Genomic DNA, 288,358 nt, shown 5'->3' on the forward strand with positions numbered 1-288,358 from the left:
GGTACTACCAGACTTACAAAATCTACTTGAGACTGTGGAGAATGTGGAAGTGAGAATTTAGCTCAAGGTGAATCCACAACTTTCTCTGTAAACAAAAGTGCTTTAAAAGCTGCCATGCATCACCCTATCTGCTTAGTGCACAAGCAGACATATCTAGGCTCGCAGCCACCAGGAGAAAGGAGAATTTACCATATGTTTGGACTGCTGTGTGGAGAGCTCTGGTCCCACCGCCTTCTGTGAGAGCCCTTTGAAGCACAGACACTTACCGCATGCCTCATTCCAGAGGAGGCTCCGAGAAATCAATCCTTAAATCAGTCTGAGAACGAATTGCTGGTGACTAAAGTTAATCACAGGTTTCCCTGAAGGCTCAGTGGTAAAGAATGTGCCTGCCAAGCAGGAGACAGGGGTTTGAATCCTGGGTCAGAAAGATCCTCAGGAGAAGGAAATGGCAACCCACTCCAGTATTCTTGCTTGGGAAATCCCATGGACAGAAGAGCCTGGAGGGCTATAGACAATGGGGTGGAAAGAGTTGGACATGACTTAGTGACTAAACAACAATGAAGTTAACCATACTGTACTGTATATTTGAAAATTGCAAAGAGAGTATCTTAAAAGTTCTCACCACAAGAAAAAAAGAATTTGTAACTATGCAAGGAGATGGATGGTAACTAGATTTACTGTGGTGATCATTTCAGGGTGTATACATGTATCGAATACAGTGTATAGAATATTGATACAGTGTATATAAGTATTGAATCATTATTTTGTATACCTGAAATCAAATTAATGTTACATGTCAATTATACTTTAATAAGAAATCATTCTTTTGAAGGAATAAGACAATAATAAGTTTTAAGGAAAAAAAGCAAAAAACCCAGGCAGGGGCAATATGATCTAAGGCATGGCAGGCAATGTGAGGAGGGCATATTATTCTAAGTACAATGAGAGCCACTGAAAGTTTTTATATATGTGAATGACATGCTTCAATTTACCTTTTAGGAAGAAGAGAATATAACTTTTAGCAAAAGGATGCTCAGGGAGGGATGATGGGTAGCAGTGGCAACAGAGAAGTTAATGGAATGAGAGATTGAGATGGAAAAGCCAGCAGAATCTGCTAATTAGTGGAATACGGTAGTAAGGGAAAGATATAACAGAGGTTCCCAGATTTGTGGATTGAACAACCGGATGAAGCCTGGAGCTTAAACAGGGTGGATGGATTTGGAGGAAGTAGGTGAATTTGAGGGACATTAAGGAGGGAGAATGAGGAGGATGTGGTATTACTGGATGTGGCAGGGGTGATGCACCTGAGGTTGGGAAGGAATAACTCCTAAGACTTTGGCTTATATACCTAAATGGAGGGAGTAAGATAGGAAACACCAAAAGAAGCCTGGGTTTGGGGAAGATAATAGCATGACTGTAGTCTGGTACTTTCAGAATCTGTAAATTAAGGGACTTTGAAAAGTTCAGATATAGAGGATGATTAGACAATTGGCTCAAGTTTTGGGTAGGAGATTATATGTGGGAGTTAATGATGTACAGTTGATAAAACTGTACTGGAGTCATGAAAGTAGCTGAGGTTGACTAGAATTGGTTTTACACAGTGAGCAGAGGACCCAGGTCCAACCTCCAAGGGAAACCAAAGCTCAGTTAGAACTTTCAGGTGTGGAGGACAATGGTGGCTGCTTAATTCTGAATCTTTCCATTTCCCCTCCCCAAATATCTATAAATCCAATAAGGAGAGCAGATAAAACCACACATGACCCACCTCTCCAGCAGTGTGAGAAGACAGAGAGTATCATCATGCTCAAATGACCTACAGAAAACTCCAATTTCCACTAGCTCCCATCATCACCTCATCCACTCACCACTGCAAACCTCTGGGTGTGGACAGTGGAGGAAAGGAAGCTTAAGAGACTCAATTTAAAAAAAGAGAGCAGAGGGGTACATAAGACAGAAAAGTTACCTCTATAAAGTTACGTCTATAAAACTTCCTGGGAAAGTCCAATGCAAAATACTGAAAGCAAGTCAGGACTCGGGAATTCATAGCACTGGCTACAGGAAAGCAGCTTGAAAGAGTGTAGGAAAGGAAGTTGCCTCTTGGAGAAGCACTGCTTCTGGGGGAGACTTAACTACATAGGGAAGGAAGGTACTTATTGGAGATGTGGTAGTGAGGAAAAGAAAGAAACAAGAGGAGGAAATTAAGAATCCTGCAGAAACAAAAGGCACGCCAATGCCTCCTCCCACCCTGTTAAAGAAACGCAAGAAAATAAACAAGGCCAGACCACATCCATACAAAACTATTGTAAAATTACAGAACTTACAGTAGTCTGACAGTGAAAATTCTCTCCAGAACAACGACTGTGAAGCTGAAGAAAACTATAATGTAATACTTCAAAATATGTTCAGACAGCGTGGGGATCTGATGAAACATCTTGAACCAGAAATACAAAAATGAAGCGCAAAAATGAAAAGAACAAAGGTAAGAAATAAGACAAGGGAATATGGAACTCAGAAAAGCAATAGGAAAAGAAAAAATCTTCTCAGAAATGAAGGTTCAATTACAAAATACCCAAGGAAGAATAGCTTCTAGTGAAATTTTAATAAAGGATATTGAAGAAAAATAGAGAAAAATCAAGAGATAGAAAACTAGGTAAATAAAGATGTGAAATGGATTACAGTAAAAGTGGTTGAAATGGAGGGCTAAGTTGGTCCAGTATTTTTATACTTGGAGACCTTGCAGAAGATCAAAGCAGTGGAACTAAACTGATATTTAAAATTAAAATGGAAGAAAACTTCCTGGGAAAAACCAACAAACCCCGAATCTATTAAAAGGAGCTACTGGCACCCACGTTTGTAGCATTATTTACAGTACCCAAAAGATGGAAGCAACCCAACTCTGTCAATGAATGAATGAATGAATAAAATGTGGTATATACATACAGTGGAATACTCTATTTAAAAGGGAAGGAAATCCTGACATATGCTAAAACATGGGTGAACGTGAGGACATTATGTTAAGTGAGATAGGCCAGTCAGCAGAAAAAGAAATACTTTATGATCCCACTAATATGAAGAATCCAGAGTAGTCAAATTCATAGAAAGTGAAAGGGTAGTTGCCACGGAGGGGAGGGATATCCCAGCTGCTGCTTCATAGGTAGAGAGTTTCAGTTTTGTGAGATGAAAAGAGTCTGGAGGGTGGACAACAGTGTGAATGTCATGTGAATTTACTTAACACTACTGAACTCTACACTTAAAAATGACTAAGATGGAAAATTTTATGTAATGTTATTTTACCACATTTTAAAAAAAGGGAACAACAGGGGCACACTCAAAATGAACCTGGTATGATCAACCTTGAGATGTCCTGGGGTATTTGGTATCTATTGTTGTATAACAAATTACCCCCAAATTTAGCAGCTTAAAATAGCAATTCTGTGGGACCTCACAGATTCTGTGGGTTAGGAATCCAGCAGCAGTTTATCTGGGTACTTCTGCCTAAAGCCCTCTCATGAAGCTGCAATTAAGTTGTCAGCCCTGGGACTCACCTGAGGCTCAATGGGATGAGATTCACCTAATTAGAGATGATTGAGCAAACGTGTGTAAATGGACTGAGGGTGAGCATGTCCTATATTTAGTTGCAAATCCATGGCTAAAATAAAAGTTATGGGTATAAGAATAATACAGAAACATATGTATGGTCTGAAAAAGTAGAGTGCAACTCAAGATGGGAAGAGAAGACAGGAAAGCAGAGTAAGCTCGTATGTTGCTGTGCAACTAATGGAAGTCAAAAGATGCCTTTTAAAGGATCGAGCGAGCATGCGCGGGCACTGACGCAAGGGCACGCCAGGTCAAAGGTCAGTCTGGGGGGGATGGCGGCCTGACGGGGAAGCTGCCTGCTGCTGGGCTGGAAGCTCAGTGCCACCCTGAGCCTGCTCTGGGGCACAAACTGTGTAGGGATCATGCACACTGGGCAGGATTGTGACGTTAAAGACTACAGGAAAATTCAAACTGTAAGTCATCAGAGAGAGGTGAGTGAAAACTTTGCCACTGATTTAATAGCAGAGCCAACCTGGGTGATAGTGTGGGATGGCGGTGGAGGCTATTGGTCATCTGAAAGTGTTTGTAAACTTGAGCAAAGCAACAAAAAATGGGACCTGCAGTTATTGTGGACTACAATTCTGCTGTACCCCCGAAAGAATGGATTGTGCATGCTGAGTCTTAGCATCCTTTGGATGTATAGCAGACGCTTTATTGTTGTTTAGTCGCCAAGCCCTATTCGACTCATTCGCGATCCCATGGACTGTAGTCCGCCAGGCTTTTCTGTCCATAGGATTTCCCAGGCAAGAATACTGGAGCGGGTTGCCATTTCCTTTTGCAGGGGATCTTCGGGATCCAGGGATAGAACCCACGTCTCTTGCGTTGACAGGCGGATTCTTTACCACTGAGCCACCAGACAAGCCCATATCAAACATTACTCCCTGTTAATGTAGAATGTCAGTTCAGTTCAGTTGCTCAGTCGTATCCGACTCTTTGTGACCCCATGGACTGCAGCACGCCAGGGTTCCCTGTCCATCACCAACTCCCGGAGCTTACTCAAACTCCTGTGTGTCGAGTCAGTGAGACCATCCAACTGTCTCATTCTCTGTCGTCCCCTTCTCCTCCGCCTTCAGTCTTTCCCAGCATCAGGGTCTTTTCAAATGAGTTAGCTCTTTGCATCAGGTGGCCAAAGTATTGAAGTTTCAGCTTCAACATAAGTCCTTCCAATGAACACTCAGGACTGATCTCCTTTAGGATGGACTGGTTGGATCTCCTTGCAGTCCAAGGAACTCTTGAGTCTTCTCCAGCACCACAGTTCAAAAGCATCAATTCTTCGGTGCTCAGCTTTCTTTATAGTCCAACTCTCACATCCACACATGACCACTGGAAAAACCATAGCTTTGACTAGATGAACCACCTGCTTTTAAAGTACTTATTAATGTTCTTGAAAAAAATATTATATTTTAGGGCATAAAGAAATCATAGATAGGCTTCATCAAAGTTAAATATTAGTAACAGTTTCTGAACACAATACAAGAAAGCTAGAAATTAAAAATGAAACTAAAAACAACAGCAAAAACTTTTCCACCTGGAAATGAAAAAAAAATTCTGTTAGACAACTCTTGGGTTAAAGAGAAAGTAGGAAAAACACTACAGAATTTCTGAAACATTATGATAATGAAAAGGCTATAAATCGAGAGCATATATTTCTGTTTTAAGAAGCAAGCAGTGATCAGAAAAAAATTCATAGCCCTAAACACCTATATCAAGTAAACATTTTGAATGAAAATAAATGAATTAGATCCAAATTCAGAAATCTAGGAAAAAAGGAACAATAAAGTAAGCTAAGTGAAAGCACAAAAAGATAAAAGATAAGTGCAGAGATTATGTTGAGAGTGAAAACAAAAATAGTACATCAAATCTGTTAACCAAAATTCTGGTCCTTTGGGAAAAAAGTATGGAAGGGACCACTAACTAATTTAATAAAGGAGATTTGATGACAGAAGCAGAGTCAGAGAGAGAGAGAGGGAGAGGGAGAGAGAGGGAAGGAGGGGAAGAGAAGGAGAGAGGAAGAAGGAGAATGAGAGATTGATTTGAAGATGTTACCCTGCTGGCTTTGAAGATGAAAGAGGAGGCCACAAGCCCACAATGCAGGCAGCCTCTAGACACTGGAAAAGCAGGGAATGGATTCTTCCCTGGGGCTTCTAGAAGAAATGCAGCCCTTCTCCTGGGTATTTACCTACAATTCCTGAGTCACATGGTAACCTATGCTTAACCATTTGAGAAGCTGTGCCTGACTATTTTCCAAGGTGGCTGCTCCATTTTACATTTCCACCAGCAGTGTTTTGAGTGTTCCAATTCCTCCACATCTTCACCAATGCTTGCTGTTTTCTGTTTTTTTTTTTTTTTTAACTATATCCATCCTAGTCAGGGGTGAAGTGAATTGTGGCTTTGATTTGCATTTCCCTCATAACTAATGATATTGAGCATCTTTCAAAATGCTTATTGACCATTTGTGTATCTTCTCTGAAGAAATGCCTGTTCTAATTCTTTCCTTGTTTAAAAATTTGTCTCTTTTATTAATAAGTTGAGTTGTAAGAGTTCTTGATGAATTATTGATACAAGTCTTGTTCCTTTGTTTTGAACGTTTTTGCCTGATTGTTCATTTTCCTTGACTTTCTGTGTTGGTATCTGTACATTGGACAAAACAGGCGCCTCTTCCAGTCTTCATGGGCTAGTCTTGTACAGAAGAAAACTCCCATCAGTCAGCCCAGTTAGAGATTCTGAGGGGTCTCTACCAACTCTTTCCCTCTTCAGGGTGAAACAACTTGCTGTTGTTTTTGCCAGCTGAGGGGGTTGCTACGGCATCTGTCAGTCCAAACCATTGTCTCTGTTCTCTGCCAGGCAGCTAGGCTGTGTGCACCTGTCAGAGATCAAGACTGATGCTAGTGCTTTGGGCAGTCCTGGAGAAGTTGGGTCCGTGGACACACAGATGAACTCTTTCCCTCCCTAGAGGGTGCTGACCTCTGGGGTTTCTCCTCTACTCATTCTCTGCTAGGCAGGGGGCAGGTCTGTGGCGTCTGCCAGCCCAAGCCCTTATGTCTGTTTTTCCCCAGGCACCTAAACTGTTCCAGACCTGTCAGAGCTCCAGGACTGGCAAGCAGAGCTAGTCAGGAGTTTGCTGTTGGTCCAGTGGTTAGGACTTGAGGCTTTCACTGTTGTGGGCCTGATTCAGCCCCTGATGGGGGAACTAAGATCCTGCAAGCCTCATGGCCAAAAAAAACCTCCTCAGCTAGTCCTCTGAGGAGGTTGCTTGTAAGAGCTGAGGAGTTGGATGTGTAAGCCAACCCCTTCCTTCCCCTGCATTAAGCAGGGGGTGAGGGGGTCTCTTCCTGATCTCTCTGTGCTGTGCCGGGCGCAGGGACTCCAGCGAGAGGGAGCCCTGAATCTCCCTGCTGACTTCTGTTGCATCTAGTTTTGGGTTCTCCCAGGTGCGGGAGCTTTTCAGTTAGTTTCTGAATTTTTCATAAAGCAACTTTGTCTGTGAACTGCTGATGAATTGGTGTGTTTGTTGGGGAGGAAGTTCTGGGGCTTCCTATGCCACCATCTTGCTGACTTCACTCTCAATTCAGCTCAAAGGACCTCTTTAATGTTTATATAAACCAAGATGAAACTCAAAAAGTTCACTGTTCTTTCCAAAATTCAATTATTTTCTTGAATAAAGACTCTTCAGATTGCTGCATGCTTTTTGGCTAATGTCCAGAAAAAGTAGAGTATGACTGTTTCTGCTAGTCCTGATGCTTTCATGGAGAAGTAGATTTTCAGAGGTTTTCATCCCACCATTCCAGAAGTGCTTCTTCCCTTTGTTATTGAAAAAGCTCTGGAAGATTTGTATCAGATCTGATCTTCCACTAGAAAAAATATATAGTAGGAGCTATATATTAAATTTATTGCAAGCATTGGTTTATGTGATTGTGGGAACTGTTTAGCTAAGTCCACAACTCACAGGGCAGAGTCTCAGGCAGGATGGGCTAGAGTTCTTAGGCATGAACTGAAGCTGCTGTCTACAGATACAATTTCTTCTTCTGGGAAACTTAAGTTCTGCCCTTAAGGCCTTTCAGCTTAATTGAATCAGGCCCACCTGGGTTGTCTATAATAATCTTTCTTGAAGTAAATTGATTATAGACTTAAATCCCATCTACAAATTACCTTCACAGCAACACCTGGATTAGTGTTTGATTGTTTTTATCATATCTCTGGGGAAGCCATGGGAGTGAGTCTCAGAAGGCCACAGGTTTCAAGAACTGTTAATATAAACAAGGCAAGCCAACCATGACTGCCCAAATGAGGTGAAGTATAAAGGTGTAGGAAGCAGTTTGAATCCACGTGCACTGACTGGAAGGAAATTGAAGAGGACTTCTAATAGTTTGGGAAACTTGAAAGCGATGATGGGATGCAGTGCAGAGAACGCAAAGACCACCTGGCTCTGTGACTCAGTACCTCAGAGCTTACCAACCTGTCTGAGCCTCAGTGTTCTCAGTTGTTCTGAAAGGAGAATAGCAATAATAGCAAAACCATGGGTATGAGCTTTAAACGAGAGAAAGTGAAGGAAAATGCTTTATGAACTGTAAAGCATAATGTGAACACCTGAGTTATAGAAAGACTTCATCAAAATTACTAAGTTTCATCACACCAATGATGTAAACACCATTTTACATAACATTATTTAGAATAGTCAAGAAGACTGGAAAAAACTGATAGTGTCTACACATTGATGGCATATATATCCTCCACCCACATGGAAACAGTGGATGTGAGGCCCGTCAGTGAATCGCAGATGCCCCTGAGGTTGGTCTCTAGAGCTGTGATCAGTTTTGACAATTCATTTGTGTATTTTTAGCATTGTTTGCTGCTTCTTGTTTTGGGTCAAAAGAGGCAGTGCTCAGTTTATGGCATTTTGTTTAGTTAAAAACTAAGTAAAGTCCGTGTAGGAAAATATTAAATAAAAAAATTGTTGCAGTGTTAAACACTCAGTGTTTGTTTTTGGGGACTTTGTGTCTGACAGTGTGAGGATGTTTTGGTTTCCATGCCCAGCACTGCATCTGCGTTCACTGCAGAAACATGTTCTGCGCACTCTGATTATTCATTTATCTCAGAGACTTAGAAAGACCTGCTCATTTTCAGGAAATCAACTCCAAAATCAAGGGTGGGGATATGGTGGGAGAAGAATGAGTTGTTGTTGTTCAGTCACTAAGTCATGTCTGACTCTTTGCGACCCTGTAGACTGCAGCATGCCAGGTATCTCTGTTCTCCACTATCTCCCAGAGTTTGCTCAAATTCCTGTCGATTGAGGTGGTCATGCTATCTAACCATCTGATCCTCTGCTGTCCACTTCTCCTTTTGCCTTCAGTCTTTCCCAGCAACAGGGTCTTTTCCAATGAGTCAGCTCGTCACATCACGTGGCCATAGTATTGGAGCTTCAGCAACAGTCCTGCCAATGAATATTCAGGGTTGATTTCCTTTAGGATTGACTGGTTTTATCTCCTTGCTGACCAAGGAACTCTCAAGACCACAGCACCACATTTCGAAGCATCAATTTTTCAGCGTTCACCCTTCTCTATCGTCCAACTCTCACATCTGCATATGACAACTAGAAAAACCATAGCTTTGTCTAGGCAGATTTTTGTCAGCAAAGTGATGTCTCTGCTTTGTAAAATGTTGTCTAGGTTTGTCATAGCTTTGCTTCCAAGGAGAAAGTGTCTTTTAATTTCATGGCTGTAGTCACCATCTGCAGTGATTTTGGAGCCAAAAGAAATAAAGTCTCTCACTTTTCCATTGTTTCCCCATCTATTTGCCATGAAGTGATGGAACCAGATGCCATTATCTTAGTTTTTTGAATGCTGAGTTTCAAGCCAGCTCTTTCAATCTCCTCTTCACCCTCATCAAGAAGCTCTTTAGTTCCTCTTCTTTTTCTGCCATCAGAGTGATGTCATCTGCATTCTAGAGTTGTTGATATTTCTCTCAGCAATCTTGCATCCAGCTTGTGATTCACCCTGCCCGGCATCTCACAAGGTGTGCTCTGCGTATAAGTTAAATGTGTTGTGTCCGACTCTTCGCAGCCCCATGGAATGGAGTCTGCCAGGACCCTCTGTCCATGGGATTTCCCAGGCAAGAAGGCTAGAGTGGGTTTTCATTTCCTTCTCCAGGGAATCTTCCCAACCCAGTTATTGAATCTGCGTATCCTGCTTTGGCAGGTGGGTTCTTTACCGTTGAGCTATCAGGGAAGCCCATGGGTTCATTTATCAGAATTTAAATGGAAATCTCCCTTATTTTGTCTGGTCAAATCCTGTTTTGGGATTATATAAGTACAACCAAAGCAAGAAGAAGCTCCTTTCTGGAATTTTGGGGGAAACTATCTGAGGTCATTTAAAGCACTGAATCCACAGGCCACCCCAAGCCACCAAGAAGCTTAAGGGGAAAAAACAACTAGGTAAACAGAGTCCAACCAAATTCTTATAATTTAGTACTATCAGCTTTAGTAAAATCAAGTAAAAATAGCACATATTTGTTGCCACAGAACCTTTATCTAATACTGTGTGAGACCAAAAAATATTTTTAAGTATATATAAAGATATTAAAGTTGTTTCTTAAGGAAATATCACATATGTTGAAGAACTTAGGCCTCTTTTTTCACAAGACTTTAACAAACTGATCTAATGACTTAAAGTTATGACCTTTTTATAAATGGGTCTCTCAGCTCCACCGGCAACTATGATGTTAATTTAAATAATCACAGCAATTTACTAAAAATCAAAAGGCAGTGTCAGTTCAGTTCAGTTCAGTCGCTCAGTCGTGTCTGATTCTTTGGGACCCCATGGACCCGCAGCACACCAGGCCTCCCTGTCCATCACCAACTCCCAGAGTTTACCCAGACTCATGTCCATTGAGTCGGTGATGCCATCCAACCATCTCATCCTCTGTCATCCCCTTCTCCTCCCGCCTTCAATCTTTCCAAGCATCAGGGTCTTTTCCAATGAGTAAGCACTTCACATCAGGTGGCCAAAGTATCGGAGTTTCAGCTTCAGCATCAGTCCTTCCAATGAACACTCAAGACTGATCTCCTTTAGGATGGACTGGTTGGATCTCCTTGCAGTCCAAGGGACTCTCAAGAGTCTTCTCCAACACCACAGTTCAAAAGCATCAATTCTTCGGTGCTCAGCTTTCTTTATAGTCCAACTTTCACATCCATACATGACTACTGGAAAAACCATAGCCTTGACTAGACGGGCCTTTGTTGGCAAAGTAATGTCTCTGCTTTTTAATATGCTGTCTAGGTTGGTCATAACTTTCCTTCCAAGGAGTAAGCGTCTTTTAATTTCATGGCTGCAGTCACCATCTGCAGTGATTTTGGAGCCCCCAAAAATAAAGTCAGCCACCGTTTCCCCATTTATTTGCCATGAAGTGATGGGACCAGATGCCATGATCTTAGTTTTCTCTATGCTGAGCTTTAAGCCAACTTTTTCACTCTCCTCTTTCACTTTCATCAAGAGGCTCTTTAGTCCTTCTTCACTTTCTGCCATAAGGATGGTGTCATCTGCATATCTGAGGTTATTGATATTTCTCCCAGCAATCTTGATTACAGTTTGTGCTTCATCCAGCCCAGAGTTTCTCATGATGTACACTGCGTATAAGTTAAATAAGCAGGGTGACAATATACAGCCTTGATGTACTCCTTTTCCTATTTGGAACCAGTCTGTTTTTCCGTGTTCAGTTGTAACTGTTGCTTCCTGACCTGCATACAGATTTCTCAAGAGGCAGGTCAGGTGGTCTGGCATTCCCATCTCTTTCAGAATTTTCCACAGTTTATTGTGATCCACACAGTCAGAGGCTTTGGCATAGTCAGTAAACCAGAAATAGATGTTTTTCTGGAACTCTCTTATTTTTTCGATGATCCAGTGGATGTTGGCAATTTGATCTCTGGTTCCTCTGCCTTTTCTAAAACCAGCTTGAACATCTGGAAGTTCACGGTTCATGTATTGCTGAAGCCTGGCTTGGAGAATTTTGAGCATTACTTTACTAGCGTGTGAGATGAGTGTAATTGTGTGGTAGTTCGAGCATTCTTTGGCATTGCCTTTCTTTGGGATTGGAATGAAAACTGACCTTTTCCAGTCCTGTGACCACTGCTGAGTTTTCCAAATTTGTTGGCATATTGAGTGCAGCACTTTCACAGCCTCATCTTTCAGGATTTAAAATAGCTCAACTGGAGTTCCATTACCACCACTAGCTTTGTTTATAGTGATGCTTCCTAAGGCCCACTTGACTTTGAATTCCAGGATGTCTGGCTCTAGGTGAGTGATCACTCCATTGTGATTATCTGGGTCATGAAGATCTTTTTTGTACAGTTCTTCTGTGTATTTTTGCTACCTCTTCTTAATATCTTCTGCTTCTGTTAGGTCCATACCATTTCTGTCCTTTATCGTGCCCATCTTTGCATGAAATGTTCCCTTGGTATCTCTAATTTTCTTGAAGAGATCTCTAGTCTTTCCCATTCTATTGTTTTCCTCTATTTTTTTGCACTGATCACTGAGGAAGGTGTTCTTATCTCTCCTTGCTATTCTTTGGAACTCTGCATTCAAATGGGTATATCTTGCCTTTTCTCCTTTGCTTTTTGCTTCTCTTCTTTTCACAGCTATTTGTAAGGCCTTCTCAGACAGCCATTTTGCCTTGCCTTTTTGCATTTCTTTTTCTTGGGGATGGTCTTGATCCCTGTCTCCTGTACAATGTCACGAACCTCCGTCCATAGTTCATCAGGCACTCTGTCTATCAGATCTAGTCCCTTAGGTCTATTTCTCACTTCCACTGTATAATCATAAGGGATTTGATTTAGGTCATACCTGAATGGTCTAGTGGTTTTCCCTACTTTCTTCAATTTGTGTGCCTTCAGTAAGAACCAAGGACAGTGATCACAACAGCTTTTACTAAAAGAATGAAAGAAATCTCAGTGTCTCACGATGAGAGGTGAAAGATCTCTGCAGATAAAACAGCAATTGTAGCTCAAGTCCATTGCAGAAACTATTTTGTGATACTGAAATAAGGCTGTCTTTCAGGGATCGGTGAACTTTCTCTGAAAAGGGCTACGTAGTAAATTTTTAGGCCTTGTGGGTCATCAGTCTTGGTCACAACTCTACAAACTGCCACTGTGATTTGAATGCAGCCATAGAAAATATGTGAATGAATGGGCATGGCTGTGTTTCAATAAAATTTTATTTACAAAACTCATGTGGTGGCCTGGATTTGACCCTTAGGCTGTGGTTGGCGGACTGCTGCTCTGATCAGCAGTAAGAAGCTGGCTTGTTCTTATATTACAAAACAGAAAAAGGGGGAAGAGGAGAGGTAGGAAGGAGGGGGAAGGAAGCATGTTACAAAAAATATTTAAAATTTGGTGCTTAGCTTAGTGGGAGGGGTTAATTGCTTAAGAGTGTTTTCCAAATGGGGAGCATTCATCAGAAGCACCTGGGAAGCATTTAAGTTATAGATTTTCCACTTTTCCACCTCCAGAGAATGCCATTCAGTAGGTCTAAGGATATTTTTATATTCTCTAGTGAGATCCTTTGATTTAAAAAGTCAAGTGACAATATAAAATGCTGTAGAGAAAATGATAGGAAAATGGAATAATGTAGGTTGACTCTCATAAAATGAAATACGTGGACCATTTGCTCTAAAATTCTGGAGGGTGCATACCCAGCAGGTCTCTCCAGAAGTAGCAGAAGGGATGGGTCAAGAATCACAGAGGAGTGGCTGAGGTTGAGTCCCAGGGGTACCAGGTCCCTCACTCATGCTTTCAGCTTTCATCCTTGAGTTGCCACAGAGCCAGGCCTGAGCCCCGGCTTTGCCATGAACCCTCTTGTGACCTTGGACAAGCCCCTTGGCTTCTCTGGGCCAAGGTTTCCTCTTCTGGGACCCCTCCCCCAGCAGCACGGACAGGATTCCATGAAACACAGACATCTCACAGTGGCTTTGGAGAAATTCTAACCTTTGTCCCTCTCTTATGAAATTAAACTAAATACAAGTGTTTAAGAGTGAGAAAATCACTGACTATGGCATGTTAACAGCCCTTTGGCAGGATTTTTCATAGAATCACAAAAACAGGACTGAACTTCTGAAGGACATTTGGTTTAGATGATGGGGTTTCCGTTTATGAAGGAACTTTCAATAATCACTCAGGAGAACTTGTCAACTCGACTTTTCCAGACACTCCGCCGGCCTTCCGGGCCACTGCACTGTGCCAGGCTGGTTACAGGGCCATGCCAGTCGTGTGTGAGGAGGGGCTGCAGGCTGGGCCGGGGTGAGCAGGGGAGTCGGTAATGCTGGTGTGCGGGACTCCAAAAGGCGCAGCAGGCTTCTGCCCTTCAGAGGGTAACTTTTCTGTTTTTAACATAGCAGTCACATGACTGGAGCTGAATAGAGTGCTGTTTAAGATAGGGAGAGAGGAAGAGATGGGGCGTGAGTTTGAGAGCCGGAGAAGGCTGCACATATGCACGACACACACTATAACCATTGTTTTGTGCTGACGACAGAATTTCTGGAGAGGCCGTGTGCAGTGATCCTGGGGCCTCCAGTCCACAGATGCTAAGAACTCTAGGACTTAAACCTCTCAGCCTTGCCTTCTTCCCACTCTCCTACTTCATTTTTTACATTTATATATTATATGCCTTACCACTTCTTTATTATTACATACAGTTCCTAATCTCTTGCATTTAACCTTAACCACTATTTCCAAAAGTGCTGCATGAAGGATTAATGCTTCAGACCAACTCTGGTCTTTCTGTGAATTAGCAATAACCAATTTTCTGGGACTAATGTGAATTCTGCCCATGAAATTAAATAACCAAAATGAAAATGAATGTCTCTGTTCCGCAGAGAAAATGGAATTTAAGCTCCCTGCTGACCACAGTCAGCTCCCCTGTAATGTAGCATATATGTTCCTAAAAATCCCTGCTCTATGCAAAATTACACAGTAAAAACCACAGAGCTCATGGGAATAATGAGATTGGGGGCACAACACCCAAAAGTGTCATTATTACTGATACGCTGGTGAAAAAGGAGCCTATCAATACAAACAGTAGCACAGTTTTACATACTAAATGGTCAGGAAATACATAAACACTACAATAAATGTGGCACATTATCTTGAAAAACACATGGAGGATGCCTGTGGTCCTGGGTCGTGGGCATCAGAAGGGCTGTGGCTCCTGGGTTGTTGAATGTGAGGGAAGGAGAGTGATGTGAGGTCAGCAGGTCCTGGCCAGTGTGCCCCCCAGCGTGCTGAGCTCACCCTCATCGTGTGAGGGTGTGCCTGGCATGTTCCTACCAGTGCAGTTAATTGGGGTGCAGTCTTCCGTTTTCAGCTGATGTTCCATGAGAACCAGCGTGCACACAGCAGATGTGAAAAGTGCATGATGCTCAAATGATCCCCTGACATCTCTCCCATTAGAACAATTACACATTTTCAAAACAAGTGCTACTCGAGCTTAACTGTGTTTGCTCACCTGGCACAATGACAAGGGAACGCTCTAAAAAGCCTTCTAGCTTTTTAGAAGCCACCAGTGGCATTCCAGTAAAGTTTCAAAAAATGCTGAATGACCCACAGAACTATGGTTGGTAGATTTAAAAAATAGAACTGTGTAACTTTAAAGGGTATTCACTGAAGAGATTTCTTTCTCTGTCCATCTTTCAGTAAGTCAATTTTGTCACGTGTATCATGTCACGTTTCTGTTATTTACTAGTGAATAGTTCACAGGTTGAAGGCAAAGCTCCTGTTTGTGAAAAGATTCAATTTTAGTTTTACTTCTTCAGGATCAGCTACAGACACTCTTAGTACTGAGTATTTAAATTTTGTTTGCAATAAAGAGACACACAATTGAGAGAGAAGCACAGACTCCACCTTGTGAGTCATCAAAGTGCTTTATTTTGTAAAGCCCGGCTCATAACTGGAGTGTACTGTTAGCACTAGAAGATAACAAGGCGAACTTCCTCACTCTGTCCGAAGATTTGATCAACAGGGTGGATGACAGAGACTGTTACAGACAAAAATAAAGCATTTTGTAAACTTCTAAAAGCATACACAGATGGGTCACAAAGGAAACAATTACTCAAATAATGTGTGGGTACCTTCTCTTTACTTCAGGGTCTCACATTTGTAATCCTGGATTAAAGAAACTACAGCCTAACTTCAGAGTACTGAAAGGGACTCGATGCCAGAATGAATGGCGGGGTGGGGGTGGGGGCATATTAAATCACCATTTCAATTAATTTAGACACATGAAATACAGATTTGGACAACCAGATCACAGTGCTGTCAACGTTGTCTGCTGAGGATAAAAATTCTGAGTGAAGTCAGTAGGATGTGGTAGAATGGCCTTGCTCCCCAGATTCCGGCTGCTGTCACCCCGTATTTTCTGAAGTAAACCTATATACCTTGGGCACAGTTGCAGACTTGATAAGCCCTGAAGTAAAGTTACTGGAAGAGGCAGTATGGCGGGACTATTTGTTGAGTTGCAAGTAATTATTAAAAGGTGGATTTTTTTTTTTCTTTCCTGAACCTGCCTACAAAAGTCATCTCACATTTTAAACAAAGAATTTCAAAGGCACAGCTTTAGCACAGTGTATAAGTTGATAACATATTCCTAAGCAAGTCTAATATTTTAGCTTGACGCCTTTCAGAAAATGCCAGGAAGTTGGTAAATATATGATCGATGTTGGAAATCTATAACTTGATTAGACACAGTCAGCACAGTTTAGGGCAATGAACTTACATAACCAGATCTGGGTTAAACATTTTCTTTAAAAATAAAAAAATCATTAGACTGATAAATGTACATCTGGAGGAAAACAACCCTTTTCCTTTTACTGTAAAAGACTGCCTACCTGGTACTTTGAATAAAACATTCACCCCAAAACGTGACTGCAGGATACATTTCAAAATATGACAAACATTATTTCACCTATACTGTAAAATGACTTTACATGTAAACTTCAAAAATCACGTGCTGTACATTAAATTTTTAGATTCAAAAATATCCCTGTTTTCCTAATAATGTAAACAGTAATATTGAGGATTTCAGTTAAAGGGCAAATTTATAACAAAATACCACTGTTCAACAGGAGGATTGAGAGTTCTAAATGCTTTGCTCACCTTCCCACCATGGGAGATGTAGATACCATTGCCCAAAACTATGCACTTTTCAGATAAGCTTTTATTTTTATTTTGTAGCATTAATTCCTGTATTGCAACGAAAGAGTGTTATCAGTGAAGAAGCTCCAGGCAAGAAAAGAGAAGTAAGCAGTTTTCCTGGACATATTTACTGAGGTGAAAATGTACAGAGAGTCACTAGGGGCATCAGCTTCCTGCTGGAGGAGGGGCGTTTGTCCCCGGACACGGGGAGTCCTGACACCCAAACCAGGAGGCACGGGAGATGCCAGCCTCCTCCGTCCAGCGCCCGGGTACAACTATTAAGGAGTGTCAGCGTGCGTGGTAGAAGTGTAACATCTGCAGTAAGTTTTTTTTCCCTCTTAATCACCATCATTATTATTATCATCATTATTATTATCTTCATTATTATTACGAATACTGTCTCACATCTTTCAACTCCAGAAAATAAACTGATCCACAGTTTATCGTGTGGTGCCAACCTGGTTGGTCTGACATGCATTGCCTTCTCCCCCTCCCCCCCTCTTGTGCTCGCTCACTCACTCATTCATTCATTCATTCATTTGTCCACAGCTGTAATCAGAGGTTTGTTGCCCCAAACACACACTAACCAAAGCTGGTCAGTTTCCATTAATCAATCAATTTTTAAGATGCACACACGCACAGACACACACACGTCAGAAATAGCTAGAATGATGCTGGGAAATATCAGGTAGCTATTAAAGCAAGTAGCTCCCAAGTCAGTCATCTTGGCCTGAAGATGTAAACGAGGAGGTGTGCTTCACTGAGTTTGGTGTTCATTTTTCCTGCGCTGAAGCCACCTCTATCCTTCCCATGCTGACGTCCGTCCACAGTTGTGCAGGATGTTACGTCAAGATGTGGCCAATAAAGTCCAAAAAGCGCTTGGAATACTGTTCTGGGTTCACGGTGGAGATCTCTGCACCAGCCTGGGCAGTGTGGGAGAAGAGGAACAGTGATACTGTTAGAATTACTTGATCACACCTACAGCAGCTTCCACTGCAGCTGAATATGAAGCCAGCCATTTTCAAACCTGTGCAGCCTCTCTCGTAACTCAGAATATCTTGGATACGGGTCTGAATAACCAATACTGTTAAGAATCTGGGTGTGATGTAAATCCATGGCTGATTCATGTCAATGTATGGCAAAAACCACTACAATATTGTAAAGTAGTTAGCCTCCAACTAGTAAAAATAAATGGAAAAAAAAAAAAGCATCTGGGTGTGAAAATGAGGCAGAGTCTCAGGAAAAACAGAGGCTGGTGTCACATACACTGTGACTGCTGCCACCAAAATAAAAAAATCCAACCACGTTTGAGATGTTCCCGTCACATGTGGCATCTGTGTGGCCTCCATTCAGAAGCCACGGGGACAACACTTCTGTTTCTCAGGAGAGCAGACGGGAGACACCTTGAGAATGACACAAACGGCAGCGTTTGGCCAAAGGGAAACTCTGGTGACGAGGACACAAGGACCATGTTCATTTTTTAGGACCAAAGTAGCTGGGTGCTCAGGAGTAAGGAGCGGCAGTGGCAGGGGCGGTGTCAGCTGTGACTGCACTTCCCCTGAGGGGCCAGGGTGGTCCTCGCAGCGCAGGCACGGGGTGCCACTGTCCCCCTTCACAGAGGCCTGCCCGGAGCTGGGAAGCCGGCCCCTCGAAGCGGCTCAGCGGGGATTCCTGTGATGAGCACAGTGCAGACCAGAAGACCCTCGGAAGTTACTGGCCAGCTTTCAGAGTTGCAAAGGGCAGGACCAAAGTTTTTACCAAGTCACTGGGTGCTATTTTGATACCCACAGCTCACGGGGAAGCTGTAATTTCCATGCCTGGGCTGGGCCGCTGGGATCTCCACAGAGGAGCCCCAGTTTTGAAGGCAGAGAACGGTTCCCAGCAGCAGGTGGACACAATGTTCCTTTGCAGAGTAATGTCTTGCTCTTGCAGACTGCACCTGATTTTAGGCTGGGTGCCGTATCATGGAGCTGAGCTGGTGACATACAGGGGAGCAGGTGGAGCCGTGTCTGCCCTGGCACATTTCCAGTTTCACCTGGTCTAGAATATCCTACAGGTTTGAGGAAGGGTGGGAACAAACAGAGCCTCTCCCCACTGACCACAAAACCTCCTCAGCAAGGCGTTAGGGCCCTGTCAGCCGCTGAGGGAACTGGGGCGCCAGGGCGTCTCCTCCAGGTCACACGACTGGAGAGGTGAGGCAGGGACGCGGGCCCAGTCCCGTCCCTGCAGTAGGGCCAGGCTCTTCAACCAGAGACGAGCATCGGGGCTACCGGAGCCTTTCAGAGACAACCTCCCCCACCAGCCTCCTGAACTGGACTCGGAATCCGGGCAAGCGGTGGTGCATCTGGCTGGCAGAGACTTTAAAATGGTTCTCAGAAGGCTGCAGTGCACACCCTCGTGTGAGAACTGCCGTGTACCCTCCTCTCTGACAGAGGATTTCCAGCGTGTTCAGTGGGTAGGGTGAGGTCCTGGTCTGGGCACTGCACAAAGCTGGAAGACCGTAACTAGTTGGCAATGTGACTGAAATATTTCTGTGGCAAATGGGATATGGTGTTGGGCTGGTTCCATTGCTGGAATGACAGCCTGTTTGATTTTAAAATAAAGAAAAAGAGCCTTTCATAGATGTTGATGTTCTGGTGGATCTTGGTTGACTCCGCACTGGGGAAGTGTGACGGAGCCAGAGCACAAGTTCATCCCCACGTGCTGGGCTTTGGGCCTTTTCAGCACGCCTGGAAAGCCAAAATGAGGTCCTACAGTGCAGGCACAGTGGAGACTCACAACTGGTGAAGTCCAACCGGCAAAGTGGGCCTCACTGGTTTACTGAGGGGTGGGGCTGGGCCCAGGGAGCAGTCCTCTCTACCCTGCCTAGTGACCTGATCTGGCAAGTTACTCCGTAAATGCTCAGCTCCTTCACCTGATAAGGAGCACACTAGTTATCCTTATCAAGGCTTGTCACAGGATTCCACAAGTTACCATATGCCGGAAACAGTGAGAATTCCAGGCAAGGACAATAAAAGCAAGGGACTCGTATCACTAAACTTTGATCTTGCACTCAAAAACCTTCTGTAATAGAAAAAAATACAGTCCATTGTGCAGAAAGAGATACTGTGTATCTTAGAAGCATCTTAAGCAGAGACTAAATGCTTCAGTTCTAAGCACTTCATATTAAAACAGCTGTCGTCATTCAGCACTTTTGTCTTTGAAGCATTTCTCAAACAAAAAAAGAACTTGTGTAATATTCTCATGATGCATGTGTCTGTTAATAACCCCAGTGGGTAGCAGAAGAGCCGCACAGGGGCTGTGACTTGCCAGGGGCCTTGGGAGCTCTGACTCTGCGTTGGAGTGCAGCCCCTGCAGGGAACCCGAGCCATGGAAGGGACCGGGCAGCTCCTAGGAAAGGAGTGGACCTGCTCTGGCCCCTGCACCACAGGAAGCAGGGAGCAGAGAGGGAAACCAGGCGGAGGTACTTACGCCGTGTTTAACAGTTTTTGCAGCGTGGGCAGCTTTCTTTTTCGCATCGTAATGAGTCAGAATGTCAATAATTGCCATAAAGTACACCTCCTTCCGAGGCGAATCTGTAAAGGGATGAGAGACACGATTGTGGGACAGATGGTGACAACACCTGGGACAGTGTGAACTGCTGCGGGAGGAAGGGCTGAGGGAGTCAGGGTCTGAAAACAAAGGCAGTGGAGGCTGTTAGAAAGTCTTGTGCATCCCCAGGAAACAGCTTAACTTTCTATTCCCAATTCTCTCTCAAATTAAAAAGTAAAAAAGAGAATATAACCCCAGGATATTACCAGCAGAGGTCCAAGGGTGAGACTGTATGTTTTTTATTAATCTGCATTTTCTTTAGTGATTGTATATTACTTTGGTATAAAGAAAAATATTTTTTAAAGAAATACTGTTTAAAACAAGAATTGTCTTGGCCAAAAAGTTCATTCCAGTTTTTCCATGAGATGCTATGGAAAAATCTGAACTAACTTTTTGGCCAACCCAATAGAAGTAATTATGCTTACACTTTCTACTGTTACCTGTAACTGTTCCTAATGCTCATTGGCTCTAGTATCAGAACTGGATAAAGGCATACATCATCTACAATACCCGTCTTCTACATATTTCCACAAATAAGCTGCTGTTTCAGTTATGAACTATTGTTCAAGTATACTTGACTCTAATTTCCTGTGTTGAAGAAACCATTTTGGTGAGCAAAATAAAAAGCAGAACTCAATCTCAACCTGGCTGCTATGCCATGAGATTTTTTTTTTTTAAATGATGACCCACTGAGTAATTTTTATTATTAAAAAAACCCCAGAGGCCTTCGTTTATCTCAAATTTTTTCATGTATAAGTAGCTAACATAGCATGTAATATTCCTATAAATATCCAATCACCCAGATTTTGAGGATTAGAATCAATCTCACTTTCGTGAAGAGAGCCACAGACCCCTTAAAGGGGGAAGAGGAGAGGACAGATACGCAGCAGCAGATCGGAGATGCTCTTCCCACACCTGGGCTAGCCTCAGCTTCCTTTCCCGAGAAGGAAGGATACTTGCCCTACCCGATGTCCACAGGAGGTCTGGCGTGGACCATGTGTGTGGCTAGTTCAGACAGACTTGTGACTTGAGATCCACATAAAAGATGGCTAATAAAGTATTTAAAAATATTTCTTATATACGGTACGGACATTTACACAAGCATATGCACATGGGTGTTGTATGTACACAGCACACTGTCGTGTGGTTTCACCTGTTCCCTTCAACATCCCACAGTTCAAGGATTTCATCACATTACATTTCAAAACCAGAGATTACAGTTACCTTTAATATACTCTGTCCCGAAATCAACTGATTGGGACTCTTGAGAAGGAGTCTTACAGGACGGCATGCTTTTAACTGGGTTGATGATTACCAGTAGATTAACAATGAAAAAAAAAAAATCAAACCAATGGTTAAAAAAAAAAAGTGGATGGTGTCTCCACTTACTTTCATGGCATTTAATTCCATAGACATCAATGTTTGGGTCAAACTCGCCCGGAGCCAGGGGCGGCGAGCTGTTGAGCGTGTTCCCGGGGCTGTCGGGAGGGGTCCCCACAGGGTGGGTGCCGTCGCTCTCCCCCTCCTCCTCCCCGTCCTCCTCACACTCCACCTCCTCCTGCTCGGCTCTCTCCACGTCATGGATCCCCACCAGCAGGCTGTAGTCCATGAGCTTCAACTGGGCAAGAAACTGGAGGGGAGGAAGTGACACGATTATTTATGCCTTAAACACAGCCCCAGATTTAAAGAGAGCAAGCTCACAGAAGTGCAAGTAGAAGGCTGGGACCCCAGAGCGGCAGAGGCGAGAAGAGGACTTCCTGCAAGTGGGCCAGGAGCCTCTGGTACAGGGCAGCCTCCTCCCAGGCAGCTTCTCTGGCTGAGCTGCAGCCTCCCACTCGGGGCTGGCTAAGAGCCAGGACCGCTTCCCTGAACTGCAAGGCTGGAAGCTGAGAGGGATGCGAGCATCACATCGATGAGGACTGCACCAAAGTGCAGAGAGCATGACTGGCAAGGAGGACACACAGGGAAGAAAAGGTTTCTCCCAACAATTAAGACTGGCTAATGGTGAACCCAGGGACCTCCCACGTCGCTGCCAGGGGAGCCTCTTAGATCTGGCTTGTGAAAGCACTTTGAAATGCAGCATACTCAGTGAAGCTGAGTATTAAGCTGTCCATCACGAATAAGCAAAGGCACCAATGTCCCAATCAACCAGCAAATGGCTGTCACTGTTCTGGTGAACAACACCCTCCTTCAGTCCTGCTCGGGGGTGTCCTGATCGGAGCGGGAGCCGGGGAGGCTCCTCCATCACCCCCTCCCATGCCCTTTTATCCAGGAGCTCTCTCTGGCCTGTTCCCCTCGCCCCCTGTGCCCACCCTGGATGCCCTCCAGAGGTGTGGGCACAGCTGGAGATGTTGCCATCTGGCATGTGTGTGTAGTGGGTGCAGGGTGGGTGGGGCTTGGCCGGGCCTGGTCCTGCTCAGCTTGTAGGGTGACAAGGCACAAGCCCCCTTCTCCCCTCCCTGCTTCCTCTGGCCCTTGGAAGGTCCCTGAGAAGTGGCAAGGACTGCATGTTGTCGGGACTTCCCCTTCTGGTCCTCTGGCAAGGGAAGCATTTGATCTTGTCATGCCTTTCGATGGGGTCTCATTTCTCAAAGGGTAGAAACAAAATCTCACGTGGTCCATGGGACCTAGATAGTTTGGTGTCATCACCCCTCAGGCCACCTTGCATCCTGTTCTGGCCTCTGACGAGCTCACTGTGCCCCTTTACCACCCACGAGACTCAGGTCTCAGCTGCAGGGCCCTTGCTCTCGCAAGCCTGTCTCAATTCCTGCCTGGGCACGTGTGCCCTGCACACTCGCCCTGAGGACACCGGGCTTAGCTGCACGCTTGAATTCCATGAACAGAGGAGTCTGGAGGGCCACAGTCCTTTGGATCCAGAATTGGACAACACTGAGTGACTAACACTTTCACTTTTTTTCCTTTCGTTTTATTAAATTATTTGAGAAACTTCTCTATCTTCCCCAAACACTGCATGCCCCCGGGGGCAGGGGCTATGGCAGTTTTTGCCCTTGAAACTGCATAATGATTAATCAGATCATCTCACCTGCCTTCACTAATCAAGGTCGTTTAAGACTCGCAGGTCCTCCAAGGGACATGTAGCCTGAACAATGTTGTCTGGCTGGTTCTTTTTTAGGAACTAGGAATCAGCTCTGTCGCGTTCAAGCCGAGCGGGTTAAGGCTGGATAGACCCGCCGACCCTCCAACTGGGCATGCGTGAGGGTCCTTTCACACGTGCGAGGATGTCCAGCTCCACCCTTGGATCGTGCAGAGGTCAGTAACCTGGTTTACGCCTGCGCCTAACGAGGATTCCCGCACCTTTTCCCAATTTTTGCCCACGCTCCACGCCTCAGACCGCCCTGCCGCTCCGCCGGTAAACACCTCCTCAAGCGAGCCCCTGGCTTGGGGAAGCGGAATGGAGATTTACTCTTCCTGCTTGGCTGCCCTGCGAATAAACCCTCTGCTGGAGACCTCGGCATCTCGGCGTCTGGCTGGCTCCATGTTGGGCACAAACAAACCTGGTTCGGTGACGCCATCGCTGCCCTCCTGACTCCCAGGTAAGTGATGTAGCTACTCGATATTTACTGAACAAGTGAATGGGCTGCCTGCTGCTACTTCCCCTGTCCCCCTTTCTTCTAACTTCCCCTGAGGTTTCTCTAAGAGAAACAACCCCCTAAACCAAATAAAAAGAATAAAGCAACAACAAAAAACCTTCCCATGAAACTGCAAGAGGCAGCACCCATTGGAAGCAAAATGAGGTCATTTACAACATATCTTTGCTCTGCAGAGCAGTCTCTCTGTACATAGAGGTCCGTTTGACTTCCAGATGCATGAGGTACAAATCCACTTTCAAGTATTTTGGAGAGTACAAAAGCGGCTGCCTGTAATTAGTGTGCCAAAGGTCAGGGAGCGGAAGGGTGACAGCCTGGGCTGTACTGCCCCAGGAAGCAGGGTGAGCCTGCAGGCCCACATCTTCCCCTGGCACCTGTGCTACTCACAACCTCAGCTCTGCCCAGAGCTCCTTTCCTGGGTCTCTCTGATCTGTGGTCTGCCCACTGCTTGGTCATTTGTATTCAATAATAAATGTGAAGTTAGGCTCCGGCATCACCCACTAAACTATCAGTGAGATGAAACTGGTAAGTTGTTCTGACATACCCAAGACGGAGGAGGTGAGTTGCAGCCCCAAGTGGGGATTATATAAGAAATGGGGATTATGTAAGTCTTCAAATCTGTGTCTGAGACAAATGGACAAGGACAGCACAGGGGTTAAACATATAGCTTTTGCTGATCAGGGTGACCCATTCAAGTATCAGCTCATCTTAAATAAAACGTAAGTTTTGGAGCCAGGTGGGCAATTAAATCTTAGGTTACTTGCTCCATCTTTTACGGAATTTTTTTTTTTTTATGGAGTATCACTGCTTTACAATGTTAGTTTCTGCTGTATAACATCATGAATCAGCCATATGTATACATATATCTCCTCCCTCTTGAGCCTGCCTCCCTCTCACCCCCCCATGCCACCGACCTGAGCTCCCTGCGCCCTACAGCGGCTTCCCACTAGCTGTCTGTCTTACACATGGTAGTGAATGTATGTCAACGCTACGCTCTCAATTCCTCCCACCCTCTCTATTCCCATCTGTGTCCACAAGTCTGTTCTCTACATCCTCACCTCTACTCCATGAAAAATGGTATTGATGAACCTATTCGCTCTGTGTCTTGATGATGAATTCACTACTCTGAACCTCAGTTATTCTAATTATAAAATGGGACATCCCCACCAAACTCACAGTGGCGGAGAAAGGATTAGAGAGAATGTAGTGGGGGCAATGAAAAGTGCCTTGCATGTAACAGTGGAAGTGGTTTTTATAACTGTCCCTGTTGTTACTGTGGCAAAAGCCTTTTTTCCAAGTATGTAACTTAAACATACAGGTTCAGGTGACATGCGCCAAGAGGGGAGACGTGTTGAACAGCCTGTATTGATGCCCCAGCTCTTACCACAAAACATCATTTAAAATCTCTTCTAAAGTAGAGGGAAACACAATATGCAGTAGACCTGAGATTCTCGCTGGAGAAAGTCACTGTAGGGCATCTTGAAACTACTGTGGGCTGAAGATGACAGGCCCCAAGAGGATTCAGGGCTGCCTGGAGGGTCTACCTCCAGCTAATATTTGGAACTTAAACACATTTGCTGTTTGCTGCTCATCCCTTTAAGCTTCTAGCTCAAATTAGTGATTTTTAAGTATATAAAATTTCAAACCATGGAGATTTAAAAATCTTTGTAATCTTTAGGTTCCCCTGCTTGCCAGCTTCTTAATAACTGTCCGCCAGACCTTGATCAGCTTCTTTGTCCCTCAGAATATCCCACTTAACCTGCTTCCCTCATAATTCATTCCTTATTATGCCAAATCTGAGCTAGTATTCCATTTATGAGCCCTGTTACAAGCAAACACTTATTGAAAACTGTATGGCTAAAGAGCTGTTAGTAAACTCTTTCTGTATGTCTTTGGAGAAGTGTCTATTTAGATCTTCTGCCCATTTTTCGATTGGGTTGTTTGTTTTTTTGTTGTTGTATGAACTGATTGTATATTTTGGAAATTAAGCCCTTGTTGTTGGCATCATTTCCAAATATTGTCTCTCATTCTGTATGCTGTCTTTTCATTTTGTTTATGGTTTCCTTGGCTTTGCAAAAGCTTGTAGGTTTGATTAGGTCTCATTTGTTTTTTTATTTCTATTGCCTTGGGAGGCTGACTAAGAAAACATTGGTACTATTTATGTCAGAGAATGTTTTGCCTATGATCTCTTCTAGGAGTTTTATGGTCCTATCTTTAAGTTGTTAAGCCACTTTGAGTTTATTTTTATGCATGGTGTGATGCTGTGTTCTAACTTCGGTGATTTACATGCGCTGTCCAACTTTCCCAGCACCGCTTGCGGAGCAGATGATCTTTCTCCCGTTTTATATTCTTGTCTCCTTTGACCGTAGGTGTGTTGGTTTTTCCCCCTGGGCTCTCTGTTCTATTCCATTGATTCGTATGTCTGTTTTTGTGCCAGTAATACACTGTTTGGATTACTGTAGCTTTAGATTCAATGGACATGAACTTGGGCAAACTCCGGGAGATGGTGAGGGACAGGGAAGCCTGAGGTTCTGCTCTCCATGGGGTCAGGAAGAGTCGGACACGACTTGGTGACTGAACAACAAGCTTTGTAGTATTGTGCATTTTCCTCAGGATTGCTTTGGCAATTCTGAATCGTTAAAGGTTCCATATAGATTTTAGAGGATTATTTGTTTTAGTTCTGTGGAAAATGTCATGGGTGATTTGAAAGCTGCTCCCTCCCCTCCACCCCACTCCCCCCAAAAAATGTGAGGCATGAGATGGCCTGTGATGGGGTGGATGCCATGGGACACAAAGCGTAGTCTCTCGTGTGAAATTTGGATCCCAGTGTGAGCCAATGAGAGATGAGGACCAGCCCTCCACAGTCACGGTCAAAGCTGACAAGAAGAGAGTCAGAGGGCAAAAGTGACCTTCCATTCTCCATCAAGTGCTTTCTTTGGGAAAAAGGGCTCATATATGCTCATGTGTAAACTATTAGAACTAACAATGTACTTTGCTACTTTGCCCGGCATATAAATAGAACAGAATTTCAAATGCAGAGAAAAGCTGGCTAGGTTCTTATTTTCTTACAGAAATATTTGAGCTGTAATGAATTCATTTTTTACTTAGAGCATTAAGTTACCACCCCGCCCCCTCAACCCCATCCTGGCCAGCCAGCTAAATTAGCAAGCATGGAACTGATGGAAAATGAAACTAGATTACATTCTATCAGATGTCAAGCTACTTTACCATAATTACCTGCTTAAAAAATTAATAATGCTTCTGCATGATTTTCAAAACTAGACACTTACCAACCATTGAGAATTTTATTAAAATGAAAGAATGCTTTATGCCCTGCCTCCATTTAAACAAAACAGCTAAGTGGGAGAGCCATGGATGGGATTAAAAGTAACCAAATCTTCTAATCAACGACACTATTAGAGACAGTGAAAAGGCAAAGAGAACCCTTGTGTAATTCAACTGTAAATTTGAATGGCTTCAGTTACATTATTTCTGGAGTCTAAAAATCAGAGTGATAGACAGCTGAGAGGGAAAAAAAGATAAAAAACATTTTTGCAAGCAGATGAGATATCCCTAAGGGCTATTTACTATAACTGCTAAAGCAGTATTACTTCTCAGGATCAAAGCCTTTCAGGATAATGAATAAAACTCCCAAATAGTATGTCTGCCTATGGCACTTAGTTATCAGATAAAGTTGACCCCAAAGTAAAAGGGAAATACTTAACTAATATGCATTTTAATAAAAACTGCTGACAACTGAGGAAAAATAAATGCTGAATAATGAGAAACTGGAGAAAAACTATTTTTTAACAAGACACTGGGTCCTCTTTACAAATAACCAATATCTAGGTTCTAACCAAATCATATATGTGATGTAGGTTAAAATGCAAAAAAAATTTCTTAAAGTAACTTATAACCTAAAAATAATCATGAATTAATTTGGTCAGTCTATGTGTCTTTAAATGAAAGATGTTAGGAGATTAAAAAGAAAATTATAATACTGCTTCTGCCCTCATGGGGGATATAATCTAATCCATGACATTTGTTTGTTCTTGGCTTAAGTCATTTTTGGTTTTAATTTTTTTTGGCCATGCTGCACTGCTTGCCAGGTCTTAGTTCCCTGACTAGTGATTGAACCCGGGCCCTGGTGGTGAAGGTCTAACCACTGGACGGCCAGGGAATTCCCAAGTCATTTTGTCTTTAATGACACAAGAAAGAATCTTTTCACAAAGCCTTTCTAAGTAGCAGATCTGTACTGGTATGTGGGGAACTGTATTTCCAAGTTAAAAAAAAATAAAAACAAAAAATGCACACATGAATAAAAGTAACAGCTAAGAATACTGTAGCTTAGTAACTGTCTAAATTAGAACTCTCTTTGCACTGTTTTGCAACCTAACAAACTTCAAAAAAAGAACTTTTTTCCTGAATTTATTTCCAGTAGATTTATATAAGGAAGTTCATTGGGAGAACTGCACTGCCTTTACAATAAATAAAAGATAGGGAAAGGTGTATTTTTAATACTTAAAACAATATTTACAAAGAGAACTCCTTTATAGACTAACAGGCCATTTCCACATAGTATTTTATTTCTCACAACATCCCCCTTGACCCTGGTGTCCTAAACTGCCCATGCTGTTCCCATACCGTGGAAGGCTGACTTGACGTGCCCAGTGATACTGACTTCATAGAGGCTGGTATTTTCTAACACCCAGATGTGGTTCAGATGGGGAAAACCCCAAATTCAAATAGTTACCATACACTTGTCAACATGATCTGGTCTTTGACAAAATACAGTCAGCCCCCTCCACCCGGGCCCCGGTTGCTGGGGGGCGGGGAAAGGCAGTGGGTCTGAAGGGGCTGTAACCCCGCACAGGCTACCCCCACAACAAAGAAGAGGGGAACCTGGGGGAGGGGACACCAGCAGAAGACACCATGTGCCTGCTTGCGTTTGTCCTCTGAAGGAGGGAGCTGCTGAATCGGCATACTTCTCTTTTAAATCAGCTGACATATAAGCTACACCTGTTTATATCTGCTTTGGCTAATGTACAGTATATAATTTTGTCTTGGTTTCAGATACAAATAGATGGTTTTAAAAGCTTCTAAAAACCCAGTAGTGTTGACATTCGTACAAGGGGCCGTCCCTTATATTGGTGTGTTTTTTTTTTTCCTTACCTCTACATCCTTCTTCAGCTTTTCCAGGAATACCTTTTTGTTGTTGTCATCAATATAAATCTTTTGACCCTCATTAATGAAATCATTATCCTTTAGAGTTGGCAGTTCTTTGGCCTAAAAAAAAGAGAGAGAAAAAGAATAAGGAAGGAGCTTGACTAAAATTTAAAGGACTCCTATGCCCTCCAATCCTGGAGGTTAAGTTTCCACCCTGAGGCTGAGTTGCCCTGCTCCCTGAGGGGTCTTACCCAAGGCAACAACATGTGAGGTGGCTTGCGTGCCGCAAGGGGGCGCCAGTGAGCTATGACCACTGGAAGCATTCCCACTAGGAATGGAGGGTCAGACATACTCCATATTATGAGGCTTTTGTAACAGATTTCATGGTTTCCTAAGAATGAACCTGAAGGCTTTCTTAGATTCACAAGAAGTCTTCTAAGTATAGAATTAGTATTCTTGAAATTCTCTGTCAGGAACCCTCAATTTTCTTACTGGTTCAACCCAACTCCTCACCCACCCCCTCCCCCAACACACACTCTTTTGGGGTAGCCTTTTCTGGGTTCATGTTAGAGATAAAATGTTATCTTGCTCAGAAAAGCACCATCCACAATCATGTACAAATCTAAGTTGGGGAGAATATGCAGCCAAAGGTTAGCCATCTGCCCTTCTAAACCTTCCGGCACGCCACTCCAAGAAGGAAATCCTCTTTTCATTTGGATAATATTGAAGAAAAATGTCTTCTGGCATAAAGCATATAAAGATGAGATGCCTACCCTTTAAAACTAAATAGGATGGTAGTGAGCTGGCAACTAAACTATACTTATGCTGACCAACACAAAGAATGCATGATTATCAAAACATGGGTCGCAAGCAAAAAAACAAAAACAACCTAGCTTTAAAGTAGTGTGTATTATTCACCTTTGTGCAACCTGCATTCTGGGAGGGTTCAAAACCCTTCCTCCCTCCTTTTGACTGACCTTGTAAAAAAACAACCACTCCTCTTATTTCTTCCAGTTGAAAGGAATTGAACATAATACCTTGCCTTAGTATACTAATGAATGCCTCCTTTCCCTAAGTGTGAACCAAATTGGGGGAAAAACCCAAGGAAAGAAAATATTCTCCATCCTGGTCTCCACACTGCCTCCCCCCATTCAGAGGTATGAAAATCTCACTGGGTACATACGTCTACTGAAAAACAATGTGAAAGAGTTAGTTGCTCAGTCGCGACGCCAGGCTTCTCTGTCCATGGAATAATTCTCCAGGCAAGAATACTGGAGTGGGTTGTCTTTCCCTTCTCCGGGGGATCTTCCCAACCTAGGGTCAAACCAGGATCTCCTGCATTGCAGGCAGATTCTTGACCATCTGAGCCACCAGGGAAGCTGAACCACCTTCCAAATCTCTGAACTTCTCACTTTTTCTTCCCATTTTGTAAGGTATACACATGTGTGTAAACTACTCATGTCTATCCATAGACACACACGCATGTGTATTATGCAGTTCTAAATCGGTAGCTTTGCTACTGATTTTAACTTTGAGAAAATCTGCAGTTTTGTGAGTTTTGATTTTGATATAACTACTGCCAAATTGATTATCTTTGCAAAGCTCAGGAATCCAAAGATTCCATTCAATAAGTGGTTGCTGAATGACTGTCATGTACAGGAGTGTAAAAATGAATAGGTGAACACTTCTATCCTTAAAGGAGTCTTTAATTTTGTATGAGAGACACTGAGAGCAAAAGAACACGGCAGTGTGTGAAGCACACAGATAAATAATGCGGCTCCTGAGGACTGATCTACTTTCAAACACTTTTTTGCTGAGTCAGTTTAAAGAAATGAAATATCCTTCATCACAAAAACTCACCAGGGTCCAGATGGATTAACTGCCTAAGTTGGTCATTCATCATTTAAAAATGTAAAATGTGAAAGAAAACTCTCAATGTGAAGATTATTAAATGTTTGAGTCAATTACACAGACCCTAAATTATTTTCTTGGAACTGAAACAGTGAAATCGCACAGTGAATGACATGTGAAGATCTGAAGTTTTAACAAACTCAGAGGCCTGTGAGAAGCTAAGGATCAGGAAAGGTAAAAAACTGGAGTGCTTCAGAAAGCGCTGAAGCCAGATCTATATACAAACATAGGAGATGCAAAAGGATCACGATTCCCTAAGTAGACAACATGGGCAATATTTGTTTATATTTAGGGTATGGCTGTGTGTGTGTTCGGGGGGCATTAAGGATTCAGATCTGCCTAAACTCCACAACTCATTTTATGAGTGTAAGCAAAGAACAGGAGAGGGATTCTTGTTTGTGAGCGAGAAACCTGAAGGCAGGGCTGACAGGCTACGGACAAGGCAGTAAATGACATACAGTCTGTGCTGGGGGTACCAGTCACACTCATGGAGACGAGTGAATGCCGTTTTAGGGTCACCCCAGCAGAATTACCTCATGTGACAGGGGGAATATAATCCTACCTCATAAAACTCTGGACACACTGTACTATATTACTAGGCTTACTTGTGAAATTTCCAGCCACTAGGGATGTATTTAGATTGGATCAAGTTCAAAAGAGGGCAACCAGATTGGTTAAGAGACTTAAGGGCTTACTGAAAGGCTCAAGAGGTGTAGGTGGATCCTTAGGGCAGTGGTTAGAGGAACCCAATGCTGATCCACAGATGCCCCCCCTTCCCCCCCCCCGCCCGGTGTCAGCAGGATGGCAGAGTGCTTAGGAGCACCAGGGTTTAGAAACATGAATTCTGAGGTTCCTAGCCTTAATCCTCCCCCTTACTAGCCAGGGCCAGTTCCTGGACCTCTGCAGGCCATCTGGTTACATGCAGAAGGGGAGACCCTGCTGAGCCCTTGATGTGCATCCATTTATTAAAGTGCATCATCTCATTTACTCTTCAAAACCACCCTAATTCTCACCGTCCTCATTTTACAGATAGAGGAACTGACTTAAGTGAGATAACACAGCTAAGGTCTCCCAGCTTGCTAAGTGGAGCTGGTAAGCCAGTTCCCGAGCTGATATGGGAACCTGGGCTGCCTGACTCTTAGCAGAATTGTGTGTGTGCATGCTAAGTCATTTCAGTCGTGTCCAACTCTGTGTGACCCTACGGACTGTAACCTACCAGGCCCCTCTGCCCATGGGATTCTCCAGGCAAGAGTACCAGAGTGGGTTGCCATGTCCTCCTCAGCACAACTCCATGTGTAGCAGAATGACTGAGATTTTGGCCAAAACTTGTGTGACGTTTAAATAGTGAGGTGAGTGGCACTTATTGTCGTTGTCATTGCTGGGAGCATTCAGTAACTGGTATGGATTTAAAACTGTATTATAGGTTGAGAGAAAATATTTTCTTTAAAAATGGAGCTTCACTGTTTTCTACTAACAGCTGAATGACAAAACTGAAGTTGCCTAACAAGACACCCTCCAGAAAACCCTGGTGCTTGACTTCTTATAAATTTCAATATATCCTTCTAATAATGAGCAGCATTTATATTAAAGAGCACCTTTTTTTTTTTTTAACGTGAGGGAAACTATTTTGCTGTGAATTAATGAATATCATAAACTCTTGGTGTTAACGCTGCCCACAAAGGTGATGTCCACAGAGAAGCACATAAATAACTGTGGGCAGCAACCGATCCCACCCCTTGCTTTGCAGCACCAGATTATTTGCACTTAGGGGAGCTTTGAAAGCATTGAAGTCTCTGGGTCTGGCTTTTTAATGGGCATCTTTCATAGCCTTTCTAACTCAATGCAGAACTAGCTAGAGGGCGGAGGAAATCACTAGGGCTAAAGACATCAGCTCAGAAACACTTGTGAACTGTGGACTTGGAGGCTGGCTCCCAGCTAGCGGTCAGTCACCTTTTTTGAAGTGGTTGTAGGTTAAGTCTTCATTTATTAGCTCTGCGTTAAAATTCTCCCAGCTAGTCTTGTGTAGACTGGGAGCCTCCAGTACCTCACATGGTGCTTAAAAGTGGCAATGCCAAGGAGGACAAGGTGTCCTGCTCTTCCTACACTGCCCTCCCTGGCCATGGGAGTGAGGTGTGTAAAACCAAGGCCAGCACAGCTCACATCTATATCCCTTTTGCAGGAAGTGACTGTACTGGGGTGGGCTGGACTCAAAACGGCATTCATCTCTACTGATGTGAAGTGTCAATGAACAAACACAGCGAAAGGCATAAGCAGAGCGACACGGGTCTCCCAGTCAGCGAGCTATCCTGCTTTCGTTGTGTGGATGAAATTGGCACAGTGAATATTCCTGGTACTTTCCTGGCAGGTGATCGCCTACAGCTAGAGTCAGTATGGCCCAGGTTTCTACTTGGGACACAGACTGAAGCATGTGCTTTTGAGCACAGGCTGAAACCGCGCCACCTGGGTTGTATCTTGGCTCCTCCAGTTATTAGCTGTGTGACTTGAGCGAGTTACTTAACCTTCTCTGTGGCTTGGCTTCATCTTTCAATGGGGATTAGCAGACAACACTGTTGTGAGTATTACACTCATTTGTACTGTTAAAAAGCTTAGGGCTCTGCTTGCCACGTGGAGAGTTACATATAAATGTTCTTGTTGTTTGCTGGTCATGTTCTCAAGTATGGGGTGTGAATCTAGAGAAAAGTTCATCACCGATAAATCCAGAGCAAGATTTAAAATAAAAAGTTGGCATATTTAACACTTTTATAACAGCTGGGGTGTTTAGACCCAGCTGCTCAATCTGTCCAAGCTTCAGTTTCCTCATCTATATAATGGAATATTAATAACACTTATCCAGTAGGATAATGAAAAGACAGGAAATGAATGAAAAGACAGGAAACACACAGTGCTTGGCAGTGAGAACTAGGTATTAGTTTGCATCTTAGTTGCCCATCAGTTTTGACCATGACCAATGTTGTTACAAAGTGTTTCCCGCTAATGAAGAATATAGACTTATCCATCTCTTCTATCCTTCCTGATTTTCTAGAAGAAATAGGCTCTTTAAATTTGGGATATCAGTAATCTAAGCCATGTTGAAATCTGCCTGTGTTTTCAGGTTTTCTCATTAGGCACAAACACCTCCTGTAATGTTCTCAAGGCTGTTTCACTTCACTGTGTCACACACGGTACACTAGAGGCTGGGTACGCCCCTGCCCTGGCTGCCCTCCAAACCTTGACTGCATTCTCTTGGCCAGAAAGACCTCTGGTCACTGCAAAAGCTCTCCCTGGCCAGAAAGCTTCACTGAAATCCAAGTGAGAGTAAAATGTTGCTTTACAGTAACTGGGTAAGTTAAAATTTTAGAGTAATAAAGTATATTTTATGTCATTTATTAATATGGAATAAAATAGTTATATGGCCAAAGACAGACGTTTCTCTTAATTTTTCATGGGTTTCATTTTTCTCAGCGAGTAAATGATAATATTGGGTAATTTAGTAAATGCGATTTTGCTGACTTAAAGCAAAAATTCACTAATTGAACTCTCAGTAGCCAGAAAACAACCCCAAAAAACTAGAGAGTAGCAAGCTCCTTGGGAACACTTTCTAAAGTAGGTTTTTTTTTTTTTTTTTTTTTGCTGTGAGCTGTAAAAAGAAAACTGTTTCATTATAAACATTCCCTCCTTTGCTTTTTGTAACTACACTATTGGGTGAAAAGTCTCTTATTTATTTTTGGCCATGCTAGGCGGCTTGTGGGATTGTAGTTCTCTGACCAGGGATCAAATCCAGGCCCTCGGCAGTGAAAGCACTGAGTCTTAACCACTGGACCACAAGGAAAGTGCCAGTTTTTGGTTTCTTTCAAAGCACAGTATTATAGGTTGTCACTCAGCAAGTCCAAATTCTTAAATAGTAAGAAACACACTATTAACAATATTGGTCATTGTCAAAGATGCTTTATGTGCATCAGGGCTTAAAGAGAATCAATGTGTGGACAGTATTCTAAATGTATAAACACTTCTGAATATGTAAGTATTCCCTAGGATCCAATAAATGATGTAAATGATTTCTCAGGACACACTTGGCCAGCAGTTTGAGATTAAAAAAAGGGAAAAATATTCAGAACTAAGAGCTACAAAGTCCAGAGCTTTGTTTTTAGAACTGTGCCTCTGTAGCCAGCTCAGCAGAAGGCGGTGGCCAGGGACAAATGATGGATCCTGGGAGCAGGGGGCTCTGCTTCTTTCCATTAGGATGGTAGAAAGAGTTTTAGAAAGTGCAAGGCATTTGCACTTTGCATTTGCTTCTAATATAAAAGTATTTAGCACTTTTAATAAACTTTAAAATTTTAAATTACTGAATTTTGCACATTCTCCAAAAACAAAAATATGCTTACTAAAAGGATTTAAATTTTCTATTTGTTTCAGATAGAAGTTAACCTGTTAGCAATATGTTATATTTCATTGATTCTGTAACTTGGTGCATGATTGCTGTCATTCGTGTGGAGTTTAATAATATTGGATGTGTTAAGAGTTATTAGTAAAGCCAGAAATTACATGGAAATTTTCATTAGCTTTTTAATGTCACTAAAATATCTTTTGGATGACTCAAACATTTTTAAAATCAAATATTTAAAATCTGTATTTACAGACAAAAACTTCAAATACAGAATTCAAATGAAAATATACTGGCTTTTAACATCATTCTACAATTAAGTTTTACAAAGAGTCTATTAAATTGCTACTAACAGAAAAATTAAAAAATACATGTACTTAAAATGCTCAGAGCCAAAATTTATATAATACAGACACATTTCAGGATGGAACCCTAACAGGGAGATGGAATGTACTTCTGTCACACTCGAGCATTTAATGCAAACAGGGTTCTGGCACCAGAAGGTTTCAATGAAAAGGATGATGCATAGCATAGCACCCCGTGATTAAAGGACTTGTATTTCAGAAAGAAATGAATTTTTGTTCAACGTGCTCATTTGGCAACCTGTTTTTAAAAAGTCTAATTGTAAGCCTTGGTGTCCAAAATTGCTGTCCGGTGTCCCTTTGATTGACCCTATTACACTTGGAGCTGAACTCACAGCATAAAAAATATGTACTAGTTATTGTCTCAAGTTAGGGACTGCTGATGCTTCTGATTTACTTGGTAGTCCAAGCTCACCTAAATGAAAATAAACTTGCAAAGAAAGAATAAACCCCCCTTCCATCAGGCTTGCTGAAGTAACTTCATAAGAATCAGAGTCTGTAGGGCTGAAGATATACTCCAGAAATATTTCTGTAAGGGAGAGACTTTTTAGCTAATCCTTACATTGGAGCTGGGATAAAGATAATTTGCCTGAATAACATCACATATGTGGTATCAATTTGGGGGTAGTAAGAGAGGTTAAAGATTTTATAATAAAATCAGTTCTGCTTCTCAAAACATTGAAGTCACAAATTTGATACATGGAAAGGCAAATTAGTGAATGTGCGTAAAGTTCAAACAGAAGTAGCAAAGATAACAGGTGTTTTCTCACAAAAAAGTACATATAACCTTTAAAAACATAAGCGGAACGTCTACACAAATTCATAGCTTGGGAAATGATCCAACATGTCATTAATACCTAGTTATTTCCATGCTGAGAATGTATATATTTGTGACCAGCATCTGGATATGAAAGTCTCACATAATTTTTGTTTTGAACCTCTTTGTGTAAATGTAGAAAGAGAATATACCTCAAAATACTTGGAGAAATAGCATTGCAACTAAGAAGCACAAAACCAGATAAGCCCTGTCATAATTCTACAATTTAGAATTGTTAAGGCTGGCAGGACCCAGCTGTTGGTTATTTATTTTCCCTAAAAGCTGATATTGAGAAAGTGAAACTTACTCCTTTCCTAATATTGTCAGACTTCTCAGAAGGGCCGTTTAAGTGGCATGGTGATGGCTTGGCTTTCCTCTGTGAGCTGGGATGTGACAGGTGAAGCATGTGCAAGCCATACAGTGTTTCCATCTGATTGGCAGATTCTGTGACCTGGATGTTGATGGTGATAATCTAAGAAATGTCAAAGTCTGAAAATGCACGGAGTTTGCCAAATTGTATAGTTTTTGGTTTAATACCAGTCTAGTGAACATTAATGACCCTAATTGATACTTTTGAACCGTGGTGTTGGAGAAGACTCTTGAGAGTGCCTTGGACTGCAAGAAGATCCACCCAGTCCATCCTAAAGGAGATCAGTCCTGAGTGTTCATTGGAAGGACTGATGTTGAAGCTGAAACTCCAATACTTTGGCCACCTCATGCAAAGAGCTGACTCATTGGAAAAGACCCTAATGCTGGGAAGGATTGGGGGCAGGAGAAGGGGATGGCGGAGGATGAGATGGCTGGATGGCATCACCGACTTGATGGACATGGGTTTGGGTAGACTCCAGGAGTTGATGATGGACAGGGAGGCCTGGAGTGCTGCGATTCATGGGGTCGCAAAGCGTCAGACATGACTGAGCAACTGAACTGAACTGAGTGAACATTAGAACTTCATTGTTTTATTATACATCTGCAGCAGGTTGGCTTAAATTCAAGCCATATTACATTTTGGAAGTTGAGTCTCTGCTCCAACTCTTTCTAGAATCAACTGCATAAGTTGTCAGAAATTCCCACATCTAACAGCACTGCTTCTGTGTGCTTGGGATAATCTGAGTTGAGTGCATTCAGTGAAGCTGAGTTTATACACTGCCATAAGCCAGACTGGCCTGAGCACTCTAATGCTGTCATTTGGGAGAAGCTCCCAGGAATCATACTGCATGTTATCTTTCCTCTTCACATGCCACTCTTACCAAATTCCAAAGGAATCAAATTTTAAAACTCCACTTCCCAGAATAACCCCCATGGTTTACATTATAGAGTTCTTAAGCCTTTGCTCAGACATCTGCAGACTTATGTAACAATTCAGAACATTTTTTCCATTAGTAATAGCAATCACCATAACCCATGGCCAGAGCAGACAGGACTTTGGTGATTGTCAAGTCGGCTGCAGTGCACCTTTGCAGGAGGGAAAGAGTCACCTGAAACAAGAGATGCTTGCAAACAATAAAGCATGAAGACCAATGAGATCCTTTAATTTTACAAATGAAGACGAAGTCAAATGATTTATCCCCAGACTTCCATTAATGCCAGAGCAGGGGTTGGGACTCAGATTGGCGAAGGCTCTGGTTTGGTGCCTTTCCCTTCCGAGCCCCCTTTTACATTAATACAGCATTTCAGGGCCAGGAGACAGGCAGATGGCCCTGCTTCTGCCCGATGGGAAAATTTCCCCTGCACTTTGGGTGCTGGGATAGGTGTATCTAGCTCTGGCTGGCAAAGGGAATAATTCACTTTCATCTGGAGAGAGAAGAAATTTTACAGAAGGTTAAAGTATTAGCTGAGTTGAGGACCTGAAAACCTTGATAACCTCCCTTTAACTGGTCATTCACTGACATGGAAAAGGAAGCAGTTTTTAACTGATAGCAAAGGAAGATTCCCAGAAGAATGCACTGCTGTTTCTGTTCCTTCTGCTCTGAGCTTACTGTCTTTGTTACCTTGCCTTTCACTCATCCCAAAGAACCAGCTGGAGGTGGTAATTAATTATAATTTGTTACAAGTTAAAGATCACAGAAGAAATGCTGAAAACTGGTTTAGGAAAGCTTTTTTTTTTTTTTTTTGGTGTGAGGGTATTAATGATGAATTTTGCTGAACCTTCAGTCAATAATAGGTACAATGTCAGAGATGGTGACAGTCACTTAATTGCTAGCACAATTCACAATTCCTAAGAATCGACCAGGCGGCCTTTTGTAGCCCATTATCAAGGTGTCAACAGTGATTATTGCCAATATAGTTATACAAATGCCAATTGCAGGGCAGCTGTTTTCTTTCAAATAGGTTCCAGGGAGAAGGTTAGATGTTAAAAGGAATCTTCTTATTGTGACCCAATGACTCCATTACACAGGCTTGGCTTTACTTAATAAAACCAGACATGAGTTTTGAGAAGAACTGTGCAGAACGACGAACAGAATGCATATTTGTGTAAATCCCCAGGACTCACTCACTCTCTCTCAAGAACATGGGCGTTATAAAGAGTCAGGTCAAATCCCCCAGAAATCAAGTGAGTCCAGTTATGTTTTCTTTTACTTGTCCAGATTCCCTGCTGGGTAGCTTGCTTGCTGGCAGCATGCTAAGACTGTCATTTGTAAAAAGCAGTCTGCTCAGCTATAATTACTAATTTGATGTCACACTGGAATTGCAGCGCAGCTGTGAAAAGATGGACCACCGGGGAGATCCGCATTTCTGTCTCATTTAGAGGGGGCAAAACTGCTGGAGCCATGAGTGGAAGATGCCCTTCCATTAATAAAGAAAAGAGTTAAAGAATAAAACAAGTCATAGCAGCTGTCAGAATCTGACAGCGGTTTTTTTTTTTTTTTTTTTAAAAAGCACCATTCTTTTTTTTTTTTTTTTTTAAATTCAAGACATCTGTACATGCATGTTCTGATACTTGTTGCCATGAAAGTGATTCCATTATTGTTGGAAAATAGCTTCTTTATTTCCTTCAGTTCCATATTCATTATTATGCTAATGCAGATCGCACTAATTACGTGTCAAGTTCAAATCGTAGAGATGAGACTTGTCTGCACCTATATCATGAAATATTTGAAGTGACAGTTTGAAAACTTGTCATCAACAAGTGAAAAGTATGGGAAATTAAAACAACTACAGTGATGCAAATGAAAGAAAAATTAGGAATCCAGATTACTAATTAAGCCATGTCAGTGGAGATTCTCCATGAAAATTGTTCTTTGCAATTTTGTAGCAAATGATTATATGACTGCAATGAAAATATCCTTGCAAGCCATTTGATTTCATTTATAAAAGGCTAGAATGTAGAAAATATTTTCAGCCTTTTCCAATTATTTCTAACCAGAGATAAGTGATTATTATGATAATTTATGGTTTTATTTTATAAAGAGCATGCTGTTCAGAAGAGTCAAAAATATTTACTGATCATGGAAAGAAAACCTGAAAATTGACAGAAAAAAGAAACCAAAGAAATTTTTTTCGAGTTTAAAAATCCAAACTTTTAAAGACTTCAACTCTATTGATTCATTTATCTTTATGTATTACAGTTTAGTAAATATTACTTTGGTTGTTGCTAGCTTTTATAAACAAACTACCTTATCAGAGAGGCATGATGTTCTCTTGTCAAAGCACACACAGTCTCCATCAATTACCAATTTTAATTACTTTCACATCCTATGTCTTTAAGCCTTTCCCAGTGAGCGCCTCTAAGCTAGAAGGGAGGGTGGATGGCATTTTGGAGCTGCTGCTCCTGGAGGAAGAGCTATCAGGAGCCCCAAGCCCAGAAAGGAGCAGAAAGCACTGACGTCTTCCTTGGGGCTGTTGTATAAACAGTCTTAATGTTTATATGATGTAAGATACAGTAATACAGACTATATTTACAGAAGTAACTATACTTCTCAAATGGAGGAAATATGAACTGGTTTTTTTTGCCAACGTGGTTTGAAGTCATTTCATTACTTTTTAAACTTTTAAATCAAGACAATGAACTGTCTTAGTACCACGTTGTTTTGAGTTACATGCTTTCGTCAGTGAAATGTGGTAAAATGTTTCCTTTTTCATCTTCATAGGATTAATATGAATTTTTGATAATAAATCCCTTTTTATTTATTTTTTTTTAAAAAGGGAATCCTAAACATTTAGAAGGTTAGAATGTGCACTAAGACCGGAAGCCCGGCCTTGTCCTGTCAGAACTGTGGGGCAGGTTAGAGCTTGTCTGTCAAGTAACTTCATTTACACAAAGCAAGTAACAAGAGCCCCCGTCTCAAAGGTAGTGGTCAGGATGACATGACCAAATTTGTGTAAAACTGAAAACAGGTCTGGCATGTAGTATACGCTCAACAAACATTGCTTACTGTTACATACCTTTCTAAATCCCAGTACACTGAGATTAATAGAAAAAAATACACCCCTCACCACCCCCCGCCCAGGTAAGGTTTTGCCTCTGCCACCAGCTGTGAGGCAGCGTGAGAAGAGAGGCTCCACAGGCTCAGGTCTGTCACATGTGAGGTGGGGAAACCAGACTCTCAAGGTCCCTCTTGTCTCTGACGTCCACCTCCGGGGAGATGTTTTGAGGAATAGTTTGCATATATTCAATGTATGATAAGAAGCATCCTCAGAAAACTGGGTTTCTGTTAAACACATTCGGTAATTTCCTATCTCTTCACAGAAACCTACACCAATAAAAGGCTGAACGTTTCTGGTGAGGCAGGGAGTGGGGCTGTGGTGAGTGCCAGGGTGTCTGGGAAGCGTGTGGTCCTAGAGGCAGAGATGGGGAGGGACAGACAGATGGTGATGAACCGTCACGGCCACGTCAAATCCTGTGGCTTTCCTTCACATGCGTTCTTGTTCTAGGATTTGGAATTCTGAGGCAATCACCCCATTGGCCGTAACTGCCTTTCTTGGCACTGGTTATTGTCAGGGCGGACCAAGCGAGCCCTTGGAGCCAGAACCTGAAGAGATCAAAATTGGGGTGGCGCTGCGGAGACGGCTGGCTGCAGTCACCAGGGACTTGGCGACAAAGTAAAGGCAGAGCAGTCCCTGTGTGTAGCGCACGGCATCATATCCACGGCTTCCTTGGGGCCGCCTTCTTTTGATGATGCTGAGAAAGCCGCCTTTCAATGCTAGTGTGTGGTCCTTTAAACAGCCCAGATTATTTTCTCCTAGGAGAAGATCCCAATAATAGTGAGTCTCTAAGTTTCTCATGGACTAAAACTTAAACACCCACTTGAGTCTTCGGCACCTGGAAGAAACATTTACATGGCAACACGGAAGCCAACAGTCTGTCATTTCTGCTGCTTTGGGTCAAAGCTGGTACCTTCAGGGTGATTTACACAGAGGTTGGAAGTGTGAAAATACAGTCACTGGTGCACAGTAAAAATATAAACTGTCAAAGGAGCCACCGTTTCCTTTCTCTGCCTCACTTCTTAATTTTTATTTATTAAAAAAAAAACTTTAGTGGAGTACAGTTGATTTGCAATGTTGTGTTAGTTTCAGGACTATGGCACAGTGATTCAGTTATAGTCATTCTTTTTCAGATTCTTTCCCCACATAGAATATTGAGTAGTTCTCTGTGCTATATTGTAGGTCCTTGTTATTAACAGTTATCTATTTTATATACAGTAGTGTGTGTATGTTAATTCCAAGCTTCTAATAAATCCCTCCCCACATTTCCCCTTTGGTAACTGTTAAGTTTGCTTCTGAAATCTATAAGTCTGTTTCTGTTTTGTAAATAAGTTCATTTATATCACTTAAAAAAATTAGATTCCACATGAGTGATAACACATGGTATTTGTCTTTTTCTTTCTGACTTACTTCACTTACCATAATCTCTAGGTCCATCCACATGGCTATAAATGGCATTATTTTGGTCTTTTTTATGGCTGAGTAACATTCCACTGTATATATGTACCACATCTGCTTTATCCAGTCATCTGTGGATGGACATTTAGGTTGATTTCATCTTAGTTACTGTAACTAGCACTCCAGTGAACACTGGGGTGCATATATTTTTTTGAATTATGGTTTTCTCTGAATATATGCCCAGGAATGGGATTGCTGGATCATATGGTAGTTCTATTTTTAGTTTTCTGAGGAACCTGCATAAAGTTCCTTATTCATAGTGGTTAAAACAATTTACATTCACAGCAACAGTGTGGGAGGACTCCCTCCTCTACACACCCTCTCCAGCATTTACTGTTTATAGACTTTTCGATGGTGGCCATTCTGACTGGTGTGAGGTGATGCTTCACTATAGTTTTGATTTGCATTTCTCTGATAATTAGTGATGTTGAGCATCTCATCATGTTCTTTTTGGTCATCTGTGTATATCTTCTTTGGAGAAATGTCTATTTACATCTTCTGCCCAGTTTTTGATTTTTTTTTTTCTTTTTAATAGAGCTGCATGAGCTGTTTGTATACATTGGCAATTAATCCCTTGTCAGTTACTTTGTTTGCAAGTATTTCCTCCTATTCTGAGGGTTGTCTTTTTGTTTTGTTTATGGTTTCCTTTACTGTGCAAGAGCTTTTAAGTTTAATTAGGTCCCATTTTCATTTTTGTTATTATTATCATTACTCTAGGAGGTGGATCAAAAAATATATTGCTACAATTTATGTCAGAGTGTTCTACCTATGTTTTCCTGTAAGAGTTCCAATCCAAGAATATGGTATACCTGTTTGTATCATCTTAGGTTTCTTTCATCAGTCTTATAGTTTTCAGATTACAGGTCTTTTGCCTCCTTAGGTAGGCTTATTCCTGGGTATTTTATTCTTTTTGATGTTATGGTAAATGGGATTGTTTCCTTAAATTCTGTTTGTTTTTTGAATATACAGGTATACAGGATTGCAAGAGATTTCTGTTATTACTTTTGTATCCTGCAACTTGACTGAATTCATTGATGAGCTCTAGTGGTTTTCTGGCAGCATCTTTAGGATTTTCTGTAATATGTCATCTGCAAACAGTGACAGTTTTTACTTTTTTTCCAATTTGGATTACTTTTCTTTTTTTTCTTCTGATTGCTAGGGCTAGGACTTCCAAAACTATGTTGAATAAAAGTGGCAATAGTGGACATCCTTGTCTTGTTCTTGATCTTGCAACACTTTCAGCTTTTCACTGTCGAGAATGGTATTAGCTGTGAGTTTGTCATCAGTTCAGTTGCTTGGTCGTGTTCAACTCTTTGCGACCCCATGGACTGCAGCATGCTGGGCTGTCCCTCACCAACTCCCAGAGCTTGCTCAAATTCATGTCCATCAAGTCAGTGATGCCATCTAACCATCTCATCCTCGGTCATCCCCTTCTCCTCCTGCCTTCAATCTTTCCCAGCATCAGGGTCTTTTCAAATGAGTCAGTTCTTCACATCAGGTGACCAAAGAATTGGAGTTTCAGCGTCAGCATCAGTCCTTCCAAAGAATATTCAGGACTGATTTCCTTTAGGATGGACTGGTTGGATCTCTGCTGTCCAAGGGACTCTCAAGAGTCTTCTCCAACACCATAGTTCAAAAGCATCAATTCTTTGGTGCTTAGCTTTCTTTATGGTCCAACTTTCACATCCATACGTGGCTACTGGAAAAACCATAGCTTTGATTCTACAGACATCTGTCAGTAAAATAATGTCTCTGCTTTTTAATATGCTGTCTAGGTTGGTCATAGCTTTTCTTTCAAGGAGCAAGCACCTTTTAATTTCATGGCTGCAGTCACCATCTGCAGTGATTTTGGAGCCCAAGAAAATAAAATCTGTCAATATTTCCATTATTTCCCCATCTATTTGCCATGAAGTGATGGGACCAGATGCCATGATCGTAGTTTTCTGAATGTTGAGTTTTAAGCCAGCTTTTTCACTCTCCTCTTTCACTTTCATCAAGAGGCTCTTTAGTTCTTCACTTTCTGCCATAAGGGTGGTTTCATCTGCATATCTGAGGTTATTGGTATTTCTTCCTATAGTCCTGATTGCAGCTTGTGCATTATCCAGTCCAGCATTTTACATGATGTACTCTGCATATAAGTTAAATAAGCAGGGTGACAATATACAGCCTTGACATACTCCTTTCCCAATTTGGAACCAGTCTGTTGTTCCATGTTCAGTTCTAACAGTTGCTTCTTGCCATGCATACAGATTTCTCAGGAGGCAGGTAAGGTGGTCTGGTATTCCCATCTCTTTAATAATTTTCCACCGTTTGTTGTGATCCACACAGTCAAAGGCTTTGGTGTAGTCAATAAAGAAGATGTTTTTCTGGAATTCTCTTGCCTTTTCTATGATCCAGTGGATGTCGTCAATTTGATCTCTGGTTCCTTTGCCTTTTCTGAATCCAGCTTGAACATCTGGAAGTTCTCAGTTCACATACTGTTGAAGCTTGGCTTGGAGAATTTTACGCATTACTTTGCTAGTGTGTGAGATGAGTGCAATTGTGCAGTAGTCTGAACACTCTTTGGCTTTGCCTTTCTTTGGGATTCAAATGAAAACTGTCCTTTTCCAGTCCTGTGGCCACTGCTGAGTTTTCCAAATTTTCTGGCATAGTGAATGCAGCACTTTCACAGCATCATTTTTTAGGATTTGAAAAAGCTCAGCTGGAATTCCATCACCTCTTGTGTAGTGATGTAGCTTGTTTGTAGTGATGCTTCCTAAGGCCCACTTGACTTCACAATTCAGGATGTCTGGCTCTAAGTGAGTGATCACACCATCATTGTTATCTGGGTCATTAAGATCTTTTTTATACAGTTCTTCTGTGTATTCTTGCCACCTTGTCTTAATATCTTCTGCTTCTGTTAGGTCCATACAGTGTCTGTCCTTTATTGTGCCCATCTTTGCATGAAATGTTCCCTTGGTGAATCTAATTTTCTTGAAGAAATTAGAATTTGTCATATATGGCCTTTATTATGTTAATTTCCATCAATGCCCATTTTAAAATCATAAATGGCTGCTGAATTTTGTCAACTGCTTTTTCTACATCTATTGAGATGATCAAATGGTTTTATTCTTCAGTCTCTTAATGTGATGTATCACACCGATTGATTTGGAGATACTGAAGAATCCCTGCATCCTTGGAATAAATCCCACTTGATCATGGTGTATGATCCTTTTAATGTATGGTTGGATTTGGTTTGCTAGTATTCTGTTGAATATTTTTGCATCTATGTTCATCAGTAATACTGGCCTGTAATTTTCTTTTTTTTTTTTTTTGGCATGTTTGGTTTTGGTATCAGAGTGATGGCCTCAGAGAATGATCTTGGAGTGTTCCTTCTGCAGTTTTCTGGAAGAGTTTTAGAAAGATAGGTGTTAACTCTTCTCTAAATGTATGTGAAGCTATTTGGCTTCTGGATTTTAGTTTGTTGGAAGTTTAAAAATCTGTTTCACAGATCACCAGCCCAGGTTGGATGCATGAGACAAGTGCTCAGGGCTGGTGCACTGGGAAGACCCAGAGGGATGGGATGGAGAGGGAGGTGGGAGGGGGGATCGGGATAGGGAACACATGTAAATCCATGGCTGATTCATGTCAATGTATGGCAAAAACCACTACAATATTGTAAAGTAATTATCCTCCAACTAATAAAAATAAATGGAAAAATTAAAAAAAAAATCTGTTTCAATTTCTGTACTTGTGACTGGTCTGCTCATATTTTCTATTTCTTCCTGGTTCAGTCTTGAAAGGTTGTACCTTTCTAAGAATTTGTCCATTTCCTTTAGGATGTCCATTTTATTGGCATATAAGTTGTCTATGATTCTTTGTATTTCTGTGGTATCAGTTGTAACTTCTCCTTTTTCAGTTTTAGTTTTATTGATTTGAGCTCTTTCCCTTTCTCTTCTTAAAGTTTATCAATTTTGTTTATCTTTTCAAAGAACCAGCTTTCAATTTCACTGATCTTTTCTATTGTTTTTATTTCTGCTCTGATCTTTATGATTTCTTTTCTTCTTCTAACTTTGGGTTTTATTTGTTCCTCTTTCTCTCTTTGTTTTAGGTAAGAGGTTAGGTTGTTTGAGATCTCTCTTGTTTCCTGAGGCAAGATTGAATTACTATAAACTTCCCTGTTAGAACTGCTTTCACTGCATCCTGTAGGTTTTGGATTGTGGTGTTTTTGTTGTCATTTATCTAGAGGTATTTTTTTTATTTCCTCTTTGATTTCTTCAGTGATCCATTGGTTATTTAGTAATACATCATTTAGCTTCCATGTGTTCATATTTTTTTTTTTTTAAGCAGTTATTTGCCTGTGTTTGATTTTTAATCTCATAACATTGTGATCAGAGAAGATACCTGATTTCAATTTTTTTTAGCTTTACCAAGGCTTGACTTGTGGCCCAAGATGTGATTTATCCTGGAGAATATTCCATGTGTACTTGAAAAGAAAGTGCATTCTGCTGCTTTCAGATGGCATGTCCTATAAATATCAATTAAGTCTAATGTGTTATTTAAGGCCTGTGTTTGCTTGCTGATTTTCTGTCTGGATGATCTATCTGTCCACTGATGAGAATAGGGTGTTAAAGTCCTCTAGTATTATTGTGTTACTGTCAGTTTCCCCTTATGTGGCTATTGTGTTACTGTCAGTTTCCCCATAATATGGCTATTATGTATATTGAGGTGCTCTTACGTTGGGTATACATGTATTTACAATTGTTATATCTTCTTCTTGGACTGATCCCTTGATCATTATATAGTGTCTTTTCTTGTCTCTTGTGATGATAGTCTTTATTTTAAAGTCTGTTTTATGTGATGTAAAACCTTTCTTTTTGATTTCCATTTGCATGAAATACCTTCGTCCATTCTCACTTCCTTTTTGATTTCCATTTGCATTGAATACCTTTGTCCATTCTCACTTCCAGTCTCCTAGATCTGAAGTGCATCTCTTATAGACAGCATATGTATGGGTATTGTTTTTGTATCCATTCAGCCAGTCTATGTCTTTTGGTGGAAGCATTTAATCCATTTACATTTAAGGTAATTATTACTATTTTTAATTTTTGGCTGCACCCTGAAGCATGTGGACCTTAGTTCCCCAACTGGGGATCAAACCTATGTCCCCTGCATTGGAAGGTGGAGCCTTAACCGCTGGACTGCTGGGGAAGTCCCTAAGGTAATATGTATGTTCTTATTTTCAATTTGTTAACAGTTTTGGATTTGTTTTTGTAGGTCTTTTTTCTCCCTTCCCCTTTTGTTCACTTCTCTTATGATTTGATGACTGTCTTTAGTGTTGTGTTTGGATTGCTTTTTCTTTTTTTGTGTATCTATTGTAGAGTTTTGGTTTGCAGTCTCCATGAAGTTTTGGTATAGCAGTCTACATATAAATACAAGATTGTTTTAACTTGCTTGTCCCTTAATTTCTAGTGCGTGTCCAACATCCTGCATTGTAGCCCTCTCTTCTATAGTTGCTGGTTTTGATATCATATTTTGTGTGTGGATGATTTCCTACCTTTACCATATGGTTGCCTTTACTAGTGAGGTTTCCCATTCATAATTTTCTTTTCTAGGTGCCTTTTCTCTTCTGCCTAGAGATTCCTTTAAGATTTGCTGTAAAGCCCATTTGATGGTGCCAAATTCTCTTAGTTTTTGCTTGTCTGTGAAGTTTTTGATTTCTCTACCAAATCTGAGTGAGAACATTGCTGGATCCCTTCTGGTGTGCAGTTTCTGCTGAAAAATCAGCTGATAACCTTATGGGGGTTCCCTTAGGTGTTAATTGTTGCTTTTCCCTTGATGCTTTTAATATTTTCTCTTTGTAATTTCTGTTGGTTTGGTTACCGTGTGTCTCGGCATGTTTCTCCTTGGGTTTATCTTGTACAGGACTCCCTGTACTTCCTGGGCTTGAGTGAATGCCTCCTGTCTCATGTTAGGCTAGTCCTGCATGACCTTATCAATGCTGCCCTGTCTTTGGTCATCCTTCCCAGGAGGTTCCCAAGCCCCCTTTCCCAGCTGAAGTCCTCTCTGCAGCCTCTCATGCCGACTGGACGTCTGTTCTGGTGCTGAGATGACAATTCCAACTACTCCATCTGCTCCCTTTTCCCACCCACCCCACTGTTCAAACCAGGAACCTAGGAGTCGCCACCCTCCCTCCACATACACTCTCTGGTACCATTCACCTGCCTTGTTCAATCTCTTGAGGCCTGTGGATTCTTCTTCTTAAATCTCTCTCTATGGTCTCTATCTTCTACCACCCCAGGTCAGGCCGCCGTCTGTTCTGGGTTGTTTCAGCAGCCTCTCCAGGTGGTCCTGCAAGGTGGCCTCACCTCACCCTCCAGCAAAAGCACCAAGCGCTGCCCGTCTGTGTGCCCTTGCTCACACTGCTCTTTCTTGCCTCTTCCTCTAGCTAACTCCTACCCATCCTTCAGGTTTCCAATCAGCTCTTCCCAGACCACCAAGCCAGATTTAGGTCCCCTTGCTACGTGTTTCCTATCAAAGCACTTATCACTTGATATGGTCAGTTCCTATTTAATGTGTGTGTTGCTTTGTTGGACATGTCTGTGTGGTTCATTATTTTAGCCCCTGAAGCTAGGACAGTAACCACAGATGTTCACAAACTTCTGGATGAATAAGTAAAAGATTTTCAAATCTGTAAAATTTAAACCCAAACTGAATGACGCCAGCCTGAAAGAATTTAATTTAGAAACAAAAACCTTGAGCCCAGCTTCCAAAAGGTTTGGTCAAGAAAAGGCACCTCAGCATGATGAGGAATAGCTGAGATTAGAGAGGCACCGTTCATGTAAACACGTCCCGATTTCGCGCTGCTTAGGTTTAGGCACAGAAAGCCACTTCCCAAATTCTTAAGCTGATTCCCGTTGAATCTGTCTAGAGTCCTGCATAATCAACAAAATGTGGTTCAAGTATTACCTAAAGTCCAGTGTATCAAAGAAAGGTAAGGAATCTCCTCGTCTGTGCCTAAGTCCTTATAAACAAAAAATATTCTAATGGGTCTCAACATTTTATAGTTGGAAAGGAGTTTGAAGCTCATTAAGCCAACATTTTACAGGTGAATATGAAGCTCAACACCGTCATTTTACAGGTGAGAAAACTGGGGCTGAGGGAGGCACGGAAGCTGACTCAGGGCCACACCTGGCCTGTCAGCCGTAAAGTGGGGTTAGGACCCAGGTGCTGAGCTGTACCTGTTAGTCTGGATCACGACGATGGCTGTGTTTTCAAGATCATGCTGATGGAAAATGTTTCACCCACACTCCAAACTAATAACCACCTCACTGTTCAACAGGGCAGCTAACCTGAGGGAGAGAACTGGAGGAGAGTGTTCCTCAGGTCGACGACGAGCTTCCTACCATAGCTGAGGGGAAACAGGAATCACAGGGGAGGAGGGGAAGACAGAACTAAGAGGTGCTGGGCCCATGCCGAGGACCAGGGTGAGAGACGCCAGGCACTTACCTTTTCTTTGTCACTTGCTTCCCTGGCCACCGTAGAGCCCTGAAACAGAGATGATGAAAATAAGCACGTGCGAGGCACCGGCTTCACGTGAAACGTGCAAACGTCCCAGGGCAGAGCTCCGAGACAGCCGAGCGCCGACTGCCCTGTGCCCTCCCCGAGTGTGTGTGCTGCGCCTCTGTAGGGGTCTCTGTCTCCAACCCTTTGCCACCTGTGCCATCTTTTCCCTGGTTCCTGTCCTCCTGGTGGGAATCAGAAAACCCGCCAGTCACGTTCATCGTTCAGTCATCGTTCAGATGCCTTTCTAAACGCGGGGTCGGACCACACTCTCCTCCTCACACCGCCGGAGATGTTTGGTTTGAGGGTCTTCCAAGTACAGTGGGCCATCGCTTGGCTGCAGTGACCGCTGGGCACCGAGGGCCTATCTCCCACACTGCGTCCTGCAGGTGGGGCACCCTGGCCCCTGACAGCCCGTTTCCCTGGCTCAGGGTTCCTGACGAACTGACCTCCTCACTCACCCTAAGACCCAGTGGGGGCTTCCTGGCCCCTTTCACGTTGGAGGCCCCTTCAAACACACATCTACTCGCACCCCTTTTGTGCCTCTAGGGTGAGCACAAAAGGTATAAGGAGAGGAAAACGCAGCTTTGGTTGCAGCGGTTCTACTCTACTGCACCGGTTTTCAAATAATGCCCCCGGTTCTGTGTTGTGACAGACAACCAAGTCTGTCTGAGATGCTGATGGAGTGGCGGGGCTTTAGGGGTGGAGTTCAAGGACAGAGACTGTCCTGTGTGAAAGATCTTAATGCAAAAGAAGGATTAGGAAATGCATGGCCAGTAAGTTCCTAACTTTGATAATAATAAACAACACTGAGCATCCCTTCTCCGTGCTCCTTGGTGACCGTCGCAGTGTCTCACACAGCAGCGCCGTGTTTGCTGAGTAAACAGCTGGGAAGGATCACGGCCCAGCACCGGACACCCAAACCATGACCAGAGGTCAGTGGCGCGAGCTGCTTACTTGTCTGTTAAATACACATTTACTGGCCTGGAGTACTTGCATTAGCCAGTCATTCAGAGAATGTGTATGTGACTTGGGAAATGTTAAAGTAGCTTCTAGATTGGCCACTCTTAACGTTTTTACTCTATGACCAGCTTGCCTTCAAGCAGCTCAGGCACTAGTTAGGATGTGCGTCACCTGTCGTTCACAGATGGAGAGACTCCTCATACGGGGGAAGGGGCCAGGCCTGAGCCAGGGGCTCCCCGGTGCCAGTTCATCATCATCCCCACGCTCAGCGTTCCCAGGTCTGGTGGATCTAAAAGACCCTGCTGGTCCAGCCCAGGACGATGCTTGAAGCTTCTTGGGGACATGTTGGAGAAGCACAAAGCTGACCCAGCAAGTGAGGATGAACCCTGTGAGGTGTCCCTGAAGGAAAGCCCTCTGGCCAGCCGAGCCCAGCAGCTGTCGCTTGCAATGGTTTGTTTTCCTTCCTTTATAGGGTCTTGATTTCCGGCCACAATATCTTCCTTTACACACTGACTGCTAATAAAGAATGTTCCCTTATTTTAAAAGAAGGGAGGGGTGAATACTCGAGTATTAAATACTTATAATACCTGGCTACTGCGTTTGTAATACCTGAGCAGTTCCTATGCTAATGGGCAAAGGGAGGGAATTATTTTTGTATCTTTAACCAAGTTTTTAGTCTCTGTGTATATTTTCCCTCCTTACAATATAATTTACTCTGTTTCTGATTCTCAGTGATGCTTCATCTCTATGTAAATGCAGATCATTAGCCTGGAAAAACTCATCCAGATTTAAATTCATTCAGGATTAAAAAAACAAAATTACAGAAGTCAGTCAAAGTCATGAGTTTGAGCCATGAACTGATGCCAGGTGCCCAGGTTCCCTTACGATGGCAAGTACTGGTGAGAACAGAGTTTATTCTATAAGCTAAAAAGGGAGATGAAATCAGGACATCCAAGGTTAAATTAAAACCATAATATCCAGTCTGTAATTTACATCAAGGTATGCGTCCTATATGTCTGCTTGAATGAGGCACTATTTGAAGCACTTCAGGGGATAAAGTGGGACCAGAAACAGTTGTCTTTAAGAAACTTACTAATAGAATGGATGAGAACGAAAATTCATCCACCTCTTCTTGTATGCATTATGCTGGACGTGACACAAACATATCATATTAATCCTCTCAACAACCCAGCAAGGGAGGTAAAACCATCTCTGTTCTACAGATGAAGGAACTGTGGCCCCTACAGGTTCAGCATCTCTCACACAGCTAACACACAGTAACACTGGGACATGGGGCTCCTGACGTGGGAGAGTCAGACCAACAGACAGACCTCTAGTACTCAACAGGACGAGCTAGTAACACTTTAGAGGGCCTTGTGAGAGAGATGGTTCCAAAGAGACCTGCAGGGTTGCTGGGATTTCCAGGGAACGAAACAGGTACGACTTGGAGGTAAGAGCACACTCGAGGTAAGAGATAAGCCTGGAACATCTCCCCTCCCTTAGACCAACATTTCGCAAAGCATAGTTCAGCACCCAGGGGTGCTGCAAAGTCAAAAGTATCTTTATAATAATGCGGAGACAGTCTCTGCCTTGACACTTACACGGATACTGCAAAAACAACCGTGGGGAAAACTGTTGGCAGCTTACACAGATCCAGCAGTGGCACCAAATGGTATTAGTAGAGATATCATACGATATACGAACATCCTTGAGGAAGCAATGGCATCTGTTTTGTTAAATCCTGACCCTGGATGACGTACCTTCTCAATATTCTGTGTAGGGAGTATGCCCAAATCTCTTTTGTTTATAAAGCAGGTATGTTTAAGGACAGTTATCTTGGTGATGGTTTTGAGTTATGAGCTGAACTAGCCACTTTTTTCCAGAAATCATTTCTACATGAAAGGACAACTGGAACCTGTTTATTCCATTCTGGGCATCTGACAGGCACTTGCTCAAAGAGGAACAAAGTTGCTGGCTCAGCTCTGTGCTGTCATTTCACAGGTAACCCACTGATAAAATTTAAGCTTTCAAGTGAAAATGAAAACTTTAAAAAACTTGTATCCACCACCCTGAGCTTGACAGCTTCTTAATATAGAAAGGCTTTTCTAATGAGGCAGGTGGTGATATTAATGTGGCTTCCTGATACTGTTTAATGAAACGTGTTAGTATTTGGAAGAGCTCATAACTTGGTTAACCCATTGTTCAAAATGATGAAAGCATGATGTATGCAGATCAATGCATGCAGACAGACTGATGGGTTTTAAAAAGTTCACTGATGTGATTTCAGATTCCACACTGTAACTCAGCTTTGAGAAATTAGCACTTGTCAGGTCTAGGTGTGCCATCAAAGAAAAACACCCACAAATTTCTGAAAAAGTTATTTTAAAAACCCCTCCCTTTTTCCAACTACATATTTGTGTAAGGTCTGATTTTTTTCATACACTTCAAGTAACATGCAATAGATGGACAGCAGAAGCAGACGGGACGTTTCTGCTCTCTCACCAAGGCAGACATCACAGAGGTTTGCAAAGATGTAAAACAATGCCACCTGTCCCACTAAACATTTTGATTTGAAAGATACTTTTCATAAAGATATGCTAACATTAATAGTTTTACTATTTAAAAAAAACTAAGTTTAAAATTTTTTCTCATTTCTAACATTAAGTATTAGTAGTAACCTACATATGCAGCTTTTGGGGGTCCTCTTTTAAGAATATGAAGGAGTCTGAGATAAAAAAATTTGAGACTGACTGATGAAGACCAGAGGTTGGCAGACTTTCTCTGGAAAGGGTCAGAGGGTAAGTGTTTTGCGCTTTGCGGTCCAAAATGGTCTCTATGGTAACTATTCAACTCTGCTATTATAGTGCAACCACACATGATACAGAAACCACAGGCATAGTGGGACTCCAATAAAGCTATTAACAAAAATGACCAAGTTGAATTTGCCATGTGGGCAGGTCATAGTATGCCAGCCTCTGACACGGACATTGTCTACATCAGTGACCTCAGAAGTCAGAGCCCCTCACTCCACAATCAGAATTTCCAGTGGTCTACCTCCCACTCCAAATCTTTGAAACAACCTGTCCCTCACCTCCTGACACCCTATTCCAAACTGCATCCTTTCCCCATCCTTCCTGTCTTTTCTTCTGTCCATGGCATGGATCAGTTCCTAGCACACCATGTGACTGACTTATCTGTCTTTGCCCACCAGAATGTCAGCTCGTTGAGGGCAGGTTTGGTCTGTTTTGTTCATCACACTGTTCCCAGCACTTAAAAGCAGGGCATGGCACATAGCTGGTGTTCAATACATACTAGCTTAATAAATTAGATGTGGTATCTCTCATAGGTACAATAAGAAAGAAAGAAAGAAAATGAAGTTGCTCAATTGTGTCCAATTCTTTGCAGTCCCATCGACTATAGCCTACCAGGTCCTTCCGTCTGGGGGATTTTCCTGGCAAGAGTACTGGAGTGGATTGCCATTTCCTTCTCCAGGTTATCTTCCTGATCCAGGGACCAAACCCAGGTCTCCCACATCACAGGTGAATGCTTTACCGTCTAAGCCACCAGATCCTCACTTAACACGAAGTGCACTGCTGGCTGCCTAGTGCTTTGAGCTCTGGGTGCCTCTTAAGTGCTCAGCCTGATCAGTTACACACAACATGGATGAACAAGCTTAATGAACAAAAAAATAAAAATCTTACCTTTAAGTCGTATTTCCTATATACAGATAAACGGTGGCTGAACACATTTCTTGTAACAATCACATATATTTCAACTCCATCCACATTAAGCCGGTACATGCCCAGGAATTGGGGAAGAAGGGTGATCCCATGACATTCCACTATATACTGCATAGGAAAGAAAGAAAAAAAGGGGGGAAATGATCCAGTCAAAAGCTGTTTGTTCAGATATAAAATAACTCCTCTGCCTGTGGTGTTTTACAAAGTGATAGTGGTTTATACAACCATTAATGTCTTATTTACAGAAAATGACCATGTTTATTGGTCTGAGTGCTCACACCAGGTCTGAGTGCACCATGCAGACAGATAAGAAAATCTATCCCCAGAGACACTTTTTTCTTAACTTTCCCAACTAATTTGTATATAATGGCACGAGGAGAGAGGACAAGTGACTAGTCCTTTCTATAACTCCTTTAAAGTGAAATCATGACCTGGGTTCTCCATCTTCCTTCCTAGAAGCCTTGATGATGACTTTACGAGGTTCAGGCAGCATCACCTGGCCACTATGATCAACGCCTTTGGTAGTGTTAAAGTCGAGACTACAGAGGAAATTGTGGCGAGAGCTCAGTGTTAGAAGCTGGGAGAGTCAGGCTCTGGGTTTTCTGTTTCCTATTGAGACTCTAATGTTTAAATTGCTACCAGATAGTCTCCCAGAGCAATAGAAATAAAAACAAATGGGAGCTAATTAAACTTACATGCTTTTTGCACAGCCAAGGAAACCATAAACAAAATGAAAACACAACCTATGGAATGGGAGAAAATATTTGCAAACGATGTGATCGACAGGGGCTTAATTTCTAAAATATACAAATAGCACATACAACTCAACAAAATAAACCCAATCGAAAAAAACAGAACACATAAGTAGACATTTCTCCAAAGAAAACACAGATGGCCACCAGGCACATGAAAAGATGCTCAAATCACAAATTATTGTATGTGTGTATGTGCCCAGTCATTTCTGACTCTGCAACCCCATGGATTGTAGCCCACCAGGCTCCTCTCTGTCCATGGGATTTCATCCAGGCAAGAATACTGGAGTAGGTTGCCATTTCCTCCTCCAGGGGATCTTCCCAACCTAGGAACTAATCCCACGTATCCTGCATTGGCAGACAGATTCTTTACCACTGACTCCCCACCAGAGGCCCTTCATCCTAAAGTATAAAGAGCATTAAAAAACAACCCATAACATACTTTAAATATATGGAAAAATAGAAGGACAAATTTAGAACTCTGACCTCGGAAATAATACATCCAGGTTCAGCTCTGCAAACGGGTCTTTCATAAGTGAAGATCAACTAGAATATAACTGACTTTCACAGTTTTTTAAAATTGTTTTTCAGTATAGTACTAATTTGACATCACTGCCATTTTTGCTACTAAACATTAATTATTAGAGAAATGCAAATCAAAACGACACTGAGGTGCAACCTCATGCTGGTCAGAATGGCCATCACATTAAAAAATCTACAAATAACAAATGGTAGAGAGGCTGTGGAGAAAAGGGAATGCACCTATACTGTTGGTGGGAACGTAAGTTGGTGAAGTTACTGTGGAAAACAGTATGGAAGTTCCTCAGAAAACTAAAACTAGAATTAGTCTACGGCCATACCACCCTGAACGCGCCCGATCTCGTCTAAAACTAGAATTAGCACATGATCCAGCAGTCCCACTACGTATTGCGTGTATATCCAGACAAAGACAAAACTATATAATTCATTAAGATACATGCACCCCTGTGTTCACAGCAGCACTATTCACAATTGCCAAGGCATGGAAACAACGTAAATGTCTCTCAACAGATAAGTGGATGAAGATGATGTGGGATGAATATACAGTGGAATATTTACTCAGTCATAAAAAAGAATGAAATAATGCCACTTGCAGCAACATGGATGGACCTAGAGATTATCATACTAAGCAAGGCAGTCAGAAGGAGAAAGACAAATTCTGTATGATATTGCTTCTTTGTGGAATGTGAAATACAATACAAATCATCTACAAAAGAGCAGATTTGTGGTTGCTGAGTGGGGGGATGGATAGAGGAAGGAAAGAATCGTAGTTTGGGATTACTAAATGCAAACTATTACATATAAGATGGATAAACAACAAGGTCCTGCTGTATAGCACAGGGAACTATATTTGATATTCTGTGACAAACTATAATGGAAAAGAACGTGAAAAAATATAAATATATGGGCTTCCCTGGTGGCCCAGTGGTAAAGAATCCACCTGCCAATCAGGAGACACAGGAGGCTCAGTTTCAAGATTTTATGTGTGTGTGTGTGTATATATATACACACACACACATATATATTCATCAGTGAATCACTTTGCTATACATAAAAAGTTAATACATTGTAAATCAACTTTACTTCAATAAAATTTAAAAAATAATTTATGAAAAAAATTAATACTTTTTGGATATGTTAAAATGATTACTTTGTAGATTTACAAGTGACATTGAATAAAAAATTCATGTCAGTGAAAGAAATAATAAATTGCCCACCAGAGCAGTGGTGTGAAGCTCTACAGACAGATGGACACACTCTGGCCCCATATTGGATTCATCACTGGACAAGTCAGTCCCAGCACTGACACCATTTTCAAGAGAGTTGCAAAAACACAACATGTGTCTATCACTCTTCAATGACCATACTCTAAATGGCCACCAGATGGAGACACTTTTCAAAAGACTTACAAACTGGGTCCCACTGTAATTTCCAAAGTTAGGTTTTCCTTTCTTTAAAATGAGCGGGAAAGAAGATTTTAAAAAGGTTCTTTTATGCCTGTGACGTGTGTGAAATCACTAGAATAACTTAGCATCAATTGTACCTACTTGTAAAAATTGTACTTACTGTGCCTGTTTACAGACAGATGGCTGGAAGAATAGTCACCATGGTAATGGCGACATTTAAGGTAACTCCATTTAAAAAAAAAAACAGTCCTCAAAATTTTCAGTTGTACAATGCACTTTTATAAAAGTAAGAAAGTAATCAGAATGCCCTGTCACACACTTTAGTGGTAGACACTGCAATAATCAACTCTGATAAGAAGCCATCTTAAGACTTTTTTTTAAAGCCTTTAATTTTTATCATTAAAGAAAAGAAGTACAGCATCAGTGTAGGAGTTTGATTTTTCCTACCCAAAGTTCAGAAGATTTTAAAGATGCTTCTGCCCTTAAAAAAAAAAAAAAAATCTTACCATAATTGAGCTACATATTTCAATACGATGGCTTTTTCTGAGTCGAGTTTCACCCCCAACTTGTTCTTAATCTGAAGTCAGATGAGAGGAAACTTTTCTATTTCTCGCCTTTCAAAAAACAATAAACTTGAGTTTTGCTAATACAAAACAGGTGGTAAAGAGCTCTTGGCTGAAAGGAAGATTTCTCAGGTCTGATGTAAAGACATAAAAGGAGTGGTTGTCTGGTGCCTCTGAAGAGGGCTGGCTGGCTGGGCCTCGGCCGCATGGAGGCGGAGGGAGTCTAGCCACATAAGTTCGGCAGGAAGGATGGAGGTTCTGGAACCAGAGAGATGATATGCAGGGGCATCACGGTGCCTCCATTTACCAGCAGTGGGATCTTGGGCAGCTTACTAAACCATCCTATGTTTCAATGTCATTTTCTAGAAAACAAGCACCGTAATTCCTACCAAGAAGGTTAGGGTGAGGATTACAGGTAGCAGGGTGTCAGCACACCTCACACAATGCCTGTGTTCTGTGCTGCTCCTTCTCCTACCCGAGAGGACGGTGATCGCGGTTACTCTTTACATGCAGAACTCTGGTAAGGAATCTCAATGTCAGCCCGTCTGCTCTGTGCTCCAGACTGACTCACAGACGTGATCTGAGGTCTACCCAGAGGGAGCCTCTGCAGAGGTGATCTGAGGGCCCACGCGACTTGCCCCCTGCCCTGGGGGGCACACAGGCTTCAGTCTGGCCATTCAACTCCCTCCCCCTGCACCCCACGCCTTGTGCTGCTCTGCTCAGTTTAGTGTCATCATGGCCTATCTTTTAAAATTCCTGCTGGCAGAACACGTCTCTTTGATCCAAATCTCTGTACAGAGCCACAGAATGCCCAGATCAGTGTAGATACCACTATCTGTACTGATGAATGTGAAAGGCACCTGACTACTACATGGGAAGTCACTGGTGAGCTTCCCCCCCACCCCCACCCCAGGGAGAAACACACGTACACATTATATTCTGCAACTCCTCTATCTTTAAGATTAAATAAAACATATTTAAAACATAGATCAAATTTGATTCACCTTATCAGCAAGTTTCTACATGTTCTTATACTCAAAAGCAAGGCTCACCTATAAGGCTTCGTTGAACACCTTGCAACACAGATTTAAAAAACTTAAAACCCCTGAGTTTATAATCATGTACAAAACCACAACCCCAGAAAGCCTATCATGTTAGATTCCAGTACTGACAAGCAGCAGTTGGCCCCAAAGGTTTAGAAAGCACTCCCGCACCAAACTGCAGGAGCGAAAACCTCCCCCATGAATTGAGTTTCTGGGTGGGAGCCCTGTTTCATTTCAGTGGAGGACGTCCCACTGGGTCTGTGAGCACCTGGGCTGGCGGCCCACGGAAGTGGAGCGTGAGGGTCACTGCACGTGGGAGCTGACGCAGGGAGGCCCAGATAGTAATCCCCTTGGGTTCTCCACCTGCGGACCCACTAAGCGCTGTGCACACACCCTAACACCAGTGGGCACGTCTCAGAGGGCTCCCCCACCCCACCAACTCCTGGAGGTTATCCCACATCTAGGGAGACTGCAAACACAGGGCCACAATCACACTGTTTGAGCCTTCCTGGGCCAGCACCATGAGCACTAGCTGTGTGACCTTTGGGAATCAGTCGACCTCTCTGTGTCTCTGCGTTTGGAGAAGAGGCGCAATAACAGTACTTAGAGCGCAGGGGCTTTGTGAAGGGTGTGAAGATCAGGGAAGCGGCGCTGGGGGGACAGCGCTGACTCAAGCAGGAGCCAAAGGAAATCAAGACCCTGGGGCGAGGGGTGGGAGAGGCAGGCAGGAAGGAAAGGGTGAGGGAGGCAGGCTTCGCCTGACGTGTGCTGACGTGCTCCCCGAGAAGTGGGTTCTATTTAAATGCGGGCTAGGAACTCCCAATTTAAAGCACATCTTCACAGAACAGACTTTCCAAAAATGAATAGTGTTTATGTGTGTGCATTTTTTAATATAAAGTATGACAATACTTTCGTAAATAGAGAAGACAGTAAAAGTTATAATTCTCACTTATGTTGCTTTTAGGATCAGAACTTCGAGCACTTCCCCTTCAAAAGCTTAATCACTGACAAATTAACAAAAGAACCTGTAAATAAATGCTTCAGAAATAATTTTAAAAATGTGTACTGGGGCAATACAGTCTCATGATGGTTTTTTTTTTTGTATGAGCACCCCTTATTTTAATAGTTAAAAACAGCCTCAGCATCTATTAATTTCTTTCTAGCATTGCTGATCCAATCACAAGACAACCTAATGATGAATCTTTGCTGCCTCCCTTTTACATGCTTAGTTTCCAATTCTTGTTGGAAGAATGGAGAAATAGGGACTACAAGCATGGACAAATAGTGACTTAATCCCGAGGGTCACTCTTTAAAAAGGTGTAGAGGAATTCTCTGCTGGTTCAGTGGTTAGGACTTGGTGCTCCCACTGCCGGGGCCCGGTCTGGATCCTTGGTCGGGGAACTAAGATTCCACAAGCCTCGCAGCACAGCCAAAACCAAAAAATAATAGAAAGGGGAGGATATTTCTTTCACTTTCCATCAGCGTCCTGACATGGCTACAAGGCAGTCCTTCCTCACGGGCAGAGGACAGTGTTCCCTATCTGCCACTTTAATATCTCAATTCACTTCTGACAGGCGCTGTGCCCTAGTGCTGCCCGGGAGACTCTTCTCTAGGGGTCAGGTGAGTCTGTGGACGTCTGTCCTCTGCCACTCTGAGGCCCCAAGGGACGTAAGAGGACACAAATGGGCCAAACACAGCAGCACTGGTCATCCTCGTGCGGACCAGGAATTGAGGGCACCCACAGACAGAGGGGTGAGTCCTTTCGGGAGAGGACCAGCCATGAACACACAAGCCTGCAGAGCCTTCCTTTCCGTGGCGCCTCAGCTCCCGCCCTTTCCCAGAGGCCCTCCTACCTGTGGCCCAAAGCTGGCCGGTTATCTCCACCACTCGGTCCCTAGGGCACATTCTCTCCTATCCACCAGGGAAGGTCTTGTCTGGCACCTGAACTGACAGATGTTCGCAGTTCAGCCAGGACACCGACCGTCTATCTAAATAAGGTACGGAACAGTCCCAATTTTTTAAAAACTGACCCTGATCATCGTTAATTCTTCTTATGCTTCCTGTACAGAACTAAAACCATCACCAAGTATTCTTGGAGTCAGTGTCCGTATTCTCTGTTAAACTCGCTGCATTACCTACGTTTGCATTTTAAAAATACTGTTTTTTATTAAGTATTTTTCACTTTAGCATTTTCATAGCTGGATGCCTCGTGTCACCTCGGGCTGTAACTTTTCATGCTGTGACTTTGGTTTTTTTCAAGAGTGCTTCTCAGACACTTGTATTTGCTGGCAATGTTCATCTGTAACCCATAGAGTTTTTACTTTTTTCTGTCTTCTCTTAAAACAGTCTTCTTTTATATGACTCCTTGGTGTCAACAATAGAGGCAGATTTTACCTCTTCATTAGTCTCCCCTAGAACTTTTTTTCTGTACAGCAGCTTGTCAGAACTATAATGATAAACTGACATGGTGAAATTGGAATTTTAAAAACATATAAAACGCAACAGCCACAGGATCTCAGCTTCCTTTGCTCTTGGGTACTCAACAAGAATAACAAGTCTTATGAATCCCCCGGTCTGTTGCTTTTTCTTATGCAAAATGAAATGCCATTAAAAGATTCACAGCTGACTGAAGGTTTCAGCAGAGAGGATTCTAAGTGATGTACTGGAATGGATAAATATTTATATCTCTGCATGAGAGTGTGAACCTGGGCTCCAGCTCTTGAAAATTGCTGTTATTATCATGTTTCACTCTTTTTTTTTTTTTTAGGGGCTTGAAGTGACAATTTAATATACCATCAAATTAATACTTCAATGTAAAGTCTTGCTTCAGTTAATGTTTTTGAAAGGTTAAATTATCTGTAATTCTTATTGTGCCTCTGCCTGTGTTTAGAGATCACTTCAATAATGTTCTTTACATGAGGCCAGGGCAGAGGAGTGGGGAGGGAAGGAGAGAGAAAGAAAGGAAGGAAGGGAGGGAGGGAAGGAAGAAAAAAAACAGCCTGAAACTAAGGATTCGTTTGTTTCAGAAGAACCAAACAAATAAATAATCCAAACATTTCTTGAGTTGATATTTTGGGAGAATGGTCTATGTCAGTTACTATATTTTGGTTTCAAGAGTCATAAAAGAATGTAAGGATGACTCCATTTAATCTAATGTAAGTACAAAATTTTACTGCTTTTCTTAAACTTAATAAAAATCAGGCTTAAAGGGAATAAACATTTCTCTGCAGTATTTACAAACATTCTTAGTACTGATATATTGCAGAATATACCTACATGCCAACACTGGTGCTCCGAACTCAGTTTATTGTGCTATTATAAATACCCATACATAACATCATCATGAGAGATGAAATGACTTTGTGAAAAAACAAACAAACACCTTATCAGGGAATTCCCTGGTGGGCCAATAGTTAGAACTCTGAGCTTTCACTGCTGAGGGCTCAGTTTGGGGAGCTAAGTTACAAGCCAGTCGGTGTGTCCAAAAAACCGAAACAACTAAAAGCAAACACCTTACCATAAGTGGAGTTGGTGTTTACTCAGTGACTACAACTGAAATAGAGAAGGGTGGTCCCAAGCATCACGGTGCGATGCGCTCTGGAGGCCGGGCTGTCCGGCTGTGGAATGCGGCCAGCGGCCTTCAGGTGGCAGCTCCTCCTGGGTCCGCCTCCCTGTTCCTTGGGCCCAACACAGCAGTGCTGGGCGGAGAACCCTGAAGGGCCCCACCGGTTGGCTGTGGCCTGTAGGGCCTGCCTGGCAGCCTGCCCTCCTACTCCGCCCAATCCTACTCCTTTCCTCTCCCTGTTCCGGAGTCCCTCTCTCATCAGTATCCTGACCTCACACTCTGCAGGGCCTTCTGCTCCGGTCAGTCACTCCTGAGAGCCAGCAGACACAAGAGACCGCAAACTCAGGACCCCAGGAATGGCAGAGGTTAGGACTACTGGAAATAGAACTGGAAGACTTATGTATAATAGTATTTGAAGAAATAAAAGGACACAATTTCAGAAATGAGTATACAATGAAAAATGATCAAGAGTGCACAGGTGGATTTTTTAATACAGAACTTCTAGAAGAAAAAATACAATCTTTGAAATAAAAAAAATCACTGGATAGGGGAGACCACGGATTAAAACAATTGATGAGAGAATGAGGAGTGGGCGACACAGCTGAGGAATTAACCCCAAATTGAGCAGAGATGTTTGGAGATGGAAAAGGGAAAAGGAAAAGAGTGAGCCGTGGAGACCAGAATGAGAATGTCCAATCCATAGACATTGGAGAGAGGTGGGCAGACAGGCCATATTCAAACACAAAAGAGCAACGGGATTTCCAGAAACTGGAGATCACGTGCTGCAGGAAACACGTGCCAGCAAGTGGGCCGTGCGGCTGCGGAACCTGGGGGCAGACAGCGACGCCCGTCTGGAGTGGAGCTGGAGAGGCGCTCCCTGAGCCCCAGGGACCCCCCTGGCGTTCCTGAGAGTGTGGGCCGCTCCTGAAGACACAGGCTCTGCTGCTACTTGCTGTGAGTCTCACAGTTCCAGCTGCTTACACGTAAAACTTGACAGTGCTTTTCACATTTCCATCGGCCTCTCCACAGAGAACAAAAGGAACCAATGAGCAGACTCGAAATGTTTCTCCTGCTCCAGGAGGTGGGGCCCACACTGCCATTTACAGGGGCTCCATCAGCATGGCCCGAGAGCCCGTGACAGGCAGCGTCTCAGGTCCACCCCGATCTACTGAGTCAGAACATGAATTCTCACAAGCTGTGCGGGGTTCTGTCTCCAATCAGTAATTTGGGAAGCGCTGATGGAGGGTCTAACTTCTCTTTTGGCACCACACCCTTAATTTTTTAAGTTTTAACTTTTGGCTTTCTTGGGCCTCTTTTCTCAGTTTCTCTTTGTGGCCAACACCACTGTCCTTCGTGGGAGGATAGAAAGATGTATTCCAAGGAAGATCCAAAACAAGTCAAGCAGTCACCCCCTCATCCTATCCTGAAACTTGACGTACTAAGTAGCTTTTCCAACAATGATTCCAGAGTTTTAGGCATAACTTCTAGATTCGGCTCAAGTTACCAACAGTCTCCCGGATAACAAAAGTTAAGAAAGGATTTTTAGGTTGCTTGGTCAATTTGTCAGTTCAGTCACTTTGAAATAAAAAACAAATTTAAACCCTACATTTCAAAAACATAAAAGATATTCTTAATGCTGTTTTCATAGGCATTTCTTGATTATCTACCTTGGAACGTGTTCCCGCCTCTAAAATTTTTAAAATTTTACTGACACTGACTCCATTTTAATTAAAGCTGAAGAAGCTACATGATTCCAAAACTTCCAATAGATTTAGGTCAGTTAAAAAAAAAAATCAGTCAACGCAGGAGAAATAAGACATTCAAGAAGGTTCTTGACCATTTTTTTCCTTTTTGAATGCTCCAACATTGCTTAGCTAACCAGTCAATAATCATCATCTATAAGACCCGAGTTTGTCCTAACCAGACAGAAATCTAAAGAAGATTACACCAAAACACTAAGTTATTTTCCCAACTATAAAAAAGAGAAAAAAACAAAAGAAAAGGAACATAAAGGTTTGCTCTGCTTAATATAAATTTTCCATTGGTCTGAAAGATGATGCTGTGTTTTCTTAGCACACAGTGAAAATCAGGGTGGGATCTGGGCAGCAGATAAAAACTATGGCAGGATGCTGGAGCCTGGAAGAAATCTAACTTCTTACAGTTTGGATCTTCAAATTTTTCTGCATCTGTGCCACACTCTACCAGAAACCAGGCCCCCTAGTGGATTGAATGATTTCAACACTGGGACACTGGCGACTGAGTATGTGCAAGAGAAGCACTTAAAGATCTTATTCGATCATTTACATAGCACTTGTTATTTACCAGACACTGTCCTGAGCAGGTTATAAATATCAATCCCCTTAATTAGCACAACACCAGATGAAGGAGGGTGCTGCTGCTGCTGCTGCTAGGTCATTTCAGTCGTATCCACCTCTTTGCGGCCCTATGGAGACTTGCCCACCAGCCTCCTCTGTCCGTGGAATTCTCCAGGCAAGAGTACTGGAGTGGGTTGCCATGCCCTTCTCCAGGGATCTTCCTGACCCAGGGATCGAACCTGAGTCTCTTTAAGTCTTCCTGCACTGCAGGCAAATTCTTCACCACTAGCGCCACCTGGGAAGCCCATACAACACGGGATGGAGGTGACACTACCATCCAAATTTTAAGGACAGAGAAGTGGGTACAGAGAGGTTAGGTAACTTGCCCAAGGTCATGCAGCAGGTCGGGGGCAAAGCAGTCAGCTCCAGAGTTCACCTTCTGAACCACCTGCCACATGGGCACTGCTGGTGAGGCTGGCTCATCAGAAAATCAGGAGGAATTTCTTTCAACACCTAGCACTGTGCTACTCCTTCAGAGGTTGGCCTTAGGGTAATTTTAACCTTCCAGAATACAGCTGCACCACCGGATATATTTTACTTAAACACAAAAAAAGAGCAATGAAAGAAAAGAAAAAAAGAAGAGCCACAGAATAACCAACGCTGTCAGAAAGCCCATCCAATGTACTCCGTAGGAGCTGCTCTCTCTGAGAGCCTGTCCTGTCTATTGATAACAGGATTTGAACAAGCCTAATGACTTGTCTAGACCAGACTGCTGGTTCAGAAGCACATTAGAAGGTAAAAGCAATAAAAAGCAAGAAAATAAGAAATGACAGTCCCCACCGAAGTAAGAAAAAAAATTCTGACTAGTGGTAAATCCTAAAAGTAGTCTAGGCCACCTTACGTCCTTTATGGAATTATGTCAAGAGTAAATACATAGCACAGGGAATATAGTCAATAATATTATAAAAATTTGTGTGGTACATAACTTATAAAAATATCACAGCACTATGCCATACACCTGAAACTAATCCAATATTGTAAGTCAACCATACTTCAATAAGAAAAAGAGTGAATGCATGCACAAAGGAATGAATGAATGAAATGCAGATGGAGAAACTGAGGTTCACAGATCCCTGAATTAGCCAGTTTGTGATCAGCTATGACCTAGGTCTCCTACTGTCCTTTAAACAAATTTTATTAGCAGTGGTGATTCTCAGTCACGAAGACCCTCTATTTATTTAAAGACTTTTCTTCCAGTTTTACTGAGATGTGATTGACATACAGCACTGTACAAGTTCAAGGTGTACAGCATAATGATTTGACTCACATACATCAAGAAATGATTATCACAGTTTAGTGAACATCCATCATTCATACAGTCACAAAAGAAAAGAAAAATTTTTTCCTTGTGATGAGAACTCTTAAGATTTACTCCCTAACAACTTTCATATATAACATACAGTGGTGTTAATTATATTATCATATTATACATTACAGCCCTAGTATTTACCTTGTAACTGGAATCTGTACTTTTTTGACTGCCTTCATCCAATTCCCCCGCCTCTGGTAGCCTCATATCTGATCCCTTTTTCTATGAGTGTCTTTGTTTTTAAAGAATAATCGACCCACAACACTCTGTTTTAAGGTTAGCACTAAGACCCTTTCATTATATTTTAAATACGTTTTGTGCTTCCCTGGTGGGCCGCTGGTTAAGAATCCACCTGTTAATGCAGGGAACCGGGGGCAAATAAGCCTGTGCACCACAGGTGCTGAAGCCTGCATGCCTAGAGCTCCACAACAAGAGAAGCCACAACAGGTAGAAGCTGGTGCACCGCAACTAGAGAAAGCCCGTGTGCGGCAATGAAACTAGAGAAAGCCCGTGTGCGGTAGTGAAGACCCAGCACAGCCAAAAGTAAAAATAAGAGACTCTTTACAAGAGGAAAAACATAGATGATGAAGAAATGAGAAATGAGCTTTTTCTGGATAAAGAACATACTACAAAAATAGCCGTTTTGTAGCAGTGAAGTGAAAGGAAATATTTAGGGCTGTGACAGCCCCTGGAGCATGTTAATAGACTTATACTTTGGTCCCCAATGCATTTTATGTAGTACCGCTGATATGTCAAATCTGCACGTTCGTTACAGTAACCACCCCAGAGGAAACCTTTCAAACTGTGACTTCTGTAAAAGTCAAAAGATTCTGAACTCAGAGATGTCATCGAGAAGTTGGTATCTGAATTGCATGTCACACTGCATTTGAACAGTCTCACTTATCATAAAATATGTTTTCATCGGTCACTGAGGTACCATACTGCTTTGAAAGTTCTGAGACAATTTAAAGAAAGTAGAAAAAGATGCACCAGTATGACAGTAAGTTACAGCGGGGGGTGACTGGTTAAGAGCTGCATCCTAGAATTCCATCCACTCAGAAGCCAAAGCCTGAGTGTCTACCCTTATATGTATTAACCCCAGCACTTTAAAATTTCCTTCATAATTGGCAATGGCGCAAGTATTGTCGAATGGATTTCAAAAGGAATCAGTGTTATAAAGATTGCATAGATGTTAAATGAATTTAGAGGCTGACTAATGTTTTTAAAAATACAAATCAGGGGAGCTCCAAGTTTCCAGAAACAGGAGGTAGGGAGCTTCAAGAGTTTCACTGACCTCACTCGGAGCAAAATGCAGTTAATCACATTTGAGCAGAGTAAGCAACTGGCAAGAAACAATTTCTGATGTTGGAGCAGAAAGCGGGACCATAGAGGAAGGAAGCTGACTTTCACAGACACTCAGCGCCCACAGATCCAACCAAGCAGCACCTTTGAAGAAGTCACTTTGCGAGGCTGGTACTTGATGCGATGATATACACACTTTTGAGGCGTCTTTGGTTAACAGCAGCCGTATGTGTGTGTGCCTGTGTGGGTATGTGCTGCAGTGTGTGGTTTAAACACCAGTTCTCAAGGTGACTGCTTTGAAAATGCCACCAACAGTGCCATATTCACGCCCTAAGACTACACTTCCTCACGGTGACATAGTTGTGACTGCTCACGGCTGCAGAACTTGGCGATGCTGTGACCACCACCACTTACGGAGGGCTTAGAGTACAGCGGCAAGTGTGCTCTGCGGGCACCTGTGCTGGATTTATCAAGAAAGAGAGCAGTGGGGGGCCCATGGTAGAAAGAGATGGACGTTCCCCAGGACAGTTCATTCTACCCCCAGGAGATTACGAAGGGACAATGCTGAGGGCTCTGAAAAGGAGGTTGTGAGTAGACAGACACCCGTTTTCTAAAATCAGAGACTTTTCTCAAAAGGTGTAATTGGTTAAATACTCAGGGGTCAACACCTCACTGCCGGCAGCATGTGCGAAATAACTTCCAAAATGTTGCCAACCCTTAAGCTCAGTGATTTTAAAATCAGAATGGGAATCATCGAAACTACTGTACAGAAGGGTGTTTAGATTAGAAGTGTTACATATATAACTAACAATCTACCATTCCTAAATGTTAACTGTCTGTAATCTGGACACAATAATTTTTACAAACACAGCTAGAGGGAATTTTTGCGTCAAATGTGTTCTCGTCATGACCTAACTATATATTTAAATCTTGGGCCTTGATGATAATTCATTACGAATGTTGACCATCTCAGAGTTTCAAATAAAAATAAAGAAACATTACCTGGTGGTATTTCTTCAGGATGTTGTGCATTTCGGCCACATCTTCACTCGTGATGGTCTTGATGATATACCTCTTGTCGTAGGACGTGTGGAATCGCGCTCCACTGCGGGCCTGGGAGTCATTGGGAAGAGGTGCACTCCGGGTCAGGGAATTCTTCCCGTGGACGATGGGGGAGGAAGGAAGAGAACCAGTTAAAGACCAGTTTCCAGGTCATTTGTTGTCACGACAAGTTTTCAAAAACATATGTGTTTGCATTGCTATATTGAAAATCGGTAACTAACAAGGACCTACTTGATAGCACAGGGAACTCGCTCAGTTTTATGTGACAGCCTAGATGGGAGGGGGACTTGGGGACACATATATATATATGGCTGAGCTCCTTCCCTGTCATAACTGTCATAACATTGTTAATCGGCTATACCCCACTACAAAATAAAAAGTTTTAAAAAAGAACAAAATCTGTGTTTGGAATAAGTTGATAAGGAGGAGGACATTTTCTATTCATTGTAACACAAATGGCAAGTCCTTCAAATGAAATGAAAATAGTGACTCTAATGTCTAGAATTATAATCAAAGTTGCTCTGTTTACCTTGTTCTTTTGAGTTGAACAAGAGCTCAGATTTCCTTCTGAATAAAGTTAGGTTCCAGCCATGGGAGGACATTTTACATTCACCGAGTGTTTCCTTATACAACAGGTATTCTGCCAAGAGTTAGGCACAAAGCACTTCTCCCAACTCTGATAACATTCCTATGGAACAATTACTATTTATATCACTGTTGTTTTACAGATGAGGAGATGGGGATCAGAGATGTAAAATAACTGAGCCATGGTCACACAGCTTTAGCAAGCAGAAGATCCAGAATTCCATCTGCAGTGTGGCTGGCACCGAACCCAAGTTCTTAGTCAACTACTCGAGTAGGAAATGACTCAATTAGTAAACCCTGGGGTCTGTGGCTGCCCTGGGAGGGCCTGGCCTGGGCAGGTGTGCTCTAATACAGCTCTAGGAGATTCTGACCTGGTCTACCCCCAACCCCACTTCAGTCATTGTTGAGGGCAGTTCATCTCCTGGAGGGGATGAGGGGGGGCGCTGTGAACAGGGGCTCTCCTGGCTTCATCTCCCTCCACTATCTAGAATTTCACTCTAGATTCAGGCTGTCCACACTCCCACTAGCTAAGTCCCTGCTGCTCTGTTAGGTGACTCCTGTGAATCTCTTTTCTCAGAGCCTCGGGGAACTCTCCTCCTTTCCCCCAAGTATGTTACACTGTTTACAGGATTAGTGGGGTCAGCAAGCCCCCAGCATCTGAGGAAGTCTGGTCTTCACCCTGCTCACGGTGCCCCTGAGAACTGACTTCCACTCCCTGCCCAGCCCCACTGGACGGCATGTGAGGGACGCACAGGGAAAGACAGTCACTCCACCTTCCTCTTCCCAAGTGGGCAGTCCAAAGCCCCAGTGATCCGAAGTCTGTCTAGGTAGGGGGATGCAGATGTCTTCAGAGAGGCAGGTGGGATCACTGCATCATGACTGTCAGGAAGAGTTCCCTGTCTTTCTAGAATATAAGCTTCCTTAACCTTTCCTTTTCCAGATGAAATCCAGGACTGAGCCTTAAGAGGTCTAATGACACTGCGGAGCTGCAGCAGCTCATGGAGGGGCTGCCTGGGCTCGGGCTGACGGAGGTGAGCGCGTTCTCATGCCCAGCACCTGCCCTGGCCCTGAGGTCGCTGTCTTTACATCCTGAGACCCCAAGACAGCACAGCCTGGTCTGAATGCCACCTGGCACACCTGGCAAGGGCAGAGCCTCCCTGGCCAATTAACTGAAATTGCTTTCCTTAGCATATTAGAAAACTTGCAAAAAGCAACTCCCAATGCCTTTAAATAGAAGGATCTGGCTGTATTAAACGGTGAAGACAGCTGAAATTATCAGATGGGCTAAGAGGTAGGAAGAGGACTTAGGGGACGAAAATGGCTAAATTAACAAGAGTTTGATTCTTATATTGTTTTTCTTTTCCTGAAAAATAAAAATCCTCCATTGTACCACTTCCTACTAAGAATAAAAGGGGAGAAAATCAAGGTGAATGCTCTCTTTGGGGGTTTTAAACATTGGCCAAAAAAAGCAATCACTGCTCTTGGCTACTGGTCTTTTTCCTCCTGAACATTCATTTGTAAAAGGTTATTCCAGATAAAACAAGAACGCTAGGAATTGTCAGATTACAAATTACTTTCAGGCATAAAAATCAAAGCAGGAATAATCAACTTAATGAAAGACAGGCAGACTGGGTTATAAACTATAAAACTGACAATACATGTAGGATAACTTTTGAGGGGGAAGAGAGGCTAGCAAACGATAATCATATTCAGCAAAGGAAAGAACAGCAGGCTTCCCTTGTGGCTCAGCTGGTAAAGAATCTTCCTGCAATGTGGGAGACCTGGGTTTGATCCCTGGGTTGGAAAGATCCCCTGGAGAAGGGAAAGGCTACCCACTCCAGTATTCTGGCCTGGAGAATTTCATGGACTGTATAGTCCATGGGGTCACAAAGAGCTGGACATGACTGAGTGACTTTCACTTCAGTTTCATGAACTGTCTTCTTAGGTGTACGGAATATGAAAGCATTAACGTTCTATCTCGGACTAGTGGGAGAGAACAGAACTGAAGGCTGCTGAGTCAGTGATTCTTAGACTTTAATGGGCGATGGAGTTGCCTGGGCATCATGTGATAGTGCAGATTCTGACCCAGCAGGTGTGGGATGGGGCGTCTGAAGCACAGATGCTGCTGATACGGTGGGTCTGCAGACCACACGTGAGAACCAAGAGTCTCCTGAATCGTGGCTCGATGGGATTTGTCTGGAGCAGAGCACGGTGGGTCCAGTGTCATAAATGTGTTATAGTTACAAACATGCCTGCCTGAATGCCAGTCCCACTATAGCCTGTCCAGCTCTGGTTTGGTTAAAATGCAAAATGTTACAGTGAATAATAATTCACTGCATTCAGTGCATTAATTCACTAATGAAATGTCTAATAATACTATGTTCAGTGTATGGATTTACAAAGTAAAGGGCTAGAAAAGGCAGAATCAAAAATGTACTAACTCCTCCTATATGCATTCCTGATATTTTTCTCTTTCTGATTTATGCATATATGTAGAATCTAGAAAAATGGTACAGATGAACCTATTTCCAAGGCAGGAACAGAGACACAGACGTAGAGAACAGACGTGGACACGGTGGGGGAAGGGTGGGGGATGGACTGGGAGAGTGGCACTGACGTATACACACTGCCGAGTGCAGAACGGGCAGCTAGTGAGAACCTGCACGCAGGGAGCTCGGCTCGGAGCTCCGAGATGACCCAGAGGGGTGAGATGGGTGGGCAGAGCTGGAGGGAGGCCCAAGAGGAAAGGGATAGATGGATACATGTAGCCGATTCTCTTCATTGCATAGCAGAAACTAACAACACTATAAAGCAACCATATTCGAATAAAAATAAATTTTAAAAAATTGTATTAACTCCTTAGCACAGATGCTACCTCCTCCCAAATTCTTTGCGTTTCCTTTCAGTCTCAAAGACACTGATGACTATTTATTACAGACTTTGTATAAGGATATTGACCCTCTCATAATGGCCTGGGATATAAAACTTCACAAATTCTAATCTTGATTCTGTCTTAATCTTTTAATAATCACATAAGTAGTCCCAACCCACAATTTCTGTTTCCAATGTGTGGAAGATTTTTTTTAAGGCTGTTAATTTTCTAATAACCAGTGAAATTAGGAACAAGCACACTTTATCAACAATTGGGATGTACTTTTTATAATCACTGTGAATATAAAAATGTGTAAGTTGGATTTATTGAAAACTTTAGACAAGCAACCAGAAGAGTAAATGCAATTTTACACAAAATGTGTGGCCCTTAGAATGACTCTTAAGGCCTGGAAAAATCCATATTCATATTTATTTCCACAGCATGACTATGGGATAGAAAGAGCCAGGTGCCTTTTCCCGTGTGAACATAATGAAATTGGGATACAGTGGAGCCAAGTGACATACCTAAGGCTCCTGCCTAAAACCTCTGAGGCAACCTTTCGGGGCAACTTACAAAGACAAGGCTAAATTTTTGCCACTAATTAATACCATGATTGTCAACTTTCTGTAACCTCTGACATAAGGGAGAAGTGTGTGTTGGGGAGGGCAGTCCTAAGGCAGGTGCTGGTCTGGGCCCTAGAATGTTCTCTCCATTATCAACCCTTGATACCCAAAGGCAGTAAGCCTCTTTGAGCATCAGTTCCCGGGACTATAAAGTGATGGAAGGTAAGCTGGGGTGGTGGTCTCTCCTTGGACCTCCAACAGCTCTAAAATGTACTTCCAGGAAGACAGGGCACGTGGCTCTAGGCCGTGCAGGGAAGCCCAGGCCTCAAGGTGACTTGATGTCTCCCAACAAAAGTCCAGTGACAGGAGAGTCTGACCGCCCTCTCAGCAGGGGCACGATAATGGCTCAGGACGCCCGGGCCAGGGCTGAAGGGAGACGGTAACAGTTCTCACAGCAGCACGGAAATAGCGCATCAGAGGCGGCAGCTGTTCTCGGGACTTCTCGTGAGAACGAGAGGGCGGGCATGGTACATAGACCGAACAGTCTGCTATCTAGAAACTGAAATTCCTCAGCGTCCTCTATTTTGTCACAAAGTAAGAGCGAACCACAGCTTCATATTGTCCATACACTTGGACAAGTCTGGGAAGCCAAGAGGAGAAAGACCTGAGAGAAACAGCCAGGGAGTGACCTCCAGACTCCAAAGGGTCTCCTTATACTTAAATAAACCTCACAGTTGCAAAACAGGACAGCTGGGGGCAACCTTGGAGATTTTTCCAAACCACCCAATTTACAGAGCAGAAAACAGAGGCCCAGAGAGCAGAAATCATTTGCTTGAGACCTGAGTGGGTCGATGTCCATGCAGGGCCTTGCAGAGGCCTCTGCCTCCTGTTTGAACATGCATCTGGAGGGCATTAGGATGGGACTGTTAACCATATATTTTTCTTTGGTGACAAACACCTTCTAACCATAATATAATGCCTGAGCCAGCTGGCACAAGGCCAAACCTGTTTTTGTTCTTCAAATTTTCCAAGTAAAATGTGTAAAAATACCATCAATAACAGCCTCAATGCTAATGCAGCCTAGAATCCTCAATTTATGCTTTTATTAACATGTGTACAAACCTCTCCTGACTTCTCCTACGACAATCATTACTTGGCTTTATCCGAGATGGATAGGAAACGGGGCTGTCTTCTCTCTCAGCAAGAGCTGAGACAGATGTGTTTGGAAGCAAGGCTTAAGGACGGGAGAAGTATGTGCTGAGCCCTGGGCTAAGAGTTAGTCTGTGCTGCAGAGAGACAGGGCTGGCGCTCAGTAATGTGTCCTACGGTCCTGTAGACGGTGGTGACAACGTCAGTCCTGTGAACATTTCCAACCATGTGGCACAGTTCATCATGTCTGTTTTAATTAATTCACATGTTCTGAGAATTGCTGGAGGTCTGCTTTCTCTCTTGGTCATTGGCTTAATCTTTAGAAAACTGTCCCATTCTCCTCCTTTCCCTGCTTACAACCACAATGCCAAGAATGCCAAGGCTGAACAGAATAGGAATAGTCTTTCACAATGGGGATGCTCTGGGTCACTCTCTACAATACTAAAACAAGCAAACAAACAAAAAAAATAAATAAATAAAAGGAAAACATTTGCAAGTCACGACAAGATTTATGTGGAAGAGTGAAGTTCTAGCTGAAAGCACCATTTAACCCCCTAGTTTAAAAAGCCAGGTCTGAGATGAAGATCTCATCCATCCAAAAGCCTCCAAAGCACCAAGGCTGTGGTTGGTTTATTCTTCGTCAAGATAATTCCCATTTCCAACTTAAATATTTATTCTTGGAAACCTTCACCCTTACCTCCCCATCTGGCTTTATTAGAAATTTACCCAGTAAAATCTACCTAGGGTTTGGAAAGGTCCACTCTCCTTAGAAAACAAATTCCTCATCATGGACAAACCTTAGGGAGTTCTAGTTTCTTGGAATAAGGTGACATTTTACAAACTCAAAATTGAGATTCTGAACCTCTCAGTTCAAAAGTGTAAAGTACAAAGCAAAGTGAGGATTCGAGGTCAAAGTCATACCATGAAGACAATACAAGTGGAAGTGAAACCTTCCACTGGTCTTCTGAAACATCCTCTACAAGTCTAGAAGCCATCAGAAGAACAGACATTCTAAGCCCCTGATGTACGCACTCATCAGAAGGTTCCAGACATCAAAACTGTCTGTGTTACATTTAGTTTATTCATACTCTCATTTAGTTTATCCTTATTTTCTCAGATTCACGTTGTCATGAGGAGAGGTCTGATGACCTTTCAAGTTCCAAACATCATGGATACTGAAGCTAGAAGACAGTATAACATGGTATTAGACACTGGAGCTTTAAGACTGAGTGATTTTGGACAAGTTATTGAAGCTCTTCTTGTCTCAGTTTCCATACTTGTAGAAAGGTAATGATGACAGAATCATCACCATTAAAAGTTTTCCTGGGGGTTAAATGAGGCAAGACAAAAATTTTGATAACAGTGCGTGGAATAGTAGTACTCCTTAATGGTAGCTATTATTATAAATAGCAAATTTCAACTTGGAAGACATTTAGAGATACAGCTCAATTATAACAAATTACCTTGTAAGTTGGTAAGTCAAAAATGAAGTACTTATAGAATGGGTTCTTCTAGTTGGCTTTTCCTTTTTCTTTTGGCTGCTCAGTTTGTGGGATCTTAGTTCCCCACCCAGGGACTGAACCCATGCCCCTAGCAGTGGAGTCTTAACCACTGGCCCGCCAGGAAAGTCCTCCAGTTAACTCTTGATTCCACCTTGGCCAAGTCTTTGTTTGTGTACCCAGTGAAAATCGAGAACCACATTCTTGCCACTCTCATACTGTCCATTTCATGGCTTACTTTCTACAGCCCTCCGTAAGAACCAGTTGCAGTTTGAAAAAGAGAATTTAAAACATTTTACACAAAGAAGTTTCAAGTTGAAAATTCCTACCCTGCAAGGTTATACATGGTCCCTGCTTGCTTCTGGCATCCTCTCCAACCAAAGGGCAGGAAGGACAGCGGAGGAGTGGGCTGATCCGCTACAGGATGGAGCAAGCGCGGGAGCTGGGGAGGCCCCTTCCTGAGGAGGAGGAGGGGGGCAAAGCAGACTGGCTGAAGATGCCAACCAACTGGAAGGTACAGGACAGGGAATGTCAGGGAGCCGGACAGCCTGGCCTCGGATGACCTTGAGGTGGCAGTCAGGGCAAGAAGGGTGGCCAGGGGCAGGCTGGGTGAGAGCTTGAGGGGGAAGGAGGAGGTCTGGAAGGGCAGTCTTGGGGTGCTGATCTGGGAAGTCATTTACGGAACGTGCTGGGCCACCACAAAATCCAGTTCCATGCCTTAAAAGGCTTAATTCAATGTTGAAAATACAGACGTAATAGAAATCTGCAAAGGTCTGCCCAAGTAGTGGCTCCCAGCCTTTCTTGATTACCTTTCTTTCCTCTTTAGGTTTTCAGGTATCAGCATGTGCGGTAGAAAGAGAAGCAGTGAGAAGGTAAGGGCCATGAGGCCCCGCTCCGATCAATGCCCCTCCTACTCCTTGCTCTGTTATTTGATTATCTGCTCAGACAGATGGTCAGACTTGATTGTCTCTAAGTTTCCTTCTTGGTCTTCTACGAGGATTCATTAATGTGCTTCTGCTTTCAGTTTACAGAAACCAGGACATGGACAATGATTTGCTTTCAGTTTGGGGGGATCTAATGATAAGATTTCCCTGGTAGCTCAGAAGGTAAAGAATCCACCTGCAATGCAGGAGACCTGGGTTCGATCCCTGGGTAGGGAAGATTCCCTGGAGAAGGGAACCGCTACCCAATCCAGTATTCTTGCCTGAATTCCATGGACAGACCATGGGGTCGCAAAGAGTTGGATGTGACTGAGCAACTAAGACTTTCACTTTCAATGATAAATGGACACAAATTGCTTTTATTCACTGGCTACCCTTTTCTTCTACACATTTTGATAGCTGTTTATTATAAACTATGTAATGCCTTAAATTCACTTGTTCTAAATGAAAATACTTTAACACAAGCCCCATACGTCAAGAAAAAGGCAGCCAAAATCAATGGTGGAGGAGGAAAAGGTCTCATGCCAAATATAAACTAATCTTAAACTCCAAACATTCTTCTTCCTTAATGGCTTTACTGAGATATAATTCATGTACCAGACAATTCACCTATTTAAAGCCTACAAATCAATGGTTTTTAGTATGATTACACAGTTAAACCATGACCACAATGAATTTTAGGACATTTTCATCAACCTCAAAAAGAAACCCTGTACCCATTAGCAGTCAGTCCCATTCCTGCCCTCTGCCCTGCCACCGCACCCACCCCCCCGCCCCGCCCAACTAGTAAACACTCATCTACTTTCTTAGAGATCTGCCTGTTCTGGACATTTCATACAACACAATCATCCAGGGCACAGGCATTTGTGACTGATCCAAACATTCTCCCTGCAAGTCCCCTGAGCACACCTATCACCCCGAGGGCCCGGGGGTAGACCCAGGGCTGTGTCTGGGTAAGCAAGGTGGCGTCGTCGGCGCGCTCTATCCTGTCCAGTGCAGTGAACATGTGACAGCAAGTCCATGCTGTTTCTCAGGATGCTGCCAGGCTTGCTGGGGACCTAGGGATAAAATAGACTGACAAAAATTAAAGTTCCAGAGTAAAGCTACTAGGTGCAGGGCAGGTAAGAACAGGATAACTTTGTGTTTCAGGATGATCCTGCCACTAGATAAGTAAACTCACTTTCCACCACTCCCGTTTTCCATAGCCAAATACATCACGTATCTTAAGGAGACGGGCTGGGATCTGGGACCCTTTGCTGCGGTGCCTGCACCTGAACAAACATCTCCTCCAGCGACAGACACAAAGAAACTATACGGGACTAAAAATAACTGTGAGGAGTTCTGACAATTTATGAACAAGATACAAAAGGGCCAAAAACCCAACTGCCACTTCCGAGGCGTCTGGAGCAAAACCAGGGTACTGCCCGTGCGCCCTGCACAAAGCACCACCGAGGGGTGGGCAAACCACCCAGTCAACCCTCCAGCCCGACCCCTGGACCTGGTCCTGCCCATACCCTCCCCCCATTTAAAGGAGCAGCTCACGTGCGCTCAGGGAGCAAGCGAAGGCACCTGTTACTTGTTTCACTTTCTCACGTGGCAACAGGAGGTCCCAATAAAGCCTTGCCTGAATTTGGCCTCTTATCAATTTCCATAGATTAAGGAGTCCAAAAACCCTGGCTGGTAGCATTGCAAAACCCCATCTCAAACCTCAAGAGCTGCGTTTGAAGCTCTAGTGCCATGTCAGACTCAACAGGAAATAAAGGAAGATGAGAGATGAAAACTCACTCTTGAATGGACTGCTTACATTTATAATCGGAAATTCATTCTCCTTTCCCTAAAGAAAGGGATTAATGGTGCTTGCCTTCCTCCCCAAGCCTCTAAAAGTCTGCATTGAAGATGTTTATTTCCACAGTGGGAGGCCTAGGATCACTGGGGCCCCCAGGAGGGATGGAGGAAATGTCAATTTAATTAGCTCATCTTTACCACCAATCTTTCTAGACTTCTCATAAAAATGTCGTGATTTACCAACCATTATGGTCCCCTATCCAATTTTTAAATACCCAAGCATTTTGAACATTTAATTCTCTTGAACTACTCATACAGTCTTATAGACATTTGGCTTTTTTTCTCCCCCATTTTGACATGAGCTTATAATTTCTGCTAAAAAGCATGTGTAGAAGTTTTTCTGTTTAGTCAACGGGAAAGCCACATACAAAATCAATTCTGACACGCTCAAACGTGTAAAGGCAGCACCTTATAGGGGAGACACGGCAATACCATGCACAAAAACCCGAGTGACAGTCACTACTGGCTTCACAGAGCATGGCGTTCTTCCCCCTCATTTCACAGATGAGAAAATTGAGACCTTCCAGGGCCGAGTGGATGGATTAAGTCACAGCAACCGTCACTGAAGAGCCAAGATGCAAACCAGCTTCCCAACACCCAGGAAAATGTTCTTTCTCCCAAGCTGGGGTACCTGTTTCATGGACCCGCCACCTGGAAGCCGGTCGCTGCCTCATTGACAACTCAGAACTATAATTACATGCCTCAAATCACACGGGCCAGGGGCCAGGAGCCAGAGCCCAAATCGGGCTGCCTTCTGGCTTTGCATTTGATGGTCTGAATGAGCAGATGGTCCTCTGACCCCATCAGGGAGGGCAAGGCCAACACTCAAACAAGAACATCATCATCAAGGATTAAAAGCCCACTGGGTTTAAATCCTTGGGTTACCCTCCTGGGGAATTTCAAAGAAAGTCTGAGCAGTGATCCCAGGCATGGAATGGCTTTCATTGCAGAGGTGGGTGAGACGCAGTGCAATTGAACACTTATTAATAATGAAACAACTGAGCAGAAAAGAAGGACACAGAAACGAATGGTAATGACCAGCAGAGAAAGACAAAGAGTTACAGGAACGTCTGAGTGCCGTAAGGTTGCCTTTAAAAAGCTCGGGTTGGTACTTGCCTGAGACTAAAATACAAGAGGCCTGTGTCCGAGGCAGCGTCCGACCTGGACAGGAGCTCAGTGGGCAGAAGTGAGGGTCAGCGCTCGGCTGAAAATCCCAAGACTTCACCCAACATGAGTTCAGGAGCGGAAAACAAGGGCTCACTGCCAGCCTGAGTTGCCAGGGAGGGCAGTTTGCGACGGGGCAGGAATTGGTTCAGCACTTAAGAAGCAACAGAAAAAGCACATGAAAAACACCTGAGAATGCCGACGGGCTGGGAGGGAGTTTTCCCAAACGTCTATTCAGAGACCTGTCCAAACTGAGGGCTGAGGGGCGCCCTTTGATTTTCAGCCCAGGCAGAATTTCTGTCCGATGTTCATTGTGAGGTTCACGGTAACTAAGCTGAGAGGCCAACGCATGCGAGGAGAAACTGTGAAAGAGCGGGCAGGGCAAACCCAAGAGATGACAGACAGTTACACAGGAATAAAAGAGCCTACCTGACTCGAGTCAGCAAACTCGGAGTGGAGACAGTACGGGAACCACTGTGTCTGTCACTCGCAGACCTGGGCCTCTGCACTTGACCCCAATCCCGGGCGTCCAACTACGTGCTGACTAGCCTCACACAGGCACCTCCACATTCACAGGCTAAAAACTCAACTTCCTCTCTCCCCTCCCCCATGCCCACACTTCCCTCCCCTGGTGACCGGCACCCCCACGCTCCTGCTTTCTCAGGATCCTACACCTCGGCTCCTGTCCTTTGATCCTGGGCTTTCCCTTCTCCCCATCCTGTGAAGCTGCTCTCAGCTCAACCCTGTCTGTGCCAAGTGCCCTGGTTCAGGCCTCTTCACTTGTTGGGGTATTTCGTAGCTTCCTAATTTCTCTACCTCCCTTTGATGTATTCTACAGATAACCGCCTCGATCTGCTTAGTTGCCACAGAGCAACTAAGCCCTCATGTGCTGCAACTACCAAGCCCAGCTCCAAAACAAGAGAAGCCACCGCAATGAGAAGCCCTCGCACCACAACTAGAAAGCAGCCCCCACTCACCACAATAGAGAAAAGCCTAGTGCAGCAAGGAAGACCCACCACAGACAAAAAAAAAATAAGTAAATCTTGAAAAATCCTTCTGCTCTTGGGCTGGAGAATCCATTGGAGGTCTTTTTCCCAGTTCCCACTTTGAGTTCCCTTCTTTCTCTCCGCTAGCCCACCACCATCTGGCTCTGGCCTCTACATTTTGGTTCAGAGGCTCATTTCTCCAGGAATATCCCCTCAGCCCTTCCTCCCTTTCTTCCTCAAATGTTTCTTAACTGTCCAGAGCCAGGCTGGTGCTCACCCCTGTACCTGCAACCCTGGTAAAAAAGCTACACTCAGCTTCCACCTTCAGACAGTTTCAATTATATTTGGGAAAACTACAAACACCATGATAGACTTTAGAGATAATGGTAGAATTTTGTTCCCCAAGTTTAGTACATACTAAAGGTCTTTGACACTTGAGAATTTTATTTTTGAACAGGAAACAAGAACATCAAAAGTTTAATAAAACGTTAGCTTTTAAAATTATTTTAAAATTAGAATCCTCTGTTACCAATACAAAGAGGAAAATGCATCAAATGCGAATAATAAGAGATTCTAATTCAGGAGACTCGGCAGGGGAAAAGCAAGCCTGGTATTATCCTTCACGAAGAGCCAGAGGGCTGGGTTTCTATTATGTGGTGTATTTAACATTAACTGCACCATTGCAATCCTGCCTAACTTTTTGGTTTCCACTGGGCTATCGTCTTCTGCAGCTCAGAAATTTTAACTGAAGTCTCCAGCTGACTTGCTGGGCCTATCATTAACAGGCTCCAGTACTCAGAGACTGCAAAGAGGGATGCTGTTCTTCTTTCTTGAAGAACATTAACAATCAAGACATCTGGGTTTCTGTAAATCTCATCAGCATCCATTACAGAATCTGTCCTGTAATAAGTGTTTTTCAAAAGGAATTTGTTCATCCTTTCTCTTCCTCTGCATTCCCTATGTCTATCACAGAGCCCGACACACAGTAGGTGCAAATAAATACACTGAGTTGATAATTGTGCATGAAAACACCCACCTATGGGGACTAGAGCTTAACGTGGCAGAGATCAAAGAAACAAAAACTGTAGCAACAGTAACAGTGGAGGCTTCTGGGGGAGCACTCCTCTTGAAAGACATCTTAAAAGAATGATCATGGAGAGACGTTGTCCCAACAATGATCGGCAGAATATATATCAACTCTGAGCATATCACAAACCAAAGTAATTTTAACAAGCACTAAGTTGGAGAAGGCTCTGAATCTGGAAGCACTGGGCATACATACGCGCGCGCGCGCACACACACACAGGTTTACATATGTATGGTAAGTGATACTCTTGTTAACGATGAGTGTTCTAGAACAGTTGCTTGACTTTAACAGCAGGAAGGAGTTCTATTTTTTAAAAGACATTCAAGGACTCAAAACCAAAGGAAAGATAACAAATGTTTATGGAGACAGCAGGGAAGCTTCTCAGTTTTAGAAGTTGGCTGAGGAGGTCAGTTGTTTCATCACTATGTTCTACTTTGATCAGATGGGTGGACACTGACCTATTTTCAGGTGCAGCAAAACCGCATTTACAAACGCAAAGCAGGTGGCGAACATTTATGTGTTTGATTTAACATGAAGGTTTGAATGTGAATTGGACGGTGGGCTCCTTTACTACACATAAATTTCAAAGTCCTTTGTCCAATAAGCAAGCACTTCAGAAAAATAAACCCAGCAAGGCCAGGGGAACAGGGAGGGGCTTGGGCCGCTGGAGCAATCCAAAATCTCAAAAGACGACGAGACTTCGGATCATTGATCCCAGTTTCCAAATCAGACTGGGAAAAGAGAGTTCAGCTTGATACTAGGTGACAACTGATAACTGTCACCTCTTCTGGCCACAACGAATGAAGTGTCCCGGGAGAAGTGACTGCACACAGAGGAGCTGACACGACCTCCCCTCCAGGCCGGGTCCCACGAGGCACTGCCCCCCACGACGTGCACGCAGCACCTCTGCGTGCCCGGCTAGGTGTGTGCAGGCGCCCGGAGGCACCAACCCAGAGCCAGAGTTGGCACAAGTTCCTCCCTTTTTCCAAACCGAGTAGGCAATAAAGTGGGTTGAGCCTCACATATAAGATCTTGTCCTCAGTTAGGGGCCCTGCCCCTGGCTGAAAGTATTTTAAGAGGTATAGACGGTGAGAAACGAACACAGGAACGGGGAGGGAGGCCTGAACTCTCGGCCCTCCTTACCTGCTGATTCTGTAACCGCAGATTCCACCAACCACAATTCGACCTGCAGTAGGTGGAATCCGTGGATGTGGAGGAACTGCGTATGTCTGGTTTACGGGAATTACTTTAAACACCCACTTAAAAAAAAAAATACAGTTGCCAAAGAGAAAGCAGCAATCTAAATGCCCAAAGCACCAAACACGGCTGAGGGAAGGAGTGGTGTTCAAATGATTAATCACACTCACACTGGTTTTCCCTTCTACTGATCTCTCACACTAAGAGCCTAACAGACTTGCCAATGAGTTACATGTGAATCACCCTCCAGTTGCCTAATCTGCCTTCAAAGTTTGTACTCAGCTATTTGCCCTTACTTAAATGTCAACATGGTTTTGTTTTTAGGGAGAAGAGAGAGGGAAACCAGCCTAGTGTCCTAATATTTTAGCAACTAAGGATCTAATGGGTCCCTTTTAGATCTCATTTAAACAGGGCTGGTTCTCAGAAGAAATATGACTTCACTGTGGTAATGAGTTGAGGAATCTAACAAGATCCTGTTGCACTGGCCCTGAAAGTCAGTTTCTGTGAAATGCCAGTGTAGCTATTTAAAATTTAAAAAAATAAAAGGGGGGGAGGTGGACAAAGGAAGAAACACTTGAATGCAGCATCAGAGAATCAGAGGAGATTTTCTTAGGAAGTCAGTCATCAGTTGTTATTCTTTTTAAAGTACACAGTTTATTTTCACATGGCCTCTTGAAATGTAGTTAACAGTTCTTACATAATGGAGAATTATTCCTTTTTATTTTATATGAAATATATTCTATATATATATATCTTCCAATATATTACTATTCCAAAATGTATTCCTTAAAGGTGACTTGCTTTTGCAGCAGTAAATGTCAAGTCCAAGTGTGACTGAAGTTCTTTCTCTCTTACACACAAAGCCCACACGTGAATGCTGGCTCCACCTCAGTTTTTAAAAGCAAACCTCGTGACCACATCCTCCCTGCAGGCTTCCCCTCCACCCTCTCTGGGGCGCCCTGGAGCCTCTGCTCAGAAGCTGGGCCTCTGGAGACACTTGGGCCTGGTCCACAGAGGAGGGAATGTCACCCGCAGCCTGGCCAGCATTGTGTGTGTGTGTGCTAAGTCGCTTCAGTTGTGTCCAAATCTGTGCAACTCTATGGACTCTAGCCTGCCAGGCTCCTCTGTCCATGGGATGCTCCAGGCAAGATTCCTGAAGTGGGTTGTCACGTCCTCCTCCAGGGGACCTTCCCAACCTAGGGATCCTTTTCAAAACATGGTGGTTTGAAGGCTTCTCAGGCGTGAATGAGCCTATGAGAAATTCTTGAAAACTTTCAATAGTGGGACAGGATGGGGAGGCCACAGATGTATAGGAAAGTGTATTAGCTTGATTTGCCTTGGGGACCCATTCTTTAAGAGAAAGTACAGGATAAGCTGTGTCAATCATCACCTTGCAAGGTCACCCAAGGAATAGGACACGTGATGCAGGATAAGTTAGAATTTCTGGTTTGGGGCAAATGAGAGAAAGTGTTTACTAGACTTAAAATAAATCAGTATAGGAATTCTCAGCAGTCCAGGCCTTAGGACTGCACATTTTGACTGCCAAGGGCGGGGTTCCATCCCTGGTCCAGGAACTAGGATCCCACAAGCCACGTGGTGTGGCCAAAAAGTGGAAATTAATTAATTAATTACATTTAATAAGTCAGTATTCACACAATAAAATGACTGGACTGTCATGAAAGACCAAGAAGCAGCCCTGGTATCTCCTGACTTAGATTTCTGCTCTTAAGAAAAATCCCTGGCCTTTACAAATCTGGCCGGCTCTCTGAAAATCAGGTTAACTGATGCCGGGTGCACTTTCAGGAGAAATGACCGTGCATCAGCAGATCCAACAGCCCGTGAGCTCGATTTTAGAAGTCAAAATTGACAACCGGGCAAACGTGGGGAGGAAAGAAACAGGGCATGTCTTCACGTGGTGGGTCGCAAGAGCAGAAGGAGGTCGCAAGCACAGAAGTGTCCCGAGGACGGTGGGCTCCGGCTGGTGACAGTGGTGCTCCTGTCACCAAACCATTCTGTACCACAGGGCCCTACGGGGGCCTCAGAAAAAATGCAGTGAAATTACAATGAGATCATACTGTTTAACGGGCCCTAACCGAAAGAATCTTTTATTTCAGAAAGCACACTTAAAAATTCTTATAGAAAATGAAAGTTATTATTATCTAATTACTTGACATGAAAAAAACATGAATTCTATTTTACGGAGCAAAAGGCATGAGTGAAACCCATTTGAAATAAATGTTATGAAAGCAACTCACCTGGAAATCCTGATCATCGATTCCAAACCTCTCCCGCAGGTTACGGAAAACCATGGGGCAGTATTCCTTAAACTTGAAGTGGCTCGGCATGTTTTCTCTGAAACAGTCAGATTGTGGAATAAAGTTCAGATGTACAAACAGTGAATCTGCCACCATCCTGCTCACCTACAGCCAACAACGTGCGTGGAGCTCCCCACCCACAGTAGGCACAGATGGGCTTCAAGTGAGACGCGAACTCGCTTGTGTAAGAGAACTGGGGTCTATAGCTGCTACAACCCGGGGACAGAAGGGACAGACATTCAAGGGAAACAGTGAAAGGGAAGCAAAAGGCTTGAAGAGTGAGGGAAGGGCAGCAGAGTATAAACAATGCTCCCCACATTCTAACAGGTGGAAGTGAAGTGAAAGTCCCTCAGTCTTGTCCTGCTCTTCGCGACCTCATGGACTATACAGTCCATGGAATTCTCCAGGCCAGAATACTGAAGTGGGTGGCCTTTCCCTTCTCCAGGGGATCTTCCCAACCCAGGGATTGAGCCCATGTCTCCCACGTTGCAGTCAGATTCTTTATCAGCTGAGCCACAAAGGAAGCCCTCTAATAGGTTACCTTCTGACTAAAGCTTACAAAACAAGACCTTCTCTCACTCCTGGCTTGACCTGTTTTATCTTTTATGTAAATACAGAATTCTAAATTCACATGGAAAGATCCCCCTTAAAAGGTCAACCTTTAAAGAGCATTATGAGAATAATTAACACAGCAGCTTCACATTAGAACAATGGCCCTATTAAGAAATTTCACAGTTGATCCTCACGTGAGAGAGATTTCTCTGGGGTTCATCCCACTCATTCAGAATTGCTTCCTCCTTTTTGTTCACACATGCACACATACACACACCCCTTATCGTGGTACTCTGTACATATGACAGGAAATGATGGTAATTTATACATGTGTCCATTTTCAGTCACTTGCCTGACTGTGAACGCCCTGAGGGCAGAGTATTCTTTTAAAAAAAAATGTTTTTTCTAGATTTTTTTTTTTTTGATGTGGACCATTTTTACAGTCTTTACCGAATTTTGTTACAATATTGCTTCCTTCTTTTTAGGTTTTGATTTTTTGGCCTTGAGGCATGTAGGACTCTCAGCTCCCTGACCAGGGATTGAACCTGTGCCCCTTGCATTGGAAGGGCCATCCATGGGCCACCGGGGAAATCGCAGGGCAGGATATGTCTTATCCATCCCTGTATGTCCGGCTCTTGGTGTGGTGCCACAGAAGGTGCTCCCTAATGATGTCTAAAATGACATTTAAAAGAGGGAGAAATAGTCTCTATGTCCAACATGGCTTCCAGTTACATTTTATAAAAATGCACTTCAATTCCTTATTGTTCTAGGAAGCAGTCATTTCTGTTCATGAAGGAATCATCAGCAGAGTTCTGTGTAAGGTCTATAGCCGAGGTCTATAGCTGCTAAAAAAAATTCCAAGCAATTTACAGCTTCAAACATTTAAATTGTAATGAGAATATCACTCTTAACATATAAGATATTCACAGAGAACAATATGCCATATGGCAAAAAGATATTACCCGAGAGGGCCTGCTGTTGCTTCTCTGAAAATGACAGATGGTTATGTTTATCACAGGATTAACTTCATCAGCAAAACTTTACTCCCACCCATTGAAAAATAATGTGATTATAGAAATTCACAAAAACCATACTCCTGGCAGCCACCGTCAGTTCTACAAAAGGTCGTGCTTGTACTTACTTGTTAAAAAGGTGATTGTCCACCTTTATCTTCGAATAGGCTTTGAAGTCATCTGGCATCAACATAACAGGGATTTGAACGTGGCTCAGTTCATTGATCTAGGAAAACAAAATAAGTGGCACAGGTCGTTAGTATCTAGGTGGGAAGCACTTATCTCGAACACTTCCTTTTCCAGGGAAACCTGGTGGATGCTCGCACATCCCAGACCACTTTCCTCCCTGTTCCCATCCTGCAGCTGCTTCCCTCACTCTCTCCTCAGCCACCACCACGGTCTCCCACCTCACACCCAGCTCCAACTTCCCCTGCTCATCCCTGCCTGGCACCGGCCTCTGGGATGGCAGGGGAAAGAGAGGGGTTCTGGGGGGTGAACCCTCACAGCCAGCTGTCCCGGCTCCTCTCTATCCGTCCTCCCATGTCCTCTCCAGAGTCTCAACCCAGAGCTCCTCTGATCACATGTCCAGGGTAACTTCCCTCTGTAAATACTATCTGAGAAAGAGGGCCTTTGAACTTCTGATATAAATATTTGTGGAGGGACTTCCTTTGTTGGTTGTCCAGTGGCTAAGACTTCCTGTTCCCAATGCAGGGGGCCTGGGTTGATCCCTGGTCAGGGAACTAGAACCCACCTGCTGCAATGAACATCGAAGACCCTGGGCACCACAACTAAGACCTGGCATAGCCACATAAAGAAATAATTTGTTGAATTATGACTACTTCTTTATACTTTGGAGGTACTCAAAAGGCAACACTGTCATCCATGCGGGCTTTACCTTTCTTATGGGACCTAATTTAAAAATAAAATATTAGGGTGGGACATGAATTTACCAGAAGAGGAACCTTCAGCAAGAAAAGAAAAGAAATATATGGCCATGGGGTTAGATGACAGGGAAGTGGGCTGGACAGGGGTCAAGACCAAGGCACATCTCTATGTGGTTACAGAGAGAGAACAAGAGGTTAATCCATCTTGGTTTACATTCCCAAGAATGGCTGGAACAGCTTTTGACACCTGATTGAAAAAGCTGAACCTTCTCTTGGTTAATTATTTCTGCATTTAGCTCCCAAGTGATAATTCCCTGGTTACTAGTAATAAAAATCATGTTAAAGGTTTATGGGTTCAGTCGTTAAGTTTGCAACCCCACAGACTGCAGGCTTCCCTGTCCTTCACTATCTCTTGGAGTTTGCTCAAATACATGTCCATTGAGTCGGTGATGCTATCTAACTCTCTCATCCTCTGCCACCCTCTTCTCATTGCCTTCAATCTTTCCCAGCATCAAGGTCTTTTCCAATGAGTCAACTCTTTGCATCAGGTGGCCAAAGTATCGGAGCTTCAGCATCAGTCCTTCCAATGAATATTCAGGGTTGATGTTCTTTAGGATTGACTGGTTTGATCTCCTTGCAGTCCAAGGGACTCTTAAGAGTCTTCTCCAGCACCACAGTTCCAAAGTATCAATTTTTTGGTCCAACTCTCACATCTGTACATGACTAATGGAAAAACCATAGCTTTGACTCTAGGGACCTTTGTCAGCAAAGTGATATCTTTGCAAAGTAAATGGAAGATACATGGCAGGGGTTCTTAGTTACAAAAACAAAAAGCAAAGTGAGTTTCTTGATACATCAGAGTTGTTAACCCATTGCTGGGTTCATGAAAGTGTAGGAAGTCGTTAAGACCCACTCCTTCCCCTAAAGTGAGTTTAATCCATAGGGCATGTGCAAACCATTAAGTAAGCCTGAAAGAAGGGGCTTCTGTGAAGATAAATGCCAGTTTCAGTTTGGGTCAAAGGATAGCTGGGGAGCTCAACCCAAGACTTCAGCACTAAACTAGAACTCCTGAAGGAAGCAAAAGTGGTCCCAACGCCCAGCGGAAATAAATGCAAACGGTGCCTGGAAGAAAGCATTCCTTCTTCAGGATTCCCACAGATGAAGTTCAATCAAATTTGGGGTCACAAAGAAATGAGAGTTAACAGAAAACTTGATATTATGTTCAAGACTTCAGCTAGTAGAACAATCAGATACAGAATAGAAAATTAAGACTATGTATAAACTGTATGAAGAAGGGACTTCCCTGGTGGTCCAGTGGTTAAGACTCCAAGCTTCCAATTCTGGGAGCATGGGTTCGATCCCTGGACGGGGAACTAAGATCCCACATGCTGTGTGGCACAGTCAAAAACTTAAAAATAAATAAAGAATAGTGATTATAGTGCTCATGTTCTGTTCAGGAGGAGAGGTAAGAAATTAACTGTAGACTTTAAGTATTATGCAATAAGTTTAAGGGCAAACATTAAAAGAATAAGAAACACAGTATATAACTTCCAAACAGAAAAACAGACTGGGAAAAGAAAACTCAATTAAAAAAAAAGAAACACAAGCAGGAAGAAAAAAATTTTTGCACAGCAAAAGTGGGACAAATAGAAAGTTACTGATAGAAATAAATCTGGATATATATATATATATATATATAATCACAACAGGCATAAATAAACTAGCAGTTAAAACTAAAGGTTGTCAAAATGAATTAAAAACTATAAGTGATGTGCATGAGACAACTTAAAACATAAGTTGTCAAATACATCAAAACTTAAGGAATAGAAAAAAATATATTAAATAGTACTAAAAATTGCTGGAAAGCTAGCCTAGTTTTATTAATATCAAATAAATGAATAACTCTAAGACAAAAGCATTACTGAGGACAAAGAAGGCCTGGACACAGTGATAAAAGGTTCAGTTAGCCAGGAAGACAAGATTCTTATGGTATAAGGACCTAATTAATCTGAGAATATAGAGCAAAAATTGTTAGAACCTCAGGGAAAATGGGCAATCTGTTATTAACGAGGCACATTTGCATATGCTTTTATTGATATAGTTCAGACAGACACAAAATGAAGAAAGTTAGGGGTTTAAACAACATATTGAATATCATTCACTTGGTATTTGTTGCACACCTATTATTGCCAAGTATTATTCTTCCAGAAGCTTGGGTTACATGGTGGAACAAAACAGATTAAGATGCCTGCCCTCTGGAGCTTCTGTTTTAGTGGGAAGAGTCAGAAGATAAAACAATAAACTTAGTAAAGTACCATGTTAGAAACAAATGATCTACTAGGCTAAAAGGCTACAGAAAAAGGAGAAAGAGTAGGACAGAAAAACTAGAGAATGCTCATCAGTAAACGGTGAGGGTCACTGAACTATTTAAAATAGGGTGGATTCCAGTAGGCCAAGGTTTGGAGAAGATGAGATCTAACATGGCAGTGCAAAGGCCCTGGGGTGGGGACATGCCTGGAATGCTTGGGGCAAGGAGGCCAGTGTGGCTGAACAGATTAATGAGGGGAGAGACAGTAAGAGCTGAAGTTACAGGTAAGGGGAACTGGTTCTATAGGGCCTTGCTTGTCACTAGAAAGACTCTGGCTTTTACTCGGAGAGATAGGGGGGCCCTTGCAGCTTCTGGGTGGTAAAGCAATGAAATCAGTTAACTCAGGGTTTAAAAAGATCATGGGGGTGGGGCAGGGGCACAAGCATGGAAATAGGGAGACCAGTACAAGAAAGTGTAGTAACAGCCTGGTTTTTGTTGTTCCCGTTCTTGTTGTTTTGGTATAGCATGCAGGATCTTAGTTCTCTGACCAGGAATGGAACCCAGGCCCCCACCAGTGGAAGCCTAGAGTCTTAACCACCGGACCACCAGAGAATTCCTGAAATAGCCCGTTTTGACCATGACGACAACAGTGTAGTTACAGATGGGGAATCAGATTGTGGGTATTTACTGAAAGTAGAGACAATGTGATTTTCTGCAGTTCTGGATGGGGGAGTGTCAGACACTTTGGTCTAAAAGGCTTTGGTCTAAACAGTCAGAAGATGGAGCTGCCATCAACCAAGATGGGGGGACTTCTCACTGTGTTCCTTTTTATGCCTTTTTTTTTCCCCAATTCATTTTATTTATTTATTTTTGGTTGAACTGAGTCTTCATTACTGCCCTTGGGCTTCCTCTAGTTTTGGCAAGCGGGGGGCTACTCTTCTTTGTGGGATTCGGGTTTCTCTTTGCGGTGGCTTCTCTTGTTGCAGGGCATGAGCTCTAGGTGCATAGGTTTCAGTAGCTACAGCAAGTAGCCTCAGTAGTTGTGGCTCGAGGGCTCTAGAGTGCAAAGGCTCAGAAGTTGTGGCTCACGGGTTTCGTTGCTCCTCAGCACGTGGAATCTTCCTGGACCAGGGATCAAACCCATGTCCCCCACGTTGGCAGACAGATTCTTATCCACTGTACCACCAGGGAAGTCCTCTTTTTATGCTTTTTGATTTTTGAATCATGTTGAAGAATTGCTTGTTCTAAAAATTAGATACTTTAATACTTTAAAAAAAAATCCCTATGACAAAAATGTACATGCAAGCTATCAGCCATAGTTACAAAATATATATTATATCCACATAATACTTAATGGGTCTTCCCTGGTGGCTCAGTGGTAAAGAATTGGCCTGCCAATGCAAGGGACATCAATTTGATCTGTGAGTCAGGAAGAGTCCCTGCAGAAGGAAAAGACAACCCATTCCAGTATTTTTGCCTGGGAAATCTCATGGATAGAATTATATTATGTTGAGCCCTGCATGAATTTTTGGATTGGATACCATCACCCTCATTTCTGGATCCACACTGACTTTCAAGCGGTACTTGTTTTTGTTTTTTTTGACATGACCGTTGCGGTTCCAGTTTCCCGAAGCTTGTCACTGTACTGCAGGAAGCAGTATGAAGCTGAAACTGCGAACTCCCTCAAATGAGTAGTTTGCGTGGTGTCTCGCAGATGCTGAGGTCATCATGGTTCCCTTGGAATTTTAAAATATTCCAGAGCACTCCTGGGGAATTTGCTGCAATGCCCTGGGCACCTTGGCACATTTGGGGGACCACAGGTATAAACAGCAGCAGATGCTTAAAACAGCAAATGATCAAATATAATTAGAGAATAGTTATATTCTAAGATAATAAAAATAATCCCCTAAATGCATTGTACTGGATTATAACCTATAACCACTTTATATTCACCCCAAACAGCCTTAATCATTAGCCCATATAAACTGATGATCTCTATAACCTTTTCAAGTAAATCGTTTTCTTGAGATAATGCTGTATCAACTGTATCTGTGCAAAGCCAAATTACAATTCTGTTCCTATGAAATTATGACAATAACTTTATCAGGCATCACTTTTAGCCCATTTTAGACTATATTATTAAAATCTCCTTTGTGTAATGGCCTATAAAAACTTATGAAACTTCCACTTAATCAAGACACTAGACTAACTTATAAGCATATAATCTCTCCCAGTTTACTCAAGTAACTTATAATATTAAATAATTCTCAGAGTATATTTGTGAAAAATTAAAATCTGTACATCTTGATGCTAGCACTGGAGTGTCAAAGTTTAGAGGGAAAAAAAAAAAGAATCAGAACTGAAAACCAAGTCTTGTGACAAGCATAGTTAGAATGAAGCTGAATAGCAATTAAATCCATTTCTCAATATCTTGTGGAAATAGAAGAGAATAAATAAAAGCAAAGGAAATTTATAGGGTGACAAGGAAAAGTGAAGGAGCAACCAACTTCATATTGCTTTCACCAAATTAAATAGAAATTGGAGAGAACATAATGATTCCTATCACATCTCTGCTTCCAGCAATTTCTGAGAAAGCAAAACCAAGTCTAGAAGTAGGAACATAGAAATCCTTCCATTCCTTCCTCATGCTGCTGCTGTCTGTGCTGGTAACAGTATCTCTTTGGAAAGCCAGCGGGGAGAGAGACACTTTGGGGATCCTTTTTGTTCTATCTGATTCCTGCTCTGAAAAATGAAAAATGTGGGAAAAGTCTGACAACCTTCCAGCCCCAGTGGAATGTGTAATCTGTGAATTTCCCTCACTGATGTGTATTCCACATCCATCCTTTCTATGTGAGCATCCACTCTGTTGGCTGCCGTGCAGAGACCCTTGTCTGTTTTCACACTGTCTAAAGAGGCCCACACATTAATGGAAGAAGTGCACCATGTCAAGTTCCAACAGTGATAGGTGTTGGGAGGGAGGAGGTCGTCAGACCATGAGCAAGCAAGACAGAGGCAGGACCGGGGCGGGGGTGGAGGTGAAGGAGGGGCCAGCCTGGAGCAGGAGGAGGCAGGTCGGGGCGGGGGGGGGGGGGGGGGGGGGGGGGTGGTTTCCAGGAAGTAGGGCCGAGGGAGCAAGGCCGTGAGGTGGAGTTGGGGGCAGAAGGTACAGTTAACTGGAGAGCTGGGAGACTACTGCGTGTGAATGCAGAAACCCGAGGGCATGTGACCGGATGGGGCTGAACAGCCTGAAAGGCCTGTGAGAGACCACAGGGCGCTTCAAGGGAGGATGCGGGGGGCAGAGGGCAAGGCAGAAGATTCTAGAGACACTGAGGGGGTGTAAACACGGGCTTGTGTCACAGGACAAGAGACGGAGCATCTACTGAGAGAGAGCCTTTCAAGGCAAGAGTCCAGTTTTGAACCTGTTAAATTGAATGTGCTTTTGGGACTTCCCTGGTGGTCCAGTGGCTAAGACTCCGCACTCCCAATGAGGGGGCCTGGGTTCGATCCCTGGTCAGGGAACTAGATCCCACATGCTGCAACTAAAGGTCCTGTGTGCTGCAACTAAGACCTGGTGCAGCCAAAGAAATAAATAAAAACAAATACATATAAAAAAATAATGTGCTCTTGAAACACCTTAAGCGTGTCAGGCATGCAGGCTAACTTGTGGATCTGACATTCCCAGGGGAGGAGAGGAGGGGACACAAGCAGACACAGTGTGTAAGACAGTTTCTCCATGGGGCGGATGAGGGGCTGGGAGAATGGACGGGAAGAGAGGGTGGGAGGGCTGAGGAGCAGCCTTGAAGAGCCTCAAGTGTTCACAGAATAAGAGGAGGAGGAGCCTGTGAAGGGGAATGAGAAGACGGCCAGCGAGGGAGGGAACGAAAGCAGCGTCACCTCATGAGCAGGAAGGAGCCAATGGGATGAAGGGCGGTGACAGCTTCCGAGAAGTGGAGTAGGACGATGATTGGAATGTGGCAGCCGGAGGTGTTGGGGGACCTTGGGGTGGGGGGATTGGTGGAGGACAGCAAAGGAAACCAGGCCCGGGACACTGAGGACAGCAGGGGAGGTGGGAGAAGGCCGACCTGGGCCAGGCTAGTTTCTCAGAAGCTTGGAAGGAGAGAGATGGTGAGGATGGAGAAAGGGCCTGAGTCAAAAGAAGGGAAGTTCCTTCCTGGGGAGGATGGGGTCACTGGGCTCTGAGACTGCCTGAATGAAACGGGCTTTGGGGAGGCAGCCCCTCCAAACAGCCAACAGGTACATACAAAGTATATCTAAGCAACAATGTCAAAATAGTAACACTCACTAATTCTGCTGTTGGAATCACAGATTTTTTGATAGCACTTCCACATTCATTTTACTTTTCCCCCACCACCACAAAAAAAATTAAACGTTGCCCACCCCTTTTATAAAACAAAGAGAAGGCCAATAAACCAGTAACTCTCAATTCCTTTCCTCAATCCCTTTCCCTACATTCTCTAACTTTCTACTGATCTGTCGCCAACAGTGTTTTACAATAAAGAAGGCCACCCCATTGTTTTGCTAAAAAAAGGAGAAGAGGGAAAGGGGGCAGTGAAGAAGTGGCAGAAGCTGACCAGAGCGGAGAGGCGGTCCCGTCCACTGGCTCCTTTTTTCTCTGAGGAGGAGCCATGAGGCGCTGCTGAGTGTGGAGGCATGTGGCGGCTTAGAGGGAACACAGAGAACTGGAAAAAGTGATTGCAGAACGTGGGAGAACAAGCCTGAAGGGAGAAACTCACTGGGCTTTGGGGCACAGTGATAGACAGTGCACAGGGCGCCAGGGGAACCCGAGGAGTGACATTCCCCAGAGCTGGGCTGCAGGGAGCTGGTGCTGATTAGGCAGGACCGGCCTTCTTCGGGTTTGAGGTTTTCGCTAGCTGGAATGAGCAGTGGACTTAATTCTAGGGTAATCACTCGGAAATGGAAAGTCAGTACAAAACCCTCCTCCCTGACCACAGAGAGCCTCCTGCTGCAGCTGATGGAGCCGTGAGCACCCAGAGCGAAGGCCGAAGCAGCAGAGAAGGAAAGCTGGAGTCCAGGCACTAAGTGTCCCGGGAACTCAGAGCAGGGAGCTGGGACAGGTGCGCGGAAGGGCTTCTGGGAGGCAGTGAAGCCCGGTGTGGCTCTTGAAGGATGGAGAGGCATGACTACTGTTTCATTTCAATATGTTTCGACAAGTTCTGTCTTCACAAACCAGGAGTTCCCCAGGAAGGAGGGAACGCCTGGCCCTCGTTATTAGAGGAAAAAAGAGATGAGAAATCAAAGCCGACTGCGCTTATAGCTTGGCTTATGGAGAATCATAAGATGATGAAATTTGGGACTTCCCTGGTGGTCTAGTGGCTAAGACTCTGAGTTCCCAACACAGGAGCCCAGGTTCCCTCCCTGGTCAGGGAACTAGATCCCACATGCCACAACTAAAGATCCTGCATGCCACAACTAAAGAACCCACATACTTGAATGAAGATCAAAGATCCCACCTGCCCCAACTAAGACTTGGTGCAGCCGAATAAATAAATATGAAAAAAATAATAAGATGATGAAATTAAGAGAGACCCTTAGTGATCCTCCAGTTTAAGCCTCACTGCAGATGACAGCATACAGCCTGGCCTTCATCATCAAGGAGGATTTGACACTGACTTGCATAACATTAGACAGCTACCAGCTACTCCACGGACATTTTGTCCAGACTGCCTTTCCTTCACGATGCCGTCACATTTCCTTCGGGTTTCTCTTTCCCCCCAAATCCTCTCCCAACACCCCTTGGTCAGTTGAGTAGCTAGATTTAATGACTTGTAAACAAACACTTCACAAACCACAGGACCTACCGCTTAAAGGAAGCTCTTAATTAGTAAATGATACTTTTCAATAGTGTATCCATGAGGCCCCTCTTTTTTCTAAAAGCATATTTTATTTTTTTATATAAGAGACTCACCAGTCTTTCATCAGTTTTACCAGATATATTCATTACAGCACTGCCTGATCATTGAAAGGCCTGGATAATTCTCTCCTGTAACCTATTACTGTGACATCACACAAACTATAATATATTCTTGTCTCTGATTCACATGAATGAGCTGATGCAGATTATGACAATGAGCTATATCAACTTGAATAAGATTGGGTTGATTCTATTTCTTCTGTATTCCATGTAGGGCAATGGACTGTGATCTTGACTTTAGAACAATATTCTTGGGTTTCAAAATCTTCAGTTTGGCATTCTACCTAGTCTAACCATTTTATATAGCCTACCTGGAAACTGGCAGACAATGGTTTATCGTCATTAGCTTGCATCAGTATTTTAACAAAGCAGTTATACTTTTCTTTCTGCTTTATAGCTGCTCCATAGATACTGGAAACACAAACACATAGTTTCATTTATATATGCTATATAGTATTTATAAAAGAAATAAAAAAATATTTGGTTTAACCATTACTATTTTGGAGGAAAAAATAACACACCCCCACAGGAAGAGGCACACATCATGAAATCTAAATAGTTTTTAATTTATGGAGATAAAAGTACTTTTGGAGTTTACTTATTAAACTTTTATTAGGTTACTTAAATAATAAACTGAAGTTCTATTATCAAAGCTACATTTAACGTTCCTTTGGGTAACTAATATTTAACAAACTCTCACAACAAAGGTGTAATATCACTTTATTCTTCTGAAATACTTAATAGTTGTCAAACCACTTAGGCAAATAGTTTTTCATTTTCTGTTTGTACTGACAGTCACATCCATAGTCCTATAAAGCTTGTGATCATAAAAGTTTATTGCAGACACCCTCACAGAGGAGCAGCAGGCTGGGTCTCTGGGTGTCCTGGGAAGGGTCTCTTATTCATGTTTACACTGTGCCAGGCACAGCGTGGTAAACAGGCTGGTGTGGACCAGCCCAGACTTTCTGCTTAGCCATCGGGCATCAGCGTGGACGGTGCCGGGGTCCAGCATCAGACATCAAATAAAGCGGCTTTGTTGTGAACCTCAATAGACACAAGGGCAAAGCAGGGATGGGAGGGTGAGTAAAAGGTTTAGTTCAAAGTGTCCAAATGTTCCTGATTGTATTACAGTTCTGCAGGGGGTGAGGGGGTTGGGGGTGTGTGTGGGGAGGAGTGTGTAGAGGGGGAAGATACCCTTGACATGAAAGGGGTGGATAGAGGAGGATGGGAGGAGGTGGTGAGGTCTAGGCTCCCCTTGACCTTGACTCCTGTTAATATTTGGCATTAACCTTGCTGCTCACACTTTGTGGACATCTGACAAGCATCACATTCAGCACTCTAGACACAGTAGCTCACCCAATCTTCTACCAAATGGAGTAGGTGCTGTCAGTACTGTCTCCATTTTCCAGATAAGAAAATTGAGGCTTACTGAGATGAGGTAAACTAGTCCTGCCTAAACCCTCTTCAGTCAGGCAACTCACATGAGTTACCTCAAATATGCAAGTCAGAGAGCGAGGCCGGCAGACCCTAAGATCCTTTGCAGATTCTGATGACCTCTGAGCAAGCGACAAAGCTGTCCACCTGCAATTCAAGTCTTCACTGTGTTAAAAGCTTCTAAAGGAGTCTTTTCCTTTATTTCCTCTAAGGAGTAATTACATAGATGTTTAGAATAAATGATTAAATGCATGTTTAATTGAATATGCACCACAATCTACAATTAACCTCAGCTGTAATTTTAATAAGTGCAATCTAAATTTGGAAAGACCTGTATTTCTGAGAAGTTCACTTCTCTGACATTCCTTATCATTTCCAAAAAAGGAAATATTGTAAATCAACTATACTTCAATTAAAAAAAGAAAGGAAAATAAATATTCCTCAAAGTTCCATTAAACCTTAACAAATCCTAAAGGGTATCCTTAAAGGATACAAAATCAATTTCTCAAGCAATTATGTATTAAAGCAAATGGCTGAGTTTTCTCTTATGAAAAATATGATTAACCCATGGTACAGTAAAAGTCGTGTGACTTTTCCTTTTGTAATATACCATATGACCCAACTCAGAAAAGGTATCTTGATCACTCTCTTCAGCAAAACATTCCAATTTCTATCCCACTCAAGTTACCTCCAACACTATAAAGTATGTTTTATTTGTTATGTGGATTAAATCTGCTGATTGCAATGGGTGTCATTCCTACAGATATAACACTGAATTCATACTGGCAAGAAAACCAAGTTGTAGGTAAGCTGCAAAAATGAGAATAATAAACAACTACTGGACAAGAAATAAATCAGTGAGACCCAGCTGGTAATGGTTCTAAAGTAAAGGCATTCAGTCATGTCCCCACACAGCCTTTTCACACTGAGACATTTAAAACATCAACTTCACTAATTTATAAGGCTTTTTTTTTGGAGTCAAGAATATGTTTACAAAGTGTGAGGCATTATTAATGACACTTCTTTAATTTAGATGTACTTCACTCTAAATACTGTCTGTGTCCCCAGATGAATACAGAATTCTATTGGTTTTCTTTCAGGCAAGCTTAAACAAAAAGGACTGAAAAAACACAGATGAGGAAATCTCACACATGTAGTACAGACACTGAGATATTTAATCTGATTATAATAGACAATTTACCACAAATTATGCCATATTCAGATGAAATAAGAGGTGCCCAGAACATGAAGCCACAGGGCATGGTGCTGGGTATGAAGGTATGCGTGCTGGTGGGCAGAACACATCCCAGACTGGGGCAAGTTGGACATGACAAGACTGGGAATTATCTTAAAAGGCCTATTTATTCCTCCTCAAAATCTCAAGACACAGATTGAAAAGCGCTTAGTTTATCTCCTGAACATTTCCTACCACTTAAATATGAATGCATATTTTAAAACACAATTCGACTATAATAACAATCAAGTGGATATAGGCTGAACAATGAGAACAGGCCAGATAAGCACACAGAATTCAAGATCAGTAAAGACCCAAGGGGTAAAAGAACTGCAGTGCATGATTCGACACGAATGTAATTTTAGATACTATTTTAACTTTAATTAATTTCTTAGGGAAACCAAACAATAATTATGTCATACCAGATCCCCTACACTTAACAAGTTTTGCAATTGCTTCAGCTTCTACAAAAGGATGCTGACATTACAACTTAAAAAAAAGGGATACAAATTCACCATTAATGATGAAAAAACAAAAAAGCCTCTTTTCCCCCCTCCTCTCATATCAGTGTCTGAAAATACATTCTTTCCACTTACTGGACTCATCCTTTAAAAAAAATTCCTTTGTGACTCTCTGATAAGCATAGGATTCCTCCCACCCAATAATTTACTCTGCACATTTCTGCCCTAGAGTTCATTGGCCTTAGAAAGTGAATGAGTCAAAAACGAAAATTACTACCACCATGAGATAAGAGTTAAGGGTGTTCCAGGATCCACTGGGACAAATCACAGCTGGACAGTCTAGTGCAGGGGCTGTTTAAATGTGATTTGGAACTTTCCCTGGTTCTCCCCCAAAGATGTACAAAATGGCCTCAGGCACACTTCTAAGAAAATATTTTCCATAATGTGACCCAGAATAGGTCACCAAGATTCTACAAGTCTCTTCATGCTCCTGTCCAGACCTCACTGTTTTTGGAAAGGGTAGGGAGTGAGAGCCTGGGGGGAGCCAGGAAGCAAAGAGATATAATAACATTGAGGGTTAATAAACTTTAAGAAATTAGGTAGGGACTTCTCTGGTAGTCCAGTGGTTAGGACTCCACACTTACACTGCAGTCGGGGGAGAGGGGGGTGGGGGTGGGAAGGATTTGATCCCTGGTTGGGGAACTAAGATCCTGCCTGCCTCTTGGTATGGCCAAAATAAATAAATAATAAATAAATAAAAAACATCTAGTTAAAAAGTAAAATAAAGATTTTTTTTTTTTTAAAGAAAGAAATTGGGTAGACAGCCTGTAGTATACAGATTTGTCCAAATCAGGTGCAATACCTATAACCACCCCGTTCAAGTACCTTCTAAACAAGCTTTCTAAGAACTGTTTGTATTACATCAGTTTATTTGTAAAATGGGGATACTGCCCCAATTTATATACTTAAGTTCATATTTTATGATGGTGGTAGCAACCTAACGTTCTAATAACAAAGAATATGATAGAGGCAGTATACCTTTTTTTCTTACTGTTTTCTACTGATTTTCTTAGCAAGTTTGTGGTGGTAGGGAAGATCACCTAAAAATTGTATCTGCTTTTTACTATCTGATATCTATTTTCTTATTCCATATTTTAAAATACATATATTAACGAATATTGGCTCTTATTTGGAAACAGTTTTGTAATGTTGTAACGAATATAGGCTGAAATAATGCAGGATTTTCAAAGCTGATGTCTCGATGATTCTAGCACAAAGCCTGCTCTCAGAGTGGTGTGGCTCTCACTACAACTTAGATTGTAAATTGAAGAGCAATTTGAAAGTTCTGAGGTTTCAGAGGGGCAGACATGGTAAATTAGAACCAATTATAGAGGCAGGAAAAAACAGGCAGTTGAAATGTTTGTGAATTGTATTTTTATCTGTCTTGAGGCAAGAGGTCAACTTTCAACACCTGCTCCATCACACTCGTTTTCTAAGACCGTATTTTAAAAGTTAGTATCTTTCTGTGTGCAGATAAGACAAAACAAGTATATTTTAATTAAACACTTCTTTAGAAATGTGAGCTACCTTCAGATGTCTAGAAAAGGAATGTTTTATTTTGATGAGCCAAATAAAAGTGTTCTGATAGCAAAACTGGATGGAGATGAGAATCTGAGCACAAAGACCTGCGGTTCCAGCATTGATAACACTCAAAAGCCCAAGTTAATACCCTTAAGGGGGTTTTTCTGTTGAACAAGGATCATTAAATCAATCTTTTGATTAATGGCTACTTGACTTAAAATTAAAACATCGTCAGGAGTACTTAAACTCTTGCTTCAAATCTTTAATTTGCAACACAGACATATACTCTACTGTAGACCATCTGTCAACCTGGGGTATCTTCAAGCTCAATCAGACACTTCTGATGGTGTTTCTCACTGGCTGGCCTGTGGCCAACTTCAACCAAAAGAATGAAGTCGCATGAAAATTTTACCTCCCAAAGAATCTGACAAGAAATGATTGAAATAAACCAAAGATTTATGGGCTGCTACAGAGGTAATGCAGGCTTTAAAGAAAATTTAAGAAAAATCTGATGATGAGAACAATGTGAAAGTGGTCCATTCAGAAGGACGCTGTGTTTGGAGGCAGGAGACAGAGCCAGAGCCCTGATGCTTGTGCTACTTCATCACAGCCTACCCTTGAGCGAATTGCTCCAGCTCTCTTGATTTCGCTTTATACTTAAAAAAAAAAGGTGTGGGGGGGGGCGGATTGGAGAAGATAAAGAGATTGCAAATGATATATTGTTTAGCCTAGGCTGTGATTTAGAAAATGCCTGAATTAATTACCAATTTTTTTTCAGACTGGAGAAAATTTACATACGGATTTAGATTTCTGGCTCCTTTGAAAAATGGAAAGCCCTGGCATCCTGCCTGGCACCACTCACCACTGCTGAGTAGCGGTGGGGATGTACCCTCTAGTTGGGAACAGGCCCCACCGTTCCCTACAGTCTTGGACCTGATGTCTTTGCTCATTCCCGTGTTTCAGACAGCCCTGAGCTCCAGTGCCTGGCATGCAGAAGACAGTCTCCCAAATAGAAATGAATCATGAAACAACTGTCTGAAGAGATTCTCTTAATTCCTGTAAGAAACAGATGATCTCGTGAAGTGTGGTGTTAATATGGGTGCAGGAGGGTGGAGACAACACAGAAAGCGAGGCCACAACTCCAATATTATAATCAAGGACCTGGCAGGATCTTGGGCCCTCCCTGAAATCAACATAAAGGCGTGGAAGGGATGCTGAACAGAGACGTACGCCTGGAACTGCCAGTGATTATGTCTCCAGAGGGACATCAAGGTGGACACACAGGAAGGTTGGGATAAGAGAGACAAAAGCCACGTGGAGATGACCCAGTGGATCTTAAGGCCAGTCTAGCCCTGCCATCCTTCTCAGATATACACATCAGTCCACCCTCTAAGCCAGCAGGAGTTAGGTTTCTGACACTTACCACTGGAGACATCCAACTACAACACCCCAACACTTAGTGGAGAATGAATACAGACCTCCTTCCTCTGAGGGGCATGTCTTCACTAGCAGCGAAGACACCACACTGACCTTCCAAGTTACAAACGAACAGACTTTACTTTTCATAGTCAGAGATCTAATTGATCTCTAATTTTTGTGCCACAAAAATTGAATACTTCCTGATGGCTTTCTGTATATTCATCCTAAAATGAGGTCACCATAAACAGAGAGTCCCCCAGGTGGATTGTGAAGGAGAGGCTTCCATAGGGCACTGGAGGACTCAATGCTGCCAGCAATTCTGGCAGGAGGCCCTAAATCCCACAGCCCTCCAGGAGCGGGGCCTGGCTGGCTACGGAGAAGACAGGGAGGAGTCCAGTATGGAAGATGGCTATCTCCCCAGCACACCCATGGGACCACATCTGCTGAAAAATCAACAAGAGATCGCCATGCCTAACAGATGACGGAGAAGGAGATGAACACATATAGTTTAGCATTTTTGTTTACTTAAAGAGGAATTTTTTTTTTTTTTTTTTTAGCAGTTGGGACCTATATTAAGATTCCAGAAGGGAAGCACTGAATTCCTGATTCAGGTAGAGTTGAACCTGTGCTTTCCTTTCCATCAGCAGAACAGAGGGGCAGCTAGTTTTCGTGCACAAGGAAGAACAACGTGACGAAGGTTACCCTTATGCAGTTTATATAACTTTCCCAGATTCCTGTGTCAAATGATGAATTGACCGTGCATTTTTATCTCCTTCCCTTCCAGAAACTCTGCTAAAATGACAATCAAGGAAGCTTGAGATGAAGGAAAAAAAAAAAAAGGCATGACAATGAAAACTGTAGCCCAGATAATAGAAGAGGAGAAATTTCAACGAATCTTTAAGAGACAAAAAAAAAAAAAAAAAGATGGTTATTAACTAATAAAAGAGGAGAAAAAGATGCTCCTCAGCACCATGGCCACTTTGCCCTCCCCATTGCAGAGGCCTGGCACCTGGGCTTCAGGTAATAGACAGCACAGTGCTTACTGCCAGCCACTGCTCTCCCCCCGACCCCCCACACAGGATGGATTCCTTAGAGAACCAAAGCCATGGGGCTCCAGAGCTGGGAACGGCAGGCCCAGGGCACGGCCGGGCAGGGGACTGGAGGAGTGGAGATCTCCACTCTCAGCCCTGGGTCCGCAGCCCTTGCCCTCCTCTCCGCCCCAGGCACACTGGCAGCTGGGGGCCACTCCCTGCGGGGACAACTAGGGCAGGCCTTTCAGGAGGAAAGGCCCCGGAGACAGGCTGGCCCGCCCCACCTGCCTTCAGGTGGAAGCCCAGCAGGTCAAGCACCCTATGTGCCCAGAGCTCGGGATCTGTTTTCCCACGTCTCATTCCGAAATCTGCATGGATGACAGTGAACCAGCAGATGCGGGAGGAAAGCTTCTAACATGGAAGAAAAGGACTGAATGAAGTCTATAATTTTTAGTGATAGTCAACATCACATAATATTAAATCACCAAATTCAGTACTTCATGAAGTAGTCAAAGCAACTGAGGCAGAGACTTCCCTGGCAGTCCAGGGGTTAGGACCCCATGCTTCCGTTGCAGGGGGCACAGGTTCAATCCCTGGTCGGAGAACTAGGATCCCACAAGCCTCAAAGTGTGGTCAAAAAAACAAACCAAAAAACCCTGCAGCATAGTAAGGTGAACATTTATTACTTTAACCAAAAGCTGTATATTATTTTAGCCAAAAGGAGGCATGAAAGGAGAAATGAAAAGGTGTAGTAAAGCTATATAGCATCATAGATCAGGGCAGAAACTCAACAGGTGATATCTCTAATTGACAAATTCATAAACAACAGCATAAGCCTATTACCTAGAAATACAGGGTTAAATACCAGGGGAAATTATTATTATGTATATCTGTGTGTGCTACTATGAAAAATTCTTTAAGAAACAATATGAAGTGAAAATAGCAAGATGTCTTTAATATAGTCCCACTTCAGTTTTTTTTTTTTTTAATGTTACGTATACATATATTTGTATATGAAACTTGCAGGAAGTACCTAAAAGCTGGGGGAGCAGGTTTGGGGGCCTGGGGTGGAGGTAAAGTTCTTCATACATTTATTATCATAATAATGATGGAGGTGAAAACCAAAGCACTCAAGAAGTATCTACCTCAGAGGCATACCCTATAACTTCAAGTTAATGGTTCCCAGTAAGGAGTACATGTTCCTCTGCAAGGAGATAGGAGCATTTCTATCTATCATATATCTAAGAAAATTAAACTTTGCAAAACTTATTATACAGTTTGACATATGGCCTCAGCAGTTCATATGTTAAACAGTCCTGAGCTCTATACTGAAGGGAAGATAACCTGAAGAAACAGTAGGAACCCACGTCTTAGAGGGGTTGGCAGTGGAAAATATCCCCAGCTTTGTCTATACCTGGTGTGTTATAATGCTTGCATTTTACATGTCCCCACCTGGGTAGATTTACAGAAGATACCATCTGGATTTGACTAAGCTATGAATAAATCAATCCTTGAAAAATGTACCTGTGCTTAACAGGATACCTGAAAAGAAATCACCGAGTGAAGCTAATATTAAAAATATAAGCACCAGTTAACAAGAATACAGCGGTACTAACAGCTGTGCTTCTAGTGTTAATACATCCTTTCAAAGAACTGATTATTTAGTCAGATAGGACAAGAATAGTTCAAGAACAACTGAAATTACTGAGAAGACTTTAAAATATGGACTCCCATCCATTTTGGTTAACTGATATGAGTACACTTCCCTGAGTCTTAGGACACTGTACCCTCAGACATTAGCTGCTGACGGATGCAGGACAGCTATCAAAATGGGCACGTCATTTAAAAACTAAGAACTCAAACAAAATCGAACAGCTATAGTTTTTTCAGTGATGTTCAGCATCATGTAATACTAAATTACCAGTTTAGTACTCCCCAAAGTGTTACTAATTTAATGATTAACATATAGACCTTTCTAGGTTCCTTCAACAGCCAAGGACTAAAAACCACACGAATGAATGAATGAAAGTTGCTCAGTACTGTCCGACTCTTTGCGACCCCATGGACTACAGAGGCCATGGAATTCTCCAGGCCAGAATACCAGAGTGGGTAGCTCTTCCTTTCTCCAGGGGATCTTCCCAACCCAGGGATGGAACCAAGGTCTCCCGCATTGCAGGTGGATTCTTTACCAGCTGAGCTATCAAAAACCTCATACCACTCATTATTCCCACTTAAAGTAAAAATAGCCAAAAGTACATGAAAAACCAATGTGGCACCAAATTCAAATGAGTTTCTTTGTCAGTGAATACTGCTGGCAGACACATAGAAAACGCTGGTTAACATTTGAAGACTTGAGGTTGAGAAGAAATTATGTAGCCTAGGTGACTGGCCTTATAGTTGCATCAAAGTGAAGAGGATTCTATCATGTTTCTAGAATCATGTATTTGCTAAATTATCCCATATATTCAAAGAACTACTGTGTATGGCTGAGATGGAAGAAGAGCCCAAGTACTTCAAAAGTTGTGGAATGTAAAACATGAGGCATGCAATTTTCCTTCTCAAAAACACAAGTGTTCCAAATTCGCGGACATTTGCAGGGATCGGAGGTGACTGTCAGTAGCATGCTACTGAGCAGCAAAACAAACAAACAAATACATGTTAAGCTTCCTTTCAAAGCATAGGTGAGACCCAACATCTTGTAAGAAAATCACTGTTTTTTAAGAGAAACCAAAGCTTTGAAAAGAGAGGATTCTAAGAAAACAGATGTTGGGGAATGCATCCCCTGTTTTGTGACCTTTAGCCAAAAACAATGTAACTGTGTCATTTGAAAACTCCTATATCAGCACACCCAAACACTCAGAATATTCTCACCTGTTAGAAATCTTGCCAAAGAGTTTCAAAGCTCATTTGTTACTGGGTTTTGAATCCAGTTGTGGAAACTTTAAAAACAACAATAACTTCCGGTAAACGTAGACGTTTTCAGGAAAACTAAAATTTATGAGGGCTTCCCTCATAGCTCAGTCGGTAAAGAATCTGCCTGCAGTGCAGGAAATGTGGGTTCGATTCCTGGGTTGGGAAGATCCTCTGGAGAAGGAAATGGCTACCCACTCCAGTATTTTTGCCTGGAGAATCCCGTGGACAGAGGAGCCTGGTGAGCTACAGTCCATGGGATTGCAAGAGTTGGACACGACTTAGCGACTAAACCACCACCAAAATTTACCATCTGAAAGTGAACTAAAAGTTTTGTTAAGTCAACTGAAACTGGCAGGATGAGCTAAGAAGAGGCATATGAGGATTTAGTAAAAGTGGCCACTGATACACTTTTTCTACTTACATTTATAAATCTTTGTGAGTATAGTTTTCAGCCAGTAAACAAAAGCCATTAAAACCAAGAATCAGTGGGGAGGGATAGATTGGGAGTTTGGGATTGACATGTACACATTGCTATGTTTAAAACAGGTAACTAACAAGGACCTACTGTATATAGCACAGAGAATTCTGCTCAATATTCTGCAGTAATTTAAGTGGGAAAAGAATTTGCAAAAGAATAGATACACGTATATGTATAACTGAATCACTACTTCACTTGCTGTACACTTGGAACTAACATAACATTGTTAATCAACTATATGTTGTCATTGTTCAGTTGCTCAGTCATGTCCGACTCTTTCGAGGCCCCATGGACGCCAGGCTCCTCTGTTCATGGGATTTCCCAGGCAAGAATACTGTAGTGGGTTGCCATTTTCTTCTCCAGGGGATCTTTCAGACCCAGGGATCAAACCATTGTTTCCTGCATTGGCAGGTGGATTTTTTACCATGGAGTCCCCAGGGAAGCTCTAATTAACTATAAACTCCAATGTAAAATAAATTTTTTTAAAAATCCAAGAATCAAAATATATAGAATCTTAGAAGTAGCTTTAAAAAAAATCAATATTAAAACAAAATTTTCTTCAAATACACAAAGCATACTGCTCTCACTAAAAAATTAATCATTTGTTCAGTTCAGTCGCTCGGTCACGTCGGACTCTTTGTGACCCCATGGACTGCAGCATGCCACGCTTCCCTGTCCAGCACCAACTCCCCCTTCTCTTCCTGCCTTCAATCTTTCCTAGCTTCAGGGTCTTTTCCAATAAGTCAATTCTTCGCATCAGGTAATCAAAGTATTGGAGCTTCAGCTTCAGCATCAGTCCTTCCAATGAATATTCAGGACTGATTTCCTTTAGGATGGACTGGTTGGATCTCCTTGCAGTCCAAGGAACTCTAAAGAGTCTTCTCTAACACCACAGTTCAAAAGCATCAATTCTTCTGTGCAAAGCCTTCTTGATGGTCCAACTCTCACATCCATACATGACTACTGGAAAAACCATAGCTTTGACTAGATGGATCTTTGTTGGCAAAGTAATGTCTCTGCTTTTTAATATGCTGTCTAGGTTGGTCATAGTTTTTCTTCCAAGGAGCAAGCATCTTTTAATTTCATGGCTGCAGTCGCCATCTGCAGTGATTTTGGAACCCAAGAAAATATCTGTAATCATCATTTGTAATGAGGGCAAAAGACTTTTATAGTATTAAAATTATTTTAAAATATTTAATCTTACCATTTTTCATACACGTTAGCATGCTTAAATTTCACCGACATGATGTGTGATAAAAAATAACTGGAGTCTATCTTTCTATGGGGAATTTTTCAAAATGTATGCATTATACCCTATCTATTAGCCCTGTGGTGGCAAACAGGAATTTGGCTGTGTGTTTTATTTTGGAGAATTAAAAAGTCCCCAGGTATCTTTTTGAATTTTATTTATTTTTTAACTGAAGGATAATTACATTACAGAATTTTGTTGTTGCCTGTCAAACCTCAACAGGAATCCTGTCCCCATCTGCTCCCCCAACACTACCCCCAGCCTCTGCTGCTCAGAGCATTTAGTGGTGTGTGTGTGTGTGTGCGTGTGTGTGTGTGTGCGTGTGTGTGTGTGTGTGCGCGTGCATGCGCATGCTAAGTCGCTTCATTTGTGTCCAACTCTTTGAGACCCCCATGGACTGTAGCCTGCCAGGCTCCTCTGCCCATGGGAATTCTCCAGGCAAGAACACTGGAGTGGGTTGCCATGCCCTCCTTCAGGGAATCTTCCGGACCCCAGGATCAAACCCATGTCTTCTATGACTCCTGCAGTGGCAGGTGGGTTCTTTACCACTAGTGCCACGTGGGAAGCCCTTAGTGGTCACTACTGAGGAAGAAACTTAATCCTCACAGATTCATGCCACCCGAGGTGGGCATATCATACAGCATTCATTTAGCCAGGACAACAGCGATTTTAAAAACTGTCCCTACCCCCAGTACTTTCTGTTATACCTGCTATTTCCCTCATAAAAATGATGTAGGATTATTCTCACTGGGCAGATGAGAAATAAATAGCTCAGCAGAGACATTAAACAGCCTCCCTTAGATCATGAGAAAAGGCAGAGTTACCGACTTCTCTGTGCTAATAAGCCCTATGTTTGCATCAACATCACACACACAGTTCTGACATTGGACACTGCAGTCCTGAAGGGGGTGCCCTATGGAAAGAGATGACACTTCAGTTCCCCTGTGGCCCCATAGTTTACAAGGAAGCAGGGGTCTGGCTGAGTTCCATTCTGTGGGTCTACTGGAGGACGTGCCAGGTTAATACAGGTGGGAGGTGGCATGCCAGGAGTCAACTTTTGAAAGTTGTTGTTGGTAGTTGTTTAGTCACTAAGTCGTGCCCAACTCCTGCGACCCCATGGATCATAGCCTGCCAGGCTTCTCTGTCCATGGGATTCTCCAGGCAAGAATACTGGGTTGGGTTGCCATTTCCTTGTCCAGGGGATCTTCCCGACCTAGGTATCAAACCTGGGTCTCCAACATTGCAGACAGACTCTTTACTGACTGAGCTACAAGGGAAGCCCACTGAAAGCTGGGAATATAAATTTATATCAAATGATTGCAAGGGATTAACTGCAATTTTAGTATCTAATCTTCTATCATAATCTTCTAGGTTAATTTCTCCTTCCCTCCCCCACTTCCAAAATACATTTTGTTCCAAAACTTTAGAGTGACTTGTTTCTGAGCCTTTTTATCTGGTGTGCTGAATTAGTCATGTTTTCCTGGTGAGTTACATTCTTTAGTCTAAAAGATTATTTCAAGCATGTATAAATGCACTTTCTAAAAAATGAAAGCCAACAGGCAACTCAAGTTTTGTCCAAAAGAGAAATAATTGTTTAGCAAACAATAGCCCAAAGCTATTTTATTCAGAACAAGAGGAGATTGTTTCTGAGACATACCAAACTACATTTCTTACATAAATTTCTTTTGTCACTGAAAATGTTTCTGAAATTTAAGGATAAGCTCAACTTAGATTTCAGTTAAAATTCCTACATTTCCATCACACTGAAATGTAGAAAATCACTTTTTTGTACATATACGAGTTTATTTTCTATTTTGCTGTAAGGCACAGGGGTGTGGTTTAAAAAATAGTCTTTAGCTGGTCTAATTTCTTTGTCATGGCTGAAAGGATCTTTTAAATCCTTTACTTAGATGCATATATACTCACAAGTAAACGTCCTGAAGTACTTTACAAACAATGCAAATAACAAGCACTTTTAAAAACCTGTTTTTAAAAAAGAACTGTCACCATTTCATAATTCATTAATTTTGAAAAAGATGTCACACCAATGAGTATAGATCTCTTATCCAGAAATACTAATTCACAAGTTATCAAAAGAACAAACAATGCTGTTTGCTTTCATTATTTTAGGAAAAAGAGCACTCACCATCACATAAGTTTTGCATAAATGAATCTCTCCTTTCCCCACCTCCTCCCACTACAGTCTGTGTATTCTACCAGCTATAAAAACAGATAAGCAAAAACCACCAGAGATTAGATGACAGAGAATCTTAATTCCTAATTGGATCAAATAATATTAATAAGCTATAGAGATGAGTCAAGGTTGCAACACACCAGATTTAACTCAGGCACTTCTCACTGGATTTTAAACCCGGAAACTTCTAAAAGGCTGCACAGGAAACTGTATTCTCAGCTGTTACAAAAGATCCAAATGTTTCTTTCCTCACTATATTTCTTTTTCGATTTTTAAAATTTGGCCAGAAGGTGAGCTTGTGGGATCTTAGTTCCCTGACCAGGGATTGAACTTGGGCCCAAAGCAGTGAGATGAAAGCATGGGGTCCTAACCACTGGAATGCGGGGGAGTTGTCCATCATTATATTTCAATCATCTTTTTTTTCTCAATCGTTTGAAGCTACTAGTATTCACTGTGATAAGGAATAGCCTGTGACTGAGCATTTAACCCTCTCCTGTGCCAGCATTACAAGTCCATTCCCAGGGACGACACAGGACGCAGGCCTCCCCTAAAGGTGAGGTGTGAGGTAAGGCAGGTCTCAAATAGTGTGTTAACATCTCAATATTTTCTCAGGAATGTCTTTTTTCCCTTAACTTCAAGAGTTTATTTTTGCGTTCAGATACATCTTCCTCTTTGATCATGAAGCCTAAAGGTTCAGTGTCTGAAGCACACTTGCCTTTGAAAATATGATTTAAAGAGCTGAACAAAGTTTATCAGCCACCTCTCAGGTAGAAGGCACACTTACAAAAGAGAAATGTGACTTACAGATAACTCCAAATTGATGTGTTGTCAGCTCTAAGTATATTTCTGATGATTTGTGTTTTTCTACCCCTGAACCTGTTTAAGGAGATATTGTGTGAAATTCAACGAGAATTATGAATATTTTTTATTTCTAGTAGAGGAAGACCAAAATTTTATTGTTTTGCTGTTAAGTATTAACTTTTCTCACGGTCTACCTTTATTCTTCTTTTGTCACATGTCATCTCAGTATATCGGGAGAGGCCAAAGGACTTCAATTTGCCTGTGTTCTTCAGTAGCAGTTTTCATTCCAATCCCAAAGAAGGGCAATGCCAAAGAATGTTCAAACTACCATACAACTGAGCTCATTTCACATGCAAGTAAGGTTATGTTTAAATAATTCAAGCTAGGCTTCAGCAGTATATGAACCGAGAACTTTCAGATGCACAAGCTGGATTTAGAAAAAGCAAAGAAACCAGAGATCAAATTGCCAACATTCACTGAATCATAGAGAAAGCAAGAGAACTCCAGAAAAGCATCTACTTCTGCTTCATTGATTATGCTAAAGCCTATGACTGTGTGGACCACAACAAACTGTGGAAAATTCTTAAAGAGACTGGAATACCAGACCACTTTACCTGTCCCCTGAGAAAACTGTATGTGGGTCAAGAAGCAATAATTAGATCCAGACATGGAGCAATGGATTGGTTCAAAACTGAGAAAGGAGTACAACAAGGCTATCTTGTCACTCTGCTTATTTAAGTTCTATGCAGAGTATATCATGCTGGATGAAGCACAAGCTGGAACCAAGGTTGTGGGGAGAAATATCAACAACCTCAGATATGTAGATGACAACACTCCAATGGCAAAAAGTGAAGAGGAACTAAAGAGTCTCTTGATGAGAGTGAAAGAGGAGAGTGAAAAAACTGGCTTAAAACTCAACATTCCAAAAATTAAGATTATGGCATTTGGTCCCATTCCTTCATGGAAAATAGAAGGGGAAAAAGTGGAAGCAGTACATATTTTATTTTCTTGGGCTCCAAAATAACTGCAGATAGTGACTATTGACATGAAATTAAAAGACAGTAGCTCCTTGGAAGGAAAGCATTGATAAACCTAGACAGCCTGTTAAAAAGCAGAGACATTAAACTTTGCCAACCAAGGTCCATATAGTCAAAGTTACAGTTTTTCCAGTAGCATGTATGGATGTGAAAATTGAACTATAAAGAAGGCTGAGAACTGAAGAATTGATTAGTTCAAACTGTGGTGCTATAGAAGACTCTTGAGTCCCTTGGACAGCATGGAGATCAAACCAGTCAATCCTAAAGGAAATGAACCCTGAATATTCATTGGAAGGACCGGTGCTGAAGCTGAACTGCCAATACTTTGGGCTCCTGATGTGAAGAACTGACTCACTGGAAAAGACCCTGATGCTGGGGAAGATTGAGGACAAAAGAAGAAGGGAGTGACAGAGGATGAGATGGTTAGATAGCATCACCGATTCAATGGACATGAATCTAGCCAACTCTGAGAAATACTGAAGGACTGAGAAGACTGGTGTGCGGCCGTCCATGGGGTTGCAAAGAGTTGGACACAAAACGACAACTCAGTAGCAGGAAAGGACACTTTTGGTCACGAATAAGTCATTTCGACCGATGGAAATGTTCAGTGGTGACACACAGGAACCAGTTATACCTTTGAAAGTGAAGAATGAGAGCTTTTACTGATGCTCACGGCTACCAATTCAAGATAAAAATGAAAACAAAAATCAGGTTCTCTGTGGTAGACCATGAACAGGAAGGCAGTCAAAAGCTACCACACTGCCTTTTTCTGCCCATCAAGGATGTGAGAACTGAAAATATTTGAAATAAACCTGCATTTTTTAAACTAAAGTCAAATATGTGGACAAAAAGAAGGAAAGCCATGTAAAGCCCTACTATGATACATGACAAATTGTGCTGCTATAGCTGCCCTTTAACTATAAACAAGGCCTTTTATTGTTGAATTTAAGAATCCCTGTGAGGGACTTCCCTGGTGGTCCAGTGGCTAAGACTCTGCACTCCCAATGCAGGGGGCCTGGGTTCAATCCCTGGTCAGGGAACTGGATCCCATGTGCTGCAACTAAAGATTCCACATTCTGCAACAAAGACAGAAAGATCTCGCATGCTGAAACTAAGACTCAGTGCAACCAAATAAATAAAATACAATAAAGTAAATACATATTTTTTCAAAAAGAATCCCCGTGATATTCATTGATAGCAATTATTCCAGAGTACTAATGACCCCTTATCTAAAGACAAACCAAGGAGACTAGGAGACTCTAGGCATTTGCTGTAAGAAAAGAATAAAACAAAATTTCTTATGATAAGAAAAACTGGCCTATAGTTATCTTTTTTCCCCTAATAGATTATTAGCATGTTAAGAGTAGGAACTAGATTTTATTCATCTTTGTATATTCCTGCCCACCAAAGGGACCAACGACAAGAAACAGTTGTGAAACAAATTGTAAGCTAAATCCTTCGCTTATAAACTTAAAAGGGACTTGACTATATTTTATCTAACAAAGATAAATCCTGATATTTCTATCAATCACTCAGAACACCAAAAGCTACAAAACCAATAACTAAATTCCTATTTACCAAGTTACCAACATTTGGGCTGATAGCATGCAAGATGACTTATGGTAAGATTAACTGACTGGTATTAAATAAAATAAATGAAATATTCCCCAACACTATATTTACCTTTGAGCCACCAGGGAAGCTGAAAACATCTAGGGAGTGGCCCTTAATTCTACCAGCTGAGCTATTCTTGAGAAGATGATGTTTGTTTTTGTACATTTGCATAGCATTTCAAATTTACAAAGAATGTCCATATTCCTTACTAAAATCATCAAACCTCTGACACCATTCGAAGGCCCAGAAACCACAAAAACAATGATACCCTGAGCGCTTTAAAGCGCTGCTCTACACTAAGGAAACAATAACTCCTCTACTGACAAAGCCTTTCTTCCACTCCCATGTAATTTGTTCACAGCCTATCAAACCGAACAGAACAGTAAGCAGACTTAGCTCAATAAAGCTTAAGAACGTATTGTTTCAATACACAGGCACCTTTAATCTCACCATCTCTAAATAAACACTATGGAAAGCCCTAGGGGGAAGAAAGAAAGAAAAAAGAAACCAGATACTATAAGTATGCTTTGTAAGACCTTACTTACATGGGGTTAAATGTTACCTATTGTGTTCTTCAAAAACGTGAATTCATAAAGAGCTACCGAGACCCAGAATGACTCGAAGACAAGGACAGTGATATTCCAAATGATGCAGTAAGCTAGAAGTGGATGACTTTTAATTTCAAGGAAAGCAAAATATCAACCAAATTAACTATAAAATAGGCTGCCCGTTTTAAAAAAAAAACACAGGGCCCTTCCCTGTCAGCCCAGTGGCTAGGACTCCGCACCCCCAACACAAGGGGCCTGGGTTTGAGCCCTGGTCAGGGAAGTAGATCCCACATGCCAAAACTGAGACCAACACAGCTAAATACATCAATAAACATTTTAAAAAATAAATAAAAGAACAACACTCTATGATCTATTTCAAAAAGCAAGGGTGACTTTTAGAGAATATGTAAACAGCACTGAGGATAAATACAAATAATAAAATAGCCAGATATGATATTTGAGGTGGTTTACAATTTTCACTGAGAAGATAGGCCTACCCTCACCAAAGCTTTAGAAAATGACATTTTCCAAATTGTTGATTTGTTAATCCAGTCTTACTATTTTCTCTTACCTTTTTAAAAATACTCTGGAAGGACACATAACTCCTATGTAAAGCATTACTTCACAACAAAGATGACAGAGCCTGTAATTACTGATAGCAGTGTGTGTGTGTGTGTGTGTGTACGCCACTCAGAGTCCAACTCTTTGTGACTCCTTGAATTGCAGCCGGCCATGCTCCTCTGTCCATGGGATGCTCTAGGCAAGAATACTGGAGTGGGTTGCCATTTCCTCCTCCAGGGGATCTTTCTGACCCAGGGATTGAACCTGCATCTCCTGAGTCTCCTATATTGGCAGGCAGATTCTTTACCACTGAGCCACCTGGGAAGCCCCCTGATAGCGATAAATATGCTCACTTCTAGAGAGTGGGGGGAAAACCTTCCTTTCTGCAAGATTTGTTTCAAAGTGGGATTTAAAAAAGATATTTTACTTTCACTAAATGATGAAAAACAGAGGTGTTAGGTATTGCTATAGTCTGAATGTTTGTGTCCTCTCAAAATTCATATGTTGACATCTTAATTCCTAAATATGATGGTAGTAGAGGAACATTTGGAGGTGCACAAGTCCTCATGGATGAGACTGCTGCCCTTATGAGAGACCCATAGAGATGGCCACCCCCTTCTGCCAAGTGAGGACATAGAGAAAAGAAGCCAGCTATGAACCAGAAAGAGGGCCCTCACCCAAATGTGACTATGCTTGTGCCTTGATCTTGGACTTCAGCCTCCAGAACACGAGAAATAAATGTTTGCTGTTTAAAAGATGCGGTCTATGGTCTTATGATCTAGAAGCCCAGATGGACTGAGACGCTGTTCTCCCCAAAATTCTGACCTTTCAGTTGATTGGACCATGTACACGATGCTCTGTACTTGATAAGCAGGTTCCTCCTGACTAATCGCCTGCCCACTAGAAGTAGGTTTCCAACCAGAGGCCACAGCATGAATCGAGTCTAGAGGACAGACTGCCTTCTTGTTTGATAGGAAGCTGTTAACGATACCATGCCACTTCCTCCACCAACTGCCAATTGTAACAATGACTTACAGTACCCTGATGATTGCCCTAATGGTTTAATTATGCAGCTTATATTCTTTCCTCTAACCCTACGACAAAGAATCCTAACACTGAGAGTCCTGACAGACCGTATCATACACTCTGATGCTACAAAGATTGCTTCAAGTGCTCCATCTCGTAGTCATTTTGGAATATGTCACACATTGTTATTAGATATTAAAATACAGAGTTACTAAATGACTGTTAAAAGTCTGACAGGATGGAGTCGATCTTGATAACATGGAATGGGGCTCTGATAGCGAAACTGCTTTACCTTATACATGTGAGTCCACCGAGTCAGCAGCTTCTAGAACTGCTGTATTTGTTCACTTTACACCAGTGACCAGGGTGTTCTTTTTTAAAACACTGGCAAGTGTGTGATTATCAGCAACATTTTAGAGTGAGCCAGAGAGGAGAGTAAGAAACTCAAAATGACTAACAGAAAACTCATGTTCTACAAGTCTTAGTTTCAGAAACCACAACACCCACCAAAACTCAAACGGGATGTGCAAATTTGAGGTCTGACTCATCACCTGCCAGTTACTGGGCCCTACCTGAGTTCTGAGTCCTCTCACCTTCCTCTGCCCTCCATCCCAGTTAAGCCAGAAGACTTGGGCCAAGTTTAACACATCAACTCTCTCACTCTTTTTATAAGAGTAAATACCAGTGAATGGTAGGAACGTTGGCAGGAACTAAGATGCCGACTTCTCACAGGTCAGGAGCCAAGTCATGTATGCTGCCCAGAAAGCAGCCCAGTAAGACCATGGTGTGGTTCTACAGACATGCACTTGCGCTTGGTATTGATAATCCCTCTCCCAAATAGTGGAGAAGGCAATGACACCCAACTCCAGTACTCTTGCCTGGAAAATCCCATGGATGGAGGAGCCTGGTAGGCTGCAGTCCATGGGGTCGCTATGAATCAGATAGGACTGAGCGACTTCACTTTCACTTTTCACTTTTATGCACTAGAGGAGGAAATGGCAACCCACTCCAATGTTCTTGCCTGGAGAATCCCAGGGACGGGGGAGCCTGGTGGGCTGCCGTCTATGGGGCTGTACAGAGTCACACACGACTGAAGTGACTTAGCAGCAGCAGCAGCAGCAGCTCCCAAATAGATTTTAATAAATAACCTTTTTATAAATAATGGTAATAATAGATTGTAATCCATAGAATGAGAACCTATGAGTTTGTGCTAAGACAGACAGAAGAGGAGAGGAAGTGATTCCTTACAATAGAATTCCAACTAATAAATGTAAAAGGAATTATGGCAATATTTTAAAATTGCCAATTGGCAAATATTTACAGTAATAACTATTTCAGGCAAGAATCATCAATGGATGCTAAAATTAATGAGCAAAAATATGGTGAGAAAAAGGATATTTACATAGTCTCCTAGTATCTCCCCATAAAACACTTATTAATAACAAAGACAAACTTATTAAGAACTGTTTATAATTGCCAGGACATGGAAGCAACCTAGATGCCCATCAGCAGATGAATGGATAAGGAAGCTGTGGTACACATGCATAATGGAATATTACTTGGCCATTAAAAAGAATTCATTTGAATCAGTTCTAATGAGATGGATGAAACTGGAGCCCATTATACAGAGTGAAGTAAGCCAGAAAGATAAAGACCAATACAGTATACTAACGCATATATATGGAATTTAAAAAGATGGTAACGATAACCCTATATGCAAAACAGAAAAAGAGACACAGATGTACAGAACAGACTTTTGGACTCTGTGGGAGAAGGCAAGGGTGGGATGTTCTGAGAGAATAGCATTGAAACAAGTATACTATCAAGGGTGAAACAGACCACCAGCCCAGGTTGGATGCATGAGACAAGTGCTCGGGGCTGGTGCACTGGGAAGACCCAGAGGGATGGGATGGGGAGGGAGGCGGGAGGGGGGATCAGGATGGGGAACACATGTAAATCCATGGCTGATTCATGTCAATGTATGACAAAAACCACTACAATATTGTAAAGTGATTAGCCTCCAACTAATAAAAATAAATGGGGGGACAAAAAAGAACAAAGGGAAAAATAACCATAGGGTGGAGGAAGCTGATACCACTATAATCAAGAGGTCAAAGTCAAAATCACCACTAATGAGATAAATCAACATCATGTGTCCTCTGATATGATGCACTGAGGTGGACACCGCTCTGATAATCTGGCACTCTGATAAAAAACACACAATCTAAATTTAATCATTAGGACACAAACCCTAACTGAAGCCGTTCCATAAAACAACCAGTCAGTGTTCTTCATCAAAAGTGCAAAGATCCAGAGAGATATATAAAGACAGAGAAACTGGTCCAGATGAAGGGAGGCTAAGGTGATAAGATAACCAAATGCAACATGTGATCCTGGAACCAGAAAGGAAACCAAAATAAATGGGACAACTGGGGGAATGTGAATAAGATCTATCAGTTCATAAGAATATTGCATCAGTGTTAATGTTCTGATTTTATTAATGTATTCTTGGCTGTGTATGATGGTAACATCTAAATGAAAGGTATATGGGAATTCATTATATTATTTTTTGTCACATTTTTATATGTTTAAAATTATTTCAAAATAAAAATTTAAAACAAAGTTAAAATTGTGTTTTTAGTAGACAGCATCCATCATTGTTTCTCCATCCAATCATCTGTACTCTGTTCACTGAAAGTAACTTGGTCTTACATGTCAATTTGCAGCTCTCTGCCACAAAGCCAAGCTGTATCCAAGATGGCGGAGTAGAAGGATGTGTGCTCATCTTCTGTGAGAACTCCAAAATTACAACTTGCTGCTGAACAACTGTCAACAGGAGAACATTGTATCCCACCAAAAAAAGATAACCCATGTCTAAGAACAAAGGAGAAGCCCCAGCAAGACCATAGGAGAGGCGAAATCATATTTAGAATCAAAGCCCAAATCAGCCAGAGATGCCTGGGGGGCTCAAACAAATCTTGTGCATACCAGGACCCAGAAACCCCACAGAGACTGAGCCAGAACTGTGTCTGAGTGTCTCCCGTGGTGGTATGGGTCAGCAGTGGACTGCACCCAGGGCAGGGGCTCTGGGAGCAGGAGACCTGGGTATAGCATAAGCTCTCTTGGAGGAGGTCGCCATTAACCCCACCATAGAGCCACAGGACTGAGGAAACAGACTCCTCGAGGGCACAAGCAAAACCTTGTGCACACCAGGACGCAGGGAAAAGGAGCAGTGACCCCACAAGAGACTGACCCAGATGTGTCGTGAGTGTCCAGAAGTCTCTGGTGGAGGTGTGGGTTGGTGGTGGCCTGCTGCAGGGTTGGGGGCAGTGCATGCAGGGGGCACCTTTTTTTGAAGGAGGTGAGATTCTAAACACAATTATCTTCATTACCTCCACCATAGTTTAGCCTCAGGTCAAACAACAGGGAGGGAACACAGACCCACCCATCAACAGAAAACTGGATTAAAGATTTATGGCCCTGCCCATCAGAATAAGACCCAATTTCCCCCTGAGGCAGTATCTCACATCAGGAAGCTTCCAGAAGCCTCTTATCATTCTCCATCAGAGGGCAGACAGAATGAAAACCACAATCACAGAAAACTAACCAATTTGATCACATGGACCATAGCCTTGTCTAACGCAATGAAACTATGACCCATGCCATGTAGGGCCACCCAAGACAGACGGGTCATGGTGGAGAGTTCTGACAAAACTCTGTCCACTGGAGAAGGGAATGGCAAACCACTTCAGCATTCTTGCCTTGAGAACCCCATGAAGAGTATGAAAAGGCAAAAAGATAGGACACTGAAAGATGAACTCTGCAGGTTGGTAGGTGTCCAATATGCTACTGGAGATCAGTGGAAAAATAACTCAGAAAGAATGAAGAGACAGAGCCAAAGCAAAAACAACACCCAGTTGTGGATGTGACTGATGATGGAAGTAAAGACAGATGCTGTAAAGAACAATATTGCAAAGTAACCTAGAATGTTAGGTCCATGAATCAAGGCAAATTGGAAGTGGTCAAACAGGAGATTGCAAGAGTGAACATCGACATTTTAGGAATCAGTGAACTAAAATGGACTGGAATGGGTGAATTTAACTCAGATGACTATTATATCTACTACTGTGGGAAAGAATCTCTTAGAAGAAATGGAATAGACATCACGGTCAACAGAAGAGTCTGAAATGCAGTACTTGGATGCAATCTCAAAAATGACAGAATGATCTCTGTTCATTTCCAAGGCAAACCATTCAATATCACAGTAATGAAAGTCTATGCCCCAACCACTAATGCCGAAGAAGCTGAAGTTAAACAGTTCTATGAAGACCTGCTACAAGACCTTCCTGAACTAACACTCAAAAAAGATGTCTTTTTCATTATAGGGGATTGGAATGCAAAAGCAGGAAGTCAAGAGATACGTGGAGTAACAGGCAAATTTGGCCTTGGAGTACAAAATGAAGCAGGGCAAAGGCTAACAGAGTTTTGCCAAGAGAAGGCACTGGTCATAGCAAACACCCTCTTCCAACAACACAAGAGAAGCATCTACACATGGACATCACCAGATGGTCAATACGAAAATCAGACTGATTATATTCTCTGCAGCCAAAGATGGAGAAGTTCTATACAGTCAGCAAAAACAAGACTGGGAGCTGACTGTGGCTCAGATCTTGAACTCCTTATTGCCAAATTCAGACTGAAATTGAAGAAAGGAGGGGAAACCACTAGACCATTCAGGTATGACCTAAATCAAATCCCTTACGATTATACAGTGGAAGTGAGAAATAGATTCAAGGGATTAGATCTGATAGACAGAGTGTCTGAAGAACTATGGACGGAGGTTCGTGACATTGTACAGGAGGCAGTGATCAAGACCATCCCCAAGAGAAAGAAATGTAAAAAGGCAAAATGGTTCTCTGATGAGACCTTACAAATAGCTGAGAAAAGAAGAGAAGCTAAAGGCAAAGGAGAAAAGGAAAGATATACCCATTTGAGTTCAGAGTTCTAAAGAATAGCAAGGAGAGATAAGAAAGCCTTCTTCAGTGATCAAAGCAAAGAAATAGAAGAAAACAATGGAATGGGAAAGACTAGAGATCTCTTCAAGAAAATTAGAGATACCAAGGGAACATTTCATGCAAAGATGGGCTCAATAAAGGACAGAAATGGTATGGACCCAACAGAAGCAGAACATATTAAGAAGAGGTGGCAAGTATACACAGAAGAACTATACAAAAAAGAACTTCATGACCCAGATAACCACGATGGTGTGATCACTCACCTAGAACCAGACATCTTGGAATGCGAAGTCAAGTGGGCCTTAGGACATCACTATGAACAAAGCTAGTGGAGGTGATGGAATTCCAGTTGAGCTATTTCAAATCCTAAAAGATGATGTTGTGAAAGTGCTGCACTCAATATGCCAGCAAATTTGGAAAACTCAGCAATGGCCACAGGACTTGAAAAGGTCAGTTTTCACTCCAGTTCCAAAGAAGGGCAAGGCCAAAGAATGTTCAAACTACCGCCCAATTGCACTCATCTCACACGCTAGTAAAGTAATGCTCAAAATTCTCCAAGCCAGGCTTCAACAGTACATGAATCATGAAATTCCAGATGTTCAAGCTAGATTTAGAAAAGGCAGAGGAACCACAGATTAAATTGCCAACATCCACTGGATCATCAAAAAAGCAAGAGAGTTCCAGAAAAACATCTACTTCTGCTTTATTTACTACACCAAAGCCTTTGACTGTGTGGATCACAACAAACTGTGGAAAATTCTTCAAGAACAGGGAATACCAGACAACCTGATCTGCCTCCTGTGAAATCTGTATGCAGGTCAAGAAGCAACAGTTAGAACTGGACATGGAACAACAGACTGGTTCCAAATTGGGGAAAGGAATATGTCAAGGCTGTATATTGTCACCCTGCTTATTTAACTTATATGCAGAGTACATCATGAGAAATGCTGGGCTTGATGAAGCACAAGCTGGAATCAAGACTGCCTGGAGAAATATCAATAACCTCAGATATGCAGATGACACCACCCTTATGGCAGAAAGCGAAGAACTAAAGAGCCTCTTGATGAAAGTGAAAGAAGAGAGTGAAAAAGTTGGCTTAGAACTCAACATTCAAAAAACTAATATCATGGCATCTGGTTCCATCACTTCATTGCAAATAGATGGGAAAACAAAGGAAACAGTGTCAGACTTTATTTTTTGGGGCTCCAAAATCACTGCAGATGGTGACTGCAGCCATGAAATTAAAAGGCACTTGCTCCTTGGAAGAAAAGCTATGACCAGCATATTAAAAAGCAGAGACATTACTTTACTAACAAAGGTCCGTCTAGTCATAACTACAGTTTTTCCAGTATTCATGTATGGATGTGAGAGTTGGACTATAAAGAAAGCTGAGGGCTGAAGATTTGATGCTTTTGAACTGTGGTGTGGAGAAGACTCTTGAGAGTCACTTGGACTGGAAGGAGATCCAACCAGTCCATACTAAAGGAAATTAGTCCTGAATGTTCATTGGAAGGACTGATGCTGAAGCTGAAGCTCCAATACTTTAGCCATCTGATGCGCAGAACTGACTCATTGGAAAAGACCCTGATGTTGGGAAAGACTGAAGGCGGGAGGAGAAGGGGACGACAGAGGATGAGACAGTTGGATGGCAACACTGACTTGATGGACATGAGTTTGAGTAAGCTCCGGGACTTGGTGATGGACAAGGAAGCCTGGCATGCTGCAGTCCATGGGGTCACAGAGAGTTGGACACGAGTGAGCAACTGAAGTTTACTGATGCCACATATGCATCTTATATAGTATTAACTGGAATATTTCTCTCATGCCCCATAGGGAAAAGAGTACCATCTGTTCTACTCTATGAGCAAGAAGCATAACCCTCAGGGGTAGGATATATACCTACAGCCTAGGCACCAGGCTCAGTGCTGAATGAATGAATGAATCTTTAAGGCTTATTTTTTAAAAATTAAAATTATGGGGAAAAAGATAAGGGGGATAGGACATGAAATATTCTAGACTCTGTTACATTATCAAGTTTTATGACTAATTCCCAGTCAAGGAGGGGGGGAATGCCTTACTTTCGGAAAGTAGCTGGGTTTTATTTTCATTTTTCTTTTTTTTTTTCTTTTCTTTTTTTTTTTTTTTTAAATATGGAATGCTTCACGAATTTGCGTGTCATCCTTGCGCAGGGGCCATGCTAATCTTCTCTGTATCGTTCCAATCCCAGTATATGTGCTGCCGAAGCGAGCACTGGGTTTTATTTTCTATTTTTCTTTATTTAGTTAGTTTTCTATCTATGCAGCACGTTATTGTCTTCGGCATTCATCATTTCTAAAAATTAACAATAACAACACATCCTCAAGGCTAACATTTATGTAGGACTTAACTAGAGGCTTTCCTGCTGGCTCAGTGGTAAAGAATCCACCTGCCAATGCAGGAGATGTGGGTTCGATTCCTGGTCTGGGAAGATTCCCTGGAGTAGGAAATGGCAACCCACTCTAGTGTTCTTGCCCGGGAAGAATCCCATGGACAGGGGAGCCTGGTGGGCTATAGCCCATTGGACACAACTTAGAGACTAAACAATAATAAACAAATGAGTCAGGTATCTGCAAAATGCTTTACAGTCTTTCTTAGGCAACCGTTTTAACAACCCTGTGAAATGAACAGGACTGTTCCACTCCCCAGCCCTAAACAGATAAGAAAACCGAGGCTGCAAGCAGCTCAGTGACTGGCTCAAGGTCATCGTGACCGCTACACAGCGTGGCCTGATTCTATTCACCTGGTCAGAGCGACTCCAGAACCTGGGCGCTCAGCCATGGCAGTCAACTGTCGCTTGTCTCATACTCGTAAATAAATAAAAAGGACATAAATTATAAAAGAAAAAAATAAACAAACCTCTCCAGTTACTTAAAGTAACCAGAGGAAAACTGCCTAAGGGGCAGATGACCACTAAATGAAGCAAACCAAACACTCACGTAAAGGACAATTGTCCACTTTAAGTTTTTACAACTTTCTGCTCTTTCTGGTTTACCCTGTCATCCACGGTAAAAATTCTTCATGGACAAACCCCCAGCTTTGCCTGGTCTGAGAGGGAAAATACAATGCCACCTTCATCATTCAGCATAGGCTGCAGCTTCTGGGTGCTGCTCCGAGCCTGCAGGAAAGGATATAGGGAGAAGAGGGGAGCTGGGGTACAGAGGGACATAGGGGCAAGAAGCCCAAGGGGTGCTGTTGGGTAGCCTATCCCCATATGTGCCTCTGTGGCAGAGTGATTATTTTGAACTAAAGTTAATTAAGAAACAGCCAGCCCAAGAGGGACACTCCAGGCTTTCCCTGGTGGCTCAGTGGTAAAGAATCCACCTGTCAAGGCAGGAGTCACAGGTTCGATCCGTAATCTGGGAAACCCCACACGCCACGGAGCACCTAAGCCCATGTGCCACAGCTACTGAACCTGTGCTCTAGAACCCAGGAGCCTCAGCTGCTGAGCTCACATGCTGCAACTACTGAAGTCATCCGGTCTGAGAGCCCGTGCTCCGCAAAAAGAGAAGCCACCGCAATGAAAAGCCCAAGCACCGCAACTAGACGGTAGCCCCTACTCCTTGCAACTAGGGGAGAGCCCACGCAGCAATGAAGACCCAGCACAGCCATAAATAAGTAAATAAATAAAATTATATACATATAGACATAAAAGGAGGAGGGACACTCTGACTCTCCTGTCTCCTTGGAAGCAAGAAATCAATTTTACGTGAAAGGTGCCTTCTCTGCATTTAGAGACAGACAGTCACCCTTATCATCAAAGACAGGGGATTCATGCCAGAAGCCTATATAAACACGCCTGGTTATTTCTTTAATTGACAAGCCTGAACTCTGTCTAAATTCTTTACTAATTGGGTTCTCCAAACCTAAGTCTCTTTGTCCCATCAATTCCTCAAAAATCTATTTGTCTACAACATGTAAAATCTGCCTGCTTTGGCCCCACTTCTAAGGTCCCATTTCCATGAGATCTCTGTGCCCATGAATTAAAAGATGTTTCTGTTTCTCTGGTCAATCGTTTCTGTCTCTCTGGTCAATCTGTCTTCTGTCAATTTTATTCTGAGTGCAGCCCCAAGAGTCCAGCAGGGGAGGGGGGCTATATCCCCCTGCCGGATGGTGCTGAATCCTTCTCAACTGGGTTGTCATTCCATGATGCCACACCCAGAAGTTCATAATTTGACATTCCAACAACACTTCATCCAAGTGACAACTGAAGAAGCAAGACAACAAACGTGGATCCTAAGCACTTGAGGGTCGCTTTGTTTTCTCAAACCCTTGCCCCAGCCTGGAGGCGACTGGTCATAGGAAGTCAAAGTTCCACACGGAGACGAAGGCAGTGTATCTTTCAAGGCATCTCGGATGCAGTGTTTGGAGCAGAGCCTATGTGCTTGGGGCTGCTGGGCACACGCACTGAGTCCACAACACTGCCTGGCACTTGGTCAGTGCGCCTGGCTGTCACCGTCATCAATATCCCTAGGGTGCTGTCCCAGAGAAAACCCTTAGTAAATCTTTGCTGACTTTCATTTAAAACAAATGTGGTTACATCAAAATGTGATTATTCATACAAATACATACTAGGGATGTAATGTACAACATGATACATACAATTAACACTGCTGTATGCTATAAATGAAAGTTGTCAAGAGAGTAAATCTTAAGAGTTCTCATCACAAGAAAAAACTTTTCTCTATTTAATTTTGTATCTATATGAGATGATGAATGTCACAAAACTTGTGATATTCACTTCATGATGTAAGTCAAGTCATCTGAAACTTATACAGTGCTGTATGTCAATTATATCTCAGTAAACCTGGGGGCGGGGGGAGGGGGGGAGAAATGCTATTTGGCTTAGAGACTTGATGAGCCTGCAACTGAAGTGAGAAACTATAGCTGACATTCCACAGAGCGGATGCACTGCAGCTGAGAGTCCGAGGCAACCCTGAGCGCCTGGAAGACATCTGGCCACAAATTACAGCCTGGACCAAAGAAGCCAGCCCCAGAGGATGGGGGGTTGGGGGAGGAGGCATGATCAAAACAGGACTGTATTCCAGAAGTAGCGCTGCCCGTTTCCTTCAAGGGCGTTAGGAAACCTAAGACAACGGTTCCTCACACCTTGTGTTCTGAGAAACCGTGACGATGTCTTTCTCTGGTGTCTCCCCTTCCTTTCCTACAGCACCTCTTGTTTACTGTGCACCTTCATTTCCTTAGTGGTTGCAGATCTGCAGAACATGCAGACACTTGCTGACAGAGGTGTTCACACAACTTTAGAACCGTATGCGATTTTGTTGAGCTCTCTGCAACAGTATCATGCTCTGTGGTCCCTTCCTGCTAACCTGTTTGGCATGGACTTGCTTTTTAATTAAAATGAAAGAGCATCCTTAAAAAGTCCAAATTTAGAAAACGAATCAAGAGGGAGTTATTCTACATTAGAAAAGGAGACTGCTCTAAAGAAGGAGTCACTGAAGTGAATCCTTTCCTACCGCCCAACTCCCTGTCTCTCCGTTCAGTACAGTGCAAAGTTTCTTAGGAAGCATAGATTTTTTTCAGTCTATGGAGGAACCATTTAGGAAGGAGCACAGACAACAGCTACATGAAGCAAAAGTCATCTTTGATTTCACCAAATAATGGTTGATCTGAACTAAGCTGAGGAATGTTTCCCTAACTGTTAAGGTTCATTCCAAAAGCAACCTCTTAAAATTGGTGCTATGTCCCCCCACCAGCCCCGCCCCACCAAACAATTCTAACTTGAGTATAATCCAGACCTTCCATAGGAGATATTTACTGCTCTTTAAGTGAGATTTTATTTTTTAAAAGTCTTTATTGAATTTGTTACAATTTTTTCTGTTTTCTGTTTTGGTTTTTTTGTGGGGGGCTGTGAGGCATGTGGGATCCTAGCTCCCTGACCAGGGATCAAACCCACACCCCCTGCACTGGAAGCCAAAGTCTTAACCACTGGACTGCCAGGGATGTTCCTAAGTGAGATTTTAAACATGTAATCTATGTATCCATATTTTTTAGAGACCTATGTAGTGAAGACCTAACGTGTGTGTGTGTCTGTGTGTGTGTGTGAGAAGTCGCTTCAGTCGTGTCTGACTCTTTGCAACGCTATAGACCACAGCCCACAAGGCTCCTCTGTCCATGGGATTCTCCAGGCATAAATACTGGAGTGCACTGCCATGCCCTCTTTCAGGGGATCTTCCCTATCTAGGGATTAAACCTGTGTCTCTTATGATTCCTGCCTTGGCAGGTGGGTTCTTTACCACTAGTGTCATCTGGGAAGCCCAAGACTAAGATGAGCAGGGTTCAAAACCAAGTGATGAAAACAGACATGTAAGATGAGTGAAAATTGCCAGCAGCTTTCAGGGGAGAGAGGGAGGAATAAGTAGAGCACACGAGGTTCGGGGGGCAGGAAAAATACTCTGGATGATAATTAATGGTGGAGAAGTGTCATCATACATTTGTCAAAGCCCATAAAATGTACAATGCAGAAGTGAACCCTAATGTAAACTATGGACTCTGGCTGGTAATGAGGTGTCAATGTTGGTTCATCAATTGGAACAGACAGACTGCCTGGTGCAGGATGTTGATGGTGGTGGGGGGTGGGCTGAGAACTCTCTGCACCTTTCCTTCAGTTTTGTTCTGAATTTAAAACATCTCTAAAATATATAGTCTATGATTTTTTTTTTTAAGTGCTAGCATCTAGCAGGAAGAGAGTGTTATCCATGGAGTTTAAGGAGATATTGGAGATAGACTTTGGAGGAGGGAAAGGACTTGGGTTTGGATAAGAAAATGTGTTACTAACTTGGGAAAAGGCATGGATCTTGGGTGGGGTGAGGCAGCATGCGGGATGTTGGTTCCCTGACCAGGGATCGAACCTCCACCCCTTGCAGTGGAAGTGTGGAGTCTTAACCACTGGACTACCAGGGACATGGAGGACTTCAAGGGATCAACTGACAAGACTCTGAGTGCCAGGTGGGCAGGGCTGGTATTTGTTCTGAGGGCAGTGAGGTGTTATAGAAGGTCTTGAGTTGGGGCTTATTAGACGAGGGTCATCTAGGGATTTTGAAGAAGGAAATGGCAACCCACTCCAGTATTCTTGCCTGGAGAATCCTGTGGATGGAGGAGCCTGGTGGGCTGCTGTCCATAGGGTCGCACAGAGTCAGACATGACTGAAGTGACTTAGCAGCAGCATCTAGGGATTTAGCTCCTTGCTGTGTAGACTGGAATTTGGAGGGATGATGAAGTCTGGAGGCCACAGTGTGGGCCCGAGTCAATGGGCTGGGGCACAGGATGTGGTGGGGGGAACCCAGAAGGGAAGGGGGAAGGTGGGGAGCTCAGAACGCCCAAGAGATTTTGGGCCTTTGAGACTAGAACAGTGAAGTCACTACCGAAAATAGGAAATACAGAAAGAGAAGTAGATTTGGGGTACATAGAAGATGTCTTATTTTGGGTGTGTGCAGATTATTCATGTGGAGAAGTCTAACACGCAGCTACAAATGCGGTTCTGAGGCCAAAAATATTTCGAAGTAAACCTGCAGACAGAGAGTCATTAGCGCCTTAGGAAGAGCTGCCATTGTAGAAACTGATGATGTTGCAAAGGGGCTCAGTCAGAGGGAAAAAAGAGCATGGTCAAAGAATCCTCAGGAAGAGGACTTGGCCAAAGAGTCTGAAAAGGAGTATTTATAGAGACAGAGGAACCAGAAGGAGCAGGCCACGTTCCCTCCGGGCCCCACTCAGGGGTGCAGACAGCGACCCCTACCATCACAAATCATTCATTAAGCCCCTCCCCATGTCACTGCAGAGCATATATGTTGTTAATATTGACTGGGAGATTTCAGCAGAAACTAATGCCCATGGTCAGCAGTTTTTATTTTGGTTGGCCAGAAATAAATTCTGTTATTCAACTAACACTTTGCTGGTTATTACATTCAATGGTTGCACCTGACACACCTGTAACGTCTTCTAATTTTCGTGAAATGTTGTCTTCCATCCACTCGTCTGTAGAAGCGGAGGAGCATCCTCTAGCACCGTGAGTTTCATTTTCACTTTCCGTATCAGAATCAATCACTAAGATTTTTTTGTCTTTTGGTTGGTCTAATCTTCACATTGTCTGAATCAGAACTATATTCTGAAGAATGATCACCCTCTGAGACACTAGTATATACATTGCTCAGACAATGACAGAAAGTATCTGCATAAAATTCACTGATAAATTCTTTGCTCAAAATTTTGCAGTGCATCGTTTTTGAAAATTTTACGTTTATAATATTCCAACAAGGTTGGAACAAAAACCTAATGGAGCAAAATGTGGATGATAATGACAATCATTGTTGTATAATGGACCCTAGATCAATTTGAAGCTCTAACAACTTCGCACGGTGGTGTTAATTGTATCACTCTCTCTATTGCTACCTCTCTGGTCAATAATCTGTTAAGCAGAAACTACACTGTTACTTTGTGAAAACTCACTAATATCTAGAACAAGGAATACAGATGTGTACTTCAAATCTGGAGTAAGACTTCCAAAATACAAGGGGATAAATGTGTGGGAGACTGCATACTGGTATCCCCAGTGAATCCCATCTCCCGCATCCACACCCTTACGTAGACTCTGATCTTGGCCATGCACCAAGCTTGTGTCAGCTAGTGGGACCTCAGCAGAGGAGACAAGACCATAGGTGCAAGCCTGACAAGATAAGTTTCTGAGTCCTGGGCTTCTCCTTCTGGGCTGCTGCTGGCATGTAACAGACTTAGCTGACTGCTAGACCCCTGAGATGAGCCATCGGGGGTCAGCCAGCCCTCGCAGGTTCCCCAGGGCCAGCCACCTGAGACCAGAAGCATTGCCCAGCAGAGGTTGGCCCTAACTGCAGAATCACGACCAGATATAGAGTTGTTGCTTTTAAGCCATTAAGTTATGGCGTGATTTATTGTACAGCAATAACTAAGTGCTGCAGAACATTTTAAACATGGGGGCGAAGCATATACATGTGGGGAAACAAGAAAGCAAATGTGCAAGAAGACTGAGGTTCAGAGTGAAAAGTTGACTCTCTACCCACAGAAAATTGAAAATGGCCCCGTGATTTGAGATAGGGGCTCATCCCTCTGAGCACCTTTTCCTGATGGCTCTTTTTTACTTTTTATTATTATTTTTATTTTTTGGCTGTGCCACAGGGCTTGCAGGACCTTCGTTCCCTACCCAGGGATGGAACACATGCCCTGGACGGTGAAAGAGCCGAGTCCTCACCAAGGGACCGTCAGGGAATTCCCAGATGGCTCTTTTTAAACTGTTACTTTCCCACCTGTTGTTTCCACCCCTAATAATCTACAAATACAGATTTCAGAATTTAAGAGCAGAAAGGCCCTAGAGGTGACCAAAAGATGGAATTAAAACCAAAGAAGTGATTCATTTCTAAAGAACCGCAAACTAATTACTCCTCGCGTCAAAACCAGAATGCAGAACTGTCACCCTTCAGCCCGAAGTGCTCTGGGCCATAGAGACCAGCCTGGTCGTAACCGCACTCTTGGCACAGGTCAGACTCACTGTCTTCAAGAAAGCCAGCCTTTCCCATGTCCTAGGGCACATGAGGTGCATGGTCTTCTCTCTGTCAAGTTAGGTGCAATGATTGGATGGAATCATCCAGGGAAGGAGCATGAACTGCACAGGCGAGAGGGTGGCAGTAACCACGGGGCTGAGACAAGCCCAGGACCCCGGCCGCCACCAGCACCAGAGCGATCGCAAACCACGCTGCTGCAACAGTCAGCCTTGATGTGCACCGGCTGCCAGGATGCGGGGCGCTTTTTACTGAGAGGGTTTTGCAGTGCACTTTGAAACAGGCATTCCTCATTCACAGGAGGACATGAATGGATAATCTGAAAATAAGCGAGAAGGTGGTTTGGTGATGGATCCACAAACATCACCTCCAGAAAACCTGCCCTTTGGAGACCCAGTGCTCTGCAACTTGGCTGCCTTATTCTCTCCTCACCCCTCTCCTGAACAGTCCCCGGGGACCAAAACCTTCAGTGGAATTTGCACTAATGATCCCCCAGTGGGGCTTCAGGAGGGTTGCATTTTGAGTAATAACTCGGGTTTTTGAATCAGGTTTCATCTTCCTGGTTGACTGTACTTGTTGAGAATACGTTAATATTAAAATAAAAAGCATTAGGTCTTGATTTTAAAAACACGATATAATAAAAAAGTTCGGTGTGCTGTGCTTAGCTGCTCAGTCATGTCTGACTCTTTGGGACCCGTGGACTGCAGTCAGTCCACCAGACTCCTCTGTCCATGGGGATTCTCCAGGCAAGAATACTGGAGTGGGTTACCACGCCCTCCTCCAGGGGATCTTCCCAACCCAAGGATTGAACCCAGGTCTTCCACGTTGCAGACAGATTCTTTACCGTCTGAATCACCAGGAAAGCCCACGAATACTGGAGTGGGCAGCCTATCCCTTCTCCAGGGGATCTCTCCGACCCAGAAAATGAACTGGGGTCTCCTGCATGGCAGGTGGATTCTTTACCAGCTGAGCTACAGTGGAGGAATATTAAAAGCACATCATATTAAATGAACTCCATTGTCTCTACTACATTGTCTCTTTCCTTTGAATAATTTCTTTACAGTTTCTTTATAGCTATATATAGCTTTATATAGTTTCTATATATGTGTTTATTTTCTTGGGCTCTAAAATCACTGCAGAGGGTGACTGCAGCCATGAAATTAAAAGGCGCTTGCTCCTTGGAAGAAAAGCTATGACAAACCTAGAGAGCGTATTAAAAAGCAGAGACGTTACTTTGCTGATAAAGGTCCCTACAGGCAAATCTACGGTTTTCCCAATAGTCATGTACGGCTGTGAGAGTTGAACCATAAAGGCTGAGCACCGAAGAATTGATGCTTTTGAACTGTGGTGTTGGAGAAGACTCTTGAGAGTCCCTTGGACTGCAAGGAGATCCAACCAGTCCATCCTAAAGGAGATCAGTCCTGAATATTCATTGGAAGGACTGATGCTGAAGCTGAAGCTCCAATACTTTGGCCACCTGATGGGAAGAACTGACTCACTAGAAAAGACCCTGATGCTGGGAAAGACTGAAGGCAGGAGGAGAAAGGGATGACAGAGGATGAGAGGGTTGGATGGCATCACTAACTCAATAAACATGAATTTGAGTAAACTCTGGGAGACAGTGAAGGGCAGGGAAGCCTGGGGTGGGGCCCCTGGGGTCACAAAAAGTAGGACATGACTAAGAGGCTGAATAGCACCAACAACAATATATGGGTGGCCATGGCCTTTGATTAATTTGACTTAAACTTACAACCTCTCTCAGTAACTTCTCTCCTCCCTTCTCCAAGAATCAATTTTCCTGACCTCCTGCTTTCAATTATCCTTGAAGAATGTCTTGAAAGTATCCCATATTTCAGCGTGAAATCAAAAGGAAGGGCAGGAAGAGTCCACCACATCCCCTGTCTCTCCTTCCCTTTTCTTTTTTCCTCTCCTTTCTCTTGATCCATCTAAATATTTTTCAAAATAAACATTTAAGGACTTCTCTATGGTCCAGAGGTTAAGAATGGGCCTTCCATTGCAGGGGACTCAGTCAGGGAACTAAGATCCCACATGCCCTGGGGCAACAAAACCCACCAGGCAACTACCCACCCCACAAGGTCTAGAGTCCAAGTTCCGCAGCAAGAAGATTCCGCATGCTGCAACTAAGAACCAACACAGCCAAGTAAGTATTAAAAAGCAAACATTTAAAATAGAAATTGTCTTCTACCATTTCCCTAAGTGAACAGGATTTTTTTTTAAGGGGAGGAAGGACACTTTTCTATTATGTTCTATTAATAGAAAGGACACTTATCTATTATATAATTCTATATTCAATCACAAGAAATTCTCTGACACACTTTTTTGGTTTTCATTTTAAAGGAATTTGGGGGACCTTGAAATTCAAAGGAGATGGTTTACAAATCACTGTGTCTTGGAATATTTATTACAGTTTTTCTCTCAAAGATTAGCAGTAGTATACCCAAGTAAGAATCTTTCTTGTCATTACCCACATTTTAAAATCTTGACTGCTCTCTGGCACCTGGTTAAAATAAATAAAGTATTTTGGTTAACAACACTCTGAAGGTGTGCTGTGACTAATGGCATGGTTAAGCTGGAAGGCATTAATATATTCTTGATGCCAGAGCCAGAGTTACCAGCCCATACCTTCAACCAGAGGGAGCAAAATCAAATTAGTTTGATTAATATACAGAAAAAAATAAACTTACACTCACCAAAGGAGAAAGGTGTGAGTGTGTGTCAGGAGGGGTAAACTGGAAGCATGGGATTAAGAGATACACACTGTTATACATAAAATAGATAGATTACAGTGACGACTAGAAAGCACAGGGAACTATATTCAGTATCTTGCAATAACACATGCGTATCTGAGTCACTTTGCTGTACGCCAGAAACACAACATTGTACATGAACTATTCTTCAAAAATAAACAGTCTGATTACACTGAGAGGAAAAACAATTCACTCAAACATGTGATCAGGAAGGAGGGGGAGCCTCAGTAAAAGGACACCCCCCAAATCAAAGATTTCAGAGGAAAAAAAAAAAGTAAACTAAAAGCCAAATACAGATAATCCACTGAGACCAGGAAATGACACCTGAAGCACATTTAGGTCATTGTCAGCTTTTACCATGAAAGTAAGCAAACCAAAAAGTGTTCAGAGACATCACAGCTCAGCTTGCCAAAAACACCCCCCGGGTCTCCCCTGTTTATATTTAAGAGAAATCAACAGAGGTTTTTAAAAGAATTAAGACTTTAATTAATTGAGAGGCACGAAATAAATGCATTTCTCTTACTTGTACCATTCAAGAGTCATGACGAAGAACTTTTTTTTTAAAAGAAGTAGGTATATCCTCAACTTTTGTCAAGTCCAAACAGACTGGGAAATGAACAGCGGGGGAAAGCAGATAATACACTCAAGAATGCAAATTAGAAAAAACAAAGTGTACACCATCACAGACGAATAACCTGTCTAAAATGTCTTTAAAATTAGGACATCATTTTTCACAACCCAAAACTGCTTTAATCTTCCCAGTCAAAACCCTTATTTGCTATAGCTACAAAAAGTAGTACCTATAGCCTAAAACTAAACATCTTTTTTAGTGATCTGTTACTTCAATACACATAAAAGAACTTTTATGACTATCAACAAAACTAAAAAGTTGGGACTTCACTGGTGGTCCAGTGGTTAAGAATCCGCCTGCCAATGCAGGGGACACAGGTTCAATCCCTGGTCTAAGAAGATTCCACATGCCGAGGGGCAACTAAGCCTGTGTGCCACAACTACTGAGCCCACGCCCTAGAGTCCAAGCTCCACAATGAGAGAAGCCATCGCAGTGAGAATCCTGTGTCCCCACAACTAGAGAGCCTGCATGCAGCAGTGAAGACCGCGTACAGCCAAAAAGAAATAATCTTTTAAAAGAAATAAAAAGTTGTATTTAATTCATAGAGGAGGAAACAATTAGATGTGTAATGTCTTCATCTGTACAAATCCATAGTCTCTCCAAGCAGAACACGAGAAGGAAATTATTATGCTGAATTTCATCCAACTCACAGTCCTATTCCAATTTTCTAACTTAATTAAAACTGGCAGTTTTACTGAGAGGAATCAAATTTCAATCAAATGGGTATGTCATCTTTTTTTTTTTTTTTAAAGAAAAAGCAAAAGAAAAATCAAGATCTCCCATGCAAAGGATTAACAGAGCTTTGATTAGAATTGAGAGCCACGAGTTAAACAGGTGTTTTGAATTACCACTTTTATTAAAACACAATCCTTTACATGAAGCTCACTGGATTTTTTTTTATTAGTTCTAGAATACTGAAAGAAAATGTTTGTTTGGCTTAACACAACGGGGACTCATAAATCATGGAAGAATGACGACGGTGCTACCTCTGGGAAATTCACGACTTCAGTCTCTCCCTGGGTAGCAGCACTAGGTATTTTAGGACCAAAAGAAGCCTTGGCAACAATCAAGAGCTCTTTCTATAGACACAAGAGCATCCTGGTCTGGGGGTGGGGCAAAATGAGATTCAAGTCGTAGATCTGTCAGCTTGTTGGCCAATACGTCTTTTTCTTGGGAATAAAAAATTACACTGAAAGGGTTTAAGGGGCAGCAGAATTGGCTGGCAGGATGGCAGCTGTGGCGGGCAGATAGGGACCCCCTACCCCACAAAGGGCCCCGGGAGTGGATTACGCTGATGCTGTGTAATAAGGCAGCGCTCCCAGTGACCTGGGCGCTCCCTTGGGGACTTGACAGCCCTCTTCATGGAATTCTGCTGAAAAAGACAAATATGGGCACATCCTAATATTCAGGCTTCTTGCTAGATCCAATTTATTTACCTTCTTCTCAGCCTGTGGGAAAATGGAATCTAGACCCCAGTGATTGAAACTAAGTTGCTTAAACATGGCTTGGTTTTGTATTCCCTTATGCAAAGTGGAAACAAAGTGCCCCTGAGATAGAGGACAAGCAGATGTTAGATGAAAGAGAACGATATCTAATACTTGATATAAACATGTAGCAAAGATGTGGAGCCCGATGTGATGTAGGGGAAAATGATCAAGCAAAATGGCAATACACAGTTCTAAGAAGCAAGAGAAAGATTTTGGGGAAAAAATACATGTTTCACATTCCATTTTGAAAAATATATTTTAACGTCTCTGTCTTATATGATCAAACCTCATCAATAAACAAGTGGAACATATGCTTGTAGGACAGCAGTGTTTTTAAAATTTATCGTCAAATCTTATGGTAAAATTTATTATATTCTATGACAAATGATGCTGCAGGCAGAAAAGCAGTTTTAGACTCGGAGGGTACCTAGTACCCTGCAAGACCCCCTTATCCACCCCTCCACCTCATTTTATAAATGAAAAAACAGGCTCAGGGCATCTGTGAGAAAGCTGGGAGAAAGAGGCTTTCTCCCAAAGGCTCCTGCTGCTCAGAGGCCTCTGCTTTTGCCTACAGCCCTTTTGAAGTGGTCCTGAGATTACCAAGGCCATTCTATCACAGTCTGTCTCAGAAATGTATCCTCAGAGATCACATTAAGGTGGTGACATTGGCATTAAAAGTGAGGATGTTCTCTTCCAGAAATCTCATATTTACTCATTTAACACACACTCAATCCTCTCTTTTGAATGCCCTGCTCACCAATCACATCCTTCCCCACACCCACCTAGGTTATCACAGGAGTAAGGATTCTACATCCGTGCTCAGTTGCTCAGTCATATCCGACTCTTTGAGACCCCCGTGGACTGTAGCCCACCAGACTCCTCTGTCCGTGGGATTCTCCAGGCAAGAATATTGGAGTGGGTTGCCATTTCCTCCCCCTGGGGATCTTCCTGACCCAGGGATCGAACCCACATCTCCTGTGTCCCCTGCATTGGCAGGCAGGTTCTTTACCCCTGAGTCACCTGGGAAGCCCAGGAGTCTATACGCTGGGACCCTACCCCCTGGTCCTCAGAGTTCTCTACTCCCTTCCAAAGCTGCCCGGTCCAGGGCTGGCCCCAGCCCCACGCAGGTGCATTGAATCTTCTTTCCTGAGTTGGACTGGGGACCTTCACCCTGGCCTCTCCCCACAGCTGACTGACAGGATATAAAGGATGGAGGCCATCATCGTCTTCCACAATCCGGCCTGGAGGAGGCTGAAGCAGAAGATGAAATAGGTCCTCACAGTGAGGGCAGCACTGGTCCCCACCACGCTGCAGGCTCTGGCCTCCAGAAAGCACCCTAGTATCCTGGCGATGGAGCCCTCTTTCTGCTCAGCTAGAATGGGGTAAGCTGGGTGTAATACTTAGGGAAATCATTAACCCAGGTAAAACGCTTTTAATTTCATGATCAGCTCCCCTCGGAAATCGATAGCCCTGGCAGCGCACAGCAGATCAACAAACAGGACACATCTGAAGGCCAGCTGTCCATAGGCACTGTGAAGAACCTACTTCTCTGTTTTCTGCAGGCTGGCTCTTTGGTCATGAGGGCTCCATCTCTGGGGTCATGACTTTTCTCTCAGTGAAGACAGGGCTTGTCCCCAAATGTAGCTGGAGAAAGAGCCAAGAGCAGGGAGGGTTAAGATTTTCTTGGAGTTCCAATTCTATTCCTACTTTTAAAATAATTCGACAAACAACAAGGTCCTACTGTATAGCACAGGGAACTATATTCAATATGCTATGATAAACCATAATGGAAAAGGATAAGATAAAGAATATATATACGTGTGTGTGTGTGTGTGTGTGTGTGTGTGTGTGTGTGTAACTGAGTCACTTTGCTGTACAGAGGAAATTAACACAACCTTGTAAATCTACTTCAATACAATTTTTTTTAATTAAAAAAAATAATTCAGACGGTCTGATACTGTGTTTTTATTCTTCCATCTCACGCAAAAGAACTTAACTAAGAACTATATTGTGCTTGCATTTTGCTTCTGGGTATCTTTCATTATTTAATAGGTGGTGGGTTAAGTACACACATTTTTCTTACAAACAGCCTCGGGCTCTGACAGACAGGAAGCAGAGGAGTTTGGGCGACAGGAAATCAAGACCACCCTTACTTCTGCAGAGAATAATCGTTGGGAATGCCATCTGTTTATCAGAGTAAAAGCTACTGTCTCTACACTGAGTTTCTAACTCACGAGGGACACGTTTTCCTCCCCTTTTGAACCCGGGGAGGGGTGGGAGCCAACGCAGTCTCCCTAGAAGAATCTCTAGGAAGCTACTCTTTACAACCCACCCTGCAGAGTGGGACCAATCCCAGGGTTAGATGCACACATCAAAGAAAGATGAGGATTATCTAGCAAGATCATTCTCAAGATATATTGGCTGATATATTCTTTAACTACTGACTGCAATGTATATAGACTGAGTCTCGTTACAGAAAAGAATCAGCAGGAAAAAAAAAAGGGGTGTGTGTGTGTGTGTGTGTGTGTGTGTGTGTGTGTGAAAGTTGACCAGGTTGTCAACTCGGCTGACGCTCATAGAGGTTTTCTCTCCTTAAAATAAATAAGCAATATGGTAATATTGTTGACTTACACTACAATATTTTTTCAAACCAGGATCGAAACCCACTTTCTAAAAGAGGCTCTATGGCTCTCTGGCAAAAGCAGAATTACAAAAATACAAGATTTTGGGAATTCCCTGATGGTCCAGTGGTTAGGACTCTAAGGTTTCACTGCTGAGGGCTCTGGTTCAATCTCTGGTTAGGGAACTAATACTCCACAAGCCTCCAGGCATGGCCAAAATAAATAAATAAATGAATGAACATACACAAAACACAAGGTTTCATAACCCCCACCATCATTATTCTTCTCATTATTTCTCAAACTCTGAGAGTGTGTATGTGTGTCCACGAACACCTGCCACTCAGCAGCACCCACAGGGAGGGAGAATCACATTCTAAATAATCATCTGGATAATTATTCTATTCCAGATAATTCAGTGTCTAAACACTGAGTGTGTTTTCCTGTTTGGTCATAAAGTAGAGGCGCCATTATATTGTGCAAGGGTTTTGGGATGGAGACAGAGGCAGGGATACAGACAAGAAAATGAAAGGAACATCAGGAGGTTTTCATTAAGGATAAATATACACTCCTGAGATTTCGTGCTTGAGACATCCCCTCTCAAACCCCACCTGAGACCCACACGATCTAGACAATATAAAGGACAATAACGGAAACAAAAAAGTGGCAAGTATTCAGCGTGTCTTCAACGATAGGGGGAAAAAAAAATGAAGTGACTGGTGTGAGAATGGTTCTTCCCACAATCAGCCATGGCATCTGCGTTCCAAGTAACTAGGGAACTGCCCAGAAAGGTCACGGAGGACGGGACTGTGAAGACGTTCTGTGCATTGGGTCCCTGGAGGAAGTTGGCAAATTAAGCCACAGTGAGTAACCGTATGAAAATATGCCACTGACAGCAAGTATGTGCGGAGTGACCCTCTGGGATTTTGTGCAGTAAATCCTCCATGAGCAGCACGGCAAAGTCAGCCCTGGAAACGGAGGGCTGAGAGCAACAAAACAAAAACAGTGTGAGAAAAATAATTAAGAATTATTCATGTTCCAAGAAAAACATTTAGAAGGTAAAAATATCCAGGGGAACATTTCAACCATATCTTTTCTTCATGGTGAATCATTCTTATTTAAAAACCCTCTTGAATCCCTTCCTACATTTACCCATCTTCCAAGGGTGGTCAAATTTGATCTCTTCCCCCTCAGTGCCATCCTGGGATGTCCCAGTCTGACATCTTTCTGCCAGTTACTAAGCCTCTGCAGGATATTAACAGACCCTTCTGTGTGTTTATAGATACAGTTTGCTTTCTCGTTCTCTGCAAAGGCTGTATCTTAAAATACACTGAATAAAGTAAAAAGAAAAAAAAAAAAGGCAACAAATAATGAGTGATACTATGTATAGAAAATACTCAGATAACACAACAACTAACACTCATTTAAATTAAGGGGTAAATGAACATAATGCAATCATCCTCTCTGTCTGCTGTTAGCCGACATTAAACGCCCCTTAGGTTATTTCTGGGCTTCCCAGGTGGCACCAGTGGTAAAGAACCTGGCTGCCAATGTAGGAGTTATAAGAGACAAGGGTTCGATCCCTGGGTCAGGAAGATCCCCTGGAGGAGGGCATGGCGACCCACTCCAGTATTCTTGCCTGGAGAATTCCACGGACAGAGGAGCGTGGTGGGCTACAGTCCACAGGGTCTCAGTGTCAGACATGACTGAAGCAGCTTAGCATGCATGCAAGCAGGCAGGTTATCACTGTGTCAAAGAAGAGGAAAGGTAATACCACAGAAATTTCTTCCATGGAACAGCTTCTCTTCATTATTCCCCTCATTCAAATTTTTATGACTATCTTTGAAAATCTTTAACCACTTGTTCCAGACAATGAACTCTCTGCCTTTTCTAAGTATTTTCCCTGCAGATTGAAAAACACTCATTAATTTGGGTTGATTCTTTTCTTTCATACATCTTTCAGAGTTTATGGGAGGGGACCCTGAAACACTTATCCTGATTTTCTTTTTGTTTGTTTGTTTTTGTTTCCAGTGCAGTTTATCTCCAGGAAGAACAGAAAACTGATTAACCACAATCAAACATTACAAAAATTTCTTGTTCTTTGTGGTCTGAAACAGGCGTGTTTTCTCCCCCATGCTTCAAGGCAACAAATATAATTGAATGTAATGATTTAAAACCTACTCCAAGACTAACTAGCAAGAAGTGCTTCTGCCAGACCACAATGTCTATGAGAGATGAATGTGGCCAATAAAAGCTGGAGATACACATTCCTGAAGTCAGAAAGCAGAGAGATGTTTCTGATCATGAGAATGTAGCCCAGAGATATTTGCTTGGGGGCAACAGCACATTTTTGATAGTAATACCTTGCCATCAAGAAGCACTCAACCTGACTTCCCTCAAAAGTCTCATTTTTACAAGTTAGAAAACCCTGATTTAAAAAGAAAAAACACTAACATAGGCACTGGAACATTTTCATTCATAGCGCTAATTGGAGTTTAGCTTATATGTCATTCATTTTTTTCAGAAAATTTCTCCATAAATTCTTGCAAATGCGAGATTGAGCATGCATGCGTTTATTTAATGGATTCTCTAGAAGGCTTTGCCAAATTCTAAATGTTCCGTCATGCATTTATTCACCAGTTATCAAGCAACTTATGAATAATTTAACATTTTCCCGTATTCTCCTATCAGATTAATCTAAGATGTCTCTAAGTTTCTTTCTCCTTTGACTATAATTTTTCGATTCAAGAAAAGTTTCTTTGTTAGGTCTACATTTTGAAAATATTAACTTGGCTATCAAATGATTCATGCTCCACATAAAAAGGCCAGTGACAGGAGTCACTGTTGAATGAGAGAAAATATTCTGAGCCGAAATACGAGCCAAATTGCCATTTCTTTTGTACGCAAGTGCCATGTTGCGTCTGGTACCTTGTCTGGCCAAGGACCCCGTGGCTATACAACGGAACACAGGATTAACTTGATCAGAGGAACAAAACATGACCCCTTATGCAGTGTAGGAGGGAGGGCTGGCCCAGAACAAAATGCTTAAGTAGATCTCTTCTTCAGCAACCAGTCTTTTCTTTTCTGTGTTTCCCTTAAGGTCATTTACACCACCCTCCCCTCCCACCTGGTCACAAAAGGTCCCCAGTATTGGCTGCAGGAAGCTGAAAAGAGCACCCCCGGTCTCACTTTAAGTTATCCCTTGGGGACATCTCAGGTGACAGGCACCTGACCTGATGATCCAGCGGAGGAATTTATTAGTGGGTGTCAATGTGTGGCTGTCAGGTCACTTTTTTTTTTTTTTTTTTTAGCCTCAGTTTTCTCTACTATAAAATGGAAATAGGCACCGTGATATATCAGGACACAGTGATCTATCAGTGTGAGGCCATATTTGAGCTGGATTTTGTTAATAATCTGGATTTCTGGTCTCAAAAGTATAGTCTCTCGTTTAGGTATATGACTCATGGTATGCCATGAAAAAGAGAAAGATAAATACCATATGATATCACTTATATGTGGAATCTAAATATGGGATGAACGAACTTATCTATGAAACAGAAAGAGACTCACAGAGAGAACAGATCTGTGGTTGCCAAGGGGAAGGCAGGGTTAGGGAGGGATGGACTGGGAGTCTGGGGCTGGCAGATGCAAACTATTACACAGAGGATGGATAAACAGCAAGGTCCTGCTGCAGAGCTCAGAGAACTGTATTCAATACCCTGTGATAAACCATAAAGGACAAGAATATGAAAAAGAATGCACGGATGTGTGTATACACACACACATACACACACATATAACTGAACCACTTCACTGTAGAGCAGAAATTAACACAACATTGTAAATCAACTATACTCTGACAAAAATTTTGTTTTAGAAAAGAAAAAGTCAATTACTGTATCTAAGCTCAGTCTTAACTCAGGTTCTATGTACTATGTGCAACACAGGGAAAGAGAAAATGATACTTGGTTCAATGAACATTGAACAAATAATTCTCAGTGGAAAATACTACTCTGTGCCTTACTTCACTGCTGCTTTTAAAATGTTGATGAGAAAGGCCATGCCTGGGGGTATGAATCTTACTGGATGTGAATGAAACTCAGGGCGACTCCAAGGATAAATCTGAGGAGGAAAAACAGATAAGAAGACAAGGAAAGGGAGGTGCGTCCTCCATTTAGCCTCAGACGTGCGGGAGAGAAGGAGGGGAAGGCGGGCAGATGATGTTCTGCAAAGCAAAACCACTTCCTCTTTGTTCTCCCCACCCAGTCACAGTGAGGGGGTCCCCTGAGACCCTGAGCCAGGCTGATGGAGAAAACTGACTCTCAAACTTCTAGCTCCTGTCTTCTCTGCATGGGCCAGTGTCACTGGGGAGGTGAGCTGTTAGCACCAACACACTCCGCATTCCATCCACTGATCATCACCTTTTCTTAGTGGCTCAGTTCGGCAGATAAACTGCACGCTGCCCTGAGACAGAGAGAATGGGGAAAGATACTGTGTGCCCATCAGCAGCTCCTAACATCCAGTGGTCAGAGATGGGCTGAGGGGAAACCTGCACAGACACCTCCTCGGTCGGGTTAAAGAGTCCTGTTGGGAGGCAGTGCTCTGAGGTTCCCACAATTGCTCCAACAGATATCAGTGTGACAGTCCCAAAGTTAGTGGAGACTTTGGTGAAAGTCTGCAATCTGAATAACTGTAGGTGAGAATAATATGTAGGTCAGTATCAATGCCAAGACCAAGCAGCTGTAGCCTCTGAAGTGACTGTACATTCTGTAAAGGGAGGGTTTTTGGCAAGCGCATCAGTGTCCCTTCTTGCCAAGGGCCATAGATTTTAATAACGGGGAAGAAAGGAAACCCCCCAGCTCGGGGGTTCTGGAATGGTAAATGACTTTCTGCTGGGCAAAGATGCCCAAGGCCATCCTATTTCCAATTCAGTTTTGGAAAACAGATGTTTCAGTAAATTTTTCAGGAAAATTTAATCTCATAATTATTTCCAGAAATGCCATGAAAATGTTTCTGAAGGATGAAAATGATTTTATTTCCTCAAGGTCAGCCGGTCATTCACTCAGCACTTCTTGAACTTCCCCTAGGAGAAACATCAACCATTAAGGAAATGGAAAACACAGCCCTCACTTTCCAAGAATTTACAGTGTGAAGGTGAGGGGGGAAAATGGAGAAATGCAGAGCCTTAGAGTGGCCAAATGGTTCCAATCACACAGTATAAAAACTTACAAATTAGAGAATTCTATTAACAGCTCCATAGGGCGTCTCTGATGGCTAAGTGGTAAAGAATCCACCGGCCAATGCAGGAGACTTGGGTTCAATTCCTGGGTGGAGAAGATCCCCTGGAGAAGGAAACAGCAACCCACTCCAGTATTCTTGCCTGGGAAATCCCATGGACAGAGGAGCCTGGTGGGCTACAGTCCACAGGGTCATCAAACAGTCAGATACGACTTAGCGACTAAACAACAAGTAACAACTACACCTGTGAAAGGCATTCTCGACATGGCCAAAAATTTATAATTTAAAAGGTGGTGGTCACTTTGCTGTACAATAGAAACAGCACTGTAAAGCAACTGTACTCCAGTAAAATTTTTTTTTTTAATTAAATAGATTAGATGGAAAAATGAAAAAAACTGGTACAACCTCTATGGAGGCAATTGAGCAACATTTATGAAATTAATAAAAATTACATATGCACCAAGAGATCACATATGACTTTATTTATATGAAATGTCCAGAATGTCAAATCCACAGAGACAGAAAACAGTGTGGTTAGTTGTCAGGGGCTGAGGGGAATGATGGCTTACTGGATATAGTCTTTTTTGGGGGAGATGAAAAAAATTTAGAACTAAATAGAGGTGCTGTTTGTATGACATTGTGAATACACTGAATGCCACTGAATTGTATACTTTGAAATGACTAATTTTATGTTTTGTGAATTTCACCTTAATAAAAAAAATTTGATTTAACAAAAACAAGAAGAACAAAAGGATGGTGGGAGGGAAGATGGTTTAGCTAGACTGAACAGTTCAGCTGCCTCTGAGAAGCAAAGCCTTCAAAGCAAGGTAAGTTATAAAGAGATGCAAGGGTGGGCATCATGTAATTTCCAGCAAAGAATCTGGTCCTGCTGTTGGTGAGCTGAAGGCATTCCCCAAAGTCTGAATCAGCCCAGTGTCACAGAAAGTAATGTGATCTGGAGCCACATGACCTGCTTAGGTAATTCCAGGAGGGTGCAAACCCCGTGACCCTCTCCTCACACTTTGAAATAGGGGTTAGAACTCCATCTAGCTATTTCACAAAGTATCTGATGTGCTGTGTGGGGCTGTTTTGAAAACTAGGAAAGGTTAAGCCTGTGACACTTCAAATTAAAGCCAAAGGGGAAGGATCTGGCAGGAGTGGGTCTGGAGCTTCACTGAGGAAAAGGCAGGGGAAAGAAATGAGTGGATGAAGGAAAAAGTACCTCCTGAGAAGGAGGAGATGGGGCACATGCAAGGTAAGTGATGGAGGTCTTGGGGAACTACCAGGTGGAAAAATAATCAGACCCAACACTGAGGAAAAGACCTGATGCTGGGAAAGACTGAGGGCAGCAGAAGGGGACAAGAGAGGATGAGATGGTTGGATGGCATCACTAAGTCAATGGACATGAGTTTGCGCGAACTCCAGGAGACTGGGAAGGACAGGGAAGCCTGGCGTGCTGCAGTCCATGGGGTCACAAAGAGTTGGACTCAACTTGGTAACTGAACAACACTGAGGCAGCAGAGCTCCCTAGGTTTCTAGGGGAGAGGAGTTCTTAAACCCACGGGTCAGGCACTGCCCACTAACACTGCATCGTGTCTGCACGTCTGGACGCTATCCTCCAGGCTGGAGTCCCCCATGGAGTGGAGGGCCTGCCTGTGACTGCTGCCCTGAATTTCACAACCACGGTGGTTCCTGCTCTATCTCTGCAGAAGCCTGAGGCTCTGTGTTTTCAGACGCCACCACTGTCTCTTGATTTAGCCGATCAGTTCACAGCTGTGCAGTCTGTTTTATTTGTTTTGACAATACAGGGGGCTCTCAAGAACAGAGGCGACCACATACCATTGTGATGGATTTCTTCTAGGTTTTTTGGTTTCAGTCGTTTGCAGATGGCTGAGCCCCTACAGTAAGCCATTCTGCAGCCTACTTTTTCTCCTTTAAAAATTCTTCAAAATAGGGGACTTCCCTGGTGGTCCAGTGGGTTAAGAATCCACCTTGCAATGCAGGGGATACGGGTCCAGGGAACCAGGATCCCACACGCCTTGGAGCAACCAAGCCTGTGTGCAGCAACTACTGGGCCCTTGAGCCATAACTGGAGAGTCTGTGTGCCACAAGGAAAAGATCCCCCATGCCATGACTAAGACCCAAGGTAGCCAAATTAAAAAAAAAAAAATTCTTCAAAATATTTTGGTTTATAGGTACTCAGCAACTATTTGTTGAAAGGTAAAGGTGACTAGATGGCTAGAAAATATTCTAACATGCATCTGAACCATAACTCATTATTTTTTCCTTTCTCAAAAAAAATATTGTTGATTCCTGTGTTTTGTCACACCTGTGCTCAGCTCAGGTGGAGGGTTTGGTTTCTCAGTCTGTTTACCAGGCTAAGGGCTGGGTTTGTTACGGAGTGTTGCCTGGTTCCCCTGGAGACTCGCAAAGGACTGGCAGGGACATCATCAGTTCTGACCACATGAACATCCCTGCCATCGGCCTCATCAGAGTCTTGGGAGAGTCACACGAGCATCCTGCCCGCCCTAAGGACCAGGTTCCTGTGCATCTGCTCTAAGAAGCGCTCCTGCCCTCATCACTCTAGCTCTCACTTTGTGCTGCTCTCAGCTTCTACAGCACATTTAATGAAACAATGACAGAACCACCCCTAAGTGTTCAATGTCATGTTATTTTTCTTTTCCTCTTGGATTAGTCCTGGCCCCGAGTGATGAACACCTGCTGTTCTCACCACTCAGCACCTATTCAGCTCCTGGTGACCACATCCTGTGTCCTTACCTGGGGAAACCAGCCCCTCTCTGATCCCCAGCCCAGCCCGGGAAGTGGAATATGTGAACTCCATCAGGGTCAGAATCAGGACTCGGTCTGAACCAGTGACAGTCAGGCCCAAGACTTTTATTCAAACTTGTATGAAGGTAAGAGACGCTTTCCTGTTGGATTCAATGATGAAAAATGTAGAGCTGGAGTAATTCAAGCTATCTTGCCACCACGAGGGTGAAGATAAAGCAAATGCCAAGCGAGTGACGTTGAGACAAAAAGGAAATGGCAGGGAATGGGAAACCCTGGGAGCCTTGAGGTGGAATGACACCTGGATTTTGTACATGTGGGTCAGTAAGTTCCTTTCTTGATCAAGCCAACTTGAGCTATTAAAACCAGTCTTGAGTCCTAAATGATTTACCAATTGGATTTTAAACTCCCTGAGCCCAAATAAGTGTCCTTTGGTTACCAACGATATCAAGGATGGTGTTCAATGTTTAATGTACACATTAGGATCATGTTTTATTTTGCTTTGTTTCTGTCCCAGCACGTAATACTGCGATGGGCGCATCAAACATCTGTTTGTTACTTTTCGGAACTCAGGCTTCCAAATGGAATGAGACAGTCTCCTGAGTATCATTCCCATTGCAGCGTGCTGGTGGAGGCAATGCTGATGGTAATGCTTCCTGTCCTCTGCCCATCCCTCTGGACATCCAGGAAGAACAGGTGAGAGTAACCCAAAATCATTTAGGGTGATGAGTGATTTTTTTAGGAGCAAAGCACCAGTCTTCCACCAACACCTCCAAATTTCAATGGACTCATATTTGCCTTTTCAAGGAACTTTTTAAATTTTCTTTTTTACTTTTGTGTGGCTATAACAATTCCTCCAAGAGCAATTTCAGATTTCTCTCTTCACCTGAAGGATTCCAAAAGGATGTCTTTATTATTATTATTATTGGTCACTCCACTTTCAGGATCTTAGTTCCCTCAGCAAGGATTGAACCCACATCCTTGGCAGTGAGAGCAGGGACTCCTAACCACTGGACCACCGGGAAACTCCCTCAAAAGATCGACTTCAATCTCCACACTGCAAAGCAAAGAAAAAGGCCCATCACATCACTAAAAAGACTATTTTTACAGAAACAAAACCAAAAAAAGGCTAAAAACTAAAACTAATTTAGAATCTACAGTGCTAAACATTGTGTCCTTCTTCCTTTCTTTTCTTGTGGAAGGAACACCTAACGTGAGACCTACCCAATTTTAAGTGTACAATACAGTATCGCTAATTTACAGGCACAGAGGTGTACAACAGATCTCTAGAACTAAATCATCCTGTTCTTTGTTCTTTACGTAAATGTGTTCTAACAGAATATACCCACACAAGGAAAAGAAGACTTGAATTTCGGAAATGTGTTCTTTACCAGATATGACTCTTTGAAAGGTATATAGCATTGCTGGCCTGTCAACCTGCAGAGCTAAAAGCCTAGGCATGAGATAGGAGAGAGTAGATGGAAATATTACTATTACTATGTTTTTATGTTTCTTTTTGGTCTGTGCTCAGTCTTAGTTGCAGCATGCAGGACCTTCAGACTCTCTAGTTATGGCCCTCAGGCTCAGCAATTTGGGCCCAAGTGTGAGCTCAGCTGCTCCAGAGCATGTAGGATCTTAGTTCCCTGACCAGTGATCAAACTTGCATCCTCTGCATTGCAAGGAGGACTCTTAACCCCTGGACCACCAGGGAAGGCCCACTATGACTTTTTAAATGGCTGTAATCATGCTAACTTTCAGAACCAGTATCTTTTTCTTTTCTTTGATGGATATAAGCTGATGTGCATGCTAAGTCGCTTCAGTCATGTCTGAATCTTTGCAACCCTATGGACCATAGCCTGCCAGGCTCCTCTGTCCCTGGGATTCTCCAGGCAAGAATCCTGGAGTGAGTTGCCATGCTCTCCTCCAGGGAATCTTCCCAACCCAGGGACTGGAACCCACATCTCTTACATCTCCTCCATTGGCGGGCGGGGTTCTTTACCACTAGTGCCAACTGAGAAGTCCCACAAGCTGGTACTACTGGGAGATCATTGTCAATGGACTTACAAAAGGGATCAACCTATTCTGGGGGTTACAAACCGTCCTGAGGTCAGTACTACAGAAATATGAGGCACCAAAAGTACAGCCAGAAAAAGAAACATGTGATTGTTTTCTAAGCAATCAGCTATGAGTGAAATGCAAAAATATTGATACTTGACTCACCCCAGAGGGAAACTGTTTTCTGTCAATGTTTGTTGATCTTTTCAGAATTAGACTTTCAAAGGTTTGCTCTAAGTTGAACACGTGGCAACAAAATGTCATGCCACAATATAAATCATTTTAGAAAAATATTGCCGGTTAGAAAATGCAACAAGTTCTGAAAAATGACTCCAAGTGTTGAATGTGACATAAAGTGCAAGTAAAGATTTTCTTTTTTTCCTGGAAGGAATTGCAACAAAATACCATCACTAACACTTGAAGTCCATGCTCTGGTGGAGAAATCAGCCATGGTACATTCATGCTTTGCATACAAATAGGAATCTGAGAACTTTATAAAATTTATGTTGAAGGGAAGAAAAACAAGGATAGTTGGTACAAACCACAGAAAGGTCAAAATACAGTGAGACAGATAAAATAACTCAAATTCAAGAACCACAATTAGAAGAAATTCCATACCTATCTGTTTTAAAAAGAGAGAAGCTTCTTTCAGCAGATTTTTACCAACTCTCCTCTATCTCATCAACCCACAGGGGTTATATAGTTGCTATGTAGCAAAAGATCTCAAAGGAATGCAAATGAGGATGTCTTCCTTTTTAATTAACTCTAAGCTGCTATCCTAAACCCAGTAATATCTTAGGCATTTTACATATATTATCTCATAATGTCTGCGGAACAATTCCATTAGATATGAATTTTTGTCTCCATTTGAAAGAAGAGGAAATCCAGTTCAGAAAAGATAAATAACTTGCCCAAGATCACAAGGTCGTATTTAATCCTGCAAAAAAACCCATAGCTCTTCGGATCCTTTTGATAAGGGCTCCAGAAAGCCCCAGAGCAGCTCTCCAGGTTCCCAGAGGCTGCCTGGGGCAGCTCAGCACTGTGGAATGTGCACCAACCAGAATCTCAGTGATCTGGAGAGGGCCAGACCCGCCACCAGCCCTCACCAGCCCTCGGGCCTCTGCTCCCACGGAGGCTGGGCTGGGTGAGTGTCCTGGCTCCTTCTCATTCCAACAGTTGAATTCAGTTTGAGAAATCTAGCTTTAACCAGGTGTCCATGATTTCTTTTTTTCTTCTTAAGCATGTATCACCAAATATGCATGCTTGCTAAGTGGCTTCAATCATGTCCCACTCTTTGAGACCCCATGGACTGTAGCCAGCTAGGCTCCTCTGTCCATGGGATTCTCCAGGCAAGAATACTGGAGTGGGTTGCCATACCCTTCTCCAGGGGATTTTCCTGACCCTGGGATCAAACCCATGTTTCCTGTGGCTCCTGAATTGCAATTGGATTCTTTATTGCTGAGCCACCAGGGAAGCCCATAACCCGACATACTCAAACATATAATGAACGTCACTCCACACTTTTTAGCCACAAAATGATTCAATTATGGGCAAAACTGGACAGAAAACCATGACAGATCTGCTGGGGATCTTTCTAGAAGCTGCTCTCATGTGACGGGCTGTGGCAGAGCTGGAGATCTCATGCAGCTGAATCGTCCCTGTCTTCTGAAGCTCACCCTCCCAACCCACACACTGCTCACCCACAGCAGAGCTCAGCCCCTCCCAGCTGCAAAGAGCACATGCTGTGTCCTTATCACACCTCACAAGCTTTGCTGTTTCCATGACTGTCTGCCCTGCAAGATGTGGGCTCCTTGACAGCATGAACACGGTTTCACTTATCCCTACATCCTCAGCATCCACTCCCTGCTACAAAGCGGGGCACATAATCAGTGTTCAGCAAATGTTCACCTGAATATTCAATTTTCTTTTTTAAGGCAGACAGGAAGGCAGATGAGAGAAAAGAATCTAGGTGATCTATATGCTTTATGACTCACAGGATCCCATTCAACCCACGCCGAATACAGGCCTGCCTCATTTTGTACAAAAGACCTATTCCTGAAAGTAAGGAGATTTATACCTTGAACTCATCTTGCTAATGATTTCCATGAATTTTAATCTTAATTTCAGACAGCATTTCCTTACATTTTTCTTTAATAGTCTGGACATCCTCCAAACTCCTGACAACAATAAACATTTAAATATACTTGACAGCCTCTCTATAATTCAAGAAAATTTGCAGGATTTTTTTAAAGCAAAAAACATGCCATGGAATCCGGACACCAACGTCAGTTAATCTACACTGTTAACGACTTGAGTGCTTTATACAACTTAGAACCTTTGTTTAAAAAAAAAAAAAAAAAAGCTTCCCTGGTGGCTCTAAGGGTAAAGCATCTGCCTGCAATGCAGGAGACCCGGGTTCGATCCTTGGGTCGGGAAGATCCCATTGAGAAGGAAATGGCAACCCACTCCAGTATTCTTGCCTGGAGAATCTCATGGACGGAGCAGCCTGGTAGGCTACAGTCCACGGGATTGCAAAGAGTCAGACACAACTGAGCGACTTCACAGACCCTTTGTTTCTGTCTCCAGTTGCAAACCATAACATGACAAAATCATTTGTTATGTGCAAGCACCTAAGATGAATCAGATGGAGTTTTCCCATGAAAGATACCTAGTTATTCTCCAAACTCATCTTGTTTTTCATTTGGATTTGTGTATATTAGGCTATACCTATCTGTATGGATGCTCTTAATACCTGAGAACAAAGACAAGCAATGTTACCTGTTCTGAAGTGGGCTATGGAACCCCACTGTCAAGGATGCCCTCCCGTCTCCAGACACGCCCCATCCCAGAGGTAGAACCAATCAAGAAGCCTTCAGAAGAGGCCATTATAATCCAAGTTTCAATCAGAAGGTAAGAGGGAGCAGACTATAACAGCAATGTGTCCTAACACTGGAGGAGCAGGGCTGATGATACAAAGGAGGAAACAGAGAAGCAGTGTGCCTGGACAGTAAAGGGATTCCTTTCCAGAAAGGGAAAAATCCCACCAACGGGGTGAGGAGATCACAGCTGGACACGAGCTCAAGGCTCACAGAATGCCCTCAGACACTTAGCCCTCTCTCCCTCTCCAGCTGCTCCCTTGCTGGTTTGCAAGCAGCCAGCCCACTGCCCTTCATATTCTAGAACACTTTTCTTTGCACCTCATTCTAATCGTCTACATCTGCGGCCTAAATCTATATGTGCTTTTAGTTGATGAACACTGTTGTGACAGTTTCAGGTGTATAGCAAAGTGATTCAGTTATGCATACACATGTATTTATTCCTTTTCAAATTCCTTCTCATTTCAGTTCAGTTCAGTTGCTTAGTCATGTCCAACTCTGAAACCCCACAGACTGCAACACGCCAGGCTTCCCTGTCCATCAGCAACTCCCAGCTTACTCAAACCCATGTCCATCAAGTAGGTGATGCCATCCAACCATCTCATCCTCTGTTGTCCCCTTCTCCTCGTGCCTTCAATTTTTCCCAGCATCAGGGTCTTTTCAAATGAGTCAGTTCTTCGCACCAGGTGGCCAAAGTACTGGAGTTTCAGCTTCCCACTTAGGCTGCTACATAACGTTGAGCAGAGTTGCCTGTGCTACACAGTAGGTCCTTGTTGGTTATCTATGTTAAATACAGCAGTGTGTGTGTGTCCATCCCAAACTCAATAACTATCCCTCCCCTCACACTCCTTTAATTTAAACCTTTAAGTTAAATTAAACCATAAGCTTTTAAATTAAACCATAAGCTCCTCGAGGGCAAAGGACTTGCTTTTTAGTGCTATTTTCCCCCTTTCTCAATATCTGGTAATAGGCAGTATGTACCTGACAGGTGCTCTCTGAATGAATCAGTCAATAAACAAGTGTATTTTTATTTTGGTATTTCTGAGCAGATACTTGAAGCAGAATCTAGAATGAGGGCTAGAAAGAAGAGGCTGAAATGACAGAACTAGTCACAAGAGGAAAAGCACAGACAAACATTGGGGAAGATGAGGAAAGGGGATGGGATGTGACAAGACTCCTCTGCAATTCAGTCAGAGGCCAAAATGGAGCTCATGGTGTATGAGAATAAAAATTCCTAATAACTGGGCTCCCCTGGTGACTCAGTGGTGAAGAGTCCATCTGCCAGTGCAGGAGACACAGGTTCGATCCCTGGTCCAGGAGGATTGCACATGCCGCTGAGCACCTAAGCCTGTGTACCACAACTACGCATCCCTGTGCTCTAGACCCTGGGAGCAGCAATTACTGAGCCCACGCGCCACAGCGACTGAAGCCCACGTGCCCTGGAGCCCATGCTCGCTACTAGAGAAGCCACGGCCGTGAGAAGGCCGAGTACCGCAACTAGAGAGTAGCCTCCACTTGTTGTAACTAGAGGAAAGGTCTCAGATCAAAGAAGACCCAGCAGAGCCAAAAAATACATAAATAAAATTATTTTTAAAAATTCTTTCATAGATACAGCATCTGATTCTGAAAAGTTGGGCATGAGGCGTGACAACAAGAAAACCCCAGTAAGTAACCATGTATTATACTGGAGGGAGCAGAAATGAAGACGGATCTAGTCTAGGCACCAGATCAATACTGGGTCAATATCAGGTCTACACTACTTCTTATCTCCTCTTCCACACTTTCATTTTTATACACAGATGAAATTGGTTGATCTGGTTTTTCTATCAGACTGCATTGTTCCATCAGCTCTATCTCCTCTCTTCCCATACTCCAGACTCTTACTTTATCCACTTCTCTAAATATAACCCAGAGAACCAGGAGCCTTTTGTAAGATCAGAAGGGTTCTCTCTGATTTGGGTTCAACATCGCAGTGAGATTCTGCCAAAGGCTGAAGAGGATTTCTGAAATGCTATGCCACAAGGTTTCCAAAAGGCAACCTCAACTTGATACTTGTGAGCATGCCAGGAGATGCAGTTGAAAACATTTTGCATGTAACTAAGGATTCTGGACTCCAGTGTTCAGCTTTGCCCTTTAATATGCAAGGCACATCATTGTTTATCCAGGAGAAAAATAAACTCCTGAGCTAGATTAAAAGCTTATTTGACAAGATGTGAAGTCAAGTGATGTATAAGGAATCTTTGGTTGATCTGATGACCACTTGAATGGCTTAGAAATGCACAGCACCCCAACAAGAAATGGAGAAATAATAGTAACGGAGTAGGGGCTTCCCTGGTGGCTCAGACTGTAAAGAATTTGCCTGCACTGTGGGAGACCCAGGTTTGATTCCTGGATTGGGAAGATCTCCTAGAGAAGGGAATGGCAACCCACTCCAGTATTCTTGCCTGGAGAATTCCACGGACAGAGGAGCCTGGTGGGCTGCAGTCCATGGGGCTGCAAAGAGCACGGACATGACTGAGCAACTAACAACACATATCTGCACTCGGGCCGGGAGGTGGGGGAGGAAAAATGGCTAAAAGCCAGTGGCAGGGACATCTAATGACAGTGATTCAAATCTGGCCATCTGACAATGCTAGGAATCTGCATGCTTGGACATGGAGTGGGATGCACACATGGAGGAAGTTCTGGCATGGAGTACAGCCCACATGCGGTTCTCCAACATCCAGAATACGTTGTCCAGGATGAGGAGAGGAGGAGAGGAGCTGGTAAACTCCCAACATTCTGGGATCGGCCTATAATTAGGACACATATTCTGTTAGTCCTACCAAAAGTCCAGGATCACTGGTAGATTAACCATTCCAGATTTGGGTCAGCAGTAAATTGAGAGGATCCTGGCACTTCTAGTTGGCTTTCCAGTTAACGAGCTGCGTGATCTCCAAGGATATATTTCTGAGTCAGTTTCTGCAAAGAGGTCTGTTTTTTGTGACTGTAACACAACAGTAGGTGTTTAATATGTATTTGCTAAGTTAGTAAATAAAAGAATGCTTAACTGAAATAATGTATACAAAGAACTAGCACACAGTTGGTGCTTAATAAATGTTTACTACTTTGACCTTCCTCTCCTCTAACTTTGAACTGTTTATTTTCCATGTGGGTGGATTTCTGTTTGGTGTTTTCTTAATCTTAAAATGAACAAAGTCATTTTATTTTAATTACAAAAGTAATACATGTTCATTGTAGAAAGTGACCATATTACATATTATATTTGAAAACTGAGATATATATTTGTATGTAGGTACCCCATTTCATCAAAAGTTGGAGGTTATCTCAGAACGCTAAAAAAAAAAAAAAGAAATACAAAGAGAAGAAGATAAAAAATTCCATCATCCCAGGAATGTCATTATGTTTTGATATATACTCCTCCAGACTTTTTTCCAGGCAATGCTCTCTCTCTCTCTATATATATATATAATAAAAATGGAAATAATAATATATATTATTTTGTAATATTTTTTACTAATTTTCCATATAAATACAGTTACATCATTAGTATTAATAAGACTCGATTGTATAGTCGTATCATAATTTAACTATTCTTACTGTGCATTTATAATCTGCATAGTTGGCCATTATAAACAAAGCTGTATAATAAATATCATATTGTTTTTTGAAAGATGTTCTAATTAGCTAAATAATGATAAATTTCTAGGAGTGGAATTACTGGGTCAGAGATATGCATATTTGTGTGTATGTATACATTATATACTGGAGAAGGGCATGGCAACCCACTCCAGTATTCTTGCCTGGAGAATCCCCTGGACAGAGGAGCCTGGTGGGCTACTGTCCAAAGGGTCGTGAAGAGACGGACACAACTGAGTAACTGCACACACATGCATTGTGGTTGAACGCTTTCAAGTTTATTGGTTATTTATGTTTCTTTATCTGTGGTTTTTCTTATTCATATTTATGTTATTTCCCACCGAATCTCTTTTTCTTGATCACAGACACACAGACCAGTGTGCCTTTGTGGCTGCCAAACTTGCTCCATCTTTTCTTTTGATTTTCCTATAATAAGCACTGATTATAAAACAGTTTCATTTTTATGTGGCTATATCCATCAGTTGTTCTGTTTTTGGTTTGGTGTCTATGTGTTTTTAAACAAAAATGCTACAATTCTGAAATTTTTCCTTTTTAGTTTTTAGTACTAATAATGTCACAGGTCTAACACAAGAGGAAACAGCTTGGTGATATACACAAATTACTATCCCAGGGCCACAGATTATTTTCATTTGTAAAGAAATGTATTTCTGCATTTCTTTGAAAGGTAGCACATTTCATTAAAGGTTTTGGGTTTATACTGGCTCAGCAATATAAAGAATCTGCCTGTCAATGCAGGAGATGAGGGTTCAATCCCTGGGTCAGGAAGATCCCCTGGAGAAGGAAGTGGCAACTCACTCTAGTATTCTTGCCTGGGAAATCCCATTAGAGGAGCCTGGCAGGCTACAGTCACAGGGCCATAAAGAGTCGGACACAACTTAGCAAATAAACAGCAACACACATGTCTACTTTCACTTAAACAACTGACTATGTATCTGTCTTATCAGAAAAGAAAAGAAAAACTTCACTTTTTCCCCCTAACCTTCTGGCCCCTCCCAAACCTCACAGCCAATGTTGATGGCCTCGTTGGAAGATATGACAAAGCAAAGAAAAGCAGAGAAGAAAAAAAAAGATCTTTTTTGTTTAAAGCAATGCAGAGAAATACTTTGTGTTTTTAAAATGAAGACTCTTATTACATATACTTTGCTGACACTTCCATTCCCTAAAATCTATCACAGAGTTCACCCTACTGGTCTAACTCACTTTTAATAGCTACCTAATATCCCAGAGTATGAATGTATTACAATTTATTTGTCCATTCCACTACTGAAGGTTATTCACTTTTTGTTTCCAGTATTTTGACACAATATACAGTGATGTCAAAATGTATTTGATTTATAAAACCTTCCTACCCAGTGCTTTTATTTCTAGGGGAGGGATGATCAGGACTGGGAGCATGCCTTTGATAAATATACACTTTTAATGTTGATAGATATCTCTAGATTATTTTCCAGAAAGACTATAAACATGTAACATTCTCTTATAATGTTTGAGACAGGTTTCTAATAAACCTGACCATGTGAAGATTGATTTATCATTTATATCCTGAGGAAAAAAACTAAATTCCCACTGACCACATTTTAATCATTCTCCCCAAATCCTAATGATTTGTGCTATTTTTAACACTTTGCTTCCCATTAATACTTGTATCTAATTATTTATACTACTTAAGGAACACAGAAAATAATATAAAATTTTCTACCATTGATTTCAAAATGAACATCTGAAAAATGCAGACTGCTATAAAGACTTTAAAATACATTGACCAAAGTCATAAAGGAAACCAGGACCTTTCAAAGCCTCTTTCCCCAATTTACCTAAGGGTAGCTTTTTTATGCAGCAGGGAAGCATTCATTGAGGAAGTCTGATTTGAAATTCTATCAGTCCAAAAAGATATAATCAAATACTTAGAGAGAGACAAGGAGCAGCTCTAAAATTCTACTCAGAAGGCAACTCCAAACCCAAAGGCCAACACAGTCTTCTGCCAACATCTTGCAGCTGATTTATCATCAAATGCTTGCTTTAGCCACCACAGAACCCCAGCCGTGGTTCTTCTTAAGGACCTAAGGGCTTACTGCACTGTTTCCGGGCACTTACTTTTCTATAGGCCCTAACATGGAGTTTAAGCCCCAGCTGAAACAGAACTTCTCAAGTGGTCGCTTGCACTTCTTTGCTCCCCAAATACATGTTTTCCCATTAGCTTTCAAGAAGGTTTTAAAAGTTCTATACTGATGGGTGGGTGATACGCCAGAACAGCATCAGAATAACCAGCGTTCACCTCTACAAGAAAGCTCATCATTGGCTGATGCCATTCTATGGGCCGTACGTAAAAAGGGCTGGAGTGGGTTGCCATTCCCTTCTCCAGGGGATCTTCCCTGACCCAGGGATCAAATCTGGGTCTCCCACAATGCAAGTGGACTGTTTACTGCCTGAGCCACCAAGGAGGCTTTTGTAAAAAGGGCAGGTGGATACAATTCACTACTTGCTTTAGGAAAACTTATTTTTTTAAAAAAGTATAAGACTTTGACTTAGATAAGGAATTTATGGTTGGGGGGAAGGGGTAGGATGCTGGTAAGGGATAGTTAGGGAGTTCGGGATGGACATGTACACACTGCTATATTTAAAATGGATAACCAACAAGGATCTACTGAATAGCACAGGGAACTCTGCTCAATGTTAAGTGGCAGCCTGGATGAGAGAGGAGTTTGGGGGAGAATGGATACAGGTATATGTATGGTTGAGTCCCTTGGCTGTTCACCAGAAACTACCACAACATTGGCTATACTCTGATATAAAATAAAAAGTTTAAAAAAAAGAAATTAAACATCATCTACAATTAAAAAACAAAGACTTTGACAATATTAATAATTATACTGAATAAAAGGAGAAGAAAAAATACTAATATTTCTAACCCTCAGACTGTAACTTTGTATTAATTAAAAAAAAATAATAACGTGTGACTGGTACAGAAATGCTTCATCAGACTCAGAATAATATTTTCCACATCATGTAAAACACCTTATTTTACCAAGTAAGAATGTGGGTACTAATGGTTTCATACAATGCTTGAAAGAGCAAGATCTCCATCAAGTAGCAAGGAAAATAAAATAACTATAGAGTTCAATTTCATTCCATTAGGTGGCCTTAAATTAAATTTCCCACACAGGAAAAAGAAAATTTTGATGTGTGTATTCAAATACAGCATACTACTCTTGAAATACTGTGTGATTATTTCACAGAAAATGAAATTACAATTATGGCAGCAAATACCTTAAGATCTCACTATAAGCTCTTTGGCTTTGAGTGTGCTGGCTTTCATCCAAAAGTTTTAAGTGAGAAAGTCACATCGATGTGGTTTTAATCATTCTTCAACAAACAAAGGATCATTTATAAAACTAACGGTCATAAAAACAATTAACACCTAACAAAGGAATGAATTCTCATGTTATATGTGTTTCCCTGAACACACATTTTCACACCAGAACATTAATATGGGTGGGTTATATGATTAAAACTCTCTTCTAAAACTGAATCCTTTACTTGTATTTCTTAATTAGAAAATAATGTGTATTTCAGACACTTTTCCTCACTTGTAAAAAGAACACTGGAAAGAAAACTTTGAACACCAGTTTTAAAACCCCTCTGAAATATTTTAAAAGTAGGTCATGCCTTCATGAATTGATATGACTCTCAGCCATGGAAAATCCTCAAGTTGTCAGTGGACTTACATTAGTAATATTTTTAAATTGTTCTTTTAAAATCTCTGCATTAAAAATTTTCAAAATTCTCTGAAAGTTTCTCGATAGGTGTTTTTTCATCAGCAACTATCACTAATTAAAAGACAATGGGTTGATTTCAATGAAAATTAGTCTTTCCTGGCTAATTAGCAAAAAAAAAAAAAAAGCTTTCCTTCTGCTGGAGGAACTAGATGTTTCTGGATTGCATTCAATATGGTAGAAAGTGAAAGCCTTTTGTTGGTTTACAAGTTAGGTAGCTCCCAATTCAGAATACATTTTCTCTAAAATTTAATGTCACAAACAGAAGTTGGTTTTCTAAGCTAGTCCACAAGAGTCTATGCAAGTGAAATTCATCTGTAAATGAAATACTGTTATATCAGCTTCAGGGCAGAAAAATATCAGAAAATAATTTCCTTTGCAATACCCATTCTATCATCAACACTCGACATTAAACAAAAACAAAACACTAACGGAAATTATGTAAGAAATTTTTACTCCTCTTGGTGTTTGAAGCAAAAACATAGTTTGGGCTATTTTTATAAAGCAAATGAATGAGATAATTTAATAGCAAAAATTTAATAGCCTACTTTGGGGATGTATCTTCAAGTTTAGCTTCTGTTAACTGTATTATCTGTTCTATATATTCATTTTTAGTGAAGCATTCCTGGTTTCAATACCCACTCTTTTCTTGTTAGTTGATAATACACTAATATTATATAGAAAATTATCAGTTTACATTTATTTAGGAAAAACATGTTTAACTGGAGAGAAAGATGATTTAAACATTTCTAGGGAGCTTTCGGGGCTTCCCATGTGGCTCAGTGGTAAAGAACTTGCCTGGCAATGCAGGAGATGTAAGAGACATGGGTTCCATCCTTGAGTCGGGAAGATCTCCTGGAGGAGGGCATGGCAACTTACTCCAGCATTCTTGCCTGGAGAATCCCATGGACAGAGGCGCCTGGCAGGCTACAGTCCATGGGGTCACAAAGAGTTGGACATGAGTGAAGCAACTTAGCATGCATGCATGCACTCATGGAGCTTTCAAGAGCTCTGAAGATAGAGGACTCTGCTTAAGTCTCATTTTAGTTCAAAATGTATTGTTCTGAAATTCTCTGATGGGTAACAAAAGTGTTAACAAATGTTTTTCAGCTATAAGTAGGGGAGATCTTTTTGGTACACAGAGAGAAAAAATAAAAAGTAAAAGATGAGAGGTTGAAGATCAAAAAAAAAAAAAAAAAAGAGGGAAGGGAAGGTATATTTGCATAAATGAAAAAAAAAAAAAGAAACCTTTCTAAAGTGGAAATTGTTATGAAAGAAGAAGAAAGGACAACTCTGGCTGGATAATCCATCTCCACTGAGTTAGAACAAGGTTAGTGGTGGAAAGAGGCAAAGCTTCTGCTGGAAAGGAGGTCATAGCTCAGAGAATAGCAACAGTATGGATGGTTCTTAACTTGAGAAGTTCCAGGCGTAGGTACCAGGGCAGAGCAAGACCGGAAGATCCTAGCCCAAATGCCCTACAAATCACTTGATTCCCCCAGCGTGGAAACTTCAAATGAACTTAGACATCACCTCCTTCAGGAAATCTTCCTCACTGCTCCCCATCAAGGATGGTATGGGTTCCTTCCCTATGTCACAAAATAATAGTTCATACACATCATCACTATGTGTATGTGGATGGGCCTTCAGCTAAACAGATTTTTTAAGGGCAGGAACTGGGTTCCATTCCTTTGTTTTCACAGAAAAAAAGTAATGCCAGAAAATGCAATCAGTGTTCATCAATCAACTAAAATGACCCACAAAAGTCAAAAGCAGACCTGGAACTAGAACCTGGTGTCCCAGTTCTGGTCTGGGGGTCTTGTTTCAAGTCGAGGGCATACTAAACTCAAAAGTAGCATGCAGTACCCACAAAGAAATTTTGAAAGGTATACAAATCATTCTAACAGCACAGAACCATATACCGAACACAATCCCCAAACAACCACAACTGCCTTTTCTGTTCCTGTAGCACCTCACACCAGACCCTTAAGAAAAGATGGGGGGGTGGCGGGGAACCCCACTATTCACCTAATTGTGGACTATTATGTAATAGGGAGACAGAAGGCACTGTTCCCAACCCAGCCAATAATAAACTAGACCCTTACGCAGGATGATTGACAGTCTCTGTAATTTTATCCCAGGGAGAACAATAATAGACACTATTTTTATTCATACCAGTATTTAATCCTTTTTCCTCAGTAATATACTGGATGGCACTAATTTCTACGGGTTAATTATATATTCCCTCAAACAGAATAGGTTTTTCTTTAGCTTTGTTTTATTGAATTCACAGAGCCATCCCAGAGGAATAGTACAGCCAAATGAAAAGTCATCTCACCAACTATAAGACCAGCTTATTTTCTGCAGAAATGTGCTGTGCAAGCAAGCCTTCTCTACTCCACCCTCTTGGTTCAACACAGAATCTTTACTTCTGCTTCTTCCTGTGTCTAATGTGGTGTCATGTCTCTTTCGTGCATGCTGACAGCCAAACATTTAACCACAGGGACGTGGACTTTCACTTTCCCTAACATCTTCAAGCCACTGAGATACTGTCTTGCTCGTGGTGGGTATTTATAAAACATTAACTAGCCTTGACATCTGTATCAACATTAGTCTCCCTAGCAATCCCTTTCATCTCATATCGCTTTCTTTTGGTGAACTGTCCCTTTAAAAGTAGTTTCTGGGACTTTCCTGGCAGTCCACTGCTTTCACGGACTCTGTGCTTTCACTGCAAGGGGTGCAGGCTCTATGCTGGTTGGGGAACTGAGATCCAGGACGCTGCATCCAGGTGCAGCCAAAAAAGCTAATTAATTAAAAGCAGTTTCCATGTTTCTCATACACCTCTACTCCCAAGAATCATGCTACGGCAAAGAGAGACAGACAGACAGGTAGACAGACTTGGAAGCAAAAGAAGGGGAGGTTAGTTGCTTTTACTACTCAAATTCTGTTCCTTCAACATTCAGTTATGTGTTCAACAAATACTTACTATACATCTACTTTGTGCCAGTCACTAAGCTGGGTGCAGTTCTTACTCTAAGCCTTAGCTGACAATGGATGGATGCGAATATTTTCTGAAAATGTAATTTTATAATTATAGATTCCTTGTAGCAGGACAAAATTTTATTGGGACAACCAACCAGTTTTATTAAGACATTTTGTTTTACGCTTTACTTGGGCTGTTCAAAGATAGCCAAGGTTATAACCATTAATCAAAGAGAACTTATTTAATTGCCTCAAGAGAACACAGCTCAGGATGGTCATCATTGGTATGAGATGTCTTTCTGGTCCTTCATTCTTACAATTTACATTGTTTATTATTCACACAATGTTGATTGATACACTGGTTATTGGGATCATTAGTGCTAATACAAGAGTGGAGAAAGTAACGGGCAAATGAACTTCTTGTATAAGAGCCACCATGACAATTAATTATTTGCCCGACACCTTTGCTTTAATTCTTAGGAAAAAAACAGTAAAGAAGGAAGGGCAACAAACAAGCCATCATAAGTAACAAACAGGAGGGTTCCCTTAAATGGTCACTGTGGTACGTTTCTTATGACACGAGAACTATAATTTCATAGATGGGCTATCATGTCCATCCTACATGCTATCCAGAGAAGAGAGAGAAGGCCAGCAGTGTTAAAGTCTTGGTCATCATCCTCGAATGCTCTTTATTTCAAGACTTGGAAGAAGGAAACTGATTTCCATTTTGGTAAAATAACACGATTTATTTTACAAGATCTTTTACTTAAATACTCTGAGAACGCTGGTCAGTATTCCCACCTACCATTCACAAGCAGATGGGCGGACTGTGGCACCTCACGCCACCACTCCATCCCCACGCTCTGTGACACGCCCGTGTGCAGTTGGGCCCCTTCTCTTCTTCACGCCTTTCCTCTTTCCTCCTGAGGTTCAATGTACAGCACTTTCCCAATGTCTTGTTTCACCGACAGTATCAGCTCAAAGACTATGCTCCAGACAATATGTGCTTTCATTTCACCGAAGTTTCTTCCACTTGATAAAATTCTTGACTAAGTGGCATTCAATAGCAAATAAAGGGACTTCCCTGGTGGTCCAGTGGTTAAGAATCCACCTGCCAATGCAGGGGACATGGATTCGATCCCTGGTCTGGGAAAACTCCACAAGCCACAGGGCAGCTAAGCCCATGCACCACAATTACTGAAGCCTGTGTGCCCTAGAGACCACGCTCTGTAACAAGAGAAACCACCGCACTGAGAAGCCTGCACACCACAACTGGAGAGTAGCCCCCGCTCCCTGCAAATAGAGAAATGAAGACCCAGTACAGCCAAAAAAAGCAAATAAAGGTTAAGTTCGCATCTAAACTAATCAAAACATATCCCCCTCTTTCAGAAACTAGCACCAACAGAACTTTCCACTAACAAGGCATTGTTCCCAACAGGCGATGTGATGGCTCCTAGATGTCAAGGACTAGTAAGTCTGAATCAGAATCTACAGGTCAGACATCAAACTGATCACCTCTCAGCCATCTGACTCACTTCCTCAACCAAAAGGCACTGAATGCACACACTGCCAGATCAAGAGAGGTATTCTATAAAAATCTGAATGTAGCAGGAAAAATAGCAAGTGAGTCTCCATATGATACATTATTTCACTTTGAAAGAGACTTCCCAAAGTCCAGGAGAAAGATGAGACCTTACCCAGAGGGCTCAGAAATGGGCTGATAAGGGGCACATGGTTTCTGGACAGTTGCCCACAGTCCAGCTATTCACAGGCCCTTCTTGCTGAAAAATCACAGAGCAAGAAGGAAAGGACTCATCTGTTCAATGAAAATGGACTGAGCACCTACTACATTGCAGGCACTGTTCTAGGTGTGGGGGGGTATATGGTGAACAAGAGAGAAAAATCTCTTGCCTTCATGGAGCTTCTCAGTTGAGGAGACAGATAAAAACATTTTTTAAATTAAAAAAGAGAGTGTCAGATGGTACTAAGTGACAGGGGGAAAGCTGAAGTAAGAGGATGGGGGGAAGAGGGTTATGCTTTTGTATAAGGGACTCAGACATGACGGGCCTCTTTGGTAACTCTTTAAGGGAGACTGCAAGTAACTGAAGGACCAAGCAATTCAGGACTGTCATTACTGTGTGTATGCACACACATGTATATGTATATTATAAGGGTATTAACCAGAGTTCAGAACTATATCTGGCAGAAGGTTTGTCTGATACAAGTCACACTGACAATACCAGAAACAGAAAAAGAAAAGTACCTTATTTTACTGCAAATCACTCACATTTCTCTTTGGCATTCTAGTTAGAGCATTCTGTTCACTTTTAAAAATAATTACGTGTGTTGACAGTTTCTATAATCTGTGAATTTCACATCAAGATAGTAAAGGAGATGACAATTATGTTTTTGCAAAATAGGAGGTGTGGGAGCTCCCTGGATTGCACATTCCTGCCGTGGCGGATGTGCTCACTCACCAGGTAGTCACTGGCGAGTCACCAGCGAGTCCATGCCAGGCTGACCTCTCCTGGGAGTTACACTGTGGTGGGAAGTCAGACTGAAACTTAACCAGGCAAGCAAATAATTAACTAACGACCAGTTGTCAAAGTTTTGGTTGTCAAGGAAACAAACCAGGGGTTTACAGGGAACAGGGTTGGGGGGATGTTTATTCAGACACGGGGGCAGGGAGGGATTCCCTGAGGAGCCTCAGGGAGGGGGCCAGAATGTCCACAGGGGCTGTAGGTGGTGTTTTACACACGAGTGCTTCTCACCTTGGACTTGCCATAGCTCACATGTTCAGTCCTAAGGGCTGCCACGTGGGATGAAATACACAGAACAATAAGACAGAACTGGGTCTGAGAAGCTAAATGCTAGAGATAAGGAACAGATTCATGGGGCTTCAGTACACTGTTCTCTTTACTTTGGAAAAGTCTTACAGTTTCCATTAATAGAAAGTTTTTAAAAAATACCCTCAAAATCACCTCTAGTTGCCAGTTGACTACAAATTATTTACTTAGTTTAACTCGTATGTAACAGGGAATAACAGATCCTAAAACCATCAGAAAAAAATTTTAATGAAGCTAGAATATAACTCAGTCAGTCACTAAGGTGTCAAAATGGCCCTGTCATGGGAGTCTAAATAAGAACAATGATATGAAGATTTATTAAAAGGAGGCCGAGTGTGTTCCATCATACAGTCAAATATGATAGGCCACTAAGGACTCTTGAAAGAATCTAAAAACACTAAAACATGCCCTGCCACTCTAGTTCTTTAAAATGAAAAGCTGACCAGTAATTATGTTAAAATAGATTTTACAGGTCTAGAACACCAGTTCAGACTCCTCTAGGTTTTTCATTCCTTTTAAACCGGTAGGAATAAATGATACCAAAAAATTATATTTGACTTTAATTGCTTGACTTTCATTTTTAAAATATTTTCATTTTGTCACAAGTGCCTGAAAAACATCAGGTACATCCTTCTTAGCCCTGCCAATCCCCCTTTCAACAATACAGAAGAACTTCAATACCAATTACAGAACCTCAGCAAAGAAGCTGCGTGGGCTCCACTTTCCCAGGGCACTCCCATCAGTTTATTCATGGACATACTCTGGTGTGTGTGTATCTTCATGTGATCCCCCCAAATAAATCCAAATGGAAGATGGGGCACACTGAGATACTTCTCTTAGTGGCTATTTCCAAACCTTTCTGCATTAATTTCACTCTCTTGCTTTATGGAAAATAGTCTATTCATCCACCATAGAATATTATGCAGCAGTTAAAAAGAATGTGCTTCATATGTATTGCTCTGAAAGGGGTAAGCATTAAAAACAAAAAACAAAAGTTTTGGCAGTACTAGCTGTAAGTTGAAAATAACTGAATAAAATTCTCTAAAATCTGTGTAACCTTGGTTTAGGTAATCATTTCTTAGAAGGCAATCATTTCTTAGATAGGACACCAAAGGCAGAAGCAACAACAACAAAAAACAGGTAAGTCAGACTAACATCAAAATTGAAAATATTAATGCTGCAAACAATGCTATCAAGAAAAGGAAAGAAAACCCACAAAATTCGAGATAAGATTTGCAAAGTACATCTCTGATAAGGGACTTATTCAGAAGAATTGTTACAACTTAGTAATAAAAAGACAACCTAATTGAAAGATGGGCAAAATGTCTGAATAGAGATTTCTAAAAAAAAGAGAGATATAAAAATGGCCAATAATCTCACCAAAAGATGCTTAACATCATTAGCCATTAGAGAAGTATGAATCAAAATCACAATGAGATACCACTGCACACCCACTGTGTATAATAAAAAATATAGCTGTAATCAAAAATATGGTATTAAGTGCTGGGAAAGAGGTAGTGAAATTAGAAACCTCATACGTTGGTGGCAAGAATGCAAAATGATACAACTGCCTTGGAAAACAGTTTGGCAATTCCTCAGAAAGTTAGACGTCTGTTACCATCATGATCCCAAAATTCCACTCCTAGATTAATACCTGAGAACAGAAACATATGTTCACACATCAATTTGTATATGAATGTTCATAGCAGTGTTACTCATAATAGCCCAAAAGTGGAAACAATCCAAATACCATCAATTGATGAATGGATAAATAAAACGTGATGTATCTATACAAAGCTATATTATTTGACCAGAAGAAGGAATAGGCTACAACATAGATGAAGCTTGAAAACATTATGCTAAATGAAAGAAGCCAGTCACAAAAGGCTATATAAATGTATAGACAGGAAGGAGATTCCTGGTTGCCTAGGGCTGGGGAAGAAGACTGAGCACCGAAGAATGGATGCTTTTGAGTTGTAATGCTAGAGAAGACTCTCGAGAGTCCCTTGGACTGCAAAGTCATCAAGCCAGTCAACCCTAAAGGAAATCCACCCTGAATATTCATTGGAAGGACTGTTGCTGAAGCTGAAGCTCCAATACTTTGGCCGCCTGATGTGAAAAGCCAACTCATTAGAAAAGACCCTGATGCTGGGAAAGACTGAGGACAGGAGGAGATGGGGACGATGGAGGATGAGATGGTCAGACAGCATCACTGACTCAGTGGACATGAATCCGAGCAAACTCTGGGAGATAGTGCAGGGCAGTGGAACCTGGTGCACTACAGGCCACGGGGTTGCAAAGAGTCGGTCATGACTTAGCAACTGAACAACAAGGGCTGGGGGTGGGGATGGGGAGGGTGATGAGGTTGTGTTTCTTTTGGAGGAGATAAAAAGTTCTAAAATTAGATTGTGCTAATGATTACAGAATCCTGTGAATATCCTAAAAGGCACTGAACTGTACACTTTAAATGGTATTTAGGTTGTACATTTGTATGGTATGGGAATTATAGCTCAGTATAGCTGTTTAAGAAAAAAATTCTCTAGCAAATCTAGTAAAGAAAATGAAGATATTATAGTAAATACCTTTGAGTTCTGTGAATTTTTCATAACATTTAAACAGGCTGCTGTGGTCATTAAAAGTCATGTTTTTGAAGTATTTTAGTGGTGGCATAATATTACAGAAATAGAGCAGAGTACAAAACAACATATAATTTTATAAAATAAGAATATGTTTGTAAAAAAAAAAAAGCTGGAATAGGGATTTTCTCTCTAGATGGCAGAATGGTGAGTAATTTAATTATCACGCTTTAGGATTTTCTATCCTTTTTCTAAATTTTCTCCAACAAGTATACATTATTTTTACAGCCATAAAAACAGTTATTTACTTTTTCAGACGAACCCACACATACCAGGAACTCAAGCATGCAATTGTAGTTAACTACAGATCCTTTATTAGTATCTTACATTAGAGAATATTTTTTTCCTTTCATCTTTCATAGTAAAAAGCCTACATATATGCCCCGACTTTCTCCATGGGCTAATACTGCATAACAAAGCACTCCAAAGCACAGTGGCCTAAAAGCACCAGCTTTGTCAGCTCACAATTCAAGGAGGGCTCCTCTCAGCACCCTAAGGTGACCCCACTCTGACTTCCGCATCTTGGTGACGGCTGTCAGCTGGAGGGCCTTCCTTCACCACGTCCCTCTTCATCATGGGAGAAGTCCAGCTGAGACCTCTTTTCCTGGTTAGCTGATAATCAAGAGGGTGAAACTGGGCTGCAGGCAGCCAGCATCACAAACCCCGTATCCCACTGGTCATAGCGAGTGAGAAGGGCCAGGTTCAGAGGGAAGAGCAGCAGACCCTGGCTTGCAAGGAGAGAAGCAGTGACGCAAGAATGGGAGAGACTTGGGGGACCCACCTGTAGGCAGCTTGGAGACACACCCAGAAGAAACCCATTTCTAAAAGAGTCAACCCTCGAGCAAGAAACACAACAGACAACCTTTGTGTTTGGCGAAAGGCTATCTGGTTCCTGTTTTTTGCTGTTCTTATAAGAGATGCACTCTACTGAAAAAACGCTGGCCCCTTCATCTGATAAAAATCACATTGCTTGCTGAAACTTAACTATTCCAAAAAAATAACAGAAAAAAAAAAAGGAGCAAAAAACTCTACTTTCTGACCTTAATAATATTTGACTACAATGGGGACATATAGTATTCTAGGCTGTGTAGGTCATACGGGCTCTGTTTTGACTAGTCAACTCGGCCTAATTCTAACACAACAGCAGTTACAGGCAGTACACAAACAAAACGAGTGTACCTGTGTTCCAGTAAAACTCATCTATGGACAACTGGAATTTGAATGTCATACCATTTCCACCCATCATGAAATATTCTTTTAATTTTTTAAAAAACCATTCTTGGGTTTTATGTAGAAACCATGCTTGGCTCAAGGGCCATACAAAACAGGAATGGGGCCTGATCTGGCCCACAAGCTATACTTTGCCAATCCCTGGGCTAGAGTTAATTCAAAAGATGTAATAAAAATGCCCAAAGAGGAAATACTCTGCTGAGTACCTCACACACACAGCCACATGCGTTTCCTGTGTAGAACATTCAACCTGCAGCTACCAAATTTCTCAAGGCCCTCAAACTGCTCTACTGAAGAGCCACTTTACCTTCTGTTCGACTTTTCTTATTACTTCAATTTTGTTTTGTTACTGACAACAGAAAATGCTGTTTGTTTCCTCTGCCAGCCTTCCAACCTCAGGTAAGCCCACATACTAGAAAATGCCAGCTACCTAAGAACTAGAAAACTACGTATTCTGGTCATTTTATTCCTAGTGTAGTGTTTTATTCAATTGGAAAAAAATGCTGATGATCACATTAACAGTATCCGGGAACCTTAAAAAAAAGTGCAGGCAACAAGACACCCCTCAGTTTAGCTAAAAACATACAAAAGGAACAGACCACAGTATTGGTGGTGGTGGCTGCACCAAGCTGATCAGGACAGAGAGAAAGCCTCTAAGATGCTAAGAGTATCTGCTCTGATGTTAAGCCTAATTTGCAAACTCCTCATACTTGAATTTGGCTCGTAGTCTTTACTCAGGGAGGGATGACTCTAACTTGATGTTCACTGGGGTCAATGGACCACATTAACCCTTGCTCAGAACACTTGGTCCTCTCACCAGGCATCTGAAGAGGCACAGATGGTCCGATAATCTTTAAATATGCATGATCTGCCTCTGAAAACACCGGCATCACCCCCGCCCCAGGAAACACGCAGCATCTCATCGTCTCCCCTGTTACCTGTGGTCCTTTTTTCACACAAGACTGATCTTTTGGATCCTTCAGCATTTTTTTTTTTTTTTTTTTTTGCCTAGCAAAGGCCATCTCTGATATTAAGGCAGGGGAAGGGGTGGGGAGGGGAAGCTTATTTTACATGATAGTACAGTACAAATAAAAATGAGACTTTATATTGGAACAAGTCAGTAACCTCATCCTATTCAGTCCCCAGCTTCTCACCAGGGGAGCTAAGAGATGACAGGTCACTGTCTATGCCCTGGACTTTCCAAAGTGATGCGAATACCACTACAGTCAAGGCTTTCCTTTAGGATCTTAATACAAGTCACGTTTCACACTTGTACTTCATTACCTAGAGTTTGCTGTCCCATTTTAAGTCATTGAAGAGACAGACTTCACACAGGGAGCATATTGACACTGAGTTTTTTCAAACACAGAGGTGGGACCAGTGCCTGGGGCCTGAGTCAGAGCCGGGTTTGCTCCTGACTCACCCCAACAGTGTCCACTCAGCCAACTGGCTCTCTGGGCTGTTTTCTCAACCATCAGACATAAATGATGACCCATGCCCTCACCTCTCAGGGCTGTGCAAAGGTCAAACCAGTGACAAAGGTACAGCTGCTTCGTAAATGTTAAAACAGAGGTTATTTTATCACAAACCTTCCTCACGTATCAACAAGTAAAGTTTTGTTCATTTCTGCAGGGGCTGGGAAAGAAGTCAGTTGAGCCTAGGTTTTTGTTTAGGTTTGCAAGCACAGCTTTGTCTTTCCAGACTGAAGAGTACTTTTTAATTTTAATTTCTTCTCCTGGTTTGAAATGTCTTTTAGTTATTCCTCTTAACCCTTTCCAGTTCTCTGTAGCCCTCTACCAAACAGTGCACACACACACACACGTAAGCATGCTTATGGTTCAAAGCATAAGATCTTCAAGTATTTATAACTGTCCTAGAACCACCCCGTGTTTCCTGGCTGTCATCAGCTACATCAGGCAGCACATCAGCCAAACACCCGCGAGAAATAGTCTGAATGATCCTGAACTACAAGCGTGGAGCCCAGTAACTTGCTTTGTATAGTGTAGACTCTTTCTTTGTGGTGGTTCTAAGTGCACTACTTTACCATTTTCTGTACACGCATGTGGTAGCAGACTGGCTGGCCCACTCCTTCCTTCAGTTTCAGATATGGGGCAGATCATCTTTTGCTTCATCTTGCCCATTAGTCTGCTGTTTTCCTATCTGTAAATGCTTAATCTCAAAACGTACATTCAGGCCATCTCAAAGATAGCACAGACCGGGTCTTCTTTTATTAAAAACCAGCATCAACATATGTGGTCTTAACACTAATATCCTTTGTCCCGCCCCTGTTCCATCTCTCACAGCCAGACCCCTCACATCTTCTGCCAGACAAAGTTGTTGAAAAGCTTTTTTTTTTTCCTTTTAAATTAAACACTATGTCCCCATTTTCCCTCCCCCCACACTCCCATGCCTGGCTCCTGGCATCTACTGATGTACTTTCTGACTAGGAATTTGACTACTCTAGGTACCTCGTATAAATGGAATCAAAGACTATTTTAAAAACTTTTAAAGTGTCTCTCTCTGTGCCTACCCTCCTGCCCCAGCTCACATCCAGTGTGTTTATGATTATTCTTTGAACGATACTTGCTTGTGTCATTATACTCTTTTGTGTGCATATGCTTACAATAATATATATTATAATCATATATATGTATATATGTTTATATATATCTACCAGCTCTCCTTATCCCTTTAAAGGTATTTCTTACCTCAAAAGGAAACTATATTAGTGAAACACCGATTATAGCTTTCAGAAAACTGGAAGCTCCCTCCCAATACATGCTATCAGCTCAAGCTCCTGTTATCAATGAGCTCCCTGGTCCACAGACACCAGAGTCACTGGGGCATCATCCGTGGAAGCAGAGACACCTGCTGAAAACTGTTATGATGCCTTAGGCAGATGGCAGAGGGACCACTTATAAAGTACCCTCAAGTTCTTGGAAAACGTCTGAGAAAAAGCCCCGTCTATTACTGCTGTTTCCCAGCATTTCACCACCCAGCCAAATCATTTCAAGTTGTGCTCTGGTGGGTCCTTCGAGCATTTCTTACACCCATCTTGCTCGCAGCTGTTTCTTTTTAGCCCAGCATATACAGCTGCTTGACGGCTCGTATTGTCGGCTGTTTCGGCAAGTGTCCAGCCTAGTAAAACACTGGGTTAGGATGGATTACTTTCATGCTTGTGTGACAGATGCCAAGAAGAAAGCCCTCATTACTGGTGACAATCTTGTCATTTCATGTCAACTATGGCAGATCAGCCATGGGTATGTTTTTTTCTGGAATACTAAGGTTTACATTTTCCAAAGGATTTTGATTCTTAAGGTTCTGCTTTCATTTGAGAGTGTTAAATGATGTAGAATGAAAATGAAAAGTGTATAATTACACAGCATAAGAGATTTTATGCCTGTAATTTTTAAGAGGGGTTTAACAAAGTATCTGTGCCTATCCTTCAATTGACCTTCTTTTATTTACCCAGTGATTTTATTCTTAATATTGGGTCAAGTATTTACTGCTACACAGGTACACAGGCGGAATGGGTGAGGACATCAGTCTATGTCTCTAAATCATAATGTCAACTGTAATAAATTTCAGAAGACAAGTGAGTCATTAAAATAAAATTTTCCTTGTGAATTTTTGGTCATGACACAGAATTGAAGCCCCAGGGTCAAGAAAGCTAAAAGTTGTACAAACAACAATATATAAAATTAGACACAAGGACAGATTGTTAGAGACCAGGGAATAGAGCCAATGTTTTATATATTAACTTGAAATGGAGTATAATCTTGAAAAACATTGAGTCACTATGTTGTACACCTGAAACTAATGTAATAATGTAAATCAACTATACTTTAATGAAAAAGAAAAAAGAAAGTTAAAAGCTACCTAATCCTATCACCCACCTGGGGCTGGCACTCCTGGATAAAGACAGACCTTGCGTAGCCATTGTCAGCTCCAACGTTGGTAACTTGTCAGTACTCAGTCAGCAACTGTGTTCTTGGTCATCTGACACCAACAAGAATTTTGTAACATGGTTTTGTAATAAATTACTTTTTATATATGAACGTAAGTAGACTCAAGACCATTGTATCTCTCTGCCTCATTCTTGACCAAGGGACGAGAGGTAGGCTTAGAACTAGGGGATCAGGAAGGCTGCCCAAGTCCGGTCTGCCCGTGGGAGTTGCTCTGGGTGTGAATGTTTACGCGTCTTGTCTACCACCATGGATAAAACTTTGAAATGTGCTGACCTAGCAGAGAGTCAGAGAATTTCAGGAATAAGAAACTCATTATTTCCCAGGCAGCTGACTGCATCATCCTTGGACAACTTGAACTCCTAGACAGTTGTTTTTATCTACTGCAGGAAATCTAATCAGCTCCAAGTATTACATCTTTTTTTAATCATTAATTCTTATTGGAGTATAGTTACCTTACAATATCGTGTTAGTTTCTATGTACAGCAAAATGAATCAGCCATACATATACACACACATATACATGGCTTCCCTGGTGGCTCAGATGGTAAAGAATCTGCCTGCAATGTGGGAGGTGTGGGTTCGATCCCTGAGTCAGGAAGATCCCCTGGAAAAGGGAATGGCTACCCACTCCAGTATTCTTGCCTGGAGAATTCCAAGGAGAGAGGAGCCTGGTGGGCTACAGTCCATGGGGCTGCAAAGAGTCAAATACGACCGAGTGACTTTCACTTTCACATATATATATATACACACATACATACACACATGCATGTAACTCCCTTTTGGACTTCCCTCACATTCAGGTCACCACAGAGCATTAAGTAGAGTCCCCAGTATGTTCTTATTAGTTATCTATTTTATACAGTTTTATATCTTAATCAAACCCCACAAAGGAATGGAGGGAGAGGACACTGAACTCCTGGGTTCCTTTCAGAGACTTGAAAAGTGATATTAACAGGTGTAAAAAAGGACTGTTTTCTTCCTGGCAGTTATCATAGAGTAAAGAGCCAATCAATAATTGAAGCGCCAGCAGCTCTTCTTTCGGTTTTAATCCATGAATAAAGGTCAGTGTGGTAATGAGTAGGTTTATACCATTTTAATATGTTAAATTTGAAAATGAATACAGTTCATATCCTATTAGAGATGAGTAAATGGGCCCACCAAAATTAAAATAATATGAAATATTCTTAAAGAAGAAAATTTTCTGACTACATTAAGGAAGCAATTTGAATAGAAAAATTTGAAGTTGATCACATAACACAAAAGAGTTAAAATGTGCTATCAATAGGGAAAAGGATTCTGTACATACTTAAGATGAAGGACTGCACCAAATCAACCTATACACAGTCTCAAATATCATGAGCAAAGTTAAAAACCACCTTATAGCATTTACTTATATATACACTTTCTGTTGTAGGGCTGGCATATGATGGGAAAACTGCACAGTCTCCAAAAGCATGAAGTGTTTTGCTCACAAAAGCTGAGGCATTATTCCTATTTCCATTCAGTTCCTTACATATGTGCGTACCCAGAATCCAGAGCAAAAGATCTGGTTTTGTTATAATGTATCACACATCTCCAAATAATCAATTACAATCAAGACTTAGATTCAAGAAAGGAATCACTTGAGGATTCATGTATATATCTGTCTACAGCCCACCCTCTTCTCCTTTCTGGGCAAGGTTTTCCTTCTAGGAGAGTTCACAAAGCTGGGCTTGCAGGAACCTTTCAGGGGACTGCTGGGACAGGGACTCCCCTGAGCTCCGGGTCCTTCCTTCCCCCTTCCCTCCCCAACGTGCTTCAGGTCTCTCCACCCAGAGCCCTTCCCCTTTCACACACCTAGAAATGTCAACAAGCCAACTGGTCTGCAGTGTCACCGATCCCTCAGATGAAACACACACAGGCATTCCCCTGTGACCACCACGAAAGGTGCTCTGTGTGTGTGCCCAGGTCACAGCAGCTGTCCACACTGCCCACGACACTGTTCACTAGCAGCATTCAGGACGGTGGCTCTGATTCCGCCTATCCCAGAGGTCTTCTGGCCAACCTGCCCTCAGCCCGGTGACATGAAGCTCGTGCCCTCCTGCGTCCTTGTCATCTTCCCTCCTGCACTGTTTCCTGGGAGCTCAGAAGTCAAAAACCGGGAGTGCTTTTCTAGATCCGTCACTTTTTTCTTCACATCTGTACATGACAGAACCCAAGGTTTCTTTTTCTTCTTTTTTCAATAGGATTTTTAAAAATATTTTTATTTATTTATTTTTGGCTATATTTGTCTTTGTTGCTGCACGTGGACTTTCTTTGGTTGCGGCGAGCTGGGGGGCTACTCTTCGTTGCAGACCCCGAGCTCAGCGGTGCCCACCTCAGCAGCCCTGGAAGGGTTCCAGCAAGCCCAGCCTTGTGAACTCTCCTAGAAGGAAAACCTTGCCCAGAAAGGAGAAGCAGGGAGGGGGTTGTAGACAGACATATGGACAAATCCTTAAGTGATTCTTTCACTGAATCTAAGTTCAGGTTTTAGGTACATGGGCTCAGCAGTTGTGGTGCACAGGCTTAGCTGCCTCGTGGCATGAGGGATCTTCCTAGACCAGGGATCGAACCCATGTTCCCTGTGTTGGCAGGCAGATTCTTAACCATTGCACCAGCAGGGAAGTCCTGTCCTCCTCGCCCCAAGTTTCTTCTTATTCTCTCGCACGTTCTCTTCCTTCTCAGGAGGACTGATTTCTGTCTCAGTGTATTTCTGTGTAGATGCATCGTCACAGGAGAAAGAGGGTGCTGGGCTTTTATTTCCTCCAGAAGAACTTACAGAACTTTTTGGATACTGAGTTTTTAAATTTTTTTTACTCCTTACTTTTCTTTTCATCATCAAATATAATTCCCTACACCATCATCTGTGCAAAATACAAGTAGTCTAATACAGTATAGTGTATGCTAAGCTGCTTCAGTCATGTCCAACTCTTTGCAGCCCTATGGATAGTAGCACCAGGCTCCTCTGTCCATGGGATTCTCCAGGCAAGAATACTGGAGTGGGTTGCCATTCCTTCTCCAGGGCATCTTTCTGACCCAGGGATTGAACCCACACCTCTTATGCCTTCTGCATTGGCAGGCAGGGTCTTTACCACGAGTGCCACCTGGGACGTAGAACTGTTCCTTACTGATGTGTGCCCCGCTCACTGCTACAAAGGATGAGGGGGCTTGTCCATGACTTCGACTGTTGGGTGCTATTTCCTCTGTTTTCAGTTGTGAGCTCCTGACAGAAGGGAAACCCAGTTCTCAGCAAACAGTGGACCCACAGGGCTTTTGTAAGTGGCTTGAGAACACACTTCAAAGCAGCACATCTGTAATGTCTCAGAAATGAGTGAGCTTTCTTTGTCACATTTCTAATAATTACTGGAAAGGAAGAGCTTCTGAAAGCATTTCAGAACTGGAGTCAAGACTAAATTCCTTGTCACTAGGGGGACAAAAGTCACAAGTTCTATCTGGTTCTAACATTTTATGATTTTTGAGATGGAATGTAAGAAATGAAAAGAATCTAATGAAAGAGAAGTAAATCTAGAGTCCCCTCCATTCCTTCATTCACATAAGGGACTCTAAGACTCTCTTAAGGCATGTGTATGGGGGAGGAGTGAGCAGACAACCTACTGGTGCAAGGAAAAAAAAAGACCAGAGCATCAGTTTATGGTTCTTTTTACCTTAAAAGGAAAGAAATGCATCTTATATCAACATCAGCACCCTCATTTGGGTTTTCATGTTAGAGGGCCCTGTGTTAAGCATTTGGTTTATTTACAGTAGGATGTCATCTTTGTGGTTTTATTAAAAAAAAAAAAACCACACAAACCTTTAAGCACTGAGGTGAAGAGTGACCACAAAAATATTTTGTACAAAATAGAGGTGTTATAGTTACTTTATGGCAAAATACATAGAAGAATCTGTTTAAATTTATTGACCTATTCTATGATCACAAGTGGGCTGGCAGATTTTTCTTTATTAGTGAGGTTACTAAATCAATCCCTTCAAGGTAAAGATGAGGTTTTTTTAACTAGTGCAAGAAAATAGCTGCCTTTTGGAAAGAAACAAACATGCTGTGGAGAAAACATTTTGAAAAGAGATGTGTTTCTGTATCTACAGAAAACTTAGAAATACTTTCCAAACTCTCATAACATTTTCAATAAATATGAAGAGGTTTTTTATTTTGAACTCCCCCATCTTTATTAATGTAAACTCTAATACCTATGAACATAGAAATTTATCAGATAGATTTTAACCGAAACTCTTGCATAGCTGGTAGATGGTTTGAAAATGAGAATCACTAGATAATAAAATTTTTCAATAATGTTTTTCATCCATTTGGATCAATAAACATTTGTAAAGTAACATTTTTTTTCTTTTTTCAGCTATTCTAAGTTTTAAAAACAAACAGCAAAATAAGTTGAATGTAGGAACAGACTTTCAAATTGCTTTACTGCAAAGTATTCACCAAGATTTTTAAAAACAATAATATAAATTCATCCATAGTACCTTCATTAAAAAAAAAAAACACAACATGTTAATGTTATTTTTAACTGGAGCAAGTTCTTATCTGTTAAAATTTATTTTATCTTTAGTGCAACCTTCTAAAACATCTGCATGTTACAAAACATAAAATGATGCAGTAGTACACATATGAAATGTATAAATAAAAATTCAAATATGGAGGGCATGTGCTCAGATTTTTTTCACTGATGTGATCCAGAATAAAAATTTGGACACCTATTAAATATGTGGTAACCATCCCAGATTATCTTTGTTTATTCTAAGTTCACAAAAAGTAACAACTTTTAGAATCATTATTTATTTAATCATTTCTTCAATATAGTCAGTAATGCCTTTAATCAAAGGATTTCCTGAGATGGCTACCCAAAGAAAACAATCTCTTGTATCAAGGAAGTATATATATTTCATAAACAAAAATTTACAAGTTATTTCTGCCTTATCAAATTCAAGATGTAAAACTTTTTTTTCCACCCATCACACCTTAGTACATGTCTTGTTTTCCCAACCATGAAAGCATTGCAATGCATGGAGGGGGTGAGAAAATCAAGCTATAAAAAGATATAAGTAAAAAAAAAAAAAAAAAGAAAAAAAAAAAAAAAAGATATAAGTAATCACAGACACAAAAAAATTAAATTCAATCCAAGGTAGGGGAACTAAGATCAAACATGCTGGGCAATGTGGCTAAAAAAGTTAAAAAAAAGAAAAGGACAGAAACGGTAGGGACCTAACAGAAGCAGAAGATATTAAGAAGAGGTGGCAAGAATACACAGAAGAACTGTACAAAAAAGGTCTTCATGACCCAGATAACCACGATGGTGTGATCACTCACCTAGAGCCAGACATCCTGGAATGTGAAGTCAAATAGGCCTTAGGAAGCATCCCTACAAACAAAGCTAGTGAAGGTGATGGAATTCCAGTTGAGCTATTTCAAATCCTAAAAGATGAGGTTGTGAAAGTGCTGCACTCAATATGCCAGCAAATTTGGAAAACTCAGCAGTGCCCACAGGACTGGAAAAGGTCACTTTTCATTCCAATCGCAAAGAAAGGCAATGCCAAAGAATGCTCAAACTATCGCCCAATTGCACTCATCTCACATGCTAGTAAAGTAATGCTCAAAATTCTCCAAGCCAGACTTCAACAGTATGTGAACTGTGAACTTCCAGATGTACAAGCTGGTTTTAGAAAAGGCATAGGAGCCAGAGATCAAATTGCCAACATCCGCTAGATCATCGAGAAAGCAAGAGAGTTCCGGAAAAACATCTATTTCTGCTTTATTGACTATGCCAAAGCCTTTGACTGTGTGGATCACAATAAACTGCGGAAAATTCTGACAGAGATGGGAATACCAGACCACCTGACCTGCCTCCTGAGAAGTCTGTATGCAGGTCAGGAAGCAACAGTTAGAACTGTTAGTTAGGACATGGAACAACAGACTGGTTCCAAATTGGGAAAGGAGTACGTCAAGGCTGTGTATTGTCACCCTGTTTATTTAACTTACATGCAGAGTACATCATGAGAAACGCTGGGCTAAAAGAAGCACAAGCTGGAATCAAGATTGCCGGAAGAAATATCAATAACCTCAGATATGCAGATGACACCACCCTTATGGCAGAAAGCGTAGAGGAACTAAAGAGTCTCTTGATGAAAGTGAAAGAGCAGAGTGAAAAAGTTGGCTTCAAGCTCAACATTCAGAAAACTAAGATCATGGCATCTGGGCCCATCACTTCATGGCAAATAGATGGGGAAACAGTGGAAACAGTGTCTGACTTTATTTTTGGGGGCTCCAAAATCACTGCAGATAGTGATTCCAGCCATAAAACTAAAAGATGCTTACTCCTTGGAAGGAAAGTTATGACCAACCTAGACAGCATATTAAAAAGCAGAGACATTACTTTGTCAACAAAGGTCCATCTAGTCAAGGCTATGGTTTTTCCAGTAGTCATATATGGATGTGAGAGTTGGACTATAAGGAAAGCTGAGCGCCAAATTGATGCTTTTGAACTGTGGTGTTGGAGAAGACTCTTGAGAGTCCCTAGATTCAACCAGTCCATCCTAAAGGAGATCAGTCCTGGGTGTTCATTGGAAGGATTGACGTTGAAGCATAAAATCCAATACTTTGGCCACCTGATGCGAAGAGCTGACTCTTTTGAAAAGACCCTGATGCTGGGAAAGATTGAGGGTGGGAGAAGAGAGGGACAACAGAGGATGAGATGGTTGGATGGCGTCACCAACTCAATGGACATGAGTTTGGGTAAACTCCGGGAGTTGGTGATGGACAGGGAGGCCTGGTGTGCTCATGTGTTCATGGGGTCACAAACAGTCAGACACAGCTGAGCTACTGAACTGAACTGAATATTTTTAAAACTCACTGGCTACTTTCTTACTCAATATGCACTTCTCTATAGCACTTCATTCATCTCCGTAAATATGTTTAACAGTTACAACATATTTCAATATGCAGATACATCTTACTTCATTTAGCCCAAGTTTCACACTAATGAATAGTCATATTATTTCCAATTTGTGTCTTACTATGAAAGATCTTTGTCTTGGTTTTTTTTTTTTTTTAAAGGAAACACAGGCTAGATGTCTTCTCAGTTAGTGTATCCAATAGTTTCAAGTAAATATTTCTAGCTTGTAAGTTGTTATTTAGGACTATTCTACATACCATCAGAAAAGTTTTATCTTCTTATAAATAACCAAGTTGAAATGAATTCTTAACTGGTCTTTTGCTTTGGAGATTCAGAAATGGGAATGAATTTGTTTTACAATAGTATTTTTGGCCATTCTGGCTAAGTGGAAGATAACAATTCCATTCAAAATATTACTGTGCACTAAAACTTTTTTGAACTCTTACAGAAACTTTTCACATGAGGAAACAATGTATTTTCTTTAGAACAGAAGGGGTATAAAAAAATTTATATTCATAATTCTAAAAGTTCTCATTTTGAATTAATGAAAAATTGATATTGTTTATTTAACTGAAGTCACACTGACTAGGTTCTCATTCAACACACATCCCAAAGCCTATTCAGAACAGTCTGTGACCCCTAACACATGAATTAAAGAGACTTCTTTAATAAGATAGAATATCTTCTGCTTTTTGTGTCAAGCATTTAATATTTTTATATAGTAATAGGATAGAAATATTTCTCTTAGGTAATTGATCACTCAAGTTAAATATATATTACCATCTCTTATAAAAAGCCCTTAATTTTCTATTTAATTCAAGCTTTAAAAAAATTCAATTAAGGTTCAATTTTTAAACAAATGTATTCTCCAGGGGCTAATTTCAAAGCCTGCATCCATCTGAAATAGTAATTTAGGCTGCCCGAAAATTGGCAACTGCAGTTGCTACTGTCACAATAAAACACATCCACATGAAGTGGAAATCACGGTGATCTGGGTGGCTCTGGCTTTGAAGCTTTTCTTTCTTTCTAAGAGTTCTGCCTTTGTTTCTTCAGTTTTCTTCAATGTTCTCAGGAATTCTCCTTCAGTAAAAGGGAAATGTTAGTTTTTCTATTGTGTAAAAGAGTTAATTAAATAAAACAGGGAATTTTATTATGTTATGAAAATACACAGTATACTCACTCACTTCTGCTGAAAGGAAAAACTACCTCGCTTTTTCCTTTCTAAATCCCAGTTATCTAAACAGAAGGGAGCTGGACGCTCACAATTTACACCAAGTGAAGCTTCAACCTTCCTTCTCAGGCCTGGCCAGGTGGCAGGTTGGCTGGAAGATCAGCACAGGTGACTGATGTGTTTACATCAGATGAGGTGGGGCAGAGCAGAGCGGATGCACACAGACCCAAGCTGTGAGCCAATGACAGGACTACAGACGGGTCACACACACACACACAGACTGTGGACTCTGGTGGACATCCATGACACCTTCTGAACAGATGCATTTGAATCACCCATAGGTCAAGTCTGACACGAAGCAGCAAGTCTAAACAACAACAAATTCCTGACTAGGATACTTGGAGGCGAAGCATTTTGTGCGCCAATAAATGCCATTGGATTGGGTGTGGTGTGCTGCAGTCCATGGGATCGCAAAGAGTCGGACACGACTGAGTGACTGAACTGAACTGAACTGAATTGTGGTGTTGGAGAAAACTCTTGAGAGTCCCTTGGACAACAAGGAGATCAAACTAGTAAATCCTAAAGGATATCAACCCTGAATATTCATTGAAAGGTCTGATTGTGAAGCTGAAGCTCCAATACTTTGGCCACCTGATGAGAAGAACTGACTCACTGGAAAAGACCCTGATGCTGGGAAAGATTGAGGGCAGAAGGAGAAGGGGGCAACAGATGATGAGATCGTTGAATGGCATCATTGACTAAATGGACATGAGTTTGAGCAAACTCTGGGAGATTCTGAAGGACAGGGAAACATGGTGTGCTGCAGTCCACGGGTTGCAAAGAGTCCGACACGACTTAGCAGCTGAACAACAACAACAAAACTCCTCTAAACAGAGCTTGAAATGAGTTTAAAGCATCCTCTTTTTAAAGACATATATAAAGAAAATTGTATCATTTTACTCTAGTATTTTTCTGCTCAACTTAGAAATACTCAGAGTAGGAGATGTGGGAAAGGGCTCTCACCCACATTGCTGGGACTATAAACTGGGGCAGGCTTCGCAGGAAGCACCCTGGCAAAATGGACCAAGAGCTTTAATATATTCATACCCTCTCATCAACTCCCTCAAAGGGGAATCTAAGGAGATCATCCAATATAGGAAGAAGTTTTATATAAAGAGATGTTGACTGCAGCATTATTTATGGTAGTAAAGAACTGGAACCAATGTTTAGACTATTAAAACTTCATTAGGCAGTCATTAAAAGTTGTCACTGTGAAGAACACAGTGATATGAGAAAATATATAGACAGTATAATCTCAAAGAGATTTTTCAAAAAGATATATAATGATTGCTTTTGGATAAAATGATCATGTTAATTCTTCACCATATTTGTCAGTATTTTTCAAACAGAAGACATACCATACATACACAAATATACATACATACACACATCTCTCCTCTTATTAGAATTTAAGTTCCACTGAAACCATGAACAACTCTAGTTCACCTAAACAGACATAAGGAAAAAAGAGTTCTATATAACACAAAATAAAAATATTCACTATGGCCTATTTACTGGATCAAATCTTTACTGACATGTTTTAAATTTGTGAATATCTGATGCTAAAATTACAAAAGAAAAGTGAATAAGTCAAACGCATATACTAGCTTATCCTAACTTATATTCTTCATTTAAAATGTCTCTTAAATTTTCTCCTGTCCTCCTAATTTGGCTCAAGGTACTCAAGAAAAAAAAAAAAAAGTGCCATCTGGATTTATCATAATTGTTCTGAACAGTTTTTTCTATGCCAGAGCATTTGAACTTTTCAGCCGTGTGCAAGCAGAATCTACTTTACGAATGGGTTGAGTTTCAATGTTCCAAGCATTCATTTGGAAGGTGGCTGACTGGCTGTTTTGATGGGGAAACATATTTCAATTCCTAATGGAGTAAAAGCCTGGGGTCTTGGTTCTATGAGGGAGGGGGTCAGTTGGAAAGAAAGTTTCTTCTCAGGCTCCTGGGCACAGAAAAAAAGCTAGAGCATATTTTAGAAAAGATAAAGCTGATTAGCAGCACAGTAGAACCAGTCATTTGGGAGCATGGAAACTTCAGGAGTCAGGGCAGATTTGTGAAAGATGCATGAACACCCCAGATACCCGGGACTGTGACAGACAGCGGGGGAAATGTGGTGGGGCTGGAGGATAATTACTCAGGAAAATTCAAGAGTAAAGAAATTGAGTTTCTGCTTATTTGGATCAGTGTCTTCAAGTTTTTTAAGACTAGGAATAACTTAGTCTGCAAGGCTTCCAACACCATCCACACCTGGTTATCCCCGGAAATGAAACAATGACAGTGATGGTGTTTGTGTTTGGGAGTAGGGGGATTCCAATCTGGGCATGCAGGTATGCAAGATAAACTATAAGGACAAATGTTTCTATTTATACTTTGATAGATGCATTCCTGAAAAGCTTTAGATTCTATTTACACACTAAATATGGATTTTAGGCAGGCCACTCAAAACCTGTAGAACGTTTAAAAAAATAAACTGCTAAAAAGCCTTTCATGCCCGTCTTCAGAAGTGCTTAATTTCTATGAAATACAGAAAGGACTTTATCTTTAAAAAGTCAATTGTGACGATCACGTGGTGGAAAGAATGTAAGGAACCACTGAATCTATACAGACTAGAACCAAATGCACGAAAACCAGAAAGAACCATGAAATTCATTCTTCCAAGCCCGAGGATCTGGCCACCCGCCTCAAGCAAAGAGCAAGGACCAGGGGACAGAGTGTCTCTGGCCTGCTGCCTTTGGTCCTGTCAGGTATTTTTGCATCCTGTTACCTGGAGGCATTAAACAGTAATGTGCCCAAAGAACAACTGGGTACGGACCAATTTCTGCCTCAAAGGTCATCACTTCCCATCGGCCCAACTTGTGCAAACTAATTTGCATAATGCAAGCTTGCACCCAGCAGAAAAGCCTGCGTAATTGTGCCTTTTCTGGGGTAGATTTAAATCTGCAAAGGAAACCCTGCTTTCTTTTCTTCTGTCCAGCCTAATCACCACCTGAAGGCTTCCTCCAGGAATTCCTTGGGAATTCGACATGAAATTTGGGATGCCTGACCTGAGAAAAGCAGGGAGGCTGCTGGCACACAGGCCACCTCTGTGTACATCAGAAGATGAGCTTTTTCTGTGCAGGCAAATTACAAAAAGTGAGCCTGGCTCTGACTGCTGCAGCCCTTGGCTGCGAGGGCATGCGGGCAGCAGTACCGCCCCTCCCACGCGGGCATCTCTGTGCAGGTTACGTGATGGCAGTGCCATCAGGCCTCTCATCTTGGGTCCATTAGTACAATACATAATGCTTTCCTCAATGTGCAGGTGGAAACAAAACCAAAGTATGTTTTTACAATTACAAACAGCACTAAGCTCTGATTGTTAGGGTGTCCAGCAACTTGCAGGCAGGATCTGAATATAACCAAGCTCAAAAGAATCAATGCAAACAGTAAGGAATTTAAACAGGAATGCATGCGAGAAAATGGAAACAAAACTGTAAAACTAGAAGATGGGAAGCATAACAGCACCTGAAGAAAGGTTCAGCAGGTCCCTAAAATGACACAGGCGCTTTATGCTCTTGTACACGCTTCTCAGACAGTAAAGAATGTGCCCGCAATATGGCAGATCCCGATTTGATCCCTGGGTCAGGAAGATCCCCTGGAGAGGGGAATGGCAACTCACCTCAGTATTCTTGCCTGGAGAATCCCATGAAGAGAGGAGCCTCATCCACGGGGTCACAAACAGTCAGACACGACTTAGACTAAACAACAGCAGCAACACCCTTCTTAGTCTGCCTGTAACTGTCCTCTACAGCCTCTTTACCAGGAGAACTCCAACACAGTTTTCAAAATCCAACTCCAGCAGCACTAACTCTCCCGGGGCAGTTTATGAAGCCTTTGTCATCTGTAGCTCTGTGCACACAACCGGGGAGAGGTGTACCCAGAAAGACTCCAAGGTTTGAGAATTGTCACTGTCCCTCCACCTAGGTGCCAAACCTGCGCCGTGGGAGATCCCGTGGCCCCAGTCGGCTGCTCCGATGGTCACTGACTCTCTTCTTTGTCACTCCCCCTTTTTTTCCACTGTTAAGAAATCTGAAACTAGGTGCAGGGTGACTAAATGCCATCTGAATGGACTTGCACCTGGGGGCAAATAAGCATAGCTGCTGTGTGGGGTAGGCTTGTACAAAGCAGCTGAGAAAAGACAATGTTGTTAGAGAAAAGATTCAGGAAAAGTCTTGCAAAGATTTGAGAGAAAGTGAGGAAGCAGGCACTTTGGATCCTTGTCTACGTGTGGCTCTCAGGGCCCTGTGGCTCCAGGAGCTACCCCATCACCCCTCCCTGTTTTTTCCTCTAGCTAAGCTGATTTGTGTGACTGTCATTTACAACCAAATAAACTTTGAAGGCAGTTTTATTAATTCACCAATTTAGCACCTTGTTTACATAATTACATGCCTATCTTCCCAGTAGGCCTATGAACTCCTTACAAGCAAAAAACCTGTCTTTTTCATACTTCTTCCTCTAAGGCCTTAAAGAAAACACCTCAAAAGAAAAAAGAAAAGTACCCTAGACCAATTACAGGTTATTAGTAGAAGAACTTTAGATATTATAATGACACTTTTTACAAAATGGAGTACATATTAGTTAAAACTAGACCATGAAACCACATCTCCTAGTTGTGGAGGTAGAATTTATTTAGATTGAAGATGTCAAATGCTGAATTATCTGTCAAATGCTGGATTTACCTATAAACTGTAAAGGTTTATGTAAACATCAAAATTGCAAATATAATCATTTCTACAAAAGAGCAATCTAAGTGCAGATGATATGGATTCTTTTTGGCTAATAGCCCAAAAGGTAACCATTAATGTAATGGAGCATGAATGGAAGAGAATGATTTAGGTATCCAAACCAGAAAACCCGGGGTCACCCTCAGTGCCTTCCTATCCACTCCCTCACGCAGTTACCAAATCCAGCCAAGTCAACCTCCCAAACATCTCTGAAGACACCCTCTCTCGGCCACCAGGGAGCTGCCCTGGTTCAGACTCTGGTTGCCTCGTACCTGGAGGACAGCAATGACTTTCTCAGGGTCTCCTCTGGTGGCACTGAGTTCCTCGCTGACTGACCCCTGGGGTGGATAGAGCAGCACCCTAGCACCCTGGGGTCTCTGACTTCACCCTCGCTTGTACCCAGTCCTTCTCTCTCTTCAGAAACTTTGATGCTGATTTCCATATCTGCTGATAAGGTGGAACTATCTGCCACTGAAAACAACTAAACATCCTGAATAAAATATATTTTTAAAACATCTTCTTAAAGGCATCAAAGCGCTGAGGAGGCAGGAGTTATCTTGCCAAAATCCGAGTGAACATGGGATGCGAGAGCTGTCAGCTCCCACGGGAGCCACTGCACTCTGAAGGCTTTGATGGTCCCATGGGTGAAGAGAAACAGAAGTCGGCGCCTACAGCCCACCCAAAGCGGGGATCTAACAGGAAACCCTCTCTCCATAAGGCCAGGATCCAAAAGGGTTACAGCCTCAGGGGAAAGGTGATCCCACAATAAACCCATTCTACCCCCATGGGACTACAGCCCAAACATATATCACCAGCAAGCCCAAAAAATCCCAACCTCTGAGTTTAGTTTAAAATGGCCTTGGTCCGGAGTGCTCCTAGCCACCTGGCAACAAGAAACAATCCTCATTAGAGGGACACACTTTCACCCTAAGACTCAAAAATCCTCCCCAAATGTTGTCCACAGGAAATGAGCAGCTCGTGGCGACAATTACCAAGCAAACATGGGAAGCGGGCACCATGACGAAGAACCAGCAGAAATGTAACACTATAGAAAGATACCCAGAAAGATCCGAGGCACGGGGATCATCACTGATTCCACAACGTTTGTAGAGTCTTCAGTTTCACATACGGTTGGCATGCTTCTGAATGCAAGATCTTTTAGAGGCATACCGGAAGACATTAACAAAATAGCCCCCAAGGTTTTTGGGACCAGGGATTGGTTTTGTCGAAGACAATTTTTTCCATGAGGTGAGGCAGGATGGGGGGCAAGGGGGTGGTTTCAGGATGATTCAAGCATATTACATTTATTGTGCACTTTATTTCTATTATTATTATATTAGCTCCACCTCAGATCATCAGGCATTATTAACGATCCTGGAGGCTGGGGACTCCTGCATTAACAGACTCCCACCACATGGGTTAGACCAGACATGACCCTGCAGTGCACTCTTCTACACATCAGGGTCTCAGACTGCTCAGCAGTGCTTCCGTAGTCTTCAACACAGTTGACTTGGTGACGTTCTGGGAGAGAGGCTGTTGACTCGGAACCTTCTCCACCATATTCACAAGGCAAAGTTCTCCCTGGCGGCTGTGGACACAGGCTCCTTGATTTGTCATCAGCTTGTGGTTACCCCACATCTCTTATCACCAGCTTGCAGGCAGGCCTCCCCCACTCCCCCAGGCATTGCTCAACCCACTCAGCAAACTGCTCTAAACACTCTGCTCAGTCCTAGCAAAAACGGAGCTTGTGTGCTGATGAAAATCCAATGCGGAAGGGCTTCTGATACCCCTGTGGAACACTCAGTGGCTCCACTCTTCATTCCACAGTACTTATTGGGCGCCTACTACATACGAGCACCGTTCTGGATGCGGGGAGGCAGCAGTGACAAGACCAAGTTTCAGCTGTTGGAGAACTGATGTTAACAGCTTCACAGTCCAGTTTGGGGAGAGAAATAATAAACACGTAAACAACTCCATTTCCCACAGTGTCAAGTGTCACGGAGAGACTAAGAGCCGTGTGAGAGCAGAGAGACTTCTCTAGATGAGGTCACAGAGGCCCTAGGAGGAGGCAAGCCTTTAGCTGAGAAAGTAAAATGAGGAGCAGGGGCCCGCCATTCAGAGACCCAAGGAAACACATTCCAGACGAAGAAGAAACACAGTGTGGAAGCTGGGGCTGGGGAGGGGGGGGGGGGGCGGTGCAGTGGGGCTGCTCTGAGCTTGGTTTATTTAAGGAAAGAAAAAGACCAGTGTGGCTAGAAGGGAGAAGGCATAGGGGAAAGCTGGGGCAAGGCAGGTAACACCTCCAAGCCACTTGAAAAGTGTTCAGTTTTCTTTTCCTCTTCAAGTGTGTTTTTATTTTTTATTGAAGTATAACTGCTTTATAATGTTTTGTAAGTTTCAGGTATACAGCCAAGTGATCCAGATAAATGTGCATAGGGTGGCCTCTGGAAGGTTTTCAGTGAAGAAGTGACAGGACATCGTTGACGTCTCAGAAAGATGAGTGACCTGCCACCACTGTTGAGAACTGGATTGAGACAGGGCAGGGTGACCACAGGCAGACCTGAAGCCTCCTGTGTGTTCTAGAGGAAGAGGATTCATCTGGGGAGAGAGAAGTGTGCAGAGTCAGGACTCGGAGATGGGAGTCGTGAGGGAGGGGTGAGGCAAAGAGAAGGATCGAGGTTGGTTCCTGGGTTTGGGGCTTGAGCACTTGGGTAGATGGTGTCTATTGACTGAGACGAGGAAGAAACTGGATCAGGGCAGGTAGGACAGGGCAGGGGGGAGGAAACCAAGGGTCCTGGTGGGGACGCATCTGAAGTGCCCATTAGGTATTCAAGTGAAGACATCGAATAAGACACTGAATATGGAGCTGGCAGGGAGGTCAGAAGGGAAGATACACACTTCTCAGTTATCAGCATGGGAAGTCACAGGACTAAATAAGGTCATACAGATGAAACACATTCTGAAGATCTAGAAGCAGACACTGAACAGAGTCCTGGGGCATCTCAACATGGAGAGACTGAGGGGGAGAGGTGCCCATGAGGCACCTAAGGAGTGAAGGAAAACAAGAAAAAAAAAAAAATGATGGTGCCAAGAAGGGGCGCCCCAGAGTAGGGAGCATTGTCCAATACAAAGTGAGACAACGATGGCCAAAAAAAAAGTCTTTCTCCAACTCAGTGGCCACCACCCATAGGTGGCTCTAGAGCACTTGATAGGGAAACCTGTTTTAAAACTTCCTGTAAGATTTTTCATGAATAAATTTTTCATATGCTCTCTTCTTAGATGCTTTGAATATAAGTAATGACTTTCTTTCTGTAAAAGAAAAATTGTTTTCCACCTTATGAATAGCCAATACCTAGTCAAAGCCTTTAAGGCTAAAGAAGGAAAGAAAAGATCACTAAAGAGGGCAAGAAATTAGTAAGTTCTGGCCCCGGCCCAGCAGCACATCTCCATGGTGGTGAAGTGTATAGGGCTGAATCCCACCACCTCCTAGCACTATGATCTCAGCAGGGAATTCATTCACACTTGCCTGTTCCCACCATGTACGATTCTTCCCACCTGCTGCATGCTCTCCTGGCTTCCCACCCCACAGCACCCTCAACTTACTAATGGAATGGTTCTTAACTGGGTTCTCCAAACCCCTGAAGTGGTCCATGGATAGAATTCAGCAGATCTGTGAAGGGTACGGTATACCCTATCCATTTTCATTCGTTTGTTCAAAAACATTATTCTGAGAAGGGATCCACAGCCTTCATTTGACTGCTATGGTTGGGGGGTGGGGGTGGGGGGTGGGACGGTCCATGGCGCGCACACACACACACACACACACACACACACACACAAACCGAAACGTGAATAAAAGTATATATGGGGAAATAAGCTAGGAGGCAGTTTTTAAATGTCCTCAGATGATTCAAACACACAACAAATTTTTGAGAGGCACTTGTCTAATGCTGATTAATATGCTACCGGCCTAACGGCATTTGAATTTGTTCATTTTTAAGGTACAATTACTGAATTCTTATCATGTGCCAATTATAGTGCTCGGCTTCAAATACATTATCTTACTTGACCCCAAATAATCCTGTGAGATAGCCATCATCATCTCCATTATAAGAATGAGTAAACTGAGGCAGGATTTGAACCTAATCTGTCTGAGCACAAGACATTTGGCCAAATTGTCCCAATTCCCTTAAATTCCAAAATTTGTACTTCCAAAGGTATGTTGGCAGAATTAACCACTCTGGTTGACCACATTTTCTAATCAACATAAGGTAGGTTTTGTTTGTTTATTACAATTCTTGCTGTAGCAAAAACGTAGCAGACAATCCTGTCATAGAAAGAGGAGATCACTGTCTTGCCAAGAGCATCATTCTGAATACTCAAGTTCACTCTAAGGTAGTCAATAAATGGAGAAGAAAATGTATTCTGTTCTCAGGATATAATCCCAAGTTTTAGCGGGTATAAAAATATTTCCCTAATAATATATTTGCATGTATGTGCCTGGCATTATTCTTTTCTCTATAAAGTAAAGGGAAGGGGGAAAAACAATTGTCTGAGACTAGTTCTTCACTGAATGGTTATTTGGGTTCCATTCACTGGGTTTCATCTATTGTCTAACCTGTTATGGTTTTCATTTAATTGCCTCATTCCATTCAATTTAGTCAACATTTCACAGTTACTCACTTCACTTTTAAACGCTAGTTTCCTTCTTTTTTCATCTTTTTTGGTGCCCAAATAGAAACCCATGAACCTAAAAGGCATCACTATTTCTCCAATATCATTGCAAGTCTAGGATCTTGATGAGAACATAACAAAGGCTACAATGCTCAGCTCAGAAAACGGCGTATTTGCCAAAACACACAAAACATGGTGCCTGGGCACCAAGACGATCCCTCAGCTCTAGTACTGGGATGGACAGCTGCCTGATGCTGCCTGCCCGTTCTTTGGGGAACTGTTCTTCCTCAACCCCAATGAGCAAGAGCTGTCACCTTTTCACAACTGCTCGATCCAAGAAATGCCACCACTGACGGAAGCTGGACCAGTCAGAATCCTTCCATGGGATTTTTATTAACAGAATCAGAGAGAGAAAACCCCTTTGCGGGGAGGGGAAGATTACAAACAGTGAGATTCCAGAAGCATTAGTTCTCTACTCATGGAGGAAACCTGACAGCTTTGAGCAAGAACAAAACCAAAACAGACAGAAAAGTCCCAAGAGTACCCAAGTACTGGCTCCAATTATTCACAATGCCCAGCCTAGCCCTGCTCTCCTGGTTTGCTTACCAACTCATCCTTCCACTGTGATTTCCAAAACCCTTCTAATATTTCAGAATTTGGCCTGTTTTCATCCACATTTCCATGGCTTTCAACCGAAAAAAAAAAAAGAAAAAAAGGAAAAAAAACCCAAACATTAACATTAATGTTGATTACTTCTAAACACTGCATTTGTTTTAAGCAAGTTTTACATCCTCTAAACTTTTTCTGTCCAAAAGGTCTTCCTGTAGATATTTAAACGGCTTTTAAATACTCATTTCTAAAAAGCTATTTCACTCCCATAAAAATCTTTTAGAATACCTATTTAAAACAAGCCCTGGCTCCTATCATTCTATATGTTCCACACACTATTAAAAATATTGTAAGAAGCTAACTGCCTGATCATTTTTAGTTTAATTCCAAATGTAACAAGACAAAATTGCCTTCTTAAGTCATCTTTTCCTTTATGTATTCGATTATATTCTCCACTTAAAATACTTAAAATAAAAATTGGCAGTGGTCCGTTCACTGATGGGTATTCTAAGTCAGAAAGCAGTAACGTATCAAATTAACCACATAAAGTCAAGCTTATTCTTGTCACTGATAATTAGCACCACAATGGACTTGAAATTTTCCACCTTAATTTCAAGTTTCTACATTTCGATCAAATAGACTTGGACATAACAGACTGCAATGCAGTCCAACTACAATCAATCCCACAAACTCTTAGTTCACACATCTCTTGCCATCACCACAGATTTCCTAGCCTCTAGCCATGGCCTTGAAAATTCCCTGAGAGTGGTTGCATTTGCAAGGTTATAATAGTCATGTAACTATTGTTATGTATTATTACTCTTTCTATAGTAGTCCAACTCTATCATTATTCTTTCGTCGTGTATTATTACTCTTTCTAGTCTGGGGACCCTAACTCAATGCTAGGAACCTAACTGACTGTAAAAGTAGTTGAATCCTGAAGTTAGGGGGAAAAGTTGGAAATCATCCAGTTCAATAACCTTACTTCACAGAACAAATATCTATGCAAAAATAGTTAATAGGCCCAAGGTCAACAGAGTTAGAAAAAGAATGCGAACACAGATCCAATGAGCATTTTACTGTGGTATGTAGATGATTCCCAACATTATAAGATGCCTATAATGTAGATTCTCAATGTAGCAGATGACTACAGAGTAATAGTTTCCCCTTTAGTGCTCCAAATGCAAATTGTAAAAGCAAGAAATTGCAATCTTCTTGACATCTTTTCCCACTAATTTTGATCACATTATAAATGTACAGAAGGGGACTTCCCTGGTGGTGCAGCGGATAAGAAACCACCTGCCAATGCAGAGGACATGGGTTTGATCACTAGTCCGGGAAGATTCCAGATGCCAGGAGCAACTAAACCCATGCACCACAACTACTGAGCCAGTGCTCTAGGGCGTACAAGCTGGAACTACTGAGCCCGAGTGCCTCAAGTCTGCGCTCTATGAGATGAGAAGCCACTACAAGGAGCAGCCCACTCACCCCAATGAAGAGTAACTCCCACTCAACACAACTAGAGAAAGCCCGCACAAAGCAATGAAGACTCAGCACAGCCAAAAATAAAATAAAATAAATGAATAAAATTATATTTAAAAAAAGAAGAAGAAATATAGAGAAGGACTGATTTGAATGATCTCTTCCTGCTCCGCTAGGCTTTCCCAAAAGTCTCCATTCATACACAATACAACTGACAAATTTATTCTCATGCTATACTGTAGACTTTGGTGCATACAAGGTCATATGAAAACATTTATCTAAGACTTTGTTACCTAAAATGAAATCAACCAGAAACACATGGCATCGGAGTGCTTAGATTTCATCTTTATATACACTTCCTTTCTTTAAAAAAAAAAAAAAGAAACATTTTTAAAAAGAAGGCTGTGAAACAGACCTTTCTTATGTCAACTCAGAGCCCTCAAAAAAAAAAAAAAAAAAAGATATCTGAACAAAAACACGAGGAGCATTTTTATCAGTCTTTTGCACAGAAACTACCATAAAATGCCTGATGATATATATTTGTTGAATGAATAACATGGTTATATTTCATACTATGGAAACTTGACTTGTCTGGATGACTACACTTAGACTTGCAAACTTTCTTGAAAGCAAAAGAAAATGCACTATCTACAAATCACACATTATTTTTACAAACTTTACATAGTTTCAAAACATTTCCAATTAGCAAGAAATTCTAAAACAAATGTAGCAATTCAAAAATACAAAGTACCAACAGAAGTGGTTACAGTAACACACACACAATTACAAGGTTCCTAAAGTAAACCGGAGTTGGACTAAATTCCCAGAGAACAGGCTCTTTCAGTGGCATGTTATCGCTACTAGTTTAGTAAGTTAAACCATCAGACACAAACACTCTCCTGATCAAAACACCAGCACTTCAAAGGAGATAAAAGCATCCATACATACAGAACTAACATTTTTTAAAATAAAGCAACCAACAACAACATAATTTTAAAAAGCTTAACAAATTTAAAACAACTCTGAACTGTACATGTATTACATAGGAAAAATAACATTTTATTTACTGTAATAAAATGGGGGGGGGTGTGGAGGATGATGTCCTAGTGTCTGCTGTTGCAAAAGCCGGCTAAAGAAGTTGTGAGGAAGTTAAAATGAACTTCAGTGGATCAGGCATTAGGCTTGATAGAAATAATCATGTCTCCACCTTCTCAAAAACAGTCACTCTTTGCAAACACAATCAATCAATTCTAATACAGTTTCACCTTTTCCCCAGCTCAGCTAGGGGAAGAAAAATACAAATACGATGTTTTTGAACCACTTCAACTAAGTTCATTACATTGAGAATGTTCTTTTAAAAGGCCAGCATGGTTTTTCGTCATTTCTATTATGGTGTAAAGGGCCCTTAGACATCCATCGAAATCAAAAGTACGGAAGACAAGCTTACATACACTTATCCCCAGACGCCGATTGACTGCAGTGGGGAGGTCATGGTCAAAATTCACTGGCTCATTTAAACTTTCACGGCTCAGCCAACAGCTCCTATCGGGTTTCTGGATCCTAAGGTGATTAAAACTGCGAGAGTTTCTCACTGTTAAGATCAGCAGGAGGTTATTTGGGACCCTCAGACCGCAGTCCGCATAGCCCGCAGCCGCGCATCTTCAGTACCTTGGCTTGTGTGTTAGGCTAACCTTTCCAAGCCAACCTTCCCAGGCCGTCTCCTCCAGCTTTTGAAATAAACCTCCCAAACGGGTGCGGTCAACTCAAGACCGCCTTCCACCGCGCCCGCCGAGACCCTTCTCCTGCGGTCATCCCCAGGCCGCCCTTCCGCAGGCGGCGACTTCGGCCTGGATCCCCAAAGTGGGGGAGGAGATGTGCGGAGCAAGACGCCCCGCCAAGCAGCTCTTCAGCAGGCATAGCGGCAGGGCGAGACAGGAGGGGAGTAGGGAAAGATGCTAAACGCCAGTGCCATATTTACATTGCCGTTTTCTTTGCCAGAAAGATTCCTTGTCTCCAACAATATCTCCTTTAAGGGGGGGGGGGGGGGAAGGACCTAAGCATTAAGCCGCTGCCCAAAGCTCCGCGATCTCCAGTATTCTCGCCCCCGTCCCTCTTGCCGGGAGGATCCAGACACTCCCAGCCTCGGACAGGTACACCTGCCCGACAGCGGAGGACCGGGCCGCCCCCGCAGAGGAAGGGATCGCCTGCACTCTGGCCCCAGCAGCCCCCGCCGCCGGGGGTGACAGCCCCGGCGGAGTCGTGCCTCACACAAACTTCCCAGTTCCCGGGCTGCGGGGACAGATCGGCCGGAGAGCGGACGGACGGAGCGATACCGGTACTCGCCGCAGAGCTCAAATGCAAATTGGACCCTCGCGTCCCGCATCCGGCCCTAGGGTCCCAAGGGGATCCCGCAGGCGCGCCCGGGCGGCCCCGAGGGGCGGGCGCGAAGCGCGCGGGGCTGGGGGCACCCAAGCGCCGCGGCGAACGGGCAGTCCCGGAGGGCTAGTAGCCGGAGGGCCGGGGCCCGGCTCGGGCTCCCCGCCCCGCAGCAGCTGCAGCGAGAGGAGGAGGGGAGCGAGGAGGAAGAGGAGGAGGAAAGGGACTGCGCGCCGCAGCCCGAGCCCTTACCGAGTGGTTTACCCCCCACATCAGGACGCTGAGCAGCGGATCGCTGGCCCGAAAGAGCTTCACTTTCTGCGCGACGAAGTGCTTCTTCTTGGTCTTGGTCTTGCTCGCCAGGACGGAGGACCCCAGGTTGCTGGGGGTCGCCATGGCCGCCGCCTCTGTCCCCTCCACCGCCGCGCTCCCGAGGCCGGGGACCCGCCCTCTCTACACGCCGGCCCGGGGAGGCAGCCGCATCCCCTTCGGCGGCGGCCCCGGCGCGCCGTGTCCCCGCTCCGCCCGCCGGTGCGCTCGTCCCGCTCAGCCCGCGGTGCCCGCTCGGCCCGGCTGGCGAAGAAGGCTGCGCTCGGCTCGCGCCCCGGCTCGGCTCCCGCGCCCGCCCGCCCGCGGCTCGGCGCTCAGCCCGCGGCTGGACCAGGCGCGCCGCGAGCGGCTTCCGCGTTGGGCGCCGGCGTCATGACGCAGGGGGCGGGTGCGCGGGCAGCAGCTGCGGCGCCGCCAGGCGGGGCGCGGCCGCGGGACCGTTAAGCTGCGTCCTCGCGCTCCGGCTCGGCAGCAGCCGCCCGGCAGCCCCGGGGGCGCAGGCGAGCTCGGGGCGGTAGCTCCCCGCGGGCCGAGGAGGCCGCGGGGTGGGTGTGCGACGCGGGGAGCGTGAGGACTCCCTCGCGGAGTCCTGGAGAAAAGGGGAAAGGGTGGGGAGAGTGGGGAGGTCAGAGGACAGGAGCACCCCAGAGGCGGTTGTCAGGCGAAGAAATGAGGCTCCGTGCGGCGCCGCTGACCCGTGACGGGAATGGGGAAAGCTAGTGAGACGTGGAACGCTGTGGAGACCAGGGCTTCCCTAGCACCGAGGGAAAGAGCACAGCGTTGGCCGCCTCCCAAAGTGGCCCTGCAGTGACCTTATTGATCCTCCTGTGCCTTTACCCATCTGGCCTTTTGGACCCCGAACTTGGGCCTTCCCACAAGCCTGCAGAAGTGGGACTCCCGTCTAAGCTGCTGCGCTGTCATTCCCACCACCACTAACACCCTCTCTTAGACAGGACCCAGCATTCCTCATCCAGAGCCCTGAGTTTGACCAGGAGAATCACACCCTGAATTTCACCTTCGACCTCAAATCCTCTGCAGTGTTTCCTATACCCCTTCCTTTTATCCATTCCACTCATTCAAAAAACTGAGATCATGGCATCCGGCCCCATCACTTCATGGCAAATAGGTGGGGAAACAATGGAAACAGTGACGGACTTTACTTTCTTGGGCTCTAAAATCACTGCATTTGGTGACTGCAGCCATGAAATTAAAAGACACTTGCTCCTTGGAAGAAAGGCTAGGACCAACCTGGACGGCACATTAAAAAGCAGAGACGTTACTTTTCCGAAAAAGGTCTGTCTAGTCAAAGCTATGGTTTTTCCAGTAGTCACATTTGGATGTGAGAGTTGGACCATAAAGAAGGCTTTGTGTGGAAGAATTGATGCTTTTGAACTGTGGTGTTGGAGAAGACCCTTGAGAGTCCCTTGGACTGTAAGGAGATCAAACCAGTCAATCCTAAAAGAAATCAGTCCTGAATATTCATTAGAAGGACTGATGCTGAAGCTCCAACACTTTGGCCACCTGATGCGAAGAGTCAACCCATTAGAAAAGACCCTGATCCTGGGAAAGACAGAAGGCAGGAGGAGAAGGAGGCAACAGAGGACAAGATGGTGTCACTGACTCAATGGACATGAGTTTGAGCAAGCTCGGGGAGATGGTGAAGGACAGGTAAGACTGGCTTGCTGCAGTCCATTGGGTCGCAAAGAATTGGACACAACTGAGGGATTGAACAACACCACCTTCCAAGAAATATTTTCATTGTCTTCATCCACATATACCTAAATTTAACCCTTCTTAATGACCCATCTCAGGAAGCTGCCAGTCCAAGCATGTCTAAAAACCCGCTGTCCCTACATCTTCCCCAGTTATCATACTGTCCTAGGCACTTACCTTACTCAGCCCACGTGGAGAGTCATTATATGTCTACTGTCATTATTACTCCTCTCAAGTATAGCAGTTTCCACTATGCACTCTCGTAACCTGCTTTCAGGGAAAGAAAGGATGACAGACCCCATCCCTTAAGGAGCTTGATGAGCCTCATAGGGTAGGAAGTGACAGGTCATGTGGTCGTCTTCACTTGCTCCTTTTTTCTTTGACTATTCCTTCAACATAAGGGTTGCCCTAAAGTCCTTTTATTCCTTCTCTCTTGTTTCATACTATTGTCCAAAATGTAATCTGCTTCCTTGGTCTCAACCCTCATCTCTCTTAGTGGTTAAACAAACAACAACAACAACAAAAAAAAACCTAAATTTTCAGTGAGAAGAGGTAGTGTTGCCCAGTTTTGCCACCAGTTGAGCAAAACAATTAACCTCTCTGAGCCGCTGAGACAGTGGCTCTGCAAAGCACTCTTTGTTAATGCAGCACTGTATACAACAAAGAGGGAACAGAGAGTTCCTGTGAATAACCCATAAACTCTCCCCTGGCCTCAGAGAAGTACCTGGTTGAATATCTCTACGTCAGTTGCCCACAGACACCTAAAAAATTGTCTAAAACCAAGTCAAACATTGTCCTCCATCTCATATATTGGTTCATTTTTCTATTGTATTGAAAATGGCATTCATGTCACTGAGTTACTCCAGCTAGAAGTTCATTTGTTTAACAAATTATCATCGACCCAGTCATGAAAGCTTAGAATCATCATCGATTATTGCCTCTCATCACCATTCCACATTAACCCCTTTACCAAATCCTATTCATGAAGACAACTGTGCTCTAATATTATCTCTTCCCTGGTGCCTCACCGTCCTCCCAGTTGAAATTAATCCATTCGACCTCAGTGCTTCCACAGCACTTTGTTCTATGATGGGTCTATTGGATTTAACTGTATATTAATAATGCAAGATGATAGGCTCGCTGTGAAGGCTTAAAAGCTGAATTTAGTGATGACAAAGTATTGAATGAACCTACAAGAAGGAAAGATGGATACTTGTGACCACTGTCAGCTGAGGTCTCACTCAGGAGGGCAGCAAGGTCTGGATGGGTGCGCAGGGGTCATCCCTGTTAGGGGCAGACAGTGGCATAGGTATGGAGATGTAGGTCCACGTGATATTTTCGGATAGCATAATGAGGAAGGTGTTAGTCGCTCAGCTGAGTTCTACTCTTCGCGACCCCATGGGCTATAGCCCACCAGGCTTCTCTGTCCATGAAATTCTCCAGGCAAGAATACTGGAGTGGGTAGCCATTCCCTTCTCCGAAGGATCTTCCAGGTCCAGGGATTGAATCATGGTCTCCTGAATTGCAGGCAGATTCTTTACCTCCCGAGCCACTCTATATAGCACAGTGAGGAGGCTTGTAGTTTTTAAAGGACAGAATTTTCCCCCAACTTTATTAAGATATAATTGACATATAACATGGGGTAAGTTTGAGGTGAACAACTCAATGATTTGATACACATCTACACTGTGAAATGACTACCACCATATATTCAGTTAACACATACATCACACATAATTACCACTTGTGTGTGGGGGTGTGTGTGTGTGTTATGAGAACCTTTAAGATTTACTGTCTTAGAAACTTTTAAGTTTTAGTATAGTATCATTAAGGAACAGAGTTTTTGGTAACAACTCACTTTGAATGGCATTTAAGGTACTGTCATTTGTAAATAGGTCATGAGTTGACTTTTGCCAATGACCTTTCACACGACCTTTTTACTCTGTGGAGGATGTGTGCGGTGTCAGAGTTCTCAAGTCACGGAAATGACCTCAGAAAGTACCTACCCCAGTTCTCAAATTATCTACATTAGACAATGGAGATCTAGAGAGGTTTAAGTGATTTCCTGACTGGTGGGGGAGACAACAGACTCTGAAGGCAGGGTCCATGTTATACTCACCCTGTAATCTTCCAATGAACCTAACATACTGGCTTTTTCTTGGCACCTATGGCCAAGTTTTGGTGAATGGATGAAAAAGAAATTTTCATCTCTCACATCAAAGTTACAAGAGTCTATACCCACAAAGGGTGTATGGAGTGTTCCACTTAGAAATACTTTACTGGGGACTTCCCTGATGATCCTGTGGTTGAGACTCTGCTCCCAATGTGGGGGGCACAGGTTCCATCCCTGGTAGAGGAACTAGGGTCCTGTAGGCCACAGGGTGCAACCAAAACAAAAGCAAAACAAAACACATCTAAACTAAATACAGTTTATTACAGAAAGAAAGAAATACCTTATTGGGAAATTAGATTAGGTTAGACAATGTCAGAGAAGGCAATGGCACCCCACTCCAGTACTCTTGCCTGGAAAATCCCATGGATGGAGGAGCCTGGTAGGCTGCAGTCCATGGGGTCGCTAAGAGTCAAACATGACTGAGTGACTTCACTTTCCTTTTTCACTTTCATCCATTGGAGAAGGAAATGGCAACCCACTCCAGTATTCTTGCCTGGAGAATCCCAGGGATGGGGGAGCCTGGTGGGCTGCCATCTATGGGGTCTCACAGAGTCGGACACGACTGAAGTGACTTAGCAGTAGACATAATGTTTAAACTTGAGGGTTAGATACTGCTTTATGTGGACTTAGTTGTTGTTGTTCAGTCACCTAGTCATGTCCAACTCTTTGTGACCCCATGGACTGTAGCACCCCAAACCTCCCTGTCCCTTACCATCTCCCAAAGTTCACCCAAGTTCATGTCCATGGCCTTGGTGATGCCATCCAACCATCTCATCTTCTGATGCCCTCTTCTACTTCTGCCCTCAATCTTTCCAGCATCAGGGACTTTTCCAAAGAGTCAGCTATTTGCATCAGGTGACCAAAATACTGGAGGGAAAGGTACATCCAACTAAATGCAGAGTTCCAAAGATTAGCAAGGAGAGACAAGAAAGACTTCTTCAATAAGCAATGCATAAAAATAGAGGAAAGCAACAGAAGGGGAAAGACTAGAGATCTCTTCAGGAAAATTGAAAATATCAAGGGAACATTTTGCCCAAAGATGGGTACTATAAAGGACAGAAACGTAGAGACCTACTAGAAGTAGAAGAGATCAAGAAGAGATGGAAACAATACACAGAAAAACTGTACAAAAAAAGATCTTAATGAAACGGATAACCACAATGGTGTGGTCAGTCACCCAGAGCCAGACATAGTGGAGTGTGAAGTCAAGTAGGCCTTAGGAAGCACTGCGGTCAATAAACCTAGTGGATGTGATGGAATTCCAGTAGAGCTATTCAAAGCCCTAAAAGATGATGCTATCAAAATCTGGAAAACCCAGCAGTGGCCACAGGACTGGAAAAGGTCAGTCCTCATCCCAATTCACAGGAAGGGCAGGACTAAAGAACGTCCAAACCATTGGACAATTGGACTCATCTCCAATGATAGTAAAGTCATGTGGACTTAACAACCTAGAAGTTTGATCACTGTTTTCCTTTGGAGTTTGTGTGATAATGAAACAATAATGTGTCTTTGGTTCAGCACCTAATTCAGGCTGCTTTTATAGTCAAGGAGGGAAGCACCTAACCATCAGCATTCCACAGTGGTCTTGATGAGGGGTGGGGCTAGAGAAAGAAGAGGAAGGAAGTTCTATTTTGGATGGACATGTGGTCATGTCAGTCAAGGGGAAGGCTGTTCCCATCTCCTTGCATTTGGCCTGTTGGGCTGTTGGTGCCAGAAATACTCCAGCAGCCAAGTTCATGGAGAAGAAGGAAGGAAACGTTGGGAAGATGGAAAGTTTCTCAATACTGACTTGCTTCTGATTGTTGTTCTTTAGAAAAACAAAAACTTTCTTTTACTGTAACCAAGTTTATTTACTATCCTAGAAGAGTGTAGTGAAAATATTAGGTTGACTAAAGTATGCAGTAGAAACAGTGACAGACTTTATTTTCTTGGGCTCCAAAATCACTGCAGATGGTGACTGCAGCCATGAAATTAAAAGATGCTTGCTCCATGGAAGAAAAGCTATGACAAACCTAGACAGCATATTAAAAAGCAGAGACATTACTATGCCAACAAAGGTCCATCTAGTCAAAGCTATGGTTTTTCCTGTAGTCATGTATGGATGTGTGAGTTGGACCATAAAGAAGGCTCTGCATGGAAGAATTGATGCTTTTGAATTATGCTGTTGGAGAAGACTCTTGAGAGTCCCTTGGACTGCCAGGAGATCCAACCAGTCAATCCTAAAGGAAATCAGTCCTGAATATTCACTGGAAGGACTGACACTGAAGCTGAAGCTCCAATACTTTTGGCCACCTGATGCAAAGAACTGACTCATTGGAAAAGACCCTGATGCTGGGAAAGATTGAAGGCAGGAGGAGAAGGGGATGACAGAAGATGAGATGGTTGGATGACATCACCAACTCAATGGACATGAGTTTGAGTAAGCTCCGGGAGTTGGTGATGGACAGGGAAGCCTGGCGTGCTGCAGTCCATGAGGTTGCAAAGAGTCGGATACGACTGAGCGACTGAACTGACTGAAAGTATGCAATACCAGAAATGGAAGCTGAAATAGTGTAGATGCTCTGATTTATTTTATTTTATTACCTTTTTCATCAAAATACACGTCCTCAGTTGAATAATTCCAATTAGAATCTTTCCTTGAGAAAAGGAATTCATTACCTTCCTTAGTGCTATTTGGAAGCTGTTATTTGTTCCACTGCTCTATGAAGAGATCAGAGCAGAATGTGGGACAATGCCCTTTGATCTTCTGTAGTGATATCCAGAGTCTTGCCATTCAAAATGGTATTATTTTGGAAGACTATTACTAAAGTGCATATACAGTCAAACCCAGCCAAAATGCCAGCTGAGCAAATGAGATCCAAGAATTCAACTGCAACATACGAGTTATTTTCGGGGGGAGGGTGTTGACATGATGCAGCACAGCTTGCCATCTGGGAGTTCTGGGGGTCTGGCTATGGCATCCAAACCCCTCCTTGACTGGCTGTGGTTTGGCACCAGCTGGCAGGGGTTGTCCACCCATTTTAAATATTAGTGGTGATTCTTCTGGCTTCTGCAGCTGGCTGGAACTTCCAGGACAGGGGCAGCAATTCCAGGAATCTTCCTCTTGGTTGGCAGCTCTTCTGTTGGCCTGACTTGGGCAGATTGAATTGGGAGAAGACAGAATATAAAAAAGCCAACACTAGGGTGACCACTTCTCAGCCTGCCTCACCTTTCATTCCACTCCCCAAGCAGAAGATGAGAACTGTAGTAAGGAACAGGAAGTGGAGTGGAGGAGAGTAATCAACCTCTGATAGCAACATATCTTTATTGTGTAGACATTTATAACGGAAGTAGTAATTTCCAACATTGACAGAGCAATGAAATGAATTAGAGCAGATCCATATGGCAGACTACAGTGCAACCAATAAAAATGATAATTTCACAGAAAATGTAATGACAGAAAATAATTATGATATTAAAATAAGTGAAAAAGTGGAGTGGAAATTATTTATAGGTATGGTTTTAAGATTATAAAATGAGTTTGTATATGTATATATGTAAAATACTAGAAGAAGCAACTAAGAGTTTGCATGCCACAAATAAGACCCAGCACAACCAAATAAATAAATATTTTTAAAAAATACTAGAAGAAAATACATCATACTGTGTGTGTTGTGTGTGTGTATGTGTGTGTGTGTGTATGGTGCAGTTTGGATGATTTTTAAAGTATATGTCTGCATTCTCTAAAATTTGCATGTCTTTATAATAATTTTAAAAGATGTAACCATCTTCCAATAAATAATACAGTAATGGCATTTAACATGGTAGCCTAAGTTCTGTAAGAGAACAGCTTTGTAAGTTACTCCTTGCTATTTATTACAGTTATTGTTAAAATAAGTCTTAGTGGAACAGGCCATTTTTCTACATGCAGGAGGAAGGGAAGCTCCTCCCTGAGTTCATGAAGACTCCTTAAGAGAAAAGAAGGTTACAAATATGTGGAAAATAGTATAGTGTTTTTTCTATGTATTAGACATCCAATTCCCAATGCATAGGGTCAATGAATTTTTATTCTTTGTAAGAAGCTGGACTTCCCTAGTAGTCCAGTGGTTAAGAATCCTCCTGCTAATGCAGGGGACACAAGTTTGATCCCTGGTCTAGAAAGATCCCACAAGCCATGGGTCAACTAAGCCAGTGTACCACCACAACTACTGAGCCTGTGTGCCCTAGAACCCATGCTCTGCAACAAGAGAAACCACTGCAATGAGAGACCTGCTCACCATGATGAAGAGTAGCCCGTGACACTGCAACTAGAGAAAGCCTGCACATAGTAATGAAAACCCAGCACAGCCTAAAATAAAGTAAATTTTAAAAATTAATTTAAAAAAGAAATATGAAACTGGGAAAAAATATGGACTCCAAAAGGAAACTGCAAAATTAATATTCTAATAAAGGTTTTATTAACTGTGCACCATGCATAACATAATACTATCAAGTTTATTAAGTTTTATATAAAAATCACATGACAGAAGCTATTTGTGAGTTTAGTTTCATGTTACAAGTATACCTAATGGTTGATTCAAAAGATACTAAATAGCCAGTCAAATATGTCAGTCATAGCCCGAGATTCTAAGAGCAAAATTATAAATATTTTTTAACACATTTTACAGCAAGAGTATTGTATTAGTATTGTATTAAATGTGAGATATGAGTTCATTTTAGTATGCTTGATACCATGAGTGGGTAGAGCCTCCAAAAATTAAGGATGCCTGACACTTAAGTTTGGGGAGGCAGGAAGTTTCCATTCTTTGTCGATTAACTCTGGGCCACGCAGTCAGTGTGACCTTCAAGAGTCAAGGCTGAATGAAAAGACCAGAAGAATCAGATTTTAGCCTGAGTTTTCAGTCCTGGCTACGGGAAAAGTCCATAGTGTCCAGAGGCAGAAAGCAAGGGGACCCCAGCTGTGGGGAGGCCGGCAAGGACCCTACTATGAAGGTAGCAAACCCTGCAGGCTGCCTATGAGTTTGTCCCAGTCCCTTATGGCTGGGCACGAGTTAAGTCTGACCATTGTTAAAGACGGTTGGTATTCTCATTTATTTTTTCACTGACACTTCAGAAAAAATGCATTCATGAAACTACTATCTATTGATTGTACATACTAAGTGCCAGGTACCACTGTAGGAACTACATATGACTTCTTCCCTCATAGAGTTTACAGTCCAAGAGGATAGAGTAGAAGCAAGTTAACAGAAAACCTGACAATTACAGATTGTGGTGAGGGGTCTGAAGGTAATAAACCCGGCACCTTTATGGAACATAGGCAGAGTGTCGGGGGCATCCTCTCCAAGGAAAAGATACTTAAGCCTGAAAGATGAGGAAAGAGTGGGGTGAAGAGCAACCCGGACAGAGGGGCCATCAGCCTGAGAAGCCCTGTTCTAGGATGCAAAGGAGGCCTAGCGAGGCTGGCAGGGCTCCTCAACACTGAGACCCTGGCAAGGATTTGAATTCTATTCTCAGTGTACTGGGAGCCCTTGGGAAGCTGAGGATTTGTTTATAAAAAAGATTTCTGTGGCTCCAATAGATTGAAGGATCATAAATGTCAAAGTAGGGAGACAATTGAGATAACTATTATAGGAAAACCCAGGGAAGAGATGATGGGAGCGTGGACTAACATTTTTATTTTTTATTTTATTTATTTATTTTTTCATTTATTTTTATTAGTTGGAGGCTAATTACTTTACAATATTGTAGTGGTTTTTGCCATACATTGACATGAATCAGCCATGGATCTACACGTGTTCCCCATCCCGACCCCCCCCTCCCACCTCCCTCCCCATCCCAACCCCCTGGGTCTTCCCAGTGCACCAGCTCTGAGCACTTGTCTCATGCATCCAACCTGGGCTGGTGATCTGTTTCACACTTGATAACATACATGTTTCAATGCTATTCTCTCAGATCATTCCACCCTCGCCTTCTCCCACAGAGTCCAAAAGTCTGTTCTATACATCTGTATCTCTTTTTCTGTCCTACATATAGGGTTATCGTTACCATCTTTTTGAATTCCATATATATGCGTTAGTATACTGTATTGGTCTTTATCTTTCTGGCTTACTTCACTCTGTATAATGGGCTCCAGTTTCATCCATCTCATTAGAACTGATTCAAATGAATTCTTTTTAATGGCCAAGTAATATTCCATGGTGTATATGTACCACAGCTTCCTTATCCATTCGTCTGCTGATGGGCATCTAGGTTGCTTCCATGTCCTGGCAATTGCAAACAGTGCTGCGATGAACATTGGGGTGCACGTGTCTCTTTCAGATCTGGTTTCCTCAGTGTGTATGCCCAGAAGTGGGATTGCTGGGTCATATGGCAGTTCTATTTCCAGTTTTTTAAGGAATCTCCACACTGTTCTCCATAGTGGCTGTAGTAGTTTGCATTCCCACCAACAGTGTAAGAGGGTTCCCTTTTCTCCACCCCCTCTTCAGCATTTATGGCTTGTAGACTTTTGGGTAGCAGCCATCCTGACTGGCGTGTAATGGTACCTCATTGTGGTTTTAAGATTTGCATTTCTCTGATAATGAGTGATGTTGAACATCTTTTCATGTGTTTGTTAGCCATCTGTATGTCTTCTTTGGAGAAATGTCTGTTTAGTTCTTTGGCCCATTTTTTGATTGGGTCATTTATTTTTCTGGAATTGAGCTCCAGGAGTTGCTTGTATATTTTTGAGATTAATCCTTTTTCTGTTGCTTCATTTGCTATTATTTTCTCCCATTCTGAAGGCTGTCTTTTCACCTTGCTTATAGTTTCCTTTGTTGTGCAAAAGCTTTTAAATTTAATTAGGTCCCATTTGTTTTTGCTTTTATTTCCAATATTCTGGGAGGTGGGTCATAGAGGATCTTGCTGTGATTTATGTCGGAGTGTTTTGCCTATGTTCTCGTCTAGGAGTTTTATAGTTTCTGGTCTTCCATTTAGATCTTTAATCCATTTTGAGTTTATTTTTGTGTATGGTGTTAAAAGAAATAAAAGGAATCCAGATAGGAAAAGAAGAAGTAAAACTCTCACTGTTTGCAGACGACATGGTCCTCTACATAGAAAACCCTCTAGACTCTACCAGAAAATTACTAGAGCTAATCAATGCATATAGTAAAGTTGCAGGATATAAAATTAACACACAGAAATCCCTTGCATTCCTATACACTAACAATGAGAAAACAGAAAGAGAAAATAAGGAAACAATACCATTCACCACTGTAACAAAAAGAATAAAATACATGAGTATATCTACCTAAAGAAACAAAAGACCTATATATAGAAAACCGTAAAACACTGATGAAAGACACCAAAGAGGACACAAATAGATGGAGAAATATACCGTGTTCATGTTGGAAGAATCAATATTAGGAAAACGAGTATACTATCCAAAGCAATCTATAGATTCAATGCAATCCCTATCAAGCTACCAACAGTATTTTTCACAGAACTAGAACAAATAATTTCAGAATTGAATGGAAATACAGAAAACCTCGAATAGCCAAAGCAATCTTGAGAAAGAAGAATGGAACCAGAGGAATCAATCTGCCTGACTTCAGGATCTACTACAAAGCCACAGTCATCAAGACAGTATGGTACTGGCACAAAGACAGAAATATAGATCAATGGAACAAAATAGAAAGCCCAGAGATAAATCCACATACCTATGGACACCTTATCTTCGACAAAGGAAGCAAGAATATACAATGGAAAAAAGAAAACCTCTTTAACAAGTTGTGCTGGGAAAACTGGTCAACCACTTGTAAAAGAATGGACTAAACATCTTTTAAAAAAGAAAACAAAACACTTTATTGAGGTATGATTGATTTGTTGTACACTTTAATGTATTTGACTTGATGAGTTTCACAGTATCTTTTTAATGTTGGCAGCATCTTTAGGCATGTTCCATTTTCCAGCCCTGATGTTTCTACTTTTATTAGGATTTGGATTTAATTAACTTTTGTCTTGTTGATCCTCTCTATTGAATGTTTATTTTATACTTCAATCTATGTATATGTATATGTATATTTTTGTCCATACAATGTGGCCTGTGGGATCTCATTTCCCCAACCAGGGGTTGAACCCATGCCTCCTTGCATTGGAAGCATGGAGTCCCAACCACTGGACCACCAGGGAAGTCCCTGGACTAATGTCTTGACAATAAAGATAAGGAAAACTGGGCAAATCATCAAAGAGGGGCAGTCGTGTTTTATCATCAGTAAGTATGGAGAAAGTGCTGACTTGGCCTCGCTGCTTAAGGGGAATTTAGTGGAAGATCTCAGTCACTGCCTCATTTGCTTTTTTTTTTTTTTTTAGTCATTCCTACAACCAAAAATGATTGCAGCCATGACATTAAAAGATGCTTGCTCCTTGGAAGGAAAGTTATGACCAACCTAGACAGCATATTAAAAAGCAGAGACATTACTTGGCCAACAAAGGTCTGTCTAGTCAAGGCTATGGTTTTTCCAGTGGTCGTGTATGGATGTGAGAGTTGGACTGTGAAGAAAGCTGAGTGCCGAAGAATTGGTGCTTTTGAACTGTGGTGTTGGAGAAGACTCTTAGGAGTCCCTTGGACTGCAAGGAGATCCAACCAGTCCATCCTAAAGGAGATCAGTCCTGGGTGTTCATTGGAAGGACTCATGTTGAAGCTGAAACTCCAGTACTTTGGCCACCTCATGCGAAGAGTTGACTCATTGGAAAAGACCCTGATGCTGGGAGGGATTGGGGGCAGGAGGAGAAGGGGACGACAGAGGATGAGATGGCTGGATGGCATCACCGACTATATGGACATGAGTTTGAGTAAACTCCGGAGTTGATGATGAACAGGGAGGCCTGGCATGCTGCGATTCATGGGGTCAAAAAGAGTCGGACACGACTGAGCGACTGAAGTGAACTGAACTGAACAACCAAAGGGCACCCTGGTTTGAGTGCTTACTGCTCTTCATGAAAAGGCACCCTAAAGTCTGCTTTAATGAACGTATTTTTAATTCTCACATCTAATATCTGCTGTATTGATGCTACACTAAAGAAAACCTAGAGAAAGAGTTGATGTGTATGTCTGAAACTCATCCAAAGAAACGCAACCCGAAATCACCATATGGGAAATGATCACAGCTGCCTTCGTACTGCTGTGTCCAATAGTCAGAGATGGGATGCTTCCCACGGTCTTTGCTGCTCTTGAGGATCAAACGGAAGATAGAAAACAGTAGCCTTGAGAGTCAACAAAGGACAAAAGCCTTCCTACCCTGGGTCTGAGCTGGTTAACTCTGGGCAGGTCTAGTCCTCCAGCCCCCGTGGGGAAGAATTGCAGTGGGGAAGAGGAACAAGGGGTTCCTAAGAGATTCCCAAGTCCTGCCCAGGCTGTTTCCACTTCCTCCTTGCCACTCTCAGTTCCTGAACTTAGCTGTTCCTGCTTCCTGCATAAGCAGAAGCAGGCCCAGAGCACTGAGTTGGGAGGTACACTGTATGGGCATCCCTTAGACACATCTATGTTCTCACATCCCTTCTCCCAAACCCGGGAGCCTCCATTTTCACACCCGATTGTGCCCCTGAGAGTTATAGAGAAGTCTGCAAATCTGTTGAACCTTCTCTGTCACCTGTATAAAGATTCAGAATTCTCTATGCCTGAGTTTTCTCACTGTTTCAGTTTTGGGTGCCTATACAGTGCTGGTTAATTTCTGTCATCATAATCTAGTGTCTGTTCTGTCACCACCGGCGGGCCTTAGTCATGTCTCTTAAATTTGAGAGAGGTGGGGTTGGACTTCCTGGGTTGCTTAGATGCAGAAGAGTAGTACCTTTTAATTCCCCTAAATATTTTTGTGCCAGCTAACATTTAAACATTGTACTAAAATAAGGCTAATGATGAAATCATTATTACATAAAATTCCAGGCCTGAATTTTAATGATAGGAGAGTGATGATCAATCATAATATCTATGCCCTTTATTCATGCTTTCATCTTAAATATGACATGGCGTGCACTTAGAGAGATGGCAGAGAACTAAGTTTCAATAAAGAATCCTGCTTTTCCAATCTTCATTTAGGCTTTTTCTGCTTTAGCTTTCACATTCAAATTTTAAGTAGATCATAATAGTAGTATTTTAAAACTTGATAAAAATAAAACTTGATTAAAAAAACTTAATCTGAAGCCAGAAATAGGTCTATGATCATTTTTTTCCTCATTCATACATCACATATGTACTGCTGCTGCTAAGTCGCTTCAGTCGTGTCGGACTCTGTGAGACCCCATAGACAGCAGACCACCAATCACCTCTGTTCCTGGGATTCTCCAGGCAAGAATACTGGAGTGGGCTGCCATTTCCTTATGTGTTGAGGTCCTAGAAGATTCTGGGCACAAGCAGATCTAAGATGCATCCTTGCCTTGAGGAGCTCAGAGCTTAGTAGAGAAGATAATTCCATGAACCAATCATTTCCAACACTATACATGCACTATAGCAAGACCAAGGGGTACACAGAGGAAGACCATTGGATCAGACTGTGCAGGTAGAGGAAGGAGAGGAAACTGGGTGGTACTGAAATTATGGTACTTGAGTAAAAAAGAAAAAAAAAATGCAACATAATCACTGCATCTTTTCATTTCATTGTTGTAGTTACACAAAAAGTAGTTAAGTTCAGTCCTGTAAAAAGTTTAAGATATACAGAAAGTCATGAACTAAAAGGAGAAATTCCCCCTCCCACCCCTCTACCCCTCTCCCCTTCTCTCTCCTTCTCCATCCTTCCCTTATGCCCTTCCCCCTCCCACTTCCTTCTGCTCTCTTCTGTTTACAGTGATGTGCCCTTATGCTGGGGGGTGTGTTCCAAAACCCCCAGAGGATGCTCAAATTCTCAGAGAGTACTGAACCCTGTATATGCTGTGCTTCTTCCTACACATACATTACAATGATGAAGTTTGATTTATAAATCAGGCACAGTAAGGGATTAGGAACAATAACTAATAGTACAATAGAAATTACAGCTGCAAAATAAATGTGTCACAGATCTGAAATGTACAGTGTAGGTAATGCAGTAACTATGCAATTTATTTGTATAGTGACAGATTGAATCTAGACTTATTATGGTGATCAATTTGGAATGTATAGAATTATCAAATCAAATAGATAATTATCAAGTTATCAAATCACTGGAACACAATTATCAAATTGTGTACCAGGAACTAACATAATTTCATAAGTCAATTATACTTCAACAAACAAACAAACTCATAGAAAAAGGAGATCAGATTTGTGGTTACCAGAGGTGGGGGGGTGGGAGGAGAGAGAATTGGATGAAAGTGGCTAAAAGGTACAAACTTCCAGTTATAAGTACTGGAGATGTAAGGTACAACATGATAAATATAATTAATGCTGCTGTATGAACTTGGGCAAACTCTGGGAGATAGTAAGGGACAAGGAAGCCTGGTGTGCTGCAGGCCATGGAGTCGCAAAGAGTCAGACATGACTTAGCAACTAAACAACGTTTTATAGGACCATTAAGAGAGTAAATCCTAAGAGTTCTCATCACAAAGAAAAAAGCTTTTTCTATTTCTTTAATTTCATGTATATATGAGATGATAGATGTTCACTAAACTTACTGTGGTCATCAGTTCATGATGTATATAAGCCAAATCATAATGCTGTATATCTTAAACTTTTACAATGCTGTATGTCAATTATATCTCAACAAATCTGGAGAGAAAAGCAGTTTAAGAGAGAAAATATTTGCAAATGGCACATTTGATAAAAGACTGTTACCCAATTACATAAAGAACTCTTAAAACTCAACAGTAAGAAAATAGACACCCCAGTTAAAAATGGACCAAAGGCCTTAACAGACACCTTACTAAAGAAGATATACAAATGGCAATTAAGCATATAAAAAGATGCCTCATAGCAAATGTCATCAGGAAAATGCACATTAAAACAATAATAAGATACCACTGCACGCCTATTAGAATGATCAAAATTTGGGACCACTGACAGACCCAATGCTGGTAAGGATATGGAGCAATAGGAACTTGAAATAAATAAATAGGTAAGTAAATAAATAAAAATGAAATAGTACAATTATAACCATATGCTATAATAAAAGTTATGTGGCGGTGCTTTCTCCCAAAAAATATTATTGTACAAATATAATGCCTTTACCACCTTAACTAAGCACTTATCACCCACTGAGTCCTTATTTAAAGTCTGAGGTGCAACAGCAAAACTAGCATGAATTTCTTTTTTCTTCTTCACAATTTCATGGGTGGATTTGTTCTTACTGTAGATTGTAGCAACTTGGTCATATGATATTTTTTCTTTTCTTATTAAGTTGAGAATGATCACCTTCTCACTTACAGGAAGCACTTAGCAGCTTCTCCTTGGCATAATCCAAATTGTCAGCATCACTATCCTGCTCTTTGGGCCATGATCAAGTGAAATATGGGTCCTTGAACACAAGCACTGCTATGTGCAACAGTCCATCTGATAATCGGGATGGCTAGATATGCTGGACAAAGGGATGATTCCCGTCCTGGGCTGGACAGAGTGGGATGGCACAAGATTTCATCATGATACTCAGAACAGCGCACAATTTCAAATATATGAATTGTTTATTTCTGGAATTTTCCATTTAACATTTTTGGACCCAGGTTGACCATAAGTAACTGAAACAGCAAGAAGCAAAACTGAGGATAAAGGTAGGGGAGACTAAGTAAAGGAGACCATTCCTTACATATTGTTTTATGACTTGCTTCCTTTCTACTTGACACAATGCCGTGGAGATCTTTCCTTATTTTAGTAACAGGCTCATCTCATTATCACAAATCTCATAGATACAAAACTGTCTTTTTTTTTTTTTTTTTAGTCCATTGTGTACTTCATTGAGCTTTTAGCTCAGTTCTTAGCTGAACAGCAGAGAACTTGGTCGAATTCCTTCTAGATAAACTTGGTCAACTCTGAGTTATTCTCCATCGCTGTTAGGTAAATCCTCAGTGAAAGTTGGTGGCCCTCTGCCTAGAAGTGACCTGGGATGGGGACAGGGGGCTTATGTGTTGTGGCCTGGCGATAGAGACCGTTGATGGATTGTGGGAGGCCCCTTCTCCTAGGATCCACCAGGATGACCTCTACAAGACCACAGTTCTTCTACTCAGGCCTTTGGGTTCAGGAAACTTCCCAGCTTGACTCTAGTTCCCTTTGCTTCTGCCCTTCTCCCCTCAGCCACTCAGCCTCCCTAAGAGAACCCCTGGGGCTTTGGGCGTCCTCGTCCTTCCACCTGGAGCCTCAAGCGGTCAGCCCTGCTCCATGCCCAGGGCCCTTCGTGGTTGTTCTCTGTGAGGCTTTCAGCCTCCCAGGACACACCCAGTCATCGAGGCCTAGATCTCTGATCTGGGACTTCTGGCCCACAGCAGGACTGATTCTGCTGCTCTCCTACTCTGAGAAAATCTCCCAGCTGCACCAAAAGGGTTTTTGCCCATCTCTTTCTAAAAGGCATATGTTCATCCCAAACTATCAATGTTTCAAAGAAATATTTACGTATATATATCTTTTTATATGAATGTACTAGAATTTCTCTAAGATAGGTACCTACAAGGTAGAAATAACAAGTTATAGCCAATTGCTTTACAAAGATAATTTACCTTCTGATGGTGTATGAAATGTTCTTTCTCCCACACCCTCACTGACCCTAGACACTGTGTTTTTAAAAATGTTGCTAATCTAATGAGCAAAATAGGATTTTTGATTTAATTTTTTTTTCATGTCTTGAATGAATTAGAACTGGAGCAAGACATCTTTCCATGTTCATTGACTGTTGCAGGTGGAGTCCTAGGAAGCTGATGCTGAGATGGAGATCAGGGAGCAGGAAGTTATTAGGGAGTGCTCTTTTGATTACCTTCCATGGGGGAATATCCACTCCAGTATTCTTGCCTGGAGAATCCTATGGACAGAGGAGCCTGGTGGGCTACAGTCCATGGGGTCACAAAGAGTCGGACACAACTGAGTGACTTGGCACTGGTACATGGGGGAAGGGAGGAAGGCGGGATGAGGCAGAGGGACAAGTTGGGCTGTACAACCTCAGCTGAACTTTTGTTGATCTCTGATGCCAGGATGGCCCTTTGGAGTTGTCCTGAGTTAGTGCACAGTGGCCAGCCATGTGCCCCCAGTCCTTGAATAGAGGCCGCCCTGGGAAGGCACATGCCCTTTCATGAGACCACTCTTTTCCACTGAGGCTCATTCCCAGAGAGACGGACAGCTGAAGGCAGTCAGCCAGCAGCCCTTTCAGCAGCTGGGGATATAAATCCTTCAGGACTAGGACATAGCATGGCACACATTACACTGACTATATTTATTAATTTTTGAGTTGCCTGTTCATAGTCTTTCTGGGTTTTTTTTATTGATTGGTAGTGGTACTTTATTCTGGATGTTAATCCTTTAAACAGTACGTGTGTTGTAAATATTTTATCTCAGTCCCCTGCTGGTTTTCAATATTAAGAGGTCATTTATTTTGAAGACCTATTACATTTTTAGATAATCAAATTTGTCCATTTCTCTTCTCCAAGATTATAGAAATATTTATATTTTCTTTGAATTGTTCAGTCAGTAAGTCATGTTTGACTCCTTGTGACCCCATGGACTGCAGCGTTCCAGGCTTCTCTGTCCTTCACTATCTCCCTGAACTTGCTCAAACCCATGTCCATTGAGTCGGTGATGCCATCCAACCATCCCATCCTCTGTCGTCCCCTTCTCCTCCTGCCTTCAATCTTTCCCAGCATCAGGGTCTTTTCAAATGAGTCAGCTCTTCACATCAGGTGGCCACAGTATTGGAGCTTCAGCTTCAGCATCAGTCCTTCCAATGAATATTCAGAATTTATTTTCTTCAGGATTGACTGGTTTGATTTTCTTGTTGTCCAAAGGACTCTCAAGAGTCTTCTCCAGCACCACAGTTCAAAAGCATCAATTCTTTGACACCCAGCCTCCTTTATGGTCCAACTTTCACATCCATACATGACTATAGAAATATTTATACTTTCTTTGAATAGTTCTATGTTTTTTAAAGAAATGTCTAAAGCTCTTTGATTTCTCTGGATTTGTGTTCATGGTAAGAGGTAATGTCCAACATCATATATAATACTTAGTAGACTCTTCTCTATAGGCTGATGTAAATGGACATACATCCTAGGATTAAAATTTTCACTTAAATGGGAATATTTTTTGATTCTGCAATTCCAGTAATCTGTTATCTGTACTTAAGCATTTTCTCATTCTCATGAACTTGAAAATAAACTTGTCTTATTGATTACATTAAATGTATAGACTAAACTGAAATATTACAACTTTAAAACATTGAGACTTCACAATGAAGAACACCTCTCTGTCTCTTTCTTTTTAAGATTTAAAAACAATTACATTTAGGAACTTCCCTGGTCATCTAGTGACTAAGACTTCATGCTCCCAAGGCAGGGGGCCTGAGTTTGATCCCTGATCAGGGAACTAGATACCACATTCTGTAACTAAGATCTGGCACAACCAAATAAATATTTTTAAAAATTACCTTTGGTAAAATTTTATAATTTTCTTCATATAGGACTTATAAATTTCTTGTTAGGTTTACTTCTAAGTATTTTGCTTATTTCCCTCCCTTTTGTCAATGGAATCCATTTTTTTTTCTTTCATTAATGTATTATACTATGCATGTAACAATCTGCTTGTTTAGTTACTAACAATTTATTATACCTATGTTCATAGGTGAAATTGTTTATGATAATATTATATTAATAAATCTTACATAGTTTTGGTAACAGACACATTTGAAACTTTACCTGTTTTTCCTATCATATTTATATAAATAAAAAAAAATATGAGCCATCTGTTCATTTATGGTATAGCAGAAGCCACTCAAAACCCTTTTGTCCTAGGGTCTATTTCAGGGTTTTGGGGTAGTTATTTATTTTCCTATTCAGGTTTCTATCTTCTGGGCTCAATTTTGATAATATACATTGTTCTAGAAAATTAACCACTTAGGTTTTATATTTTATTGCTATAAATGTCTACATAGTAATCTCCTGTTATGACAATTTCAAGCTATATTTTTGCTTTTTTTTTTACCTTATTTGACAAAATTCCAGGTGCTTTTATTTTTCCTTTCGAAAAAGGTTTTATTGATTAAGCTAATCTTATAGTTTTAATTTTAGTTTTTAAATTTCTTACTTTCTGTGGATTATTTTATTCTATTTTCTAGATTCTTAAATTAAATGATTGATATGTCTTATTGATTTCTAATCTTTCTTCTTTTCTAACATATACCTTTATGTCCATAAATTTTTTTCGAAAGTTCCCTGGTGGGTCAGTGGTTGGGACTCCACGCTCTCACTGCTAAGGGTCTGGGTTCCATCCCTGGTTGGGGAACTAAAATCCCACAAGCTGAGGGGTGCGGCCAAAAAAAAAAATTGTACATACCATTTTTTTCTAATCACCACTCTGCCTGCATCTCACAGGTTTACAGTTTCCTCATTTTTTTCTCTTTTCTAAAAAGTTGGTAATTTTACTTTGAATGTCCTTTTGATTAAATATTATTTGGAAATGAAATAACAAAAATATTTTTAATTGAGATCTTAAGATGCCAGAAATAAAGAATGAAGTGCTAGAAGTCGGTGGGAATGATGACCTGTTGGCCCTGTTTCCTAAGGGAAATCTTTTCCCCATCAGGTCTGCTAAGGCAGTGGTTCCCAACCTTTTTGGCACCAAGGACTGGTTTGGTGGACGACAGTTTTCCCGCAGGTGGGGGGTGGGGGAAAGAATGGTTCAGACAGTGATGCAGCAGATGAAGCTTTGTTCACCTAGCACACCACTCACCTCCTGCCGTGCAGCCAGTTTCCTAACAGGCAGCAGACAGGTACCGGTCCGTGGCCTGGGGATTGGTGACCCCTGTGCCAGGGGTTGCAAATCCAAGGGCTCATGACCTGGGTACTGCACAGGTTTGAAAACTAGAACTGAGTTGTGTGTATAAACCTGAGCTCAAAAGTCAGCCCCACTTGTGGAAAGGCCATTAGAAAGAACTGGGCCCCTCTGCCTGGTTAAGGAAGGGGCAAAGAAGTTTGCCATGAATCTCAGTAAGTACTGGGCAGGCTATTTTCTGCACACTTACAATACTGTGTCCATGGGAAAACTTAAGGCTTTTTGCCAGGCTTTTAGTTTCCTGTTGATGCTGTGCAAATTACAGTAAATTGGACAGAACACTGTGACATGTCAGGGGGCTACTTCATCCCACCCCCAAACCAGGGAACCCTCCAAGAGAGCCTGGATTAGCCATGTAAGGTGTATGACAAATGCAACTTAAAACAACAAAATTTATTATCTTACGATTATGGCAGTCAGAAGTCTGAAATGGATTTCACTGGGCTAAGCTCAAGGTGTTAACAGAACTGTATGTTTGAAACTTCGTATTAATACTTTGGCATTCCTTGGGATCTACATTTAAAGTATGTTCCTCTAGAGAGGATGCAACTTGGACCTTTTTTTTGCCATACAAATAACAGGACTCTGGCTCCCCAAGGTGGGTGAGTACACACAGTGGCTAAAACGCTATAGACTTGTCAGTCCCCTCTTATTACCTCACCTAGAGTCAAGACCAACACAGGCAAATACTCTTTTTTTTCAAGGTATATCTTTTCTAGTTAATCCACTTACAAAATCATTTTTAGGTGAAGGTTCTGACTTTCATGGGTATCCTCAACTCCGCCTGCTTGGCCTTTACTCTGCTTGGCCTTGGGATTCTGGGCCATCAGGGATCTGCAAATGTCCTCAGGTTAACTGCTGGTTTGAGTGATTTGAAATAGTGCGTTCAAGTGCTTTACAGCCTGATTGTTTTCCCTTACTTTCTCCACAGCAGAGATACATCTTTTTGAAATATACTTTTTCCTGTATTTTATCCATCACTTAAAAAGGATTCTGGCATTTTCATGGCGGTCCAGGGGCTAAGACTCTGCACTCCCAATGCAGGGGGCCCAGGTTCGATTTCTAGTCAGGGAACTAGACCCCACCTGCTCAACAAAGATCCTGAGTGCTACAACTAAGAACCAAAGCAACCAAATAAAGAAAGAATTAATTATTTTTTAAAAAGGGTTCTGTACCTGGATGATTCCACCAAATTTTACCAAATTGCTGGAAAGAGAAACCAGAAGACAATCTTTTAAAGGATAATGATTGAGAATTTTCAATCACGGTAAGTTATAAAGGCTCTAGGGCAGTGGCTGAGAGGAGCTACCCCACGCCCGAGGTCAGGGGTGGCAGCCAAGAGAAGCAACCCCACGTCCAAGGAGCGGCAGCTATGCGGGCACAGGAGGGCTGAGAGGAGCTATTCCACGTTCAAGGTCAGGAGGGGCGGCCGTGAGGAGGTACCCCTTGTCCAAGGTAAGGAGCAGCAGCTGCACTTTGCGGGAGCAGCCGTAGAGATACCCCACGTCCAAGGTAAGAGAAACCCAAGTAAGACGGTAGGTGTTGCGAGAGGGCATCAAAGGACAGACACACTGAAACCACAATCACAGAAAACTAGCCAATCTGATCACACGGACCACAGCCTTGTCTAACTCAATGAAATGAGTTAACCCATGCCGTGTGGGGCCACCCAAGACAGACGGGTCATGGTGGAGAGGTCTGACAAAATGTGGTCCACTGGAGAAGGGAGTGGCGAACCAATCCCTTCAGTATTCTTGCCTTGAGAACCCCATGAACACTATGAAAAGGCAAAATGATAGGATACTGGAAGTGGAACTCCCCAGGTCCGTAGGTGCCCAATATGCTACTGGAGATCAGTGGAGAAATAACTCCAGAAAGATTAAAGGGATGGAGCCAAAGCAAAAACAATAGCCAGCTGTGGATGGGACTGGTGATAGAAGCAAGGTCCGATGCTGTTAAGAGCAACATTGCATAGGAACCTGGAATGTTAGGTCCATGAATCACGGCAAATTGGAAGTGGTCAAACAGGAGATGGCAAGAGTGAACGTCGACATTCTAGGAATCAGCGAACTAAAATGGACTAGAATGGGTGAGTTTAACTCAGATGACCATTATATCTACTACTGTGGGTAGGAATCCCTTAGAAGAAATGGAGTAGCCATCATGGTCAACAAAAGAGACTGAAATGCAGTACTTGGATGCAATCTCAAAATGACAGAATGATCTCTGTTCATTTCCAAAGCAAACCATTCAATATCACAGTAATCCAAGCCTATGCCCCAACCAGTAATGCTGAAGAAGCTGAAGTTGAACTGTTCTATGAAGACCTACAAGACGTTTTATAACTAACACCTAAAAAAGATGTCCTTTTCATTATAGGGGACTTGAATGCAAAAGTAGGAAGTCAAGAAACACCTGGAGTAACAGGCAAATTTGGCCTTGGAGTACGGAATGAAGCAAGGCAAAGGCTAATAGAGTTTTGCCAACAGAACGCACTGGTCATAGCAAACACCCTCTTCAAACAACACAAGAGAAGCCTCTACACATGGACATCACCAGAAGGTCAACACCAAAATCAGATTGTTTATATTCTTCGCAGCCAAAGATGGAGAAGCTCTATACAGTCAGCAAAAACAAGATCAGGAGCTGACAGTGCTCAGATCATGAACTCCTTATTGCCAAGTTTAGACTGAAATTGAAGAAAGTAGGAAAAACCACTAGACCATTCAGGTATGACCTGAATCAAATCCCTTATGAATATACAGTGGAAGTGAGAAATAGATTTAAGGGACTAGATCTGATAGACAGAGTGCCTGATGAACAATGGATGGAGGTTCATGACATTGTACAAGAAACAGAGATCAAGGCCATCCCCATGGAAAAGAAATGCAAAGAGGCAAAATGGTCATATGAGGAGTCCTTACAAATAGCTGTGAAAAGAAGAGAAGCAAAAAGTAAAGGAGAAAAGGAAAGATATTCCCATCTGAATGTAGAGTTCCAAAGAATAGCAAGCAGACATAAGAAAGCCTTCCTCAGCGATCAATGCAAAGAAATAGAGGAAAACAACAGAATGGGAAAGATTAGAGATCTCTCCAAGAGAAACAGAGATACCAAGGGAATATTTCATGCAAAGATGGGTTCGATAAAGGACAGAAATGGTATGGATCTAACAGAAGCAGAAGATATTAAGAAGAGGTGGCAAGAATACACAGAAGAACTGTACAAAAAAGATCTTCATGACCCAGATAATCACAATGGTGTGATCGCTCACCTAGAGCCAGACATCTTGGAATGTGAAGTCAAACGGGCCTTAGAAAGCATCACTACAAACAAAGCTAGTGGAGGTGATGGAATTCCAGTTGAGTTATTTCAAATCCTGAAAGATGAGGCTGTGAAAGTGCTACACTCAATATGCCAACAAATTTGGAAAACTCAGCAGTGCCCACAGGACTGGAAAAGGTCAGTTTTCATTCCAATCCCAAAGAAAGGCAATGCCAAAGAATGCTCAAACTATCGCCCAATTGCACTCACACGCTAGTAAAGTAATGCTCAAAATTCTCCAAGCCAGGCTTCAGCAATACGTGAACCGTGAACTTCCAGATGTTCAAACTGGTTTTAGAAAAGGCAGAGGAACCAGAGGTCAAATTGCCAAAATGGGCTGGATCATCGAGAAAGCAAGAGAGTTCCAGAAAAACATCTATTTCTGCTTTATTGACTATGCCAAAGCCTCTGACTGTGTGGATCACAATAAACTGTGGAAAATTCTGAAAGACATGGGAATACCAGAACACCTGACCTGCCTCTTGAGAAACCTGTATGCAGGTCAGGAAGCAACAGTTAGAACTGGACATGGAACAACAGACTGGTTCCAAATAGGAAAAGGAGTATGTCAAGGCTGTATATTTTCACCCTGCTTATTTAACTTATATGCAGAGTACATCATGAGAAAGGCTGGGCTGAAAGAAGCACAAGCTGTAATAAGATTGCCGGGAGAAATATCAATAACCTCAGATATGCAGATGACACCATCCTTATGGCAGAAAGTGAAGAGGAACTAAAAAGCCTCTTGATGAAAGTGAAAGAGGAGAGTGAAAAAGTTGGGTTAAAGCTCAACATTCAGAAAACTAAGATCATGGCATCTGGTCCCATAACTTCATAGCAAATAGATGGGGAAACAATGGAAGCAGTGTCAGACTTTATTTTTTTGGGCTCCAAAATCACTGCAGATGGTGACTGCAGATATGGAATTAAAAGACACTTGCTCCTTGGAAGAAAAGCTATGACCAACCTAGACAGCATATTACAAAGCAGAGACATTATTTTGCCAACAAAGGTCCGTCTAGTCAAAGCTTTGGTTTTTCCAGTAATCATGTATGGATGTGAGAGTTGGACTATAAAGAAAGCTGAGCACTGAAGAATTGATCCTTTGAACTGTAGTGTTGGAGAAAACTCTTGAGAGCCCCTTGGACTGCAAGGAGATCCAACCAGTCCATCCTAAAGGAAATCAGTCCTGAATATTCACTGGAAGGACTGATGCTGAAGCTGAAACTCCAATACTCTGGCCACCTGATGTGAAGAACTGACTCATCTGAAAAGACCCTGATGCTGGGAAAGATTGAAGGTGGGAGGAGAAGGGGATGACAGAGGATGAAATGGTTGGATGGCATCACCAACTTGATGGACATGAGTTTGAGCAAGCTCCGGGAGTTGGTGATGGACAGGGAAGCCTGTCATGCTGTAGTCCATGGGTCGCAAAGAGTCGGACAGGACTGAGTGACTGAACTGAACTGAATCTTTATTATATTAAAAACGTGGGGACTTCTCTGGTGGTCCAGAGGTCAGTACTCTGTGCTTCCAATGCAGGGGTCACAGATGTGATCCCTGGTTGGAGAACTAAGATTCCACATGCTGTACAGGGTGACAAAATAAATAAATAAAACCTTTGAGAAAGTTGTGGGACTTCACTGTGCTTTAGTTTCCTGTGTCATATAAAAAGGATAAAATGCTTTTCTTTCCAATTTAGCCTTGTTTACCAAGCATTAATTTATCTCTGATGATTTCTGTTCTCTTTCCCTGTATGAGTTAGGTTTTGCTGGGTGAGAAACCACCCCACAACTTAGTGGCTTCAATTAGTTCACAAGTCTGTTGATCAGTAATTTGCACTGAGTTCAGTTCTACTGGTCTTGGCTGGATTCACTCATGGATCTGTGGTCAGTATCCCGATATGCTGGGAGCTCGGTAGTCTTGGAGGCTCATCTCTTAGCTGGGTGTCACACCACCTAGAATCTCACTCACCAGTAGAATATCCCAGGCTTTTCCACAAGGCTGTGGAGCCCCCAGGCAGTGAAAGAGAGCTGAATCTAAGGTACAAGTGCTTTTCAAGTCTCCACTTGCATCACATTTGTTGATGTTACATTGCCCGGAGCAAGTCACATGGCCAAGCCCAGAGTAAAAGAGTGGAGAAACAGACTCCATCGTCCCATCTGGAGAATCTATAAAGTCACCTCACAAGGGTATGCATGCAGGGAGGGAAGAATCCATGGCTGCTTTCACAATCTATCCATTCTCTAAAGATTCACATTACATGGATAGGAAGTATTATTTACCATCGTGTAGCACCAAGTTCTCATTAACATTTTCATTGTGAGATAATATTATCAGAATCTCTGGTTGAGTGTAAATATTGAAATGTTTTCTAATAAATTCTTTGAAATACAAATACTGTGTAATCTCTTACTGATATACATTGTTAAAACAAGTAACAACAACCTCAAGAACAAGATAGCAACATTGTAAAAGTCTTCTTTGTTTAAAAAGTTATTCTTCTTAGATAATGTTATCCTACTAGATTAAAATAATGTTTGATTTATTAAATTTACTTACATACTACTATAAATACTTATGGGGCTCCCCCAGAGGGTCAGCAGTAAAGAACCTGCCTGCTATGCAGGAGACGCAGAAGACCTGAATTGGATCCCTGGGTTGGGAAGATCCCCTGGAAGAAGAAATGGCAACCCACTCCAGTTTCTTGCCTGGAAAATCCCATGAACAGAGGAGCCTGGCAGGCTATATATAGTCCATGGGGTTGCAGAGAGTTGGACACGACTGAGCACACAGGCTTGCATAAACACTTACATGGTGAGTGAGGAAACCAGGAGGTAGAAGACTTGGGGCTAATCTTAATTTTGTCTCTACTCTTTGCAATTTTAGACAAATCACTTAATCTTTTGAAGGCTCAGTTTCTTTATAGAATAGATGTTCTGGGGAACAAAATCACTGTTTTATTTCAACAGTGAAATTAAAAATTTTTTTCAGGAATAAATTTATGCCAAAACCAAAACCCAGGTCTCTCTAAGAGTAGAAATATCAAAGTCTAGTTAGAGGCTCAACTATTGGAAAAATTTTTGTGTAGCTACCCGATCATAGATGGAAGTCTGGCTATTTCCCTTTTACTACATGTCTCATTTTGTTACAGCTCAATACTACTTAAAAATATAATAAAATGAAATAATAGATCTGAAAACTTATTTATTTATTTATTTATTTGGCTGCACCGGGTCTTAGTTTTGGCTTGTGGGATCCAGTTCCCTGATTAGGGATCAAACCCGGGCCCCCTGCACTGGGGGCATGGAGTCTTAGCCACTGGATCACCAGGGAAGTCCCATCTGAAAACCTTTTGATAAAACTTCTAAAAAGCCTTTTTTAAAAAAAAGTTGCTGAACAATTGTGCTTCCGATTAGCTCAACATTAGAAACCTTTCTACAAAGGAAGACATGGGCTTCCTTAATACTTGGAATGTTCAGTATTTCTTGCTTACTGTTTCCTCTCTTTTCATGGATTGTACTGCAATTCTCTGAAAAGACAGAACTTAGGGAAACATTCTATACATTTTCCAGTTGACAGGCAGCAGCCAACATTTATTAAACAAGTGAGTGAATTTGAATCAGGTTTGGCAGGAGACTTCTCACTTGGTGGTAGAAACGGGACATGTCCTATTTGCTTTATTAAACAGTCTTGCTTTTCTTAAAAAAAAAACCAAGTCTTTCAATTTGTTAATGTGGTGTATTACATTGATTGATTTGTGGATATTAAAGAATCCTTGCATTCCTGGGATAAAGCCCACTTGGTCATGATGTATGATCTTTTTAATATGTTGTTGGATTCTGTTTGCTAGAATTTTGTTAAGGATTTTTGCATCTATGTTCATCAGTGATATTGGCCTGCAGTTTTCTTTTTTTTTGTGTGTGTGACATCTTTGTCTGGTTTTGCTATTAGGGTGATGGTGGCCTCATAGAATGAGTTTGGAAGTTTGCCTTCTTGTGCAATTTTCTGGAAGAGTTTGAGTAAGATAGGTGTTAGCTCTTCTCTAAATTTTTGATAGAATTCAGCTGTGAAGCCATCTGGTCCTGGGCTTTTGTTTGCTGGAAGATTTCTGATTACAGTTTCAATTTCTGTGCTTGTGATGGGTCTGTTAAGATCTTCTATTTCTTCCTGGTTCAGTTTTGGAGAGTTATACTTCTCTAAGAATTTGTCCATTTCTTCCATGTTGTCCATTTTACTGGCATAGAGCTGCTGGTAGTAGTCTCTTATGATCCTTTGTATTTCAGAGTTGTCTGTTGTGATCTCTCCATTTTCATTTCTAATTTTGTTGATTTGGTTCTTCTCCCTTTGTTTCTTGATGAGTTTGGCTAATGGTTTGTCAATTTTATTTACCTTTTCAAAAAACCAGCTTTTAGCTTTGCTGATTTTTGCTATGGTCTCTTTTGTTTCTTTTGCATTTATTTCTGCCTTAATTTTTAAGATTTCTTTCCTTCTACTAACCCTGGGGTTCTTCATTTCTTCCTTCTCTAGTTGCTTTAGGTGTAGAGTTAGGTTATTTATTTGGCTTTTTTCTTGTTTCTTGAGGTAAGCCTGTAATGCTATGAACCTTCCCCTTAACACTGCTTTTACAGTGTCCCATAGGTTTTGGGTTGTTGTGTTTTCGTTTGCATTCGTTTCTATGCATATTTTGATTTCTTTTTTGATTTCTTCTATGATTTGTTGGTTATTCAGAAGCATGTTATTTAGCCTCCATATGTTGGAATTTTTAATAGTTTTTTTTCCTGTAGTTGAGATCTAATCTTATTGCATTGTGGTCAGAAAAGATGACTGGAATGATTTCAATTTTTTTGAATTTACCAAGGCTAGATTTATGGCCCAGGATGTGATCTATTCTGGAGAAGGTTCCATGTGCACTTGAGAAAAAGGTGAAATTGATTGTTTTGGGGTGAAATGTCCTATAGATATCAATTAGGTCCAGCTGGGCCATTGTGTCATTTAAAGTTTGTGTTTCCTTGTTAATTTTCTGTTTAGTTGATCTATCCATAGGTGTGAGTGGGGTATTAAAGTCTCCCACTTTCTAACACCATACACAAAAATAAACTCAAAAAAAAAACCTTAAAGATCTAAATGTTAGACCAGAAATTATAAAACTCCTAGACGAGAACATAGGCAAAACACTCTCCAACATAAATCACAGCAGGATCCTCTATGATCCACCTCCCAGAATATTGGAAATAAAAGTAAAAATACACAAATGGGACCTAATTAAACTTAAAAGCTTTTGCACAACAAAGGAAACTATAAGCAAGGTGAAAAGACAGCCTTCAGAATGGGAGAAAATAATAGCAAATGAAGCAACAGACAAAGGATTAATCTCAAAAATATACAAGCAACTCCTGCAGCTCAATTCCAGAAAAATAAAAGACCCAATCAAAAAATGGGCCAAAGAACTAAACAGGCATTTCTCCAAAGAAGACATACAGATGGCTAACAAACACATGAAAAGATGCTCAACATCACTCATTATCAGAGAAATGCAAATCAAAACCACAATGAGGTACCATTACACGCCAGTCAGGATGGCTGCTATCCAAAAGTCTACAAGCCATAAATGCTGAAGAGGGTGTGGAGAAAAGGGAACCCTCTTACACTGTTGGTGGGAATGCAAACTAGTACAGCCACTATGGAGAACAGTGTGGAGATTCCTTAAAAAAACTGGAAATAGAACTGCCATATGACCCAGCAATCCCACTTCTGGGCATACACACCGAGGAAACCAGAATTGAAAGAGACACGTGCACCCCAGTGTTCATTGCAGCACTGTTTATAATAGCCAGGACATGGAAGCAACCTAGATGCCCATCAGCAGACAAATGGATAAGGAAGCTGTGGTACATATACACCATGGAATATTACTTGGCCATTAAAAAGAATTCATTTGAATCAGTTCTAATGAGATGGATGAAACTGGAGCCCATTATACAGAGTGAAGTAAGCCAGAAAGATAAAGACCAATACAGTATACTAATGCATATATATGGAATTTAAAAAGATGGTAATGATAACCCTATATGCAAAACAGAAAAAGAGACACAGATGTACAGAACAGACTTTTGGACTCTGTGGAAGAAGGCGAGGGTGGGATGTTCTGAGAGAATAGCATTGAAACAAGTATACTATCAAGGGTGAAACAGACCACCAGCCCAGGTTGGATGCATGAGCAAGTGCTCAGGGCTGGCGCACTGGGAAGACCCAGAGGGATGGAATGGGGAGGGAGGCGGGAGGGGGGATCGGGATGGGGAACACATGTAAATCCATGGCTGATTCATGTCAATGTATGACAAAAACCACTACAATATTGTAAAGTGATTAGCCTCCAACTAATAAAAATAAATGAAAAAAATGTGTTCTTAGAGACATTTTGCCACAATGATATTTAATTGAAGTGGAATATGGGAATAAATTATCCTTATGCTATACCAGTAGTTTTTACTGCCATGGGGGCCATGAACATTTCCAAAATAACTTATTTCACCTATATGTATAAATGAGAGGCAAAACAGCCTGGGGGGAAGGGGAAAGGAATTTGAACAGGGCTTATCTCATCACCAAAAGTAGAAATCTGTCCACAAAATGACAGTATGTGAATTGCAATGATTGTAAATTGTCTTCTTGCAACTTACACAACATTTAAGATTTTTAGAATATAAACATCAGTGCAAATAATCCTTTGAAGGAAAAGAATTCATAACCTTAAAGGAGTTGTCATTTGGAAACCAGTTTTTCTTGCGTCTTATCTTCGTGACCTCTCAACTGCATTTGGAGCTAGAGGCCACTTCCTTCTTGAGGCTCTTTCCTCCTTTAACTTCTGAGACTGGTTGTTTCTTAGTTCTGCTTTCATTTCTGAGTGTCTCTCATGCTCCTTGCTTGTTCCTCTTGCCTCTTAAATATTATCATCTTTTGGGATCCATCCTTAGCCTTCTTCTCTTTCCCCACCCAAATTCATCCACTTTGCCAGCTGCAATTACCACCAGTGTCCACACTGTAAACTCACCAACATCCTCCTTGATCTTGAGCTCTCTGCCAAGTGTTAGATTCCTGGATGTTCTCTGGGCGTGTCAAACTAATTTTCTTTTCTCAATAACCTGCTGCTTTTCCAGTGTGTGTGTATGCACACGTGTCCATGCATGTGTGTTGCCTAAACGAGACCTGAGAGTCTTAATATACTAAGTTCTGAAACTACTTCATAGCGCCCAGTGGCTTCCCATGCAGTTCTTTCTTTTTGGACTACATGCCCCCAAAGGGTGATAATTCTCACATTATCACTTGGGGGAGGGGTCCTGCTGTGGACAGGACTCAATGCCCTCTGGCTTTCTCCCCCAAATAAGCAAAAGATCACATTTTTAAAGCATTTTATTAGGAGACAGGGAATCTGTTCTAAAATGAGCACAATGAGAAGTAAAATAATTCATTAATCAAATATTTATTGAGTACCTTCTGTGTGCTAGATGCTGGGACATCATGGGGAGCACAAATGGATGTTGGTCTCTAAGTCTAGGCAGAAGCAGGGTAGAGATGGGGAGAAACAGATCTTAAGCAAAAAAAAAAAAAAAAAAAATCACACAAATACATGTGAAATTCCAACTGTGACAAATGCAATGAAGCAGTGGTTCCTGGAGCGAGCTTGTAATGGTGTGATTTAATCTGGGCTTTCCCCCCAAGGAAGCTTAGCCAGAGCCAATATCTAAAAGATAATGTGGTAGATGATTGCAAAATTGTCCCAATTATTTCTGTCCTTTTGCAAGGTGACTTGCAACTCCTGCCATCAGGAGAATTTTTTCCATAACTGTCTTTATCTGAGCTGACTCTGTGACGCTTCTTAGCTGATAGAAAGAGGAAGAAATGACGGTGAGTCAGTTCTGAACTTAGGCCTTAAGGGGGTTCATGGTTCACCCTCTAAAAATTCCAACATCACTGTATGAATAAGCTGAGCTAGGCTCCTGGATATTAAGAGACACCTGGCCCAGTCAACCCTGACCTTTTAACGAACAACCAGCTAACTGCCAGACATGTGAATGAGGCCACCCAAGACCAGCCAGGCCCCGGCTGACCTGTTGAGCAAGCACAGACACACAGATGCGAGCCAGCTGAGATCAGTCCAGCCCGGCCCAGAGCAGCTGAACCATCAGCTGACCCAATGATCTGAGCCACGATCAAGTATTTGTGGTTTTAAGAGACTGAATTTTGAAGTATTTATCAGCCATAATGGCTGGCTGATACAGATGGATAGAAATTAACCAGGCAAAGAGCTTTATATTATAGACAGAGGACCACATGTGCAAATCCCAGGGAGTGGAGGGAGTGTTGCAGAGATGAACCAATTTTGACTCCATGTTGGAGCTGTATCTTTGACTTGCTTTTTGCTGCTGTTGTTATTATAAATATACATAATGGCTGCCTCAGAGGACCTGGCCCACCTATGAAAAGAAGAGATGAACACATCTCTTCCAAAGGCTGACTATTTCTGGAGATGTTTTGCAAAGTTCATTGCTTCTCCCTCTATTCTTTTTGCATTTTGACTTTAGTTCCCCATCCCCTCTCTCTCTGTTCTATAAAAGAACCTGGCATCCAGACTCCAACGAGATAGTTATTTCAGGAAGTTAGCCTGCCATCTTCTTGGTCAGTAGACTTTTGGAATAAAGCCATATCCCTTGCCTCAACTCCTCGTCTCCAGGATTTATTGACCTGTCCTGTGATGAGCCGAGTGATCAGGAGCACGGTAGATCCTGGGATGGAAAGAAGATGGTAGGGATGGATCAGAAACAGCCTGGGGCTGAGTGGGTAGGGGTGGGGCTGCGCACACCTGGGAGACGTGTTAAGGGCTTGAGTCTTGACTCTACGAGCAATGGAAGGACGCACGAGGGTTTTCAGCAGGAAGGATGCATAGCTAGATGTGGGTTTTGGAATTTGTCTGAAGTACAGAGAACAGATTCAAGGGGGCCAGAATAGAACAGGGAAAGTGTTGCAGCAATCAGGTCAGAGATCATACCAGTGCATGCTAGGATGGTGGATGGTGACTGGACCTCAGTGTTGCCCCAGGCAGATTCTTAACCACTGGACCACAAGGGAAGTCCCTGTTGCTAACTGATATGTTATTGCAAATCGAAGGTTTCTAAGGGCTTATCAAAGGTGATGGCTAGGTTTTTTTCTTTTTTTTTGCAAATTATGTATTTTCATACCTATAAAGTCTAAAGAGCATCATGATTAATTAAATTTTTTTTTTTAATTTGCTTTAGGATTTATTATTTATTTATTTATTTATTTTTGTTTTTTGACTGTGCCACATGGCATGTGGGATCCTAGTTCCGCGATCAGGGATCAAACTGTGCCCCCCTGAATTGGAAGCATGGAGTCTTAACCACTGGACTGCCAGGGAAGTCCTTAGAATCTGTGTTTTAAAAAGTCATTTAAGGCTTACAGCAAGATTCTTTATGCCCTCTACCCCCACACACGCATAGCCTCCCCCATTATCAACACTCCCCTAGCCAGTGTAGCATGTTTTCCACAATTGATAAGGCTACACTGACACAACATAATCACCCAAAGTCTATAGTTTATGTTAGGGTTCATTCTTGGTGCTGTATATTCTGTGGGCTTGGACAAAGATGTACTGACGTGTATCCATCATTATAATATCATCCGAAGCATTTTCACTGCCCTACAAACCCTCTATTCTCTACCTCTTCATCCTCTCTCCCCTCCCAACCCCTGGCAACCAGTGATTTTGAAACTATTTGAGGGTACACAGAAATAATGGCTTTTGTACTCTTCCTTACAACGATGCACTTAAATACTCAGAAGTTATTTCCTCTTCAGCTTATGTCTCCAACTGTTAGGAGCTGCCTAACATTTGCACTTCTCTTGAATGCCTTCCATTCCCTCATCATGTCTTTCTTGGTCTATTTCTGGTCTCCTCATTTACCTCTTTGCCTCTAGTTTTATTTTCCCCCCAATACATTTTTTAGACAGCTGTCAGAGTGCTTTTGTTTAAATGCCTATCTGACAATATCACTATCCCAAAGTACTCTAAGGATAAAGCACCAGCTCCTAGTGACAACTTTCAAAAGCTTTCTGCCTGTAGCCATGGACTTTCCTAATCTTAAGTCTTGCCATTGACATCCCCACCCCCACCCTTATGGAAATACTTTCATTTCCTCGACTGTACTGTAAATCTTCAAAATAGGTCTTAAGGAAGAAAAGCTTTAAAAATGGGCTGCATCTGCTTTGGTGACTGGCTAAATCAAAGCAATAAATAATAACTCTGAGCAGGCACAAAAGCACTTTAACAAAGATTATGTTAAATAACCAGCCAGGATCATTTAGGCTGATACTATGGCAGCTGAAATTGAGCTTTTGGTAGCTGCATTCAAGTTGAAGTTCTAGGATCATATTTGCCTCATGCTTGTAAAATAGTTATCCATGTCTGGTTATTGCTATATTTCATGGCTCACTCCATTTAAGTAGTGAAACTAGAACTTATTGCATGTCACTATAATTGCTTTCTAAAAATATTTAAATTCCATAATAGAGAACTCAGTTCTTAGTTATGACTAATAATTTTTTCTATTCTTCTTAGGAAGTAAAAAAATATTTGATACAAATAGCCATTATCTATTTTTCTTAGAATTTTTCTTTTCCTTTGAAAGGGTTTATTTCACTTTGAAACTCTTTGAGGTTACTTTGGCATTATTCATCAGTTCTCTTCTAAATGACTTTAAAAATATTCATCATTTCATTCAGATGATAAACAACAGAATATTGCTTCAGGTTTAGAAGACAAAGAAAAATATCTTTGGCTTCATTTTGAAGTTCTTCAGAAAGAATTTCTGTAATGTTAGCACATAATAAAAATTTGGAAGCAAAGGATAAACCCAAATCTGAAAGGCAATTATCAGTCAACCACTGGATTCGCTGCTCACCTGTGTGAAAAAGTCTTTGACACAATTCCCAGTGTTCTAATAATCTCCAGAAACTTCTCAGCCATAGCTAATAAAATATAGTGTAAAGTCCAATGTACTTTTTTTATAAAGTATATATTTTTATACCTATATTCCACATATAATTACTTAAAAAATTTGGTAATTTCTTTACAGATGGGCAAATTCTATTGTATATAGATTTAGTAACATTGAAAGTATTTTTAAGTTTTAAAATAGTCACAAATCCTGGTGATCATCAGACCCATCGATTGACGGTGTTCATTTAACATTCTTGGCTCTTCTTCACCACACTTAATCTAACATGTTCCCTCCCGTTGGCACTGCCTTCATTAGGCTCGCCATCTGTCGTAATTCAGATCGAGTCTGATTTGCTGTCGATGAGGTCAAGCCTTGTAGAGCAGACACATCATGTTGCATTTAAAGTCTGAGCTTTATTGAATGTGGCCCGGGATATTTTCTGGGTGTGTGTTACACACATTGACAGCTGTTCTTGCATTCTGCCATCCATCTCCCATCATATTTCTTTGAATAAACTCAAGAACACTGAGTTCACTGATGATGTTCTGCGACATTTCTGTCTTTATTATTCCAAATATACCTCAAAAATTCATACACTCGAATATGTATCTATTTTTATTTTCTCGATTATTCCCAATTTCCAACCTATTACTTTTATTCTCAGTAAAACACTAGATTAAGATAGAAAAAGTTTTAGCTCTGAGTTTCAGGTACTCTAATTTCCAAATTTATCGGTCATGTTTCATGACCACCTTCAGGCCGACAATGCAGTAATTTCACATAAAAGTCCCTGCTTTCATGGTCTCTGACTGTTTCTGTATTTTATTTTATTTTATTTTTTTCTGTTTCTGTATTTTAAAGCCAGAACTGGTAAATAGTGTAATGGTTAAGCTCAACCTGACTACCTAGATTTGAACCCCAGGCCTATGCTTACTAGCTGTGTGCCCTTGGGCAGGTTATTTAATCCCTCTGTACTTCAATTTTCTCATCTGTAAAATTGGGATAATGACAGTACAGGCATCTTAGATTCACTTTTAGCATTAGTCATTAGGATGAGAAAAGCACTTAGAACAATTTTTGGCACATGGTAAACACTATCTAAGTGCTGGTTTTATGTATAACATGGTATTTCAAACAAAAAAATCTAAGTATCAAAGCTCTAAAAAGTTTCTGAGTTGCAAAAAACCTTTTGTACTTTGTAGGTAAATTCTGTTTGATATTATCCATCATTTTTTTTTTTTTTCTTCTTTGTATTTTTTTTTTTTTATTTTATTTATTTTTTTTTCCAGTGGGTTTTGTCATACATTGATATGAATCAGCCATGGATTTACATGTATTCCCAATCCCGATCCCCCCTCCCACCTCCCTCTCCACCCGATTCCTCTGGGTCTTCCCAGTGCACCAGGCCGGAGCACTTGTCTCATGCATCCCACCTGGGCTGGTGATCTGTTTCACCATAGATTCCATCATTTATTTTGGTGAATTTCAAACTATGGACAGAATCCTGACTTTAAATTGCATAATTCTCTAATATGTATTAATCATAGATGTGTAATGATTAGTTATTGAAGAAAATGAAATGCTAAATTATTCTATGCTCCTACTATTTGGAATTCCACTTGATGGATGGAGGGTGGGATTGAGAAGAAATGCTTAGATGGAAAATGGGTAGAATCATTTCTTTAAAATTAATTTTCAAAAATTAGAGTTACTGATAAAGAAACTGTAAGAACCACTGAAGAAGAGTAAGGAAGCGATGAGCCAATTAGTGCCAACACTGCATGTACCAACATGAGGCAATAAGTGTCTTGGGGTTGGCAGAACACCGGCTGAGCAGAGCTGATGCAACTGAAGCGTCATCAGCAGTTAAGTTACAACAAAGAGATCAGATTTTCCTTGCTTTATTTTCTATCTTCATGAAAACAAATGATGCAAATTATCAGGGAAAATATAAAAATGGCTATTTTCCACATGGAATTGGTTTCCCACATATTTTGGAAGTTCTGTTTCCCTCTGCCTTTGGTTTTTTTTTCACTTGGGAAGTTGGAGTGACTCCCTGAGGCCCTCAGTTCTGTTTCTGTATAATTCTTGGAGTATGTGTGTGTGTGTGTGTTTACATCTATTTTTTTAAAGGAAGGAAATAGAAGTGGAGTTTATGATACAAAGTTAGCTCTCTTAGACAGTAATGAAATATTTTCAAGTGATGTATTCTACTTAGATATTTATTTATTCAGCAAGCTTATAAAAAATTTTTGATTACCTACAATGTGAGAAGTACCAGGTGGTGGGGAACTCATGACCAGAAACAAAGCAAAATCTCTTTCCCACAAGAGGGTCATCCTGGAAGGGAGACAACGACATGAAGAAACTGTAACACAAAAGACCTAGGTGTCCGTCAGCATCACACACAGGGCACAGTAGAGGACAGAGGACAAAGCATACATTACACACTTATTTCTAATTAGAAAAAAAGGTTTTCTCTATTAGCGTGACATCATAAGGCTCTAAACATGCTGTCAAAATATTTTCTAAAGGCAATTATTATATTGGTAATACTAGCATTCTAGCAAAGCTAAGAAAAATTCCCAAGGAGAAATAAGGCAAAATTTGCTATGTTCCTGTAGACAATTTTATGATGAAGCTGAAATAATTAAACCAGTGGTATTGTCACAGTACTAGCCAGAAAGCTCAGCTAAACAAAGTAACACAACATAAAAGTCCAAGGAAGATGAAGACCTTTCCACTGATCACAAAAGGATGATTAAAATTTAAAAAATCAATGTATTACACCAATTGGCTAGCTATTTAAGAAAAAAACTGATTTTCAGCCTCACTGTGCTAAGTCGCTTCAGTTGTGTCTGACTGTGTGAGACCCCATGGACTGTAGCCCGCCAGGCTCCTCTGTCCTTGGGATTCTCCAGGCCAGAATACTGGAGTGGGTTGCCTGTTGATGCTTCTCAGCCTCACACTAGATGTCAAATTGATTCCAGGTGGATTAAGAAGCTAACTCAAAAAAAAGAAATAGCAAAAAATAAACTTTTATCAGATATAGAAGGCCTTTCTAGCATAACACAAAAGGTTAAAGGATAGACATGGATAATGAAAATAAAAACTCAGTGTACATCAAGATATACCATGAACAAAATTCAGAGGATTAAAAAAACAGGAAAAAAAAACTGTAACTTGTATTTCGTAAGAGGGCTTTTATGAATTCACAAGAAAAATAAATACACCAAAGAAATAAAAAGTCACAATATACACACTGAAACATAAATGTAAGTATAAATATTTATAAAGACTAAAAAGATATGTGGCAAAATGTTAACAGTGGTTAATCATGTACTTGAGATTATAAAAATTTTAATCTTTTCTGTTTACTTATGCTTGAGCTGACTCATTTGAAAAGACCCTGATGCTGGGAAAGATTGAAGGCAGCAGGAGAAGGGGCCGATGACAAAGTATGAGATGGTTGGATGGCATCACCGACTCAATGGACATGAGTTTGAGTAAACGCTGGGAGTTGGTGATGGACAGGGAGGCCTGGTGTGCTGTGGTCCATGGGGTCGCGAAGAGTCAGACATGACTGAGTGACTGAACTGAACTGAAGCATTCTTCAATGAGTATGTTATAAAAATATACAGTAATAGCAAAAAAAAAAAAAAAAATGAGAGAGAGAGAGAATAGGAGGAAATAGGCACTCTAATAAAACACTAATGAAGGCATCAGTTTGGCATATTACTTCAGAAGGGGAATTTAGCAATACTTGCCAGAAGCTGTAATATTTCACACACACTTTGAATCAGTAATTTCTTTTTTTCACAGTTTCTTCTACAGAAATAACCAAGACTAGGTAAGAAAAATATAGCTGTAAGAATGTTTATGACATTGCTGTTCAAAACAGAAAGAAATGACAATAAACAAAACATTTCACAGTGTAGTTCAAGCTGAATAATTGTGGGCTGTGCCCTCAATGAAATATTAGAAAACTACTAAAATGGAAATGCAATGGTATGGAAATATTTGGGTTGAATTATTGAACAAAAAAGTCATATTATGAGATAAAGTTCAGACAACAGTTTAATGATCTCTATAGCTTATATCTATATTTCTCTCTCTAAAAACATTTATATATATCAAAAGATATGAAATCTATAACTTAAAATATTAATATGGTTACCCTCTGAGTAGTGAGATTCCAAATGATTAAAAATTTTTGCTTATTTGTAACTTCTAAAGTGTTTTTCCAAAATTGTGTGTATGTAGATATATACATACATATGCCTTTTGAAATGAAGAAAAAAGCATTTTTAAAAAGGCAATCATTTTAACTAGCAGTCATATTCAATGAGTTCATTATTGGGCTTGTACTAATTACTTTTAAAATTCAAATATGAAAAAGACTTGTGTCACATAGCACAGTAAATAAGAAGACCCTTCCTATACAATAATCCTAATCCATATTCCATAGCCCCTTAAAATGGGGTCAATGAGATACTTCTTTACATCAATTATCTTTGATGAGCTTTGAGAAAGATCTGGCTTATATTAACTTCTGTGATTAGGGAGTAATTTTATAGCAAGGTTTGAATATCATTGTGGAATGGCTAATTTTCGGTTCAAAGGTAATCATGTGTGTTTAGAACTCTATGCTTACACAGCTCTTTTATCTACACTATTTTATTTGAATGCTCACAGCAGGCTTGTTTGCACATGAGGAAACTGAAGTTTTAAAATGTAAAGGAACTTGTTCCATGTTACTCTGCTGGTAGTGGATGGAATTGGGTTTAAATCCAGAACTTCTAATGGGAGCCAAACAAGAGGGCACAGATTCCATACTCTTTGCTACACCACTTTGCTAGCATTTAAAAGTAATTTATTAGGTGACAGTTCAAACTTAATATTACATTGTCCCATTTCTATTCATTGTGCTGACTCTTTGACGAGCCTATGAAGGGCACTTCAGTTATTCTGTCATGTGACAGTTCGCCCAGAATGGTCCTATGCACAAAGGCCATGAAATCCTCACAGATTATAGAGAGTGGATTAGGGTAGACTAGAGCGCTTGTATCATTATATCATATCATGCCATTCCAAGAACGACAGCCACCCTACTGCTATATGTTAGGTGCACCATGCATATTAACAAACACGCAACCCAGGCTCTTATCCCCATTATACAGATGAGAAAACCGATGTTCAGGGAAGTGCATTTGGTCACACAGCTCATGAGTGGAAAAAGCAGGATCTGAATTCAGCCATCTCTGACTCCAGATGCTTACTCCTACTGGATGCTGCCACCCTTGATCCAATCTGGGTCTAGATTGTGCAGAGAAAACATGTGTCTTCCTAGTGCTGCCAGTGTGAACTTCAGAGCACCTCAGACTGCTGGATAGGGGGCTATATGCTCATTAAATCAGGGGTCACCAACCTCTGGGATCTAATGCCTGATGGCCTGAGATGGAGCTGATGTAATAATAATAGAAATAGGACTTCTCTAGTGGCTCAGTGGATAAGAATCTGCCTGCCAATGCAGGGGGCATGGGTTCAATCCCTGGTCCAGGAAGATTCCACATGCCATGGGGTAACTAAGCCCATGCACCACACTACTGAGCCTGTGTGCTGCAAGGAATGAAGCCCAAGTGCCTACAGCCTGTAAGACAAGCCACCGCAATGAGAAGCCCGAGCACCACAATGAAGAGCAGCCCCTGATCACTGCAGTCACAGAAAGTCCATGCAAAGCAACAAAAACCCAGTGCAGCCAAATATAAAAAAAATAAGCACATAATAAAAAATTTAAAAGATTAAAAAAATATTAATAGAAATAAACTGCACCATAACCATCACCTTCCCCCACTCCCACCCCACCCCCACTCCCAGCCTGTGGAAAAACTGTCTTCCATGAAACTGATCCCTGGTGCCAAAAAGGTTGGGGGTGGTGTCACTGTACTAAATGGTGATCTAGCCCAATGTCAAGGGGAAGGTTACATAACTAGAAAAAAAGGAAAAAAAAAAAAAGCTTATCATAGACAAGGGGAAGCCTAGGGACTTTTTCTACTTTTCTTTGCCCTTTTGTAAGAAAAATGTTCTCATACTAGTAACAATTTATAAATCTCTTTAATGTAGTTTCTATCATTGAGGATGAGATCTTACCAAAAAAAACAATAATAATAATAAAAAAACTATATTGCTTTCTCTTAAGTTTTTAATGAAGTTTCTACCACCTAAACAGTCTTCCTGTCTAGCAACTTGACTTTTTGCTGATCCAGTAGAGAAGGGCCCTTTAAAAGGTCAGATTAAGACAATTCCAAATATTTGGAAACACAGTGTATGTGTTTGATATTCTGGTTATTGTGCCTATGGCCTATAATAGAAATAACCTTTGCTAGACTACAGATACAATCAGATCTCAAAATAGGCCATGAGCAATATTAATCACATATTTTATTTCTGTTGACAGTTATTTACATAATAGTTTAAAAGTCTGGATGTTAATAGAACTGTGTGGTAAGGATGCAAGCTAGAATTTTTCATTTCAGCCCAATGTTAAGCATATTTGCTGCTTTCATCTTCTGTGAGCAATAGTTTTTAAATGTTTGTATTCTAATGCAAAGGATCACAAAATTATGTCATCCATTAATATGAGTGGGATAATTTGGATGATAAAACATGTAGACTTGGATGTGTGTCTGGATATATACACAAACATGTATACGTATACACGGGGCTTCCCTGGTGGCTCAGCAGTAAAGAATCTGCCTGCAATGCAGGAGGCGCAGATCTAATTCCTGGGTTGGGAAGATCCCCTGGAGGAGGGCATGCCAACCCACTCCAATATTCTTGGCTGGAGGATCCCACGGACAGAGGAGCCAGACAGGTTACAATCCATAGGGTCGCAAAGAGTCGGAACACGACTGAAGTGACTTGAGCACACACATATGTGCTTCCAAATCACTTTTATAAATCTCAAGGGGACATAGAAACATTGCAATTTGGGTGATTTCCCAAATTGTGCACTCGTCAATTCTTAACTAATCATACACCAAGAATTTCTTTTAATTTCTGTGTTTTTCCCTCTTCCACCTTTGACTATTTCAGAAGACCAGAAACAGTGTAAGAGCAAAATGACTCAAAGAGATACGCTTTTCCATTCCTTGAGTTGCTGTTTGAATGTTAACATGCTGTTTGAGAAAGAAATTATTAGTCACAATTTTGGAAGTGAAATTTTAGAACACTTATAAACATTTCCTAATTTATAAATAACAGACAATTGCAAATGTTTATTCTTTATCTACCCGATGGAGCCTCAGCTGTCAAGCAGTGGGGAGGGGGGGTCAGGAAGGAGCATTTAGTTTTTCCAGTTTCAGAAAAGGAGCCCTGTAAAGCAGGTATAGGAATCTAATACTTCAGCTCTGGTACATTCATGTGCTCAGATCTCTCTCAAACTAAAGGCTTTTCTCTCTCTGCCTCTCTCTTTTAAAATCTCATTTTACTTTCCCTGACATCGTACCTGTTGAAAAGCTGGCTTGCTCTTGTCTGTCTGTCTCTCTCTTCCTCTCTAGGATGAAAGTAAAAAGTGAAAGTGTTAATCGCTCAGTCGAGTCCCACTCTTTGTGACACTATGGATGGTAGCGTGCCAGGCTCCTCTGTCTGTGGGATTTCCCAGGCAAGAATACTGAAGTGGGTTGCCGTTTCCTTCTCCAGGGGATCTTCCCGACCCAGGGATTGAACCAGGGTCTCCTGCATTGTGGACAGATTCTTTACTGTCTAAACCATAGTGTTTAAAAATGCAAATACCTTTGAATGTTACAAGAGTCTAAGTCATTCATATCTTGATGTAAATGGGCTCAAGAAGGTTGCTTGTCTTAAAAGTATCTAAAAAATACAGGGTACCAAGTTTGCTGGCGTTCTGGAAGACTTCAGAGGGCTTGGGCTTGCTGAGTCTGCAAAGTGCCCCCATGCTTTTCATGGGGGTGGGTGGTAGGAAGAATTAGAGAAAAGATGCAGCCAGGGGTTCCAAAGTCAGGACAGAGAGGCAGAGAGTCGAGTGGTGCCAGGAATAAACTGCCTACTTTGAGAATTTGTCTCAAGGCTTTAATTTTTAGTTTAGATGGGAAAAAATGACCCATTCACACATCCATTTCCCGCCCTCCTGCCCCCACCCCACTCCCACTGGCACCAACCAACTTCTGGTTGTCCCCTTAGTTCAGGCAGGGAGGGGCAGAGAATAATCTTCATCTGAATTGGCCCAGCAGTTTCCTATTTCCTGTTTTTGTTGTATCACTGGAAAATTTTCCATATGTATCTGCAGCAGACTACAGACTCTCAGAACAACTAGAGAAACTGGAAGAGTCCTGTTAGTTCCCTTCATGTGTAAAAGAAGTTCTTGAGTTTTCAGAGCAAACCGGTGGCAGAGTCAAAGCTAGAAACTACCCGGCTGGTAGTACTATTAAATACTAGAGGCTTTGTGTAAAAATACGGAAAGCTAAGTAATAACAGTGAAAGAAGGTAAACTAACTTAACTTGCTAGTTTCATTTTCCTCAAGTGCTGTGTTTGTAAACCAGTTTTTGGAGTTTTCTAACCTAAGAATGCGTATGATGACTGTAGAGCTGTTTGACAAGCCCCACCTTATTCACCACCATCCTTTTCTTCCCTTACTTGTTCTTAAAATTGGGGGATAATTGCTTTACAGTGTCGTGTTAGTTTCTGCTGTCGGTTCAGTTCAGTCACTCAGTCGTGTCTGACTCTTTGCGACCCCATGGACTGCAGCATACCAGGCCTCCCTGTCCATTGCCAACTCCCAGAGTTTACTCAGACTCACGTACAACAACGTGAATCAGCTGTATGTACACATAGATCTTCTCCCTCTTGAGCCTCCCTCCCACCCCTCTAGGTCAAAACAGAGCACCAGGCTGAGCTCCCTGTGTTCTTCAGCAACTTCCCATTAGTTACCTATGTTACCCAGGGTAGCGTATACATTTACTCTCATCCTCTCCTTCCCCGCCGTGTCCACAAGTCCTTTCTTTATGTCTGCATCTCTATTCCTGCCCTGCAAATAGGTTCATCAGTACCATTTTTCTAGATTCCATTTATACGCATTAATATGCAATATTTGTTTTTCTCTTTCTGACTTACTTTACTCTGTGTAACAGGCTCTAGGTTTGTCCACCTCAGTTCGACTGACTCAAATTCGTTCCTTTTTATGGCCAAGTAATATTTCATTGTATATATGTACCACAACTTCTGTATTTATTCATCTGTTGATGGACATCTAGGTTGATTCCACGTCCAGGCTATTGTAGACAGTGTTGCAATGAACATCAGGGTACATGTGTCTCTTAGAATTATGGTTTTTCTCAGGGTATTGCTGGGTCACATGGTAGTTTTATTCCTAGTTTTGTCTTTTTTTTTTTTTTAAGGAATCTCCATACTGTTCTCCATAGTCACTGTATTCCCACCAACAGTGCAAGAGGGTATTTTTTAAAATTAATTAATTATTAAGCTGTTTATTTGGCTGCATCAGGTCATGGTTGTGCACACAGGATCATGTGGGGTCTTTTGTTGTGGAGCATGGACTCTCCAATGGCAGAGTGCCAGCTTACCTGCTCCAATGCATGTGGCATCTTAGTTTGCAATCAGGAATCAAACCTGCGTCCTCTGCATTTCAAGGTGGATTCTTAATCCACTGGACCACCATGGAAGTTCCACCACCATCCTTTTGAAAAAAATTTGTGCATGGAGGCTGTCTTGTTGTCTCAATCTGCTGTCTTACTTTTCTCCTGTGCTTTTTTAGCTGCTTCTCACTTTTTGGGGAAGAGAGGTGGTGGTGGGCAGTGAAGTTCCTGTTCCTCTCACAACTTCCTTCTCCTTTGGGAGAAAGCCAACTAGTACATTCAATGGCTGGGGGCTGTCGATGTCTGGTTTTAGACTCTTGGGTCAGGCCTGCCCTGTCATGTACTAATTTACATGAAATAATTAGGACGTCACTTGATCTAACAGGTGAAGATGAAATTAACAACTGAATTCACATTCACTCTCGGGTATATTCCCCTAGAACTTTGAGGGTATGATACTGTTTTTATATACCAAAGGCAGCCTTCTTAGATGGCTCCCCTCTAATGCAGTTTCCTTAAGATGGATCGATTTATGGTTCAAATCTCAAATAACACTTGACATTGATGGGTCCAAAATTAGGCCAGTCACCAACGGTCAATTCAAAAGCTATACAATTACTAGTAGTCAAGCTTCAGGCAATTTGCGTTGCAGAGCACATAAAAGTATCTGCAAAGTCCTTCATTTGTATGCATAAACATTATCGTATTTAAATGCATTTTACACTCTGAATAATATAAAATAGGGCTATTAACCCAAATAAACTTAAGTGGTGGTCCTTAAGTCCTATGAAAGTTTGTAGGAACACGCAGCTTCATAGCTGTCCTCAGAATCTCCAAGGGCCCTGTGATCCAAGCAAAGAAAAGGAACCATGAATTCGGGTAATAAATGGGTCATTTAAAGCATCTCACTAAATTTACTGACTTTTGTCTCCACTCCATTTGGATGCATTTCCTCATTGATTTTCTTTAACTTACTGGCTTAAAAGACTTCAGTTTTCAGGTTTTTCTTACATCCATTCTTTCATACTCTGTTGATTGATTTGGGATGACAATTGAGTAAAATGACAAGTCATAGACAGAATAGGACTTTGATGTTGCAGCAAGGTGATTTCTGCTGGGAGAGAATCACAGGCTTTAGAATGAGCAGACGGAGTTCTACTGTGGCACAAAGGTCACTTAAGAGCTTTGAGTCTCAGTCTCTGTTTGTATATGCAGCTATTTCACGGGGTTGTCATGAGGATGACATAAGATAAACATGGAAAGAACCTACTGACCACAGTTCGTGACAACCATTAAATAGGCCTTTTCCTCCCTTGTCTGGTTTGAAACAGACTATTGGACTTGGCTTGGTTTCTTGAAGATGCAAAGACCATACCCCTGTTGATATCTGTAATTGTACTCTTCTGGGTTGACCTTCTATTTTTAGGCCTAGAAACTTTACCTTCCACTCTCCCCATTCTTGGTCTACCATCTCCTATTCCCGCCATCTTCTCACTTACTGCTAATCCTGTTCCCTTTCCTAATATCCACAGGAAGAGTCAATTCATTGTGATCTCAATGTTTCCAAGGACCTCAGAGAAAAAAGGTATCAAAGGGAAGAATAAATATAATATGTTTAAAGCATGACAATAAATTACTCAGTTTCATCTCAAATTTTGCTCTGAGGGAAGGTTGACATGAAACATTTGAAGAAACATGAAACAGATCCTAAAGACAGATGATTTTTCAGAGTGAAAGGCAATTTTTTTCCCCCAAGCTTCAAAGCAAGGGTTCCTTTTTTCATCTGCTTGATAGGTTATTTTTGACAGGATTTAACTTATGAAATTGTTCCAATGCCCTTTAAAGGGTCTGGGCACAAGAGTGTGCTAGTGAAGATAAATGTTAGGTCTTAATTGAAATTTTAAAAATGTCCATGTGGCAAAAGTATAGACAACATATTGGTTCTTCTGTGAATTAAAAAAAAAAATGAGTACCTTTTATGACACTGTGTTTACACTCAATAATCAATAGGATGATCTGAGAAATAAGCTAGGAAAAAACATGCCTTCTGGATAATTTTTCTCCTTAACATGTCCCTTTCAACTCTGATTCATCACATCCTTCAAAAATTTTTTCTCTAATTTAGACATTATTCTTTATTATTTCATTAAGAATCTTAACATAGTATACCAGTAAAAGAGTGAATACACCTGTAAAAATTACTAATAATTTATAGTAATAGAGAAACCTTTTTTGCTATAGAAAAATTTCTAAATTTTCAGTATCACAATTTCAAAGGAATTTCATAAAATTGTATTAAATTAAGAAGAAATTTAATCAATTTAATTGTGATACAGGCTGAAGGATTTTTCCAGTGCAACATAATAAGCTCTACTTTAGTTGCATAAACATTAATAAAATACACTTATTGCAAAAATTTTAATAAAACTTTTAAAGGATTCAGAACTTCTTAAAAATTAATTTCTGAGCAACACTTTAATTTTTTTATTTTAAAATACTTTTATTTATTTGGCTGTGCTGGGTCTTAGCTGTGGTATGAGGGATCTAGTTCTTCCACCAGGGATGGAACCTGGGCCCCCTGCATTGGGAGTTTGGAATCTTAGCCCCTGGACCACCAGGGAAGTCCCTCACCTCATTTTTATAGAAGAGGAAATCATTCAAGTCCATAAAGCTAATAATAGAAAAAACATAGTGGCACCTGACAACAGGATTTGAATAATTACACATGATTATATTCATCTCTGGGCTTTCCAAGTGGTGCTAGGGGTAAAGGCTCAGGTTTGATCTCTGCTCGGGAAGATCCCCTGGAGGCCTTGGCACACACACAGGGATATTCATCTTTATTATGAAAAAGTTCAAATAATCACAAATGTCTCCTTACAACCACATTAAATAATTATCAAGACCAACATGTTTGCTTCCTCTCTCCCTTTTCTCTTTTACTTTTTCGGTTTGCTGAAATAATTTGAAGAAACACCCAGATCTGTCATTTTACCCCTACATACATCAGTATCTGTCTCCAAAAACTATGGACTTAAAAAAAAACCAAACAAAAAGCAATGCCATTCTCATACCTTATAAAGTAATAATAATTCTTTGGCATCATGTGAATCAGTCCATAATTAATTTCCCTAGTTGCTTTAAAATTATCTTTTTTTTCATTTGGTTTGTTCAAATCAAATTATGAGCATGCTGCTGCTGCTGCTGCTAAATCACTTCAGTCATGTCCGACTCCGTATGACCCCATAGATGGCAGCCCACCAGGCTCCCCTGTCCCTGGGATTCTCCAGGCAAGAACACTGGAGTAGGTTGCCATTTCCTTCTCCAATGCATGGAAGTGAAAAGTGAAAGTGAAGTCGCTCAGTCATGTCCGACTCTTAGCAACCCCATGGACTGCAGCCTACCAGGCTCCTCTGTCCATGGGATTTTCCAGGCAAGAGTACCCGAGTGGGGTGCCATTGCCTTCTCCAAATTATGAGCATACATTTTAATAAAATGTCTGAGCAAGTTCTGTGATTTCAGAAAATAAAGCAATGAAAGAGAGATGAGGTCTTCAGTCTAAATACTAGTGAAGATTTTGCAAAAAAGATGTTCCAATATTAATAGTTTTATAGCCTATCAATTAAAACAAATAATTGGGAAGATCCATAAGAGGTTATTTTTGTTTTTTTCTCTTTAAAAAGAAGGAAAATTTACTATCTACTAAGACCATGTTATGGGGCTTCCCAAGTGGCACTACTGGTAAAGAACCTGCCTACCAACGTGAGACATAAGAGACGCGGGTTTGATCCCTGGGTCGGGAAGATCCCCTGAAGGTGAGCAAGGCAACCCACTCCAGTACTCTAGCCTGGAGAAGCCCATGGACAGAGGAGCCTGGTGGACTAGGGTCCATAGGGTTGCAAAAAGTCGGACACGACTGAAGCAACTTAGCATGAAGCGTGCAAAACACTGTTTTATGAACGGAATGTTTCCACTCAAAATTCCTATGTTGAAACTTAACCCCCAATGTGATAGTATTAGGAGGTGGGGCCTCTTTTATAAGGGTACAAATCCCATTTGTGAGGGTTCCACTTTCGTGAGCTAACCACCTCCCAAAGGCCCCACCTCTTAAGAGCATTAAGTTAGGGGCTAGGATTTTAAGGTATGAATTTCGAAGGGACAGAAACATTCTTGACTATAGCACAGCCTGAGATCACTATTTCATGTTTCAGAAGGGCACTTAGTCCACGCGTGTACAAAAGATGTCATCTTAGAAGGACAGGCCTTCTTGGGAAAGCACATTTAGTAAATCTATAAATGTTTCTTAGAATATGGATTTGGCAACTGAAAAATACTTCAAAATTAGTAATATCAAATGTTGCACTTATTGGAGCTCAGGGTGGGCTGCCCCAAAATATGCCACAATAGTATATTGATTATTTTGAATTAAATTACTTTAAAAATGACTAATGCAAGAGGGACACTCTGACCCTCCTTTCTGTCTGCCTGAAAGCAGGAAATTGATCTCCCATAAGAAAGGTGCTTTCCCAGCATCTTGTGGAGCAAGGACACCCTTATCTCCAGAGAGAGGAATTCAGACCAAGAAGCCTGTATAAACAAATTAAATCACTTCTTTAATTTATGACCCCAAGCCCAAACTCTGTTTAAATTCTTCACTCCTTGGGCACCCAAAATGTAAGCTTCTTTGTTAATTTCTCACAAGTTTATTGTTCCTTTGTCTAAAAAGTATAAAAGCTGCCTGCTTTGACCACTTTAATATATACTAATATATAATAAGTATATATATTATATATACATACATTTATTTATTTATTTGTTTTTGACTGTATGGGTCTTTGTTGCTGTGTACAGGCTTTTGCTAGCTGTGGTGAGCTGGGGCTACTCTCTACATGTGGTGTGAGGGCTTCTCTTGTTGTGGAGTGCAGGCCTTAGAGCCTGTGGGCTTAGTTGCTCCAAGGCATGTGGAATCTCTCTGGACTGGGATTGAACCCAGGTACCATGCATTGGCAGGCAGATTCGTAACCACTGGACCACCTGAGAAGTCTTATTGCCCTGAGGCCTCTGTTTGCACAAATGAAAATTTGTTTTTTTTCTCCTGTTAATCTGTCTTGTATGAATTTTTTCTTTTTTTTTGTCTTGTATGAATTTTATTATTAGTCCAGCCACAAAAACTCAAGAAGGGTAGAGAAGGAAATTTCCCCCTCCCAACATACTTATATAGTTTATATATATATATACATATATATGTATATATATAATTATCCAGATACTTAGGAGCAAAAGAGGCAGTATAATACAGTGGTTGAGTCAAAAGGGCGTGGAGTCAGACAGACTGACCATTATTTATTAATTTAATAATTTATAAATTATTTATTAATTCTCAGCCTTTTGACACCTTAGTATTTCCTCTGTAAAATGGGAGACTATAGTTCCCCATTAGGGGAACTCATAAGGGAGACTATACTCCCCTTATGAGTATATGAATCCTCTCGATAGGCATGTAATGTAGCTAATGCATTATCTGGCACATAAAATGTACAGATCCTCCCCAACTTACAATAGAGTCACGTCCCAATAAACTGATCATGACCGAAAGTTGAAAATGCACTTAATCTACTCTCTAGGACGCCAAGGCTTAACCCAGCTTACCTTAAACATGCTCAGAGCACTTACATTACTCAACAGTTGTATAAAGTCATCTAACACAAAGTCTATTCTGTAAGTTGTTGACTATCTCATGTGACTAATACTGTACTGAAAGTGAAAAACAGAAACAAAGTGAAAACCCTTTCTGTCTGGGTCCAGAATGGCTGTAAGTGTATTGGTTGTCCATCCTTGTGATCTGGTGGCTGACTGGAAGCCCTGGCCATTGTCCAGCATCAAAACAGAGGATTGGACCTCCTATCATTAGTCCAGGAAAAAGGTCATAATTCAAAATTTACAGCATGGTTTCTGCTGAACTTGGGTTATTTTCACCCCATTGTAAAGTAAAAAATGTCTCAAAGTCAAACCATCATCAAGCTGGGGACTGTCTGTACTTAAATTCTAGCTCATTGTTAACTTCTAAATTTTCAGACAATTTGCTCAAAAGAACACAAACTCAGCCTCTCATCTGGACTGGGATTTCATGGGAACTTAGAGGGTTGATGAAGAAACTCCATTTTCATCTCTTCAAGGCAGATGGCTGTCTTCTCTGTCTGCTGATGTGTTGAGCAGCTAGAATGAATGCTATCTCTAGGGTGAAGTGTTTGAAAGAAGTAAGATTAAGTGTGGACAGGTTTTTTTTTTTTTTCCCCTTGTTCGTTAAACACTTTGGTGACTAAGAGTCTTCTCAATACATCTCCCAAGTTGAAGTACTAACTCACATTTTTCCACTTTTACATAATACTCTAATTTTTTTAATGACCAGTTCATAAAAACAAATTCATGTTTACAGGTTGAAAAATCAAGGCCCAGGACAATTAGCTAACTTGCTTAACATGATAATAGCTAACTTTTCCTGGGACCTCATCTTCTCAATGTGCGTGTTTGTGCGCCCTTAGTCGTGTCCAACTCCTTGCAACTTCATGGACTGTAGCCCACTAGTCTCCTCTGTACATGGGATTTTCTAGGCAAGAATACTGGAGTGCGATTTCCTTCTCCAAGGGATCTTCCTGACCTAGGGATTGAGTCTAAGTCTCTTGTGTCTCCTGTATTGGCAGGCAGATTCTTTACGACTAGTGCCCCCTGGGAAGCCAACATCTGAATGCTATTTATCTTAACTCTGTTACTATGTGAGCAATCCCGGGAGGATGGTGTGATTTCATGTCCATGTTAGAGATGAGGAGACTGAGGCTCAGAAAAGTTAAAAAAAAAACTTGTCCAGAGTCATTTAACTGGTAGGTGGAGATTCAGAACCTGTACTGGGTGGTCTAGCACCAGAATCACTCTGTAGTATCAGCTAAAGGCTCTCTAAATTGGACACTCTTGGATTTAAAGAGCAGCCCATCACCACGGGCTGGGGTTAGTGCCTGATGGGGCGAGGCGGGCACTCCTCCTCTAACTCCTGTGAGCAGCTGCGTCTCTTCTCCTACCCCCAAGCCAGGAAGGCAAGCAGACACCGTCTCCACCCTCTCCTCCCATGCCAAGATCCCACTGTTCCTCTTTGTCTCTTCTCTGTTGTCTCACAAAGATCTACTTGTTTAATCTTTCCATCTCTTCTTTGTTTCAGTCTAAATACAGACAGGGATGAGGGCAGAGGAGGAATTGAAACCAAACCCTTTCCAGGGTGAGAGATGAACATGCCAGGATATCTATCTGACCTGTCAACTAGATATTTCCCCAAAATGCCTCTTAACATCACACTTTTTTTTCCTTCTTATGCCCTTTAAGCTCACTGATTGTGTGGATATCAACTGCTTATATATCTGGGGGAGAAGGTCTGTCATTCTGAATTCATTTTATAAATGAATATAAAAGCTGTGACCATGGCCTTGCTGTACCCACCAAACCCAGAGTGGCTGAGGATGGGGTGAAAAAAGTGCTTATATATTGTTCTTGTAGTCAGTAGGGGCTTAGAGAGGCACTTTCAGAAGACAAAGAGCTGGAGAGATATTCTAGTAGTTGATCCTTTGAGCTGAAAAACCATTATTTTTTATTTATTTATTTTTTTACTGTAGTGGTTTTTGCCATACATTGACATGAATCAGCCATGGATTTACATGTGTTCCCCATCCCGATCCCCCCTCCCACCTCCCTCCCCATCCCATCCCTCTGGGTCTTCCCAGTGCACCAGCCCTGAGCACTTGTCTCATGCATCCAACCTGGGCTGGTGATCTGTTTCACCCTTGATAGTATATTTGTTTCAATGTTGTTCTCTCTGAGCATCCCACCCTCGCCTTCTTCCACAGAGTCCAAAAGTCTGTTCTGTACATCTGTGTCTCTTTTTCTGTTTTGCATATAGGGTTATCATTACCATCTTTTTAAGTTCCATATATATGCATTAGTATACTGTATTGGTCTTTATCTTTCTGGCTTACTTCACTCTGTATAATGGGCTCCAGTTTCATCCATCTCATTAGAACTGATTCAAATGAATTCTTTTTAATGACTGAGTAATATTCCATGGTGTATATGTACCATAGCTTTCTTATCCATTCATCTGCTGATGGGCATCTCGGTTGCTTCCATGTCCTGGCTATTATAAACAGTGCTGTGATGAGCATTGGGGTACACATGTCTCTTTCAGATCTGTGAAAAACCATTCTTAATGCTAGAATTCAAATGTTCCAGTTCTTTGAAAACATTATTTTTATCTTTTTACTTGCTTTAAACAATAACAGCATTCATATCGGACTAGATTTTTGTGATGGTGCCATGTGTTTTCTTACTGATTTCTAACAGGTATACTAGCTATGTGCACTGCCCCCCCTCCAACCCAGTTTTACTGTGTCTCAATAACTCTACAGTATAATGCATGCTCTCATAGTTGCAGGACGAGGAACAAGATCCCAAGGCCCAGGGAACGCCATGTACAAATGAGCAAGTGCCCAGGGGACTCTGCTCCATGTGATGTGGCAGCCTGGACGGGAGGGGAGTTTGGGGGAGAAAGGACACCTGGATATACATGGTTGAGTCCTTTCACCCCTCACCTGAAATTATCACAACATTGTTTGCTAACTGGCTATACTCCAATACAAAAAAAAGAGCAAATGCCCGGAGGAAAAGAATGAGTTCAGAGCCTGTGTGGGCAGGGACCTAGGGTATAAGGTGCTTGGTGTGTGTGGTCTAGGGGTGACAGAGAAAGGAGGAGCCAAGAGACTGGAAAGAAGCTGAGGGGCACAGCCAGCTGCATTAACATCCTTCTCAGTGCCATGGGAACTGAGGAAGGGCTCTGTACCCTATCCAAGGCATAGTTAAAATTGCAGTTTTGTTTTGGAGCATCTCCCCACTTGGCATTCCAGGGAGGAGGGGCTGGAGGTGAAGCATACAGAAATGGCCAGAGAGGACCCCGAGCAGTTACCCAGGTAAGGGGTGATTAGGCCCTAAGGTGAACTGATGGTGATCAAGGAGCCTGAAGGGCAGATTTCCCAAGGGCTTAGGAAGTACACTCAACAGGAGGAAGTGATACACTGGATGTGACAGGTGGGGAGAAAAAGAGTTCTAGGGTCATTTGTATGGTTCAGTTTTGGTATTTAGGATTCACTCTGTTATTGTCAGTTTTGACCTGATTAGCAAATCAAAATAATAACATGGACAAATAAGCCTAAAATAAGAAGTCCAAGGCAATGGCTACAGGTAATGATCCATGATAGAGAAGGGTTGGGTTCTGAGGATCAAGAATCAAGGAAAACAGGGACTTCGCTTGTGGCACAGTGGATAAGAATCTGCTTGCCAGTGCAGAGCATACAGGTTTGATCCTTGGTTTAGGAAGATCCCACAAGCCACAGAGCAACTAAGCCTGTGTGCCGCAACTACTGAGACTGTGCTATAGGGCCTGGGAGCTGCAACTGCTGAGCCCATGTGCCCTAGAGCCTGTGTTCTGCAACAAGAGAAGCCACTACAATGAGAAGCCCAGGCACAACAGCGAAGAACAGCGCCCGCTCACAGCAACTAGAGAAAGCCCGTGCAAAAAAATAAAAAAGCAACAGAGACACAGAACAGCTAAAATTTTTTGTTAAAAAAAAGAAGAATCAAGGAGAACAACTAGGGCACCAGGAACAGGAACGCCACCTTCCAAGACCAGGACTTCTCCCAATTCTGCCGAACACTAACTCGCCCTGCACTGTTTTCAAGTGGTTGTACACTCATCACTATAACTTCTTCACATACTAAGGCTGCTGCCCAAATGTACTTTCAGGCAAGAGCTTCTGAAAAATGAGACAGTAGACCTATGGAGAAGGAAGCTAGCGTCATTCAGGCTGGCATTATTTAACCACTCTCTCTTTCTCTCTCTCTCTCTCTCTCTCTCACAGGCACACATATGGGTATGTCATTTGAAGTTAACTGGAAGAATACAAAGTGTGTTTAACACTTTGGACCAGATGCTAATAGGCCTTTTGATGTCCCCAAATGTTTATTTTTCTCTCTATGACGTGTATATGTCAGTTCTAACATGTTCTCCATCTATTCCACACAGAATGGGAAATTTGAGACTCTTTTTAAAGGGAAAGAACTCAGCATAATTTTTGTTCTCGGGTCAGTCCTGTTTGCTTCCTGGTCCAGTTTAATGGTTGACAGTAAATGTCCAACTCAGATGTCTTCAGAGACCACTCCATTCTTATTTCAAAACATAAGACACTTCAATTACATACATCAAATAAAGACATGATATATTCCCCTATATAACCCTTTACAAGAACTAACTAGAATTGCTACCAACAGATTAAGAGTGTAAACATAATGTTAAATAAACTGATGCCAGTTGCATGATGTATCTTAAAGGCAAATATCCTCCAGACCAAAATTACTAGTGCCTCTAGGGCCAAGATACAAATAACCTGTGCTTACTACTCAGCTTATGAAAGAGTAATTGGTTTTAAACAGTTTCATAGGTAGTATGACTGAAAATAGTTCACGAATATTTGGGGCTTGTTCATGAAATGCTAACAGGTTATTTCAATAAAGGAGATGTTTCATCACAGTTTATAGGCTGGCAGAGTCTGATCAACGGTGAGGTGAAGGAGAAGCATATGATTTGCATAGGCTTGAATTTAGATAGGAGAGAATTTTCCTCACTTGTAAATTGTCTGTAGTTGTGACATCTTACCATATTTGCATGAAATGGGCCCCAAAAAGCAAAAAGTGATATATTGTGTAAAATATGAGAGTCCCTCAAATTCCCATTTAGTTACACCCTGGTTGTTGCTACATCTGAAGATGAAGCTGTCTTCATCACTTCCTTTTCTTTTATTCCAAATCTGTCCTCTGAAGACAAGCTATGTGTGCACTCCCAGAAGTAATCCATATTTGCAATTCAGGCTGCTGCAGTTGCTGTGTAAAATGGTCAACACTTTAAAAAAATCTAACTGTACTAGAGTTAAGTCCTGTATTCTGTGTAGGACGGCAAGGAGGAAGAAAAAAATTTTAATGTTGCGAATTCTTTGAAGTCAATATTTGTGTGGGGTAAGGTGCTTGGCAGTTATTAAAATATTTCTATCACATAAGACATTTTAGCTCCCACAAAAATTCCTTTTTCCTTTTAGTTGATTATTGTTCTCCATTCTGATTCTAGGTAGTTGCTATATTTACTGAAATATGTAGAATCAATGTTTCGATGATTTTAGACTGTATTCATAATACAGTGGATATTTAAAAGTAGCCCAGAAAGTTACTGGAATCTCTGAATTTTCAGCCTAACTTAATATTTCCTGAAAGTCCTGCCAAAAATTGCAGAGAAGACATGACAATTTTAAATGAGAGAAGAAAAAAGACCCTTTCCTCTCTGTTCAAGATGAGGGCATATAATCAGTCACATGTTATTTTGGACTTTCTTTCACTAGAAACTGACAGCCCAGAAAACTCATGGCCACCGTGGAAGGGGCTTGGGGTCCAGGAACCTGCCTCTCTAGTGGGTGAGAAGGGGGAGAATTAAAGAGATCTGGAATGGCAAACTTATGGTTTCTCTACACACATCTCTTGGGATGAACCCCTGTTCATTGCACTGGTTTCACACATAGAGAAAAATGTAAAGTGTCTGTAAAAAAATGACTTCCTTCCAAGCCTGCCAAAGAGATTTTTATTACCACTCTTGGGTGGAGGACATTGGTGGAAGCATCAGTACATCCAGTAAGTCAGAAACCAGTCCTTCTAGTCTCTGGTCTTGGCTGCACTGAAAACATCCTCTTTCTTTCTTTCTTTTTTTAACTTTAAAACTAATTTTGTATTGGGTTATAGCTGATTCTTGAGGGCAGAAGGAGAAGAGGGTGTCAGAGGATGAGATGGCTGGATGGCATCATTGAAGCAATGGACATGAACTTGGGCAAACTTCGGGAGATGGTGAGGGACAGGGAGGCCTGGCGTGCTGCAGTCCATAGAGGGGTCACAAATAGTTGGACACAACTGGATGACTGAACAATAACAGATAGCTGATTAACAATGTTGTGGTAGTTTCAGCTGAACAGCAAAGGGACTCAGCCATATATATACAAGTATCCATTCTCCTCGCAAACTCCTCTCCCACCCAGCCTGGCTCATAACATTGAGCAGAGTTCCATGTGGCTATACACTAGGTCTTTGTTGGTTATCCATTTTAAATATTGCAGTGTGTACATAATATTTCCAAAGTCTGTGGTACATATATACAACGGAATATTACCCAGCCATTAAAAAGAATAAAATAATGCCATTTGCAGCAACATGGATGGACCTAGATAGTGTCATACTGAGTGAAGTAAGTCAGACAGAGAAGAAATATCATTTGACATCCCTTATATGTGAAGTCTAAAAAGAAATAATACAAAAAAACTTATTTATGAAACAGAAAGAGATTCACAGACTTACAAAACAAATTTACAGTTGCTGGGGGGAAAGGATAATTAGGGACTTTGGGAAAGCATACTCTTTCTGGGCTCTGTATAGATAGCTCTGTTCATCCCATTTATTTGGCATAAAGCATATGCTAAATGGTGTTATTAAACATTCATATATTCTTGTTTGTCATTTACAACAACATGGATGGACTTAGAGGGTATTATGCTTATTGCAATAAGTCAGACAGAAAAAGACAAATACTGTAAGATACCATTTATATGTGGAATCTAAGAAAATACAATGAACTGAAGTGAAGTGAGAGCTGCTCAGTCGTGTCCGACTCTTTGCAACGCCGTGGACTATACAGTGCATGGAACTCTCCAGGCCAGGATACTGGAGTGGGTAGCCTTTCCCTTCTCCAGGGGATCTTCCCAACCTGGGAATCAAACCCAGGTCTCCCACATTGCAGGCAGATTCTTTACCAGCTGAGCCACCAGGGAAGTCCACAACAAACTAGTGAATATAACAAAAAGAAGCAGGTTCACAGATACAGAGAACAAACGAGTGGTTACCAGTGGTGGGGAGGGGCCGTGTATGGGTGGGGGCCTTAGATGCACAAACTACTAGGTATAAAAACAAGGACATATTGTACAACATGTACCCAATATTTTATAATAATTATAAATGAAGTATAACCTTTAAAAATTGTGAATCACTCTATTGTACACTTGTAACTTACATAATATTATTTATCAACTGTACTTCAATAAACATTTAAAAAAAATGTTTGTAAGTTCTTGTTCTGGCTTCATAACTGAGTTGTAAGTTTAGAGCCTGGTGCTCAAGAGTGATGGCTCTAGTTCCATTGCCTGGGTTTAAAACTGGGCTTTGCCACTAACTGTAACCACCTTATTCAACTTCTCTGAGCCTCAGTTTAGCCATCTGCAAAACGGCACTTCCTTACAGGATTGTGAAAATTATATGAAATAGCACATACAGTGCTTAGGATGGGGGGGCCAGGAGCCTTAGAAGCCCACAGCAAAGATGAGCTATTATTAGTAAATGTGCTTTTTTGATAAGCAACATGTTTTCATTCAATCAAGAGGCTAAATATCTATAAGATTTTACTAGATAGCTGACCATCTTCCTTTTGGTGACTCAAGTTGACAGCATTTAGGAGAAGATAGCAGTGTTGGTTTGAAGCTGTTTCCCCTCTCATCTTTAAAGGAAGCAGAGGAAAAGAAGTGTGGTCTGGTTCTGAAGAAAACCAGGTCAAGCTTTGTTTCCTGTTCAGACGGTCTGTGTATAAATGCATATCGTGATTCCCAGAATTCCATTGTGACAGCTCCCTTAGTTAATGGGCAAGGAGGATTTTCTCAGGCTAGGTTTACACAGATTTGCCTCAGAAGAGAAAGCCAAATTCCTATTTTTGGCCTGGTGCTTAGAAAAGAAGGGACAAACTGCTTGTTTTTAAAAACTTTCTGGGACATTAAACAACAGGTTTCTTTTTCCTTTTTTTTTTTTTTAAAGAAGGGGAGATCATATAAATAGGAAATGACCTAGTAGGCTCTCTAATTTCACTCTTTTAGGAGAAAAAGAATCTTTTTTATCTTGTGGGCTTATTTTTAGACATTACTCTTGCAATAAAAAACATCAAAATTGGGTAATTTGTAATGCTTTCATTCAAATTGGAGGCTAATTTCCTTAAGAAGGATTATAGCAACTTCAGAGGCTTTTCTGTCCAGGCAAGATATGCTTCTATCCATCCTGAAAAAGTGTCCACAAACATTAGCAGGTATCTGAGATTTCCTGCGACTCAAGGCATTTGAGTAAAGTGTACCTGCCAGTGCCTGGTGGGGTGGGTTTCTCTATGTTGAGTCCCATCTGGGAGGTTTGATAGCAGACTTTGGGTTATTTTTAGCACAAATCATACAATTCTGAGTGCCTTGCTGGATAGTCTTCTGTAGGTTAGACCCCTTTATATGCTTTTGAATCCACTGTAAGGTGGCAACTCTCCTGTAATGCGTTTTAGTATGAATGTGCTGTACCACACTGCCTAGAACGCTGCGAGAATCCAAACAATTCCTTGCACCCTACATTTTCAGCCAGTCGAGGTGTGATCAAGAGTGAAACCCCACTCTTTAGACCTCTCTTTGTCTTTTTCTACAAAGGAGATCTCAGCTCAAAAGAGGGATAGGACACTCAGCATATACAAGAAACTATGCTTCAGGGTGAGGTCTCCTAGTTGTCTTTATAGAGTTTAATCACCTTCTGGGGATCCAATGCCAGAAAAATGGTGCTCCATTTTGCATCTTGTTTCTTCTGTCCTTCCCTTTGGAATGCTTTAAAAGCAACATCTCTGATTGGGAATCGCTCATTCTGAATGTGCCATCTAATCTTTGCAACTTTCTCCTGACATCTGAGCTGCTCTGAAGTTATCATTCGAGTATTTTCAGGGACCTTGGGATCTGTATCAGTGTAACATCTATAGGCCTGATAAATCTTTTTCAAAAATTCAGAAGGGTCTTCATATGGTTTCTGCTCCACTTCTTGAACCTTGATCAAACTCGTTCAAAGCCTGGTGAGATACACTTACATTAGTGCGCTAATAAGGACATCCCTTCCTCACTGGGGCACCAGTTTAGTTCAATAGTAGGTACTGTCAAGTGGGCTTCAGGTGCACCATTTGGGTGTGTTAGGTGGAGCTGGTTTGCAGATTCCCTGGCCTTATCAATGACCATTCTCCGTTCATCTCCTGTAAGCATCACACTGAGAAGAATGTGTATGTCTGTCCATGAAGGGTGGTGGGTAGCAAAAACAGAAATAAGCACAGACTTAGACAACGAACTTATGATTGCCAGGGGGGAAAGATGGGGGAGAAAAGATAATTAGGGAGTTTGGGATTGATGTATATACACTGCTATATTTAAAAATGGATAACCAACAAGGACCTACTACATAGCAGAGGAAACTGCTCGATGTTATGTGGCAGCTTGGATGGGAGGGGAGCTTGGGGGAGAATGGATAAATGTATATGTATGACTAAGTCCCTTTGCTGTCCATCTGAAACTATCATGACATTGTTAATTGGTGATGCCCCAATACAAAATATAAAGTTTTAAAAAAACAATTAAAAAAATAGAAGAGAGCAATTCTGTCGTTTGGAAAGGATCCTTCCCATAAGAAGGATTGTCCGATTAAACAATTGGTGGAGAAAGGACTATGCATAGACAAAGAGCCAGTTGGGTGTTTATATTTAGGTCCCCTTTGGCAGGGAGCTACCCCACGTCCAAGGAGCGGTGGCTGTGTGGGCGCAGGAGGGCCAAGAGGAGCTACTCCACATTCAAGGTCAGGAGGGGTGGCCGTGAGGAGGTACCCTTTGCCCAAGGTAAGGAGCAGCAGCTGCGCTTTGCTGGAGCAGCCGTGAAGAGATACCCCACGTCCAAGGTAAGAGAAACCCAAGTAAGACGGTAGGTGTTGCGAGAGGGCATCAGAGGGCAGGCACACTGAAACCATAATCACAGAAAACTAGCCAATCTGATCACACGGACCACAGCCTCGTCTAACTCAATGAAACTAAGCCATGCCGTGTGGGGCCACCCAAGACAGATGGGTCATGATGGAGAGGTCAGACAGAATGTGGTCCACTGGAGAAGGGAATGGCAAACCACTTCAGTATTCTTGCCTTGAGAACCCCATGAACACTATGAAAAGGCAAAATGATAGGATACTGAAAGATGAACTCCCCAGGCCGGTAGGTGCCCAATATGCTACTGGGGATCAGTGGAGAAATAACCCTAGAAAGAATGAAGGGATGGAGCCAAAGCAAAAATAATACCCAGTTGTGGATGTGACTGGTGATAGAAGCAAGGTCCGATGCCGTTAAGAGCAATATTGCATAGGAACCTGGAATGTTAGGTCCATGAATCATGGCAAATTGGAAGTGGTCAAACAGGAGATGGCAAGAGTGAACGTCGACATTCTAGGAATCAGTGAACTAAGATGGACTGGAATGGGTGAATTTAACTCAGACGACCATTATATCTACTACTGTGGGTAGGAATCCCTTAGAAGAAATGGAGTAGCCATCATGGTCAACAAAAGAGACCGAAATGCAGTACTTGGATGCAATCTCAAAAATGACAGAATGATCTCTGTTCGTTTCCAAGGCAAACCATTCAATATCACGGTAATCCAAGCCTATGCCCCAACCAGTAATGTTGAAGAAGCTGAAGTTGAACGGTTCTGTGAAGACCTACAAGACCTTTTAGAACTAACACCCAAAAAAGATGTCTTTTTCATTATAGGGGACTGGAATGCAAAAGTAGGTAATCAGGAAACACCTGGAGTAACAGGCAAATTTGGCCTTGGAGTACGGAATGAAGCAGGGCAAAGGCTAATAGAGTTTTGCCAAGAGAACGCACTGGTCATAGCAAACACCCTCTTCCAACAACACAAGAGAAGACTCTACACATGGACATCACCAGATGGTCAACACTGAAATCAGATTGATTATATTCTTTGCAGCCAAAGTTGGAGAAGCTCTATACAGCCAACAAAAACAAGACTGGGAGCTGACTGTGGCTCAGTTCATGAACTCCTTATTGCCAAATTCAGACTTAAACTGAAGAGAGTAGGGAAAACCACTAGACCATTCAGGTATGACCTAAATCAAATACCTTATGATCATACAGTGGAAGTGAGAAATAGATTCAAGGGATTAGATCTGATAGATCTATATCTGATAGATAGATAGACAGAGTGCCTGATGAACTATGGACGGAGGTTTGTGACATTGTACAGGAGACAGGGATCAAGACCATTCCTATGGAAAAGAAATGCAAAAAGACTGTCTGAGGAGGCCTTACAAATAGCTGTGAAAAGAAGAGAAGCAAAAAGCAAAGGAGAAAAGGAAAGATATTCCCATCTGAATGTAGAGTTCCAAAGAATAGCAAGGAGAGAGAAAAAAGCCTTCCTCAGTGATCAATGCAAAGAAATAGAGGGAAACAACAGAATGGGAAAGACTAGAGATCTCTTCAAGAAAATTAGAGATACCAAGGGAATATTTCATGCAAAGATGGGTTCAATAAAGGACAAAAATGGTATGGACCTAACAGAAGCAGAAGATATTAAGAAGAACACACAGAAGAACTGTACAGAAAAGATCTTCACGACCCAGATAATCACAATGGTGTGATCACTCACCTAGAGCCAGACATCCTGGAATGTGAAGTCAAGTGGGCCTTAGAAAGCATCACGATGAACAAAGCTAGTGGAGGTAATGGAATTCTAGTTGAGCTATTTCAAATCCTGAAAGATGATTCTGTGAAAGTGCTGCACTCAATATGCCAGCAAATTTGGAAAACTCAGCAGTGCCCACAGGACTGGAAAAGGTCACTTTTCATTCCAATCGCAAAGAAAGGCAATCCCAAAGAATGCTCAAACTACCGCCCAATTGCACTCATCTCACATGCTAGTAAAGTAATGCTCAAAATTCTCCAAGCCAGGCTTCAGTAATATGTGAACCGTGAACTTCCAGATGTTCAAGTTGGTTTTAGAAAAGGCAGAGGAACCAGAGATCAAATTGCCAACATCTGCTGGATCATCGAGAAAGCAAGAGAGTTCCAGAAATACATCTATTTCTGCTTTATTGACTATGCCAAAGTCTTTGACTGTGTGGATCACAACAAACTGTGGAAAATTCTTAAAGAGATGGGAATATCAGACCATCTAACCTGTCTCTTAAGAAATCTGTATGCAGGTCAGGAAGCAACAGTTAGAACTGGACATGGAACAACAGACTGGTTCCAAATAGGAAAAGGAGTACATCAAGGCTGTATATTGTCATCCTGCATATTTAACTTATATGCAGAGTACATCATGAGAAAGGCTGGGCTGGAAGAAGCACAAGCTGGAATCAAGATTGCCGGGAGGAATATCAATAACCTCAGATATGCAGACGACACCACCGTTATGGCAGAAAGTGAAGAGGAACTAAAAAGCCTCTTGATGAAAGTGAAAGAGGAGAGTGAAAAAGTTGGCTTAAAGCTCAACATTCAGAAAACTAAGATCATGGCATCTGGTCCCATCACTTCATGGGACCAAATAGATAGGGAAACAGTGGAAACAGTGTCAGACTTTATTTTTTGGGGCTCCAAAATCACTGCAGATGGTGATTGCAGCCATGAAATTAAAAGACGCTTACTCCTTGGAAGGGAAGTTATGACCAACCTAGACAGCATATTAAAAAGCAGAGACATTACTTTGCCAACAAAGGTCCATCTAGTCAAGGCTATGGTTTTTCCAGTATTTATGCATGGATGTGAGTTGGACGGTGAAGAAAGCTGAGCATGGAAAAATTGATGCTTTTGAACTGTGGTGTTGGAGAAGACTCTTGAGAGTCCTTTGGACTGCAAGGAGATCCAACCAGTCCATCCTAAAGGAGATCAGTCCTGGGTGTTCATTGGAAGGACTGATGCTGAAGCTGAAACTCCAATACTTTGCCACCTCATGTGAAGAGTTGACTCATTGGAAAAGACCCTGATGCTGGGAGGGATTGGGGGCAAGAGGAGAAGGGAACGACAGAGGATGAGATGATTGGATGGTATCACCGACTCGATGGACGTGGGTTTGGGTAGACTTCGGGAGTTGGTGATGGACAGGGAGACCTGGTATGCTGCGATTCATGTGATCGCAATGAGTCAGACACACCTGAGTGACTGAACTGAACTGATGGCAGGGGTCACCAACCTCCGGGATCTGATGACCGATGGTCTGAGGTGGAGATGATATAATAATAATAGAAATAAAGTGAACAATAAATGTAATGTGCTTGAATCATCCCCAAATCATTGCCCCCTTCCTGGTCCATGGAAAAACTGTCTTCCATGAAACTAGTCACTGGTGCCAGAAAGACTGGGGACCGCTGCCTTCCGGGATGCAGCATAAGGGAAACTGCCTTGCCCTGGGAATGGCTCCCGGCCCAAACTGTGTGCTCTGTTGGATCTTAGACGGGGATACCAGCTCAGGTCCCTGTGCCCCAGGAGCTAAGAAAGGATTTTCCAGCTGATCCTGATAAGGAGAGAGAGCCAGTCCAACCACTTCCCAATCCCCAGTGTTGGGAACTGGGGTTGCATGGCATAACCTCTGGAGCAGCTGGGACGGCCAGTTCAGCAGGAGGTTGCAGCAATACAGCCTCACCCACCTTTTTTGGGCTTCCTTTTCGGGGCACTAGTGATAAAGAATCTACCTGCCAATGCAGGAGACATAAGAGATGCAGGTTCAACTGTGGTTTGGGAAGAACCCTTGGAGGAGGGCATGGCAATCCATTCCAGTATTCTTGCCTGGAGATTCCCATAGACCAAGGAGCCTGGCGGGCTACAGTCCATGTCATCGCAAAGAGTGGACACGACCTAAACAACTTAGCCTGCATGCATTCCTTTTTCTTCCTTCCTGTGTGAAGATTTTCCCTTGGGTTCCTTTTACCACGAGGTGATGACTGTCTGACCTTTTCCTACATTAATGCAATAGCTCAAATGCTTGCACATTAGAGGACTGATTTCATCATTCTTCACGAATAGCTATAGAGCCATCCAAAGGCCACCACAAAGCCGCAAAGCGCAATCAATCATCTCTAACCATTAAATGGAAGCCGTTTTGCCTTGGCATCAACCAACCAGGCTGATTTCTTGGATGGGCCTTTTGATGATTTTAGGAACCAGGTGGAAGCTTTGTCTTCTCCCTGAAAATGTCCCACATTCAGACAAGAACAGACAGATTTTTTGTTGCTGTTCCTATCCTCCACTTGACATCAGTCTGTAAATGGAGAAATGGTACCAAAACAAAATGATATTAAAAAAAAAAAACCCAAAGAACAAAATAAACTCTCAAATTTGGTCTGAGGGCTTTATATATCACAAGAACCATCATCTCAACCCCTCTTGCAACATGACTCTTTGGAGAGCTGTTGGAACTGGGCCAACAACAACAGGAGACCACCAACAACATAATTAACACAGCAAGGGTGATGCTACATGGCATACAAGGTCTCAAGATAACCCTGCCTAAACCCTTTTGCAGAGATCCTAACAGGTACTGAGGCCAAGCATTGCTAAATATAAGACAGACAAAATACAAACAGCACACCCAAATGCTAGCATCCAAATAAATCAGTTCACAAAATGGGTAAAAGTCCAGCAATTATTTTCTCTCTCCAACAGGGTACCCCAATCTAATATAAAACAAATCAGCTTATTCCGGAGAGGAAAATACCCCAAAAGATGGAAATTAAAGTTCTGTCTATACATACCAGAGCACTTACCGTACTGTATGGAGCCCCTCAGCTCCCAGATGTCAATTCCTTGCTCTAGTTGCCAAGCGTTGAGGCAGCCAGGGTCGCTTTGGGTAATTCTGAAGGGAAGATACTCAGGACAAGTGGTACCAGCAGCTGCTATGGCCTTCCTTGAGAATTCCTCATTGCCAGGCCAGCTGGTCACAGAAAGACTCCTGGCTGGCTTCACCAAAATGTGTTACTAAGTTCAAGCTCATCCCACTCACTGCAGGACAGATCAGTCAATCAGGTTACGAGGTATTGGGCACGGAACAGCGATTGTATTCGGAAAGTCAGCAGACAGAGAAGACGGCAAACTCATGTTCTAAAGGAGCATCTTGCCCAAATTAGAATTCAGGCTTCTTTTACACTAAAAGAGGAGGAATAAAGTCCTGGTTCAGCCACACTCTGGAGGGGATCTGTTAGTTTCTTCCTCTGTGTAGCCGTTTCACAGGTGGGCCTGTTCAGGATCTTCCTGTGAAGTAAACAGAGATAATTTGGCTTAAAGATCATTACCTGGAAGGAAGGGTTCCCAGAAATGGGCTACTATGTATGATTTAAGCTTATAGGCAAGGTCCTTTTAGTAATTAACTTGTAATAGCAGAAAAAGTTTCTTCCCTATTGCATAAATTCATCTCCCTGGAAGAATCTGCCTGCAATGCAGGAGACCTGGGTTTGATCCCTGAGTCGGGAAGATCCCCTGGAGAAGGGAATGGCAACCCCTCTTGCCTGGAGAATTCCATGGACAGAGGAGCGTGGCAGGCTATAGTTCATGGGGTTGCAAAGAGTTGGACATGACTGAGCAATTAACACACACATACACACAGGAAGAATATATAGCATTCCATTAAAGGGTAGCCTTTGGAATCAGACCCATTTAGCTATTTTTCCCCCCACTTTAAAAAAAATTAAAAAAAAACTGAGGTATAGTTGATTTACAGACCCGTTTAGGTTTAACTCCTGCCTTAGCTACTTTACTTCCAGTACAAACTTGAACAAGGCAACTAAACTTTCCAAACCATCTTTACTCCTGAAATGAGTCTTTTTCTTTTTTTCTGATGAGTGTGATACTGTGAGGTATAATAAAATATATGTTTGGTTTTTGTACAGTTTCTGGCACAGAAACTCCTAAAACACTTGGAATTTCCTGGGATGAGAGAATAACCACAATGTTTTCTGTAACATTAATGAGGTGAATGTTGAATTGTACCTGAGGATGGGGGCTGGTTGCCAGGAGAAGCAACCACATGACTGGAGAGCTGGAACTTTCAGTCCCAGTTCCTGACCTCTGGGGAGGGAGAGAGGGGCTGGAAGTCAAATCAATTCCTAGTGGCCAATTATTTAACCAATCATGCTGAGTAATGAAGTCTCTTGTTGTTGTTGTTGTTTAGTTGCTAAGTCATGTCCAACTCTTTTGTGACCCCATAGACTGTAGCCCACCAGCCTCCTCTGTCCATGGGATTCTCAAGGCAAGAATACTGGAGCAGGTTGCCATTTCTTACTCCAGGGGATCTTCCCAACACAGGGATGGAACCCGTGTCTCCTGCTTGGCAGGTGGATTCTTTACCACTGAGCCACCAGGAAAGCAGCTAATGAGTCTTCAATAAAAACCTAAAAGGATGAAGTTAAGGGAGCTTCCAGGTCAGTGAATACCTTGGGGATTCAGGGGGAGTTGTGTACCCAGAGGCCTTGGGAGCTCCGTGCCCTTAGCCTGTACCCTGCCCTCAGCATCTGTACCACAGGGTTCTTGCTGAGTCACATCCTCGTATAATAAACTGAACTCAGAGTAAAATGTTTCTCTGAGTTCTGTAAGCTGCTCTAGCAAATCAATAGGACCAAAGAGCAGGTTGTAGGACCTTGGATCTATAGCCCAAGTTTGAAGCATAGGTGACAACTTGGGCTTGACATGGGCGTTTTAAGTGAGCAGCAGTCTTAGAAGACTGAACCCTTAACCTATTGGGCCTGACACTATCTATCTTCAAGGAGATAGTGTCAGAACTGAGTTGAATTATAGGACATTCAGTTGGTGTCCAGGAATTGCTTGGTGTGGGATGAAAACCCCACACATCAGAATTTGGTGTCAGAATCGTAGTGCGTATTAATGAAGAAAATAAAATATAAGGACTTCCCTGGTGGTCCAGTGGCTAAGACTCCCTACTCCCAATGCAGGGAACCTGGGTTCAATCCTGGTTGGGGAACAAGATCCCAAAGGACGCAACTAAAGACCCCGCATGCCTCAGTGAAGATCAAAGATCCCGAGTGCCATAGCTAAGACCTGGCACAACCAAATAAATAGATAAATATTTTTTTTAAAGAAAATATACGTAAAGCAGGTAGTGTAGTTCCTGGTGCATGGAAGATACTCAGTAGAAGATGATATGTATTTGTTGCATGCCTAGGATATACTGGTCCCTGGGGAAGGCACTGAGGCCAAGACAGACAGGATCTCTGTTCTCATGGAGCTTATAGGCTGGTGGAACTGGTGCAGGTAACTAATGGCTTAGGGAGATCTTCCTCCTTTTGCAACTCCATGCTGTAGCCTGTCAGGCTCCTCTGTCCAGAGAATTTTCCAGGCAAGGATACTGGAGTGGTTGCCATTTCCTTCTCCTGGGGATCTTTCCTATACAGGGATCGAACCTGCATCTCTTGTGTTTCTTGCATTGGCAGGCAGGTTTTTTTTACCACTAGCGCCGCCTGGGAAGCCCTGCATCTATCTTATTCAGCACAAAACAAAATAAAATGATATATTGGCAATTATCTGGAAAGCTGACCAAAGAAGAGGGCCAGCCTTCTCTCTTTGCACACTTTACAGCCAGACACATGTAAGTTCTGTTTGTCTCTCGCTTCCAGCTCTGCATTTAATCAGTCCCCAAAGGCCAGCCTGATCTGTTTTTAAATCCAGTTTCTTCTCCAGCAGAGTTTTATAGTTTATAGCATCATCATTTTGGCCTGATTTACCAAAACACCCTCTAATCTGTTTTTACCTAAGTTCTCTTATTAAAAAATATATTTATTGAACACCTGCTCTATGCCAGGTGCTAAGAAAAAATAAATTTGAAAAAGAGGTGCTGTGGTAAAAATCTACATAGGAAAACATAGAGTTGGGGGTAGGAACACCTGGCTTTATGGATGTTAAGGTCAAAAGAAATATCTGGGTTGGAAGAAATAATTTGGAGTGGAGGAGACTACCTAGGAAGAGGATACAGAGGGAAAAGGGACGAACATTAAGAATGAAGTGGAGTGGGGAAAGGAAGGGATGAAAGTTTAAGGGCTGGCAGCCAAGAAGACTAAGGAGATGGGGGAGCAGCCAATAGCAGAAGAAACAGAAAGCAGGGGCTCAGGAAAACCAAGGGGAGAGACTGTTTCTAGATGGGGCGAGGGCTCAGAAGTTCCTGACACAACTGAGAAGTCAGGAGAAAACAGAAAAGTGTTGAGAACCTTTAGGTCATTGGTGACCACTGTGAGGGTATAATTGTTCCTCAGTATCCCTGGGTCATTGGCTCCAGGACCAGCCCTCCCTCCACTCCCCACCCCCAGGATATCAAAGTCCACAGATGCTCAAGTCTCTTATATAGAGTGGTATTGTGTTCGTACATAACCTAGGCACACCCTATCATATATTTTAAATTATCTTTAGATTATTTAGATTAGTTTATTAATCTATTCAATTAGACTACACAGTCCATGGAATTCTCCAGGCCAGAACACTTGAGTGGGTACCTATTCCTCCTCCAGCGGATCTTCCTGATCCAGGAATCGAACTGGGGTCTCCTGCATTGCAGGTGGATTCTTTACCAACTGAGCTATCAGGGAAGCCCTTAGATTATTTAGAATACCTAATGCAGTGTAAATACTATGGGAATAGAGTGGCAAATTTAAGTCTTACTTTTTGGAACTTTCTGGGTTTTTTTCAAATATAAAGATAATTTTAAAGTATTTATTTATTTGGCTGGATTGGGTCTTAGTGGTGGCATGTGAGATCTTCCTTGCATTATGTGGGATCTTTCCTTGCGGTGCAAGGGACTCTCTAGTTGCGGCACACAGACTTAGTTTCTCCACCACATGTGGGCTCTTTGTCCCCCAGCTAGGGATTGAACCTGTGTCTCCTGCATTGCAAGGTGGATTTTTAACCAGTGGACCACCAGGGAAATCCCTCAAGTATTTTTGATCTGCGATTGGTTGAATCTTGTGGATATAGAGAGCCAAATTCTAGTTTCAAGAGAGTGGTGGGAGCAGAAGCCAGATCCTAATGAGTGGGAGATGAAGAAGGGGAAAAAGCTAGTGTGGGAGACTCTTCCTTGGGAAGAAGGGAGAGAGGTGAGAATATAAACACCTCAATACCATGTGCTAAGCGATAACCAGTGGTTCATAGAAGAGGTAGGATGTACATCAGTTGCCCTATGGGCTCTGGAGTTAGACTGGTCAGCTACATAAGCTGACTCTGCCACCTGCTCCCTGTATAACACTGGGCAAATTCAACGCCTCAGTTCCTCTATCAGTCAAACAGCGAGAGTACGATGTCTTGCTCACTGAGTTGTTGTAAAGATTAAGGTGCCTGGTGTAGAGTAAGGGCTCAATATGTACCACCTTTTATTAATCTATGCCTGGTGCTAAGGAAGCAAAGGTAAGACTTATTCAATTCTGTTAGGTGAACAGAGTCAGGGAAAAATTTGTACAAGTTTTAGAAGCTGCATCATAAAGGGTAAGATTTTTTTTTTTTTCCAGGTAGAGAAAAAATAAAAAGGTGTATATGAGAATTGAAGACAAATTGAAGACAAACTAGAAAAACAAAGGCAATGTGAAATCACAGGGTGAGTTTGGTCAACAACTGCACCAGGAATTTAAAAAGATCCATTTGTGAGATTTATTTTCTTCTAGTTTTATTGATATATAATTGACACGCAGAACTGTATAAGTTTAGGGTGGATAGCATAACTATTTGACTTACCTAAATCATGAAATGATGACCACAGTTTAGTGAACATCCATCATCTTGTAAAGATACAAAATAAAAGAAAGAGAAGAAAATCTATTTTGAAGATTTAAACTAATTTTTTCTCTTAAAAAGCTTTATATTTGAGATAATTGTAGACTCACATGCAATTACAAGAAAGAATACAGCAAGATCTCGTATATTCATCATCCCGCTTCTTCCCTCAAGGGTAACATCTTGCAAGACTACAGTGTCACAACCAGAGAATTCACACTGGCCCAATGCACCCACCTTATTCAGATTTCACTAGTTTTGCACGCACTTGTACGTGTGCATTCATTTCATGCCGTTTTATCACATGTATATATTCATGTAATACCCACCACAGTCAACATCCAGATTTGTTCTGTCACTACAAAAGTGTCCCTTATGGCAGGGGTCCCCAACCTCTGGGATCTAGTGCCTGACGGCCTGAGGTGGAGCTGATGTAATAATAATAGAAATAAAGTGCACAATAAATGTAATGTGCTTGAACCATCCTGAAACCACCCACTCACCCCCATCCATGCAAATATTGTCTTCCACAAAACTGGTCCCTGGTTCCAAAAAGTGAGGGACCGAAGCCTTATGCTACCTTTACTCAGATTATTTTTGTGTTTGCTACTTAGCAGAGAAAAACGAGGATGATAGAAGAAAATATTGTTTCTCTTTTCCTTGGGTGAAAGAAAAGTTTACCTTGGGAAAAATTCTAAAACAATCAGGCATCTGCCTTCTTCCCTTTCGGAGGCCTTGAAATACCTTGTGTATTTGTATTTCCCCAGAAAAGTCTCCTCTGCTAAGTGATAGAAGAACTGTTGTTGATTAAACTAATTCATATTTACATAGGAACGACTCAAAAATCATTAACTCGGTCAGAAGAAACTATAGTTTTAAGAGGAGGATTCTTGCTAGCCCCAAACCATTTCTCCTGTTTCGTTTTGTTTTTTTGTAGTCTAACAAGGTAACATGAAACAATTCAGATAGTGTGGGGCAAAATAATCTGGGAACAAAGATTACTAAAAAGGTCAGCTTTGTCTTAAAATTTGACCTTATGATACAATCTCCTAAGTAGGTTTTTTTCAACTGACTGTTTTTAAAAGAAGATTTTCTTGATGGGGACCATTTTCAAAGTGTTTATTGAATTCGTTCTAATATTGGTTCTGATTTAGGTTTTTTTTGCCATAAGGCATGTGAGCTCTTTGCTCCCCAACCAGGGATCGAACCCACACCCCCTGCATCGGAAGTTAAACTCTTAACCACTGGACCACCAGGGAAGTACCCTCAACTGATTTTTACAACTTTTTTTTTTGTCTACTTCTGTATCTTCAGGTTTCTAGAAACTCTATATGGTTTTCCACAGTGTTTCTGTCATGGTCACATGGAAGAGATGGACAAACGAAGAGAGGAATGTGTAGCAGTAGGTGTAAAAATTAGGTGTTTCTAAAGGGCTTCCCTGGTATCTCAGTGGTAAAGAAACTTCCTGCCAATGCAGGAGACTTGGGTTCGATGCCTCATCCTAGAAGACACCCTGGAGAAGGAAAGACTTGCAAAAGAGTCGGACATGACTTGGTGAATAAGGAACAACAACAAAAGTCATGAACACCTGTAAAGGTTGTTGTTTAGTTGCTAAGTTGTGTCCAAATCTTTTGCAACCCCGTGAACTGTAGCCTGCCAGGCTCCTTTGTCCATGGGATTTCCCAGGCAAGAATACTGGAGTGGGTTGCCATTTCCTTCTCCAGGAGGCCTTGCTAACCAAGGGATTGAACCCCCAGTAACCACACACTATTTTTAACTCTCCCTTGCTTAAAATATCAGTTCTATACTTCATCACTGGTACTTCTTGAAAAATATTGTACATATATCATAACTACAGACAAAAAGCTGCTATCTTTAATGAGGGAAAACTATGCAGTAAAGTTATTATTTGTGTTTCAGTTTAGCTTTCTATTTCAAAAGCAAATTGCTTGGTTCATGAGTGCCCATCAGTCTTGCTGATGGCCCTGGTATATCTGGACCGTGTGGTGCTGGTCTTCTGGAGAATTGCTTTAAATGAATTGTGCTATTTGCCTGTGTTGGCAGACCAGTGAGAGAGAGTCCTGCAAAATGCACCATCACATTTACTGTAAGATCACTGTTGAAAATAGGCTTCATTTCATTACATGGAGTTCTGTTTATGAGGATCTTTAAGAGCCTGTTTTTATCATCTGACTATAAAGAACACTCATGCTTCTCTTGATCAATTGGTTTGGTTTGACAATGTAGGCCCCAACATTGGGTTTGGTCTCTGCAAAGAATGCAAGAAGGTGTACAATAAAACTGTGGTTCAAGCTAAATGAATCCTGTCCACTTCATGTATTGGCCTAATTCTTGGCTCCATTGACACTCCTGTTCTCTATTCTCTGTTCTCTTTCTCATGTGTTCCAAATTCATGTTCTTTTAATACATGGGATGTATCTTTCAAAGTTACCCAGAAAAAAATTTTTTTGAGGTAGAATAGCAGTTTAAGAGTGTGAGAGCTGAAATCAAAATGTCTTATTTCGAATCCTTGTTTCAACATTTATTGACTGTACAACCTTGGGCAAGTTGTTTAATGACATAAAACCTCCACTTCCTCATCTGTGAAATGGGGAGAAGAGTATTTACTTTGTACAATTTTGCCAACTAAAGGAGAGAAATCATGAAAAATCTTGAGCACAATGCCTGGCACATAGGGAGCATTCAACAAATTCACATCATTCCCAACATTATATGAAACATCTGGGGACTCCCCTGGTGGTCTAGGGGCTAAGACTTCATGCCCCCAGTGCTGGGGGCCCAGGTTCGATCCCTGGTCAGGGAACTAGAGCTCACGTGCCAGAACTGAATTCAAATGCTGCAACTAGAAGATCCTTCAAGCTGCAACTAAGACCTGGTGCAGCCAAATGAGGAAAAATAATCTGATTTTGTGACATCTGATTGTGACTCTTAGGAAATTAAAATGGTTCTGCCTCCTCTATGTTTATTTGAAATTACATGCCTTTATATTCATAACAAGAAGCCAATTTCAGGAAATAGATTTTCAAGTGTTAACAGCTCAAATCAAGACAAAAGACGGTACTCGATAATTAACATCAGCCTTAGATGGCTATGCAGAAATATAGTGCATTTTCTATCTGTGTCTCTTACTACTCATATGAGCTAGTGTTCTGTCTTTAAGCCGATGTAGCTATATACACAGTCATTCTAGAAATGTTAGTGAGCTGCAGACGATTATCCTATCTTGCAATTTAAATGAAATATGGCACAGATCATTTGAGAAAGGAACTTTCCAGACAGCGAGAAATAGTTTGTAGCAACATGAAAAACCAGAAACAAAGCTAGATCTAATTCTGCAAAGAGCACAGCCACGCGTTGAGTGCACCATTTCATTTTTAAGGACATAGATTTAATTTCATGTGACAATCTGGCATCTAAGTTTTCCTCTGGTCTTCTTTTTTCCAAATAACCTTGTAAATATGAAAATGCAATCGAATAGGAAAAGATTAAATTTGTGAGACTCTACTTGCACGGAGCTGTGGTTATTATGAAGGCAGTAAACGAACAAAATAGATTAAGGAAAATGCCAACGACGGTTGTATGGTCTAAATACATCTAACCCATAACTAATGAGAATTCTATGTGCACAATAAAATGTCACTCTGTATATCCAGCTTGTTGTTTTCTAGACCATTTCCACCTATCATATTTATCAAAGAAATATAATCATTGTTCAGGCCATCACAGTAATTTATGCAATATTTTCATCTCTTTACCAAGGTAAGAAGAGGAATGTGCCTTAGTAAGAGGATTTTGCTTTGTTTTTTGTAATACTGTCTAACGAATCTTTTGCAACAGTCTTTCATTTAATATGGTTAAAGTTAGCACATTTATTTTAAGGGAATATGGCTTTAAAAATAATTCTCAGTGACTTATACCTACATAATTAAAAATTCTCTGATTGTTTATAAGAAAATAACACATTACAAGTTATTGTGCAAAAATTGTAATAAGAAGGTTTATCTCATTCACAGTCCTATTGAATTCATTTATTGCATTACATAACTCATTTTAGGCCTCATAACACCTTTTAAAAACAGAACATGTACATTTATTTTAATAGTATATGATCATTGATTCTTCTTTTAAATGTCATTTGATGATACAGAATTTATAAGTTAGAGATTAGAGGTCCAATGACATTTTTCCTTCCCTTTTTTCAGTCTTCTTGTTCAGTAATTAAAAAAAAAATGTTGCTCAGGGAGTCTTTGACTATCTGTTCCAAATTGCCAGCCTAGCATCAGCCTATATAGATGGACTGGTCTCTGTGACACGTGGAAGTCAGGGCTGTTAACGTTGCCATCATGGCCAGCTCAGTGGTCACGTAATCACCTGGGGCAGGTTTGCTACCCCCTTTCCCTGTATTTCTCGTCTGTTCCTAGAAGGAGAGTAATTCTCATTCTATCAGGATGGTGCCCATCAAACTTAGAAAACCATGGTCAAAGATGATACACACGGCAGTCACTGATGTATGTGTAAAGTGTCTTTCTTTCATCTGTTTATTTCCATAAGGAGTCAGAATTCCTACTGTGACTTTTGGATGGTAAGGCCACAGCACAGGAGGAATGAATGAATTTTTATTGTCAGCAGAGGAGTTGAAAACAGAAATGAAATTTCCCAAATCTTGATCATCTGTTTTAAATGTTAAGTATTTTGACTTTCCTGGACTTAGCAAGACTGATTTTTTTCTTTGCAGTTTGTCAAAATTGCACTGAGATGTACCTATGAGAAAGAAACAGATTTCTATGGGGTATCCATTATTGCCTAAGATTTTGAAAAAAAGTGAAAGTGGTAGTTGCTCAGTCCTGTCCAACTCTTTGTGACCCTATGGACTGTAGCCCACCAGGCTCCTCTGTCCATGGAATTCTCTAGGCAAGAATACTGGAGTGGGTAGCCATTTCCTTCTCCAGGGGATCTTTCCAACCCAGAGATCGAATCCAGGTCTACTGCATTTCAGGCAAATTCTTTACTATCTGAGCCACCAGGGAAGTCCATTGCCTAATACTTTCAGTTTGGTTCCATTCAGTTGCTCAGTCATGTCCGACTCTTCGCAACCCCATGGAATGCAGCATGCCAGGCCTCCCTGTCCATCACCAACTCCTGGAGCTAGCTCAAACTCAAAATTGAGTCAGTGATGCCATCCAACCATCTCATCCTCTGTCGTCCCCTTCTCCGGCCTTCAATCTTTCCCAGCATCAGGGTCTTTTCCAATGTCAGTTCTTCACATCAGGTGGCCAAAGTATTGGAGCTTCAGCTTCAGCATCAGTCCCTCCAATGAATATTCAGGACTGATTTCCTTTCGGATTGACTGGTTTGATCTCCCAATACTTTACATATGCTAATTCAATTTAGTCCTTATAACAGTCTTTTGGGGCAAACACTTTTGTCCCCAAGGTAAAGATTAAAAACAAAAACAGGGGACTTTCCTGGTGGTCCAGTGGCTAAACTGGACTCCACGCTCCCAATGTAGAGGGCCCAAGTTTGATCCCTGGTTGGGGAACTAGATCCTACATGCTACAACTAAGAGTTTGCATGCCAAAATTTAATATTTAGCATGCCGAAAGGAAGATCAAAGATCTCACATGTCACAACCAAGACCCAGTACAGCCAAATAAATAAATAAAAACAGATTCAAAGAGATCTAGGATGAATTTCAGCCTTCTGGGTTAAATTTGTGATCTCCAGCCCAAAGTAGTGAGGAAATCATTGTTAAGTGTTGTGGAATATTTTCAAATTCCACTATAAATTTTTTATACTTACTGGTGGTTTTTATGGTCAAAAAAAAATAAAAATAAAAAAGAGCACCGTGTGATGAAAATAAGTGAGAAGGATTTTCTTGCCCTGGAGCATTCAGCCTGCTTATTTCCCTGGAGCATCAACTACTCAAAGATTTGGAGGCAAATACAACTTGTCTTTCTTATCTTTCATCGAGGTTAAGATTGATTTATTACATTATGTAAGTTTCATGTGCCCGACATTATTTTTCCTCTTCTGTATGCACTACAGCATGCTCACCACCCAAAGTGTTCCTTTCTACCCATCACCGTACAGTTAATCCTTTTTACCTCTTTCTCACTCCCCCCTTTCCCCTCTCCTTCTGGTCACTGCTACTACTCTGTCCTCTATCCATGTTTGTTTGGGTTTGTTCACTTATGTACTGGTTTTTTATATTCCCCATGTGAGTGAAATCACATGGTATTTGTTTTCCTTTGTCTGACTTATTTCACTTAGCATATTACCTTTAAGGTCTTATCCATGTTGTTGTAAGTGGCAACATTTCATCTGCAATATACTGTTTTCATATTAAAATAATTGCATATGTTACAGAGTTAATTGCAAAATTCATTAATGTTGGTATTTCAAAATAAAACAAAAAACTTTGAAGAAATTTATGAGAGCTGTAAGGATGTTCCAAACTTCCCAGGGGCAAGGGTTTGACTCTCCTCTGTTGTGGGAGCACTTGATGAAAAGTTGGGAGAAAACCTGAGATGCTGTCTTTAATTATTGCAATTGTTCTCTGGGTTTTGCCAAGTCACTTTGTGGTAAGCTTTCAAAATGGATGAAAATTTACTTCTTAGAACAAGTCAACTCTGGAAAATGAATTACTCTCCCTGGGAGGATGGCAGATCGAATATATGAAAAAAAAAAAAAAAAAAAACTTTGATATTTAGGGAAAAAAAGGAAACTTCTTTTAGCAATGGCTTGATGTAATCAAGTTTCTATAGATCAAAGCCAATTAGCAGGGTGGTGGATGTTAGCAATGAGAATAAGAAATGTCTTGGCTCCTCATGCTTACCAGCAGAAACACGAGAACCCTGAAACTCCCTGGGCCTTTTGCTCTGGTGCCTATGAGAGCTCACAACATTTTTTGGTGGTCACTTAAAATGTACTGGAAGGAGGACAGATGAGGCACTCCTCAGCACCCTTGTGTTTTTTTTTTTTAATCTCACCCTGTCCTCCCCTCTTCCCCTGTCCATAAGTCTATTCTCTACGTCTGTTTCTCCACTGTTGCCCTGTAAATAAATTCTTCAGTATCATTTTTCTAGATTCCGTATATGTGCGTTAGAATACAGTATTTATCTTTCTCTTTCTGAATCACTTCACTCTGTATAATAGGTTCTAGGTTCATCCACCTCATTAGAACTGACTCAAATGCATTCCTTTTTATGGCTGAGTAATATTCCATTGTGTATATATACCACAACTTCCTTATCCATTCATCTGTCGATGGACATCTAGGTTGCTTCTATGTTCTAGCTATTGTAAATAGTGCTGCAATGAACAATGGGATATATGTGTCTCTTTCAATTTTGGATTCTTCAGGGTATATGCCTAGGAGTGGGATTGCAGGGTCATACAGTGGTTTTATTTCTAGTTTTTTAAGGGATCTCCATACCGTCTTCCATAGTGGCTATATCAGTTTACATTCCCACCAACAGTGCAAGAATGTTTCCTTGCAGCATACCAGCAGAAACACCAGAACCCTGAAACTCCCTGGGCCTTCTGCTCTGGTGCCCACGAGAGCTCACAACATATTTTGGTGGTCACTTAAAATGTCCTGGAAGGAGAACAGATGAGGCACTCCTCAGCACCCTTGTGTTCTTAATCTACCTCTCTTCGTCATTGGGCTGATCCTGGAGTTTGCATTTGTACCTTTCCAGTCTCCCGACCTTGACTTTGATGTGAATTCTCAATGGGAGACAGTGTCCTCCAGGCTCACACACCCATGGTTCCCAGCCCTGACTATAGCTTTGCTCTCAAGGCACGTCACTGTAATTGCTCACTGAACTGCTATCTTCTCTGCCAGATGGAAGCTCTATGAAGGCAGGGTCTGTTGCTGCCTTTCTCTCCCCCACAAAAGAGGTACTTAAAAATATCTGATGAACAAATAAAGGAATGGCTGCCCACCACCGCTTTCTCAGAAGTCAGGAGGTCTATCTTCCCACCAGAGTTATAGTTCTTCACAATCTCCTAGAAAAAACACTACCACCTTTCCACATCAGGGAACCTTGGTAAAGTTCCTGTGCATCAAGGTTAGAGACTGTTGGAGAAACACCAAACTGTTCCATCGGCAAAAAAAATTAACCAATGCTGTAAGTCAGAGTCCAGACACTTGGGCCCTTAGCTTTGAGCAGGAGTTCATCTACGGCCAACAATATAAAATTAGAGTTGGCTGCTGTCCACACTCTTTATTTGATGGTGTTATTCCAAGGGCTGACCCATCAGTCTCTGCATGTGGCAATAAAAAGTGTGGTTCTGAAGCCAGATTGCTGAGGTTGAAATCAGCTTCATCATGGGACTTCCCTGGTGGTCTAATGGTTAACACCCCACCTTGGATTGCAAAGGATGTGCTTCCAATCCCTCGTCAGGGAACTAAGATCCCACATGCTTCAGAGGAACTAAGCCCATGGGCCACAACTAGAGAGTCTGTGCACCACAACGAAAGATTCTACATGATGCAAGGAAGATCCCATGTGCCACAACTAAGACCCAACACAGCCAAATAAGTAGACAAATATACATTTAAAAAAAGAAAGAAAGAAACTCAGCTCCATCACTTCTGCAGGTGTGACTTTGGGCAAATTACTTCCCTGGATTAACCTTAGTTTCCTTATCTGTGAAGTGGGGCTAAGACTGGCCTATCTCACACGGTCCTCATAAGGATTTAAGCAGATAAACCTTGAAAAGTATGTAACAAAGTGCCTGGTACATTGGATGTACTATAAATCTGAAGATAAAAATTCCAGTACTACTATTTTACTGTAACTAGCAGGAGGCCCTCATGTGTTGGAACTCCCTGAAAGTGTGGCTGGTCTAGGTGAGACCCCTACATTATTTGCACACACATATACGTATGCATGTGTACACACCAGTACACAATCGAGGAGCGAGAGTGCTTATTCTGGAAAATGGCTTAGCTAAACTAAGGGAAGCAAAGACATGCTTGTACTATGAGTCTGTGACCTAACCAGGAAAATAAAAAGCAGAAATATTAACCTATTCCAAGAAAAAGCAATCTCCTTGGCTGCTGGCCCATGCAACTGCAGCAACCTCTGCCACCGTACGTTACTCTCTGCTCTGGTGTTCCTTCTTAGCTGCTGTGTAAGACTGGACAGGGAACACATTTTTAACTGAATCAAATACACACCAGGGTCCCCAAGAAGTGAAAACGCAGTTAGTATCTTCCAGGGTGACATGGGCTTCTGGGTACTCATCTCTAGAGGCCAAAATACAAGCTCAATGATGACAGATCTGTTCCATCTGGACAGGGGCTTAAAGAATTCCTCTGGGAGCATCTGGGCTATTTTTAGTGGGCACAGCAGCCTGGCCAACACCACAGGGAGACCAGGAAACGGCCCTTCATCCACTGCCCAGCTTCCCGGTGAGATAGGTCTCCTGTTTGCAAGTTCATGAATATCAATGAGCCCAAACCACACGCGAAGGAGTCAGAACATATTGCAACAGCCAAAGTGCAAGTTGGCTCTTAAAACTTGGCCAAAGGAGCGTATGATTCAAACGCTGGGGTTGAGGCTGGTGCTGTGCCTGAGCCCAAAGGAGGGATGGAAGAAACCTTGGCTCCAACCTTTTGAGGATCAAGAGGAAAGACTGGAGCGGTAGTGCAGAAGCTTCCATTGCTGCCCTTGTCAACTCGATTGACCAGGCATCCAGAAGTTGGAGTGTGTGCTTCATCAAACAGAATCCACGAGAAAAGAGCCCAAAGCCCTCAGAAATATGCACGCTGACAGAGCATTAATAAGAACATCATGAGGACTTCCGTGGTGGTCTACCGGTTAAGTATCCACACTCCAATGCAGGGGATCCGGGTTTGATCCCTGGTTGAGGAACTAAGGTCCCGCATGCCTCGGGGAAGCTAAACCTGTGGGCCACAACTACTGAGCCCCTGCATCACTATTAGAGAGAACCCTGCACGACGGAGTGAAGAGCCCACATGCCACACCTAGGACTCGACGCAGCCAAATAAATAAGTTTTTAAAAGCCCGTTAAATCCATTAATTTTTTTTTTTAAAGAACATTATGAACATTGAAAAGCAATAATCTTTCATTCAATACATAATTTCTGGGCAAACACTGTAGGTCAGGCTCTGTGCTAGGCACTGGGAATAAGAAGGAAGAGGAAATAGTTCCTGATCTCAACGGGTATATAGTGGCAGAGGGGTGTGTGAGTGTGTGTTGTGGGGAGGCAGTTAAAAGAGTGACGGAGCCAGAACAAATCCCAATTTCAGTGTGGCATGTCATTTCACATCTCAGAAGTTTGTCCCTTTACATTGCCAGGGAGTGGTCTATAATTTGTTCTAGTCACCTGTTGACAACAAGCAGTATGTTCCCAGTTTTCAGACTATTATGAAGAAAGCAGTTATGAACATTGCTGTTTTTATGTGGATGTCCATTTTCATTTCTCTTGGGTGAATATGTAGAAGCAGATTCTAGGTCATATGGTAAATGTATATTTAACTTCATGAGAAATTGACACAGGGTTCTTCAAAGTGGCTGTACCATTTTGCATTCCTATCAACTGTGTATGAGGGCCTTAGTTGCATCATATCCTTGTCCACATTCGATATTGCCCATCTACAAAAACTGTGGTTATTATGAGGATGTAGAGTGATAAGCTTTTGTGATTTTATTTGCATTTCCATTATGATTGATAATGGGTGTTCTCCCCCACGTGTTTATCTGCCGTTAGTATATCTTCTTTGGTGAAGTGTTTGTTTGAATCTTTTGCCCATTTATAAAATCAGGTTGTCTTTGTCCTATTACTGTTTTGTGAATTCTTTACAAATTCTGATCCACTTAGTTCTAATTTCTTTTTGGTAGATTCCTTAGAATTTTATACAATATATGTAACCATATAGCCAGTGGATAATACTTACATAGTGCTTCTGTGGCATGGATTTACCTTTTTACTCTCTTTTGTAAATTTTTATCTAATTTAAAAATTGCCTTTTGTTTTTAACCTGCTCATATCTTTATATTACAGTCAGTTTCTTCTAGATAGGATATAGTTGTGTCTCTATTTTTCTTATCCAATCTAACAATCTCTTTTAATGGAGTGCTTTTTTTTAAAAAAATTGCATTATACTTGATATATAACATTGTATTAGTTTTAGGTGTCCAACATAATGATTTGAACTATGTAATAATGGCATGTTTAGACAATTTACATTCACTATAATTACTGATGTGATTAGATTTAAATTTACTACTTGGGCATTTGTTTTCCATTGGTTCCAATCTATTCTTTGTCCTTGTTTCTCTTTATTTCTTTATTCATCTGTAGTAATTGAATCTTTTCATGATTCCTTCTGATTTCCACTATTGGCTTACTTAGGGCTTCCCAAGTGGTGCTGCTGGTAAAGAAGCCACCCGCCAATGCGGGAAACACAAGAGATGCAGATTCAATCCCTGGGTGAGGAAAATACCCTGGACAAGGACATAGCAACCCACTCCAGTATTTTTGGCTGGAAAATCCAGAGAGCCTGGCGGGCTATACAGTCCATGGGGTTGTAAAGAGTCAGACACTACTGAAGCAACTTAGCACGTTGGCTTACTAGCTGTGTGTGTGTGTGCTCAGTCAGTCATCTCTGACTCTCTGCGACCCTATGGACTATAGCCCTCCAGGTTTCTCTGTCCATGGGATTTTCCAGGCAAGAATACTGGAGTGGGTTGACCATTTCCTACTCTAGGGGATCTTCCTGACCCAGGGACTGAACCAGCATCTCCTGCATCTCCTGCATTGGCAGAAAGAGTCTTTATCACTTTGCCACTTGGGAATCCCAGCTTACTAGCTATATCTCCTTTAAACATTTTGTTAGTGGTTGCTCTAGGGTTATTTAAGTATCATACATAGTCACAGTCTGCCTTTAAGTAATATTTTATCATTTCATGTGACTTGTAAGAATCTTACAACAGGACACTTCTGCCTTCTTCCTTTTGTCCTTTGTGCATTTGTTGTCACACATTTTGCTTCTGCACATTATAAACTCTTCACTTTATTATGTTTGCTTTGTCAGATATCTTTGAAAGAGATTAAGCAGGTAAGAGGAGAGTGAAAAAGTTGGCTTAAAACTAAACATTCAGAAAACTAAGATCATGGCATCTGGTCTCATCACTTCATGGGAAATAGATGGGAAAACAGTGGAAGCAGTGTAAGACTTTATTTTTTTGGGCTCCAAAATCACTGCAGATGGTGATTGCAACCATTTAATTAAAAGACACTTACTCCTTGGAAGAAAAGTTATGACCAACCTAGATAGCATATTAAAAAGCAGAGACATTACTTTGCCAACAAAGGTCCATCTAGTCAAGGCTATGGTTTTTCCAGTGGTCATGTGTGGATGTGAGAATTGGACTGTGAAGAAAGCTGAGGGCTGAAGAATTGATGCTTTTGAACTGTGGTGTTGGAGAAGACTTTGGAGAGTCCCTTGAACTGCAAGGAGATCCAAACACAACAAATCTACAACAAATTAACATTTTATTGTGAGTTTTTTCCTTCTCTTTTTCTTTTTTTGCTACCAAATACAACTACAATTAATTAAAAAAGAAATTATTATAACAACAACAAAAAAAAAACCAACCAGTCCACCCTAAAGGAGATCAGTCCTGGGTGTTCATTGGAAGGACTGATGCTGAGGCTGAAACTCCAATACTTTGGCCACCTCATGCGAAGAGTTGACTCATTGGAAAAGACCCTGATGCTGGGAGGGGTTGGGGGCAGGAGGAGAAGGGGACGACAGAGGATGAGATGGCTGGATGGCATCACCGACTCAATGGACATGAGTTTGAGTAAACTCCGGGAGTTGGTGATGGACAGGGAGGCTTGGTGTGCTGCGATTCATGGGGTCACAAAGAGTCAGACACAACTGAGCAACTGAACTGAACTGAACTGAAGCAGGTGAAAGAACACTTTTGTATTTAACCACATGTTTACCATTTCTGGCATTATTTATTCCGTTTTGTGGATTAAAATTTCCAGCTGTTATCATCTTCCTCCTTCCTGAAGAGTTCTTTTCACATTTCTGTATTTCTGCTGGTCACAAATTTTTTGTTTTACCAGGAATGTCTGTCTTTCACCTTTTTTTCCTTTTTTTCTTCCTTAGTATGGTATGATTACATTTATAACCTTGGAACATGCACATTTAAAATTGCATAGAGTGCTTGCTTCAGCTGCACATGGACTAAAATTGGAACCACACAGAGAAGATTGGCATGGTTGCTGCACAAGGATGACACAGAAATCCAGAAGCATGCAACTTTTTTGTACATAATGCACTGAACTATATACTTCAAAGTGGTTAACATTGTAAATTTTGTTATGTATATTTTATCACAATAAAAAATTCATAGAAATGGATCTAGAAATATACATACAAAACTGTTAGTATTGACCTACTCCTGGAAAGAGGAGTTTGAGGTGATAGAGTTTAAATGACAGATACTTGGAATACTGACTAAAGCAGGCTCATTAACTTCAAATTTTGAGAAGTCAGAAGAGACCTCAAGAATCTCAAGATTTTAAAAAGAAGAAAACATAGTATAGTTCCCAAGTTGTTATTCTCATTTTGAAAAGAGGGTCCTGGTCGTTGCAAAGAGGTGAGCCTAGAAATAAGAACTGCAGCTGCTTGATTCACCACTTCCTTTGTGAGTTGGATAAAAGCCAGAACTTGCAATGCCCTAAAACACACCTGGACCAGAACACAATGCCCTTGCAACGCTTTAGAACACAACTAGATAAAACTGCAGCCTCTTGAACACCAAAGCATGCTTTATGGCAGCTCCCGTGTAGGGATCATCCACAGGGCACTCTGGGAAGGCCGCAGGCTTCAAGTTACATCCCAGGAAAACCCGTATCAGTTGACAGAATGTTTAGTTAATTTTAAAGTTAACTTGAGTTATATTTTAAAGTAGTCAAAAGTTGCCTTTAAAAAAAAAAAAAATCTCTTCCCATCCTTTTCCAAAGATTTTCTCTCTGCTCTGATACTCCTTATCTTTTTTGTCCCACCCCAAGTGCCTAGGCATACATCATTTTGTTGGGCTTGAATTTAGCCCCATGCTTACAAAAGGTTCACTTAAAATGATTAAACATGTACCCTGTGTTTCAGGGAAGTGAGGTAGTATCGGGGCAGTAACAGGGGGTTTCCTGGGATGCGGGAGGATTCTGGTTCAGACAGAATCACTGCTGCTGTGGTTTCACAACACAGGTCAACACATTTTGAACTGACAATGACATTTCATCTAACTTCTTGGGTAATTTGGCTCCCTGACCTGTGCTGTCCTTGAACTAAACAGCAAGAGAGGATGGCTGAGTGCTGAGATTCGTGCCGCGTGTGTGTTTGAGGCCGGGAGAGCTGCTCCCAGCTGAGGACACCAAAGGTGTGAGCCTGTGATCCACCTGCAGATGCTCCCTGAACAGTATCCACTGTTTAGACAAGGATATTTATTTTTAAAGCTTAACACAAATGCAAAGCTTGGACTCTGTAAGATCACAAAGTAGTATTTCATTTTGATGGGACCTTAGTAGCATACTCCATGCACTCTCAAAATCACAGTTTAGAAACTAGAGATGTCCAGAAAGGAAGCTATAAAATTATTACCATCTTATAAAACAAGGCCTGCAGGAAACAGGAAGGTTCCTGGAATCATTCAACCAACAAGAGAGAAATCTGAAAACTTCTTCAGGATGGAAATCAGGGCATGTTCCTTTTTGGGTCACTCCAAGTGTCTTATTTTGCATGTAATTCAATTATAAGAACAGTAATCTCTAAGGAGAATACATGGATATTAGGTGTTGGGTTCTGTCTTTGTCCATGCAGGATGCCAAAACAAAAATACCACATATTAGGTGACTTATAAACAACAGAAATTTATTTCTCACAGTTCTGGAGCCTGTCAGTGTGAGATTAGGCTGCCAGTAAGGTTGGGTGAGGGCCCAATCTAAGTTGCAGATTTCTTGTGTCTGAACATGTCAGAAAGGGCTATTTGGGTCTTGGGTCTTTTTAAAAATAAGAGTACTAAAGCCACTGGTGAGGGCTCCACTCTCCAGACTTTCCAAAGACCTCACCTCCTAATATCACTGCATTGGCCATTAGGATTCCAACATATGAATTTTTGGCAAGGACACAAATATTCAGACCACAGCAGGGCCTAAGACCACTCCCTCCTCCAGCCTCTGGCAGATACACTCAATTAAGACCTATCTTAGGGACTCTCTTGGCATTCCAGTGGTGAAGAATCCACCTTCCAATTCAGGGGATGTAGGTTCAATCCCTGGCAGGGGAACTAAGATCCCACATGCTATGGAGTAACTTAGCATGGGTGTCACAATCACTAAGCCTGAATGCTCTGGAACCTGAACCCCACATTGAAAGAGAAGCCTGTGTACCAGAACTAAGACCTGACATAGCCAGTAGATAAATACATTCTTTAAGAAGAAGACCTATCATGTGGGGACCAATGGGCTTCCCAGGTGGCCCTAGATGTAAAGAATCCACCTGCCAATGCAGGAGATGTGAGAGATGCACGTTTGATCCCTGAGTGGGGAAGATCCCCTGTAGGAGGGCATGGCAACTCACTCCAGTATTGTTGCCTGGAGAATCCCATGGACAGAGGAGCTTGGTGGACTACAATCCAGAGTTGCAAAGAGTTGGACATGACTGAAGTGACTTAGCATACAAGACCACACAGGGACCAATAGGCACACTTTTTAAACATGATGAAAGACTCTCCTCCTGTGTATATTCCCACCCACCAAACCAGAAGAAGTTGTGTTAAAGAAAGTGATTATAATCTGGGCCTAATGTGGGGATCCTCACTCCTTTCCTTGAAGCTTTCCAGACCCCAGAGTTCCCTTGGGGAGACAGGCATGGGGTGGGATTTAGTGCATGTTGGGACCTCTGGAGGACAGAAAGCAGAGGAGAGCACTGGTCCTTCTTGTCCATCTAGGAAGGGAGAACTGAGGCCAGACAGAACATGGTGACCTTTCATAAGAGTGCAACATGGCCTGATGAATGTCAAGCCTTTCAACATTTCCTCCAATATCTCTTTAGGGGTGTAGGTAGACACCTCTTCCTTCATGGGCCAATTTGGAATTTTGAGTGGGAGGAATAAATGTTTCTCCTCATAGTAAAGTGGGCAAGCATGGTTTCAATTTAGATCAAGGAAATTCAAGTAAGATCAAGAAAGACTCTTCTCTCAGTAGGAATTATTCACAATGAAAACAGTTCTCACAAAAATGCTCAAGATGTGGCTTTTCAAAGCAGATGCCTAATTAAAGTCTGGCTTCCACATTGTCCATGCGTGCACTAAAAGGAGTTAGAAGAGGTTCATGCAAAGGAAAAATAGAAGACTGCAGACACAGAGAACGTAGAACAGTGTAGCAAAACATTCCCATGAGATTGACAGTCACTACTCCATAACTGATCATAAGTGATTTGTTTTCAGAACAAATGAACAAGAGATTGAGTTGAATCTAAGTTTCTAATAGGAACCAGGGACTTCCTTGGTGGTCCAGTGGTTAAGAATCCGCCTTCCAATTCAGGGGACGTGGGTTCTATTCCTGGTGGAAAACTAAGATTCCACAGCTGCAGGGCAACTGAGTCGGAGCGTGCCGCAACTAGAGAGCCCATGCACCACAACTGCTGAAGCCTGCCAGCTCCAGGGCCCGTGCTGCAACGAGAAGCCACTGCATGCTGAAACTAGAGAAAGCCTGTGTGCTGCAGCAAAGACCCAGCACAGCCAACAATAAAAAAGGTTTTTTTAAATAAAATAAAAGGAATCAGAAAAGTGTGGGAATATTGAACTTCCGTCTGTCTCATGGGAGGAAGGTTCTATTTGGTTTCTGCGCTTTATTTGATGACAATGAACTTTCACTCTTCTTTGTCAGAGTACTCAGGTGTGAGGCCAAAACCTATCCATAGAGCCATTCAACCCAGAGCATGGATTATCCTCTCTCCACATCTCCTAGCACACCTAAGTAGCTATCCCCCTTCTTCTCAGATGAAAACTTCTTCAAAACTCACCTGGAAGAGGAAGTTGCTTTCCCTTTTGCCAAATGATCCAAGTGATTTGTGGTTCAAGGTGATTGTTCCTCTAATTCTCCAGGTGCCTAATCTCATAAGGCATACAACCTCATTCCACGGGGCTTTATTCTGTATTCTGAGGAAGATTATTCTGTGAGTCTTGATACAGCTGACGTCGCTTGAGAAAGTGTGATGTGACTGATGGGGTGAGCTGGAAACATTACTTTTAGTTGAAGGAGGAAGAAGCCAGAGAAGATGGAATGCGGTGAGTTCACAGGGGTGCATCTGCCCAACTTTTCTGTGACCCCAGCATTGCTACTTAACCCCGATCCAGAAGGTATCATGAAAGATTCAAAGAAATGTCTTTTAAAGCAAATTCGTATGTTAACTTATCAGCTCCCAAATAATACCAGAAAGGTGGTAACTGTAATGGGTCAACAGACTTTTAGAAAATGTATAATTCATGGCATTGTGCCAGGAAAGCATTGATCCTATAGGTTATGGGTAAATAACACAATTGTTATGCCTCATTTAAGCTCCCTATTGATTCGGAAGACAGAGTATGTTTCAGAGCAAATGTATAAATGAAGGCAAGTCTTGGATTCTCTGTAAATAGCAGAAGGCTCCCGCCACCTTTATCACTTAGCAGGAAACATGGTAGACATATACTTTCAAACAGGAAATAATGGACCTGGGAAATTGTGTTTTCTTGAAAAACATCTTTGATAGCATAAGAAACACACACTTTGCAATCACTGTCTGGGAAGGCAGATTCCCAGGACTTTTTTTTTTTTCCATCTCAGAACAGCTCTCTGTTTTTCTTTGTGAAGCTGCGTCACGTGAGTACCAGCAGAGATTCTGCCTAGGTATTCTATTAGCATTTACTGTAACCAGTGTGTAGAAAACCCAGATGACTAAAGTCATTGCTTTTAAAGCCCTTTTCACAATTGAATTTCCTGTGGAGAAGCAATATCCCAGGAGCATAATAGATTTTCTCCCCTCTTCTTCCATTTACACAGACACTTTCACTGCTAACTAATCAGTTGCAATTCTAATCTATATTTCTGATTTGTTTACATGCATCATGTAGGCTGGCAATCTTTTGAATTTAAATGTGACTTAAAGTAAAATAAAATAACCACAAGTAAATGACACAGAATTGCTAACAGTGGGAACCTTGTTTACATTCCACATTCTGAAAATATTTTGTTCAGCTGGCTGGGGAAACCACATGGTTGAGACAGACTGGGTGATGATTGGGTTTATTGCTTGGCTGGAACCAGGATGGAAAACGGAATGCTGTGTGATGTGGCTGTCTGTCACCTCAAGCCCAGAGAAAGAACACATTCTCAGCACACATGCGAGCCCTGCTTCAGCAGAAAAGCTCTGATAATCCTCGCCAGAGTGTCATGTGCGCCTGGCACCGGGCCAGGACAATACGCCAGCCTTTTTGAGTGTTCGGATAATCACCATCTCTTCCTTTCTGTAGTCATCCGCGGATGCTGCCGCTTTCGTAGGACTCTCGGAGCCGGTTTGTTTTTCGAGCCCTTTGTTCCCTCCCGCTTTCTGGAATTATCCCCTAACACATTCATTTTTCTCCCTTTCCACCTACATTTGAAGGTGTATTGAGAGGCTTCTGCATCCCCATCACCCGACACCCCTTTTCACAAAGGGTTATTCCAGCCCAATTAAATGTAACTGAACAATAGTCCTGAATAGTCACTGAGGGAAAGGCGGCCCTGAAGATTATGGGCAACACAAAACTGCTTTCTAACATGGTCCCTGTTCTGCAAGGGAATAGCTCGTTGTCAGGCCTGGAGTGGAGTGCAAAACCCAGCAAGGATTTTGTTTAAGAAACAAGAAAGGAGGCAGGGGCAGGAGGAGGATGAGGGTGAGTTTAGAAGAGAAGAATCAGGCTTTTAACAGGCCTTTCCTAATTGTGGTAACTCCTAAGGTACAACTCAAAAAATTAATTGTTCCACTGTTTGTTAAGAATACACTGTTGTTGTTAAGTGGCTAAGTCCTGTCTGATTCTTTGAGATTCCATGGATTATAGCCCACCAGGCCCCTCTGTCCATGGGATTTGCCAGGCAAGAATACTAGAGCGGGCTACCATTTCCTTTTCCAGGGGATCTTCCCAACCCAGGGATCGAAACCCGTGTTGCCTGTATTGGTAGGCAGATTCTTTACCACTGAGCCACCAGGGAAACCTAGTGGAAGAGAACCAAAGGCACATTTTCTTTAGAGACCTAACAAAGCTTTTTTACATTTTCTTTTCTTTGAAAAACCAAGCCCCTTATGCCCATGCACATCTTGAGAACACTGGCTCAGAGGAACTAATATTACTTAGGGATTTTAGGAGCCACAACAAGGGTACTTGGAAGCCTTGGAGAAGGGTGGAAAGGCATGAAAGCTCTGAGGCTCTTCTCCCAGCCTTCTAGCTGTATATTCATAAAGGAGAGAATTTCCAGAAGCTACTGTGAGAAGTGTTACTGAACTGAGAAAGAAGAGAAGCTAAAGGCAAAGGAAATATGCCCATCTGAATGCAGAGTTCTAAAGAATAGCAAGGAGAGATAAGAAAGCCTTCCTAAGTGATTAATGCAAAGAAATAGAAAAAAACAATAGAATGGGAAAGACTAGAAATCTCTTCAAGAAAAGTAGAGTTACCAAGGAAACATTTCATGAAAAGATGGGCACAATAAAGGACAGAAAACAGTATGGACCTAACAGAAGAAGAAATATAAAGAAGAGGTGGCAAGAATACACAGAACAACTACACAAAAAAGATCTTCAGTTCAGTTCAGTCACTCAGCCGTGTCCAACTCTTTGCAACCCCATGGACCGCAGCAAACCAGGCCTCCCTGTCCATCACCAACTCCCGGAGTTTACTCAAACTCATGTCCATTGAGTCAGTGATGCCATCCAACCATCTCATCCTCTGTCGTCCCCTTCTCCCCCCGCCTTCAATCTTTCTGAGCATCAGGGTCTTTTCCAAGGAGTAAGCACTTCGCATCAGGTGGCCAAAGTATCAGAGTTTCAGCTTCAACATCAGTCCTTCCAATGAACACTCAGGACTGATCTCCTTTAGGATGGACTGGTTGGATCTCCTTGCAGTCCAAGGGACTCTCAAGAGTCTTCTCCAACACCGCAGTTCAAAAGCATCAATTCTTTGGTGCTCAGCTTTCTTTAGAGTCCAACTCTCACATCCATACATGACTACTGGAAAAACCATAGCCTTGACTAGACGGACCTTTGTTGGCAAAGTAATGTCTCTGCTTTTTAATATGCTGTCTAGGTTGGTCATAACTTTCCTTCCAAGGAAAAAATAATGACCCAGATAACCATGATGGAGCCAGGATGTCAGCTAGAGCCAGACGTCCTGGAGTATGAAGTCAAGTGCGCCTTAAGAAGCATCACTACCTTCCAATCCCAAAGAAAGGCAATGCCAAAGAATATTCAAACTACAGCACAATTGCACTCATCTCACATGCTAGCAAAGTAATGCTCAAAATTCTCCAAGCCAGGCTTCAACAGTACGTGAACCATGAACTTCCAGATGTTCAAGCTGTGTATAGAAAAGGCAAAGGAACCAGAGATCAAATTGCTGACATTCATTGGATCATAGAAAAAGCAAGAGTGTTCCAGAAAAACATCTCCTTCTGCTTCACTGATTACACTAAAGCCTTTCACTGTGTAGATCACAACAAACTGTGGAACATTCTTCAAGAGATGGGAATACCAGACCACCTTACCTGTCTCCTGAGAAATCTGTATGCAGGTGAAGAAGCAATAGTTAGAACTTGATATGGAACAATGGACTGGTTCCAGATTGGGAAAGTAGTATGTCAAGGCTATATATTGTCACCTTACTTATTTAACTTACATGCAGAGTACATCATGTGAAATGTCAGGCTGGATGAAGCACAAGCTGGAATCAAGATTGCTGGGAGACATATCAATAACCTCAGATATGCAGATGACACCACCCTTATCGCAGAAAGCAAAGAGGAACTAAAGAGCCTCTTGATGAAAGTGAAAGAAGAGAGTGAAAAAGTTGGCTTAAAGCTCAACATTCAAAAAACAAGGATCATGGCATCCAGTCCCATCACTTCATGGCAAATAGATGGGGAAACAATGGAAACAGTGACAGACTTTATTTTCCTGGGCTCCAAAATCACTGCAGATGATGACTGTAGCCATGAAATTAAAAGATACTTGCTCCTTGGAAGAAAAGCCATGACCAACCTAGGCATATTAAAAAGCAGAGACATTACCGACAAAGGTCCATATAGTCACAGCTGTGGTTTTTCCAGTAGTCATGTATGAATGTGAGAACTGGACCATAAAGAAAGCTGAGTACTGGAGAATTGATCCTTTTGAACTGTGGTGTTGGAGAAGACTCTTGAGAGTCCCTCGGACTGCAAGGAGATCCAACCAGTCCATCCTAAAGGAAATTAGTCTGAATATTCATTGGAAGGACTGATGTTGAAGCTGAAATTCCCATACTTTGGCCACCTGATTTGAAGAACTGACTTATTTGTTTTTTTTTTTTTTCCCAATGCAAAAACAGTGAGGAACTTTATTACAAGCTCGAGCAGGGACTCTCTTCACACAATGGCAAAGGAGCCAGAACTGACTTACTTGAAAAGACCCTGATACTGGGAAAGATTGAAGGTGGGAGGAGAAGGGGATGACAGAGGATGAGATGGTTGGATGGCATCACTGACTTGATGGACATGAGTGTGAGCAAGCTCCAGGAGTTGGTGGTGGACAGGGAAGCCTGGTGTGCTACAGTCCATGGGGGTCACAGAAGAGTCAGACACACTGAGCGATGAAACAACAACAACAACAAAGGATGAATATGATCCTCTAAAATTTACACAGTGAAACCTAATCCCCAGGATGATGTTATTAGGTGGCAGAAGCTTTGGGATGTAATTAGGTCCCCATAAGAAATTAGTGCCCTTATGAAAGAGACCAAGAAAGCTCTCTCCCCCTTCTGCTTCGAGAGTCGAGTGAGAAGTCTGCAACTCAGAGGGTACCCTCAAATGATCATGGTGGCACCCTGATCTCTGACTCCTAGCTTCCAGAACTGTGAGAAATAAATTTCTATTGTTTATAAGCTGCCCTGTCTATGATTGTTGGGTTTTAGCAGCCTGAACAAACACAAGATGTAAAAGACAGCAAGTGGATTGAATTTCAGAAAGAAGGAAATGATATTTGAACAGACCTTTGAATATGGGTAGAGAATAGATAGTTAAACATTTGGAGGATGATTTTAGTGAGATGGTGTAAGAGTAAAGACCCAGATAAGGGAAAATAGAAGAATCTTATCTAATGACTTTAGTTCATTCCTTTTATTCAGAGAACACTGGCACTGCTTACCACAACTACTGAATGATATAAGTAGTTGCTATTCATGATTGCTGTGATAGGTAACTGGAAACATTACTGCTAGGAGTATTTAAAAAGGATATCTTTTACTGCCCCACCGAAGAATATTGTATTGATGTTTCCATCTCTTTTACTATCTGAAAGAGTTAAATAAAATTTATTCAGAATGTGTGTTTGATACAGAAATGTATTACTATTCTTTCACCTTCTGGTTGTGTTTTATTTGGATTACTTAAAGATGTTTACCTTGGCCTATAAATTCAAGGATGATATAAATCTTCAGAACATGTTATATAACTGACTGCCCTACTGAAAACTTTTTTTTCTGTGATAATATTAGAAAGCTTGTCAGACGTTGGGATGAATATTTTCAGTTAGAAGTTAATTGCATTGACGATAATGTACATCTATGCCTCTGAAAATAAATTATATCAAATGTCTGCTTAAAATTACCTTAGTAACTGGTACATCTTCTCAAGAGCTGATCACTGAAATGTACAGATCTTTGCTTCCAGTTTGTTTACCTGAAATTATCTTCACATTCCTAACAAGAGAATTTTAGCTGCTGTCTTAAAATGTTGAGAGATCTGTGTTTTCCTCTCATCTTATTAATTTGGTAACTATCACTTACATTTTTTTAACCTTAGAATCATCTTTGCCTCTTCCCTTTCCTTGTTCCATGGAACACCAGTGCTGAAGCCCTAGACTCCTCATCTTAATATCTTTTCTTTCTAGTTCTTATTATCTATACTCATTTACAGATGTGTATCACCGGTAGGTTATCATAGTAATAAACTGTTACTATTACTATTATCATAGTAATAAACAGAAAAATAAACTGTTTCTGGTTCCTTACCTCCATATTTTCTACCAGATAAATTATTATGAAACTCAAATATCAGAATACATTAAACACACATGGATACGCAGACAGATAGACACACAGACACACACATAGTTGCTCTATTTTCCCTGCTAGGAAACTTCAATCTAGCTTGGTTCATCTCCTGGTTGCCTCTTCACACTCCCCCAGGTCACTCCCAACTCCAGTCTTTTACCTCTGCCATTTTCCACCTTGGACTACTCTTCCTTCTCCTACCATCTCTAAATCCTGCCTGTGTCTAAAGGTTTATCTTGAGTCCACGGAGCTTTTCTCAGTGACTTAAATCACAGTTATCTCCATCTTTCATGAAATTATCTAATGTGATTTATGCATGCCACTCACTTTGACTTTCTACTACTCTTAGCATGTTATGGTTACTCAGCGATGTTCATTTATGTCTGCATAATCACCTCTATTGACAACTGACTAGAAATTGTGGATATTTTGCCTGAACTTTTATTTTTTCCTTGAACACCATGCACTGATTGTAGGCATACACCATCGGCCTTATCTGTGATATCCTCTCTGATTTGACGTCAATAGGTGCTTAGCTGTTTGCATCCAAGCATTGTCTATTTGTGTATTCATTGTTTAACCATTAATTGATTCATTAGGGAAAAGAATGGATATATGCATATGTTTAACTGAATCACTTTACTGTACACTGGAAACTAACTCAACATTGTAAGTTAACTGTACTCCAATAAAAATTTTTAAAAAATGAATGTGATATA

The 288,358-nt window shown here is 41.8% G+C and overlaps 1 protein-coding gene and 3 non-coding genes across 4 annotated transcripts; 2 read left to right on the top strand and 2 right to left on the bottom strand.

Moving 5' to 3' along the window:
- Nucleotides 1-15,482: 15,482 nt before the first annotated feature.
- Nucleotides 15,483-194,051, bottom strand: PIP4K2A (phosphatidylinositol-5-phosphate 4-kinase type 2 alpha). The gene is made up of 10 exons (XM_043885113.1): nucleotides 193,629-194,051; nucleotides 86,549-86,646; nucleotides 84,796-84,892; nucleotides 68,593-68,745; nucleotides 54,697-54,843; nucleotides 49,979-50,017; nucleotides 29,143-29,256; nucleotides 21,752-21,992; nucleotides 20,243-20,346; nucleotides 15,483-17,694 (listed from the first exon to the last, which is right to left on the bottom strand). The coding sequence occupies exons 1-10, from the start codon at nucleotides 193,770-193,772 to the stop codon at nucleotides 17,614-17,616; spliced, it is 1,218 nt and encodes a 405-aa protein (XP_043741048.1). The 5' UTR covers nucleotides 193,773-194,051; the 3' UTR covers nucleotides 15,483-17,613.
- On the top strand, nucleotides 112,365-112,437 carry TRNAG-CCC. Its single transcript has one exon. It is a non-coding gene; the product is annotated as a tRNA-Gly (tRNA).
- On the bottom strand, nucleotides 122,306-122,412 carry LOC122682269. Its single transcript, XR_006337288.1, has one exon. It is a non-coding gene; the product is annotated as a U6 spliceosomal RNA (small nuclear RNA).
- An 83,432-nt stretch (nucleotides 194,052-277,483) lies between the features above and the next one.
- Nucleotides 277,484-277,589, top strand: LOC122682285. The gene has a single exon (XR_006337304.1). It is a non-coding gene; the product is annotated as a U6 spliceosomal RNA (small nuclear RNA).
- Nucleotides 277,590-288,358: the final 10,769 nt, after the last annotated feature.

The sequence above is a fragment of the Cervus elaphus genome, chromosome 23 (genome assembly GCF_910594005.1).
Source record: "Cervus elaphus chromosome 23, mCerEla1.1, whole genome shotgun sequence".
Classification (NCBI taxonomy): domain Eukaryota; kingdom Metazoa; phylum Chordata; class Mammalia; order Artiodactyla; family Cervidae; genus Cervus; species Cervus elaphus.

Excerpts from the sequence above, each read along its gene's own strand:
- PIP4K2A (XM_043885113.1), bottom strand. The coding sequence starts at position 193,772 with ATGGCGACCCCCAGCAACCTGGGGTCCTCCGTCCTGGCGAGCAAGACC. Across the intron at positions 68,746-84,795 it reads TCGATGATCAGGATTTCCAG|AATTCCCTGACCCGGAGTGC; the intron begins GTGAGTTGCTTT and ends GTCCACGGGAAG. Across the intron at positions 17,695-20,242 it reads CAAAAACTGTTAAACACGGC|GCTGGTGCAGAGATCTCCAC; the intron begins GTAAGTACCTCC and ends CACACTGCCCAG.